This window comes from Anabrus simplex, chromosome 1 (assembly GCF_040414725.1).
Source record: "Anabrus simplex isolate iqAnaSimp1 chromosome 1, ASM4041472v1, whole genome shotgun sequence".
Lineage (NCBI taxonomy): Eukaryota > Metazoa > Arthropoda > Insecta > Orthoptera > Tettigoniidae > Anabrus > Anabrus simplex.
The window spans coordinates 1,306,114,840-1,306,403,197 of record NC_090265.1 but is presented as its reverse complement, the minus strand read 5'-3'; positions in this window follow the sequence as shown (position 1 = coordinate 1,306,403,197).

Here is a 288,358-nt window from a genome sequence, read left to right as displayed (position 1 = left end):
GCTTGCCTTCGGCACTCTCGTTTGATATTCTGAGTTTGGTCAATTATCCTTTAATTTTTTCACTTTCACTTAGGGGATTTGCTGAAATGATGCAACTAATGCGATTCTAAGATCAAATAATACATACATACTAACTGGAGATCTATCCCTTTCAGTATTAATCTGAAAGCCTCTGTGATTCTTTTACGTCCCCACTGATACTTTTGGTTTATAATACGGAGGATATTGATCTTCTAGGTAATGTAATCCTTATTCATTCGTATCTCGCTAACATGTTGCGAATTTCAAAATGGAGCTCTCGTCTCATTGATTCAATTTTCTCGTTAAAAAGAAGGTCTCATTAACTTTAATCAGTGAATGAACCTTTTTGTTCTGAAACCAGTGTTGTATATGTTGGGTATTCAGCCCGAAGGCTGGTCTGATCCTCACAGCTCCACCATCAGCTGGCCTAGGCGTTACTGAAGTAGTATTCTAGAGAAATGAGAAGTGAGGTAGTTTCCCGTTCATTTTCTCGCCGAGGTAGAAGTTGCTATTACATTTCAGTTTGCCAAGCCAACTGAAATGCACACACCAACCGACCTTATGTGTGACATTTTCACACCATTTTTAACGGGAATGTCATTATTAGCTTCGCTGTTAACTCAGTCACTTTCATATCGTCAAAGCCAAGGATGAGACTGAGACAGATCAATGAAAGTAACAAATTTTATCTAGTCCATACCAGAAGACAGGGTGCACTGTAAACACTAGGGCTCACCAGGAAAGGCACGAAAACAGTAGTATTTGGGTATATATATATATCTTCGTTTTGAAATCCCTCCTCCAACTGTAACTACGAGTACAATGCTGAACCACATTACAGGTGAGATTATAAGCCATATTACGCTCGTTGCTTAGGTAGAATTAAAGTAATTTGTTTTTTCACTCAATCATTTGTAACATTTATTTTATTGGGTGATAATACGTTATGTTTTGGTGTGACAGAAGCTAAATTCGCTTCTTAAAGTATAACTGTGCTTATTAATATAATGAAATACATAATAAGAATTTTTTTGACATTTGCTTCACGTCAAACCGACACAGATAGGTCTTATGGCGACGATGGGACATGAAAGGCCTGGGAATGAGAAGAAAGCGGCCGTGGCCTTAATTAAGGTACAGCCCCAGCATTTTCCTGTTGTAAAAATGGGAAACCATCTTCAGGGCTGCTGACAGTGGGGTTCTTTTTTATTTTTTGCGACGCACCGACACAGATTGGTCTTATGGCGACGATGGGACAGGAAAGGCCTAGGAATGGGAAGGAAGTGGCCGTGGCCTTAATTAAGGTACAGCCCCAGCATTTGCCTGGTGTGAAAATGGGAAACCATCGTCAGGGCTGCTGACAGTGGTTTTTTTTTTTTTTTTTTTTTTTTTACTATTTGCTTTACGTCGCACCGACACAGATAGGTCTTATGGCGACGATGGGACAGGAAAGGCCTAGGAATGGGAAGGAAGCGGCCGTGGCCTTAATTAAGGTACAGCCCCAGCATTTGCCTGGTGTGAAAATGGGAAACCACGGAAAACCATCTTCAGGGCTGCCGACAGTGGGGCTCGAACCCACTATCTCCCGGATGCGAGCTCACAGCTGCACGCTCCTAACCGCACGGCCAACTTGCCCGGTACAGTGGGGTTGAACCCACTATCTCCCGGATGCGAGTTAACAGCTGCGCGCTCCTAACCGCACGGCCAACTCGCCCGGTGTGAAGAAATTAAAAATAATTGGTGTAAACCTTGTACATCATATTAATCACTTTATTGTATCCTAATGTAAGATTACTAAAATAAGAACTAATTCGAGAATTCAGATAAGAACAAACGTGTGCCTAACCCACATTAGATATACGTTAAGGAACGTAAGTACAGTACAGTCTAGTAAAAGCATGCCTGAGAGGGCTAAAAGTGAAGTATTTGAATGGTTAGTTTACCAAGCTCGGGATCCCAGTTCACACAGTACAGTTTCTGACACTACAAGCTAACGTTGATCTTGCTAACGTATCAACCTATCAACTGAAAGTTAAGGCAGCCGATCGTCGTGAGGCCAGTTCCGAGCACATCTACGGTCGCAATTGTAGAAAATGCTTTGGAATTTCTGAATGTGCATACTGATCACTCTGTTGATGATGAAGAGGTCCCGCTGCGCCCACTGAAGCTCCCACGACTCTGAAGTACAAATATAGATTTAAATTTCGGCTGCAATATATAGCATCCATCTCTTTCCGTACGTAGGTAACATCTCATATCACAGACCCATTATGCTTCCGTAGACTTTGAGCTGAAGATATGTGAATTTGATTAGAAGTAAGAAAGAGAAAGCCAATAATGACATTTCAAACCCATACTAACTAAACAGTTTATTTGAAAAATACCTATCACGTGGTACGTACTCTACGTCACCATGACTTCAACTCAGTCAAGTTAGAATTTTTCTTTTTATTAAGGCCAGTTTTGATAGCAACAAATTTTATCTCTGTCTTATAGAAGTAATAAGAAAGATCACTACAATTCTGGTTCAGTGGATTTCCGTATTTTTTAAAAAGAATTTGACAGAAATGTGAGTATTATCTATTCAATAGTTTTCCAGTTAGAGGCACACGAAAATGAATGAAAATGAAAATCCACAGCCTGTTTCCAGTCATTCGACCGGGTCAGGAATGGAATGAATGAAGCTCCCATCTAGCGGCGAGAATAGGAACTGTGCCGGCTGCCGAAGCCTGTCGCACAGTTAGAGGTACATATTATATTTAAAACGTGAATTCCTAGAAGCTACGAACAAATTAATTCGTTATGAACACATACCAGGGAGCTATGATCTATTAGTTTCCTGGGCCGTATTGATAGCTCAAGTACAAGTATGAAGGATGAGTTCTCCACCTAATCAATACTTTATTTTACATAGTGTCAATAATAATTGTAATCATGTAAATTATTGACACTATGTAAAATAAGGTATTGATTAGGTTGGAGAACTCATCCTTCATACTTATACCAGGGAGCACTTAATTTTTCATCCATGTAGGCTACTGTATTCTTTTTATGATAATACTACCAACGTAAAGAATGAATATTTTTCTACAAATTCTTGAAAACCAATCCATTCTGTACCAGTTTGGCTTAGGAAAATTGTTTAAAGTGAATTTCGTAACGGAAAATACACCAAATATATCGCGAAATTTGAAAAGTTTGTAGGATGCAAACACACAATTTTTATATATTTTAGGGTTCCAACACCCCTTAACGCAACACTGTTTCTGAGCAGACCATCTGTGTATACCCGTCAATGAGGGACTGATGGCTGGGAATGTCACTGATTCTGGCCTTGGTAGAACTTTCTTTGTTTCTGAGACTGATCTCCTAAGTTCACTGAATTGTACTTTGAAATTATTCAAATACTTCCTCACGTATATCATTCTTCGTTTTATTCTGAGAAGCCCACACAGAGCTTTTCCCTACTGCTGCTTAGCGTCGAGAGAGCAACACAGCCGCACGCACTTATTCATTGTCATCGCGGAACAGAAGGTACTCGAAACTGTAGGCATTTGAATTCAAATGGCTAGTTCAATGGTATGGATCCAGAAAGACAATACAGCACGCCCAGTCAATATCAGTGTGAGGAACTTTGATAAGAGATCGTTAAAGGTGAAACTGTAACATAGGACAAACCCACTGAAAAGTGGTTCTATGAAGAAAGTGTTTGTGACATCATGAATATTGCTTGCGTTCAATATTGGATTCATGATGGGTACTTCGTAAATAATCAACAAGAGAACTACATGGACGGTGTTGTATCCAATACTTCTTGTTCGGTCAGAGCAAAATGTAGCTCCTACAAGTCTCAGTTTCACTTGCACCTGTGACAATATGGAAGCTGTTGAGATATGAGTGCTGCTGGTGTTGTGGCAGGTAATTCCAGAACAATAGTCCATCTGTTACTCATAGGGTCAGTGTGCTAAAATAGCTCTTTCTGGCATGTGAGGAAAGCAAAGGTAAACTGCCTCACTCTTCATCTTGCTTAGTAAGCGTCACTTTGGCACTGTCGTAGGTTATTTCAATTTCCTTACAACTGAATAACTTTTGAGGGTACCATTTGAGGATCCAACCAGTCTCCGGCTGATGACCTGACAGACATGCATCGACCGTAAAGACTTCTTCTTTACGTCGCATCGACATGATGGGATAGGAAATGGCTAGGAGTGGGAATGCAGAAGTACAGCCTCAGTATTTGTCTGAAATAAAAATGGGAAACCACGGAAAACCACCTTCAATGCTGCCGAGAGTGGGGTTTGAACCCACTATCTCCAGAATGCAAGCTTACAGCTGCGCGACCGTAACTACACGGCCAACTCAATCGGTCGATCGTAAAGAAGTCGCGGTGATTGTGATGACTATTAAAGTGAAACACAACGAAATAATAATTTACTTTGAAAAACTAAAGGCAGGGTAAAGAGGAATAGGTCTGACACTTCAAACAGGTGAGATATGAACGGAAAGGTACCATGGAAGACGTGAAAATGAACACTTCACTAGGGTTCGCAAACCTAACATAGTCGAAGACGAAAGATGTTAAACAAGTGGGACCAGGTAAGAATGACGAAATTAGGGAGCCTTGCAGAAGTAAGTGGAAGCAATACAGCACTTTGCATGGTGACCCTGGAGATAGATCCAGTTATAGGCAGAATATTAGAGACTTGAGATAATAAAGCAATGGTTGTATGTACAAGCTAGTGAAGAAACCAGGATTCGGTAATGAGTTCAGTGTTGAGTAATGGAGTAATGATATTCAGTACGTCTGTATGATATGAAAGGTGCTAATCATAGGGCCGGTCGTGTTGCAACAATACTTCCTGGTCCAGTGAGGAAAACAAGTGGCAGACTAGCGCACTCCTCATCGTTACTGCCATAGGTTTTTGTGGTTTTCCTATAACCTTATAAACTGTAGTGAGGTGTTTTCAGGTCCATTCAACCTCGGGGTTGAAGACTTGGTAGAAACAGACATGTTCTCTACAAAGATCTTGGAAAACGTAGCCTAATGTTGAGCGATAAAGGAAGCAACTGTTAACTTTACGAGTAGCCGATAGACGGCAGTGCGTCTGGAAGAAGGAATGTCTAGTGATACAAGATCCGATCACAGCGTTACGAGTTAGCGGGGCAGATAACAGTACACCTGAAGAAAGGGATGTCTAGTACTACAAGATACGATTACAATTAACATAATGACCTTTTCGAAAAATGACAGTACATCAGGAGGGCACGGATTTTTAGCGATGCGTGGCTTTACGATTTAGTCAAAAGATGACACTGCAATCGTAGGAGGCAAGAGTATGACGATTTAAATACGCAACTACCGTTAGCTTTACTTGTTAGACATTGACAGTGAATCTGTTGGAGGCAGATACTAGCGATACATAATCTGCCCACTATTACCTCTGTAGATTATTCACTGATTGATAGTGCAATGGAAGGAAGTTAAGGTCCAACGAAACAATGATGTGACCACTATTAAATCACGAGTTGGCCAGTAGATGCCGGTAGGTCTATATCTGATGAAGGCTTAAGTCTAGTGACGCATAAAGCTTATGAGTTTATATTGACACAGTGCAAGTGAGGGAGGCGAATGTCTAGCGATGTTCAATGTGACCATCATTAGCTTTACAAGTTAGCCTGTAGATGACAAAGTAACTGAAGGTAGCGAATGTCTAACTATACGTTGAATGATACATAATTTGTCCACTGTTATCTTTACGAATTAAACATTGATTGGCAGGGCAATCAATTAATCTGTTTCATAAGAAGATAGAGTGCTATGTGTTGTTTATTAATAAGAAATGCTGGTCAATAAGAAAAATGGTTACTGGTAGGTAGCGGAGATCAGTCATTGTTACCACATCAATGGTAAATCTGTCAGGGACATTTAAACTATTTACACTATTCCTATACGTGAAATCCAAATGCAACTTAAAATGGCGTAAAGAGAAATTCTACTGAACAGTGGGCTACTGGAAGCGTGCTGTACCACGTAGGAGACCGATGGGAGAGCTTCGATTTGGTGAGTGCGTGAGGAATGAAACATATCAGAATGTGCAGTGCCGGCAGCGAGATTTGGGTGAGATACCATTACAGTGTGAAGGTGTTTCCCCTAGAATAGACTTGGAAATCTCGTAATAGTACACAACAATCTAAATGTGAAAGGGACAAGGAAATTCTGACGATTTAATCTTGAGGAAAACCATTTCGACATTGACTATCATATCTGTATCAACAAGATAATGCTCTCCGTCAAACTCTGCGCGGAAGTGTACTGTGGACAGCAAGAATCGGGAACTGACTGACAAGTCAGTATAACAATATAAGAACTAGAACGTTGACGTGTGGTCTCTGGAGAGATCTGGTGCACGTCTTTTGAATTGACATCCACGGGCGACTTGCGTGTCTGTGAGAAGGCGTTCTGCGTTGGACGAAATCTAATGTTGAAGCCGACACAAATACCTAGATCGCAAGAAAATAATCAATGAAGACTGAAATCCTCAACTCATCTGGAAATCGAATTCGGGAGCTTCTTGGGAAAAAGGCCATAACGCAAACCAGTTATCCATGGAGCGGGAGAAAACGTAAATTCGTGTCGTCTTTCTGAGGTGATGCGGGTCTTTCCAGACATGCCCACAATGGAGGTGATCTGCATGTACCATTTTAACCACATATCAGTCGTCCTGCCAACCTTACATTTATGGCAGTACGGAAATCGAAACCGGGCGTCCAAGGACGGCACTAAACGTTACACTACGGACGTGGATGACGTTCAGACAGCCTCCTCAGGGAAGTTAGAGCTGCCATAAAGGTAAAGAGTGTGAAAATGACCTTCCATTAACTACTTCGCCACGACAGAAATGCTCTTCGCCCACCACAGCGCAACCTGAAATTATTAAATAAGTATTGTTTGCAACAACACAAGATGTCTAACATATGTATGAATTATTTTCAGTCTCTCGTACACAAGAATTAACAGCAGATGGAAGAATGGCAAGATGAGAATGCGGAATGGAGCTCATATATTTCAATATGTTACCAGTTGAACTACCTTTATCTAATTTATACGAAAATTCTACTGTATAGGAAGCACATACGTACAGTATAATGCAAGACTGGAGGCAAGGGCTAAGTTCGACCCCATGCAAGGCAGTGGCATTTCACAGGCGCGTCTGGTTGACTCAGACGGTTGTCTAAGAGAGGAGTATCGGAGAAGTTTCCTTTGTCAGTAGTTCATCTCTCTCTGCTGGAAACTTCTTATGAAATAAGGACACTTGTTAGCAAGCAGCCAAAGTGGGAGTGAGTGGAGAGTTTGAGAATGCGCTTCGAATTGTTGTTTAAAGCTTGAGCCTTTTGGCTGATGCTCTTTTACTTTTGTGAAAGTGGTAGTATTCGACCCGAATTTGCAGGTCTTTCTTTGTGATCATTGAGGTTTCAAAACTTAAACAATCTAATTAATTATATCGTAACTCCGAAATTAATTCAGCGATGGCACAAAACATGTTTAATTTTAAATTTCTTAGTTACCGGTACTCGGTATATGCTTTTATCAAGAGTGTTATATGGCCCCTGTGAGTAATGGCAGTGTATTGCTCTCATGACTGTTCATGTGTAGACCGTACATCTATACTTAAATTGTTTGAATACCTACCCACATTAACTTCTCCTATAGACAAAACATAAAACGGAGCATTAATGGTAGACAGCAATTCAGTTGCTGTTGTAGCACCACGTTTTGAACAGTGTAGTGAAGGTATGTGATGGCAAGAATGACTATATCGGGATTTGATCATGTCTACATAATCATATTACGTCGAGAAATATTATCAGCAAGGTACGTTGCTAGAAGAGTGGAGTGCGACTGTCTTGTGGTTAGAGCATTGAATTGTTTCAGAACAACAGGCAGTACTGACAGCCTGAACAGGCCATTTACATTCTGTACCTGCAGCCGTTGACCACTGTCCCCGACTGTTGAATCGAAATAACCCAGAGCTGAATACTATAAGACTCAATTCGGTGTTCGTGATGACTAAAGGGTGACATGTGTCCAATAAAACTGTAAGGAACAGCTTGTAAGATGTCATTGCAAATTCAGAACTTACATCTCGGCATCATGCAGCCGTTACAGATGGACAGTAATTCATTCGGAATGGAACCCCAAGAATTGACGCAGGGAGATGTTAACTGATGAATTTCACAAACATCTGAGTCCAGGCAGTCGTAGACAAGCTGCGTGCTTGGAGGGAACCAAATTATATCACACGTCTCAAACAATGTGCACGACACATAATGCACTGTAGTGGCTCACCGATGCTCTTGGGTGGCCTTACACTGTAAACTTTTTGTCATTATTGAGGACACATTAAATCCACCAAAGTTCATGGACGAAATTTTCCAGCCTATAGTGGCACCTTATCGCCACTATTTCGGAAAATAGTTCATCTTAATGGAAAAGAACTCACGCGTTCATCGTTCTGTTATTATTAACACCTTTATTCTTACTGTTATTATCCCCTGAATGCGATTTCCTGTCTGTACTCTAGACACAAACTCCGTTTAGCATGTATGGGATAAATTGAAACGAAATTTTTATTAACATTGTTGCCAAACGCGTAATCCGTAGGACTTACGGAGATCAGTGATGGATGGGATAATTTGGACCAATAACAACTTGATGACCTTGAGGAAGGTCAGCCAAGATGGGTTCAAGCATGTGTCTGAGCAAGGGGATGAACAATTATTAATGCTGTCAGGACTGATGCGAGAAACCAATGATGTGATATTGTAAATCAATATTTGAGTTTTGGGATTGTTGGACATGAATTGGTGCAAATGTATTAAATGTACATGAATCAAACCTATTTTTATGGTAAATGTTATTAATTATAAACTTCATAGGTGATTGTACGTAAACTCAGGCTCAGGCACACCTCTGCGGAGGTTCGGACCTGCCTGCGGGCAGAACGCAGCCTTACCTACCTTACCTGATAGGTGATTGATTACTTACTTCTATGTGTAAAAGCAGTAGATGATTAAAATTCAATATATTTTACCTTAAAGTAGAATAATACAGACCACTTAAATATCATCTAAGCACGTAAATCTTGTGATGAGCCCCGGAACATGCAATTTAATTTTAAATCTGGGCCACAATAACAAGACTCCTCGTCCAAAATCATTCCAAAACCATTCTTGACATGTTGGCTGTTAATTTAGCTGTTGCTCTAAGGGAATCGTTCGGTTTAATTTGAGGAAATTTAGTCTGTAAATTTTCTGGACAGGAGCAATGGAGGCAATAGCAATTCACAGTAATGTACATCGGTATGGGGAGAGCTTTGGCTGTCACTGACCCAATATCTTCATTCAGCTCATATTGCTCTTCTTGTGTTCAGCGGCTAAAATTGTTTACATCATACAGTATATCAGCTGTTACAGGTCTTACATCATCATTTCGGAAGCTAAATATGAAGGAGGCAACCTATATATCGCATCTATTCGTCCATAAACGAAATTAAAAAGAGAAGTCCCAGCCCAATACACTTAATATTGGTACTGAACGAAATACTGGAGATCTTGAAATAAATTATTAGAAGCATAAAAGAAACCACTAGTCCATGAGAGCATTCCATACTCAAGTATTGCTATTTGCAGAGATATAGTGATCATTGCAGTTCTTGGGAAAAACTTCATGGCCAATAGTTGAGTGGTGAGTTAGACGCTTACCTCCTATGCTTAAAGTTCAGGGATTGGATTGTGAAATAATCGGTTCGTATTTATAATGCTCAATTGGAAGAGATAATAGTGATTCTGAATACAGAAGTTTTAGCTCATGTTCATAACGTGATTCCAACCCCACTTTAACCACTGTGTGACGAGACTCCTCTATAATACTCAGACCTGTCTAACGTGAGATTCCATTTCTGAGGTTACGACCAACGTTAAACTCGCGAATTTTGTTTGACCAAGCTCTCTTTCAGGAAACACCTAAACATTTTCAAAAATCACCTTTGTAATAACTTGTACGAATTTGCTAATTTTCATATTTTCAATCCAGCCTCTTTAAATCAATTTCTCGTCCTACCCCGATGATTTTACGTTATTTTGACCTAGGGGCTGTTCCATTTTCACACTTTTAACTGGTTTTCTCTTTATGGTCTGTTCCATCTTCTCCTTCAATTAGAGTTAAGAGAGGGATGCCGATATAGTTGTATTTCCTCATAAAATAATGATTACCACCACCATAACCTTTATTTGGTGTATCATCAAAGATGATGAACAACATGTTAGCTACCAAGCGAGTTGGCCATGTGGTTAGGGGCGCGCGGCTGTGAGCTTGCATTCGGGAGATAATGGGTTCGAACCCCACTCTTGGAAGACCTGAAGGTAGTTTTCCGTGGTTTCCCATTTTCACACCAGGCAAATGCTGGAGCTGTACGTTAATTAAGTCCACGGCCGCTTCCTTTCCAGTCCTAGCCCTTTCCTGTCCCATCGTCGCCATAAGACCTATCTGTGTCGGTGCGACGTAAAGCCAATAGCATAAGAACTATCTCTGTCGGTGGGACGTAATCTCTCTATATATAATTGCAATTTAATGTACGTGGTTACATATGTATTACATCTCCTCCTAAACCACTGAAGCGATATCAACCAAACTCGGTACACTTACGACTTAGTATAAGGAGACAAACCGCTTTGGGGTGAGACACTCCAAACACTTTTAGGAGCGAGGGGCGAGGGGGATGACTTAAACATAATCGAAACTAGGGTTGTCGAATCCATATTTATCGGGGTCGCTGAGATGAATAGTGACACTCCAGACTTTTATAAATCCAAGTTCAGCCCCTTTGTTGTGGGGGGGGAGTGAAAGGGGGAGTGAAATATAGGTTAAAAATAATAGAAAGTAGTGTCGAATCGGTAGTCTTCTGGGACGGTGAGATAATTAGTTTCATTCCGGAATTTGTGTAAGTTTCATGTTCAACCCAGTTTGGGGTGGGGGCAATTGGGGAACGATATATAAAAATAATGGAAAATAGTGTCAAATCCATAATTTTAGGGGTCATTAATGACAGTCCGAAATGTTTATAAGTGCAAGTTTAGCTCCCTTTGGTATAGGTGTGAAAGGGTGAAGAAAAATAAAATGATCAAAATGACCGAGATTATGTATGTACTTCTGTATTTTCCAGCATAGCTGACAAATAGATTTGGTGCAAATATTACTTGCTATCTGTAAAAATTGGTGTGGGGGGCAAGGAACCCCTAGAAACCCTATGGGAAAGCGAGAATAATACAAATATATGTAAATAAAAATCACCAATAATAGCGTCGAATCCATAGATTTTAGGACTACTGGAGCGATTTGTCCCAAATTTTATGACTTACTATCATGAGACTAACCGCGTGTTGGCATTACACACCTAGCATATTTAGGGGTAGGGGTCAAGGGGTCGGAATTAAAAATAATCAAAAATAGTGGCGAATACATAGTTTTTCGCTGAAATGAATAGTAACACTTCCGATTTTTAAAGGCCAAATTCAGCAACCTTTGGGGTGGAACCGAGGGGAGAGTGATATATATATATATGATAACTCTAACTCTCTCTATATAAATTGAAAACAGTGTCGAATCGGTAGTTTTCGGGGACGCTGAGATAATTAGTTTCACTGTGGATTTTGTATACGTTCAAGTTCACCCGCCCCCCTTTGGTGTAGGGGGCGAGGGGGGATTTATATATAAAATAATCGGAAATGGTGTCAAATCCACAATTTTCGGAGTCGCTGAGATGAATAATGACACTCCGGATTTTTGTAAGTACAAGTTCATCCCCCTTTATGGTGGGGGCGAAGGTGGGAGTGAGCTATACACATATACGAAAATACTATCGAATCCACACTTTTCGGGGTCGCTGAATTGAATAGTGTCATTCGTATTTGTTAAAGTCCATGTTTAGCCAGCTATGGCGTAGGGGATGATAAAGGATGAAAAATAAATTGTCCAAAATGACCGAGATAATGGACGTACCGGTAGCCTCTGAATGTTCCAGCATAGCTATCAATCAAAATTGGTATAAGTATGGTTTACTATCTGGAGAAAGTATTGTTTAGGATAGGACAACCCTAGAACCACTAGGGAAGAGGGTGAAGTAAATATATTTGTATTATATAAATAACTAAAAACGCACAATAATAGTGCCGAATCAATAGTTTTCGGAACTACTGGAACGATTTCAGCCAAACCTGGTACACTTACGACTTACTGGAATGATGCAATCTGCGTGGAAGTATGATAACTCTAACACCACTAGAGGTGAGGTAAAATAATAATCGGAAATAGTGTCAAATCAATAGTTTTCGGTGTCGCTCGGATGAACACTGACACTCCGGATGCTGTTTAATTCGAAATTATTTATCTCCCATCGGCGAGCGGTGTGGGAGCGAGAAGTTGTGGATAAGAAAAACATCCCAAATAACTGAGGTTACCAATGTATGTTACAGAACAGCTATCAACCAAACTCGGCACACACATATGTCTTAGTATTGGATAAAAATAATAGGGCGTTAAAAATACTCCTACCACACCTTGGGGCGTGGTGGATAGAGGGTGAAATATAAAAACAATAAAACGTCCAATATTAATGTAGAATCCATAGTTTTCGGGGTAGGTTAGATGAATAGTGACACTTCGGATGTATTTTAGGTCTAATTGAAGCTCCCAGCAGCATGGAGCATGAGATGGGGTGAGAAAGACAATGTCCAACATGATAGAAATCATGGATATACTGTAAGTGTGTATGTTCCAGGATTACCGTTTGGAAGGAGGTGACAGATAAAAATAATAGAAAATGACCAATATTATTGCAGAATCCATAGTTTTGGGGGTCTCTGAGATGAATAGTTACAATCCGGTCGTCCCTTTAAGTCCAAGTTCAGTCCCCATCGGCATGGGGGTTACGAAAGGGTAAAAAGTAATGTCTAGAGTGACCGAAATCATAGATATATGTTTCAGCGTAGCTCTCAGCCAAATGTGGTACGCATATGACTTACTATTTGTAAATAAGACACCCGTACGGGTAGGGTGGAAAGGGATAGAATATAAAAATAATAGAAAAGGGCCAATATGAATATAGGATACATAGTTGTCGGGGTCACTGAGAGGAGTAGTGGCAATCCAGTTGTCGTTTAAGTCCATGTTCAGTCCCCATCGGCATGGGGATTGAGAAGGGCGATGGAAAAAGTGTTCAATTTGACCGAGATTACGGATGCGCAGTATGTGTGCATGTTCCATAATAGCTCTCAGCTAAACTTAGTACACATATGACTTACTATCTGAAAAAATACTTTTGGGGTAAAACATCCATAGCACTCTTACGGGAGGGGGTGACATTTAAAAATTTACGTAAACGATTGATATTAATGTCGAATCCATGGTTTACAAAGTCGCTGATTTGAACTGTGTCACTCTGGATGCTGGTAAAGTCATACTTCAGCTGCAAACAGAATTAAGGTTGTGAAGGGGTGAAAATTAATGTGAAAATAACCAAGATTATTGATGTATGTGGGTATGTTCCAGAATAGATCTAAGAGAAACTTGGTACACACATGACTCATCATCTGAAAAAAAGAAATACTATAGAGATTAAACATCCAAACCGCCGCTAGGGGTGGGTAATGGGAGGGAATTTCATATAAAAATAATAGGAAATAATGTATTTTAATGTCGAATCCATTGTTTATGTGTCGATGAGATGAATTGTGACGCTCAGGATACCGTTTAAGTCCACGTTCAGCCTCAATTGAGACGGAGGATTAGATGGGCTAAAATAAATAGTCTAAAATGGCTGAGTTTAGTGTTGAATCCACTGCCTTTGTGGTCGCAAGGCTGATTGGTGGCAGCCTCGGTGGCAGTTGAGATCGCGTACATCGTATCTATAGCGCGATTGTTAAACATATCACTTATAATTTTTTTAAGGATAAAATAATTCCCAGTCAGTTCTATCTTCCACAAGGACAAGGTTTTACCTGAAAATTAAATCATCTAAAACTTGAAATCAAATACATCCGAACAACCCTAATACTGCATAGTAGATCGTTAAATATCAATCAACGTTTCAATAAGGATTTCTATGAAAAATTACCTCACATATAATTAGCAGGTAATCATCTGTTTACCCTCCAGGGTCGGCTTTTCCCTCGGACACAGCGAGGGATCCCATCTCTACCGCCTCAAGGGCAGTGTCCTGGAGCTTCAGACTCTTGGTCGGGGATACAACTGGGGAGAATGACCAGTACCTCGCCCAGGCGGCCTCACCTGCTATGCTGAACAGGGGCCTTGTGGAGGGATGGGAAGATTGGAAGGGATAGGCAAGGAAGAGGGAAGGAAGCGGCCGTGGCCTTAAGTTAGGTACCATCCCGGCATTCGCCTAGAGGAGAATTGGGAAACCACGGAAAATCACTTCCAGGATGGCTGAGGTGGGAATCAAACCCACCTCTACTCAGTTGACCTCCCGAGGCTGAGTGGACCCCGTTCCAGCCCTCGTACCACTTTTCAAATTTCGTGGCAGAGCCGGGAATCGAACCCGGGCCTCCGGGGGTGGCAGCTAATCACGCTAACCACTACACCACAGAGGCGGACTAGCAGGTAATACAAATCTTAAAGCTAAACATTCAAAAACGATCCGGGCAACGCCGGGTACTACAGCTAGTTGTAAATATAATGGTATCAGCAAAGATGATGAACATCGTGTTAACTATATGACTGACAGTGCCGGGCCATGGATACCATGTCCATTATTCACACTTAATTTCGACGCTAATTCTCTTCGTTACAGACGCTGACGTTTTTGTGAGATTAAAGCTACCTTCTTGGAATTATTGTCCAAATTCTCACTTCATAGGGATACATAGTGACAAGACACACCGAGATGCATGAACAATGAGTTTTCGCTGTCAATGTGGCACTTCCCAGTTATTCATGGTCAACACAACATGTAGATTAAGAAGTTCTATGGCCAGATGCCTTCTTTGACGTCAACCCCGTATTTATGAGGTGGTTGGTAGCGTGATGAGATGTATGTAAATGAAGATGTGAATTATTAAGATGAAAACAAACGCCCATCCCTAAACTGAAGGAATTGGCCAGACGCGGCCCACGTGGAAATCGAACCGGAGTCCCTCCGAACCGAAGACCACTACGATAACCATTCAGCCAAGGATTCGGACCGTCAAAACAATGAACAAAAGTGAATTATGGTAGTTTACTTCGGATAAAATACTTCCCAGTCAATTCGATTTTTGACAAGGCAAAGATTTACATTAAAATTAAATAATCTAAAACTGGAAATAAAATACATGTAAAAAGCCCTAATACTAGATGATAGATCGCAGAATATCAATCAATGTATTAATAAGTATTTAAACATTTATCTTCAACGGTTCCACGAAATGTAGGTGAGTGGTTGATACTTTTTAAAATTCTCCCCTCATACGCTTCTATTTAGGGTTATCTACGCTGCATTTTTTACACCGTCGTAAGCCAACTTTTTGTCATCGTTGATTAGAATGATACTTCAGTGATCTCTATAGTAGGGTTAAGGACATTATCATTAATCCAGGGACGAACAGACGGAAATACGGACATCTAATTGTCACTATAAGGGTCCTTGTCCCGGTTTTTTGTGTCTCGGGTAGCGTGTTCTTTCTCAGTTCTGCATTTTAATCGATAGCTACCATGTGCGTGAGAGAGAACGTGAGAGAGAAGGAAGACGTAGCTAATGCAGTTACTCTAAATTTCTCACCATTAGTTTAAATCCAGAGCCAGCAAAACCAACGGCTCTCCTGCACGTCTAACAGTTCCCTCTCGTCCATAACTTCTAAATCAGAGTCCAACACTGTAGGTATTGCTGCTAGCTTAGATCGAAGGGAAATATTACGTTGTTGACCGAGCGGATCAGTACGTAGAAGAGAGTAACGGAATTCAAGAGAAAACTGGCAAGTACAGTATATCTATTTTTGCTATTGACTTTACGTCGCATCGATTGAGACAGGTCTTATGGTGACGACGAGAGAGGACAGGCTAGGACTCGGAAGGAAGCGACCGGGGCCTTAATTAAGGTGTGAAAAAGGGGAAACAACTGGAAAACATCATCAGGGCTGCTGACGATGTGGTTTTAACTCGCCATCTCCCACAACGAAAAATTAAATAATCCAAAACTTGAAAACAAATACATCTAAATAACTCTAATACTACATAAGATAGTAAAATATCAATCAACGTCCCAATAAGGATTTCCATAAAAATTTACCTCGCACGTAATTAGCAGGTAATACAAATCTTAAAGGTGAACATTCAAAAACTATCCGGGCAACGCCGGGTAGTACAGTTAGTTGCAAATAAAAAGGTATCTTTAAAGATAATGAACATCGTGTTAACTATATGACTAACAGTGCCGTGCCATGGATGCCAAATGTTTGATACATTTAACTTCAACGGTTCCCCGTAATATAGGCGAGTGGAATTTTTTTTAAAATTCTCCTCTCATGTGCTTTTATTTTGGGTTCTCAACACTGCTTTTTTATCCCTCACACCGTGGATAAGCTAACTTTGCTCGGTTACAGTGTATTAGTTGATATAATCACTTTGTCAGTTAACCCACCTCCACCACCACCATGATCGTCATAATCAAAGTCTGAAGTTGTTATTACCCCTTTAAATTCCCACTAACCCATGCAGATCTTCGACAAAGCTGAGAAATGAAAGGGATAAGACCGGGAAAATAGCGGTGAAGGCCTCAATTAAGCTGTGCCTAGGGTGAAAATAGAAAACCACTAACTCACGATTTCCAAAATGTAAGCTTACGCCTACACAAACTGTGCCGCATGACAACTCGTTAACATTTTAGAGCAGAGTGTTAAATCAGTTGTTATCAACATAATAATAAATATCAACTCATCATCGACATGATTTTTTATTATTATTATTATTATTATTATTATTATTATTATTATTGCTATTGGCTTTACGTCGCACCGACACAGATAGGTCTTACGGCAACGATGGGACAGGAAAGGGCTAGGACTGCGAAGGAAGCGGCCGTGGCCTTAATTAAGGTACAGCCCCAGCATTTGCCTGGTAAGAAAATGGGAACCCACGGAAAACCACCTTCAGGGTTGCCGACAGTGGGGTTCGAACCTACTATCCCTCGATTATTGCTATTATTATTATTATTATTATTATTATTATTATTATTATTATTATTAATATGTCCATGAGAATAATATTAATATCGTAATTAACACTCATAAGCATATCTCTGAGCAGCGGAATTTTTATGCATTGAATCCTATCTTCATCTAGCCAATCTCTTTTGTCATTTACGAGTATTCCATCACACGCTCACTCACTGTAGAAAAATAGTTGCTTGGTATAAAATAACACATGCGTGTTATACTTCTGAACTATTGTCCTCCTAACCATTAACAATAAAGTTTCATAATTTAATTAATTCAATGTAACTGTAAAAGTCCATGTTACCATACTGTGCGGATCAGATTGTATTATGTCCGAAGTGGGTATTTTTTTCGAATTTCGTGAAATCTAATGCTAAAGTGATTTAACTTCCCGTGGTTTTTAGGTGTGTGCATGGCGTAGAGAAACTATACTTTTACTGCTTCGTGATTACTTGCCTGGTTTGGATATTATTACAGTTCTGTTTCTCTTGTAAACTTTCGTTCAGTGGACGTAATACCTTTCGGAACGATACTCTTCAATTGTACGATGATGATGATCGGTAATGTGATGGTGAACGGCTCCTATACCAAAGATGGAAGCGTCCATGTGAAGTTGTAATTCGACTTGGAACAAACATGGCTTAGTGCAATGCATTGCTTAAAACTAATTTTTATTCACTGGAAATTCTCTCACGTTATTCTGCCGATTATAGAGACATGTTGCCGCTAACTGTTTGTAAAGAAGACTGAGAATGTCTGCAAGAAGCTGCCATAGGTATTTACCGTCTGAGCTAGGTTTAAAATCTGGGATATCAGAGGAGAGTTGCACATTGTTACTAAATTGTTGTGTCCGAATACTCGAAACTGAGTATCTGAGGAAAGACACCTTTAACTGGGAGGGATTTGGTTTGATGGAAAGTACGTAGTATGTAAAAAACTGATTCAATCATAGCTTACGGGGACAACAGTGTCGTCTATATTTAATTGTTCATCATGTGTGGGTTCACTTTAAAAGTGTTTATGAGATACAATGATGCACAGAGTCCAAAAGGTGAACTAATGACTTGTTCTGCAACAGGACGTGGTGCTAGTCACATGAGTGACTTATGTAGGAGGTTAGGAGAGTCCTCTCTATTTAAGAGGAGGTAATGACCTAAGATTATATCGGAATTTTTCTTATAGTTCTGCAAACGAAAGTATTCCTTCGGCTCCCAAACCTAATACTGCCAGGTTCGGAGCAGGACAAGAGTTGACTAAGAAAGTTAACAGTTGATTGTTTTAACGATTGCCATGAACTAATATTTATTCAGAAATTAGACAGTTTAGATTTTGTTTGATTATGAACGTAACCGGTCACTCCATGTGAGATTTGTGCTGGACAAAGCGGAGCGCGGGACAGGTTTTTCTCCGGGTACTCCGGTTTTCCCTGTCATATTTCATTCCAGCAATACTCTCCAATATCATTTCATTTCATCTGAAAGTCATTAATCATTGCCTTAGAGGAGTGTCATAGGTTTCGGCAGCCGGCACAATTCCTATCCTCGCCGCTAGATGGGGCTTCATTCATTCCATTCCTGACCCGGTCGAATGACTGGAAACAGGCTGTGAATTTTCATTTATGAACGTAACCGAGAATCCCAATGAAGCCTCTTCCATTTCTAACGCAGACAGAGTTTTTTTCGGAGGACATACTTGGTCAAAAACGGAATATGGACAACTTTATTAACAACTGTATAGCACATGCGTGTACTATTCCGTGGACATAGTTATTGTAAACCATTGTTAAGTATCTTAACGTGTAAAAATCAAGCCTAAATACACTGACTGACAGAGCAAATGCAACACCAAGACGGAGTGGTTCGAAAGGGATGAAAGTTGGGGAAAAACAGAGACGGCACGGACGAATAATTGATGTTTATTTCAAACCGATATGCAGGTTACACAATGCGCACGGCATCGACTCAGTAGGATGTAGGACCACCGCGAGCGGCGATGCACGCAGAAACACGTCGAGGTACAGAGTCAATAAGAGTGCGGATGGTGTCCTGAGGGATGGTTCTCCATTCTCTGTCAACCATTTGCCACAGTTGGTCGTCCGTACGAGGCTGGGGCAGAGTTCGCAAACGGCGTCCAATGAGATCCCACACGTGTTCGATTGGTGAGAGATCCGGAGAGTACGCTGGCCACGGAAGCATCTGTACACCTCGTAGAGCCTGTTGGGAGATGCGAGCAGTGTGTGGGCGGGCATTATCCTGCTAAAACAGAGCATTGGGCAGCCCCTGAAGGTACGGGAGTGCCACCGGCCGCAGCACATGCTGCACGTAGCGGTGGGCATTTAACGTGCCTTGAATACGCACTAGAGGTGACGTGGAATCATACGCAATAGCGCCCCAAACCATGATGCCGCGTTGTCTAGCGGTAGGGCGCTCCACAGTTACTGCCGGATTTGACCTTTCTCCACGCCGACGCCACACTCGTCTGCGGTGACTATCACTGACAGAACAGAAGCGTGACTCATCGGAGAACACGACGTTCCGCCATTCCCTCATCCAAGTCGCTTTAGCCCGGCACCATGCCAGGCGTGCACGTCTATGCTGTGGAGTCAATGGTAGTCTTCTGAGCGGACGCCGGGAGTGCAGGCCTCCTTCAACCAATCGACGGGAAATTGTTCTGGTCGATATTGGAACAGCCAGGGTGTCTTGCACATGCTGAAGAATGGAGGTTGACGTGGCGTGCGGGGCTGCCACCGCTTGGCGGCGGATGCGCCGATCCTCGCGTGCTGACGTCACTCGGGCTGCGCCTGGACCCCTCGCACGTGCCACATGTCCCTGCGCCAACCATCTTCGCCACAGGCGCTGCACCGTGGACACATCCCTATGGGTATCGGCTGCGATTTGACGAAGCGACCAACCTGCCCTTCTCAGCCCGATCACCATACCCCTTGTAAAGTCGTCTGTCTGCTGGAAATGCCTCCGTTGACGGCGGCCTGGCATTCTTAGCTATACACGTGTCCTGTGGCACACGACAACACGTTCTACAATGACTGTCGGCTGAGAAATCACGGTACGAAGTGGGCCATTCGCCAACGCCGTGTCCCATTTATCGTTCGCTACGTGCGCAGCACAGCGGCGCATTTCACATCATGAGCATACCTCAGTGACGTCAGTCTACCCTGCAATTGGCATAAAGTTCTGACCACTCCTTCTTGGTGTTGCATTTGCTCTGTCAGTCAGTGTATATATTCCATGTTTTTTATCTTTTTGAGGGGACGTGGAGTTGTGTAGGCTGAGTGAACTTCAGGGTTATGTGCCTCTCTGGAAGTGAAAATCTCTTTTCTGAATGTTTCGGCTTCCTGGCGAGGAATCGAACCTACGTCCTTTCGGATGAACCGAGCACGCTTTACTACCCCGGCTAGGCAGCCCTTCCCCTGAACGAACATCGCCGTTTATTTGTGTGTAGAGACTGTAAGTGATCCCGTGTTAATGTAAAATATATAATCGTACATTACAGTATTTTCCGATAACTGGGGATAGATCACTGAGGACTAAAATTAGCATACTGTAACAGCAACGTCCTGGAGTGAATGCAGTGAAATTCATAGGATAATCGAGTGTGTTGGCTGCGCGGTATAGGTCACGTAGCAATGAGCTTACAATCGGCAGATAGTAGGTTCGAACATCACTGTTGGCAACCCTAAAGATAGTTTCGTTGTTTCTCATTTTTATATCGCGAGAATACTGAAGCTGCACCTTAATTTATCCCAAGGTAGATTCCTTTCTAGTCTGTCCTTACACTCGGGATATGCTGGTATCGAAACCCCATTCTCACACAATAAAAATGCTTGAGCTATTGCTTAATTAATGCCAAGGTCGCTTCTTCCCCAGTCCGAACCATGTCCTAACTTATCGTCGATATAAAACATTTCCGGGTCGGTGCGACGTGAAATCTATAGCAAAAAGTAAAAACGAAAAAGTATTCAGGACTGCCGTTTCCAGTGCGGATATTTGAAGCTCCAATTTCTGAAAAGAGCAGTTTTTTTATTTCCGTTGAGGAGTAGACTAAAGCGCTCGGCTACGAATGTGGGTCAGTGCCATAGTGGCATATGTAACGTAGAAATCAACTTGGATATTAGTGAAGTAGGAATGACGGGCCTTCATTACCAGGTAGAGTGCAATGAAAACAATGGCTCTCCCTTTTGAATGGCGGAGCCTCACAGAGGATTGCTTTGAACTGTGTACGGCACCCCACACTACGTACGTCGCGCAATTACGAGTTGCAGTACTGTTCATTTGACATTATCAATTACATTCCATTTCCTCTTAACAACGAACCTTGTAAATTGTTGCTGGAGAGAAGCAGCTTGGCTCCTTGGCTGACTGACCGCGTACTGACCTTCGGTTCATAGGGCTCTGGGTTCGATTCCCCGCCAGGTCGAGGATATTGTTAATTGCTCTAGCAGCTTGGGGGTTGGGTGTTATGATTGTTTTCATTTCCATACAGCACATCACACTACCAACCACCAGAGAAACACACGATCGCGAATATATCCATCCAAATAAAGTTGGCATCCGCCGTAAAACCTGAGTTTCGCGACATTAGTACCGAACACTGATAATTGATAAATAGGCCAGAAATAAGAAGAAGAAAAGGAAGTTAGTGGGAAGAAGTGGGAGATAATATTTACTGTGTTGGTGGTGTGAAAGACTGAGGACATCGAGGTTGACAACCCTGTTAACTTAAATGCCTGTTAAATCCATCTGTTGTGCTTTGTATGTGTGTCAAGCTCCTCACTTTCATATCTTCTATCCGACCTCCCTTGTTCAGCTTTTGATCTCTTCCGAAACCTTAGTTATTGGGTTTTCCAGGCCTAGGGAGCTCCTACTTTTTTACCTTTCGTGCCTCTAACCTTTCTCTTGGCGATACCTTCGTTGTAGAAAGATCTTCCGGTTTTTCTTCTGATTTAAGTTAACGGAGGATAGTTACCTAGTTATGCAGTATGTGGCAAAATAAACAGTACAGAGCTCGATAGCTGCAGTCCCTTAAATGCGGGCTATGTCCAGTATTCGGAAGATAGTGGGTTTGAACCCCACTGTCGGCAGCCATGAAGATGGCTTTCCATGGTTTCTCATTTGTACACCAACCAAATGCTGGGGCTGCACCTTAATTACGGCCATGGACGCTTCCTTCCCACTCCTAGCGTGTCCCTGCCCCATCGTCACCATAAGACCTATTTGTGACGGTGCGATGTAAAGCAACTCAACTCGTAACAAACAAAAAAGGTACTGAAATAACTAGCATGCTCTAAACATCGAGATACTTCATTATGATACGCAAAGAGACGACGGCAACACGTATCTAACTGCGCCGCTCCAGCATGTGTTCAAGATTTTCGAACATCTTGAGAACACAGGTTGCTGTAAGGACACACACAAAAACTGTATCTTCTCTCGCAAGTCAGGGCATCCTGAAAAACTCCCCTTTCCGGTCAGACGGCCCATCTAGGAATGTTAATAATTACGAGAGAAGAAAAGCCATTTTCATGTGCTTGCGGCAACCTATGTTCATCCACATGTTCAACAATTTCCAGGAGCTTTATGGACAATGTGTAAGACGTGAGGTTGCACATCTTGGACACACTGTAGCTACGCAGTTTGATACATGTTGCTATTGTCACCTTGCATGTGATAATGACGTATTGTCGTTGCACCTGCGAAAATCGCTCTGACGATGTTGTTGGAGAAATACTGACCCGCAGCACATATATCATTAAAAGAACATAATTCGTTGAGGATAATCGTACTGTGACGAGTCGGCGGGGTAGTAAGGTAAATTGACACTAGACTGGTAGCTTCTATACTAAGATTTGTTAACTAATTCTAATTATCACTTACACCTCTGTACACAGTCAGGATTCCCGACTACACACTTCTCTACATCTCTTTCTTTCTTCTTTTTTTACCATACACGCTACGACACTTTCTACTGTCCTTTTTTCCTTCCCTCTGTTTTTTTCTGATCGCAGAGTCTAAGAGTAAACGGGCGGACCAAATGGTGATGTCGCCAGACTCCCTCAAATTCCAACATGGCGGACATGATAACCAGCAGCTCCCTCCGTAAGGCTGCTCGTCCCGAGCTCCTCCACGATACGGTGCCAGGCGATCCAGGTGAACAACCATCATCGTTCCTCGGGGAGGTCACCGGATCCGGTAAACAACATCGTTGATCCTGGTGACTATTGTATATGGGCCTTCCCATTGTGGCTGCAGTTTCGGTGACTTCCCTTTTGTGCGCACCCTGCGGTACAGCCACGCTCTGTCTCCTTCCTGGAAACCTGCAGAGTTCGCCAGCATATCGTAGCGGGCTTTCATCAGGTCGCTGGCTACCCTTAGATGATGTCGGGCATAGTCGTGGATGTCGTTGAGCCGATCCACTGACTCTCACACATAGTCCGTCGCTGGCTGCTGCTGTTCTGGTGCCGACCCGAACATTAGATCGCATGGCAGGCGGAGCTCCCTTCCGAAGACCATGTTGGCCCTTCGTCTCATGGGTGGATGCTCGATAGGCCATCAAGAAGAATGGAACCCTCTCGTCCCAGTCCCTCTGGTGCACCGAAACCACCTTCCTGAGCTTCTCCTCGACGGTTTTCACAAAACGCTCCACCACGCCATCTGACTGAGGGTGGAGAGGCATCGTACGGGTCTTCTGCACTCCTAAATGGTGCATAACCTCTTGCATCAGCCTGGACTCAAGGTTTCTGCCTTGGTCGCTATGAAGTTACCTCGGGACACCGAATCTGCAGAAGAAGTTCAAGATCGAAACGTCGGCCATTGTCGTCACTTGGTTCGGGATGGCGTAGACCTCCGGCCACTTTTTGAAGTAGTCCATGGCCAGGAGTAAGTGACGGTTCCCGGCGTTAGTTTCGGGAAACGGTCCCGCAACGTCAATGGCGATCCTTTCTAAAGGCCCTCCAACGTTGTACTACATCATCTGGCCCCTACTCCTGGTACGTAGACCCCGGATCGCCCCGCACGTGTCACACATCTGGCACATCCTCCCAACATCGTTCCGCAGGTGCACCTAGTAGTAACGCTGCCGGGCACGATCTAGGATCTTATTCACTCCCAAGTGACCGGCAGTAATGCCCGTATGCAACTCAGTCAGCACTTTTTTCTCATGTTCACGGGAATCATCAGCTCGACAATGTGCTTCTTTCCGTCGGTCGATTCCCACACGCGGGTAAGAACCCCGTCACTAAGCGTGAGAGACGACCACTAGGCCCAGTACGTCTTAAAGGTTGGACTGCGTTCGGCGATGTCTTTCCATTCCGGTCTCTGTCCCAAATCTACTTCCCGTAAGATCAGCCTGATGTCGTCATCCTTCAGCTGCTCCCTTCTGAAGGCGTCTCGATCCCATCCTTCAGCGGTGGTGGCCCTCACGGCCCCTACGTCCACGATGCCCGTCTGTCTCTCCACTTTCTGATAGAGCGTCGGCGTTGCAGTGCTTCCTTCCTTGTCGGTGCTCGATGGTGAAGTCGTACTCTTGAAAGCGTTGTACCCAGCGAGCTGGCTGTCCTTCTAGGTTTCTAAAGCTTAGAAGCCAGGTAAACGCGGAGTGATCAGTGCGCGCTTGGAAATGCTGCCCATACAGGTACTTGGGGAAATGCTCCAAGGTCTTCACGATGGCCAGCAACTTCCGACGCAGCACGCAGTAATTTCTCTTAGCTCTTGACAACGTCTTGTTGAAATAGGCGGTCACCTTCTCCTGGCCGTATTTCACCTGGGACAGCACCCCACAAATTCCCACATCGCTGGCGTCGGTGTCTACGATGAACTTATCCCCAGGCTTGGGGTATCCTAGGATGGGTGCCGTACGCAAAGACTTCTTCAGCGTCAGGAAGGCATCCTCCGCCTCACTTGACCATCGGAAAGGCCTCCTCTTTTAGGTGAGCTGCGCAAGGGGCATTGAGATTTCTGCGTAGCCAGCTATAAATCTGTGGTAGTACATGAAAAGGCCAAGGAAACTCCTCAGTTCTCGCTTGTCCTTCGTCACCGGCCAGTCCCTGACAGATCCTAACTTCTCCTGGTCCGTGACTACTCCCTCCGATGACACGATATGGCCCAGGTAGCACACCTCCTTCTGGAACAGGTGGCATTTTCCGGGATTTAACATTAGGTGAGCCCCACGTAGCCTCCGGAACACTCTCCGCAGGTTCTCAACGTGCTTTAGGAATGTGCGTCCCACAATAATTATATCGTACAGATACACAAGGCAGGCGTCGTGAGTTAGGCCCTTAAATACATACTCCATCAGTCGCTCGAAGGTCGCAGGTGCGTTGCAGAGGCCGAAGGGCATCACGCTGAACTGGTAGAGCCCTTGGCCAGATGAGAACGCCGTCTTCTCTTTGTCTTCCGGATGGAGTGCCACTTGCCAGTACCCAGACTCAGATCCAAAGTCGAAAACCACTGGACTCAAGATAACGTGTCACGGGTGTCATCTATCCGAGGTAACGAGAAACAGTCCTTCTTCGAGACGTCATTCAACTTGCGTTAATGGAAGCAGAAGCGGAACTCACCGTTCTTTTTCTTCACCTGGACCACTGGTGATGGCCATGGGCTGTTCGACTCTTCGATGACTCCCCGCTGCCTCATGTTACCCAGCATCTGGTCGATTTCCGCCCTTTTTGCTAGGGGTACTCTACGAGGTGGCTGTCGGATTGGAGCGGCGTCGCCGGTGTTAATGCGATGGTACACTCTATCCGTATTTCCATAGACGCCTCCAGGGAAAGTGAAGATGTCCCTTATTTATTTAATCGTATGGTGATTATAACTACAAATTTATAACTACAGGTCCAAGTGTTTCAGCCACTCTACAGCACTTTCTGAAAGATGAAACAGGTCGCTGGGGCTTCCGGAGTAGGCACGAAGAGAGCAGCGCAGGATGACAGGGTCCATGGTCTGCTTCTCTTCATTGAATTCACACATTGGAGAAACCATCCAACCCCACTTATAGCGTAAGAAATTGCAGCGTCCATGCCCAGTTCTCAGTCTGTTGAGGCGACACCATAGTTTTCTTGGGAGGTCGAATCCCTTCATTTCTTTTGTTTTGCTAGGGGCTTTACATCGCACCGACACAGATAGATTTTATGGCGACGATGGGATAGGAAAGGCCTAGGAGTTGGAAGGAAGCACCCGTGGCCTTAATTAAGGTACAGCCCCAGCATTTGCCTGGTGTGAAAATGGGAAACCACGGGAAACCATTTTCAGGGCTGCCGATAGTGGGATTCGAACCTACTATCTCCCGGATGCAAGCTCACAGCCGCGCGCCTCTACGCGCTCGGCCAACTCGCCCGGTCCCCTTCATTTTCAGCGTTGGATTTGGGTCATGAGCATTTGTTCCAGATGTTGAAATTGACCACTCATCCCGCCATCTCTCGTTTAGATTAAAATTATCCCTCAAGGGTCGGCCAGCGAGTATACTTGCTGGTCTCCTAGATCGAAGTCGTCGTGGCGAGAGGTAACAAAATTCCTGGTGAACTGGTAATGAGGGAGATGACCAGATCTACTTTGCTTCTCTCAGCAGAGCTTCCTTTCTCCTCAGGTGGGGTGGTGGGATATGACGAAGTACGGGTAACCAGTGGCGAGGTGTTGACTTTACAGTACCAGTTATGCAGCGCATGGTATCATTCAACTTAGTATCCACTTTATGCACCTGTATACTTTCCAGCCATACTGGAGCACAGTATTCCGCTGCAGAGTAGACAAGACTGATACCCGTTAATCGTAAGCAGTCAGCCGACGCTCCCCAGGAACTGCCACAAAGCTTGTGTAGGATGTTATTCCTTGTAGCGATTTTGTGAGAGAGCTTGGTGAGATTTCTTTGTAGCTGAGAGTTCTGTCCAGTGTGACTCCTAGATATTTCGGGAACGGGTTGTTCTTTAGTTTTTCACCAAGGAATAAGACAGATGGCTCATAGTTTGCGAATCGGTTGCTGAGATGAAAACATGAAACCTCGGTCTTAGAAGCAAGAACGCCAAGACTTGAAGAAAGTTGCCATTTGGACCAAGTCTGCTGAAAGAATGCCTTCTCCATCCTCAAAATTCCTTTGAGCTACCAATGCAATGTCGTCTGCATAGATGAACTTAGTAGCTGTGGTTGGTGGTAAGTCACGGATGTATAGGTTGAAGAGAACTGGGGCCAATACCTGTCCATGTGGCAGACCGTTATTTAATTTTCTTTTAAGACTTTTAGAATCAACTAGGAATACTACAAACTCTCTCTCACAGAGCATGTTGAAAATTAGGTTTGCAATTTCCAAGCAGGGAATTACTCCCAGAGCTTTAAGAATTAGTCATGTCGCCAGACAGTATCATATGCACTTATCAGATCAATAAACACAGCTGATGATTTTAACTTCTTTTGGAAGCCTGCCTCGATGTGAATGGTAAGAGACAAAACTTGATCAGTGCAGCTACGATTTCTTCTGAAACCAGCTTGCTCTGGGGGAAATACAGCGTCAATGAGTGGTGCTATCCTAGTGAGGAGGACTCGCTCCAAGAGTTTATAAGTGCAACTGAGAAGTGCTATTGGGCGGTAGTTTTCAGGTCTCTGCTCCGACTTTCCAGGTTTAAGAAGGGCGATCACCTTTGACCGTTTGAACTGCTTCGGCAGGTTATTAGTCTGAAGGATGTAAGTAAAAAGAGAAGTGATCCATTTTATGCTATGTGGACCCATATTTCGAAGGAATTCATTGAAGATATTATCAGGGCCAGCAGCCTTACCACTTTTAAGCATTTTGATAGCAGCTTCAACTTCCTGAATAGAGAATGGTCTAGACAGTTCCTCATTCTTCTTTGTTCCATGTTTGAGCTCGGTGAGCTTACGTTTCACAGTTTTCGTATGGCATTTATCTCTCTTGGCTCAGGTGACTTCAGCCATTCTATTTGCAATGGCATCTGGGCTCAAGTTAGTGCACTGCTTTTTAGAATAATGTTTTCCAGTAAGTCGATTTAAGACTCTCCAAGCTTTTCTGCTCAATTTTGCAAAGTCCATATCTTTCACTGTTGCTTCTCACTTTTCTCTCCTATTCTTGTCTAATGACCCTAGAAGCTGTGAACCTATTTCATGGCTGCCTGTTGTTTCATATTCTTTATACAGGGCCTCACTTTCTGGATTCCAACCGGGCACATAATATTTTCTGAAACCTCTCGGAATGTTCGATTTGGCAGCTGAAACGACTAAGCTGACGAAGTCATCATAGTTACTAGCAGTTGGTTCTAGATTTGTATCACACAGCTTCTGATCAAGATCTTTAGAGAATTTATCCCAGTTTGCATGATCAATATTCCACCTGGGTACAGGTACTGAGGTCACCAGGGGTATCCTCATACCTGCTTCCAACAGGACTGGTCGATGCTGGCTGTTTGGGAAACTCGACGTGTAATACTGTGAGGTTGATCAAAGCAATCCTTGGACACAAATGTTAGGTCGGGGTTGTAGTCTCTTCTCCAGCGAGCAGAATAGAAAGTGCCCTTGTCTTTCGCATCAAAACTAGGTGAAAATCGGATACTTAAGCCCACTGAGTTAATGCCTCACCATCTTCATCAACTGTGCCATATAGCCAGTTAGTATGATGGCTGTTAAAATCACCAGTGTAAATGCAGGGATGGCTGAAGGTTGTCAAAATGCTAGGAGGCCATCTAATGCTAGGAGGCTTATACACGTTAACAACTGTTACGTTATTAACCTCTATTACTATAGAGAAAATAAAATCCTTTACACTTGACTGAACAACCCGAACTCCTGTATGACTGGATTTGGCATAGGTGGCAATTCCATACTGCTGATGGTGGATAGCGTCGATAAGGCTATAGCCCAATATTCGTCCTCTTCTATCACTGTTCATGTGTTGTGTGCGTCTCCTGAATGTTAACGATATCAATGTCGAGGTTATTCAGCTGTTTTATAAGATATTCACACTTGGCACAACTTGAGCCTTCAATATTTAGTTGGAAAATACGGACTGAAGGTCCAATGTCTATTATTGAGTGGTTCTGAAAAGAACCGTTATTTCCAAAAGTTTGATACATTATGTAGTTCAATTGTATCACCTTATGTAGCTGTTGCTCGCTTAGCACCACCCGGCGGACACGTGCAGGGCAATCAATAGGTACAATCCTGCGGAAGTGAGCAACGGTCATCCTCCAAAGATGTCCCTAAACTCATGGATAAGTTCCTTAAGCTCCCTGAGCTGCCTCGCCTTCAAATGTTTCCGGGCGTCGGATATAATAATTCGGAGCTTATCCGATCCTTCACCTGCTTCCAGAGCCTGTGCGTCATCGTCGTCCATTGGCACGACCCACATAACTGGTTCACAAGTCGCAATCTGGGTCCCACTGGGTAACCTCTGCTCGCGCGATGTCGAATTCGATATGCGTACCAGCACGCAGCTTCGTGCCGGAACGAGCGTCCTGGCCAAGTAGAGTCCTTGATCGGCGTTCGGCGAACCGGGTTCCACGAGCACGCTGTCCCCTTGTATGGGTTCCTCTAACCGTGCCATAACCATCATCTCGCTGTTGGCTGGTATCACTTCGTCGCTGGCCAGCGTTAATCGCGCTACTCGAGTTTGCGTCCCTGGGCGTCGGAGCATTATCTCTGGTTTGCAAAGCCACAACACACGTCGTCCCACGTCGACAGTCGTCTCGTATGCGCGTAGCGCGTCTAGTCCCAGGATGACCTCATCCGTGACGGCGGCGACGAAGACCCAGACTCGTAGGCGTCGTTGTCCCAGCGTCAGTTGAAGTAGCGCCTTCTTCAGTACAGGATGGTGTCTCCTGAGGCCGTTCGCAGCACGTAGGGGCGGTTGAGTTCCCTCTCTGGCTATCCCTCAAAGATGTCAGGCCTGGCGATGGATAATGCCGCCCCCGTGTCTATCTTAACTCGGCACGGCCTGTCTCCGAGCCACACGTTGGCGATCAAGCTATCGTCGCTCCACTCGGTGACCACATTCATTGTGAAACGAGGGAACGGTAATATCGGTGCCGACGAGCCCCTCTCCTTGTCGGTCCTTACTCATTTCCCTGATCAGGGGCCGTCTCCATATGGCAGTTCCTCCGCAGGTGGACACCTCGCCGCAGTTTCAACAGGTGATCTCGTTGGTGCCTCGGCGTCTCGGCGGTAGCGTGCGTCGTTCTCCTGTAACGGGGCGTGTCTCCTGCGCGTATTCGCTTCTCGCGGCTCGTATTCTTGGTGACGGTGCCGCTGTTGCCTTCACCGCCTCCACCATCAGGGCTAACGTCAGGCCCTCTCTGAGGTTATGCTCCCCGCTGAGCATTAGCTTTTGACTGATCTCAGCGTCGCGGAGCCCGTCAATTAATGTATAGGCTGCCTTCCGCTGAATGCGGTCCTGAGGTAGCCCATTCAGAGTCTTGTGGGCTAGCTGCTCCACATCTTGCGCGAGTTCCTGCAGCGTCTCATTAGCGCACTGGGTCCTCTTCCTCAGCTGGACTCGGTAGGTGACTGCCAGCTGGTGGTCACCGTACCGGCTGTCCAGCGCTTTAACAATCTCCTCGTATGAGGCATCCGGCAGGAGGCTGTGTAGCACTTCCGCTGCTGTTCCTTGCAGTCCGGCCATTAGGTACACGGCCCTTTCTTCTGACATCCAACATTTGTGCCCGCACACGGTCTCGAATTGGGTCGGGAAGGTCTTCCACGATGTGGTCCCGTCGAAGTGCGGGGGTTTTACCTTCCCGGCGCTGGAGCAGCTGTCATGGCTGGTGGTCCTAGCACGAGTCTCCAAGGCTGTCACTCTCGTACGAAGTGCGCTTACTTCCTCTTTCAGGTCTCGAACCACTGACAGCACAACCTGCGGTATTTCTTTGATTTGTGTTTTATCCAGTCCTGCGTAATGTCACTCTTTAATTTTCTTTCGACAGAGCGCACTTCCTGTTCCAATTTACCTGGTCCAGCCTTAAGTTCATTCAATTCCAGTTTTAATTCGCTTTTGATTTCGTTCTGTTTGGATGAGGGTACGGTAAACTTACTGAGGAGAGCCGTAAACTCTTTGCTATCCATTTTACTATTCGAAAGATATTGCTAGTTATGAAATTAATGCTACCAGTCGACCCCGATTCTGACACCAGTTGTGACGAGTTGGCGGGGTAGTAAGGTAAATTAACGCTAGACTGGTAGCTTGTATACTAAGATTTATTAAATAATTCTAATTATCACTTACACCTTATTACACAGTCAGGATTTCCGACTTCACACTTCTCTAGATCTCTTCCTTGACGCAATTTTTACCATCCACCACCGGCCACTGCCCTGCTGAAAGTTACAGACGACATGAGACGCGCTATGGACGAAAGGCAGGTGACGTTACTTACACTTCTTGATTTTAGCAGCGCTTTTGACACAGTAAATATAGACGTACTGGTTGCTAAATTGAAATCGCTTCACCTTGGACAGACAGCCCTAGAATTCTTTCTCTCATATCTTACGGAACGAAAACAACGCGTAATTATTCAGAATAGGTCATCCGAATGGGTAATGAAATTTTCAGGAGTACCACAAGGCTCTGTACTTGGACCACTTCTCTTTGTTATCTATATTAACGATATATCGACACGGCTAAGACACTGTAAATACCACTTGTATGCTGACGATCTGCATATCTATTACCATTCCAAAATTTCAGACATCAATCAAGCAATAGGTTATATGAACTCTGACTTAAATAATATCTGTGCATACGCTCATGAAAACTGTATTTTAATTAATCCATCAAAATCTAAAGCTATTATTGTTGGGCAAACGAAACAAATCAGTGCGGCAAAAAACAAAAACATTCCTCCACTAACTTTATCTGGTAAAATTATTCCGTACGAAAACTCGGTAAGAAATCTTGGGGTAATTATAAACGAGAATCTTAACTGGGGAGAGCACATTACAAATATCTGTAGAAAAGTGTACGCGTCCCTTCACCCACTAAAATATCATCAAAATATGCTGCCACTAAACATGAGAATTAGGCTTATAAATACTCTTATCCTCCCTATATTTTCCTACTGTGACGTAGTACTAATTGATGCCACGAGAGAACAACTAAACCGATTACAACGTGCTATGAATTCGTGTATTAGATTTATCTTTTCCTTACGCTATGATGTTCATGTTACCCCTTATTATCGACAACTTTCCCTTCTAAAATTTGAACAATATAGAAACCTCCACGTGGCAGTATTAATCTTTCGAGTATTAAAAGAGAATATCCCATACTACTTATCTTCACAACTCAATTTCCTATCCTCTTTCCACCAGCATAATACACGCTCTGGCAGTACACTTGCTATCCCTCTCAGCAGGTCAGCAGCATTCAGCCGTTCCTTTGTTGCAAATGGAGCTAGAATATGGAATTCTCTCCCCCACAACATTAGAGCCATACAATCCTTAAATTCCTTCAAGTTGTCTTGCCGTGAGCATCTCCTCGATATGTGCCGCCAGGCTGAATGAATCTGGCAGAGTGAATGTGTGTATGAATGTACGTTTACTGTGCTTAGGGTATTTAGTGTCAATCAACTTTTAATTTGTAACGATAGTTTAAGACATGACTAAGAATATTTATAGAGTTTATGTTATTATGTTTCATATTTTGTTTCTAGTTTGTAATGGTAGTTTTAAGATAAGATTATGAATATTGCTCTCAGATGTACTATGTTAATGAAGTGTGGTTAAGTGTAAGAGAGGACCATGAGTCCTAACTTCGCCACTACAAATAAAGGCAAATATAATAATATATAATATAAGACACTTTCTGCTGTTCCTTTTTTCTTCTCTCTGGTTTTCCGATCACAGAGTCTAAGAGTAAACGGGTGGACCAAACGGTGACGTCACCAGACTCTCTCAAATTCCAACATGGCGGACACGATAACAATTACAGTACAAACAATATTGAACTTTACATGACAGCTCATTACAAGCCAAAGTTCTAAGCTGAAATATTTCACGCAGCTGTTTTTGCAGGCGCAATGACGGTGTCTTGATGTTCAGAGCAAGTTTGCTGGTTGTTTTGCCTATCCTCACCCGGTAGAAGTAGTCAGCCAGAGAAAATCCATACGGCATTCTGCGGCGTACAATGTCGGCATGTGACACATTCGGTGTTTACTCAGAAATAATTATGGAAAACTATGTTTAAGCGATCTACTTGGCTTCCAGTTAATTACGGATAGTACTTGCTTGCAGATCACTGCGGTTCGATTTCTTTATGAGCAACTAATTTTCTACCATTGGTAGCCCTGAAGATATTTCTCCGTGGTTTCCAGTTTCACACCAAACAAATACTGGGGCTTTAACTTAAATAATGTCACGATCCCTTCCTTCCCAGTCCTAGCTCTTTCCTATCCTCACGTCACCAAAAACAGATCTGACTTAGAGCGATGTTAGGTCACTAGAAAACAAAGGGAAAAAGAGCAGATCAGGCTTTCTTCGAGAGTAAAATACACTGGTGGAAAAAACATATCCAAACACCATGAAATAAGGAATGTACCCATAGAATACGGAAATATTGGCGATATATGTATCGAGGTAATTGATTAATTGATTAAAGGTACAAGGCTACAGGTTAATATCCGTGCAAAAAAAGCCATGGCAAATATGCTGGTCCATTAACGTTTTGATTTGGTCATCAGTCCATAGACTGGTTTGATGCAGCTTCCATGCCACCATTTCGTTTCTATGTAACTGCTGCATCCTACATCTGCTTGTCATAAGCATACCTTGGTCTACCCGTACCGTTCTTACCACCTAAACTTCCCTCAGAAACCAACTTCACAAGTCCTGGCTGTCTTAAGATGTGTCCAATCATTCTATCTGCTCTTCTGGTCAAATTTAGCCAAATTGATCTTCTCCCACCAATTCGATTTAGTATCTCTTCATTCGTGATTCGATCTGTCCATCTCACTTTCAACATTCTTCTCTAACAGCACATTTCAAAAGCTTCTATTATCTTTCTGAGGTAGTAATCGTCCACGTTTCACTTCCATACAATGCGAGGCTCCAGATGAAAGTCTTCAGAAACATCCTTCTAATTCCTATATGAAGGTCCTTCAATAACTGGTGTAATCGGCTGACTGTTGAATGCAGGCATGGAAACGTGCATGTATTGTGTCGTACAGGTGCCGGATGTCAGCTTGTGGGATGGAGTTACATGCCTATTGCACGTGGTCGGTAAATACAGGGACGGATAATCCTGGTTGTGGATGACGCTGGAGTTGTCGTCCAATGATGTACCATACGTGCTCGATTGAGGACATATCGGGGGATCGAGCAGGCCAAGGCAACATATTGATACTCTGTAGAGCACGTTTGGCTTACAACAGCGGCATGGGGGCGTGCATTATCCTGTTGGAAAACACCCCCGGGGATGCTATTTATGAATGGCAGCACAACAGATGGAATCACCAGACGGACGTACATATCTGCAGTCAGGGAGCGTGCGATAGCTATGAGAGTGGTCCTAATGTAATAGGAAATTGCTCCCCAGACCAGAACTCCTAGTGTTAGTCCAGTGTGTCGACACCACAGACAGGTGGAATGCAAGCGCTCACCTGGCCTCATTCTAACCAACACACGGCCGTCACTGGCGCCAAGAAGGAAACGGCTTTCATCGAAAAACACAACGAACCTCTACTCCATCTTCCAATGAGCTTTCGCTTCACAGCACTGAAGTCGCAGACGGCGTTGGTTTGGGGTAACTGGAATGTACGCTGCAGGGCGTCTGGCTCGGATCTGTCCTTCAAGTAACCGATTTCGAACATTTCATTGCGTCACTGTGATGCCTACTTCCGCTCGAATTGCTGCTGCAGACGCAGACCGCTGCGCCACAGTCACACTCCGAATACGGCGGTTCTCCCTCTCGGTGGTGCCACGGGGACGTCCGGAGCCAGGCCTTCTTGCGAGCGTCCCTTCTCGTGACCACTGCTGTCAGCACGCATGCACAGTGAAGACATTCCTGCCAAGTCGTTCTGCAATAGCGCGGAAAGTTAATCCACCTTCACGTAGTCCTATTATACGGCCTTGTTCAACCGCAGTGAGCTGTTGATACTGGCCCCTTCGTCGTCGTAAAGGCATTCTTGACTCACTTACAGTGACTCCATCCAATCTTACTGGTAAATAACGCTCTCGCACAGTACATCTCGTATTTAAAGCAAACCTGAAGTGCAACGTCATGGGGCCGCTACTAGAGCCACGCTAAATCGACTTGCGGTAAATTTGAATCAACGTCACCCTTCAGATGTATAAACACACCCACCAACGTTCGTTAATCTAGCACAACCCCTTCTTGGTGTTTGGATATTTTTTTCCGCCAGTGTAGAATGTCAGAATTGATACGTTAGTTAGCCTAACGGCGTCAATTAAAAGTATTGCAAACATTATTATTTTTATTATTATTACTATTGTTATTATTATTATTATTATTATTATTATTATTATTATTATTATTATTATTATTATTATTATTATTATCATCATCATCGTACAACTAACTTCGTAAAATGTTTTTCAGAAACCAAGGTAGGAATTCATTTGCGTGTTCGTAATTCTACCGACAGTACGGCTCCCCGTCTGAATGGTCAGCGTCTCTGGTTCAGAGAGCACCGGGCTCGATTGCAGCCGGATCTAGGATTTTTGAATACTATGTATCTGGGACTGCGTTTTTGTGTTCGTCTTAATACACATACCTTCATTTACACACAATACAACACACTACTGTACCAACTACTACAGAATACATCGCTACACATGGGATTGGCAGTATAGAAAGGCATCCAGCTATAAATCTGGGCCAAATCTACAACAAATGCCGATTTCAATAAATTGTGAAAAGGGCCGTGAAGAATCCACCGACACAAGGTTGACATATTCGAGCACATTCCAAATACCACCACACTGAGCCGCGGTTAAATCCGTCACTTTGGATACGGAAAGCCAGGAGAAACATTCCGATCCACTCATCCTGGTGATTATTATTTTTACTATTAATATCATTATTATTATTACACATATATTATCATTATAGACCGTTATGCCTTTCAGCATTCAGTCTGCAAGCCTATGTGAATTTACTAAACGTCGCCACAGTTCTCTGTTGATGACTAGTGCTGTGGCCTCATTTAGTTCTATACCACTTATCTTTAAATCTTATCTTATCTGAGTCTAACCATCGTCGTCTTGGTCTCCCTTTAATCCTCTTACCCTCCATAACAGAGTCCATTATTCTCCTAAGTAACCTATTCTGCTCCATTCGTCTCACATGACCCCACCACCGAAACCGGTTTATGCGTACAGCTTCATCCATCGAGTTAATTCCTAACTTAGCCTTTACCTCCCCGTTCCGAGTACCCTCCTGCCATTGTTCCCACCTGTTTGTACCAGCAATCATTCTTGCTACTTTCATGTCTGTTACTTCTGAATAAGATATCCTGAGTCCACCCAGCTTTCGTTCCCGTAAAGCAATGTTGGTCTGAAAACAGACCGATGTAAAGATATTTTCGTCCGGGAGTTGACTTCCTTCTTACAGAATACTGTTGACCGCAGCTGCGTGCTCACTGCATTAGCTTTACTACACCTTGAATCAATCTCACTTACTATATTACTATGCTGGGAGAACACACAACCTAAATAATTAAAATGTTCTACCTGTTCCAGCTTTCTGTCACCAATCTGACAATCAATTCTGTTGAATTTCTTACCTACTGACATCAATTTAGTGCTCGAAAGGCTAATTTTCATAGCACACTCATTGCACCTATTTTCAAGTTCCAAGATATTAGACTGCAGTCATTCGGCACAATCCGCCATTAAAACCAAGTCGTCAGCATAAGCCAGACGGCTTACTACATTTCCACCTAACTGAATCCCTCCCTGCCACGTTATACCTTTCAGCAGATGATCCATGTAAACTACGAACAGCAAAGGTGTAAGATCACAGCCTTGTCTAACCCTGAACCAAGAACTCGTTCTACCGTCAACTATCACTGCAGCCCAATTGTCAACATAAATGCCTTTGATTGATTTTAATAATTTACTCTTAATTCCATAGTCCCCCAGTATGGGGAACATCTTTTCCATCGGTACCCTGTCATATGCTTTCTCTAGATCTACGAAACATAAACACAAATGCCTAATCCTCTCGCAACATTCTTCAATTACCTGGCGTATACTGAAAATCTAATCCTGACAGCCCCTCTGTTGTCTGAAACTACACTGGTTTTCATTCAACTTCCCCTCAACCCCTAAACGCACCCAACCTTTCAAGATGCCAGTGAATACTTCACATCGTGTACTGATGATGATGATGCTTGCTGTTTGAAGGGGGCTAACATCTACATGGTATACTAATCAATGAGATACCTTGATAATTGTTGCAATCCTTCCTGTTCCCTTGATTTTAGATAGGTGCAGTTACTGCTTTTGTCCAATATGAAGGTAACTTACAAACACCCCATGCTAATCTTATAAATTTATGAAGCCATTTCACCCCTGCCTTCCCACTATACTTCACCATTTCCAGTCTAATTTAATCTATTCTTCTTGCTTTATAACAATGGAATTTATCTACCATCCTTTCCACTTCCTCGAGCGTAATTTCACCAACACCATTTTCTTCCTCCCCATGTGTTTACGTTGAGAAGATGTTCAAAATATTCCCTCCAGCTGTCCAGTGATTTTCTGGTATCTGTATTATGAGTTCATCTGAATTACTCAAAATACTGTTCATTTCTTTTTCCCGCGCTTCTTAAATTCTTTATTAGTGTTCTAGGCTTTCCAATTTATTGCCAAAATCTTCCCATGACTTCTATTTTTTATTCAAAACTATTTGTTTCGCTCTGTTTCTTTCATCTGCGCACAATTCCCTGACTGCATCGGCCCTTGTTTGGAGCTATTTTTGATAAGCCTTCTTATTAAGTTGTCTTTACACATGGTCGTTTCGGGGCATTTCCTTGCTGTTTCTACTGCAACATCCTTGCATGCCACCCTTTCTCTTTCTATATCCTGAACCTGCTTACTGTCTACTGTTTGAAACTTCTCTCTAATCATATCCATGTACATCTGTCTAATTTCCTCGTCTTGTAGATTTTCTACCTTCGTTTGCAGACTGATTTCACTTTCTCTAACCTAGGCCTAGAGATAGTTCACTACAGATGAGATAGTGGTCTGTATCATCGAAAAATCCCCAAGAAACCGTACATTCCTAAAAGACTTCCTGAATTCGAAGTCGGTTAAGAAATATTCTATTTTGGATCTGGTATCCCTAGCCTCCCATATGTAGCAGTGAATAGCCTTATGCCTGAAGAATGTATTCGTAACTGCTAAGTCCATGCTAGCACAGAATTCCAGCAAACCCTCCCCATTCCCATTACCTTCCATATCTTCCCCACCTTTACCAATCACCCTTTCGTATCCTTCAGGTCTATTTCCAAATCTCCCACTGAAATCGCCCATTAGCGCTATCTTATCCTTGCTATTCACCCTGACTACGATGTCACTCAGTGCTTCATAAAAACTTGTCAACTTCATCCTCATCTGCACCCTCACATGGTGAATACACTGAGACAATTCTCATCCTAATTCTTCCATCTGCCAAATCTACCCACATCATTCGCCCATTTACGAGCCTAATAGAAACTATGTTGTGTGCAATAGTATTCCTGATAAACAGCCCTATCCCATACTCTGCCCTTCCCTTTTTAAAACCCGTCAAGTACACTATAGAATCTCCTCTCTCTTCCTCGTTATCTCCCCTTACCCGAATATCACTTACTCCTAGCACATCCAGATGCATCCTCTTTGCTGACTCAGGCAGTTCTGCTCTCTTCCTTCCCTAATTCCCATTGATATTGATAGCTCCCCACCAAATTCCATTTCTTTTGCCAAGTTGTTTCCAAGGAGTCTCTCGTCTGTCAAATGAGAGTGGGACTCCATTACTCCCATAGGTCCGAGGCTTGCTTAAAATGTTCTGAGCTCGGTAAATTCATGAAGCAGGATGCTACCCTACTTGCACATGGTCCAAGTGAGGATCTCTCCTCTATCGGGTTATGGACCACCGGTGGATTGTACAGTCGTAGCCGCCTGAGCACAAGGAGGGCCATGACTCAGAATATGTCCGAGATGCCCACTCCCATTCCATAGCAACTGGTATCCCGACTCTCAGAACCACTTACTAGGCCACTCAGCCGTTGCCCATGGTTCACGAACTAGGACGTGACTACAGTAACCCACACCATGAGCCACTTATGATTATTATTATTACTATTATTATTATTATTATTATTATTATTATTATTATTATTATTATTATTATTATTATTACTGTTACGGAATTTCCTTGGAGCAGAAAGAGGTGAAAGAAAGTGCTGGGTGGAATGGATCAATCTACTGTGTCAAAGATTAACTTAAAAATCTAAAAACAAAGGTTATATTTCATTTCAAAACACAAACTTAACAAAATTTTCATTGGGTGAAATAACAAGGAGACAGGTACAAATAGCAATCTTGAAACAAGAATCGGAAAAACCAAGATTAGAGAATTTAACAGATTTGCGCTTCAAACCCCTTCTTTCCAACTTTACAATATCGACAATTATTTACATAGACAAGGAGAAAGCTCCCAAAACAAGAGCACCTTGCTCCAAAGGTCACAAATACGGCCTTCCAAAGACAACCCCCAATATTACAGCAATCTCAGAAAAGAGCTTACATGCTCTTCCACTTGAACGAAGAAGACTGCGCTCTTAATTTCTTACAGCCTACTCAAGGCAATATTTCATAAACAAAAATTACAAATTTCTGGCCTCTCTAAGCCCAACTTACAATTTTACAATTTGTACACAGGGGTAACTAGTACGCAAACTACTGGGCCTTCGCGGAAAAGAAAAACAGGTTAAATTACTAACCTGCATACAAAATGTATGGAGGCGTATATTTGCGCTCCTAGAAAATTAAATATAAAATCCTAAATGGGGCTCTCGGCCCGATAAAGCAGAGGCTAAAGTCGAGCTACTGAGGTGACTAGAATGAAGGTTAATTACGCTTTACAGAAAAGAGAAACAGTTACAAAATCGTAGTCACCTGAAACTAAGTTGAAGGGGAACTCGAGAGGGTAACGCATTCTCTATCCCCGATTTACAATTAAAGATTTTTATGAATTTTTACATTAGCCGAAAGAAAGTTTACATTTTAAAAAACATGAGGTTACTGAGTTAGAAATTAGAACCTTCCCCGCGTGTAAGTCTGCGAAGGTAGCTACAGAGAGATATGATTGTTGGCCATTACCTGGGCTGATGAACTGCCTGGCGAAGAATGAGGCGCCCCGCCTCCTGTCTTAACACACACACTTTCATAAATTCGGTGATCCAAAGCCAAGGTAGCCTGAAAGGCCACCGCTTATATACGCGAGCTGACGGTTTGAGAGGTTTCTGGACTAAATCCGGTCAAACCCTCTCATTTTTATTAGCAAATTCAAAAGGTACAAGAAATGTGTGATTGGTTGAAACATAATTACAGATTCAAAAACTGGCGGAATGAGGAAGAAGTGTTGCAAAACTTGAAATAACAAAATAAATGAAAGTTAATTTAGTTGAGAAAACATAATAACACAAAACTTCCTTAATTAATTAATTCTTTACCTTGCACCAGAGTGCATTACCTCATTTTGTAATAACACCTATGGATAAACGTCTGAACTTCTTGACGTAAACCAAACCAAAACAAATAAGTCCAGTCAGTTTAGGCAACTTCAAAATAACACATTACTCAATAATTCACTGGTGACATCTTCAGGTTTCACGTTTAGTTAGAGAGATAGCGTTCTTAAGGCGCTTCTTTTAAATGAGCGGAGTTGAGGTGTACCTCCCAGTACATACCTCCCCCTCCCCTAAAGGTGACACAGAAGAAATTTGAAAGAAGAAAATTTGCACATACGAATTTTTATAGGTGAGAAAAATCCTGCTGAAAGTCAATTTTTAGAAAATTAGTTTAGATTTGACGTCTTTTGACCATCGTAGAAATCTTAGATATGCCGATTGATTTTGACGGCAAGATCGGCCGCCGCTGCCGATAGCCAGGTGAGGTCGCCCGGACCCCTAAGTACCCTCAGATACACCTCTCCCTCTACCATGAGAGGGGTACTCGTGGTGATGGTCGCCACAGATTAGATGTATATGTGCAGTCCCCAGATGGGTTGGCGGTAGAGTTACCGCACCGCAGCCCTTGCCGGAAGGATGGAGCTCCTGCGCGCCGTTCAGAAGGAGGCCTTACTAGAGTAGAGTGGGCCCATTCCCCACTCCGGTATCGTCAGATGTTGAAACACGGCCGCCGACGGTTGAGGGTGTACTGAAACAATAATATCTGGGCGACAGAGATTGCTTTGCTGGAGTTTTGAGAGTAAAATGTTTTATTTATAAGAGGCTGAGGGACGGGCGGCGTTGATTGCGAGTGTGTTAGTAACGCGAGGATTAAGGAGACGGGGCTTGGTAATGGTCACCAGGTAGTGGCTAACAGGAAATTTCTCGGAGGGGAAGGTTTTACAAGAGTACACATAATGCCTACTAATAATCATAGGAGCAGAAGGCCTCGCTATTAACATTACATAATTTTTAAGCAGTACGACGCTTCTTAAAAAGAAAGATAACCTTCGACTCCTGCCAATGTTTAGTGGCGAATATAAAACAACCCTGAATTTACACAGGTTTCACCTGAGAGAGGTGAACCCTAAATATCCTCTCCTTGGCTGGGTTACTGACCAATAATGTAACGGGTGTTAGAAAATATAGAATGAAGCACGGCCCATGGAATCTGGGGGCAAGTTGCCCGCAGGAACAAAATTTGTAACCATGACTTGATCTCCAACTTTTAAATTGGTGGGCACGATCATACCTTTGTCTAACTTTTTCGTGGGACACTTTCAGGTTACTTTTAGCCTTCTTCCATAGATATCTAATATTATCGCGATCTATCGTCTCTGGAAATATGGCATTAAGTGACCAAAGATTAGAGAGCGGCGTGTCGAATTTAGAGCAAATCCTAACCAATGCAGGGAAGTATCCCACCTGGAATGATCTTTATGATGAAACGCAATTAAAGCAGCTCGAAGTTTACGATTGACCCGCTCAGCCAGAGACGGTTGAGGGTAATAAGCTGAAGTGGTTACGTGTGATATAGACAGGTCAAAACAGAATTCACGGAATAAGTTAGATGTGAATGCCTTAGCATTATCAGAAATTATGTATTGGCATGGGCCAAAAGAAGCAAATATAGTATTCAAACAAGAGATAGTAGACTGAGCGGCAGCCAGCTTAGTTGGAAACAACAAAGAAAAACTCGTGAAGCGATCTACACACACCAGAATACATTTATTTGCTTTCCCCTTGGATTTTGGGAAAGGTCCGACGTAGTCTATATATAGACGTTCCATGGGAAGAGACGCTTGATGCGATGACAAGATCCCATGCTTAGTGAACAAAGTGAGCTTACTAAGCAAGCAAGATTTGCAAGTTTTAGCCATTTCTCTAATTTCACCGTCCATACCTTTCCAAATAAACATCTTTCGGATCTTTTCCCGAGTTCTGAAGATGCCTAAATGTATCCCCCCTAATGGGTTCCCATTATAGTACTTGAAGATTATAGGCACAAGCACCGCTGGAACCACTGCTTTCATCTTTTGATCGTGCCTCGAAGGGCAACACAAAACCCAGTTTCTCAACACATAAGGGACCACATGTTCCCCAGAAGAAAGGATTTCCATTATAGGAGCCAGCACAGGATCTTCACGTTGGTATTTTTCAATATCCTGAAATAGTATAGGGGCATCAGTTAGAATAGCATTAATACCCGAAGGTATGGGCGTGGGAAGAGAAGAACTATCTTCCTGTTCGGTCGTCTTCACTTCATGAGAAACATGCGGCTTAGACCATCTGCAACTGCATTTTCAGATCCTCTAATATGCCTCACATCAAATTCGAAAGCAGAAATCCTGTTGGCCCAGCGGGGTATACGACCAGTACGACGGGGCCTAGCTAATACCCAACTTAAGGCTTGGTTATCCGTTTCTAGGTCGAATTTGACATGTTTCAGATAGAGGCGGAACTTCTCTAGTGTGAACAAAACTGCCAAACCCTTAAGTTCATAGATGGAATATTTGGCCTCTTGATCCGATAAGGTCCCAAAAGCATCGGCGATGGGTCGCCTTCCGAGTTCCCTTTCCTGAAGAAGGACAGCAGCAACCGCCGATGACGAGGCATCGGTTTGGACAATGAATTTCTTCGAAAAATCTGGCATTGCTAATACAGGGGCGTTACAGAGAGCTAATTTCAGATATTCAAAAGCGGCTTGTTGAGACGGCCCCCAATCAACTTTGACAACTTTCCTACGTAGTAAGTTGAAGGGCGCCGCTCGATTGGCGAAGTTAGGATTAAATTTCCTGAAGAAATTCACCATACCTATAAACCTGAGAATGCCTTTGATGTCCTTAGGAGGTTTGAAATTACAGATGGCCTGTATTCTGGAATGATCGATGGAAACACTATCGGGCGACACAATATGGCCTTAGAACGACATAGAAGGTTTAGCAAAATCTACTTTCGATAACTTTACAGTCAACCCAGCCTTACGAAGGCGATTGAGTACTTCCTTCAGAAGATCTAGATGTTCTTCAAAGGTCTCAGAGAATACAACGACATCATCAAGGTAGTGATACAAGTATTCAAATTTGATGTCCGAGAAGACCCTATCTAGGAATCTAGTAAGAACAGCTGCACCCGTGGGGAGCCTGAAAGGCACGCGGTTGTATTCATACAAGTTCCAATCCGTGGCAAAAGCAGTTAGATATTTCGATTCTTCAGCTAGAGGGATCTGATTGTACGCCTGATTAAGGTCAAGAATGGTAAAGAAGTTGACTTTCCGAAACCACGAAAAACAAGAGTGAAGATCAGGAAGGGGCACATATTGTAACACCACCTTACGGTTTAAAGCCCTATAATCAATCACAGGCCTGAAGCCATCTTGCGGTTTCGGTACAAAAAAAAATGGGCGATGAATACGCCGACTTAGAAGGTCGAATTATACCATCCTTCAACATTTGATCGATTATTTCCTTCATTTTAGGTGGAGACAGTTTATAAGGCGGAAACCTAACTGGAATCGAATCCGTAACCTCAATTTTGTATTCGATAAGGTCAGAGTATCAGAAATACATCAAGAAAGGACAGACACAATTTACGAATACTTTCAGCCTGCTCCTAAGTTAGATGTCTAAGATTTAACAACATCTCATCCTGGGTAGGCGAAACAGCAGAACATGATGCAGATTTACATTTTAAAAGACGAATCTTACAATTATTATCAAGTTTGAAGTGCATGACTTGCTCTGAATGTCGACCACGAGGTCAGTAGAAGACATGAAATCGGCCCCCAATATTACAGAGCAAGACAAGTGTTTAGCCACAAGTAACTTCATTTTCCAGGTAAACTTCACAATACGAATGTTAACAAAAATGAAACCTAAAATTTATAATGGAGATGAGTTAGCCGAAATGCATTTAACAAAAGAGGAACAATAGTCTGTAAACTTACAAACAGTTTTTAATTTAGAGTACCATTCTTCCTGAATCAAAGAACACACACACCCTGAATCTAATAGAGCGGTGATGGGTTCATTGTTTACTTCAATTTTAAGGAATGGCACACATGCGGGGGCCTCTGCCGCAATTCGGAGGCATTCTTCGGTGCCTTAAAACGGTAAATTAGAAGAAACTTTACCCTTACCAGATCTTTTATTGAGTTCAACAGGGGCTTAGCCTCGGGAAGTTGAACATGCTGACTAGCCGATGACACTAGTCACTTCTTACTATCGAAGTTCGCGGAGGTTGCACCAGAAGTTGAGCAGGAGGGGGTGCTATTGACATTAGTGCAATTCTTGGCGAGGTGAGTAAACGAGGCACATTTAAAGCAACCTTGAGATGACCCTGGTCCATTCTTGTCCCACTCAATTTTATCAATGGGCATTTACTGCGCAGAAGTTCCATTGAACCACAAGCATAACATTTGAGGGTGGTGAAAGTTCGGCGAGGTGGAGGCCGAGAACTATTAAAAGACGGCGGGGTCTCCTTCGCGACTCGGCATACCTTACTCCTTCGGCTGATACAGCCATAGCCTCTAACCCTGAAAAGGTTTGAGGACGAGACGCTAAACATAGGTAAGACCCATAGGGAGGAGAGATGCCTTCGACAATAGTTTGCACTATTTGGTCTTCAGGAAAAAGGAGCGGAAACACCGTGGTGTAAAATTTAATATCTTGGATGAAGTCTGCAAGATTCTCATCCAATTGCTTTACTCTGAAATAAAACTTTTGTATCAAAGATGACATTGGTCTAGCCGGAATGAAATTCACCAGGAGGTGGGCGTGGAAATCTTCTTCGGATGATCGATCGGCTATGGCTTTAATTATTTTGTCCGATAGGACGCCTATGGAATATGGATACATAATTTGAAGTATTTGAGAATGAGAGAGGGAAAACACTAGTGCGTGATCTTGAAATTCAACTAAGAACCTGAGAAATGAAATGACGTCATTAGTTGTTTTGACTGAAAATTGTGAAATGCCCTTCAACAACATAGTAAATGGACGAGGCAGACTGCTGAAACCAGGTGACATAACTGGTGACGGCTTAGAAGGTTGAGAGGTCTCTAACACAGCATTATTCAAAAAGAAAGCTGGAATTTGTCTAGGATTATTAGACTCAGTTTCCATTGCGGCGGAAGTTTGTTGAGTTGCCACAGATTTCCTGCTTTCTACAGCTTTACAAGAATCCTCCTCAGTAGCCAAATTCATTAAAGGGACTTGGCTCATTTTGAGAGCAGCTGCCCCAGTCAATAACTGACTAACTCTATTAGATATATCTGAGGGATATTCAACCAGATTACTGGCCTCCTTAGTATGATCTTTTAATTTGAGAGATAATAAGTCCCTAGCCCTGTTATAGAAATGAAATAGTCTAGCCTGTACTCTCTTACTTCAAAAAACACACTATGGACGGTAGCTCGGTGGTATTGTCTGTGATAGTGGATAGATCCTCATCAGTTCCTTTTTCCCCAAACGTTGGGATGCAAAGAGGCAGTTCTAATGATTCTTTAAGTTTGGCAATATCTGCCGCAACCGTGCCTCCATATTGGACCTTCCTTATGAGTAACTCATAAATTAATTCCCCTTGCTCAAGTACCCGGGAGCGAAGACTTCGCGAGGAACTGACATGTTGACAGAAAGTTAATAATTTGGAAAAATTCCGAGCAACCGAGAGAATTCTTAGAGTTTCGAACAGATCCTACTTTAGTCGTCAAAATGGCTTACTATAGACCCTTTCAACCACGCTCTGCTACCACTTGTTACGGAGTTTCCGTGGAGCAGAAAGAGGTGAAAGAAGGTGCTGGGTGGAAGCGGTCTATCTACTATATCAAAGATTAATTTAAAACTTTAAAAATGAAGGTTATATTTCTTTTTAAATCACAAACATAACACATTTTTCACTGGGTGAAATAACAAGGAGACAGGTACAAATAGCAATCTTGAAACAAGAATTGGAAAACCCAAGATCAGAGAATTTAACAGATTTGCGCTTCAAGCCCCTAATTTCCTTCTTTACAATATCGCCAATTAGTGTTTACATAGACAAGGAGTAATCTCCCAAAACAAGAGCACCTTGCTCCAAAGGTTGCAAATGCGGCCTTCCAAAGGCACCCCCCAATATTACAGCAATCTCAGAAAAGAGCTTACATGCTCTCCAACTTGAACGAAGGAGACTGCGCTCTTAATTTCTTACAGCCTACTCAAGGCAATATTACATTTAAAAAATCTCACAAATTTCTGGACTCTCTAGGCCCAACTTACAATTGTACAATTTGTACAGAGGGGTAACTAGTACCCAAACTACTGGGGCTTCGTGGAAAAGAAAAACAGGTAAAATACTGACCCGCATAGAAAATGTATGGAGACGTACATTTGCGCTCCCAGAAAATTAAATATAAAACCCTAAATGGGGCTCTCGCCCGACGAAACAGAGGCTAACCCCAAGCTACTGAGGTGACTAGAATGAAGGTTAATTACGCTTTACAGAATAGAGAAACAGTTACAAAATAGTAGTCACCTCAAACTAAGTTGAAGGGGAACTCGAGAGGGTAACGCACTCTCTATTCCCGAAATACAGTTTCAGATTTTTATGAAATTTTACATAAGCCGAAAGAAAGTTTACAGTTTAGAAAACAGGAGGTTACATAGTTAGAAATTAGAACCTTCCCCGCATGTAGGTCTGCGGAGGTAGCTACAGAGAGATATGACTGGTGGCCATTACCTGGGCTGATGAACTGCCTGACGAAGAATGAGGCGCCCCGCCTCCTGTCTTAACACACATACTCTCAGAAATTCGGCGATCCAAAGATAAGGTAGCCTGAAAGGCCGCAGCTTATATACGCGACGGGACGGTTCGAGAGGTTTCTGGACTAAATCCGGACACACCCTCTCATTTTTATTGGCAAATTCAAAAGGTACAAAAAATGTGTGATTGGTTGAAAAATAATTACAGAAAATTCCTGATTGGCCAGATTCAAAAGCTGGCGGAATGAGGAAGAAGTGTTGCAAACCTTGAAATAAGGAAATAAATTAAAGTTAATTTAGTTGAGAAAACATAATAACACAAAACTTCTTTAATTCATTGATTCTTTACCTTGCACCGGAGTGCATTACCTCAGTTTTTTGTAACAGCACCTATGCAGAAATGTCTAAACTTCTTGATGTAAACCGAAACAAAACAAATAAGTGCAGTCAGATTAGGCAACTTCAAAATAACACATTACTTAATAATTCACTGGTGACATCTTCAGGTTTCACGTTTAGAGAGATAGCGTTCCTTAAGGCGCTTCTTTTAAATGAGCGGAGTTGATTTGTACATCCTGGTACAATTATTATTATTATTATTATTATTATTATTATTATTATTATTATTATTATTATTATTATTATTATTATTATTATTATTATTATTATTATTATTATTATTATTATTAAATCGTCATCAACATAAGAGACAGTGAGGGTAGGGGACCACTAAACGTTTCTATCTTGCGTCCCCCTTTGTAAGCCCTTCGATCCCCGTGGTCCCCTTTCCATCGCATACCATTATTATACATTTTTATCAGAAAGACTTATATTCGAGAATAATTTAGAGTAAAAGGATTTAAAATTTGGCAGTAGTATAGCAGTTAATGTTAACAAAACTAGGATGTGTGGCCGAAAGAAGGTTGTAAATTGAAATATATAAAAATAGGCATACGTTAACACGGTGTCAGTATAAATCTGTTGTTTATAATCCAAAGTGTTGGCCTGAAGAGAGTTTTAATAAACATGTGACTAATGAATGAATAAATGAACTATTTATACTAACATTAATTTTCCTGACGTTTAGAAAAAGTCTTGACCTTTAAAAACAGAGCCTATCCTTCCGTATATAGACACTCAAGACAAAACTGGAAGATACATATTGGGAAAATACGGGAAGCAGGATACCAAGGAGAAAAGCCCTGTAACGTGTGCCCCCTGAAAAATATATATTGGAAGTCCTATGGAAAGATGGACTGAGGCCGAAACAGACTACTTGATACCTGGCTAGATGATGAAGAATTCGCCCTTGGCAGCCACTTTCTGTTCTTGATATTAAAAGAATACAGAACTTCTATGGGATGGATCACCAGTTTTATTGCCTAATGTATATTAAAATCGCTGTTTATGAGACCACACGTTTTTTCTTCCTTTTCACTGAGTTATATTACCTCCGTTGTAAATACGGCACTCCCCCTCTCCCCTATTTTGGGAACCACTGGGATAAATTGTGCTCTCATGGAATGTTACAGCTCCATTTTAAATGGGTTCAGGTATTTTATTTCGGCAACAACTATCAACTGTTGATATCAGACAGCTATACGATTAAATGTGGCCCTTATCAAGGCTGAGGTGCACTTATGTGTGTAACGGACAAGACCAACCACATTTTCGACAATAACATGCTTGCCAGTACCATCAAAGTTGATTAGAAATACTAGTTCCAAGCCTGGAATAGTAGCTCAAGCAGCCTTGAGATATTTGGGATCTCGTTTACGTCAGTGATGAGTATTTTTGAACGGCGCACTACCACATCCAGGTTCCCGAGGACTATCAAGGTAACTGGCATAGTTTTAATTAACGTACAACCCCGAAATTTGTCTGATGTGAAAAATGCAAACCTTGTTGAACCATCTCTAGAACTGCCGACCTTGAAATTTGAAACCTCCATCTCGCAAATGCAAACTTACTTGATTTTTACCGTGTAACCAACCCGCATGATTCGGTAATGTCAGTGAAGAAGTGGAAGCAGGGGTGAACGTTAGATAGGTTCAATGGAAGAAAGTTTCAGGAGTGCTTTGTCAAACGTGAGTGCTACAGTACCGGAAGTCCCACATAAAAGTTCATCCCCTATGAAAATGAGAGCTGGCCAATTACCAAGGGAAAAGAGCTACAACCACAGTTCATGAAGATGTGTAACTAGGATAGTCGTACGACATATCTTACCTTGATCACATTCCTAATGATTATATTAGATGGGCAGTCTTCTGTCATATGACCCTATCAGACATACAGCTTCTAACACTGTAGCCATCCTTTTGATGATTAAACACATCGACTAAGAGCTAGAACACATCAACGACAGCCCAAGAATACAAATGTAGACATCTGAAAACGTATACCGCATCCGATTATCCAAGAAACATTCCTTAATTCTACACAAACGTGTCGTTAATGATGATACTAATGATAAGATATCTCAATAAACTTGTTCTTTACGAAATGTATGCCTGTATACTACACACTCTTGATGAGTCAGTGGGTAACTATTCTATATGCACCCATCGTTAATATGGTTAGTGTCTGCTGTTGTAATCTGGGAGTTGCACAATACGCTCGTAGCTTCTGCCAGCTTCCCAACTCGGCCATGAACGAGGTACACTCAAACTAATGTAGCAGCTAAGAAGGGAGGTGGGAGAAAATCCGTGTATTAGACATCTTCCAAGTTATCTTTCAAGAGAGTGTTATTTCGACTCTATGGGAGTACGGTGATGACAGCTAACGCATAGGCTATGGCTCCTTCCTTTCCAATCATAGCACCAGTTTCTATAAGTACCCTTGTACAGCATTTGACCGATGCAGGTAATTAGATAAAGATCCAGTACATTGGAACGATGATCAAGATGCCCTATCCCCTTACGTAAAGCAACAACAAAAGAATTTGTTAATTATAATACGCGACTGGCATAAGGGAAATTATAGATTAATCCTTGCGTGCATAGAAACCATAGGCCTGTAGTTGAATTTCATTTGAAATTGTATGTACAGGGAGGAGCTATTGAAACTCGTTATTATTCTTACTGGTAGTGATGTAGATCCAATAATATAGGCTATAAGACTAACTGATTAGTACATTGGTTCTCGATCATCCAACGTTTATTTCACGAGCCCAGTGCAACTAGACAGCTTGATGTCGGCCTTCGAGGTTCGGTGTTAATTCAATTGGAATCATGTCATCTTTAGTGTAATACATTAACTGCTCATGTAGACGTCATTGCTCATCAACAAGTGTATTATCAACAAATGTTATTGAATTGGCATTTCTTTATGTGTCACTGTCAAGTAGCATTATTGCTCAAGAAAATAGTATGAAATAATAGAAATACATATTTTTAGAATCCAGTGGTGGTTATTATTTTATTTATATGCTTATATAAAGCGTTAGGTTATTGACCCTCTAAATCGATAAACTGTTATGCCAGTGATGAAATACATTTTGGTAGGAATCGAGACCTTTGCGAAAGGTAAAAATAGGCACTATTGGTCGGAGTAGGAGGATTGGTCGACTTCCCGATAGGAATATACTCGCAGGAGATAGGACAACTTTTGTAAGATAGTGTAGGCCTACTCTTTGAGGAATGTATTATCTTGTTAAGTAGCGGCAGCAGAGCAATAATTGTTTTACTCATGAGTGACGAAATTCATCGTCAGTCTATATGTTATTGAAAACTTTAAGAGTTTTCATGATGCCAAACTTCAGTCTCGATGACCATGGTACTTACACCTTGAAATCATTGGGTACGTTACGGTTGACATAATTCAGAATGAACCGCTCATCACTGGCGTTATGTGTTGTTCATCGACGAGTGTCACGTATGCCTTATTTCTGTTAATCGTCAGCTTCATGTCTGGAGAGGATTCGGAAATGCCACGCGTCTGTCATGAAGTATCAATAAGTCCATAGTAAAAGGAGCTTCAGCGATGTGTTGGAGTGGCATTGTATCGAGTCACTGTACGCCTCTCTTGTTCAACACTGCAGCTTCTAAAAACAAAATAAACATACTTCAACCCATAGCGGAAAATTATTTTTAGAAAGGAATTCATCCTCACGGGTGGCAACTTGTGTCTTCATCTTTCAGGCATCATCAGTGTCCTTCTTTGCAATGCCGATTATCTCGTACTAGCTACTACAGTGGTGTCGACGAGATTTCAACCGCATTCTACATTATACCAATTTTCGAAAATTTTAAACCTCCAAGACTTACTTAGGATAGCCACTGAACAATAGGACAGATTGGATCAACAATGGCTTGACGGCATGGTAGAAGGTAATATGTCAAGAAAAATATGAGTGTAAATAACTGCAAACGAACGAGTTATAAGGAAAACTGGCGTGTAATGCAAACTAATAAACAAACGTTCTTTTGTTCAATAGGAATTTGTTTGCTTGTGAGCAATGCGTATTTTAGATTTGTTATTATTACGTGTTTCAAGTCCAGATAGGTGTTGAATGTATATATTAATCGATGCACAAGTAATACGAAACGTGTATTGATTACGTGTGTTTTATAATGAAACTTTTCACCGACTGTATCACTTCAGAAAAGAAGATATTCTACGTCGGTACATCTAAAAATGTTTCTATTGTCCCCTTGATCAAAGTGACGTCATGCTTTGCATACTAGTATAAGCTAAATCACAGGGGAAATGACATAGAAAAACAGGACATTTATTTAAAAGCCTACATCAATGACAATAAACATATGCACATGTATATACCTGCAATAGGCCCCCTAGTACTGCGAGTATCTGGAGAGGACATTTCTGGAGCCCAAAGTTCATAACCTCGCAAGAACTTCATCGGACTCATCGGCCAAGACAAATCTTTTCTAAGAAAGAACGAGTATATGATAAGATTTACCTAAAATAGAAGGACTATTAACGTTTGATAAAAATCTGGACACACTCATGAATTTCATAATAGTTTTAAGATTTCCTGAATTCAAAGTCGGTTAAGATATAGTCTATCATGGATCTGGTACCCCTACTCTCCCATGTGTAGTGGCGAATAGCCTTATGCTTGAAGAATGTATTAGTAACTCCTAAACCCATACTAGCACAGGAGTCCAGCAAAACGCTTCCCATTCCTATTAGCTTCCATATAATCTCCGCATTTACTAATCACTCTTTCTTATCCTTCAGTTCTGCTTCCAACTCACTCATTGACATCGCCCAATAGCACTATCCTATCCTTGCTGTTGACCCTCACTACGATGTCACTCAATGTTTCATAAAACTTGTCAATTTCATCCTCATCCGCACCCTCACATGGCGAATACACTGAGAAAATTCTCGTCCTAAATCCTCGAACTGCGAAATCTATCCACATGATTCACTCATTTAGATGCTTAACAGAAACTATGTTGCGTGCGATAGAATTCCTGATGATCAGTCCTACCCTACACTCTGCCCATCCCTTTTTAACACCCGTCAAATGTACTTTATAATCACCTATCTATTCCTCCTTATCTCACCTTACCCGAATATCACTTACTTCTAGCACATCCAGATGCATCCTCTTTACTGACTGAGCCAGTCCTACTTTCTTTTTTCCGTGAGACCCATTAGTAATGACAGCTTCCCGTCGAATTCCATTTTGTTCGCCAAGTTGTTTCCAAGGAGTCTCTCGCCTGTCAAATGGGAGTGGGATTCTGTTAACCCCATAGGCCCAAGGCTTGCGTAAAATGTTCTGAGCTCGGTAAATTCGCAAAGCAGGATGCTACCCTACTTAGCCTACACATAGTCCAAGTGAGGCTCTCTCGTCTAACGGTTTAGGGACCACGGTGGATTGTATAGTCCTAGCCGCCTGAGCACAAGGAGGGACACGACTCAGAATATGTCCGAGATGCCCACTCCCATTCCGTAGTAACTGTAGCAACTGGTATCCCGACTCTCAGGACCACTTACCAGGCCACTTAGCCGTTGCCCATGGTTCATGAACTAAGACGTAACTACAGTAACTCACACCATGAACCATACCCTAACTAATAATAATAATAATAATAATAATAATAATAATAATAATAATAATAATAATAATAAAGCCCTCGCTAGCGGTCTGTGAGCTGCCGACACGGCCTGGCCCGAGATCGATGCGAGACCGGAGCTGCACTGACGTCATCATTCTGCTTTACATATGATAGCAAGTGCAGCATTGTGCTCTCTCTGGCAGTCAGGACAATTGGAGACAGCCAACAAGAGGAATCTCTAAATATTTTCTATCAAAATTACTGACGAGCAATTTACAACTAGCCGCCGTCGTCTAGAGGTTAACATACTAGCCCCCTTCCTGGCGTGAGTGTCTGGAATATGACTGTGTCGAGGTATGGGTTAACATCAGACTTCCAACCATCCTTTACATGTCTTTCAGTGGTTTCTCACTTCAATTTAAGAAGAATTCCGGGATGGTATTTGACAAGTAGACCGTGACCACTTCTTCCCCGCCTGGCTGAGTGGTTCAGACGGTAGAATCCTGGCAGTCCGAGTACAGGTTGACCGTAAAAGTGGTTAGTGAGATATAAGACCAATACAATTATTATTATTATTATTATTATTATTATTATTATTATTATTATTATTATTATTATTATTATCATCTCCTTTTTTCAATCCTTGATACCATTAAACACAATTACACACATCATCACGGAGCCAGACACGGACACTACAGCCACACGGTTTACCGCCTGCACTAAATACACAGGACTGATGACAGTGCTAAATCCAGCCACTTTCTCTGAGGGGGGAAGCGGAAATCAAGTTAACGAGGGAGGGATTACAAATTCCGTACAAAAAATGTAATACTAATGAAATAATAATGATAATAATTTCGTGTGGCTATTTCTAGCCGGGTGCAGCCCTTGTAAGGCAGACCCTCCGATGAGGGTGGGCGGCATCTGCCATATGTAGGTAACTGCGTGTTATTGTGGTGGAGGATAGTGTTATGTGTGGTGTGTGAGTTGCAGGGATGTTGGGGACAGCACAAAGACCCAACCCCCGGGCCATTGAAATTAACCAATGAAGATTAAAATCCTCGACCCGGCCGGGAATCGAACCCGGGACCCTCTGAACCGAAGGCCAGTATGTCGACCGTTCAGCCAACGAATCGGACCATTTTGGAAGTAACACAACACTTTGACCTGTGAATGAAAATTATAGTGATCACCGGATGGATGGGTGCGGGGGGTGATCAAGCTTAACGGCGAAAGGGATTGTCATAGGCACAAATTGCAATACTAATAAAATGCTCGTAATACCAATATTCTATATATATATAAGATCATAACGACCGTGTGTCATTACATTGACTATTTTGGCAAAATTTTCGTGCAGTTGTCCGTTTCAGGTGTAATAATGACCACCTGCATACTTTTTCGCTTTGGTCTGTTTGTTTGTCTGTTTGTCTGTTTGTTTGTCTGTTTGTCTGAGTTCTTATAACTTGAAAACTACTGGATATATTTCTACGAAACTTTATATTTAGAATTCACCCATCCTTGCGTAGGTTTTAGGGACAATATTATTTCTGAATATCTAAATTTACTGGGGGTTATCCGAAACCGAAACCATGATTTTTGCACTCCAACAAAATATGGAGTTCAAAATTTATGGAAACCTACCATCCTGAATGGAAATCAATCCCTAAAACTTTTTCTCATGTGCATCATTTCGATAGGAGAATTAATAAGGGATATATCATTAACGTACGACTTTTCAACACAAGTCCCAACGGACTCAACTCAAAAGTGGGTCCGTGTAAATCGTATTTCTTATAACTTGAAAACTACTGAAGATATTTCAGCCAAACTTTATATTTAGCAATCACCTCTCCAAAGGTACGTTTTAAGGCCCATCCTATTTCAAATCCCCGCAATGGACTCGGATTTCATATGGAATCGAAACAGGGATATTACTCTCCCACTGTATATATACGAGTCCAACCTGACTGGAAATCGACTAACCTTGATGGAAATCCATTTCTAAACCTTTTTATGTGCATTTTTTCGACAGGAGGATTAATAAGGGAGATATCATGGACGGTCGGTTTTGCAAGCCAAGTCCAGCGGACATAGCGCGGAAAGTGTTGTACGTAGAGTAGAGTCCTTATCTATCTTTATAAATAAAATCATAATGCCCGTGTGTCTGTACATTGACTATTTTTGCGGCATTTTCGTACAGCTATCCGTTTAAGGGGTAATAATGAAGATGTGCATATTTTGGGGCTTTCGTTTCTGAAAATCCTAATTTTAACCCCCTCTCCCAAAATCAAGATTGGGGCACAATCTTCCAGACGAGATAGAAAATTGAAATTAGGCCAAATTATACGTTTTGGCCTGTAACTGACGGAAAACTTCCAAGATCTTTAAATTTTTCACTTTTTATCCCCAAAGAATATCGAAATATGGAGGCAATTTTAATGACGGTGTAACGTTCGTTTCAGGGTATTTTATGGCTAAACGATAAGTCCTATCACAAAACGGACGGTACAATCTTAGTTCAATTTGTAGTGATCCACAACTTTGGTTCTATGACTTTTTGTCGTATATCTCTCTGCCCTTTATGCATTAGATTTTTCTTTATTTTTCAATTGTAGGTAAGTATAGCAAATTTTACACACATCATTCATACTTTGAATCACTTATAGAAAAGATAGATTCATCAAATTCTACACGGACATTGGCCCACTAAGTAGTCATATGTGAGCCAAATGCTATGTGGCTAGCTGTAATATAATTATCCGAAAGGTAATGCACTGTGAGACAATCTTACCCAAATTTCACCCTATTCAACATTTCTAACTCAATTTGACCCATGAATAGATGAGATACGAGAGAATATCATAGGACCAGCCATTTAGACGGCTAAATACGGCGTCTTCTGGTACTATCCGTTTGTCGATATGATGTACCCTTTAGCAGCAGTTAATCTGTAAATGATGGTCTGCAATATTGTAAACATGCGTATGTCGACCTCTATATATTCATTGATATCTATTTGTGGTAATCGAGAAAGGGCGTGTATGCTATTGTAATCAGTACTCCCCACATCGACATTGAATGGTAGTAGGAATGGGGTCCTTCTCCAACTAACTAAACCAAAAAATGCAGATTGTCATTATTACCCCTTAAACGGGTACCTGTACGAAAATTTCTCCAAAATAGTCAATGTACAGGCACACAGTCGTTACGATTTTATTTATATAGATAGATAAGGAATCTGCTCCACGTACAACACATTTTGGGCTTTGTCCGCTGCATTTACCCTGCAAAACCGACCATTCAAGATATCTCCCTTATTAATCCTCCTGTCGAGAAAATGCACATGAAAATAAAAAGATTTAGACATGGATTTCCATCAAGTTGGGTCGATTTCCGATCAGGTTGGTCTTATACTGTATAAAATGTGGAAGCGTTAAATCACCATTTCGGTTCCCTATAAATCGTCAGTCCATTCCGGGAACATGAAATGGTATTGACCTTTACAACCTATATTAGGACAGGTGGCTGTTAAATATAAAGTTTCATTCAAACATCTTCATTGGTTTTCAAGTTGTAAGAAATACGCTTAACACACACCCGCTCTTGAGTTAAGTCCGGTGATACTTGTACCGTATCCTCGTATCAAACTAATGCAAATGAGAGAAAAGTTTAGAAATTAATTTCCATTAAGACTGGTAGATTTTCATTAAGTTTAGTTCTGTATATTTTGTGGGAGTGCAAAATCACGGTTTCTTTTCATATAAACCCCCCAGTCAGTTCAGGGATTTTGAAACAGTATTTGCCCTGAAATGAAATGAAATGACGTATGGCTTTTAGTGCCGAGAGTGTCTGAGGACATGTTCGGCTCGCCAGGTGCAGGTCTTTCGATTTGACACCCTTAGGCGACCTACGCATCATGATGAGGATGAAATGATGAAGAAGACGACACATATACCCAGCCCCCGTGCTAGAGAAATTAACCAATGATGGTTAAAATTCCCGACCCTGCCGAGAATCGAACCCGGGACCGCTGCGACCAAAGACCAGCATGCTAACCATTTAGCCACGGAGATGGATAATATTTGCCCTAAAACCTACCCAGGGACTGGTGGATTCTAAATATGAAGTATGGTGGATAGACAAACAAACAGAAAAACGGACAGACACACAGACACCAAAGCTAAAAGTATGAAGATGATCATTATTACACCTGAAACGGATAACTGTACTGAAGTATCGCCAAAATAGTCAGTGTACAGACACACTCTAGAAGTGCAGACCTTTATTTCGAGAGTTACTGCTTTGAAACTGTACGACATATCTACAAACGGACTTCACCATCAGACGCCTCTTTCAGTGTTCTACATGGCTGGTCCCATGACACCTTCTCGTATCTCTTATATTTATGGCTTAGATTGAGTTAGAGTCATTGAATGGGGTGAAATTTTGTACAGTTTTCACATACTACTTTATATTTTTGATACTCATATGACAGCTAGAATCATAAACTGTGTCATATGGCCACTGGTCATGTCAATATGCGTGCTAAATGTCATGATTTTATCTTTCCTACAAGTGTGTCATATACGTGCAAAAGGACATGATTAACTTGAAATAGAGAAATACAGTTCTATTTAACGTATAAGGGATAGAAATACGACAAAATGTCATAGGACAAAAGTTGTAGATCTTTACAAAATGAAACGCGATTGTGCTTTCTGATTTGTGATACGACTTACCGATTAGCCACCAATTACCACGAAACGAACGTCTGCACCGTCGTTAAAACTGCATCCGTATTTCGATAAATTCCGGGGCCAAAAGTTATACATTTGAATAGCTTAGAATATTTCCTCAAAGAAAAGAGTATCCAGCTTTCGGGATTAGCACTCGCATACATACGGAGTAATTAACGAAGCAAAATAATACATCTAAGAAAGCTGACATTAATAGAAAATGGATTATAACTGAGGATAGCCGGATGACGACAAATATGTAAATACCAAGTGAATGTATTGGAATAATCTAATGCCCCTCAATAAAATATGCTGGTGTGATTCATGGATATAAGAAAGCGGTAACAGAGAAGAAATTTAGACGCAGGGATTCATAGGTAAACAGATAAGATGAGTAACGGTGTTATTACTTGAGCTATTCGAGGACGGTTATATACTCCAACGATATTCCGCCAATATCCCCCAGAATGACCGATTGACGCCTCTCTTGCCTTCTACCCAAGGAACAACCACGAATTTAAAGGCGTGATGAAGAAAATGGCAATACGTTACTTCGCTGCTGGCATGCAGTCAGAGACGTTGCCATGGTAACCAGTAGGTTCGTTGTCGGTCTGTCGGTCACTCAATGCCGAGCATGATACCCGCAGAAAATAGTAAATTTCTCCATCATTTGAAGAGTAAGGTAAATTATGAACATAACGAAAGTTGTTTATAATGAAGATGCGTTTCACATACGGTCCACGGAGTTTACAGGAAATCAATAGTGTGAGAGAAAATGGAGGAAAACCGTTCTTGTTTTCCTATAAACCCCTGTCTATTGAAAGATTTTAATACGATGTTCATATCGAAACCTTCCTCGGGATGAGTATAATCTAAATATGAAGTTTAGTTTAGATCTATCCAGCCGTTTCGCCGTGATGGTGGAACAAACAGACAAACAGACACGAAAAATAAAAATCACCGATTCGGTCTTGAGTTGACCTAAAACGGATAAATATCTGAAAAATTGGCGAAACAAACTAAATTACAGACAGCGGACCCCCTACAACTTTATTTATATAGATGGTTTCCGGAAACTAGCGCCATGTAGTTTGGTTTGGTTTTGTAGTAAATAATAGTTTCCGAAAACTAGACGAAGCGTTTCTAACTGATCCGAACTTAATACGTTGAATGATCTTGGAACTCGACTTCAAACCTCTTGGGTACGATAAAATGTACACTGAAACGACCAATACTAAAACCCCGTGGACAAATACCTAGACACCACAGACTATCAAACAATATTGACAAATACTCTGCAAGTGCTTAAAAGCTCCGCCATGACCTTAGTCAATAAAACCATCAACAATCACTCTTGTGTCGATTAACAATCCTTTTACTGAGAGCCTAATGTATTCCCCGGTGGTCCTTGACAAAGAGGATGAAGTATGCACACCAGTTTCATTATGTTAAAAAATCAGCGCCTAATCAGCGTGTCATCTCTTAAACTCTGCGTCGGTATTGTTTAGTCATATTTGAAATGACTATAAAGGATTTTCTTCTCCTCAAACGGTGTATAAAAAGCAGAGGTGAACTAAAAATAAATGTTGTCGGCGTAGGGAACAGACCCTAATTCCAAAAAATCCAACTTTCGTGTTCGTTAGTTCAGCGTATAATCCGAACTACACGGATTTGACATTTTATGTAAAAGTATGATGACTCTCGGCTGTCACTTAAAATGGTGTGATTAGTATTTTAGAACAAACATTATTCTGTACAATAGATATGTATAATGTTAACCCTCCACTGCAAGAATTATTTTTCGTTTCCGCATCTGTAATTGCCAACTGAAAGATTGAGAACACAAGAAAATTTAAGCTCAGGCAGACAGATTACCTCTAAGTTTACCCGCTCTCAGCATAAGGAGCACCTGTTAGACGTCACGCTGTTTTCAAATGCACGTGTACTGTGTTTCCTGGATGAAACTACTGCCGCTGCCGAACGGTCAACTCTGTCTCTGGATATGGATTTAATTGATTATTTATTATTTATTTTGAATTTTATGATAATTAAAATTTTATTCAACAAAAAACCTTCCATTTATATATTTTCTCTCTTGAATATTTCTAATTTAATTTATTAGATCAGTTTTAATTTTTGTCCATAGCGAACTACGCTGCACACCCATTTTCCAACATCTTACACTTTCCGTGGGGGTCGCTCCCCGTACTTTGAGGAACTATACTATGGAGAAGAGCTGGGACATATAATGGCAAATTTGGTGGACAACTATATGTTTCTAATTGATGAAAGGGAAGTAATTGACATACCGTATGCCTTAGCTATTGTCCCTCCACCCTGATTGGATTTCTTGAGAACCTTCTCTTCACTATCTCCAATATTGTTATTTTTTTTTGCTATTTTGCTTTACGTCGCACCGACACAGATAGGTCTTATGGCGACGATGGGATAGGAAAGGCCTAGGAATGGGAAGGAAGCGGCCGTGGCCTTAATTAAGGTACAGCCCCAGCATTTGCCTGGTGTGAAAATGGGAGACCACGGAAATGTTTGTTATTTAAAACCTTCAACTACCATTGTCGGATCAACCATGACCCGATCGACTTTCATGGTGATTTTTGTGCAGTTTACTTCTAGATTGTTGTGGCCGCAGGCATTCCTCTTTGATTGTTTCCTTTATCAGTTACTAACAGAATTGTGATTTGAGCTGGAGAAATACAATGGTTCATTCGTGACCCGAGGATGGTGTTAACACTTGTTAATTCATTTTCTAATTGGATGTTAAACCCAATGTATGTGCAATGAGTGATAAGTAGATTCGTGAGTGGCTTAATGTTGAAGACGTAGACGATCTTAGTGATAGTGAAAGTGTGTTCAGGGAACATAATTCTGAAAATGAACAAGAAATGCAGAATGAAGGTGTTGAGATATCACAGTTACTTCCAGGACCCAGTAAAAATCGCCAGAGTGAAGATCTTCCAGAACAACGAACTCCTCCTCTATGCCCCGAATGGGACGATGAACAGGATTCCGGATTCCGGATCAGAGTTACGTCCTATTACAAAAGTTATTAGATCATCAAAAAGAAAAAAAAACACACAAGTAAAACTAGTTTCAAATGGAGCGCCCAGCCTCTCTGCAGCTCAAAAAATAGACAGCATAATACACTAGCGGGAAATATAAAGTCTTACGCCATGAATACCTTGACCGAATGGCACCAAATTGATACCCCAGTATTTCCATGCCTGTGAGATATGTTGATTAAAATTTCATCTTCATATGACCTAATTCTCAGTACAGGAAAACACCATTTCTAAATATGTTGGCTGGTGTGTGTGTTCGTGATGGTTGTTGAGCGTGTTTGACGTTACTGTACATTTTCAGGTACAGATAACAGAGGACATGTAGGGGCGGCTTATCGCCATCTTTCAGACTTTGTGAAGGATCGAATCATAGGCATGAGGGATATGGGAGGATCATACCGACAGATTGCGCAGACAGTTGGCTGTATTGCAATGCCTGCAGAATGAGTAGTGACGAGATGGACTCAGGACAACAGTGTGGCACGAAGAGCAGGCACGGGTCTTTCCAGAAGGACTACATCACGAGAAGATCGTAGCATTCGTCAGCTGGCTCTGACGAACAGACGGATGACAACAGCTAAAATCCGGGCAGAGGTTACAGAATGAGTGGCACAACGAACCGTCGGGGACTAATTACTGGAAGCTGGGTTGAGATCTCGAGTTGCTGTCCGTTGTTTACAACTGACACCAAACCACAGACAATGGAGACTTGCATGGTATAGAACCGGTGTCATCTGGGACATTGAGTGGCATTCTGTGGTGTTCAGCGATGAGTCTTATTTCTGTTTATGGAGGTCAGATCGACGTGAACATATCCGTAGACGACCTGGTGAAAGGTAACAGGAAGCAGCGATTATCGAAGAGCATACCTCTCCATCTCCTGGAATCCTGGTGTGGGGAGCAATTGGATATGACAACAGGATGGATTTAGTACTTGTTAAGGGGAGACTAAATGCTCGCCAGTATGTGGCAAGAATGGTAAACCCTGTTGTCATACCCTTCATGACGAGAGTACCAAATGGCACACTCCAGCATGATAATGCAAGAACCACACTGCTGTTCACAGCAGAAACGCCTTGAGGAATGTACGGATCCTTGACTGGCTTGCCCAGTCCTTGGTTTGTCACCCGTAGAATAGGTCTGGGATGTGATGGGAAGACGTACATGGCCATACCAGCCTCCAGCCAGCAAACTTCATGAACAGACACAGTATGGCAAGAAATTCCTCAAGATGACATTCGGAGGCTGTTTGCTTCCATGCTTTGCCGAATACAAAAGTGTATTCGTGCCCTTGGGTGTCATACCTCAAACTGATAATGATGATGATGGACAGTTCCCAATGGATTGAAAGTATGATCATTTAATACCTGTTATGTGATGAACAGCTCCATACAGTTTGATAAATATAGGAGTGGTACTTGATGGTGTAACACTTTTCATTTCCGCTAGTGTATAATCAAGGTAAAGTTTCCTCAGCTCAGAGGGGAAGCAAAGACAGTTCAACCTAATGAACCTGTATATTTTTGGAAATTGCTTTTTTGATGAGGACATGACGAATATGATTGTAATCCACACCGTACAGGATGACCGCAGTTTTACTGAAAGTACTTTTGCATCGTTGATGTGTCATGTAAGTAATATTTTTGCACGTTTGAATTATAGAGTAAGTAGATTATTTTACAAAGTGGTCTCACGGCTTCGTGTGAGTGCAGCTTTAAAAAAGTGCTCTAACTTAACAATTAAAAAATCCGAAGGTACTTTCTAACCTATTTACTTCAAGGAAAGGTGGCCAGACTTCTATATCATTAAAGAAATGTTAGGACCCATATTCCAGCAGTCAAAGAGTAATAATTTGCAATACTTCTGCTATTCGTTTTTTGGAATATACGCAGTGAAAAATTTCGGGTCATATTATATCCGAGGATAGTATTAATGTCAAGAAATACATGATAGTAGCTAAGGGTTAAAGAGATATCTGAGTGGAATAGGAAGGACTAATATTTGGATCATCGACCCTGAGAACATAGAATGCAGCTTCAACGTTGTTCAAGATGAAAAGTGATCAGTTTCGAAGGCTCAGTATAAAATATAATACAATGCACGAAAACATATATTTCCCTACTCATAATATTTGGCCAATTGTTAAACGTGCAGGCATGATTTGGTAGGAAAGTTGAGTTACCCTTGCGTAGGCAATGTCTTGCAATATTTATATTGATCCTGTCGAATAGCCATTCTTGCAGTGCTAAGAATGGGAATTCATAGTCAGCGTACTGGCCTTCGGTTCAGAGGGTCCCGTGTTCGATTCCCGGCCGTGTCGGGGATTTTAATCGCTTCTGATTAATTCTTCTGGCTCGGGGACTGGGTGTATGTGTCAGTCCCAACACTCTCCTCATCACATTCAGACAAAATACCACACTAACAACCACCACAGATAGTGCTCACATCCCGCCATATACGGTTGGCGTCAGGAAGGACATCCAGCCGTAAAACAGGGCCAAATCCACATGTGCGACGCAGTTTGCACCCGAGATCCCACAGGTGTGGGAAAAGGTGGTAGGAAAAGAAATAGAAGAAGAATAGCCATTCTTAGCACTGCAACCTGAGACCGAGATTTGAATTTGAGTCCCGGTGACTACTGAGAAAATGTATTCGATTTAAATCCCCGAGTCAGAACCCGAAATCAGCCAGGGTGACTTCAGTGACCCAGAAGATTACTTATAAATGACGGATGTTAATAATGTCAACTCTCTACTGCCTCTACTGTATTTTAAAAAACTTTCACTTACCACAGTCGTGAACAATTAATATCTCCGCAGGAGAGCATTGACCAATCATGAGGAATAAAGGATATCGTTCCTAGCTCCTTAACATGCTTCCGGACTTTGGATATGGGATTTTTAAATGACTATTCAGACCATGAATCAGTGACAATCCGATGCAAGAATATCAGGAATTTCAACTAATCATAGCTACCTATCACCAAAATGTTATCCTTTCCGCTTTATCATTTTCTTTTATTGCAACTGCGGGCACTTTGTTTTTGTGTAAAACAGCGCACTGAAATCTTTTTATAGCCTCTTTGGCCTGAACTTCAGTTGTCTTCAATAACACACTTAACCACAGAGAGCACAATCAACTTTGTCATCTGATGAACCTGACAGCTGACATGTTGGGAGTTTGTGGCCCATAGAGTTTAAATGGAAAAATAATACGTTATATTTCAGTGCTGAAAGTTTTGTTCTCTGATCAGGTTACAGTCATACCAAGATATAATCAAATTAAAGCAAATCAAATGCATTCGATTTGTTTTATGTTTATCCACGCTTATTATCACTACTTATTCAATTTTGTAGTTATTCACTAGGTAGTCAAAATGAGTACTTCTTTTTTCAAGTTATCTTTACGTCTCACCGACATAGATAGGTCTTGCTGCGCCGATGAGACAGGAGTGGGGTAGGGGTGGAAAGGAAGCGGCCATGGCCTTTTCCTGGTGTGAAATTGGGAAAACACGGAAAACCATGTTCAGGGCTGCCGACAGTGGAGTTCAAACACACTGTCTCCCGAGTACTGGATACTGGCCGCAGCTACAGCTATCGAGTTCGGCATGGGTAAATACAACTCGAGCTTCGAGTTCTCTCAAGATAAATTCTGGAATTCTCGTTATATTACTGCAGATAAATTACACCCTTGTTACACATATACCGCATTTATCTCGCTGTTTATGATCACCATATCAACATTAATGCAAAACTCTCGCACTCAGTTACACTCTGTGATGGAATAACATGAAATAATTAGCTATGAGAATAATAACCCACAATTAACTAGTCTCTCCAACGATTTAACATTTACTTAAAGTAAGTATAATCTAAGTTTCCCGTCAAAAAGGGTAATTTTCAGTCATGAAATGTTATAACTGACAGAAAAAAATCCGTTTCCCATTTATTTATATGTAAAACCTCCCAATTCTGGAATAATTTTAGACAGGACTCACTTTATTCTGATATTTAACTGCAAGGCAAAATATTAATTTGTTACCATCTAAAATAAAATCACTGGATAAAATAAAATAATTCTTATACACTGCCATTTGGAGTATTTCAGGATAATTTTAAGCTAATCAATGTGGTGAGGAGTCATGTGCTAAAGAGACAGCTGTGTTGGACTCCCACTGTCAGCCTTTACTGAAATGGCATTATCTCAGATTTGCATATCGTCTACTGGAAATTGTGGTAATAGTAACTTTCTTAAGGTAAAGCTACTCTCCCGCAAATACAAGTCCGAATTAATACAATTTCACACCATAAAATTACCATTTATAATGAAATATAATTTACACATGTATTATGTACTCGGGCATGATGACTTGTAACAGCTTAGGCCTCTCAGACGAAACAACAAAGATTTTTGTGCTACGAGATATTAAACCCTAGGTTAGTTTTATGATCAGACTTTCATCAGACTTGCAGCGATTCTCCACTCTTTGAGTGGTTAGCCAGTTCAGTTTCCTTTCCTGAGTATATACCCATTAATGTTTCAACTGATCCACATGTGTTCTGTCACCAGCAGTCAGTACACGGTAAGTACAGATGGAAAACTGGTTCCTTATGGCGATTCTTACAGGTAAGTAAATGTTATATGTTAATATTGTAACAGATGAATGGCAGGTGAGAACATTAAGATCGTGTAGCCGTTTGTAGGAAGTATTGTAAACGATGCATGCTTTAGAAGGTACTCTATATAACTTCATAATTTATAAGAAATGCTGTTAAAAAAGTTATGATTTCATTTTCTAATGTGAAACTAAAAATATCAATGCGCAAGTTTTAAAGAAGTCGTAAGTAGTGAAAGCAGAGCGTAAGCTCTTTTGCACTTGTAACAGCTTCCTCACTAATTCACTGCTTTTCCTACTCCAGTTATCCCTCTACGGACTCGGGCCTCCTTATTCATATCCTCCAGAATATTACATCCTGCGTAATGCCAGGGGTTAACATATTCGACTTTAGATCATTTATAATCGTTGTCCTACACGTTGTTCGTTTGGGGGCGCCCACAACTCCTCACGATTTGTTGTGTGGTTAGGGATTAGGTTATGTCTCGAGGCTTCCTTCTTATAATATATTCGTACCACTGTATTTTGTTTTCTTGAAATTTTAATGGTGGGTCGATGAACTCGATATCTGACTCCTTAAAAAATATCTAAAGTTTCCTTGGACAGATATTACTTTAAAACTCCCAAGAACTTATTGATTCATCGTAGACATTGCTAGTGAGACATCCAGCCCAGCGCAACATCTTCATTCCTAAAATACCTGTATGTATGGTAACTTTCTTTCAGTGGTCAACATTCCGAGCCACATATCACTGCGTGTGTAACTACCATCCTGTATATTTTTCTTTGATCCTGATGGAAATATTGCTACCACTCCACTTCAGCCATCTACCCACTGTTTATACAATTTATTACCTTTGAATTGATTTCTGTATTGTCTGAGAGTACCGACCCAGGTAATGTTCAAATCACCCACCTAGATTAGGTTTTTGTCTTGAACGTGTATACTTTAAAGAGCTCTTTGTAATATGAATTCACATACCAGTATTTCCGTTTAACTTCAGCTAAGACGAAGCCCATGTGTTTCCAAACCTTTCCGCTTTGCATACAATATATTTTGCAAATCATCGAGATCCGTGGTGATGGGAGCTATATCGTCTGTTGACAGTACGTTACAAGGATCTGGACATTGAATGTGTTCTGACAGGTGATTTATGAAGAGATTGAAAAGTTTCGGACTATGAACTGATCCCTAGTGCACTCCAACATTAATGCTGAATTATCCACTGAGAATCGCGCATCATTTCACTTGGATAGAATGGGGGAGGGGGTTCTTCTCCATGTTGAAGTACGATTGAGGATGTCGTCACATTGACCGCGTGGAAGTTCAGTCAATATTTGGGCACAGTCACCTTGGCAGCCCAAATTCTTTTATGAGCTGTATGTGCCAAGGGTTCGTTTTCATGTTTAAATAAAATAATGAAACAAAAGGAGGTCCTCAAAAATGACTTAAAACAGTAACAAAAAAGACCCAGAAATATAAAGTGAAATGTTTACTCTCGTAAATACATTCGTTTTCCATATCAAATTTAGGCCTACTAAGCGAATTGGCCGTGCGGTTAGGAGCGCACACCTGTGAGCTTGCATTTGGGACATAGTGGGTTCGATCCCTACTGTCAGCAGCCTTGAAGATGGTTTTCCGTGGTTTTTCCATTTTCTCACCAGGCAAATGCTGGGGCTATACCTTAAATAAGGCCACGGCCGCTTCCTTCCCACTCCCAGCCCTTTCCCGTTCCATCGTCACCATAAGACCTATCTGTGTCGGTGCGACGTAAAGCCAATTGTAAAACGTATTAAATTACATTTAATTCTTTTTCTTTTTTTGCTAGGGGCTTTACGTCGCACCGACACAGATAGGTCTTATGGCGACGATGGGAGAGGAAAGCCCTAGGAGTTGGAAGGAAGCGGCCGTGGCCTTAATTAAGGTACAGCCCCAGCATTTGCCTGGTGTGAAAATGGGAAACCACGGAAAACCATCTTCAGGGCTGCCGATAGTGGGATTCGAACCTACTATCTCCCGGATGCAAGCTCACAGCCGCGCGCCTCTACGCGCACGGCCAACTCGCCCGGTCATTTAATTCTTAATAGGGCGAATAATTCACAAATATTATCGAATATTAATAATGATAAAAACAAGAACATTTAAGACAATAATTTCTAATTCCTTTTTTATGCATAGTTCTTCTTACAAACAAAATAATATCTTAGCATCTGTGTGCCGTGTTTATTAGGACATAACGTAATTCTAAAGGGAAACATTTCTGAAAGGAAAATAAGGGCTTCGCTATTCGATAACAATGCCGGGCGAATATGTAACTGTATATATTTAAAACTGCCTAATTCTGCATTGCAATAGCCGAACATAACTATATATAAGTTCTCAAATGCAATAAAATATCCATTGTCTGCCGAAACGTTCTTGTTCACTGAAAAGCACCGAGATGAGCAGCGGAACTCGTGATGTTTGAGTATTCGCGTTTATTTGAAGTTCAATGCCAAAGCATGAAATCGCTTACATAATAATGCAGAACAAAGGAAAATGAATTAAAGTAAGAAATCAATGAACTGAATCGCTAAAAAGACAAATTAACGATGGAAAATTGAAAAAGACGAAAATCTAAAACAATAATGCCAAGGCTCTGGGATTATGTCCCGCAGAATCCATTTTTACGTACTGACAAGAAGCTGGCATATTTAAGTCCTTCCAACGCCACCAGACTGACGTGGAATCGAACCCGTCAAACTGAACACAGAAGGCCAGTGCTCTACTACCTCAGCTATTCTGTCCGGCGACATTTCAACAAAATCATGCCCCTAGTCAGTAGTAATGTATGATAAACGCTTCTAATATCGAATACGCTGAGAATCTTGCCGTATGACATTAATAAATCAGAATTCTTTTACTTCGCGACATGAATTCTGTTTTCCTGTTTTCAAAATACCCACAGACATCGATTCTAGATTAAAGAAGCGAGTACGTCAATCGATCACTGACGCCGACAGTCGTATACTGTCACACCACACCGTGTTATGTAACTCTGTAATGTAATGGAAGGTTACATTGGATAACTTAATATAATGTAATGCAGTGAAATATTCTAAAAATTAATTCGATGTGGTGCACTGTAATAGCACGTAATGCTATGTAATGTAATATAATGGCCGGTCATTTGATGACTGGTTTTGCTCAAATTTAATTTAATTTCGTGTGGCTATTTCTAGCCGAATGCAACCCTTGAAAGGCAGATCCTCCAATGAGGGTGGGCGGCATCTGCCATGTGTAGGTAACTGTGTGTTATTGTAGTGGAGGATAGTGTTATGTGTGGTGTGTGAGTTGCAGGGATGTTGGGGACAGCACAAACAACCAGGCCCCGAGCCATTGGTATTAACCAATTAAGATTAAAATCTCCGCCCGGCCTGGAATCAAACCCGTGACCCTCTGAACCGAAGGTCAGTACGCTGACCATTCAGCCAACGAGTCAGACACTGGTTTTGTTGATTGGTGGTCACGTAGTGAATTCACGGGCATCCGGGAGGGAATTACCTAATAAGGTGATAGTAAGTAAATTCATGTCCGCATCCCGAGGTATTGCAGCACTTTACAGGCACACCCTCAATGGAGGTGAGTTATATATCCCGATTCAACCACATACCAGCCCTCCTGACAACCTTAAATTTCTAGCAGTACCGGGAATTGAATCCAACTCCTCGAGGAAGACAGTTAATAGTGCTAACCGGTACGTTATGGTGATTATTCATTAAATTAGTATATTTTCAGATTAGCATTTTTGACGTTGACAGTCCCTTGGTGTTGGATAGCGTGCCTACTTCTTGCCCAGATGCCCTGAGTTCGATTCTCGGCCAGTCCAAGGATTTCAGTTCTGGAGTAAAGACTGGAACTGGGTCTACTCAGCCCCGTGAGACCACTGTGGAGCTCTCTGAATCGGAGGCAGTGGACGCCGTCACGAAATCCAAGCTATACGGCTGAGGACGGTCGCCACGCGGCACTCTAGCATCAGCAGGCTATCAAACCACACAGAAATTACTTCTCATCTTCTGTCCGCTTTTCCCTAGCAACGAAGTATTTATTTAATATATAATTATAATAGTTTCACAGTGTTGTGTTGATTTCTGCAATTATGTTTCTCGCGACATAGGTTTATCGTAGAACATTATTTCCGGTCATGCGTAGTTACCAAATAGCAGAACAATGTTAGATGTCGTTGAGAAGTTCCATCATACAGGATCAGTCGTATGTCAACGAAACAGAACACCAGAACGTCCAAGAACGCGTGACACAAACGAGAATCATGAACGAACCTCTCTAACAGGTTTTTAATGTCCGGTTATGGAATATTGAGCCCTTATTTCATCGAGGATGTTACACAGAATCAAAAAAACAATGGCCCAGATAGTCTACAGAGACCTCATTATTATCCCATTCGTGTGAGATTTGCGCCGCTTTGTTGCGCCAGAAACTTACTCCTCTTACGACAATGGGTCCAGCGAGATGGAGCTATAGCGCACACTGCGGGGGAGTCATTTACCCTTCTGAAACGACACTTCGGAGATCACCTAGTCTCTCATGGAAATTTATTCCCGTACCCTTCCTGTTCCTCTGATCTCACAGCTCCAGATGAAGCATGTCGAACGAATCAGTTTCGTTGCTTTACGTCCATCCTAAATGCTGGTTCTTAACAGGAAATAGGTTTTCAAGACAGATGAGCCACCCAAAAATAATCCTTTGTTCCTCAATATGTTCTGTAACCTTCACAAACGTACTGAACAGTGTGTGGCAGGTGATGGTACACTTATTTTAACTAACGCGATTAAATAACATTTCAATGTCGTTTTTTTTTTTTGCATCATATGGTACTGTATTAGGGTATCTGTATCGTAGATCTCGACAACTGTCAAAATTTCACGCTTAGGGTAATTTCTCCGTCCACGTTTCCTTCTGCTTTACCTTCCGTGATCATTTATATCATCCTGTATTTGTCATTTAGGAAAATGTGGTTTAAATAGACTAGAGTACTTTTCTACGTTTTGCGAGAGTTAATACTTGGCATGATTTCCCTTCTCCTTGGCATCTCTAACATTTTGCGATATATGCTCATTTCAAAAGCCGTAATCAGTTCACCCCTTATTACCTAGAATTCAGCAGTGAAAATAAATATAACTCTTCATGACATGGCATCGAGTTAAGCAACACCCTACTTACTTGAAATGTGGCATCCTTTCACTGATGTTTGTGATTTAATTTAGATTTGTGACGGTAGCACTAATATCAGTGGATCAATTTCGGAATGACCTGGAGAAACAAGTTAAATAATAATTAAGTAACACAATAACACGGTGAAACCAAAGAACATTTTAAGCTAAACAAAGAAACTCGTCTACAGTTCTGTGGTGCTGAGTATTTTACTGTACAGAGCAGAAACATGGATAGTGGTGAACAACGTGCACACAATTAGCCACGGAGATGGATTTTTGGAGAAGAGCAGCTTGAAAATCAAAACTGGATAAAGCAAGATACACTAAAATCACGGAAATCATGGGGGACAGAGAAGAATGTATTGAATTTGATTGAAGGGAGAATATTAAAATGGTTTGTACATGTGAAAAGGATGACAAATGACAGAATTCCAAAGGGTATGTTCAATTGGGAAACGGAGTTCAACAGGAAATAGGGAAAATATACGAAAAAGTGGATAAATGGTGTACGGAGGAGCATGGGCAGAAGAGGTTTAAATGAGGAAGATGCACGAGGTTGGGAATTATGGAGAAAGAAACTAAATGGTCATATGGATTGAAGGAAAAGTACTGTATTCTGTAAAATACCTAAATAATAAATAATAAACTATTTTGGAACAGAACTTCGTTACTCATGTGTGAATTACCTCCGACAATATTTGGGCCCGGTTTCATCAACAAGGTTATATATACTCTAACCCTGGGTATATTAACTTCGGGTTAATATTTAAATATTTTAACTCGTTCTTGCGGTCATGGGTTTCACCGAGCTCTTTCAGCAGAGGGTTAACTAACACCGTATTAACCCTGACCAGAAACAGCTACCTTACCAATCAAGGAGGCTGTGACTGAGAATTAGAGTTTATGAACACATTTCTTGTGGTATTCGTTTGTTTACTTTTCCACGGCTCTGTGTAACGTTTTCTTCCTCAGCTTCGCCGTAGCTTGAATTATTATTTCATAATAAGCCTGAGAGCAATGATCAAAAAATGGAAGAGGTTCAGATGAGAAACTGAAGCACAAATAAATCATTACTCACGGAGTTAGTCACTAAGTATCAAATCATTATAGAATGCAAGAAGACTGATAGTGTGAGATTAAAAGGAAGAGAGAAGCACACGGAAAGAAATTCCAAGGTAATTTAATAGCATTGCCTACGTAACAGTGCAAAGTAGGAAACAACTTAAGCATTTCCTACAAAAATGTTAATATATAGCTGCAGACACTTTAGAGACCATTATGCTGACGGTAGCTTTTGATACCCCAAATTGTCTCCCACCATTACCGTGTATGAAAAGATCCTGTGGCGTAAAATCTTAATGCAATCATTGCCTGCAGTATAGAAAAGGGAGGCTGTATCTGTCTGTTATGTATTCTAACCTATCGCGGATTTCATCGACGACCTTACTAATGCCGGTTTTCGACAGTCATGCCTGTTCAGTAGTTGTTCCTCGGATAGATTTTGAAAATAGTTCTCCCTAATGGGTCCATTTCTGTCAGGAACACCATTTAACTTATCTAAATAGAGCAACTCTGCGTAAAATTTACAGCAGACTTTTTGCTTTAAGCCTCAAGTTAACAGTTTAACCCAGGTGAAAGGAGGGGTTAACTCCAACCTTAACCTAGAGTTAAAACTAACCTTCCTTAATGAAACAGAATGAATAGTAAAATTCAGAGTTAAACTTGTGTAACACGGGGTTAACGATTAATCCACACAGATGAAACCGGGCCGTAGTGCTTTAGACATGATGTTTCGGAAGGTAGACAGACGGACGTCATTTCATTTTTATAGAGAGATAACGAATGTTTTAAAAATACTTTTAATTTGTAATTTATAGGGACCTAAGTTTTTCGTTTTATTTTTTGGTGAAAATTGGGGTTTTTTGAAGAATTTTGCGTTATATTTTTAGAATTTCGCGTTATTTTTAATAATGATATTATCATATTTTGGGATTTTAAGGCATTTTTTAAAGTAAATAAATTATTGAAGAACAATGTGGAATTTTATTTAACACACATTTTTTAAATCAGTTATCACTGAAGAAGAGATAATATGAAAAAAATACATAATATTCTTGAATATTGGATTTTCACGACCGCGACGTAACACGACCTAATAGGTGGAGATTCGATTTCGATTATATTCTTTTTTTCTAGCAGTCAAAGGAGAACATTGCCACTTTCCTGTTGAAATTCAAGTCGCTCAAAACTTCCCAGTAACAAGAAAAGAAACTTTCACAGTCAACATTACCGCAATGCCACTAAACACAGGATGACTGTCAAGCAAACTAATCAGAACTTTCACAATATTTATTTTCGTCTCGCAATATAATTTGATTGGTTTACTCTTGAAATTCACAGTACCCTTTTGTGATCACTGAATCATTCTAATTTTTAAAGAATGGAATATAGTTTACTTCCTTCACTAGTGCTGAATTGACATTTCTCTTAATGATGAATACTGGACTAAACACTTCAAGTGCTGGATACAAATGATTAGCAGGATCTTCAGACATCAGTAATTGCAGTTTTTAAATGCCAACGCTGCAGCCTTTTTCACAACTGATCTAACAACTCCTTGAACATCTGCGCTTCTGATGCGATTTAGCTTCTTTTCTGTTTCACTTTTAAAAAATCCCTTCTTTTGCTACTTTGAAGTTTTGCAGTATTTTCCTGAGTTCTCCATAAAATTTTGGATATGAATGTCCTTCTAGTTCAGTGATGTAATCCCCTAAATCACTGACACGTTCCTTGACGAATGTTGCTTCTGCTGAAATTATACTAACTTCATCATTCGTCAGTGATTTCATGAAGTCGATACCAGCATTGCTGATAGAGTCCAGATCTTCTAACTGCACGAACTCAATTATATCAGAAAGGTGCTTCCCAACATAGAAAACGGCCTCGAACCAAGTATTCCATCTTGTTAGTTCAGGATTCTCAGACGGATATTTTTCTTTGAGAAATCGGACATACAGGTGTTCTTTCTTTCTCGCACCGAGAAACACAGCTTTAACTTTAGCTTCCGCTGCATTTTCGTCAGTGCTTTAGTGAATATGCATCCCATCAAATTTAGCCGGTATGCCCAACACTGAATATGAGCTTCATCCTCTACGAGGAAGGCACTTAGGGGGACTGAAGCACTTTGAAATGTATCTTGCACTGTCGCTTACCAGTCTCAAGATATTGTTGTAGTTAACAGAGTACGTCTCTACAGAATTAAGTATTGCCCTGCTGCACTATTTTTCATCAGCTGCTTCCAGAATATGTACATCAGCAACATACACTCCCGTTCTAGTTTTTGTTCAAGAGGGCGAATTAACACCACAAATTTATGCCAACCCAACTGATCTGTCGTTTCTTCAATTAGTGACCACTTTCATCTCTCAGCAATGAAAAATACGGTACTTCTCTTTTAAAAATCTAACTTGTGGTGAAATTCTAACACCTGTTAAAGCAATATATAAGGAATTAATGTTATAAAGTTTCATCTCTGAAGTGACAAATGAAAATCCACAGCCTTTTTCCAGTCATTCGACCGGATCAGGAATGGAATGGAATGAATAAAGCCCCTATCTAGCGGCGAGGATAGGAATTGTGCCGGCTGCCGAAGCCTGTCATACTCCTCTGGGGCAATGATTAATGAATGGAAGATGAAATGAAATGATATTGAAGAGTGTTTCTGGATTCAAATACGACAGGGAAAACAGGAGTACCCGGAGAAAATCTATCCCCCCTCCGCTTTGTCCAGCACAAATATCACATGGAGTGACTGGCATTTGAACCACGGAACTCAGCGGTTAGAGGTCGGCGCGCTGCCGTCTGATCCACGAAGGTCCCTAAGTGACAAATAATAATAATAATAATAATAATAATAATAATAATAATAATAATAATAATAATAATAATAATAATAATAATAATAATAATAATAATAATAATAATAATAATAATAATAATAATAATAATAATAGTAATAATAATAATAATAATGGGAATGATATAATTTCGGCGGTAACGTATTCAACATACCTTAAATGAATGAATGAATTCATTCATCGGTCTTTAATTAATAGCAGGGTGCTCCAATTTCTCTAGTAGTATATTCGCTCTAAGAAAAGACTCCGCAGTCCATTTGGCAAAATTATCTCTTGCAACGACTCTTTCCTTTGCAGACAAATTACACTATACAATACTCTAGTTTACTCTTATGACAAGAGGGTGTACTAGCTGTAGACGATCTCTTCACTCGTTGGTGTTTCTCACTTCACACATCCTTGGTGTACGTATCTTTTCAATCCCATGATATCGTACAGTTACAGTAATGACACATTTTGGTTTTTGAATCGGATGCATATAATCCGCCATTTTAAAATTCAAGAGCCCTTTCCTTTGCCCTAACGTTCACCTTGGACTTAATGCTAGCCGTAACAGAACTCAGCGAGAAAACAATAAGCTCGATTTGTTCTGGGTGATTTCGGACAAAAGAGTAGCGTTTAAAAATGTTCCAAAATTTGGGCTGGGAAGACTTGGGAAAAAGGAGACGAGCTGTTCGACTAAGTAGTATGTACCGAGCTGTCAGTGGAGACATGGCGTGGAATGACATCAGTAGACGAATAAGTTTGATTGGTTTCTTTAAAAGTAGGAAATATCACAAAATGAAGATAAGAAGAGGACAAACTGGGGCAAATATTCGTTTATAGGAAGGGGAGTTAAAGATTGGAATAACTTACCAAGGGAGATTTCAATAAATTTCCAGTTTCTTCGCTATCACTTAAGAAAAGGCAAGGAAGAAAACGGATAGGAAATCTGCCAGCTGGGCGACTGCCCTAAATGCAGATCAGTAGTGATTGATTGATTGATTGATTGATTGATTGATTGATTGATTGATTGATTGATTGATTGATTGATTGATTGATTGATTGATTGATTGATTGATTGATTGATTGATTGATACTGACCTGCTTCTTAGGCAAAATGACACACGAACATGACTGGAGTTGGTGGAGTGGGAGGACAAGTTGATCTTATAAGATTGTGTTGGATACGATGGTCTATTCTGGCGGCGGAAAAACCTTTATAAGAAGGCAAACACAGTGAATTCGCATTATTATGCATATAAAGTATATGACGTTGACAAATTCGCATTGTCTCATTTCGTTTTATTTCGCGAAATAAATCTGTCTAATTTTCGAATTGTTAACAGCGTTATGAATAGGTAAATGTTTCACTTAATTTAAAAGTCGATGGTATCGCAAACGCGACAAACGCAGGTCGATAGTAATTTATCATTCTGAAATCTGGATGAGTGATGAGTTGTATGATTTTATGTTAATTAACATTCATACAGTGTATCATGTTGATTTTCTGTAAACAATGTTCAAGATTAAGTCCGGGAAGCACGATAAGGTAAGCCAAAGAAACTTCCGCACCAATGTGGAGGGGCTTAATAGGAGTAGATTCACTACCGGATATGCCATAATTGCGCTTTGCAACTATCAGTGTGGTAGGTAAGGTAATTAGGTACTTTGTATCTCAAAGAGGATCATGTCATTGCCGTCAGAGGCATACGATATTTGGCCTGTTCTAAGCCGTCCCTTTGTCTGACCGTACAGTAGTAGAAATCGCATAAAACTAATCCCTGTTAATACAAGTGAGGCTTGGGGAGGGACTGTTTCACTGGGTTTCCGCTCGACGCAATTTTGATTTGCGTGAAATGAAAGACACGTTACATAGACAACTCAGTATAATTTTATCTTCAAGTGACCGATAATAACTATAACGAAAGACGTATGGTATCGTAGTGGCCAACTCCCGCGTCAATAACTAAATAAATAAATAATAAATAAATAAATAAATAAATAAATAAATAAATAAATAAATAAATAAATAAATAAATAAATAAATAAATAAATAAATAAATAGATAAATAAATAAATAAATAAAAAATAAATAAATAAATAAATAAATAATAAATAAATAAATACCAATGAATGTGGTTAATTTTGTGGCTTTTATGCTATTGATATAATTTATTGCAAACTAACTTATCTGGTTGGTCACCAGTGACACGAATGGCTAATTAGATAGCACGAGTAGTGAGGTGGAAAACGAAAAAGGACCTCTTGTTGCAGAAGTAAAATTTTCACTGCAAGCGAAATGAGTAGTTACGGTCGAAAATATCGAAATTTCGTTCTTTGTCGATTATTACAGCATAATTTGTCCTGTGCAAGCTCTTATAAATTTAACAGAAGTTTGAAACCGAAAAAAATAAACGATGTGGCACTAAAATTCTAAATCTTCCTTACTCAAACTACCTGATTTCCGATTATATTACTTAAACTGCCATAACTCACTCAATGTTTGTGATAAAAATCTAAATTAGGCTCCAAAGTTTTCAGAATTTAATGCTAGTTTGAAAATAACGTAAATTCTAAATCTTAAATTTTCGAAGAAAGGTCCCTTTTAGCTTTCCGCCTCACATTTGAAACAATTCGGTAATTTTCACAATTTTGTACGTCATGTAACTTCTTCACTAAGTTCATCGCAATGGTACTTCAGATAAAATCCGAACTGGTCATTTTTGCTGTAGAAGAAATGTTTTACCAACATATTTGGGGTTTTTAAGATAAGATGAAGTAGGATACAGGACTTCACTTCAGTAAAGTAAATAAAGACGAAGTTCTTCAGTATGCCATAACGCGACGAGCATATCGGCCTGATTGGGGTGATTCTCTTGGTGATTGCCTGGGCGTCTTCACGAGAGTTTCTTATAAAGCGTAAAACTGCTGCTTCCCACTCCTCTATCTTCTTCCCAAACACAAACCATTCTCCAACACAGCTCCAGGAAATTCCAATCCAAGACACCCTCAAGACATAGATGCAGGATATTCCTGCTACAGTACTTTCAACTCGTACTTCCCACTTGCAAGCCATTAACATTTCAAAATATTATCACTTCTTGTCCTTCACAACACGCAAGCTAGTGAACGTCGCTATCTATTCAATACACACAGTATTACAATAAGGTATACAAGTGCTCATATACAAATTATATTAATTAGTGATTGCTATAAACACTTATGATACTTATATGTAGGGCTCGGAAGTTGAGGAAAAATCCTTTTCTCCTCGAGTGTCCGAAGACGAAACCCAACAAAATAGGCCTATATCTTCATTCTGGGTCATTGTAAGCCAGAAAACGGTGGCTTTTGTTTGTCCATTTTTTTTAGGCAATTCTTGACTTATTGGTCCTTTTTGGCCTTTTCTAAGATCTTAACGGCTTTTTACTCTTTTCTAAGGTCTTAACGGCTTTTTATCCTTTTCTAAGGTCTTAACGGTTTTTAGCCTTTTCTAAGCTCTTAATGGCTTTTTACCCTTTTCTAAGGTCTAAACGGCTTTTTAGCCTTATCTAAGCTCTTAACGGCTTTTTACCCTGTTCTAAGGTCTTAACGGTTTTTAACCTCTTCTAAGGTCTTAACGGTTTTTAGCTTATTCTAAGATCTTAACGGCTTTTTACCCTTTTCTAAGATCTTAACGGCTATTTCTGCAACTTCATCTTCTTTTCACTACATTTTTACTGCCCATTCTCAATTCGAATCGTCATTAGTTCATCCACCTTTTCCATAGTAAATACATAATATTTGAACCATATCTGAAGAGAGAAAATGAAATGAAAAAGTGAAACTAGTGTTTAAAGAAAACCAGGGGTATCAAGTAAATATTTAAACGAGACAATCTTGATGCGAGTGCTTTTAAGAGGAATATCTCGAACCTTTGACATCCGTTGACGTCGAGAGAAGTTTCTCGATGTTTCGCAATGTGCTGTCAGAAAACCGACGGTCCTTTATACCTAGAAACCTTGAGATGATATATTGCACAGCCAACTGAGGTAAGTTTTCCGAATTGCAATATCTGTAACCCTAGTGTGATTCCAATTGTACTAATTTCAATATCTTTCTCCAGGATGTCCATTGCGGGTTCGATTAATTCATTTTAGGTGGAAGAATATATTTCATTTTTGTTGCCATTGATGCTTTCACGGCCCGTACTTATAGACATGATACTGTATAGGCTTTTGGGCTTATGCCATGTCAAGAACATAAGGTCAAATTCTTAACGTTTCGCAGGGAAATGTGCTCTGCATCATCAGAAGGAATCTCGACTGTCTACGAGAAAGGCTTCTTAAACAATGACTCTTTAAATTTAGACGTTCTAACAGAGGTGCGATTCTGCAAGTACTTTTTTAAACAAACACGGAATTCCTTCTTCAAATTATGTTAATCTAAAAAATATATACTCTCTGAAAGAAGAAGTTTTTCACTCATATATCGCACTTTTGCACTGCATGTTGCATACAACATAATTTTGTACTTTTAAACTAGGGCCTCTCAGGGTGCATGCACCAGTGCATTGCACTGTGCACGGTGCAAAAGACGACTTCGGTTGGTTGACCAGAGTACATACCCCCACTCCTCGATTTTGAGCAATTGCGCCGTCTCACTCTCTTTCCCCACGCCTGTCTCCCTCTTCCTCACTTGCCCCGTAGCGCTCCAAATTCGAGCCGAGTGGAGCCGAGCTTAGCCGAGTCACCCCGAGACGATGCGCTGGTCCGAGCCGAGCCGAGTGGGACCGATGGACTATGCACAGGACCTCTGCGCCTCAGTTTGGACGCATGAGATTTTCGGCGTTTCAGAGGCCCTGGTTTAAACATCATATTATTTCATTGAATGTGTAATTAAAACTAACTAAAACTATTAATGAATTTGGATCATATTTTAACGTCTTTTTTGCCAGTTTTTAGGTATTTTTACAGATCTCTTTTAGGTAATCCATAGGTCTTCAACTTCCGAGCTCTACTTATAGCAAATATATCGTGTCATTACAACTTACAGCAAACTGATGTGCACGAATCGTGGCCAAACAACATCAGTTAGGGTCGTAAGGATTATAAACTCCATAACTCTTGCGAAACCCATTATGATATAACGGAGTCTGTGTATGGATGCCATATTCTTCGTTATTGAGAATGTTACACCTGTTTTTTAAACATTTTTCACTGTTAAATTATGGCGCGCATTATGATGAAGTGATGTATTCTTATAATTCATTCATTAAGGAAGGATTATGTTGATCTGTCATCAAAATAATAATTACCATTGAATAAAAGTTTGTACCTTGAGACCGTCTTCTGCTTTTGATCTGTAGAGAACACATAGTCTACCTCTTGATTCCTGTTTTCTCGCAGGGACGAGTTTTGAGTCTCAGATAACCTGATGTTACCCATACATCTGCCAAAAAAGTCAAACCAAAATATTTATACAGCGTGTTACGAATGCAGTGAATATTTGAGAGCAAGTTTAAAGTTCAGAAGCACGCACGGGTAGCATATGCGTAACTCCACTGTTCTATTACTCGATCGATAGGCTAGCAGGCGTGTGTAATCGCGCTGAAAGTTCGGGCTGCATATAACACAGTTCACGCGTGAATATAGAGACGGGGCCATGCACCACATCTACACACTATAGTCGCTACTTGGCAAAGGTACCTCATTATTGCCAAGATTCATCTTAGGAAAAAAACTAAATTGTTATTCCAGTTATTCCTGGTAGACTCCAACCGGGGTAAGAGTTGAAAAATTGAGAGAACTCCCATGATTTCAGATTTTACATTTTTGGTGACAATCATGCGTAGAGCAATTTCTGCGCGTAGAATACTAGTTGGGTAATAAGCGAGATATCTTGTCTTTAGAGAAAAATTCCTGGCTTTTAAATAGGACATTAAAAAGCAGTTTTTCTATTGAAAGGAATTTATAACTTCTGTTAAAACGCATCATAGTTGGCGCACAGTAGTCAGATCGACATTATTATGCTGCTGAACTACTGTCCTGTGAATGTTATCGGTACTGTTCAAAACTGGCTGAAAATGTATAGAAATGTACTGTAAGTAAGTTCGTTTTATTAATGAGATGACACCCTGAACTTGAAACGTTCGCTTATTATTTTCTTGTTCTCCTTTTATATACTGATACTCATCGCTCCTTTACTATTACGTGAAAGTAAATCACTTAGTCCAATGGGCCAATTCATATTGACTATGAATTATTGACTGTGCATTTGATGCACGGGTGACCGATTTGCAAGCTTCCTTTTGTGACATCAGTTTGATTGTGTACATATTTAAAAAAAAGACCCCACTGTAGTGGACTGCAATTGATCACGTGATCGAGAAGAAAACTGAGAAGAGCACCTGATGCTTTAATTACAAATTACCCATCAATCCTGGGGTATAACCCCAGAAATTACCTTTGCGTCCTCAAAAAATTAACCCTTTATAGGTCAGTGGCTATATATTTATCCACCTGAATTTTCCCTGAGTGATCAATTTTTTTTTTGAAGAACATTATTTGTAGCAGGGGTAACTGTTAGTTGGATGTCATTTAATTTGATATTGTTTTTACATAAAACCCTTTCAAACGAACTTCAGAACCTGGTGGCCAAATATGTGCACTGTTAGCTATTAGCTTCACATGGATTATTGACAATAGTTAAAAATCATTATACTTACACGAAATTATGAATATCGGGATATAATATAGCAATCACTCCAGAAACACTCAATATATAGTAGCAACAAACTGAGAATATACACAACATGTGATACTGCTAGGTATGCAAGAACTCAGTGTCTAAATATTTAGCCACTTTCATCCCAAATGGCAGCACAGTTCAGGAAATGACACACAGAACAGAAAGTGGCCAAATATTAAGCCACTGAACGTCTGCAGACACCACCAGATTCAATAAGGCTCAATATCAATGGCTTCTGTCAAGCATATTCAACTTTACTGAAGTGTCTAAATTTTTTTCCACTGTTCATGTACGCAAACTAAACATAAAATAATGTGAGCGTTAAACGGTTTTAAGGAACCAAGGATTCCATAAACGTTTTGTTAAATGAGAGAAATTTATAGCGTTTAGCCGCCTACACCTGTCTGTCGACCCAGCCACTGTGCGGTGTATCCATGCTGAAACACCGGGTCCCCTGAGAACTCAGAAGTTAAATAAAATTCGGCGTGGACACAAGTCAGATGCTAGCCTATCGATAGCCTACGTGCTATTGGCTAGAGGAGGAGCGAAAAGGATCAGGCCACTCTACCGCAAGTAAACTCCAGCTCAGGATGCCTGATCAAACTACTGGCTTAGCTGGGAGCAACACCTAGGTCACCAACGGTATTACTCGGGGCTTAGTTATTATTTAGAACAGTAGTTTCACTGCGAAAGCAATCTAATGGCTCAAGACAAATAGCATCCCTTACATTCAGCAAGACAATTGTAGAAATTGTAGACAAAAGAATGTCACTGAGGAGAAAAGAAAATTGCGCGTGTGTCAACCTCAAGGTGAGTTGCATTATTTTTAAGGATATTACGAATAAAGGATCCCTATACTCAGAAGTCAATAAGCTACTCAGCTTTCACTTTGCAACACATACCAGAGAGAACGTTTCAGCCAGGAATGAGCCCACTACCACGAGACACTGATTCATGAAAAGCGCCTCTCAGGTCGGCCAACCTTAAGTTCAGTTTCTCTGGAATAGATAAATTAAAAGGTTTATTTTGTAGTAGTTACAAAGCACCTGCACGTCACTTGGAATAATTCTTGCAGTAGTAATAGAAATAATAATTAGGTTATTATCAAGTAGCAGTACGTATTCTAAACACTATCTAATATATTCTAAAAATAAACCTAATCTGTTAGGAGTAGTAATGATATGAAATGGCGTATGACTTTTACTGCCGGGAGTGCCCGAAGATATGTTAGACATGTTTGTTTTGACGCCCGTAGGTGACCTGTGCGTCGTGATGGGGATAAAGTGATGATGAAGACGACATATACACCTAGCCCCCGTGCCAGAGAAATTAACCAATGATGGTTAAAATTCCCGACCCTACCGGGAATCGAACCCGGTACCCATGTGACCAAAGGCCAGCACGTTAACCATTTAGCCATGGAGCCGGAGTAGGAGTAGTAATATCTTGTAATTCGCTGGGTTATCACCTCAGAGAGTTCAGTAAACTCTCTGCCGTGTCGCATTATACTTGGAGTTAGACCACTACGTCCGTAAGTCCTATCTGAATTATAATGTTGGTTATACCCGTAATCGTTGTTTGCGACGTAAGAACGTTGTGTAGAACTTAACATGCTAGCACGGAAGTTAGTGACCTTAGTTACACATGTGAGCTTGGTGTGTTATGTTAATAGTCGAGCGTTGTAAAACGTTTCTTCTACGGTGTTTTGAATCGTAAATAATAGGGAAAAAATGTACGTGTCCTTAAAAGATTAATTGAGAAATACCAGATAAGAAATGCTTAAAAACTGGGAGGAGGTGCCCTTCTTTCTGTTGGGGTCTCACAGTGCAGGATGCCTACATATACGGCATGCTGAAAGAATCCGTTTTTAAGACATGTCATCCATCTACAAATATTCCCGAACTACGCGAGGAGATAACGTTATTTTTTGTCCGTACAGCAACCTTCATTCATCAACAAGTTCAATAATCTTCAAATACGTTATGAGCAGTGATACGAGTTGGCACACATTTCGAATACACAATGTGCCAATGCAATGAAGTAACATTTCCGTGTCGTTCGTTTTGCAGCATACGGAACAAACGAACTAAATGATCAGCGGGAGTGCTTCAGTCTCTGTCAAAAAGACTTCCATCCAGAACGTGGTGTTAACAGGATTATACACTGTCGCTTTAGAGTATATCATGGTAAAAACTCTGAAATATGGGAAGAAGGTGATCCAGTTATTAGCCAAAGTAATGCCCTTTTCCCTTTGCAGATGATATAACTTTATTAGCAAATAGTCGAGAAGAATTATTTGAACTCATTCAATTTGTAGAAAAGGGGAACCTACAACACTTCGAAACGGAAACTGTTATAATTGACATGCAGATTAACAACCGTCCAGATATAAAGCGGATGGATCGATTTGAATTTTTCAATTAATGGGTTTATCTTGGAACTCCGATAAAAAATTCTGGGTCATCGGGAGAAGAGATTAAACGAAGATGCAACCTGCAAAGGTGGCAATGAATACAAACCCAGAAAGACTGTGAAAGAACCAATAGATTTCCAGACATATGAAAATAAGACTGGTAAACTACCTAGTATATCTCACACTCTTACTAGTGTATGGATGTGAATCATGGACATTAATAAAGAAGAAGACGAATAAGATCGATGCAGTCGAAATGTATTGCTGGAAGAAGGTATTGATTTCACTGATCGATGAGCGCACAAATAACTCCATCCTAAAAGAACTTAGAATTGAAAGGAAGCACTCAGGCCAGGTTCGGCTCCGTTAACTGAAATTCTTTGGCCATATATTGAGGAGAAGACCCGAAAATATGGAAAAGGTGATCATCCAGCCCAGAGGCCACGAGGAAGGATCCCAACAACGTGGATTAGTCAGAATACCGGTACGCTTTGAAGAATAATGCATGGTCTAGCCATGCAAGTCAATGACAACAATTATATACAACAATTATCTGTGATATCAAAGAGACCAACACACCTCCTATAGAAAAATCAGATTGAAGAGAGAGGTTAATTCCTGCAGATCGATGGCTGGGTGCTGGATGCGTGTGTTGCCCTCAACATTAGAATTCATCCTAGGGATAGCCCTATCCTACGCGCTGCTCACCAACGAACGTCAGTTGAAAATACCTGCACCAGGCCTCTTCAGACGCGAAGCGCCTTTATTATTATTATTATTATTATTATTATTATTATTATTATTATTATTATTATTATTATTATTATTATTATTATTATTCAGATATAAATCCCCATAATTAATTTTCATGAATGAGGGGACGTGATAGCCTCTGGCGTTGTCACTGAATTTTCATCCAGGCAGCCTTGGTTCAAATCCTGTCCAATGCATGTCAATTTTTGAAATGGAAATTCACGCCCCCAGGTAAAATGCGGGCGGGGGGTGCCATGAGCACGATACAAATATTCGCGTAATCCTACAAGCTTGCATGGCTTATAATTGACACGACAGGTGCCATGATGTTAAAAAAATATGTTTGAGTGTTCTCTTGTGGAGATTTACTTTCGTACCTTGCACTCAGAAAAAGAAAAAAATATGTTGTACAAGAGCATGGAATTAGCATCTAGAAAATGTCAAGGGCGTATTTGTAAACCTGGGTGGAACATTATTTCAACAGGTCACATTTGAATGAGCTATATGAGACCAGCGAGCCTAGCACAAACTGGGCCTTAAGGGTTCCATATTAGTCCCATTGCTCGTTGGTCGAACATTGAATCAAGATACCAATGTATTATTGGCTATAGTTTCATAACAAGACTTTCACTCGAAAAATAGTTTCCGCCTCGGGTTTGCAGTAAGGCTTCCCAAAATTTCGTTTTTGTCACCTTCAATTGCCAGCTGAAGTCTTAGAATTCAGTCAACACTTGAATTTACTCACTGTTTTTCAAATTAAATTCCATTCCTTAATCCATTATTGCGCAACACTCTAGATCTGAACGCATTCGTATTATCTGCTGTATATCTCGAGGAGTTAATTAAGCTGATAAAGTACTTTATTTCAAATGTACGTTTAATTATATTCATATGACATATTGGTGTAGTATCACTTCATTGATAAAATGAATTTACATAGGATTTTTTTTACAAACCCTCGTTTTGTCCGGTGGTAGTTAATCAGACAAGCTCGTAATCCAGATGCTCACTGTTCCGCAGCAATGACATTAAAACAATAGAGTAAGGAGTATCAGGAATTTAGGTATACCCACTTGATTTACTCATAGTGATTTATTAGACAGCTGTTAAGAATAAAAGGAATCCATATTTACCTTTGCGAAAATCAAATGATCGTAAATATGTCCCTCAGTCATGGTCATCCAGAAACGGCTGGTAATGTCAGATGGCAACCAGCCATCAGACATATCCGGCACAGTTGCAAGGTAGCACTGTCTGACCATCCATCCATACCTTACATCACTGCCTGCACGGTTGCTATGGTTACAATTCCATTACATATTTTGTAGCGTCATGATACACACATTGTCGGATGACCCTCCCCCCCATCTTTAAGATATGTTTATGTCAAAATTCTCAAGGGGAAATTTGAAGGTTCTACAGTGAGTTTCTTTCATCCGTTGGCCGGCAGGCGCGCTCAGCTTACCTGCCTCCCGTTGACTCATCACTTCCCACTTCACGCCATCGCAACAAGGACAGCACTTTATCCGTGCATGACAAGAGATAACAATGAAAATTAAGAAAATAAGAATTAAAAATAGTAATTATGAATTAAGAAAATAAGGTCGTACGCAAATGACGGGAGATGTTGGAAATGTTCTCCTCCTGCATCCACACATTTCTGGCATCGTCCTAGGAAACTCCGATTGGAACGCATAAGTTCGTCTTCCGTAATTTAGGCCAACCGATGGGAGTAACTCACTGTATTAGAGGAATTGTGAAACTTAGCTTAATTTGTTTCTGAACGCCTTGTAGTTATGTATCCACCTTAAATTTCAGTATCATATGGGTATGCTAAGACAGGAAGAACACCTTTATAAGGTGTTTCTGTTGTAAACATCTCAGTCCATTTTATTCTTTCATGACATTATCTTGGAGAGAAACAGACCATGGAACAATGAGGAGGCAAAGACTTTCTTGGAGTCACACAGAGATATTACAGTTGTCTTTAATGTGTTATATAGATGCAACGAATACCCTGGGCGAAACTTCAGGATTTAATTCCTGACATAGTCAGAAGAACAAGAGATTATAAAAACATGGATTCAGAAATGCATAATTACCGAGTTATAATACTTCATTCGTAGTGCACTCCAACACATATTACTGTTATAATTACATTAAGAGGGAGAAGTATCGGAAATTTAGATCGGAAGGGTGATGAGATCATATAAATGGTCCACATCTACCTATCAAGCACTCACAACGTGCATTAAGGTGCTTCTCGGCACAAAGACTGAAATATGTGGGAGCACGAAAATGCACGAAACTTAAAACAAAACTATCAGATTTTGATTTGGACTACATGAATCACTTGTGGACATTTCAGAATTATTAATTAATTCATTCATTCACTGATTCGGCCATCTGTAGGCCACGTTTACACAATCGACGTGCCCTTGTATCAAGCAGACTAATGCCCTTCTCTTTGTACTCTCGCCAAAGATCCTTAGATCCAGCAACTAACATTTGGTAGAGTGTGCCATCTATAAGAATCGGATAACTCAGCATTTATGTATTTAAGGACCCATATCGTTTTAACATTTTTACTTCTCTGTTCATAATGTGTACTTATGAACCTTCTATCATATCGATATTTCCTCTATCCAGTCATGAAGTTTTGTCTTTGGGTTCCATTACACCATTTATATATATTATACAAAAATACTACATGTGCTGTGTATACTGTATGAGATTTTAGATTTCTTGACAAGATAGTTCGTTTAAGAGACTGATCATTAGCACAATCAATCGTTTTCTTACTTTTAGTTGAACTTGCTGCTCTTCATGAAATATTTACATCTACTTCAGTACTGACTTTCATTTCATTATCTTCAATGTACATTAATCTCTAACTGAACGAGAAAACAAGAAACAATAAATGTGCATAGTTGCCTACAATATAGGCATATCAAGAAACACAATAAATGTGCATAGTTGCCTACAATATAGGCATATCAAGAAACACAATAAATGTGCATAGTTGCCTACAATATAGGCATATCAAGAAACACAATAAATGTGCATAGTTGCCTACAATATAGGCATATCAAGAAACACAATAAATGTGCATAGTTGCCAACAATATAGGCATATCAAGAAACACAATAAATGTGCATAGTTGCCTACAATATAGGCATATCAAGAAACACAATAAATGTGCATAGTTGCCTACAATATAGGCATATCAAGAAACACAATAAATGTGCATAGTTGCCTACAATATAGGCATATCAAGAAACACAATAAATGTGCATAGTTGCCTACAATATAGGCATATCAAGAAACATTTCGCAGCACTACACGAGCGTTCGCTTTAACACATAAGCAACGCACTGTGAAATTTTCCTGGTGGTGCAGCTTTCACGCGAGAGACAGTTAGCTTGCTGGTTCAGGAACATCGGTCTTAAATTACCTGAAGTTTTATATAAGATTCAAATTATCAGCAAATTAAATAATTGTGAACTTTCTTCCATATAGGCGTTCCCTATATCCAGTCATACTGTCAGATTTAGAATAGTGAAGATGACGTCAATGGTGTAGTCGGTTAGTAGTTGTTCCCAAAACTGTGGGCTCCTTTTCGGCTGAAGTCGGTGTCATCTGGGGGTATTAAATGTGACAACTCCATATTGCGACTTCCGACACGTTATAGAACTCCTGTGAGACACAGTTCTAACAACCTGGTGACTCGTAAAATCAAAAGCAATCGAAGGGACGTTATACAAATAACATTACTAATGTCTTTATTTGGAACTTGTTGCTGTACGCCTAGACGGACGACAATTTACTGAATATTCTACACAGAAAAAATCCTATACGCAAAGCTTATAATTTCGGAAATCATCTGGACAAGGGATTTCTGTGACGTCCTGCATAGCTGAAGAAAAGTGTGTAGCATTAGAGTGAAATGTAATGCGCTTTAATTTCAAAGATTGTAATGTCATTGTCACTTTCGAAGTGTTGAAATATTGCTTCAGCAGATATCACTCTATCGCAAAGACATCGTGATATCACTTCTAAAAGTGCACAAACAGTTGTGTTTTTCAACCAGAAGCACATCAAAACAATTATAAAAATAGTAAACGCACCACGGAATTGAAAAGTGCACTGAGTTTTTTTCTTACCGAGGTCGGTAGCTGCAGTCGCTCAAGTGCGGCCAGTATCCAGTATTCTCCAGTATTCGAGATATAATGGGTTCGAACCATATCGTCGGCACCTCTGAAGATAGTTTTCTGCGGTTTCCCATTTCTACACCAGGCAATGCTGGGGATGTGCCTTAATTAAGACCACGGATACTTCCTTCCCACTCCTAGTCCTTTCCTGTCCCATCGTCGCCATAAGACCTATCTGTACCGGTGCGACGTAAAAAGAAGAACAATAAGTTTTCTTTCCGACTTTTACAAACTAGGGACTGTCTACTGATATGTAACTGGACATGACGAATACAGATATAAGGCCACCATTCCTTATGCAAGCATTGGCAGATGTACGTAGTCTTCGAAATAATTCCCTCTTCATCCATTCATTCATTGAAACGGCCATCTTTGGGCCACGTTTGCATAATCTGCCTGTCCTTCTACCACGCAGACTTCTCTTTGACCTCTCGCCAAAGATACGTACTCGCTCTTCCGCCGTCATGTTCCGTGGCTTTCCAGTGGATTTCGAGTGCATTGATGATTCTCGCAATCTTTTCCCAATTTTTTCTGTCTTGTACCTTTTTCACCTGGTCACCTACTTCTGTTAAGTCTTGTGCACCTGTGTAAGCCACCCGAGCTGTTTTTCGCACTTTTCTTGTGGAAGGAGTATTCCGTTAGCCAACTTCTCTTGATTCATCCGTTTAATGTGTCCATAAAAGGCCAGTCTCCTTTTCCTCATCGTCACCGTAATTCGTACACAGAGCACCTGGTTCGATCTCAACTGGAAAGTACCTTCATTATCATAACAAGTAATTAAATCAGATTCCAACAAAAATAGTCTACTCTTACTATACTTATTTAGTATTGATGATGGCTGCAGAAGTTACTTCGTGATGTCTTCCAAATGCTTAGGTGACCTCCAAACGTTTATCGGCATTAATCCCACCGGAAACGTCCTTCAGAATTGTGTATTTGTCTAATTTCTCGGAGATCCTGCACCGAATGTAATGTAGTGATATTGTAAACGGAGATATTAACGCATTTATTTCTCTTTGTGTTCAGGTCTTCCTCTCTGACGACCTTCCCTATCACACAGATCGCAAAATTCCAGTATAAAAACAAAGTAAGAGGTTTTATAAAGTCATTAAAACGTTTGTAGGATTATCATAAAAGCAAATAGTTATCGGCTCTTGGACAAAATTTGTATACGATAACCAGTGATCTTTCCTTTATTTTCCCCTTAATCGAAAAAAGATATAGAACAGAAAGTTTGTAAATAATAATCTAAATTAATTTTGTCATGAACAATTTTCTTGTAAAACCAACCCTAAGGGGGATACATCGAGTTTGATGTTCTAGGCTACCCCTGAATCCCTACTTCTGCTGATTTTTCAACAAAATATATATAGTTAGGTAGACAGACAGACAGACAGACAGACAGACAGACAGACAGATAGATGCTGTAGATAGATAGATAGATAGATAGATAGATAGATAGATAGATAGATAGTGGATAATATCTTCAAAATCTCCTTGTTGTAGGTGCCGAGTGTCTATGGAGCGTGCGTCTTAATTTAATGAGCCTAAAATTAGCAATGAACTGTTTTGGGTGGCAGAACACCTCAATACTGGTGGAGGATGTAATTTTAATCAACTTTTATTTTTTATGATATAAGCAAGCTGACAATTTAAAATGACTATTCATGCCGTATACATAGCCTCGTTTCGTGGAATCTGAATGAAAAGACTAGACAGTATTTAAAACACGATACCACTCAGCTACACCACTTCATGACTATTTATATTAACCCCCTCAAATCAGATGTAAACTCTGGTATAATCGGTAACGGAACCCGGGTTAGACAGCGCGATGCTGCTATGCTAACAGCTAGACCTGTGGCGGAAATATCGCAGGTTGCTAACAGCTCATTAATGAGGACCTTGATAGCTGAAAGTCAATGCAAATGTGTGGTTATGCCAACGGAAGGATGCTTTTAAATACTGTACTGAGGAGTTCCTGCGTTCCGTGAGTCTGCCTCGTGCAGTGTTCGAGGCTGTTGGCGCCATTCAATCGATAGTGGTGACGCCTGCCTTAGACTATAACTATTCTTCGTGGTATCGACCAGCCTGTTATTTGTCCTCGGGCGTTTTGCCTCTAGAGGACCGACGTCATCTTTACAGACCCGCTTTCCTGATTAGAAGCAAATGTTGTGGAAATGCGTGGCTTTATGAGTTCTGGAGTGCTCGATGATGCCATCGGTCTTCCATGATACTGAATATGATTCTTCATTTGCTCGCAGACGTTGTAAGTGACCTTTCAATTTGAAGTTTATTCTCCAAACTAACGTCAGTCTGGGAGTCACTTTGGTAATAATCTTTGAAATAAGGTTAATACCAGCAGATATTTTCTATCAAAGACCAAGGGTTCGCGCGTGACACGAGATCTTCTCGAACAATGCTATATTTCAAATGTTATTTTCTTTATTGGATAAGTAAACAGTAAGTGAGAATACCAGAAGTTATTATAGAAGTTGTTGCTGCCTAGCTTAATGATGAAACACATCTCGGGTCTCAGAAACATGAAATTAATGCGTGTGTGAAAGCAAGCAAGCAAGCAAGCAAGCAAGCCATCTCCGTACAGACGAGAAAGGGGGTATGTTAAAGAATCGTATCCATGAAATGCCATTACAAGTTTTGTCCTAAATGGAAGATAATAATTGCTTTTACGCAAATTAAGAGTAAAATTAGCGGTAAATTGATAAATACCACTATTATTAGAGAAATATTTGTATACCGGTACATACTTTGCTAAATTACGACTATGAATTCTACTACGTCACAGCGGTTCAGTATGTCTTTTGTTCATTAAACACTTGTGTGTGTGAAGTCTTTGTTCACTTCTTTGAACTTCTTTGCTTGGTGTTACTAGGTGGGGCGAGTTGTTGACTTGTGTCGATAACCCATTAATAAATATAATTATTGCTCAAGGGATCATATATTTCCTCTTTCAGCAAAAATAATTTTTGTGTTATTTACAATATACTTTCCACCTCCATTTTCCCATTTTAACCGCCCGCGCTAGTCATAATGGACAAGGATATTGATATTTCCATTCGTCGGTGCTAGCACTGGTCCTCAGGAAGGAAACAAAACACGGCACGATGAAGCAGAACGCCACAAAAGAGAAAATAGTCGCCGTATATAATATAATAATTTCGTGTGGCTATTTCTAGCCGAGTACAGCCCTTGTAAGGCAGACCCTTCGATGAGGGTGGGCGGCATCTGACTTGTGTAGGTAACTGCGTGTTATTGTGGTGGAGGATAGTGTTGTGTGTGGTGTGTGAGTTGCAGGGATGTTTGGGACAGCACAAACCCCCAGCCCCCGGGCCATTGGAATTAACCAATGAAGGTTACAATTCCCGACCCATCCGGGAATCGAACCCTGGACCCTCTGAACCGAAGGCCAGTACGCTGACCATTCAGCCAACGAGTCGGACATAGTCGTCGTGGATACTCACCTGTATTTCTCTAGTAATTCGGTCTATTGATATTTATTCATTTACAGCTAATTTTATTGCTGATTTGTGTGAAAACAATTACTGTCCTCCATTTAGGACAAAAATTACAATGAAATTTCATAGATACGATTTGTACACATAACCCGAAAAATATCCTACGAGAAGTGGCGGGTAAAGGCATTCCCTATTCGTAACATCCGAACTAAATGGGGTAGAGTGGTTAGCTTGATGCCCGGCCGCCTTTGCCACCATGAATCAACCTGATACTCATTTCTGGCGTATAAAATAAGTATAGTAAACCACAGGGCTATGGACCTCTTCAGAAGTGGAAGTTCCCTTTCTAAATTTGTCGGCTTCCTGACGGGATATCAAACCCATGTCCTTCTGGGTTCTGGAAAGTAATTCCTTGAAGAACTTGTACTACAATTAGTGTATCTATAAGAGATTATCCTGGCTTATCCTTGAGAAAGATTCTCTCGGAATTTGAAGCAGGTACTAACTGGCCGATCGGCTCAGATGTTAGAGCGGCCTTCTTAGCTCAAATTGGCGGGTTTGACCCCGGCTCAGTCCTGCGGTATTTAAAGGTGTTAAAGTAATTCATAGCCTCGTGTCAGTAGCTTTACCGGCACGTAAAGGAAAACCTATGGGGCAATATTCTGGCACCTCGGCGTCTTCGAAAACCGTATAAAATAGCTAATAGAACATTAAACACAGTAACATTAATCCAAGCAATTCTCAAAGTGAATCAAGTGATGAAAATTTCGGAAAGACATATTGAAGATATAAACATCGAAATTAGTCGTAATTTGGGATCAAACCCCTCAAGTTATAGTTTTGAATCCTTCTTTAAAGGTATTTTGATCCGGGATCGATTATTAGCTCTGATGTGAATTCAAAAACCGGCTTGTAGGACTGAAACAGGATGCACTCAGCCTCAAGAAATGCACTTTAGAAGGGAATTGAGTACAAACAGTTCTCTTTGAAGTAACCTTCCGTGCATTTCACTTCAAGTCCCGGGGTGTGCTGAGATGGTATCTGTTATGTAGGCTAAGGGTGTTTCTTTCTCAAATTGAGTTTCAGTTAATTACTAACATGCACATTCAGTATATTCTTCTCTAAAGCTGAAGTTATGAGATATACACTAAATACACGAGGCTGCTAATCGAGATATCTGAAGTACTTCACATAAATCAACAATAACAACTCTGTCCATGAGACAATAATCTCTCAAAATAAATGCATTTGAAGTAGCCCAATTATTATGTTGTCCTAGGAGGCAGAAGGACTGTACTATCCGCCTCCGAATTGGAAGCGGACTATACTGTTAAAAAATTATTTTCATAATTTAAAAGAATGCTTTGCAAGTTGATGTTTTGTCAGTCAGTGCGTGTATTACTCGCGAAACTTTTAGTGATACCTGGACTCCCTAGTGCTGAATCGGGAGACCTCGGCAATCTTCGAGATTCGTAATCTTCGAGATTCGTATTGGCATCCTTTGAACACAAACTGTGAATCGCCGTGAGACATCTGGTGTACAGTTTACGTACTAGTACTGTGGTTGTTTACACAGCAATGCCAAAATATAGAATTCATGCTAGGAGCAAGATGCGCATCGAGAAATGTTACATAATGTTATATAAAGTGTCTGTGACACAGTTCTTGTCTTAAGATAATAAATGTTTAGAAAATTCCCATGGATCGATCATACTATCGATTCAATTCAGATTTCATTTTCATTCAGTTGGCAGTATTACCGGAACCGGACTAGCTCCCTCCTTACTCCTCACCCCCGTACAAAGAAGTATTACTAAAAGTGTCGCGAATAATATGTGCATGTGTTCTAAGTGGCAATACAACGAGATCTATCTATCGGTTTCTCTAATATCATCTGAATGATAGAGAATACTTTTATCCAGTATGGTTTAATTGAAGTCCTCGCCGAGGGCTCATGATATTTTAAATGTTCGCTTTACTGTCAACATTTATTTTTTATCCGAAATTCAATCTCTCACTAATAGTCATAGATACAATACAACATTCTGTACACATGTAGTTCAAATTGGTTTTGAACAAACTTGTTGACGTCATAGCCACCTAGTAATATCACTATCCTTTACAAAATTCTATACTTACTTGAATATATTGTTGCTTTAGCATATGAGTGTCCGACTCGTTGGCTGAATGGTCAGCGTACTGGCCTTCGGTTCAGAGGGTCCCGGGTCCGATTCCCGGCCGGGTCGGGGATTTTAACCTTCATTGGTTAATTCCAGTCGCCCGGGGGCTGGGTGTTCGTGCTGTCCCCAACATCCCTACAACTCACACACCACACATAACACTATCCTCCACCACAATAACACGCAGTGTCCTACAAATGGCAGATGCCGCTCACCCTCATCGGAGGGTCTGCCTTACAAGGGCTGCACTCGGCTAGAAATAGCCACACGAAATTATAGCATATGAGTGATACCATTTAGGAATAAACCTTCTTGAATGTTAAGTAATTAGCTTAAGTATCGAAATCTTGAGAGCAGTATATTTTATCCTGTGACATTTGGAGTTAATGTCGAATGAACATGGTATTATAAGTGATATTGGCATTGAAAATTACCCACCTTGAATAATATTTTGTCATTTGGGATGAAATATTGCAAAATTCACCAGATCGAGTTAAGACGTGGGCACAGCGCTACAGTTAATATGACTTGAGCTTAATGACATCTTCTTCTACCTGGACTTTTTACAATTACGTAGGATCGGCAGTAATGTGGATTAAGCTGCGTTTTACGGCCGGATGCCTTTCCTGACGCCAACCCTATGTGGAGGGATGAATTTGTTATTAAGTGTTTCTTGGAGGTTATGTAGTGCGATTTGATGTATGCAAATGAAGATGATTATTAAGACGAACACAAACACCCAGCCCCCAGGCTGATGAAATTGACCAAACATGGTTAAAATCCATTCGCAAGTCGTGAATCGAAACCTGGGCCCTCTGAAATGAAGGCCAGTATGCTGGCCTTTCAACCAAAGATCCGGACTTAAAATTGATGTTATCAATTAACCAAATTTTTGCACTATTCTTAATCAATATATCTTTATTTCTGTTATATTCTTCTTTAATACGCCAGAATAAATCTTAAAGGAGCATTTAATGGAGATAGCGCTAATGTCAAAACGTGCGGCTCTTTGGCTGAATAGTCAATATTGTAGCCTTCTCTTCAGACAGCAGTGGGTTCGATTTGTAGCCAGACAGGAAATGATATTTCCGTATGGTTAATTGCTCAGGCCCGGGGTCTGGGTGTATGTGCTCGTTTTAATACACTGCTTCATCTACACACAATACACCACACTACCAACCACCAGAGATATACACAGTAGTGAGTATATCCCTCCACGTAGGGCTGGCATCGGGAAGGGCATCCTGTCTTTTTTAAAGTCTTAAAATCCACACAAAGTGCTGACCCCGAAAAGGTGATAAAATGGCAGAGAAAAAGACGAAGAAGAATACTGGTGTCAGGCAGGAGAAGACAATGATATCAGCTTTACTAACATTCATCACATCACCGAGCGAGTTGTTTACACGTTGCAGATTGTGGAGCTGTAAACTTAGAATGGCATGAACTTAAACTGTTGGCAGTCCTGAAGATAGTTTCCTATTGTCATACCAGACAAGTGCCGGGGGGTACTTTCATTAAGGCTACAGTCACTACCTCTCCATTCCTAGCTCTGTGCCAGTGTTCAGGAATACCTACAACATAAACCTGTTTTCCAGTCAATAACCGGGTCAGGGGTGGGATGAATGAAGCCCCCAACTTGCGGCGAGGATGGGAATTGTGCCACCGGGCGAGTTGGCCGTGCGCGTAGAGGCGCGCGGCTGTGAGCTTGCATCCGGGAGATAGTAGGTTCGAATCCCAATATCGGCAGCCCTGAAAATGGTTTTCCGTGGTTTCCCATTTTCACACTTGGCAAATGCTGGGGCTGTACCTTAATTAAGGCCACGGCCGATTCCTTCCAACGCCTAAGCCTTTCCTATCCCATCGTCGCCATAAGACCTAAAGACGTAAAGCCCCTAGCAAATGAAAAAAAAAAAAGGAATTGTGCCGGCTGCCGAGGCCTGTCGCACTCCTTTGGGGCAATGATTAATGACTGACAGATGAAATGAAATGATATTGTCGTCGCCATAAGACCTATCTGTGTCGGAGCGACGTAAAGCAAATAGCAAAATAATAATAATAATAATAATAATAATGATGATATTGGAGAGTGTTGCTGCAATGAAAGAAGGCAGGGAAAACCGGAGTACCCGGAGAAAAAAATGCTTCACCTCCGCTTTGTCCAGCACAAATCTCACGCACTAGCCGGGCTGAGTGGCTCAGACGGTTGAGGCGCTGGCCTTCTGACCCCAACTTGGCAGGTTCGATCCTGGCTCAGTCCGGTGGTATTTGAAGGTGCTCAAATATGTCAGCCTCGTGTCGGTAGATTTACTGGCACGTAAAAGAACTCCTGCAGGACTAAATTCTGGCACCTCAGCGTCTCCGAACACCGTAAAAGAGTTGTTAGTGGGACGTAAAGCAAGTAATATTATTATTATTATTATTATTACAAATCTCTCATGGAGTGTCCGGGACTTGAACCACGGTAACCAGCTGTTAGAGACCGGCGTGTGCCGTGCGGAATACCTACCACAGTTAAATTAACTCTAAAGAGACAGTAAGAAATACATTCGAGAGTGACAAATACTCTCCCAGCGTTGTCAGTCGGAAGGAGAGATAGTGGGTTCGAACCCCACTGTCGGCAGCCCTGAAGAAAGTTTTCCGTGGTTTTCCATTTTCACACCAGGCAAATGCTGGGGCTGTACTTTAATTAATGCCACTGCTTCCTTCCCACTCCTAGCCCTTTCCTGTCCCGTCGTCGCTATAAGACCTATCTGTGTCTTTGCGACGCAAAGCAACTTATAAAAAAAATCTGTAAAGCTACTTGTACTTTCCTCTCCCAGCCTATTTAGTCTTATCTTTCTACCTGTCTGTCTTTCTCCACCATTCCAGTAGGGTTGTCCTTAGATAACACGTGAATGTGCTTAATATTGCCCGACTCCCCTACCTTTTACGTATGTTCTTTGCTAGTGTAGTAAAAGTGAATAATCTAGAGAAATTCCATTTGATTTATTTATCTACAAACATTCACTAGAATGGGAATGTCTATCCCTCTGGTGTACATCGTATACTGCTATTCACGCGTCCAAACACTTTTCAACTACGCAGAAATAGTCTAGTAGGATCTTTAAGAATGAGTCAGTAATTAACAAAGAAAATAGAAGAAAATTTGGAAATGGAAGAATCTCTGCCTATAAAATATTTACTTTAAATAGCACTAAGCTCTTTTTTATAATCAGTATAAAAAGTAAATGACTAGCATCTTACATTGACGTTCAAAATATATACGGTAATGTTACCGAGCATACAGTAGCCTCCCATATACAGTGAAAGGCCATAACATCAAAGGCTAACTATTCTAAAATGAAATGAAATCTAAAAATGTTTAGATTGGTAACTTATATAAAATACTATTATCACATATTTTCCAATATTTTGCACTGACTGAACATGAAGATTCATTGTCACTGACATTTGACCTATAAACAAGAATCACACGAACACTGCTCTATTTTCTCCTGTTAAAATATATTTTCCCTTCTTTCCTTAGGAAACACTGTATGTACGTGCTTGTATTTTTGTGAGAATCATGTTTTCTTTGTACTAATAGAATTAAAGACCTCCCCGGAGTAAGGATGTTACCAATAAACCAGTAATTTTCCAGAAGAGAGAAAATTCGTTTGGGGGGGTGTTTATTCATGGTATATACTACTTTCAATTGCATATGCAAGTATACAAATTAGTTCGTCTATTAAAAACAATATTGTATTGTTATAATTTAAGTTTTCAAAAATTATGTAGAATTTGAAGTGATACAATGGAAAATAATCTGCAAATATATATTTCATTTGTATATATCAGAAGATAAATCATGTACATGCACTTGGACAAAAATGATAGCACATAATATTAGTGTAATAATAAAAATAACAACAATAACAATAAAAACGTCAAGAAAATATTTCAAAATATAGATGTGATGTTGTATACGGCCTTTATTTAAATGACCTACAACATCTTGTAATGAAACAACACAAGCCCTGTCCATCATCTCGACAAAGTTCTGTTGGCTGTAAACCGGGCTGAAGTTCAAATGTAAGACATAAGATGACGCCTCAGCATAGAGGCGTGATGATACAGCCTATTTCCATTGAAATATCATTTTCCAAAAAATTGTTGGTTACATTCTTATTCCGGTGAGGTCTTCAACTACTGTCTAAATTCACTGTTTAGACATTGTATCTTTCTACACCTAATATAAATACGTATTGGTAAAGTTTAAATTCAGTCGTAGTTCATAGACGCACTGCATGGTCGGCAGGGGATTCATCTGTTGTTTTGAAGACATTTGTCTCCCTCTGGACAGTTTAGGAATAAACATTTAAATAACTTTAGAATGAAAAGTGAAGGAGCCATGTTTGTTCTTGTTGTTTTTCATTCGGCGACTTTCGAAGTCTAAGTTTCTTAGAGACTGGAGGTTTCTTTATCTTGAAAGTGGGAGCAAGGAGAAATAAAAGTTACTGCATTTTACTGACCTGCACTTGCCTCTAGAATGCTAAAATTTGGCCATACTTTCCTCATACAGACACTAATATTAGCCTACAAACTCAACGTTCCCCTTGGGTATTTAAGCACCTACTTTACATGAACAAACTGTTTATATCTTTACCATTGCTAGGCGTGGTAAATACATTCTTTCCGATAATCCTGATGTATTTACTTGCCAAAATCTAGGCCTAACTGTTACGATGTAACACAGATTATATAAGATCAGTTCATCATTGAGTCCGCCTCTGTGGTGTAGTGGTTAGTGTGATTAGCTGCCACCCCCGGAGGCCCGGGTTCGATTCCCGGCTCTGTCACGAAATTTGAAAAGTGGTACGAGGGCTGGAACGGGGTCCACTCAGCCTCGGGAGGTCAACTGAGTAGAGATGGGTTCGATTCCCACCTCAGCCATCCTGGAAGTGGTTTTCCGTGGTTTCCCACTTCTCCTCCAGGCAAATGCCGGGATGGTACCTAACTTAAGGCCACGGCCGCTTCCTTCCCTCTTCCTTCTCTATCCCTTCCAATCATCCCATCCCCCACCAAGGGCCCTGTTCATCATAGCAGATGAGGCCACCTGGGCGAGGTACTGGTCATCCTCCCCAGCTGTATCCCCCGACCCAGAGTCTGAAGCTCCAGGACACTCCCCTTGAGGCGGTAGAGGTGGGATCCCTCGCTGAGTCCGAGGGAAAAGCCAACCCTGGAGGGTAAGCAGATTAAGAAAGAAAGAAAGTTCACCATTGATCATATCGTATGTGTAACTCAACTCAATCCTGAAGGGAAATCCAATTTAATGTAATTCGCCTATGTATCGGTACAGCAACTATTAGGTGTATGGAATTACATAGACAATTGATTAAGTAGAATAGATTTATGGCAACGATAACAATCAAGCAGTCACGATTGTTATTGTCATGTCGTCTATAAAATACTAAAGAATTAATTCATGTTATAAATCAATTCTTTAAGTTCGCGATAGAAGAAAAAGTTGCATTTCAAAATTAAATTTAGTTGCAACGCAATATCACACAGTGCTATTTTCGTAGATGGTGCCAGAATCCCATTTATGAATCTGACAAGTCGAGGAGGTAAAAATGTGTTCGGTTCGATTCCCCATGACAAAGTCGAGAAATTTAGAATCTTTTCGTGGCATGCTCTATCCAGTTTAAGTACCAAAAATGAGGCCAAGGTCCTGGAGAGTTTCGTTTATTTTTATTGGTTTTGCGTGCAATACTTCAGAAGAAGTATGTTTATTTATTGACTTATTTTACACGACGTGGCTTAGATTATGAAATCATGTCAAATAATCTTATAAATGCTACATTACACAAACTACAGAGTATTAAGGTTACTAGTTATATACTGTATGGTACAATTAATTGTACAATTACACTTAAATAATAGTTATAAACGAAATATATATTTCTGACAGTTGCTATAAAGAAACGTTAGATTATATAATCATTTCTTAAGTCTGTGTACCATTTACAACATCTTTACGTATGTCTCTAATCACAGTTGGAACTCGTTGGCTGGCGTTCGGTTCAGAGGGTCCCGGGTTCGATTCCCGCCGGGTTGGGAATTTTAACCTTAATTTGTTAATTCCATTGGCTTGGGGGCTGAGTGTGTGTGTGGCGTATTCAACATTAGAAACTATCCTAGGTAGGCCCTCATCTCCACAGACATGCAGGTCGTCTAATAGGCCGTCTACTAGAAAAAGACCTGCACCAGGCCTCTCCGGAGGCCATACGCCATTATTATTATTATTATTACAGTTGGAAAGAGTGCAAGGTTGCAGGTAAGATTGAATGATCGTAGCTTGTGCCGTAAATGAGGAAATTCAGCAGGGAAGAGGTTTCTGACCTTGTAGGAATACTGTTTGGGGATGGCAAGTATTTAACATCTGTTCGTAGATAACTTGGTGTAGCTGTACGGAGGATGTTTGGGGCAAGAGAAACCGAGTGAATAATTCTTCTCTCTGCTAAAACAACAACTACGAGAGCTGTTCAAGACAGAGTGATATATATCGTCACTGCCGGGGAAAAAACTCCTATGTGAAATATTTTAGCTTAGAACTTTGGCCGGTAAGGTTCTGTCATCTAAGGTGCAATATTGTGTGAATATTGTCAAAGCATTCTCGCTCTTCATAATGTATGTGCTGCGGGTCAGTATATCTCCAAATATATTATCACATAGGAGGTTTTGTCCCGGCAACGACGATATGACAATACCTAGGCATATTTAGTATAAAACGGATGAATACATTATAAGCCCGCTGAAGTTCAGCGCTAAGTAAGCTGTTCAGGATGTTGTATATTACGTCATGAGAACAGAACAGAACAAAACTGAGCTCTGAACACGTAACGTCCTCGTAATATTAATGGAAGGATACCCCGTAACCTTTTTAAGGTAACGCAAAGAAAAGAAAAAATAAGGCCAAGGTTCTTTACAGTTTTGATTATTTTTATTGGTGTTGCGTCGAGTAGGATTGGAGGAATTTTAATAATAATCCTATTATGCTTGCTTTAGATTTGAATGGATTAACTTTAAGGTAATTATGTTTAGTCCAGTCGTTTATTCTTTCCAGGTCATCGTTTATTTTAATTACTACTTGGATGACTTTCGGGTTTGTATGTATATATAGTGGTATGTCGTCTGCGTAAAAATGGTATTTACACGTTTTTATATATTCTGGTAAGTCATTTAGATACGGTAAAAAGAGTAGCAGCGCTAGAACACTGCCTTGAAATACGCTAACTTTGGTTTATTGTCGGAGTGATATTTTTCTACCTACTGTCACACATTGCTGCCGCCCTATTAGACCGCCAATGTAGTTAGTGGGACGTTTATTCGCTGTTCTTCTTCTTCTTCTTCTTCTTATGATTATTATTATTATTATTATTTGAAGAGCTTCAGACGTAACGTAATCTACAACAGTGGACTCAAGCTGCTGAGCGGTGACAGTTGTTCAAACGGATCTTGTATTTATGGGTAGCATTTTACGATAACTTCATCGTCATTCCATTCTTGCCGTTTCCTCCTGAAAATCATATCTCAGAATTCAGAGTGCGCAAGTCTCGAGTGAGTTTCAGGGATCATTCCGCATCAGGCAGTTGGCGACAATCATCAGTGAACGTGAGCTCATCATTATTACAGAGAGGATGATATTATTTTGGGTTTGGCTATGTAACGGTAGGAACGTTGACCTTCCGAACTCAAGTCGACGAAAATACTAACGAGGACTACTTCACTTCACTACTGAATGAGATGTTTTAGAAGCCCGTCTGCTATTAAAAATGCATGTAAATGCGTCAGTCGGGCTTCATCTCACACTATTAATCTTGTACAGTATTCGTTTGGCTTTAAGTTGCACCCAGAATTAGCGTTCAGAATAAATTAAATTTTGAAAGCAGAACAAGTAGTTTATCCTTTAGGTAAAAGTATAGCCACTACTCCAGTGGACTCTACTGGGTTAGTTTTATTCCCCTTTTCCCTAATTGTATGATGCAGTTGCAAGAAAATAAACGTTTTCCATTACCTACTGGTACATCTAAAAAGAAACGTTGCTATTTTAATCTAAGTGTTTGCTTTTCTTATATGGTATCAACGACTGTATCAACTGCAATTCTGTGTTTAAGCTACTACCACGTTAACCAAAATAATTTCTATTTAACTAAATAAGTATTAATTTTCAGACACCACAGGTCATCTTGAATTTGTTACGCGATAAAATATACACAGCTGTAAACGTGCAATCGGGAGAGGGTGAGTTCGAACCCCACCGTCGGCAACTCTAAAAATATTTTACGTAGTTCCCCATTATCACCTCAAAGAAATGCCGGGGATGTACCTTAAATTAGTACACGGACGCTTCCTCCTCCGTATCTATTGTTAGCGTCTTGCGACTTTTTGCAATTTGAATTTTAGATCATTTTTCTGTCTTGATGGTCTTCAGTTTTATGTCGTAATTGTAGATTACTTCGCCGAAGTTTGAACAAAATGTAGGTGCGACCATAAACCGCTAACATAACAACCACAGGTCATCTTGGAGAATTATGACACCTTATCATTAAATGGTTAGCGTGCTGGCCTTTGGTCACAGGGGTCCCGGGTTCGATTCCCGGCAGGGCCAGGAAATTTTAACCATCATTGGTTAATTTCGATGGCACGGGGGCTGGGTGTAGGCTATGTGTTGTCTTCATAATCATTTCATCCTTATCACGACGCGCAGGTCGCCTACGGGAGTCAAATCAAAAGACCTGCACCTGGCGAGCAGAACATGTCCTCGGACACTCCCGGCATTAAAAGCCATACGCCATTACATTATCCGTTAAATTTTGCATACAACAGTGTTAATAATAATATGTCTGACTCTTTGGCTGAATTATCAGCGTTGAGACTTTCAGTTCAGAGGTTCCCAGGTTCGATGAAAAATAAAGGGATCACTCTGCCGAAGCAGTAAAGGCGTGCTCGGTTTACCCGGAAAGACGTGGGTCCGATTCTCCGTCAGGAAGTCGAAACATTAAAGAAACGAGATTTCAACTTCCAGAGGTGCACGTGGCCCTGAGATTCACTCAGCCTACAGAAAAAATGAGTATCAATTTATTTCCCGGGGGCACCTTACCAAGTGTCGAGGTTACGGATAGAGGAAGCCTTTTAACTTCTATCCCTCCCTGTACGGAGATGATATAAATTCCGAAAATCCTTATTCAGAATGGCCGCTGGAATTTCCTGGTGGAAGTAGTTACGTATGAGTCTCAGATCGCACGGCTATGGTGGTGCTACATAGAACAATAGCGCATTTTCTTGCAGTAATGATGAATAAGGTAGACGAAGCTGAGGACATCGATCGTGTCGTGGACTGCAGTGGTACAGCCTTGACACGGCGCGCTCCCTCACCTGTCCAATTAGCCATTGCTAATGACACCTAGTGCTTCACATGCTCACCGCCGGTCTAATTTACAGTGGCTTGGGCTGTTTTATCTGCTCTGTGTAGTGGCCAGTCCAGGAAGAAGTTCTGAGAGCGAGAGGAAGGGGGTTCTTACTTGTGACCGTATAAACATCGAATATCAGACTTACATAGTGAACTACCGATTATACGGGTGCTAGTTATCTAGCTTACAGATTATTCGCAAGACTTAAGTCAATTAATGTACTTAGTATACATTATGTTTTTTCCCGTCCGGCTATTTGGCTGAATGGTCAACGACGTGGCCTTCTGTTCAGAGGATGCCGGGCCCGGCAATTCAGCTGGGTACAGTTAATTCCTCTGGGTTCGTACTGAATGTTTGTACTTGCTTTGATACACAACACACATTAAACAATCTACCTCCACAAATACATGCAGAAGTGAATTCATCCCTCCGCATAGGGCGTAAAACATGACCAAATCCACATTTTCGACACACTTCGAAACCGAGATCCAACCAAGGCGTGAGAAAAGCGGCAAAAGAAGAAGAGTTGTATATTACGTTTCCTGTCTTTGGTCTGTTATAGCCATTTTCTAAGTTGAGCTGTTAAGAAATGTAGCGTTTAATGACAACAATAAATCCCACACCACGTTACAACATACTACCGTATCCATTGTTAGCGTCTTGCAACCTTTTGCAATTTAAATTTTAGATCATTTTTCGGTCTTTATAATCTTCAGTTTTATGTCGTCATTGTAGAAAACATAAGAAAATTAACTAACAAAATTTTTGAAATTTATATCGAAAAACTTAAGAAGGGGGAAGATGACAAAAGTGACGGCGTTGTGTCTGTCAGCAGTAGCATCGCGTTGCAGTATTGTGACACGTCGCTTCCATATGTGAGTCAACAAGACCTTGATTACGACGCTATTCTGACGAGGAAGAAAATACATAGTGCCCTGCAGAAGGAAACAAACATTGAAGTGTATTTTTTCAAAATACGCTCTTCCTGGTTACGTTCTAAAATACCCCACTATGTTCTTTCTTTCTTCCTTTCTTAATCTGCTTACCCTCCAGGGTTGGTTTACCCCTAGGACTCAGGGAGGGATCGCATCTCTACCGCTTCAAGGGCAGTGTCCTGGAGCACGAGACATTTGTCGAGGGATACAACTAGGGGGAGGACCAGTACCTCGCACAGGCTGCCTCACCCGCTATGCTGAACGGAGGCCTTGTGGGAGATGGGATGATTGGAAGGGACGGGAAAGGAAGCGGCCGTAGCTTTAAGTTAGGTACCATCCCGGCATTCGCCTGGAGGAGAAATGGGAAATCACGGAAAACTTCGAGGATGGCTGAGGTGGGAATCAAACCCTCCTCTACTCAGTTGACCTCACGAGGCTGAGTGGACCCCGTTCCAGCCATCGTACCACTTTTCAAATTTTGTAGCAGAGCCGGGAATCGAACCCGGGCCTCCGGGGGTGGCAGCTAATCACACTAACCACTACACCACAGAGGCCCTACTTTGTTGCCAATAATTTTTTTCACTGAATTCGATTATCCATGTTTTCCAACTTTTCAAGCATGTTCTTCCCTTCATTAGGGAGTTTAATGAATTAAATAGAAATTGGAAATAAAATCAGAGATGCTGACGTCACAAAAACAGACATGTCAAACCACGTCTGATGATTACGAAATCAAATTGCGACGGTAGTCCTTACCTCACTCCAATCTGAAAACTTTCGTTTTAGACTAAGGTAAATTGCCTACTTATCCAATAAAAATATTTATAATTCAAGCATACAACTTTTCAGTACATTACATGTCACAAAGTCCGCCTCTGTGGTGTAGTAGTTAGTGTGATTAGCTGTCACCTTCGGATGCCCGGGTTCGATTCCCGGCTCTGCCACGAAATTTGAAGTGGTACGAGGGCTGGAACGAGGTCCACTCAGCCTCGGGAGGTCAACTGAGTAGAGGTGGGTTCGATTCCCACCTCAGCCATCCTGGAAGTGGCTTTCTGTGTTTTCCCACTTCTCCTCCACGCAAATGCCGGGATGGTACCTAACTTAAGGCCACGGTTGCTTCCTTCCCTCTTCCTTGGCTATCCCTTCCAATCCTCCCACCCCTACAAGGCCCCTCTTCAGCATAGCAGACGAGGCCGCATGGACGAGGTACTGGTCATTCTCCCCAGTTTTATTCCCCGACCCAATGTCTCACGCTGTCTTACGCTCCAGGACACTGCCCTTGACGCGGCAGAGGTGGGATCCCTCGCTGAGTCCCTGGGAAAACCAAGTCTGGATTGTAAACAAATTAAGAATTAATTAATTAATTAACCCACGCCGTGAGGGCATTCGGATACATTGGCTCTGTGATTGATTCTCGAAGTACAAAATGCGATTAAAATTCACATCCTAAAGTGAGACTCAAACCCACCTACCAAACGCAGCTGGACTAACAGCACCGCACTTAACCTATGACACCACGGTGACTTTAGCGAGCAGATTTCCAGAAAGCCTACTAGATGGACTACTACTTCCGCTTCACAAATGCACATACGTTCTCTATCAGTATGCCATCGCTTTTACCGTTAATTTCATACCGTACTGAAAGCTCATAATTGGCACGTACTTTTTACATAACCGTATGGCAGTTTGATGCATTGTGGACATTTCTGTCGCATACGGTACACGTACTTTTTACATAACCATATGGCAGTTTGATGCATTGTGCACATTTCTGTCGCATACGGTACATGTTTTTGCAAAGGTAATGGGCAGTGAGTGATTAAAGACGATTGTTGCTTGGTATACGGCAAAGGAGAATAGATCATAACGACACCAGTAACTTTCGGTGACGTTCGGTGGGATGCCTAACAGCATAAACGTCAGGCGCTGCTGACTCACCCGGTATAGTCTATTATATGCAGAGTGATATGGCAAAAAGCAAGCAGTTGATCCTGGAGATGACAATAAAGATAACAAATTCAAGATGTATGGTCCAATTCACTATCGTTTTTGATACTACAACTGCTACGGCAGCAATGTGTGCATCCAGGCGTGCATCTAATGACGTTGGAACAACTTCCAGTCCTTAGTAACACCCACAACATATGCAATTTAAGCGTAAGTGCGAATAGTGGGTGTGTGCGATATCTTTTTTTAATGCAATATCCGAACAGACTGTTGATGAGTGTGCCTCGTGTAAGAGTATCTACGCTGAACCGGGCAAGAAACGTCACAGCAGTTGCTTGAAGTGACTGCAGTAGACACTCTAGAGACAACGCAACAGATGCATATTTTCTTCCAAGTTTCATAAATTGGAATTTACAAACATCACTAGTGTATTGGATGACATTTCTTGGATTACTATCCTCCTTCTCATCGCCCGAGTGACCTCTCTGGTTTTATCCATACAGGAGAGGCTCGTCCTGTAGAATTATAATTAACTGAATTAAATTTGAGGAGGCTCAATATCTATTGACCTACAGTACAGTCTTCAAACCAATGGCAGATACTCTCTCAAGGATAAGTGCTTGCAGATATAGAATACGATTGTATGTAATCATATAACAACAGCGAGAGTCGGATAGAGAAGTTCGTAGAAAAGAACGGAGAAATCAGTGAAAAATTGACCCTTAGTTTCTATACCAGCAAGGAGCTTTGGTAGTTTTTATAAGCCAGCATTGCAGCACTTGCCAGGTCTACAAATAGTCCCTTTATCCATCTAAGAACCCATGAGTGACAAAACCGATGCACTCCAAAGACTATTGTTATAGGCTACTCGCCAGTGAGTGAATGCCAGTGATAATGAACATACTGCGTGATACCTAATTACATTAAAACTCCTGTGGAGTTATTACTTCAAAGGATGCCAGCAAACAGCATTTTCAGCAACTTCTTCATGATATATTTCCTTTTTAAATACAATAATTTCACTTAAATAATTTACTAAAGTATTACACACCCAATAAATTTATTCTCACCAATACTTGAACCGTTTTGCACTTGACCCTGGCTTATTGAGTGAATCCTCCTTCGAAGTAACTTCCCAGTGATGGAAAGTGCTTGTAACATAGCTTGGAAAAGAAAATCAATATATTTAAACTCAATTGACCATGTAAATAATAATAATAATAATAATAATAATAATAATAATAATAATAATCGTGATGCTATTCGGACAGTTTATGTACTACTTTCCATGTTCCACTTACACAGCGAAGCTGAAGTCCTCTCGGTTTCTAAGGTTGAATAATTATTTTTCCGCTTTAGTCGCAGTGCGTATGCCATCAAGTTCTTAAAATTCTAAAAATTATGAAAGGAGTCGATGAAATGTTCCTGTTTTTAAATATTTATCGTCGTCATCATCATCACCATCATCATCATCATCATCATCATAATCATCAACCACTACCGATTCTCTACTGGATGAAGATGTATCTTCCATTTTTAGATCCTAACTATTGATCCATAAAAATTCCCTGATCTCATTGACTAATCTTGTGTGAGGTCTGGCTCTAGGTCACCTTCAACCGAAGAAACTGCAATGAAGGACGAGCCTACGTCTTTCCGGGTGGGATGAGCACGTCTTCATTACCTTGATTAGTTAACACTTGAGCAATTAAAATAGTATGTCAGAAGATGCTTTTCAGAGAAAACTAGGCATGTATTTCTTTCTTCACTCAATTATACTGATATACATGACGGGACATTCAATTGGGCTAATACTGAAAAATGAATGGTACTTTGGAAGTCAGAAACAAGACCACGATACATTATTCCAGCTTTATCTTCAAATAGATAGTTTTCACAGGAGATAACCATAATTTTCAATATATAACATACTCACCAGGACAAGTTGTAACCATGACACCTTCGCATATTACTGATACCGACTGTTAGTGCTAGACTTCTCTCCCTGTCATGCATTGACTCACATTTGTACTCCAATTATACTGCGCAGGAAAGTACTTTCTCAGAGCCACAGCAGTCTTACCCTTCCCAATATTCTCACCAAGGCTACCGTGGTTCGAATCCTGGCTATTATATGTGGGAATTTTGAAATCGATATTACCGTCCTTGGGATTAAAACTCCACGTAAAATTGAAAGTCCCATGGCTATTATCCCGATATCAACAGTCACGTGAAATTTCGAGCTTGCTTGCTCGCATTCTTTTCCAATATGAATGCCTCCTAGACTACAATAAAATGGATAGCACCGGAAGATTGATCTCCAGAGATGATACGCTATTTATCCTAATACACAATTATTAATAACAAATGCATTTAAATAATGAATGATCTCTTTCTTTCTTTCTTTCTTTCTTTCATTCTTTCTTTCTTTCTTTCTTTCTTTCTATCTTTCTTTCTTTCTTAATCTGTTTATCCTCCAGGGCTGGTTTCCTCCCGCGGATTCAGCGAGGGATCCCACCTCTACCGCCTCAAGGCCAGTGTACTGGAGCGTGAGACATTGGGTCGGGGATAGAACTGGGGAGGATGACCAGTTCCTCGCCCAGGCGGCCTCACCTGCTATGCTGAACAGGGGCCTTGATGGGTGATGAAGATTGGAAGGCATAGACAAGGAAGAGGGAAGGAAACGGCCGTGGCCTTAAGTTAGGTACCATGCCGGCATTTCCCTGGAGAAGAAATGGGAAACTACGGAAAACCACTTCCAGGATGGCTGAGGTGGGATTCGAACCCGCCTCTACACAGTTGATCTCCCGAGGCTGAGTGGACCCCGTTCCAGCCCTTGTACCACTTTTCAAATTTCGTAGCAGAGCCGTGAATCGAACCGGTGCCTCCGGGGTGACAGCTAATCACAGTAACCACTACACCACAGAGGCGGACATAATAATGATTATAAAACGAATATTTAGAAGAATGAAAAGAAATATTATAATGAAATTTTGCATGTAAGACTATCACTTAGTCCTGTTTCTTGATACGGGTTTCGGGGATGAAGGGAGATGAATTTATACGGTAACCTCACTTTAGTAGCTAATGAAGATGGATGATGGTGGATGATATTACGTAAGAAGGTGGAAGAAATTGGCTGTGGCCTGTAAATGGGATTTGCTTTGGCTATTGCCTGGAAGTGAACATGAGAAACTACAGTAAAACATTCTCAGGACAGCCGGCGGTGAGTTTCGAACCCACTTGTCTTCCGAATGAAGAGCTTCGCTCCATAGCCGCACCACTCCACTTGGTGATAAAATTAATACAGACAATGAAAATAAAAACCTACAACCTGTTTTTCAGTCATTGACCAGGTCAGGGATGTAATGAATGAGTCATATATAGGCTATTATTTAGATGGGGTCCCCACCCCCAAAGTGATATATATTAATGACTGTGCTATGAAATGAGAATGTAGAGTGTTGCTTGAATGAACGGTGACAGGGGAAACCGTAGTAACCGGAGAAAAATCTGTTCCGCCTCCGCTTTGTTCAGCACAAATCTCATATGGAGAGACCAGGATTTCAACCACGGTATCCAGTGGTGAGAGGCCGACGCGGTGCCGTCTGAACCGCGGAGGCTCAACACAAATAATATTATTAGAAAATAATCTAACCTATTTCCATTAAAACGGAATCATATGATAAATAAAATTATGGTGTCTTTTGGTTCATCAGTCCATAGACTAGTTTGATGAAGCTCTCCACCCTGCCCCTCTCTCCCCTATCCTGTGTTAAGCTTTTAATGTCTATGTAACTACTACACCCAACATGATTTATTATTATTATTATTATTATTATTATTATTATTCCCAACATCTACTCTAATCTTGTCGTCATATTCATGCCTTGGTCTACCCCCACTATTCTTACCGCCTACCCTTCCCTCAAGTGAACAATTCCCGGGTATTTTAAGATGTGTCATAGCATTCTACCAGGTGTATGCATAAGTCTTTTCCGGTTTCACGAGATGGCCTCAGCGAATAGTACGCTGCGAATAAATTTTACGCATACGTCAGTTTGCTCGTCTGACATTAACCTACCAGCACACACCAAACACTAGCGGCTGTGTTGTTTCGTTCAGTGATCATATCGACGTTCGTGCCTGAAAAAGAACATTTGCGGCACGCATTGCTTTTCTTATTTAATCAAAAGAAAAATGATGTGGAAAGTTATCGTTTGCTCGTAGAAACATGTGGTGAACACGCTCTATCGATTAAAACATATGAGACATGGTTTCGACAATTTAAAGGTGGTGATTTTAAAGTGAAATGTGTCTGGTGGGCCCAGAGTGGTATTGTGTATTATGAACTCTTGAAGTCCAGCGAAACCGTTAATGCACAACGCTATGGCCAACAAATGATTAATTTAAATCACGCATTGATCGAAAGACGATCGGAATGAGCCAGAAGACATGGCAAAGTAATTCTGTTACATGACAATGCGCCGTCTCATACACCATAGCCAATGAAATACACCTTGAAATCGCTTGGATGGGACATCCTTCCGCACACGCCGTACTGCCCCGACGTGGCGCCATCTATCACCTCTTCGCATCAATGGGGCACGCACTCGCAGAGCAGCACTTCAGCAATTTTGAGGAAGTTGGAAAATGGCTCGACGAATTGTTTGTCGCAAAAGACAAGCAGTTTTTCTGGTACTGTATTCATAACTTACCTGAAAGATGGACGGAGTGTGTAGAAGCCGATGGCCAATATTTTGAATAAACACAAACTGAATTTCCCTTGAAAATTATGTGTTTCCTTTACCATAAACCCGGCAAAACATTAATCATACACCTGGTATCTCTTCGATCAAATATTGCCAAATAGTTCTCCTCTCACCAATTCGATTCAGTATCTCTTCATTCATGATTCGATTTACCCATCTCACCTTCATCACTATTTTGTAATACCACAGTTCAAAAGCTGCTATTCTATTTGTTTCTGAGCTAGTTATTACCTATGTTTCACTTCCTTACAATGCTAAGCTATCCTACATCAATGTTCGAAGTGAACAAACTTCTTTTCTTAAGTAATGCCTTTCTTGCCTATGATAGTCTGCATTTTATGCTATCTTTACTTTTGTCATCGTTAGTTATTCTACCAGCCAAGTAAAAATATTCATCTATTTCCGCTAAAACTTCATTTCCTAATCAAGTATTTCCTGCATCACCTGGATTCATTTATTTTCATCTTGTGCTCCATCTCCAGACCGTATCCATACCATTCAGTAATTTCTCCAAAACTGATGCAGAATCAGATAAAATAACAATACCATCGGCAAATCTCAGAACTTTGCTTTCCTCTTCTTCGATTGTGATTTCCTTTCCAAATTCATCTTTGGTTTCGTTTACTGTCAGTTCTATACAACCGAGCGAGTTGACCGTGCGGTTAGGAGCGCGCAGCTGTGAGCTTGTATTCGGGAGATAGTGGGTTTGAACCCCATTGTCGGCAGCCCTGAAGATGGTTTTCCGTGGTTTCCCATTTTCACACCAGGCAATTGCTGAGGCTGTACCTTAATTAATGCCACGGCCGCTTCCTTCCCATTCCTAGGACTTTCCTATCTCATCGTCGCCATAAGACCTATCTGTGTCGGTGCGACGTAAAGCAAATAGAAAAAGAAAGTTCTATACAAACGCTGAAAAGGAGAGTCAACGTATACATTTGCTAAGTAGTCATGCTTAAATAACTCAATTTAAGCAAACAAACAAACGAAATATAACCCATAGCACCATAGGCCTTATGGACACTGACCTGCGTAGCGACTGATGCTCAGCCCGAAGGCCTGTAGGTTGCGAGCTGACACGTGGTCACCGTAACTAATCCTCTGGGTCGTTATTATGAGCTTTCTAGACCGGGGCCGCCATCTTACCGCCAGGAGGTCCCTCAGTCATTTTTCTGACTTAGGTTGAATTAGCCTTGAACCATCTATTCTGTTTAGTGTAAAATTGGTTTAGTGTAAGAGAAGGCCCAATGGCCTTAACTACGCCAATAAAGACATTTATCTCTCTACCTATCTATCTATTCTGATTCAGGTAAAAATCCACGATCTATTCGGGAATAGCATGCAGGATTTCCGGGTAAGACGCAGGTTTGCTACCCCTAGAGAGAAGAGCTGGTTAACTTAATGTAAGAGAAATGAATTCACTAATTAAAAGAGAGTAAGAAAATAATTTCAGAAATATACTGAAATAATTAAGATTCGGTGAGAATTCGTACACAACCGAGCAAGGTGGCCGTGAGGTTAGAGTCAACTGGTTGTGAGCTTGCATTCGGGAGATGGCGGTTTCGAACCCCATTGTTGGCAGCCCTGAAGATGGCTATTCGTGGTTTCCCATTTTCATATCAGGCAAAGGCTGGAGCTGTACATTAATTAAGGACCACGGCCGCTTCCTTCCCACTCCTAGCCCTTTTCTATCCCATCGTTGACATAAAACCTATCTGCGTCGGTGCGATGCAAAGTAAATTGAAAAAAGAGAGAATTCACACGTCGATACGCATAGTACATGATACTGTGTCGGAATTCGTTCCTAAAATGAAACAGCAACATCAAAATAAGCAACAGCAACAATAACAATAAGAACAAGCCACTAGTGTTCTGCATTACTCTAGGGTTGAAGAATAAAACCTTCGGTGTTTAAATTTTGTACAAGATGACACAGAATCTCTTTTTTTTAACAGCTAGCCGTGGTGCGTATGAGGGCAGCCAATGCTTTCAGTGATTTGTGATCTCATTCACTCGTTTATAAAGAGTTTTTCAGAGATAGCTCCAAGTGAGTTCCTACGAAGGCTATGCCGAAAGTGTAACGTAATGTTACACCACTCTCTTCTTGCTTAAATATTTCCAAGAAATAAGTAAAAACGTGGCAGCCTATCGATTCTAGAGTGGCCATCATCAAACCATGCTAGGGTATTTACAGCGAGGAATTATTGGACTTTTCTACTAGGAGCGAGGATCCTCAGCTACAGCACAGTTAAGATTCGAGAAGGTGATAAACATTTCATTAATGCTAACTGAGAGGTGAAATTCTTAACTGCCAGTCCTCTGTACATATTTCCATTGTATTAAAGACATTAGTAGAAGAACGGGGTTGGTTAGAAAATATATTAACATTAAAAATATTAATACATTAAAATGTAATGTTTGAGTTACGGCAAAGTACAAATAAAGGATGGATTCCTAGCATAATAATGAGTTATTGATATATACCTCTATGTATCAGCAGTAGAGTGTGGGCTTCCGGATCCCGAGACCGTGGTTGCAAAAATGGCTGAGATATTCGGATTTATAAAGTACAGAAGTAAAGTCCATTCGCCCCTGCAGGTCGTACGATGCCACCATGTAAAAACCTATGGTGTCATATTTGGAGGTTTACTCTACAAATATAATTAAATCTTAGTCATATATCGCCCAACAGACTCCTAGTTTCTCTATCATAGGCTATGGTAGAGTAAAAGAGAAGGCTTCAAAATTGACATGCAAACAGTCTAAATGAAGTTAAATGAACATCCTGCAACACGGTAGCTGAGACCATACCTTATTATTATTATTATTATTATTATTATTATTATTATTATTAATTACTTAATCCCTTACCTCGTATCCGGAAACGGGACAAAGAGGCAGAGATGCATAAAATTTATTTATTTATTTATTTATTTATTTATTTATTTATTTATTTATTTATTTATTTATTTATTTATTTATTTATTTATTTATTTATTTATTTATTTATTTTTGACTAGCTGATGTACCCGTGCTTCGCTACGGAATTCCGCATTGTATACAGAATTTTAGGTGTAGTAGTGTACACATTGTTAGTAAAAATTTATTAAATAGCAAAGTTCTTAGCGTTACACCAGAAACACGACGGATAGGTGTTGCGAGCTATTAGTGCTTACCTTACGTTAAAATAATAATAATAATAATAATAATAATAATCTCCCCGTCGAATTGGTGCTCTTTTCTCCGTCTGCTGTTTCGAACTGTCGGCTTCCCCGCTGCTTGTACTACTGCTGTCACTGCTCGCCTCTATGGCGCATCCACTCTGACGTCACACCTATAGCATGTTCTCGATATACCCCGCTGGCATATATATATGGCCTTGTGTCGTTTATTTGGCAGGTCAGTTGTGGTATAACCTTGTTGAAGACAGTGGGAGCTGGAACTCTCCACACGGCTGGTCCGTGTCCATTTTACTTGTAAACTTCGTGCTGGACTTCTGTCAAGGGTGAGCAGACACACTTTCTTTCTATCATTTAACGTGCCCTACCTTGCTATACTTGGGCTTCGCCGTAGTAACGAAAATTGAACTTTGGTCCCTTCAGGACACATCTGAGTATTCTAGCAGCGCAAATGTTCTGCCTTTTGGACATTTATATTCCTAAAATGTGGTGTAAAATGGTGTACTGGACAGCTGATCTACTATTCTAGTTCATAAACATTCCTGCTTTCTGAGATGAACTCTTGCATCGCGTCTGTTAGCGCTGGGGACTTGGCGGCTTGATCCTTATCCTATCCCATTCCTCCGTTTCTTATTTCCTTATTCTATCCTTTATCTTGTACCTATCTTTATTTCTTTTCTTACCCCATCTATCTGCTTAATTTGCGTAAAAATGGTGCTTGCTCAAAAGATGTGGTCTGCTAATTTAATTTGTATGTTCATTGGTTAGCTTCTATTTTATTATCACTTCTGCGCATGCGTGTGTGTTTTAATCCCTGCTGGGATCACTTGTTAGAATTCCTATTTATTTTTATTTTTAATCTACCAATAGGATCACTCCCTGAAATTCGAGATTGGTTTATTTCAATTCTGAATCTCTTGAATTGTTTGCCATGAGGTTGCATTACAATGTCTTATTGTAAACACTGTATCAATTTGTGAGCTCATCTTGCAGGTGTATCACACTACCAACTTTCTATTCTACTGGCACGAGCCTGAAACCTTATTGATGTACCTCCCTTCTAGCATATTGTGAAATATAATGCAAAGAAACTGATTTCTGAATTTATGGGCCCCCCCCCCCATTCCCTTTCTTTTTCCCCTAATTGAAGTGTCGGAACATATGTCCAAAGATTGTAGTGATTGGTGCTTAGGGATTCGATTACGACGATGTAATTAAAATTTGTATCACCTACGTATCTTAAAATCAAACTTAACGCTTTTATTATGACATATGCTGGTTCATTCTATTTGTTCTGATGTAAAATATAATTTGTTATCCCTTTGAGATTGGTATAATATATATTGTTATTTTCAAACTTGTTTTCCAAAATTCTCTTCCTCGAGTTCCTTTCCCTTAATGCTTTTGTTTTCACTGGTACCTACCACGGCAATTCTCTTGGGTAGCGGCCTTTTAACTTATTTATGCACATGTATGGAGCTCTAAGCTGCACTGTTTACGGTAATGTTGACACAATGTATTGAACTGTTATATTCTCATGTTGCACGCTTCTCGGCACTCTGCGCGGTTGTGTACTGCCGTTTCTGAGTACTTTGATATTTTGTTATCTAGTGTCCCGATCAAGGGCACCCTTTTGAAAGCAAGTCTCAATTACAACGCTATTTCTAGCAAGTTGATAGTAAGCAAAGACGCTATCAAGTACAAAGAACGTTACATATGGTAGCAGAGTTACCCTTTACTTTAGTCCTTTTCTTTGATTATTCTGTATATCATGGCTTGTTTTTCAGATAATTTCCCTTTAGGGGATGACCTTTCTCTACTGTCTTCACCAATTCCTCAAAATTTGTCACTCCCAAATCCTTCTGTTCCCAATTTAATTTCGTTTTCTTCTCCTTCCTCAGTCTCTCCGTCTTCTACTGATCATGCGCCTGATGTAACATCTGACGAGAGTAAACCACCTCCCTTCCGATACCCTATGGCCCCTCCCCCTCCTCCATACCCTCCCTCCCCTGTTCTTCCTACCACTTCGGTGGATAGTTCTCTCAATGTTCAGATTATTAAACAATCTTTACTTCAAGTCCCCCAGTTATCGGCAACAGATCCTCGTAGTCTTACAATTTGGTTATTTTCAGCCCGTAAATTTTTAAATATTAAAGTAGCTTCCTTTCCTCAACTGATTGGTCTTCTCTCCACGAAAACCACGGGTTTTTTCTCCACATTTTGGCTTGATAATATGTCCAACTTCTCTAACTGGTACGAATTGAGGCACGCTGTTCATAATTATTTTCTACCCCTGGAAGTACGTTATAAATTGAGTAATGAATTTATTAGACGACATCAGTTACCTAATGAACCTGCTCATGATTATCTTGACTCTATCATAACTTATACCGATGTTTTGAATATATCACATAATACCCAGGAATTAATTTCCATTATACAGTTTTACGCGGCTCCCTCATTTCGCATGCTATTTAACGTTTTAGCTCCTCCTGTTTCTCTTCTGCAACTTTATAATTTAGCCCATCAGCACACTATAAATTCTTTAGGAGATCGTTCGTTCTATTCATCTGTTCCTCTTCCGATTATTCCTTCTACTTCTTCATATTCTGCTTTACCCGCACCTTCCCTTCACGCTGTCCGCCCTCCTATCATTTGTTATCGGTGCAAACTGCCCGGGCACCTTGCGCGTCAGTGTACTACTCCATTTTCGGGAAACGCATTCCACCCGCGTCGCTAGGCAGTAGACGCTTTGATGGGGAAAATCTGCCTCCTGTATTAACGGCATCTTCCAAATCCACTTCAAATTTGGCTTCATTTTTACCTCCTACTTGTCATATCTTAGTTACTGCCAATAACTCTCCTTCTGTCGCCCTTCTCGATTCAGGTGCCGCTGTTTCTCTTATCAGCTATCAATTCTATAAATTGTTAACCGAACTAGATCCCCATTTACATTATCTTCCTACCTCTACACGTTGTCTTTCTGTCTCTAATCAGCCTTTGAATATTATTGGTACGGTTTCTTTGCATATTAAAATGCAGTATTTTTCCTGGCCGTTTACCTTCCTTATCGCTGAATCTTTATCTCTCCCTATCATTTTGGGGTATGACTTTTTTGCTTATACTGGTCTTCTTCTTGATTCCGCGCATTCTAAAGTTTCTTTTCCCTTTTCTGATAAATCTGTTCCCTTAATTCATACTCTCGACTACCCTTCTCGTTTCTATTCTCCCCTTCCTAGAATTAATTCTATTCATTCCGATCAAGTTCAAGCTTTGCTCACTGAATTTTCGGACGTCATCACCCCTAAGCTCGGTACTGTCAGGGATTTTTTTGCCCATATTGATCTTAATGATACCACCCCTGTTCGCTCCTCTCCATATTTCCTTAGTCCTCCTCGGATGAAGGTTTTAAATCAGCTAATACAAAAAATGTTGAATGATAGTACTATTATTCCATCATCTTCCGATTACGCCTCTCCCGCCTTTGTGGTTGATAAGCCTGATGGCTCCGCGAGATTTATTGTGGATTTTCGTAAGTTGAATGAGAAAATTGTTTATGATGCGTATCCTATGCCCAAATTAAACTCTGCATTTCAACATTTTTCCGGTTCAAATTTTTTTTCGATTTTCGATCTTAATTCGGCCTACAACCAGCTCCCGTTGGATGACATTAGCTCCCGGTATACGGCTTTTATTACCCCTAATGGCCTTTACCAATTTAAAAAAGTCCCTTTCGGTTTGAATTTAGGTTCCCAAATTATGCAACGCTTCGTCGACTCCCTATTCTCTGATATTAAGTACAAATATCTTTTCCCTTTTATTGATGATATTTTGATTTTTTCTCCCGATTTTGAATCTCATCTGTCCCACGTTCGCGAAGTCCTTACACGTCTCCGCAACGTCGGCTTAACCGTAAATCCGTCTAAGGTTTTGATCGCTCAAACCTCTATTAAATTTCTGGGTCATATTTTAAGTTCTGATGGTATTGCTGTTGACCCTGAACGGGTTTCTGCTATTACTAGAATTCCGCCTCCCTCTAATTTAAAACATTTACGATCTTTTTTGGGAATGGTCGGTTTCTATGCCAAATACATTCCGAATTTTTCTGCTATTTCTGAACCTTTGAATGCTCTTAAACGTAAAGGTGTTAAATTCCTTTGGTCTTCTCAACAACAAATTGCCTTTGATCTTTTAAAAACTAAATTATCTCATGCACCTCTTCTCCAGATTCCTGATATTAACGTCACCTTTGAATTGTCCACTGATGCTTCTGATATTGCTATAGGCGCCGTTCTCCAACAAACTATTAATGATTGCACACTCCCTATTGCATATTTTAGCCGTCTATTATCCCCTGCCGAACGTAAATATTCTACCTACGAAAAAGAGGCTCTTGCCCTCATCCTCTCTATTGAACACTTCGCTGATTATCTTGACCACCGCCCATTCATTGTTAGTACCGACAATCAGGCTCTTTCTTGGCTCCTCCATAATGCCCCGAAAATTGGTCGTACGGGTCGTTGGTTACTCCGCCTCTCACGATTCAAGTTCTCTCTTAAATTCGTCTCTGGATATAACAACTCCGTTGCCGATGCTTTATCTCGTTTATTTGAAGAACCTCATTTCCAACCCTCTGAGCTCGATTCACTTCCTGTTAATTCTGTTTTTTCTGTTTCCTCGTTAACTAATTTTCCGCTTTCTTTTCAATCGTGTTTACAACATCAACAGCTTGATCCTTACTGCCAACAAATTTCTCGTGACCTGGTTTCCCCTAATTATTCTGGCCCGTTTCGTCATCAGCAGCAACTTCTCATTTTTAAGCCTACTCCCAAGGCCACTCCTCGCCTTGTTCTTCCTTCCAGTTTACGGTCCATGGTTTATCAATACTTTCATAACTCTCCTGTAGGGGGACATTTTGGGAGAGCTAAGACTTATGCACGCCTTGCCTCCCAATTCTATTGGCCCCAAATGCGCAAGGATATTTTTTCATGGGTGCGTTCTTGTGCCTCTTGTCAACGCCATAAGCCATTGAATCACCTTCCTTATGGCACCTTTGCCGCCTCTCCCGCTACCTACACCTGTGAGAAATATTATGTTGACATTGTCGGACCTATTGTCAAATCGTCTAAATCAAATTCTTATATTTTTACTTTATTAGATGGTTTCTCCAAATTTCTCATTGTTCGCCCTTTGCGAAATATTTCCTCTCAAATTGTTATAAATCTTTTGTATAACCATATTTTTCCAATTACTGGCCTCCCTAAATTTCTTATTTCTGACAATGCATCCATTTTCACGTCGAAATTATTTTATAATTTTTGTTTTTCATTAGGTATCAAAAAAATCTGTACTTCTCCATATCATCCTCAAGCCAACACTGTTGAACGGTACCATAGGAATTTGAAAACCTTCCTATCCATTTTTCACTCCAATAATCAGAAGCTATGGGATACTGAACTTCCATCTTTTGTGCTTGCTTTAAATTCGACCATCAATTCCTCTACGGGTTTTTCCCCTGCTAAACTTTTTCTTGGCCGTGAATTGAACACCCCTTTGTCTCTTACGTGGGATTTGCCCTCCCTCTTGGACACCCCTCCTCATCGCCTCAGCCATTCCCAATTGCAAAAGGCATATGACAAGCTCCTTCAGGCGAGGGAAGTACATAGGAAAGCTTGTAGAACTCGGGTCTCTCAACCTAAATTTAAGATGTTTGACCAAGTTCTTCTGAAAAACCATCCTCTTAGTTCCGCTTCACAAAATGTTTCCGCTAAACTTTCCCCACGTTGGTTAGGCCCTTTTCGTATTCTTTCCTTTCCATCCCCTAATACTGCTCAGCTTCAATCTCTTCATACCCCCACGGACATTAAAAAAGCTCATTTTTCTATGTTAAAACCGTTCCATTCTTAAGGCCCCCTCCCCTCCCTTTTTTTTTCTTTCTAGGGTGGGAGTTGGGTAGCGATCGGGCCTGCTATACCTTTTTTTTCTTGTTTCTTTGGTATCGTTTGCTGTCCAGTCCTCCTTTTTCTCCCTTTTTTTCTGGTTTCTGCTCTCCCTCCCTCCAGCTCCCACTGTCTAATCTTTTCACGCCTGACCTCCTCTCATTATATTCGTTATCTGTGTTACCTTCTTTATATATATATATTTATTGATCAAGTTTGTTCTTTTATTGTAAACATTTTGATTGCAGACCACTTATCATTGTATTATTGTTATGATACGATCCGGATTTTCCTTTGTCCTCCTCCTTCCCCCCCCCCCCCACTTGTTCCTCTTTTTCTTGTTTCTTCTTTCTTGTTACTCATTCTTTCGTTCTTTTTTTTCCCCTTTGCTCCTGCATCCTGCCCGGCCCCGGAGATGCGCCACGTCTGGACTTCGTCGGATCTGCGTGTCTACGTTTCTTCTGCATTCTTCTGTTGCTGCTTTCGTCTGTTCATCATGGGATCCGCGCTGCATCTTCACCGTCCTCATCTGTGCTGGCTCCACCAACCATCGCTTGCTCGACGTGCTTCTTCATCGTTCATCGCACCAATCCTTCGGATTTTTCCCGTGTGGTGGGAATATATGTTGCGAGCTATTAGTGCTTACCTTACGTTAAAAAAAAAATAATAATAATAATAATCTCCCCGTCGAATTGGTGCTCTTTTCTCCGTCTGCTGTTACGAACTGTCGGCTTCCCCGCTGCTTGTACTACTGCTGTCACTGCTCGCCTCTATGGCGCATCCACTCTGACGTCACACCTATAGTATGTTCTCGATATACCCCGCTGGCATATATATATGGCCTTGTGTCGTTTATTTGGCAGGTCAGTTGTGGTATAACCTTGTTGAAGACAGTGGGAGCTGGAACTCTCCACACGGCTGGTCCGTGTCCATTTTACTTGTAAACTTTGTGCTGGACTTCTGTCAAGGGTGAGCAGACACACTTTCTTTCTATCATTTAACGTGCCCTACCTTGCTATACTTGGGCTTCGCCGTAGTAACGAAAATTGAACTTTGGTCCCTTCAGGACACATCTGAGTATTCTAGCAGCGCAAATGTTCTGCCTTTTGGACATTTATATTCCTAAAATGTGGTGTAAAATGGTGTACTGGACAGCTGATCTACTATTCTAGTTCATAAACATTCCTGCTTTCTGAGATGAACTCTTGCATCGCGTCTGTTAGCGCTGGGGACTTGGCGGCTTGATCCTTATCCTATCCCATTCCTCCGTTTCTTATTTCCTTATTCTATCCTTTATCTTGTACCTATCTTTATTTCTTTTCTTACCCCATCTATCTGCTTAATTTGCGTAAAAATGGTGCTTGCTCAAAAGATGTGGTCTGCTAATTTAATTTGTATGTTCATTGGTTAGCTTCTATTTTATTATCACTTCTGCGCATGCGTGTGTGTTTTAATCCCTGCTGGGATCACTTGTTAGAATTCCTATTTATTTTTATTTTTAATCTACCAATAGGATCACTCCCTGAAATTCGAGATTGGTTTATTTCAATTCTGAATCTCTTGAATTGTTTGCCATGAGGTTGCATTACAATGTCTTATTGTAAACACTGTATCAATTTGTGAGCTCATCTTGCAGGTGTATCACACTACCAACTTTCTATTCTACTGGCACGAGCCTGAAACCTTATTGATGTACCTCCCTTCTAGCATATTGTGTAATATAATGCAAAGAAACTGATTTCTGAATTTATGGGTCCCCCCCCCATTCCCTTTCTTTTTCCCCTAATTGAAGTGTCGGAACATATGTCCAAAGATTGTAGTGATTGGTGCTTAGGGATTCGATTACGACGATGTAATTAAAATTTGTATCACCTACGTATCTTAAAATCAAACTTAACGCTTTTATTATGACATATGCTGGTTCATTCTATTTGTTCTGATGTAAAATATAATTTGTTATCCCTTTGAGATTGGTATAATATATATTGTTATTTTCAAACTTGTTTTCCAAAATTCTCTTCCTCGAGTTCCTTTCCCTTAATGCTTTTGTTTTCACTGGTACCTACCACGGCAATTCTCTTGGGTAGCGGCCTTTTAACTTATTTATGCACATGTATGGAGCTCTAAGCTGCACTGTTTACGGTAATGTTGACACAATGTATTGAACTGTTATATTCTCATGTTGCACGCTTCTCGGCACTCTGCGCGGTTGTGTACTGCCGTTTCTGAGTACTTTGATATTTTGTTATCTAGTGTCCCGATCAAGGGCACCCTTTTGTAAGCAAGTCTCAATTACAACGCTATTTCTAGCAAGTTGATAGTAAGCAAAGACGCTATCAAGTACAAAGAACGTTACATAGGTCGTCATACGTAGTTTCTCATGTGAAGATTGGGTTAGGGTATTTTCAATGCAATTTTCCTAGGACACTCCCGGCACTAAATGCCATACGCCATTTCATTTCATTGCAATGGCAGATCCTCTTGCCTACTACCAGTCACAATCGATGTGGGGAGTTTTCTTTATGATGGCAGGCCCACTTGCCTGCTGCCAGTCAAATAGAGTTGGGCAGTTTTCATTATAATGGCGGACACTCACTTTCCACTTGCCTTTTCCTCAGAAAAACTGTCTCTGTTGTTTTTAGAAAGTCTTAAAGGATCTCCAATGGGCAAAAAAACCAACGTGACAGCAATATTAACGCAAAAAAGCAGTTTTCTAATACGTATTATTCATGATTAATATCAATCTTTTGTTATTGGAATGAATATATAGGATAATTGGCCTTCGTATAGTTATCGTGTAAAAATGTTATCTAAAGAACAGTATGTTTCCAAAACATATCACTAAAATTAGTCGTAATAAATTGGATAAGGTTAAGAATCAGGAAGGCTGCGACTATGCGGGAGATAAAACTATTTCCTTTATATTAAATTAGTGCAGTATCTTGCAGTGAATCTCCATGTCATGATTGTTGGCCGAGTGTGTTTCCGCTTGTGTTTCGTCATATGGTTAATCCATTCAGGTTCCTTGCCAATCGCAGACATCCAGATTAAGAGAGTCTAATGTACTGTCTTCAAATCGAAGCGGAGTCGGTTGTACTGTATATGGTTTGTACGTAGTTACTGCGACAGGTTAAAAAAAAAAAAAAGGCGAGAAGTTGAGTGGGCGTCGTGAATGACACATGATTTTGTGTAACACTTATCGAATTAAATGGTACAGCTTGCTCCATTTTGTGGGTCATTTTGTTTATTCAAAGTAATGACATCACACTCCAATCCTCAAAAGTAAGCGTGAAAACACAGAAACTGCTATTTTGCTTTACGTCGCACCGACACAGATAGGTCTTATGGCGACGACGGGACAGGAAAGGGCTGGGAATGGAAAGGAAGCGGCCGTGGCCTTAATTAAGGCACAGCCCCAGCATTTTCCTGGTGTGAAAATGGAAAACCACGGAAAACCATCTTCAGGGCTGACGACAGTGGAGTTCGAACCCACTACCTCCCAGATGCGAAAACACAGAAACCTTCTTGTCTCGGAAATGATTAGAATTAGCAAGAAAATTCATATAATTTCTTTCTGACAAATCGAATTTTAAGTATACCTGCTAAGTTCCAGTGTTAACATAACTTACCGTTCAGGCAGCTTCTTCACAATTATGGGTTTTCCTCTGACTTGCTTCAAATTGATTTTCGCTACATGGCACGCTTAAGGGGAGTGTGATAGTAAAACATGATTTTCTGGAATACTGTCAGAATTACGAAGAAAATGCTCACAAACATTTCTAGGAAATAAAATTTTAAGTACACTCGCTGGCTCCTTTATTTAATAGAACTAACCGTTTAGGCAGTGTATTCACTTTTAAGGGTCGCAGGCGTACATTTTATTTCCATGCAACCCGCCTTAAGATTCACTGTAATAGTAAGTAGCCTATATGTTAACCAAACGTTCAAGTCGTATACTGGCCAAATTTGAGCACGGTCCGTCAAGTTTTGTTTTCGTAAAAGAAACAAAGACAAAGAGACCAAGGTTAAAGCATGTGCCAAAAAACAGCAATATATTTTTGCTCGATAATTATTAGACACGAAGAAAATTCATAAACAACTTTTTCTGGGAAATCGAGTTTCAAGTACACTTGGTGAGCTCTGTTGTTCAATAGGACTAAAAGTGTAGGCAGCGTATTAAATTATAACGGTCCCAAGCGTACGTTTCCCTCTGATTTGCTTCACAATTTCTTAATAATGATAATAATGTTATTTGCTTTACATCCCACTAACTACTTTTTAAGGTCTTCGGAGACGCCGAGGTGCCGGAATTTAGTCCCGCAGGAGTTCTTTTTGCGTGCCAGTAAATCTACCGACACGGGGCTGTCTTATTTGAGCACCTTCAAATACCACCGGACTGAGCCAGGATCGAACCTGCCAAGTTGGGGTTAGAAGGCCAGCGCCTTAACCGTCTGAGCCACTCAGACCGGTTCACATTTTCTTACGCTACATAGACCACTTAAAAGTAGCTTGTATGTTAACCAACGGTATCAGCCATAGAGTTGCCAAATTTGAGCTCAATCAGTCAAGAAGTGTTTATATGAAAATTAAAAAAAGGAGAGCCAAATATATTTTTTAAATTGTGAAAGAAATTTCAAAATCGGCCCAGTAGTTTCTGAGACAACCCGTTATATATAAACAAACTCACAGTAACTCTTTTTATATTAGTACAGACAGTCCGTCATCATAGATAGGGAAATAGCTTCTCATGTTCAAAGGTAATATCTGGTAGTGGCTTAAAATATTCTTAGCACCGAGCGATTGTCTGCGCTGTTTGCGTCACGTAGCTGTCAGCTTGCATTCGGGAAATAGTGGATTCGAACCCCACTGCCGGCAGCTGTGAGAATGGTTTTCCGTGCTTTCCCATTTTCACACCAGGCAAATGCTGGGGCTCTACCTTAATCAAGACCACGACCATTTCCTTCCCACAACAAGGCCTTTCCTGTTTCATCGTCGCCATAAGACATATCTGTGTCAGTGCGACGTAAAGCAAATTGTGAAAAAAGGTTCTTAGGTTTGATGTTTACTGTGTTGTTGCCGCAACTCGAACGTCATTAAGTATAGCGAAATGTTGTAAGGAAAAAAAATCGTGTGGCTATTTCTAGCCGAATGCAGCCCTTGTAAGGCAGACCCTCCGATGAGGGTGGGCGGCATCTGCCATTTGTAGGTAACTGCGTGTTATTGTGATGGAGGATAGTGTTATGTGTAAGTTGCAGGGATGTTGGGGACAGCACAAACACCCAGCCCCCAAGCCATTGGAATTAACCAATTAAGGTTAAAATCCCCGACCCGGCCGGGAATCGAACCCTGGACCCTCTGAACTGAAGGGAAGTACGCTGACCGTTCAGCCAACGAGTCTGACATGTTGTAAGGAAACAGCGTATTCACGACCAGAACAATTTAATTAGAATTTTAGATGGGAATCGCTTGTAGGAATATAAAAAAGACCTTTCCAATCCATATCTCGGGCTAGTGACTAGTAAGTAGTATATGCAGTAATTGTTCATATTTACATGTTGTATACCCTCCCCACTGAGATACGATTAGCCACCCCTGGATGCGCCACTACTTCAGATTGCACTGTCGTGAGAAGTATGGGCTTCTGAGATCCCCTCTCGATATGCACTCCTCACATTTCTAAAGTCGTGCAGTATAAAAAGTGATAAAATGGTTGATCCTGCAACTAGATTGGCAGCACGCAGTACTGTATAAAGATTGTACTCCTTCGGCCTCGAGGGCATGGGTCGATCGTTGCATACTGTAGAAAACTTTCCTTACAATAGCAGATGGACTAGCCTCAAAAAGTTCGTTGAAGTTTAGGGAATCTTTACTGGTAATCCCAAGAAAATGCTGTAAACAGACTTCTTTTCAACAATAAACATTTCACCGAGCGAGTTCGCCGTACGCTTAGGGATGCGCAGCAGTCAGTTTGCATTCGGGTGATAGTGGGTTCGAACCCAACTGTCGGCAGCCCTGAATACGATTTTCTGCGGTTTCCCATTTTTAAACCAGTTAAATGCTGGGACTGTACCTTAATTAAGGCCTCGACCGCTTCCTTCCCACTCCTAGCACTTTCGTATCCTATCGTAACCATAAAACCTACCTGTGTTTCGGTGCGACGTGAAGCGAAATTGCAAAATTGGAAAAAATCTTACGCACTAGAGCCAGAAAAGAAGAGTGATAGCTTAGTGATATCGTAATGGCCTTCTTACCGAGGTAGCCACAGTTTGGATTCTAGCCAAAACATGTGGAATTTTGGAAATGAGAACCCCGTGGTTTGGATTGCACGTTATACTGGAGGTATCCTGGCTATGACCACGATCGATCAATCAATCAATCAATCAATCAATCAATCAATCAATCAATCAATCAATCAATACTGATCTGCATTTAGGGCAGTCGCCCAGGTGGCAGATTCCCTATCTGTTGTTTTCGTAGCCTTTTCTTAAATGATATCAGCAGTCACACAAAACTACAATATTATTCGAGTTGACAGAAAAATTTTTCTCACAATAATAATAATAATAATAATAATAATAATACATTATACGCCTCACTTACTACATTTACGGTTATCGGTGACGCCGAAGTGCCAGAATTTTGTCACACAGGAGATCCTTAACGAGCCAGTAAATATACCGACAAGAGGCTAACGTATTTAAGTTTCTTCAAATACCACCAGACTGAGTCATGATCGAACCCGCCAAGTTGGGCTCAGAAGACAAACGCTCTACTCAGCTACTCAGCCCGGATCTTATAAGATTGAGATCTCCAAAGTATTATTATTCTTCTTCCTTCGTTATGCCCATTCATAGAGCGCGTTTGAACTTGATAGTTGGTTTGATGGTTTGTGCCTTCTTATCCTCCCAAAATCTCTTCATGAATGCACTGTGTTGCATCTTGCGTTCTGTCGACCACTTCCTACCAGTTGTCTTTTTTGGTTTCTCCCTAAATTATTATTATTATTATTATTATTATTATTATTATTATTATTATTATTATTATTATTATTATTATTATTTGTTTGAAGGACTAATATTCGTAATATATTGTTATCTTCACTTTGTCATGTACAGTAATTCGATTATTTTATTTCGATTCTTGTTATGTAAACATAAGATAATTTTTTTTTCGTGTGGCTATTTCTACCCGAGTGCAGCCCTTGTAAGGCAGACCCTCCGATGAGGGTGGGCGGCATCTGCCATGTGTAGGTAACTGCGTGTTATTGTGGTGGAGGATAGTGTTATGTGTGGTGTGTGAGTTGCAGGGATGTTGGGGACAGCACAAACACCCAGCCCCCGGGCCATTGGAATTAACCAATTAAGGTTAAAATCCCCGACCCGGCCGGGAATCGAACCCGGGACCCTCTGAACCGAAGGCCAGAACGCTGACCATTCAGCCAACGAGTCGGACATAAGATAATTAACTTCAAACTATTATTTTTGATTATGAGGTAATAACTGATTGTCACTTTTGAATAAATCTTGAACTCTTACGGAGCTCACGTCATCATACAGCCGGCTCATCATCGCCAATGAAGTGAAGGAGGTGTATGAAGAAGAAGATGGTATCTTCATCGATAGCAGCAGTAGAAGCGCTGACAACCATCTTCTTTCAGCCACATTCTCCCCATGGATATATTATACCCCCACAGTCAGATCACAGACCGACGGAAGTCAACGTGAGGAAAACTGAGACGTATCTACGAACCTATTATTAAATACTTCCGATAAAAATATAATCTCGAATCGTAGCTATAATTTATTTAAGGATAAGAGCTAGACGGACCATCCTTAAATTCTTCGCTTATTCCTGAAAAAGGTTCGGTTTCACCAAAGCCTTCATTGCATCATTTGCTTTAAGTGCACCCAGAATTTCTATCTGCATGTTTTGGAACCATGCTTATGGACCTGACAACTATTCCTTAATAGTTAGTCACGTAGTTAGTCATCTATTTCTAATTTTTTAAACTATTTGCTTACACACGCAGCAACCTGTAAACGTTACAGAAGATTTCGAAGTAAATAGACCTATTTATATTTGTTTATAATTATACTTATATTTTTGTATGTATGTCCGGCTCCTCGATTAAATAATGAGCGTAGTGACTTTTGGTTCAAAAGGTTCCAGGTACGATTCTCGGCTAGGTTTGAGATTGAACTGCGTATAATTGATTCCTCTAGCTCGGGCTCTGGGTGTTGGTGTTCGTCTTCATTTGCATTCAGCATATCACACTTCAAACCACGACACAATCACGCAATGTTGAATATATTCCTCCATCCAAACACCTGTCACTGAGTTAACTGCTTTACCTTACAATGATACCTGTCTTCACCTCGAAGGAAAAACAATGAGTAGAGTAGATCATTGTAAGATCATAGTGTTTCTGAAATCTGCTTCACGAGCCAACTCGTCGTTGGATTACAATATCGCGTTGATAAAATTATTTGCTTGATATAACTACCATAACATCGTCTACTTGAGTAGGTTGAAGCGTCGTTCGTGCTCGCGTGCTGGTCTTTGGACCGCTCTAATGACTACTTTAAATCATTCGTTGGCGTATGTTCCAATCCTGTATTGTACTTTTTTATAAAATAATTGTGCTCTTTTAACACAATCTGACGCCATGTTCCTGAGATACAATCGCATCGTTGGTCGGCTTCCCGTTGTTCGCCAGCAATAAAGTATGGAAGTAGGAATTTCTGGGTTTGATTGGGCAAGGAAAGCAATGATGCCGCCTTGTGGTAAATCTGATCTTGCACAGTGAAAGTCGATTGAAAGATGAACTGTTCAACTTTTTGATGTGGCGTCGGAAGATATCGTTTGGAAATGGTACTGAGAACATTCTTTGACTCCTATGTATCTCCTGAAGTATAAGGCAATAATTTAGTTCATATGGTGATTATTCAAATTAGAATAGTTCCACTCCCTAATTTTTGCAGAAAATTCAGGAGACTCTGATTTAATTAGTTTGGCTTGACAGTAAGGGCAAACTATCTCAGTTTTCCCTGTTGTAACCTTTGTATGTTTCGAGCAGTCCTTATTCTGGTCTTAGTAGAATCCTTCCAACAGCAAGAAAAAAGGTTTTCTCCCTCATTTCCATGTTGCGTTTTACGCTCCTGTTCTGTTTTTAAAATCCTAGATGTAGTAACTCTCTCCCTTTTTGATCTTTAATCGGGCCTCACGCTGTTGTACTGTCTCTGAAACTCTAGATGTAGTAGCTGTCTCCCTTATATCCTGAAGTCGAAATAATGTCACGCTGCTGTTCGTTTTCTGTAGCTTTAGGTCCAGTAGCTCTCTTTCTCTTCTCCTGAAGTTGGACCTCACGCTGTTGTAAAGTCTCTGAAGCCCTGAAAGCTCCATCTCTCTCTCTCTCTCTCTCTCTCTCTGTCGCAACGTCCCAAGTCTTCTATTCCGCATCTGGGGAGTTTCTCGTTCATGCAGTTCTTTAAGTTTTGCATTTTGCATTTTGTCCAAGGAGTCACTTTTTATTGCGGAAACAAATGAGGCAATTAAATAAAATAGCGAAGTATAAAAATTAGTGAAAGCAAAGTAATAAAGAACTATCAGGCGCGTGCCTTATAAAAATAGAAAAAATACAAAGGAAAATGTTACTAAACTTGCAAACTAAATGCACATTATTACATTGACTGATAAATGAGGTCGGCGAAGTAGCCCTCCTTATATACTATCAATTCGAGAAGTGAGTTGCATGTTTCCGCCACTCATTTTCAGGGTGCGGGAAAGTTTCGACAACCTGGAAAAGGTTTAGAAAACTAAAGACTCCCTGAAGCACTTCCTGAATGGTATTGAGAAAATGCTTTGATTCCTACGTATCTCCTGATGTACAAGACAACAATTCACCTGCTGCTGATTCCAATTAGGATAGTTCCAATTTTTGCAGAAAATTCAGGTGACATAATTTTATTCAAACGGTTGCAGATATGTGTACTTAATTTCGTGCAAACAGACCCAGGCATTTTTGCATGCACCACTCCATAGAAACGCACATCCCAACACTTCCCGGGGGTAGTTATCGTCGTGAGGGGTTTGGTTAAAGCGGATTTAGGTTGGACAAGATTAAATTTATACACCGAATTTAATGCTAATTGGTACATCTATATAAATAAAATTGTTTCTGTTTGTCTGTTTGTCTGTCTGTTTGTCTGTTCCACCATCACGTCGAAACGGCTGGATAGATCTCAACCAAACTTCATATTTAGAGTATACTGACCCCGGGGAAGGTTTCGATATGCATATCATTTTAAAATCTTTGAAAAGACGGGGGTTTTATAGGAAAAACGGTTTTCCTCCATTTTCTCTTATACTATTATAGGCAAAATATCGAATTTGTCGTATAAGGACGAGACAAAGCTCAATTTAATCCTCTTGATGCAAAGAACAAAACTCGGTAAGCCCTACGGGCCCGAAAACCATGTTTTAAGGCCCTAAAACTAACCGTTACGGAGATATTGGCACCATACTACCCTTGCTCTAGGAATCGGATAAAGAAATGAACTGCCGTAACCATGGCAACGTCAGCTCCAGGATTCTAGAGCAGTGAGATTATGCATGTACGTTTGGGCATAGCTGTCAACCAAAATAGGTACAAATAAGACTTAATATCTGGGAAAAAAATATACTGTTGTGTAAGGCACTCATAGGACTCCTTTGGGCGGGGATGGAAAGGGGGTGAAGAACGAGTGTAAAAATCTTACTATATATAGAAATGGAAGTGTGTGTGTAAATGACACATCTCCAACTAAACCACTGGAGCAATTTCAACCAAACTTGGTACACGAATCACTTACTATCGGGAGACGATCACTGTGGGGGGTAAGCCATCCCTAGCGCCCTTAAGGGAGAGGGTCAGGGGGGTGGTAGTTACAATAATAATCGAGAATAGTGTCGAATTCATAGTTTTCGGGGTCGCTGAGTTGAAAAGTGATACTCTAGAATTTTTTTTAAATCCAGCCCCCTTTTAGGTTGGGAGCAAAGGGTGGGGGGGTGGGGTGAGATATAGAAATAATTAAAAACAGTTTCGAATCCATAGATTTCAGGGTCTCTGAGATGAATAGTATTACTCCGGATTTTTTGCAAATCCAAGTGGGGAGCGAAGGGGGTGAGATATAAAATTAATCGAAAAACTACATATAAAAATATTATCTTCTTCTTCTTACTATATATAAAATTGATGTATGTGTGTGCGTGGGTGTGTGGGTGTGGGTGTGTATATGACACATCTCCTCCTAAACCACTGGAGCAATTTCACCAAACGTGGTGCACTTATCAATTAGTATCAGGAGACAAACCGCGTGAGGGTAAGACACCCCTAGCACCCTTTTGGCAGGGGGCGAGGGGAGTGGTATAAAAATAATCTTATAAATAAAGTTGTTCGTTTCTGTTTGTCTGTTTGTCTGTTTGTCTGTTTGTCTGTTTGTTCCACCATCACGTCGAAACGGCTGGATAGATCTCAACCAAACTTCATATTTAGAGTATACTCATCCCGGGGAAGGTTTAGATACGCATATCATTTTAAAATCTTTGAATACACGGGGGGTTTATAAGAAAACCAGAATGGTTATTCCACCATCACGTCGAAACGGCTGGATAGATCTCAAGCAAACTTCATATTTAGAGTATACTCCTCCCGGGGAAGGTTTCGATATGCATATCATTTTAAAATATTTGAATACACGGGGGGTTTATAGGAAAACCAGAATGGTTTTTCCACCATCACGTCGAAACGGCTGGATAGATCTCAACCAAACTTCATACTTAGAGTATACTCCTCCCGGGGAAGGATTAGATATGCATATCATTTTAAAATCTTTGAATACACGGGGGGGGGGGGTTATAGGAAAACCAGAATGGTTTTTCCACCATCACGTCGAAACGGCTGGATAGATCTCAACCAAATTTCATATTTAGAGTATACTCATCCCGGGGAAGGTTTCGATATGCATATCATTTTAAAATCATTGAATACACGGGGGTTTATAGGAAAATCAGAACGGTTTTTCCACCATCACGTCGAAACGACTGGATAGATCTCAACCAAACTCCATATTTAGAGTATACTCATTCCGGGGAAGGTTTCGATATGCATATTATTTTTAAAAAAATTGAATACACGGGGTGTTTATAGGAAAACCAGAATGGTTTTTCCACCATCACGTCGAAACGGCTGGATAGATCTCAACCAAACTTCATATGTAGAGTATACTCCTCCCGGGGAAGGTTTTGATATGCATATCATTTTAAAATATTTGAATACACGGGGGGTTTATAGGAAAACCAGAATGGTTTTTCCACCATCACGTCGAAACGGCTGGATGGATCTCAACAAAATTTTATTTAGAGTATACTCATCCCGGGGAAGGTTTCGATATGCATATCATTTTAAAATCTTTGATTACACGGAGGTTTATAAGAAAACCAGTATGGTTTTTCTACCATCACGTCGAAACAGCTGGATAGATCTCAACCAAACTTAATATTTAGAGCATACTCCTCCCGGGGAAGATTTCGATATGCATATCATATTAAAATCCTTGAATACACGGGGGTTTATAGGAAAACCAGAATGGTTTTTCCACCATCACGTCGAAACGGCTGGATGGATCTCAACCAAATTTCATATTTAGAGTATACTCATCCCGGGGAAGGTTTCGATATGCATATTATTTAAAAAAATTTGAATACACGGGGTGTTTATAGGAAAACCAGAATGGTTTTTCCACCATCACGTCGAAACGGCTGGATATATCTCAACCAATCTTCATATTTAGAGTATACTCCTCCCGGGGAAGGTTTCGATATGCATATCATTTTAAAATCTTTGAATACACGGGGGTTTATAGGAAAACCAGAATGGTTTTTCCACCATCACGTCGAAACGGCTGGATAGATCTCAACCAAATTTCATATTTAGAGTATACTCATCCCGTGGAAGGTTTCGATATGCATATCATTTTAAAACCTTTGAGTACACGGGGGGTTTATAAGAAAACCAGAATGGTTTTTCCACCAACACGTCGAAACGGCTGGATAGATCTCAACCAAATTTCATATTTAGAGTATACTCATCCCGGGGAAGGCTTCGATATGCATATCATTTTATAATCTTTGAATACACGGGGGTTTATAGGAAAACCAGAATAGTTTATCCACCATCACGTCGAAACGGCTGGATAGATCTCAACCAAATTTCATATTTAGAGTATACTCCTCCCGGGGAAGGTTTCGATATGCATATTATTTTAAAATCTTTTATACACGGGGCGTTTATAGGAAAACCAGAATGGTTTTTCCACCATCACGTCGAAACGGCTGGATATATCTCAACCAAACTTCATATTTAGAGTATACTCATCCCGGGGAAGGTTTCGATATGCATATCATTTTAAAATCCTTGAATACACGGGGGGTTTATAGGAAAACCAGAATGGTTTTTCCACCATCACGTCGAAACGGCTGGATGGATCTCAACCAAATTTCATATTTAGAGTATACTCATCCCGGGGAAGGTTTCGATATGCATATCATTTTAAAATCTTTAATACACGGGGGGGTTTATAGGAAAACCAGAATGGTTTTTCCACTATCACGTCGAAACGGCTGGATAGATCTCAACCAAACTTCACATTTAGAGCGTACTCCTCCCGGGGAAGGTTTCGATATGCATATCATTTTAAAATCTTTGAATAGACGGGGTGTTTATTGGAAAACCAGAATGGTTTTCCTCCATTTTCTCTTATACTATTGATTTTCTGTAAACTTCGTTTACCGTACGTGAAACGTCTCTTCATTATAAACAACTTTCGTTATGTTTATAATTTACCTTACTCTTTACATGACGGAGAAATTTACAATTTTCTGCTGGTACCATGCTCTGCATTGAGTGACCGACAGACCGACAACGAACCTTCAGGTTACCATGGCAACGTCTCTGACTGCATGCCAGCAGGGAAGTAACGTATTGCCATTTTCCTCATTATGCTTTTAAATTCTTGGTTGTTCCTTGGGTAGAATGCAAGAAAGGCGTCAATCGGCCTATCTGCGGGATATTGGCGGAATATCGTTGGATGTTATAACCGCCTTCGAATAGATTAAATAATAACACCATTAGTCATCTTCTTATTATTTGTTTACCTAGGAATCAATGGACCTAAATTGCTCCTCTGTTACCGTTTTATTATATCCATAACTCACACTAGCATAATTTATGGAGGGGCATTTGTTTTTCCAATACATTAACTTGGCATTTACATATTTGTCGTTTTCCGGCTGTCCTCAGTTATAATCCATTTTCTATTACTTTCAACTATCTTAACTGTATTATTTTCTTCCTTAATTACGCCGTATGTACGCGAGTGCTACAAACTACTGGATGTATTTCCACCAATACTCATATTTAGAATACACCTGTCCTTGATAGATTTTAGGGCAAATATTGTTTCTAAATCCCTGAACTGACTGGGGGTTTATACGAAACCGAAACAGTGATTTTGCACTTCCACAAAATATACACAACCAACGTTAATTTAAATCTACCTGCCTTGGTAGAAATTAATTTCTAAACCTTTTTTCTCATGTGCATCATTTCGATACGAGGATTAATAAGGGAGATATCATTAACGGACCGTTTTTTTGTACAAGTCCCATCGGACTTAACTCACGAGCGGGTGCGTGTAAAGCGTATTCCTTACAACTTGAAAACTACTGAAGACATTCGAACCAAAATTCATATTTAGCATCCACCTGTCCAAAGGTAGGTTTTAAACGTAAATAACATTTCATATTCCGGAATGGACTGGCGGTTTATAGGGAACCGAAATGGTGATTTTACTCTTGCACAATATATAGAGAACAAGACCAACCTGACTGGAAATCGACCAAACGTGATGGAATTCCACCTCTAAACCTTTTTTTCATGTGCATTTTTTCGTCAGGAGGATTAATAAGGGAGATATCATGAATGGTCAGTTTTGCAGGTTAAGTCCAGCGGCCATAACCAAAAAGGTGTTTTACATGGAGCAGATTCCTTATCTATATAAATCAAATCGTAACGACTGTGTGCCTCTACACTGACTATTTTGGCGAAATTTTCGTACAGCTTTCCGTTTAAGGGGTAATAATGACCATCTGCATAATTTTTGGTTTAGTTTCTGAAAGTCCTAATTTTTACCCGCCTCGCCGAAAATCCAGATTGCGGCATAATCTGCCAGAAGAAAAAGAAGATAATTGAAATTTGACAAAATTATACGTTTTAGCCTGTAACGAACGGAAAACATCCAAGATCATTAAATTCTTCACTTTTTATCCCCGAAGAATATCGAAATATGCAGGCAATTTTAATAATGGTGCAGACCTTCTGAAATTCCTATCGCATAACAGATTGCACAATCTCCGTTCAATTTGGAATGATCTACAACCTTGGTCTTATTACTCTTTGCCGTATCTGTATCAATTTTACGTTTGATTTTTCTCTATTAATGGATGTTAAGTCAATTTGGAATTTTCACATGCATAATTTACACCTTCGATTACTTATATGAAATACAGAATCATCAAACTCTTCACGAAAATTGGCCCACCCAGTAGCCATATATGAGCCAAATGCTATGTATATAGCTGTCACATAATTATCCGAAAAGTAATGTAATGTGAGATAATCTTACAAGAACGTTACCCTGTTCCACGTTTCTAACTCAATCTGACCCAAGAATAGATTACATATCATAGGACCAGCCATTTAGGCCACTAAATCCGGCGTGTCTTATGGTATAATCCTTTGTCGATATGACGTACGTTTAGTAGCAGTTAATCTGTAAATGAAGGTCTTCAGTATTGTAAACACGCATATAGTTTCGTATGTCGATCTATATATATTCACTGATGTCGATTTGTAGCGATCGAGAAAGGGTGGGTCTGCTATTGTAATCAGTACTCCCCACACCGACTTTGACTGGCAGTAGGAAAGGGTTCCTTCTCCAACTCCTGTGTAACTGTCATTAGTAAGGAAGGTCTACAATTGTAATGAATAGTTCACTTCTCGATTTGACTTGCAGAAGGCAAGTGAGCATGCAGTTTTGTTTAAAACTCCCCTACCCGATTGTGTTTGGCAGTAGGCAAGGGTGCCCGCCATTATAAAGAAATGTCCTCATCTAAAATGTGACTGGCATTAGGCATAGTGGCCTGCTATTTTGATGGAAACTCACCAACTTGGTGTGACTGGCAGTAAGCTGGCTGAAAGTAGGAAAATGGGCCTGACATTATAATGATAACTGCACAACTAAATTTCGAGTGGTAGTAGGGTAATTGCATGCCATTATAATAAAAACTCTAATCTGTCTGGAAGTAGGAAAGGGGGGCTGCCATTTTAACGAAAACTCCCCAAATCGATTCTGTCCGCATAGTAGGCAATGGGGCCTGCAATTATAACGTAAACTTCCCAACTCGATTGTGAATGGCAGTAGGCAGTGAGCCTGCCGTTATATCACAAATCCATAACAAACACTTTACATTGGAAACAACGTACGGGGACCTCCCCATGCTCTTTCTCGGATAACGCTAAGAGACATGCAATTTTAAAACAATCTTATTTACTGCATGCACACTATTTACTTCGATATTCGAATACAATGTAGAATACCGTAGCGAAGCACGGGTACATTCGCTAGTTGTTAAATATGTGTCAATGACCACTCTCTCATTACCCAGATGAGGGTTAGATTATGATTGATTTAACCATACAGTACTTTTAGTCGGCTGGTGAGAATGATGAGTACCAAGTTTCATCAAAGTCGTTTCATTTGTTAAGTTTAATTCAACAAACCAACCCCACTCTACACATGTAAGTGGGTGAGTTAGGGTTGATTTAACCCTACAGTATTTTTAGTCTACCAATGAGGATCACGTGTACCAAGTTTCAACCAAATTGCTCCATTCGTCAAAATTGTCTTTCAACGATCTAACCCCCCTCACCTCCCATGCCCAGAAATGGATAAGTTAGGGTTGATTTAGTCCTGAAGTATACATACAGTGAATTTAATGCTAATTGGTCCATTTCTGAAGCTTTATAATTTTCTCCTACCCTAATTTTAATCAATCAGTGTGAGATTTATGTACTTAATTTCGTACAAACCGACCCAGGCATTTTTACATGTACTGCCCCATCAAAACGCACATCCCGAGACGCTAATCACTAATGAGAATAATGTATACCAAGTTTCATCAAAATCGCTCGAGCCGTTAAGAAATTATACTGGAGCATAGATAAATTGCATTTTACATATTTAAATAAATATTTGTATGACATTCGTATTTAAGTATGTTGCATCTAAAATGAAAAGGTCGGAATATTTGGAAGCGTAAATTGAACTTATGAAAATAATCTGATGTTATAGGAGGCAGTTTTAATGAGCAACGCATTCCTATAACTCGAGATAATTAATCTGGACATTCCAGGGTTAAGGTTCAGACCCAGCAAATGCCTAGGCGCTTATTGACACTGACTAATTCTTCTATTCTGTTCCAAGGAGTACTACATTCTCTTTACCACTTCATATTTCAGCGTTGCACACATTTTGAAAGTGTAACATGTCTTGTACCGGGCGAGTTGGCCGTGCGCGTAGAGGCGCGCGGCTGTGTGCTTGCATCCGGGAGATAGTAGGTTCGAATCCCACTATCGGCAGCCCTGAAGATGGTTTTCCGTGGTTTCCCATTTTCACACCAGGCAAATGCTGGGGCTGAACCTTAATTAAGGCCACGGCCGCTTCCTTCCAACTCTTAGGCCTTTCCTATCCCATCGTCGCCATAAGACCTATCTGTGTCGGTGCGACGTAAAGCCCCTAGCAAAAAAAATTACATGTCTTGCTTCTTATCATTGATTGATTGATTGCGTGTGACCTCGAGAAGGGGTGTCGTTTCTTTTCACAATTTGAAAGATGAAATAACTTTGTGTGTGTATTTAACGTTGCACTAAGTACGTTTTCGACGGCAATGGGATAGTAAAGGGATGCCATAATCTTAATTAATGTACAGCCTCAGAATTTGCCAGGCACGAAAATGGGAAACCACGGAAAACAATCTTCTAGGTGGCTGACCTTGGGTTTCGAACCCATAATCTCTTGAATGCTAGCTTACAAATAAATGACTCATACCACGGATCAGCTCGCTCGATAAGAGAAATATCATGGGGGTGTGCACTTTTTCTTCAGTCTTGAGGTTGACCTCCTTAGACGTATTCTGTCGCGCAGTTGTGTGTGTGTGTCTTAAAGAGTAACCCCTAAAATCTTCGACCGGATGTGAGCAAATGACAGGTAAACCTTCCAAATGTGTTCCTGTACATTCACTAGGTCAGGTGCTCAACAAAATGAACTGTGTTTATTGTTGAATTAGTGGGGAATCCTATTAAGACACAAGCTACCGAGGGTCTCCACAGAGAGCGTGGTAGTTGCTATTCGTCACGGCATTTCCTCGTTTGCTCATTGATCCGGCATGCTGTAGTTGGAGAGGGGGAGGGAGAGCAGCTTGGCATCCTATTGGCCCCCAGCGTCTTGCAGGGGTGAGACGACGCATCACGTGACCGCTCCGTCCCTCACGCCGCATTAACAACACCACTGTACTGGGAGGTCGCAAAATACATTTATTTATATTTCATTTTACTCGTGTAATTATTCTATCATTTAATATACTACAAGAGAAGATCAACAACTGTTCAGCAAGATATTTACAGCTAAGTAGGTTCTAAGTGACAGAGGGATAGGCACAGTATTCATATTCAATGAGCTGGAATTCCACTATTAGTAGCCCTTCTCCAAGCACAGTCATTTTGGTTGTGTTGATTTTTGTCTTAGACAGGAATTGAATTTGCTATTGATAGTAGTTTACAAGTAGGCTTCTGCAAGAAGGAGGACGTATCCACACAAATTGCCAGTTTAGACAGGTGTTTCCAAACTTGTGAATCATTTCTTAAACAAAATGTTACGGACCTAGTTAAGGAAAAACATTGCTAAAATTAAAATACCTGCATTGCTTTCAAATTTCATAGCATTTCATATATTTCTAAAATAACATTTGAAATGTTATGCTTGTTTTGAATTGTTTTGTTGGATATTTAAACAAACGCTTGGAATTAAAATCACAAATAAATTCTTAATCGCAGCAAAATTTTAAACATAAACCTTCTGAGAATGATCGATTATTAGGCATACTTATAACCTGGAGTACGTTATACCAAAGCAGTCATACGATAAATTATCTCGGAACTAATACTTATTGTTGTAAGCTTTATTCAGACCCCTCTAAACACAGATACTTAGGGAAAGCCTGTGCACTTGGACTAAGTTATCAAACTAAATATTTGTAACATTAGAAAGATGAACATTAGCAATATTTAGTTCGAATTACTAAACACAAACCCTAGAAGTTTTACGTGACTGCTGCTTGTGTAATTATTGCCAGGGGAGTTTCTCTTTTAAGTAAAATCGCAAGAATATTATTTGTTTTACGTACCACTGATGATAGTTTTCGGCGATGCCCCGAGGTTCTGGAGTTGTGTCCTGCAGCTCTTTTATGTGCCGGTAAATCTAGTAAATGTACCAACGCAAGTCTGGTGTATTTGATCACCTTCAAATATAACCGGGTTGAGCCGAATCGAACCCATGAATTTGTGCTCTTAAGACCAGAATTTCTACCGCTTAACTCACTGAGCCCGGCAAACCATAATAATGTGACTTTTCATTTCAGAAATCAAAGGTTTGACCTGGATTTGAACCGTGATCGCTTTTGTAATAAGCCAATGAAAATATCACTCCGGTGTTAAGCTTCACCGAATTACTAAAAGGAGCACATAGACCTACAGTATGTGTGCTATTTCTTTAAAAAATCCTTAAAAACTCCTCAATTACTTTGAACCTTTAAGGTATAAATCACTCTGAACCACGTCTCTGAGATTTTGAAGATGGTTGGGTGGCTAGAGGTATTTAATTCGAATTGAAAAGGGATGCGCTGGGAAGATATGGGCATTCGTATTGATTTCTCCTCAAGAATATAGACTCAGATTTGAAATTTTGGAATGTTCAGTCAGTTAAATTGTGCAGTATCTCGTGACAGGGTATAGTATACATGAATAGATATTAATGGCGTGTGGCCTCCAAGGAGGCCTGGTGCATTTCTTTCGAGCTGACGACGTATAGGCGACCTGCTGATTTCTAATGATAAAAACGGCACACACACACACACCCACCCAGCCCTCGAGCCATCGGAATTAACTAATGAAGATTAAAATATCTGGCCCGGCCTGGAATCGAACCCGGGACGCTCTGGACCAAAGGCCAGCACGGTAACCATTTAGCCATGCAGCCGGACAAAGTAAACTCGTGTCCTCATCCTGAGGTGTTGCAGCTCTTTTCAGGCACACCCTCAATTGGAGATGAGCTGCATGTACCATTTCAACCACATACCAGCCTCCTGCCATTGTTAAATTTCTGGCAGCACCGGGAATCGAACCCGAGCCTCCGAGGACGGCAGATAATAGTGCTAACCGTTATGCTACGAAGGAGGGCAATTAATAGATGTCATGAGAGCATTGGCCCTAATAACCTTTATATCACACCTATCTTCGCAACCGAGCACGTATATTCACGCCATCTGTTGAAATGGGAAGGGAAATTGTATTGTTAACAAATCGGAGCTTTGAAGCAACATCGGTCTTCACTCCCTAAAAAATCGAAAAACATAAATTCTTCGGATATTCTCGTTGCGTTTTCATTCTAAATGCCATGAGATGAATAAACAGTTACACAACAGGGTCATAAGATCTAGAAAATGCGTAGGGCCTACATTAGAACACCAAAGGATAACATGTAGTCTAATTCGAGGATGCCTATGGGTACTAAGGTCTTATTTTTCAGGCTGGAGTGAGACTTTTGGTGGAATAAATATCATGGTGTCAATGCAGTTGCAGTACATGGTTAGGCAAGACTGTAATAATTCAGTAGTGTTATAACATTGCTTATGCTTATGATTTAGGGCAACGACGTAGCCATGCTGAAGCAACGAACACAGTGAGATCAACAAAGTTAAGTAAAAATTGCATTAGGTAGCTCATGTGTTGTTGGTTGGGAGAGAATTGGAAACAAACTGGCCACTCTACCGCAAGTAAACTTATCATCTGAACAGTGCCCCTTGGTGTAGTTGGAGGCACGGACTAGGCCATCAATGTCTAGGTTTGGATAAGGCAGGGGCCATAATTTAGTTTAGATTAACGACAAATAGCGTCGTAAACAGTAGCGCAATACGTAATATTGGAACTTGGAGGGAAAAGTCTCAATAATATAATTAAAAACATTATTTACAAAACTTACTTCTCATCGATTGGGAAGAAATCTGAATAAACAGAATAATATATTTCCTATCCAGCTTAACTTGGTCAGCACTTGTTCAACTCCCACATCCCTGGTGGATCGTTACTAGCTATTCTAGCTATTTCGCTCTTTAGATGATACCTTCATTATTCCATGGGCCAAACCCCTTTCACTTTCTCTATTAATAAGTGCTAAAAGGAGAATATTACCCCGTGGTTTTCCTCCTTAAAACAACTATCGTCACCACCGAAGTGAAATCGCAGACAAAATTATTCTGACATCGTTTTGTTTTGCTGGCGGTAATAGATATGAAGGTAGAAGTGTATGGTGTCGCCTAAGAACGTTAACAGGACAGGAGAGAAGGGGATATTCTTAACAGAAAATAATCAGATCAAATTATACTAATCAACAAAAAATGAATTTCTGCGGATATCTTGGTATCCGAAATGCGTTCTAAGACAACTGAAACAATCAACATGTTATGTTGATTCAAAATAATATGTAAACGATTTGTCTCTATCACCAACCGTCATTGAGATATACGATATCAACCATTTACATATTTTTAACGTTATACCAAGGAAAACAACTCACAGACAGAGGTTTCACTAGAGCATTGATTGTTACATGGGGAACTAATGAACATGGTTTTAGCTAAGATCAGTGCAAATGCACCACATGGCACATATTTATTGGATTTGTTTGTTACATAGCCTCACATGTAGCAAAACAGATTTAGTGAATTTATTCAACCTCTGGACGCTATAATGCCCACTTTCACTGACAATAAAAAAGAAGCAAATAACGAAGCTGTTTACGAAAAACAAAACTTTGTCAACATCTTCAAAACCTGACGTGATGGAGCTAAACGGATTTGATATCAGCATGAAAAACTGCACTAGAAACAGTAAACATCATGTCAGATACTTGTCCCTTGTAAATCAGTGTAATAGACATTGTAAATCAAACTAGCCTACCAAGGATAATAATAATAATAATAATAATAATAATAATAATAATAATAATAATAATAATAATAATACGGTGCCAGTTACCCAGTTACAGACCTTCTGAAGTGGGGTAATTTAGGCCGTTCACCGTTCATATCGTGCTGCTCTCTAACAACGAAAGTGTAATTCTACTGAACGGGCACTATGGCCGTGTTAATTAAATTTTATCTTGTTGCACTGCTTTCACCACTAGAGGTCTTTAACATTCCATCAAGAATAACATAGAATGTCACAATTTTTCACCACCCCAAGAAATTCACTACCTCAGCCGGGATCGAACCCACGAACTTGTCATCGTGAGTGGCAAACACTACTATTGTTCCACCGAGAACCATGAAATGCAACACCCCCCCAACCCCATGGCACTACAACACTTGAAGGGCCTTGGCCTACAAAGCGACCGCTGCTCATCCCGAAGGACTGCACATTACGAGGTGTCGTGTGGTCAGCACAACGAATCCTCTCGGCCGTTATTCTTGGCTTTCTAGACCGGGGCCGCTATTTCACTGTCAGATAGCTCCTCAATTCTAATCACGTAGGCTGAGTGGACCTCGAACCAGCCCTCAGGTCCAGGTAAAAGTCCCTGACCTGGCCGGGAATCGAACTCAGGGCCTCCGGGTAAGAAGCATGCACGCTACCCCTACACCACGGGGCCGGCACCATGAAATGTAGTACTATGAAATAATCTCTACTAGAAGACCTGTGCTGCTTCGTTGTAAATAGGTCAGATAACACGTTTTGACACGCCTGCCGTAGTCATATTATTTTGCCTGCCCTTTTCAATGGTTTTATGAACATTTCAGAAGAAGCGCGTTATGGTATGTGCAGTTCGTAGTCAGAATTAGTCCATTCTAACGTCATCATGCTATCTGTTAGGTAAAAATCTATCCACATAATTATATAATCGGTTTTTGTATATCCTGCAGTTCTTAATGTAAAGCTTGGTATTGTGTCGTAGAGGGCAATGCTATTTTTAATCGCAGTTCTTCTATATAGACCGGTTGTCTTGTGAACTTCTAGGTTAGTCTCGAGGGAACGATTCATTGCCAAGCCTTCACACTTTCTGGTCTAGCTGGGTTATCTTTCGATAGGTGTTCCCAGATAATGACTAGGGCGTATATGATAGACTTTTGCTCTTAGCAACATCTAAGTTGTCATCTGTTGAATATATCTGGAATCTGGGACAGGTTCGAGAATCAAAGAGTATCTAGCAAGGAATAGTATTCTTCCGTGTTCAGGGGCAGTGTTTACTCTCTGGCTTGACAGGTAGTAATCAAACATGTCTGCATTCAATGACATTACTAAGGGTGAAAATCATATATCAGAATATTAATGAGTGTTAGTCGCTTAGCAACCTGGTAAGTACAGAATGTATTGCGGGTTAGGGTAATCCTTCTCCTGCAATCATTGGAGTGATCATTTAATGATTTGATTTTATGATTGCTCAAAGTTGGCTGAACTTGGAGACCTATCAATGTCTCATGATTCACCGGCAGGTAATGCCGGAGAGAATAAAATAAAAATTAAGCAAATCGTTCCACTAGAACCTTTTTAGTGAACTGTTTTAGATTTCGTACAAACTTGACATCTTCGGCTTGGGAAAAGCAGAGTTCTGATAGGAAAGATAAAATGTAGACCCTGAAACAACGAAGTGGTAGGTAATGCCTGACTCAACTGGGTTCCTTTGGTATCCTACATTTTCATATATTGTGAATCCTTGGCGGGAGAAACAAAAGAAGACGCTTAGTTCATTCACAGATGTTTATGAGCGAACATTGAAAGACATATAAGGCCCTAGTCACAATGAAAATTACGCGTTGACGTAATAACATTGAACTTAAACGCATCACATTATTGAGGTGTAGGCATCCACAACAAACGACGCCAACGTATTAGTTAATGAAGAAAAGGAACAGTGAACGTCTATATTGTATAGCTGACAGCTGATCTAAAATGACTGTAGCCAGATAACGAAATAGGTCCTGTAAGTAAGTTAAAATGAACTATTTAAAAAAATATATATTCATTCAAAATCGAATTACGTGATATTAATGCCGATACGTTAGTTTTCGACACTGCATCTTAGTATGACCTTCCTTTCTTGTCATACAAGCAGGGATGAGTGTGATAAACACGTCTTTCATCCAACAGCGCCATTGTACAACTACAAACCTCTGAACAGCAATTGCGTTCTAATTGGCTGATTACATATGTTCCGCGTAAACATGAGCATAGAAGCTAGGACCTTGCAATCTCCTATGTCGATGTTTAATTTAACGTTCAGTTTTATGTCGATCTTTATATGCGAACGAGTCCATTTTATTACATACAATCTAGTTTCTATTTGTCCTATGCTGACGACTTGGTATTAATGGCAGATTGTCCCGAAATTCTGCAGTCTAATACCTTGGAACTTGCAAATAGGTGCAACGGGTATGGTATTAAAATTAGCCTTTCGAAGACTAAATTGATGTCAGTAATCCAAGAGAATCGAATGTCAGATTGGTGATATAAAGCTGGAATAGGTAGATAATTTCAAGTATTTAGGATGTGTGTTCTCCCAGGATGGTAATATAGTGAGATTGAATCTAGGTGCAGTAAAGCTAATTGAGTGAACTCGCAGTTGCGATCAACAGTATTCTGTAAGAAGGAAGTCAGCTCCCGGACGAAACTATCTTTACATCGGTCTGTTTTCAGACCAACTTTGCATTATGCAAGGGAAAGCTGGGTGGACTCATGATATCTTAGAAGTTAGAAGTTAGAAGTAACAGACATGAAAGTAGCGAGAATGATTGCTGGTACAAACAGATGAGAACAATTGCAGGAGGGTACGCGGAGTGGGGGGGGGGGGGAGAGAAAGGCTAAGTTAGGAATGAACTCTATGGACAAAGCTGTGCACATAAACAGGCTTAGGTGGTGGGGTTATGTGAGGCGAACGGAGAAGGATAGGTTATCTATCTAGGAAAATAATGGACTCTGTTATGGAGGGTAAGAGAAGTAGAGGGAGACCAAGACGATGATGGTTAGACTCGTTTTCTAACTATTTAGAGATATAGAACTAAAAGGGGCTATAGCACTAGTTGCAAATAGAGGATTGTGGCGACGTTTAGTAAATTCACAGAGGCTTGCGTACTGGACGCTGAAAGGCAAAGCGGTCTATAATAATAATAATAATAATAATAATAATAATAATAATAATAATGCATGTATGTTTAATTTCTATTGTGAGTGGGCCTAAGTCTAACCTTGGTACTAGGCATGTGCATGTATGCCTACAAAAAGCTTGCAACTGAAGATAAAATGCTAATTGTATTTCGGGTTGTCGGATAATGTGAGAGCACGATCAGTTGCGAGTTTACTGGATGATAAGCAAGGATTACTGACCGGTTTGGAGCGCGATGCAGCTGAATATCCGCTCGCTGCAGTCTAACGATTTTGCAAGCGCCTGGAGCTCGACGCTTCCAGGAAAGCCGGGCAAAGTTTCAAGAAGCAATGACTTGTTCTCAGAAAAGCAACTCATTCCGGATACACATTCGTTAAGTGTGAAACTTCACGTTTATATATACGTGACTATCTTTTGCAATAAATGTGTAGGATTTCTGGGTCGTCATAAGCATGGGAGGTTCGTGGAAACAATGACGTTTTAGGTTTGGTGTAGCGACGTATCTAATCATCAGCTGCGTGTACTCACTCCATGTGCATGTATTTGCGAGAATACTTTGCTTGTTCACCTGTATCACTCTATAGAATTACAAATCTGTTGATAATTAATTGTCCGTCTCCTCGGCCAAATGGTCAGAGTCCTGGCCTTCGATTCCCGTTCAGATCGAGAATTTTAATTGCACGTGCTTAATTCCACTGACTTGGGGACTAGGTATTCGTGTTCATCTTAATGCAGATCTCATCTACATATGACAAACCACACTACCAACGACCAAAGTAACACGCAATAATAAATCCCTCCTCCTAGGGCTGGCGTCAGAAAGGACATCCAGCCGGAAACAACGAGAAATACATACGATGTGCGAACCCCAAAAGATTGGGAAAAAAAGGCGACGAAGAATTAGTGTTTGTAATTAATTGGCTCAACGATTGCGAATATAGTACCTTGAGAATTGCACTATCCCAGCATTTTGATTTTAGTTTATTTTAATGTAACATTAATGTACACTGCATTTGACTATTATTTCTAATAAATTTACTTCCTTTGCTATAGTAAGCATGGGTACATCGTAGAACCAATGACACTGAGCTCTTGACCTGCGAGTGATGTCATAGGCTTTATCCACCAATGTTGGAAAGTACTTCGACAACACAAAGTTTCGAGTTCTGGGTCCACTTTCCTCGCTCCAGATCAAACTATCTGAAGTGTTCTACACCTTAAGTGGCCACTCACTCAGCATTGATGTACAAATAGACCATTATAATTCACTTTGCACATTCCCATTAGCTGGATTCTGCTGTATGACAATGACGGTCCATCTCTGACGATCTTGTCCAAGTTAGTGGCCCATACCAAGCTCAGTCACTGTAATTGTATTTAGGATTGTTCATTGCAAGGTTGTCTTTGGTATTCTTTCCGCGCTCGTAATTTACCTGTTTCTACTTATTCTCTTTAGCAAGTGAATTTTTATTTGGTCCTGGAAAAGACCGATCTTTCGTGTGTTATATACTTAGGTTGGACTGCGACATGAGGGTATGTACGTAGGAAGCGCAGCAGTGCTCAGAATGTTGACCACCTTGGTTTATAAAGATTTCAGCACGACCTGTAAAGCCATTCCTGCTCGTTATAACATGCGAGCTTTAACAGCTTGGCATGACTTAGTGATCAGTTGCCGAAGGTGACCAGGATTTTCAGGTTCCTGTGCACAAACTACCTGCTTTAAGTGACTCCACAAGAAGAAGTCAAATGGGGTCAGATCAGGCGATCTGGCGGATCAGGGAACGGATTTATTAGGATATAAAGCATGAGGATGGTTCTGGACGACTATTGATCCGTGAGGTATTGTCCCATCCAGTTGTAACTACACTTTTGATCGGTTGAGCAGTTGCACGTTCTGCAGCAACTGAGGAAGTTCATTAAGAAGGAAATGTAACATGTTCCGATCAAAGGCACGTCGATAAAATATGGCCCGATTAAGTATTGCTAAGGATGCATAACCAGACATTTAATTCCCACTACAATTGAAATGCGTCCTGTCTTACATAATGGGGATTCTCCGCGCTCGAATAGTGCATATTGTGCCCATCTCTTCATATGGTTATGAGTGTATTTAGGATTTGTAGTAAGGTTGTAAAGGAAAGGGCGTGTAAGTCGGTCGTAAGATCCCAATTAGAGCATTGTTCCAGTAATAATACTATCGTAAGGCCTCAGTTACCGTGTTCAAGCATTTTAATTTGACCCCATCTGGCTGCTTGCTCGCCAATTTCGACGTTCCGTTTTATTCTTGACTACTGAATGGCACAGTAAATCGAATCTCTCTTAGGCGTCTATGGTTGAGTTTTAATGTATTTTGCCGGGTAAGCACCAAATGTGTTACCAAATATCTTTCACATGCCGACATCATACGAGATAGAGTGTCGAATGGACTTTCTCCGCCCTTCAAAAACCCGACTGTCTCTGCCGTAGGCCGACACTCTATCAGTCCACAGAGGGAGCTATATCCAGTATATGGGACGCACACCACGTCTACTTGATATAAGGCTGGAAATGATCAAACGCAAAGAAGCACGATTTGTTCTGGGTAATTTCCGACAAAGGAGCAGTGTTACGAAAATGATGCAAATTTTGGGCTGGGAAGACTTGGGAGTAAGGAGACGTGCTGCTAGACTACGTGGTATGTTCCGAGCTGTCAGTGGAAACATGGCGTAGGATGACATTAGTAGACGAATAAGCTTGAGTGGGAGCTTTTAAAGGTAGGAAAGATCAGAATGTCAAGATAAAGTTTTAACTCAAGAGGAGAAATTCGGGCAAATATTCATTTAAAGGAAGAAGAGGAAGGGTCAGGAAGAATTTATCATGGAAAATGTTCGATACCTTCTTTCGAATCATTTAAGAGAAGGATAGATAAACAATCTGTCACTTTTTCGACAGGCCTCAAGTGCAAATCGATGAAGAGTGATTGATTTACAGTGCTATTGTTGTGAAATCTTGATTCATCTGAAAACAGGTCTCTTGACAAGAAGGCTCCATCATTTGTCACGTAGCGAAATGCCCACTGGAAAAATTTTACACCAGCATCGGAATCATGTCGGTGGAGCTGCTGATGTAACTGCAGATGGCACGGGAAATGTATTGCTATGCAAATTCGTATAACAGACGACCGGCTGATGTTGGTATTTCGTGCAAGTACTCGTGTACTAATATGTTGATTATTCTGGACAGCGTCTAAAACTTCCTTCATCTGGACCAGACGTTATAGGAGCACCTCTAACTGGAGGTACCCTTCCAAGTGTTTCAGTTGATCGCAATCGTCATTCAAGGTATCGGGACATATTGGTAGTCTGTAGTCTTCTGTCAGGATAACACCCGCTATACAGGCGTTGCGAATGGAATGCGTTCTGTCTTTTCTCCATAAATTAGCAACATATCAACGTACTCGTCTCTGGTATACATCGTGAGAGTGAATAATTGGTGTGATGTAACCTGGTAGGTCTCGATAAACATTGCATCCCCGTAATAATAGAGCGCGATGTACTGTTGAAAAAAATTCATAACGTTGGATTCGAACCATTTCACTGCCGATAGCACATTCAAATATCACAATAGACCGACACATTACCGACTCATCCACAGAGAAAATGTACGCGATGCTGGCTAGAACTGCAGCACCAAACTACGTCCCTTCTACCTCGAAAAGATCACGCGATATAATGTTAATTTGATCTGTTACGGGTACATGCGTTATTTCTTCATCTGTTTTTCCCTCCAGCGCCAGTTTCTCCCTCAGACTCTAGCGAGAGATCCCACCTCTACCGCCTCAAGAGCAGTGTCCTGTAGCTTCAGAATCTGGGTCGGAGGATACAACTGGGGAGAATGACCAGTACCTCACCCAGGCGGCCTCACCTGCTATGCTGAACAGGGGCCTTGTGGAGGAATGGGAAGATTGGAAGGGACAGGCAAGGAAGAGAGAAGGAAGCGGCCGTGGCCTTAAGTTAGGTACCATCCCGGCATTTGCTTGGAGGAGAAGTGGGAAACCACGGAAAACCACTTCGAAGACTGCTGAGGTGGGAATCGAACCCATCTCTACTCAGTTGACCGCCCTAGGCTGAGTGAACCCCGTTCCAGCCCTCGTACCACTGTTCAAATTTCGTGGCAGAGCCGGGAATCGAACCCGGGCCGCCGGGGGTGGCAGCTAATCACGCCAACCACTACACCACAGAGGCGGACACATGCGTTATTTAAGGGAGAAATATATTGCACATACTGTATGTACAACGAGTAGCTGACACGGTAGAGCACTGGCCGTCCTAGCCCAACTTGGTAGGTTTAACCCTGGCTCAGTCCGGCGGTATTTTAAGGTGATCAAATACGTCAGCCTCGTATCGGTAGTTATACTGGCACTTTAATTAACTCCTGCGGGACAAAATTCCGGCACGTCGGAGTCTCCGAAAGCCGTAAAAAATAGTCAGTCCGTTGGATTGGTCGGGGAAATTGTGCATAGTCGTTTTTCCTTTGCTGGTTTCATGGCTCATTTACATTGCTGACACATAGGCAGGATGCAGAGCAATATCGATCTTACGGAGAAATTTAATGTTAGTTGGGTATCATAAAACTTAATAATAAGGGGCGTGCGGGCCACTCGGTGTAATTTTATTCTTGCTGGGAGTGCATCGCGCATCATTGTATTATAACATGAAATAACACAGGTCTGAAAAAACAAACTGAAGAGCCGGGCTAAATAGCTCAGACCGTTGAGCGCTAGCCGTCTGAGCCCAACCTGGTAGGTTTAATCTTGGCTCAGTCCGGCGGTATTTTAATGGTGCACAAATACGCTAGCCTCGTGTCGGTAGATCCACTGGCACGTTAAAGAACTCCTGCGGGACAAAATTCCAGCACCTACGTGTCAACGAAAACCGTAAAAGTAGTTATTAGGACATAAAATCAATAACGTTAATAACGTTTACAAACTGAGGCCAATTATTCAAAGGTTTTTATAACCTATTTTCTATAACATTTTTGGTGCTGATTTCAAATATGGCCTCCATTTATTCTATCACGTAAGGATTTTCTATAAAAATTGTCAATAAAAATCCAACAAAATGTTTGAGTGGATATCTGATGTTCAGTACCAGGACTTAATCAGATCAGTTCCAGGAATATGAAGCGCATTTAACTAGTATTGCTATGCATTCTTTATTTTCGTCTGCTTCCTTTTAAACTCTTGCATTGAACTCGTGCACTATAAGTCTCTTCCTTTCTTAATCTGTTTACCCTCTAGGGTTTGTCTTTCCCTCGGATTTAGCGAGGGATCCCACCTCTACCACCCCAAGGACAGTGTTCTGGAGCGTGAGACTTGGGGTCGGGAAATACAACTGGAAAGTAGGACCATTACCTCGCCCAGGCGGCCTCACCTGCTATGCTGAATAGGGGCCTTGCCGAGGGATGGGAAGATTGGAAGGGAGAGGCAAGAAAGAGGGAAGGAAGTGACCGTGGCCCCTCAAAATAGGAAACATCCCGGCATTTGCCTGGAGGAGAAGTGGAAAACCACAGAAAACCACTTCGAGGGTGGCTGAGGTGGGAATCGAATTCCCCTCTACTCAGTTGACCTCCAGAAGCTGAGTGGACCATGTTTCAGACCTCGTACCACTTTTTCAAATTTCGTGGCAGAGCTTGAAATTGAACCCGGGCTTCCGTGGGTGTCAGATAATCACGCTAATCACCACACCACAGAGGTGGACACTATAAGTCGTACGAATATAAAACGGTGAATATTGTTTTTATTTGTAAAGGGGCATCGTTGCAAGAATTGATATATTAATTAATTCTGAGACATCACGAGACTTACTAAAGCAGGTGAATATTTTATTTTGTTTCTCAGATTTTAATGCTGATTTAGTGAATAAAATTATAATATTTAATTCAGTTGTATCCGTCTTAATTGTCAAAAATGTCTTATGGTATCCGTTTGCCCCCATGTTACCGTATGCCTAAATCCCTGTATTTGTTCACTGTGGTACACTAATAAGCACCAAAAGTACTATAAAAATTACGTATTAGGTCTCGGACAATTTTACCATCGCAGACCTGTGTAAATGACGTCAATAAACGTTATAAGTTCCTCAAATGGGGCTGATAAAATCCACATCTCAGCTTCGAGCTTCTGAAGATCTTTAACGATACTTGCAGAATGTTTCAGAGTTCTCTTTTAAACATCCAGTTTCGTGCCCATATTATTCCCTTTCTTCCTCAAATTGGGCTGATGGAAGCCTCATCATAATTTCTCTCTTCCGAGGATCTTAAACGATACTAGGATAAATTTTCAGGGTTTTTTTAGACATCCATTCTCGTACCCATATTTTTATCCCTTTTCTCCTTCTGTCGTCGATCACACAACACAAACGCAGAAGATCTTACTGCCTTATGGATTAAAACTCTTCTCTCTTCGGACATTTTGGCAAAGTTCAGCTGGACTTCAGTTCGTCCACCTTTGACTGTCTTACATCCTTGGCACAAGTAAATGGTGATAGACAGTCTGACTGTTTTTTCAGTCGCTGGACGCCAGGTGCATGTCCAGCTACGGTCCAACTATCATAATATTCACTGACATCATATACGGTATGCTTTAACATTAGCAGTCAGATATATTTGAATGTCTTGGTTGGTATGCTTTATGGTTTTTTGTCCATTTTACCTCCAGCAAAATGCTAGAATAATGGCTATAACTGCATCTTTCTTAATCTTACTTTCGCATCGAGATAAGACACACATACGTGCTAAACCCATAACTACACACAGGCAGACGTACAAGCTACGACCTAATTGAAAAAGGAACAACAATGACGACAAGGTGATAAAAGGGCATGAACCTTGTTGCCGAAGTGGACGATATCCCATACTTCATATGAATACAAGTATTACCCGCGAAACTTTTAGTGATGCTTCGGCTCCCTAGTGCTGAATCGGTAGACCTCGGTTATCTTCGAGATTCGTATTAGCAACCTTTAACACAAAAACTATAAATCGATTATGCATCGCCGTGAGACATCTGGCGGTATAATTGCTATGCTTTACGTACTGTTGTTGTTAACAAAGCAAAGCCAAAATATAGGTTATGATTGAACGTGAGTGAGGAAAATAATACGCGAGACATGTCAGCAGCTAACTTACGACGACAGACCATCGAGGCATTCCATTCAGTATCTGCCGCAGATTGGGAGGAGTATTGCAGAAAGGTGGAAAAACTGGAAGAGGATTGTGGGGGAGCGCAGTTAATTCACAGAGACTTGTAAACTGAATACTGAAAGGCATAACAGTCTATAGTAAAGCTGTACATGCATGCACGTAGACCGCGGTCCAGTTGGGTTCCTAGGTTTCAACGCTTCGCCGGAAACTGTACTCGGCATTTTTAAGGTTCCGTTCTCTCCGAAGGTCAGTAGTAGGCATTTATTTATGCTAGTGCTTAACGTCGCACTAACACAACGAAGGTTTTCAACGATGCAAGTATGGAAAAGGGCTACGATTGGCAAGGTAGCGGTCATGGCCTCAGCATTTGCCTTGTGTGAAAATGGGAAACCACGAGAATTATATTCAGGGCTGTCAACGGTGGTATTCGAACCTACCATCTCCCGAATGCAATCCCAACCGCATGGCCAACTCGCTCGGACATTAATGTACTAGGGGGAACCCAAATGGACCTCGGTTTACAAGCCTGGGAAGAAAAATCTTCGGAAAATTGACTGTGCAAGCCTAAGCAGTTGAATGCAATGTTCCAATAATAATAATAATAATAATAATAATAATAATAATAATAATAATAATAATAATAATAATAATCCAGTATTCGGGAGAGAGTAGGTTCGAACCCCAATGTCAGCAGCCCTGAAAATGGTGTTCCGTGGCTTCCCATTTTCACACCAGGCAAATGCTGGCTGGAGCTGTACCTTCATTAAGGCCACGGCCGCTTCCTTCCCACTCCTAGCCCTTCCCTGTCCCATCGTCGCCATAAGATCTATCTGTGTCCGTGCGACGCAAAGCAACTAGCAATAATAATAATAATAATAATAATAATAATAATAATAATTGTCCCGTGTGGGGATTTACCGGTTACCTCCATCGGGCGCGTCCCATTGGAATTGGGGAAGCTCGCTGGCTCTGCCGCCAGCAGAGTCAGAGGGTAGTAGGGAAATAAAATACCAGCGTGAAAAAAAACTGGTCCCTTGCCAGGGTTACGGCGAAGACTGGTAAATGACCAGAAGCCAGAAAACATCTTGAGGCAACCTCTAGGGCTAACAACCCTAGTTGTAAAAGGATGGGTACCCGTCCAAAGCAAAGTCAAGTCAAAAAGCATGATGGCACAACATTTCAAGAAACATACCCCAGGGGGTAAATCTTCGGATAAATCCCTCGTCGTGAACGCCACGGCGCACGAGTCTCGTTCGGATTCTGGGGGAGACTCGACATCATGCAAGAGACGAGTCGGAGCGTCTCGGTGTACCCCGAAGAGTCAAAAACTCAGGCCAAAATCTAAAACCTTCCTAGCAACTTTCAACATAAATTCACTTACACAAACTGGCAAGCTGAAAACCCTCACCAAAGCTCTTCACGAAAATCAGATATCCATAGTGGCCCTACAGGAAACAAGATACCCAGATGAAGAGATTTTTGAATCTGAAGGCTACCGATTTTTCAAGAGCAAAGCGCAAGGAGGAATCCTCAATGGAGCTGTGATGCTTGGAACCGCGTTTGCTGTTAGAACCAAGATCCTTAAATCAGTTTCAAATTTCGAACCTGTGAATGACAGATTGTCTATACTCACAATTAAATGCGCAAACAACACCTACGCCCTAGTTAACGCACATGCTCCTACAAACGATAACAACAAGTCTGATCCAGACGAAGTTGATAATTTCTGGGACCTACTGGATGAAAAATTGAACAAAATCCCCAAACACCATGTCAAGCTTCTTTTGGGTGACTTCAATGCCCAACTAGGTTGTGAACAGAAGTACAAGAAAGTTATAGGAAATTACCCTGCTCACAAAAGAACCAATTCCAACGGCAAAGGACTGGTGACCATTTGCGAAAATCACAACCTGCAGGTCATGTCGACCCACTTTCGCCATCTACCCAGAAAGCAAATGACTTGGCGTTCTCCTGTCCAAGCTCTCGGAGAGTTCCAAATTGATCATGTTGCGATCTCCAGGAGAAACAGCCCTGAGATTATGAATGTCAAGGTAAAGAAAGGCATCAATGTGGCCTCAGATCATTATATGTCTCTTATCAAATTCAAACCAATTCCCGCAAACACAAGGAAAACAACCAAACAGATCACACGCTTCGACAATGATAAACTTCGGCAAAGTGTCGAGGAGTTCCAGGAGAAGGCTAGACCAAACGACTGTGACTTTAACAACGCCAAAAGTCCCCTTGTTGAGGCCGCCAAAGACGTTGCAGAAATCAAGAGAAGCAAAAAGCATGCCTGGTGGAATAGTACCTGCGAATCAGTCCTCCAAGAAAGACTCAATGCGTGGAAACAGTACAACTCTACGAAATCAGAAAATGATTGGGAAATCTACAAAACCCAACGTGCCCAAGCAGCTAGGGTGTTCAGAACTGAGAAACGTAAATACGAAAAATCTCTCATTGAAAAGATAGAACAAAACCTTAGGAAGAATGAAAGCAGAGAGTACTACAGAGCCTTCAAACGCAAACTCACTGGCTATAAACCACCATCTCTATGCTTTGAGCGAACGGACGGCACACTGGCGACGTCAGATGAAGAAAATTGCAGCATTCTGGCAGATTATTTCAAGAATTTACTTAATTGCTCTAAACAACAAAGCGCCATTGAGACCAAGGAACCCTTACTCAGGTACCCAGATTCCAGACCACCCGACAGAGATGAAATCAAGCGCCACATTGCCCGTCTCAAAAATAACAAAGCACCGGGGGAAGACTCAGTAGTAGCAGAACTATGGAAATATGCCCCAGAAGAATCACTTGATATCTTGCAAAAGCAAATAGAAGAAATTTGGAACAAGGAGACCCTACCCGAAGATTGGAAAATAGCTTTGATCCATCCATTACACAAAAAAGGCAGCATGAAGAACATCAACAACTACAGAGGAATATCTTTGCTACCCGTGTCTTACAAAATTCTATCACTTGCCATCCTGGAGCGTTTGGAAGCACAAGTCGAACATCAAATAGGTGAATACCAAGGAGGGTTCAGAAAAGGTCGCTCAACAGCTGAACAGATCCAAAATCTCAAAACGATCATCAGATATTGTACACTAGGGTCCAAGCAGTATGTGTCTGTCTTTGTGGACTTTAAGAAAGCGTACGACTCCATTGACCGGGAAGTCCTGCTAAACATCTTAAATGAATTTGGAGTCGATTTGAAACTGCTGGCATTAATTAGAGCCACCCTGACCGATACAAAATCCAAGGTAAAGTTCCACGGATGTCTCTCGCATTCCTTTGACATCAAAACAGGAGTCCGACAAGGTGATGGGCTATCCCCGATACTCTTCAACTGTGTTCTTGAAAAGATCATCTGAACCTGGCGGGTGAGATTACAGGAAACCAACTACAGTCCATTGAGAATAGGAAACAAATCCAAGGGGATCGCAACAGACTGCTTAGCATTTGCCGATGATATTGCTGTTCTCTCAACCGACATAGAAACCGCTAGAGCTGAAGTTGAAATTTTAAAGGAAATTGCCGAACAAACTGGTTTGCAGATATCGTTTGAGAAAACAGAAGTAATGACTAACATCAAAGAGGCTCCACCAAAACTCCATACAAAATACGGAGACATCACCCGAGTAGACAAATTCAAATACCTGGGTGAGATCATCATGAAAAATGGACTGGACAAAGAAGCACTTCAGGAGCGAGTACGCAAACTGGAAATAGCCTACCAAACATCCCGCACAATCTACAACAAAAAATGCCTTTCCCAAAACACCAAGATACGTCACTATGAAACAGTTCTGAAGCCAGTAGTTCTATATGCAGCCGAAACCCGGTCTCTAAATGCCAACAAGGGACTCCTTGAAGAACTGGAGAAAAGAGAACGCAAAATTGTGAGAGGAATCTTGGGATCAAAGTACAGAAATGGAATCCATCAAAAGAGATCCAACAAGGAAGTCTACAGCAAAATAGAGAAAATTACCGACACAATCAGAAAAAGACGGGCACGATTTTACGGTCATCTGGAAAGAATGGACGGAAGAAAGTTAACTAAAGAAATCTTTCACTTTTTTGATTCAAACCCCAAAACCACAATTCCCTGGTTTAGAAATACCAAAGAAGACCTGCAAATGCTACATATCTCAGCTGAAGACGCCTCTAACAGAGATCTCTTCCGCAAGAAAATATTGACGAACGGGCTAAACCGAGACGAGCAACCGAAGAGAAGACACGGTGCCCATTGGACAAAGGAGCGTAAGCAGGCCCACTCACAAAGAATGAGGGAAATTTGGGCTCTAAAGAAGGCCAAGTTCAGTGTCAAATGCAACAAGACTTAACGTGGTCCTTGATGGCCCCAGCGAATTATATATATATATATATATAATAATTGTTCAGGGGTATTTGTAGATCGCAGAGGTAAAAGAAGCTGCCGGGGTGAATGGGTCTAACTACAATGTCAAAATTAATTAAAAATTATACTGAAGGTTATATTTTCAAAATTCAAAATTTCACAATTTACAGGTACAAGTAGCTAACATCAAACAAGTCTCTGAACGATAAAATTGGTGGTAGGCTTCAAGCCCTCACTTTACTCTTCCTGAGCTCCTAGCTGAAATTTACAAAAGAGCACAAGTTTACAAGGGCGGAAATCCCCTAATATATGGTGCTCTTAATCCGTAATTTACAATATCGAGCCTCCCACTTGAAAAAGAGCTAATGTGCTCTCAATTTTCCAAGCATACTCAAAGCAACATAGCATGAAAAATCTAATAATCACTGGCCTCACAAGGCACTATTTACAAATAGAAATCTAATTACACAGAGGTATCTAGTCCTCAACCTACAGGGCCTTAGTGAAAAGAATAGGTTAAATAAACGGCCCGAGTACAATTTGAATGGAGTCGAAGACTGAACTCCACAAATTTGAAAACCTATAAGGCGCTTGGCCGACGAAACAGGGGCTATTCCCAAACTACTGAGGTTGCTCTCATGGAAATAACTTTAATACATTGCAGAAATGAAAGCGTTGCACCTCAAACCAAGATGAAGGGGAGCTTGGGAGGATACATTACTCTCTATCCCCGATTTACAGTTGAAGATTTAATGAAGTTATTACATTAGCCGGCAGAAAGTAACATTTTTAGAAAAGAAAGTTACATAATGGATGATTCGGTACTTTCCCTCGGGTTAAACTGCGGAGCTAGCAAGCAGGAAAGAAAAATGTTATATGGCCACTACCTTGTAGAAGTTCTAGCAGCTGACGAACAGGCCTCCCGATTCCTGCTTGACACACATACTCAGTGAGATGACGATCAATTGGCCAAGATGCGTTCAAATTCGCAGTATATAAACCCTCGGGGAATGTTCGAGACCATTTAAGATTAAACTAGCCACACCCTCGCATGTTTATTGGGTACTTTCAAAGTTACACTCAAAATCAAAGAAGAAGAAGAATAAGAAGACTGTGATTGGTAGAAAATTAATTACAGAAATTAGGGATTGGCTGGATTCAAAACTGGCGGAAGGAAGAGATAAATATTGCCAACCCAAAAATAAATGAACATCAATTAGAAAAAAACTTATGAATACCTAACTTCGTTAAATCAAAAGTTCTTTCACTTCGCACCAGGGTGCATGAGCATAGATTTTAGTGACATCTTTGGAATAATGTCCAAACTTCTTGATGAATGGCAAACAAAACAAGTAGGAAAACAGTCGTTTCAGGAAAATTCACAATAACAGAATTACATCATATTTTAGTGGTGACAACTTCTGAGTAAATTTATAAGTTGGCCTAGTTTAAATGTCATTGTTTCACCAGTAGAGTAGTTCTTTAGGCGCTAGATTTAAATGCGCGGCGTTGGGGTGTACCTCCCGGTACAGACCTCCCCCCAAAATGTCCTTCCTTGGGGAGAAAGAGAAGAATTTTGAAAAAATTATTTCCAGTTGATGAAAATTTCTGTTTTTGTTTTGTTGATAAGTAAAAACTTGTTAAACTCCAGTTTAGAGTGTCTTGTAGTCATAGAATAGTAAATACATGTAAAAAATTTTGACGGCAAGTCCTGCCACCACTGCCGATATCCAGCTGAGGTCACCCGGACACCTCAAGTACCCTCAGATACACCTCTCCCGCTACTATGAGAGGGGTAGTCGTGGTGATGGATGCCGTAGATTAGAAGTATATATACAGTCCCCAGATGAGTTGGCGGTAGGGACACCGCACTTCAGCCTTTGCCGGGAGAGGGACTCCGGCACGCCGTTCACAAGTAGTCTTCACGGGAGTAGAGTGAGCCCGTACCCCACTTCAGTTGCTTTACGGCGGCGAACGGCTGAGGGGGCACTGAAACAGTAAGATCTCGGCGACAGAAAAGGGTTGTTGCAGACTTGAGAGTTCGATCTTTATTGGTGATGCTGAGGGGCGGGTGGCGTGGGAGGTGATTGTTTGCCAATGGTGTGGATATACAGGAGACGGGGACTTGGTAATGGCCACAAATGAAATGACAGCAGGAAAACAAGAGGGTAATATCGTACATACAGATCATACACAAACTATAATACGATAATCGGGCAGAAGGCCTCGGGAGATTTTTTTAATATAACCTTCAAACTCCTGCTAAATTTTAGCGGCTATGAATATCAAAAAACTAATCATGCAGGTTTAATCTGAGAGAGGTGGACTCTAAAGATCCTCTCTGTGGCTGGATTGCTCACTAATAATGTAACGGGAGTCAGGAAATCCAATATGATGGACGGCCCATAAAATCTGGGGACAAGCTTGCCCACGAGAGAAAAGTTTCTAACCATGACTTGATCTCCTACTTTTAAATTGGTGGGCCTCCGTCCACGATCATATCTTTCCCTAAGCTTTTCATGTGACACCTTAAGATTGGCCTTAGCCTTCTCCCATAGGTCTCTAATATTATCGGGATCTATTGTCCCTGGTCGAATATCATTAGATGACCAAAGGTTAGAGAGCGGCGTGTTAGGCACAAATTTAAACATCAGAGAAGCAGGAGTGAACTTATGGGACTCATGAATCGCCGAATTCAAAGCAGAGGCCAACCAATGCAGGGATGTATCCCACCTGGAATGATCATCATGATGATATGCGATGAGAGCCGATGTCAGATTGACCCGCTCAGCCAGAGATGGTTGAAGATAATACGCCGATGTAATTACGTGTGATATAGGCAGATCAAAACAGAATTTGCGGAAGAGGTTAGATGTAAATGCCTTAGCATTATCAGAAACTATATATTGACACGGACCAAAAGAAGCAAAGATAGTATTTAAACAAGAAATGGTGGACTGAGCGGTAGCAAGCTTAGTCGGAAATAACCAGGAAAACATAGTGAAACCATCTACCCATACTAGAATGAATTTATTGGCATTCCCCTTTGATTGGGGGAAGGGTCCGACGTAGTCTATATAGAGGCGTTCTATGGGGGGCGACGCTTGATGAGAAGATAGAAGACCTAGCTTAATGGACAAGGTGGGCTTACTAAGCAAGCAAGGTTTACAAGCTTTTAGCAATTCTCTAATTTCACCGTCCATACATTTCCAAATAAACATCCCTCGGATCTTTTTTCTAGTTTTGAAGATGCCTAAATCCCCCCCCCCCACAATGGGGTCTCGTTATAATACTTGAATAGCATAGGCACAAGAACAGTTGGAACCACTACTTTCATCTTTTGGTCATGCCTCGATGGGCAACACAAAACTCCGTTCCTCAACACATAAGGGACCACATGTTCCCCAACAGAAAGGGTTTTCATAATAGGGGCCAGCACAGGATCTTTACGTTGATATTTTTCAATATCCCTAAACAACATGGGGGCATCAGTTAGAAAGGCATTTACCCCCGAAGGTATGGCTGTGGGAAGAGAAGAACTATCTTCCTGTTCAGAGGTCTCCACATCATGAGCGAACATGCGGCTTAGTCCATCCGCAACGGATCCTCTGATATGTCTAACATCAAACTGGAAGGCAGAAATCCTGCTGGCCCAACGGGCTATACGACCAGTACGACGCGGCCTAGCTAAGACCCAACTTAAGGCTTGGTTTTCTGTTTCCAGATCGAACTTGACATGTTCCAGATAAAGGCGGAACTTCTCTAATGCTAATAAGACTGCCAAACCCTCAAGTTCATAGATAGAATATTTGGATTCTTGTGCCGATAATGTCCTATATGCATAGGCGATGGGTCGCCTTCCGAGTTCATTTTCTTGAAGAAGCACAGTAGCCACCGCCGACGACGAATCGTCGGTTTGAACGATGCATTTCTTCGAGAAATCAGGCATAGCAAGGACAGGAGCATTACAAAGGGATAATTTCAGATCTTCGAAAGCGGCTTGTTGAGACGGCCCCCACTCAAATTTGACGCTTTTCCTGCGAAGTAAGTTCAAGAGCGCCTCTCTGTTAGCGAAGTTAGGAATAAATTTCCTGAATAAATTTACAATGCCTATGAACCTGGCAATACCTTTGACGTCCTTAGGAGGTTTGAAATCACGGATGGCCTGTGTCCTAGAATGATCGATCGAAACGCCATCGGGTGACATAATATGTCCAAGGAATGACATGGAAGACTTAGCAAAAGCTACCTTAGATAACTTCACAGTCAACCCTCTCTTGCGAAGGCGATTAAGGACCTCTTTCAGATGATCAGGGTGTTCTTCAAAGGTCTCAGAAAATACGACGACATCATCAAGATAATGGTACAGGTATTCGAATTTGATGTCAGAGAAGACCCTATCTAGCAGTCTCGTGAGCACGGTTGCCCTCGTGGGGAGCCCTAAAAGCACGAGCTTGTACTCATACAAGTTCCAATCCGTGGCAAAAGATGGTGAAGAACTTAGCTTTCCGAAACCATGAAAAACAAAAGTGAAGGTCGGGAAGAGGCACAGATTGTAACAACACCTTCCGATTTAAGGCTCTATAGTCAATCACAGGCTTGAAGCCACCTTGGGGTTTCGGATCCAGGAAAATGGGCGATAAATACGCCTACTTGGATGGTCGAATAGTACCATCTTTTAACATCTGGTCGATGATCACTTTAAGAGCCTTCATTTTAGGAAGAGATAGCCTGTAAGGCGGAAACCTAACTGGGCTCGAATCCGTAACCACAATCTTGTATTCAATAAGGTCAGTAACGCCAAGAGTATCGGAAAATACGTCCGGAAATGACTGACACAACTTACGAATACAATCAGCCTGCTCCTCAAGTAGATGTCTAAGGTCTAACAACATCTCATCTTGGGTAGGCGAAACAGATGAACATGATGCAGAATTCCACTTAAACAAAGGAATATTACAGTTACTAGAAAATTTGAACGTGAGCGACTTGCTCTGAATGTCGAGCACTAGACCAGTAAAAGACATGAAGTCTGCTCCTAATATCATGGGGCAAGACAAGTGCTTAGCCACAAACAGTTTTACTTTCCAGGTGAATTTAGAAATACGAATTTTGGCAAATAGGAAACCTAAAATTTCTAATAGAGAGGAATTAGCCGAAATGCATTGGACTGAAGTCAACCTATAATCAGAAAATTTACAGACAGACTTTAATTTTGAATACCACTCAGCCGAAATAATGGAACAAACACTCCCTGAGTCTAACAGGGCAGTGACCGGTTCATGGCTCAACTAAATTTTGAGGAAAGGTACCAGTGCGGGGGACTCCGCTGCAATCCTAAGGCATTCTTTAGGACCTTCAAGTGATGAATTAGAAGAACGCTGATCCGGAGCTGAGCTTTCGCTGGGTTTAACAGGGACTGAGCCTGGAAAAGCTGAACACGCCGACTCAGCCGATGACACTAGTCATTTCCTATTATTAGAGTTCTCGGAGGTTGCACCAGAAGTTGAACAGGAGGGGGTGCTGTTGGTCTTAGGGCAATTCTTGGCGATGTGAGTAAATGAGCCACATTTAAAACATCCTTGTGATGACCCTGTTCCATTTTTTGTCCCGCTCGATTTTATTACTGGGCACTTGTTACGGAGATGTTTCGTAGACCCGCATGCATAGCATTTGCGGGTGGTGAAAGTTCGGCGAAGAAAGGCCGAAAACTCTTAGGTGATGGAGGGGGCTCCTTAGCGACTCTTAAGGTATCGGCATACTGCACTCCTTCGGCTGAGACCGCCATAGCTTCTAATTCAGCAAAGGTTTGATGACGCGACGCGAAACACAGATATTACCTATAGGGTGGGGAGATGCCTTCCACAATTGTCTGCACGATTTTATCTTCCGGGAAATGAAGAGCGAATACCCTTAAGTAGAACTTAATATCCTGGATGAAATCTGCAAGATTTTCATCCAGTCGCTGTACTCTGTAATAGTACTTTTGAATTATGGACGACATGGCTCGAGCCGGGATGAAGTTGGCTAACAGATGTGCGTGAAAGTCTTCTATAGAAGATTGTTCAGCTATCGCTCAGACTATTTTATCCGAGAGGACACCTATGGAGTAAGGGTAAATAATTTGAAGAATTTGAGAAGAAGAGAGAGAACACTAGAGCGTGATTTTGAAATTGAACTTAGAACCTTAAAAATGAAATGACATCATTCGTAGAATTAATGGAAAACTTAGAAATTCCCCTACACAACATACCCAAACGATGAGGGAAACTACTTAACCCGGGTGACATAGAAGGTAACGGCCTAGGGGGTGAAGAAGCTTCAGACACAGCATTATTTAAAAAAATAGTGGAATGGATGTACGACGATCAGACTCATTTCCTAATGGGGCAGAAGTTTGTTGCGCTGCTACAGATTTTCTGCTTTCTTCGCCCTTGGAAGAATCCTCCTCACTTACGATATTTACCACAGTGGGTTGGTCGGTTTCGGGAGCAGCTGCCCCAGTCAACAATTGAAGAACTTTATTTGATATTTCAGACAGGTGTTCAACAAGATTACTAGCCTCCTTAGCATGGTCTCCTTTTAACTTGAGAGACAATAGGTCCCTAATTCTATTCTAAAAGTGAAACAATCTTGCCTGTACTCTTTTATGTTGGTTAGGAAACAGATCACTCACTTCAAAAAAACTAACTACATATGCTAGCTCGGTGGTGTTTTCGGTGATAGTGGATAGAGCCTCATCAATATCCTTCTCTCCCAAAGTTGGGACACTAATAAGCAATTCTAGGGACTCCTTCATTTTGGTGTATCTGCCGCAACCGTGCATCCAGATGGAACATTTCTAATAAGCAATTCGTAAATCATTTCCTCCTTAAGCAAGTAGCCGGGATGGAGGACTTCGCGGGGGCCGGACATGATGAAAGCAAATTTACAAATTTAGAAACAAAGAAAATTCCAGCGACTGAGAAAATTCTTAGAGTTCGGTGTGTATTCAATGTTTAGCCGTCAAAATGAGCTTTAATAGAGTCCCATTCAACCACGCTCTGCTACCACATGTTCTTGGGTATTTGTGGATCGGAGAGGTAAAAGAAGGTGCCAGGGTGAATGGCTCTAACTACAATGTCAAAATTAATTAAAACTTAAACTGAAGGTTATATTTTCAAAATTCACAATTTACAGGTACAAGTAGCCAACATAAAACAAGTCTCTGAACAACAAAATTGGTGGTGGGCTTCCAACCCTCACTTTACTCTTCCTGAGCTCCTAGCTCGAATTTACAAAAGAGCACAAGTTTACAAGGGCAGAAATCCCCTAATACATGGTGCACTTGCTCCGTAATTTACAATATCAAGCCTCCCAGAGGCACTTTTACAACACTTGAAAAAGAGCTAATGTGCTCTCAGTTTTCCAAGTATACTCAAGGCAACATAGCATGAAAATCTAATAATCACTGGCCTCACAAGGCACTATTCACAAATAGAAATCTAATTACACAGAGGTATCTAGTACTTAACCTACAGGGCCTTAGTGAAAAAGAACAGGTTAAATAAACGGCCCGAGTACAATTTGAACGGGATCGAAGACTGAGCTCCACAAATTTTAAAACCTATAAGGCGCTTGGCCGACGAAACAGGAGCTATTCCCAAACTACTGAGGTTGCTCGCATGGAAATAACTTTAATACATTGCAGAAATGAAAGCGTTGTACCCCAAACCAAGATGAAGGGGAGCTCGAGAGTGTACATCACTCTCTATCCCCGATTTGCAGTTGAAGATTAATGAAGTTATTAAATTAGCCGGCAGAAAGTAACATTTTTAGAAAAGAAGGTTACATAATGGATGATTCGGAGCTTTCCCTCGGGTTAAACTGCGGAGCTAGCAAGAAAGAAAGAAAGATGTTATATGGCCATTACCTTGTAGAAGTTCTAGCAGCTGACGAAGAGGCCTCCCGATTCCTGCTTGACACACACACACTCAGTGAGATGACGATCAATTAGTCAAAAGACGTTAAAATCCGCAGTATATAAACCCTCGGGGAAAGTTCGAAACCATTCAAGATTAAACTAGATACACCCTCGCATGTTTATTGGGTACTTTCAAAGTTACACTCAAAATCGAAGAAGGAGAAGAAGAAGAAGACTGTGATTTGTAGAAAATTAATTACAGAAATTACGGATTGGCTGGACTTAAAACTGGCGGAAGGAAAAGATAAATATTGGCAACCCAAAAATAAATGAACATCAATTAGAAAAAACTTATGAATGCCAAACTTCTTTAAATCAAAAGTTCTTTCACTTCGCACCAGGGTGCATGAGCATGGTTTTTAGTAATGACATCTATGGAATAATGTCCAAACTTCTCGATGAATGGCAGACAAAACAAGTAGAAATACAGTCAGTTCAGGAAACTTCACTATAACAAAATTACATCATATTTTAGTGGTGACATCTTCTGAGTAAATTTATAAGTTGGCCTAGTTTAAATTTTACTGTTTCACCAGTAGAGGAGTTCTTTTAGGCGCTAGATTTAAATGCGTGGCGTTGGGGTGTACCTCGCGGTACAATAATAATAATTATTATAATTGTTCCGGGGTATATCTGTTGAACGCAGATGTGAAAGAAGGTGCCGTGGTGAACGGGTCTAACTACAATGTCAAGAATTGAATTAAAACTTTAACAAGGGTTATATTTCTTTCATTATAAAAAACAAACTTAACAAATTTCCACAACGGAAGATAACAATCAGGCATAATGCCAATCTAGAAACCAGATTAGGAAAAATCCAAGATTCAGAACCTTAACACTTTCGGCTTTAATACTCTAGATTTACAATTTTACAAATGGAGGAATAATTATTTAGTTAAGGGCAGAAGTCCCCTAATTCATGGAGCACTTGCTCCCCAAAATACAATTTATAGCCTTCTAGAGGCACTCTTTACAATTACAAAACTTGAAAAAGAGCTAACCGGCTCTCCGTTTCTTTCAGCTTCCTCGAGGCATCCTCAAAAATCTTACATTCTCTGGCCTTACATGGCCCAACTTACAATTTGAAACAGGGGTATCTCGTACCCAACCTATAGGGCCTATGCGGAAACGAAGAGGTTAATAAAGGGCCCGAAACACAAACTGAATGGAGGCGTACTGCGCTCCAAGATTACGAACACTTAAAAAACCTAACGGGCTCTAGGCCGATGAAACAGGGGCCATTCCCTAACTACTGAGGTGACACGTATTGAAATTACATTAACACATTACAGTAGGAAAAACAGTTAGAGAAAAACGTAGTCACCCCAAACCAAGATGAAGGGGAGCTCGAGAGGGTACATCACTCTCTATCCCCGGTTTACAGTTAAATATTTTATAAGTTTTTACATTAGCCGGAAGAAAGTTACATTCTAGAAAGGTTGTTACATACTAAAGTGTCGGACCTTTCCCTCGGGTTAAACTGCGGAGTTAGCAAGAAGGAATAAAGTTATGAGGCCATTGCCTTGTAGATGTTCTAGCTGCCGACGAATGAGGCCGCCCGCCTCCTGCTTAACACACACACACTCAGATAGACGTCGATCAATTGGCCAAGAAACGTGAAAAGCCGCAGTTTATAAACCCTCAGGGAAGGATCGAAATCATTCAAGACTAAACCAGACTAAACCAAAGTTACACTCAGAATCGAACAAGAAGCTTGTGAGAGGTTGAAAATTAATTACAGAAATTTGGAATTGGCTAGATTCAAAACAGTGGAAAGAAAAGGCAAATATTGCCAACCCAAAAATAAATGAACATCAATCAGTTACAAAAACCCAGAAATACAAAATGTCTTTAAATTATAGGTTCTTTCACTTTGCACCAGAGGGCATGATCATAAATTTCTTGTAGTGTCATCTTTGGGAGAATGTCCAAACTTCTTGATGAATGGCAAACAAAACAAGGAGAAATTCACTCAGTTTAGGGAACTGTACAATAACAAAATTGCATAATATATCGGTGGTGACATCTTCTGATTAAAGTTCCAATTTCCAGTTGTAGTAGTTTCCACATTAGTTCGATAGAGGAGTTCATTAAGGTGCTAATTTTGAATGCGCGGCGTTGAGGTGTACCTTCCGGTACAATAAGAGAAGAAGAAGAAGAAGAAGAAGAAGAAGAAGAAGAAGAAGAAGAACGGCTTTATGGCTCACTAACTACGTTTATAATTTTAGAGACGCTGAGGTGCCGGAATTTTGCGCCGCAGGAATTCATCTACTTGCCACTTAATCTACCGACACGAAACTGACGTATCTGAGCACCTTCAAATAGGCCTACCATCGAACTGAGCCGGGATCCAACCGGCCAACTCTACCGTCTGAGCTACTCTGTACGGCACAATAATGTTTCAAATACCACAAAATCTTACTTAGATACATACAGCTTTTCCTCGTCTGAAGTAGTATCGAGCTAAATACATGTAAGGGAAGAAAGAAGCGATATAAACGAAGTTTGTATTTTTCTTATCAAGAAGGATGACATACGAAGCATCATCTCTACTCTACTACTGTACGTGTCAGTAATGCTTGCTATTCCGTGGAGCAAGCGCCACCAATATTACTTTTCTCGCGGCATTCCCGAACGACTCGTGAAAGGCAGATTGAGTTTATTTTATGAGAAACTTGAGCTTCTTTGTTTTCTGTCTGATAAATCGTCCTTGTGTGCCGTTCATCCACTACTACTTACATTTTGATTTCACCACAAGAGGAATGAACTAAGGAACTATTTGTTACTTGGATTGAAACTGACAGAGGAAATATATCACGACAGTTAACGTAGCGGTCTTCAATTCGGAACGTTCTGAGTTCGATTCCCGACTGGGCTGAGAAAATTAGTCAGGTTTGGTTAGTTCCTGTGACTCGGGAACTCGGTCTTCGTGCTTGTCTTAATACACATTTCTCAATTTACACTAATGCACTACACTGCAGACAAGCATAAAAATACATAATAGTTTAATTCAACTCTCCATATACGGATGACGTCACGAAGGGCAACCGACCGTAAAACTGTACCAAGTTCATATATGCGATACAGGTGTCTCTGTTTATCCTACCTAGAGGAGAAACGTGGCCATAGGAGAAGAAGAAGAAGAAGCCTGTACCGCATATTGCGACCGTGGTACTCTAACAACACAACATTCGAACTAATCGGTTACACGGTACAAGTCTGTAGTTCCATGATTTCACACGGGAGATCGTCGCTTCAAATCCCATCGCAATCAGATCGAAATATGTGCTTTTATGGTCTATCCATTTTCACACCAAGCAAATTGTGGGACTGTACCCCGATTAACAATACGGCCTGGCTTTCAACTTAGCAGTCCACCTCCTTGTTCTTCTGCTGCCGCTTTCTCTCACACCCTGGTAGGATCAAGGGTGCGATCTGTGTCGCTCATGTGGATGGAGCAGTCTTACAGCCGGATGCCCTTCTTGACGTCCAACCTCTGTAAATGAATGCATTCACTGTTGCGGGTTTCTGTGATATTTGTTAGCGTAGTATGTATGGATAAATAGATCTATCTTGAGTTAAATACAAACACTGTCCCACAACGAGAGGAATTAACCATGCCTGGTCAAATCCCCCGACGATTTTTTTTTTTTTTTTTTTTGCTATTCGCTTTACGTCGCACCGACACAGATAGGTCTTATGGTGACGATGGGATATGAAAGGCCTGGGAGTGGGAAGGAAGCGTCCGTGGCCTTAATTAAGGTACAGCCCCAGCATTTGCCTGGTGTGAAAATGGGAAACCACGGAAAAACATCTTCAGGGCTGCCGACAGTAGGATTCGAACCCACTAACTCCCGGGTGCAAGCTCACAGCCGCGCGCCCCTAACCGCATAGCCAACTCGCCCGGTAATCCCCCGAGCTGGCTGGGAACCGAACCCGGAACCCTATGAACCGAAGGCCACTGTGCTAACCATTAGCCCCACTATGTTCAGTCAAATGAAGCGTAATGACGTTCAACATTATCTGTACAGTCCTCTTCTTGGAGGCTGATGGAGACACGGCTAGGTGTTACGCGGTTATACTGGAAAGCAAAAGCCAATGACGACGCCATAACGAGACGTACAAGGCGTAATGAGGAGTGCGGTAGTTTGTCGTACTCCGAATGTCATTACTCAGCAGCACCCATACCTCAGCAGCTTATATACCGTCATAAATGAGGCTGAGACTTCATTTTTCTTGACCTGCGCTGACAGGAACTCCGGTGACTCATTCTACCAGCAAAGTAGTTTTTAATTATTCAGATTTGTCAAATCTTATTTGAGAAGCAAGAAAAGGAAAGAAGAAAGAAGATTATTTAAAACTCTATTATTTCTTAGACGTAACCCCAAGCAGTAACAGATGAAGAGGTAATGCCCCTCAGTTTGGGGATTTATAAGTAGCTTCCTATTCGATTTGCTCTGTTCGACATGTTGCGAATTTAGGACTGACTTCAGAGATTTCTTTTGCTGGAGGTTTTACGTTTCACTAACTCAGCCTTTCCAGAACATTTAGTTATGAACAAGGTGACACTAATAGGGCTACTTAACATTTCTATGTAAAATCATCTTTCTGTCTATACTTTCGGAATATTAACCTGTTATTTGATTTTTATATCGGACAGGGCAAGTATTGATCAATGTCTGTTTTCTTCCTATTAGTCTGTTGGTTTGTTTGCCTGTCTGTTCCAGCATCGCGAAAATGCAGCTAATTAGAATTTCACCAGTTCTTAGTTACTAACTTCGTGATGTGTATTCAAGGAGTGGGGGAATACGAATAGAACAAACACATCTGTAGTATCTTCCTTAACATTAATCTAATTCACCATTTATTCAAATATTTTCCAAGATTGTTACTGAGCAAGCGTGCTGAGTTTAGAAGTACCATCAACGGTATGATGGAAAATATCATCATCATCATCATCATCATCTGTTTACCCTCCAGGTTCGGTTTTTCCCTCTACCGCCTCAAGGGCAGTGTCCTGGAGCTTCAGACTCTTGGTCGGGGAATACAACTGGGGAGTATGGCCAGTATCTCGCCTAGGCGGCCTCACCTGCTATGCTGAACAGGGGCCTCATGGAGGGATGGGAAGATTGGAAGGGATAGGCAAGGAAGAGGGAAGGAAGCGGCCGTGGCCTTAAGTTCGGTACCATCCCGGCATTCGCCTGGAGGATAAGTGGGAAACCACGGAAAACCACTTCCAGGATGGCTGAGGTGGGAATCGAACCCACCTCTACTCAATTGACCTCCCGAGGCTGAGTGGACCCCGTTCCAGCCCTCGTACCACTTTTCAAATTTCGTGGCAGAGCCGGGAATCGAACCCGGGCCTCCGGGGGTGGCAGCTAATCACGCTAACCACTACACCACAGAGGCGAACATGGAAAATATTACAAAATAAAAATGAATGCAAGTAAATTATTTCAATTTTCTTACTTTTAGGCCTATTTCTAGTTTAAACATTTACTGATTTATGACGATTATTTAAAAACTCGACAGTGAGGTTCGAACCTACTATCTCATGAATGGAAACTCACAGATCCGTGATCTAAACCGCGTAGCCACATCGCACGGTTAAACCAATAACCGAGTATCACAAAGTGTAAAATATTCAGTAAATGGTGGATAGAAGTGTAATCACTATATGCCACGTGTATTTACCATCAACGTCAGGTACATAGGGAACACTGCAAATAAAGTTAGCAAGACAAAATTTCTAAGAAAACAATAAAGCAAAGCGATCTCTGTACAGGCTTTTAGGGTCGTATTCATGAACGTGACTTTGACTTCGACTTACGTAAGTTCGCTTAGTTGAGTTTCGTGGAAGTCTGTTTCATAAACGCAACTTTTACAAAGTAGACTCTGCCGTAAGTAGACTTTGGTAAGTTACGATGTGAAGAATTAGATATGAAGTTGGCAATGAAAACAATGGAAGAGCAGTGTAGCATCTCCCATCACTCAATGTTTTTTCTTAATAAAGAGGTAGAAGAAGAAGAAATTCAGCTGTTTCCTGCGTTATAGATCCAGTTAATACAGTTAATTTTTATTTCTCGGCGATGGATGGAAAGAAAAAACTGCCTTCAACAACTATGAAAGGGAGGTGTTACTAGAACTATGAAAGAGAAGAAAGATATGGCTGAAAAGGAAATCAATAAACTTCATCTCGTGGTTGGCTATGCCCTGATAATTGAAACTAAAAATCCCTTTCCTATCGCGGAAAACCTCAGCATGGTTGCCACCTGGACTTATTATTGGTACATGGGTGCAATCAATAGCTCCAACCACTCCAGGGAATCGGGATCTTTCATACAAACGTCGCGCATCATTTCGACATTCAGCTTCATTTGGGAACGAAACAAACTCGGGTCTCTTTCGGGCAGTCAGGATCGATATTCGATATTCTACATACTGAGGGCTGGCTTACTCCTCGTAAATGAGGGGAATCAATTTGGAATTTACCTGAAAACAATGGAAGTGTGAAAGACTATTGTATTTACCATAAGAATGCATTATCTGTGCTGATCATCCCTTAACCTAAATAGATAACACGATGAGTAGAAAGTGCAAAAACTTTGCGCTGTAGTAACAGTAATTTTACCTGTAGCATAATATCTTAACGACCGGGCGATTTGTCAGTGTGTTTAGGGACGCGCGGCTGTGAGCTTGCATCCGGGAGATAGTGGGTTCGAACCCCACTGTCGGCAGCCCTGAAGATGGTTTCCCGTGGTATCCCATTTTCACACTAGGCAAATGCTGGTGGGGGCTGTACCTTAATTAAGGCCGCGGCCGCTTTCTTCCCATTCCTTGGTCTTTCCTATCCCATCGTTACCATAAGACCTATCTGTGTCGATGTGACGTAAAGTTAAAAAATAACGAAATTAGCAACTGTATTATTGGAGGTATGGGTGATCCTCGATTATTATATTTCTGTAATTCGTTTTCAAACATGGTTAGTACATCTAATACTGTAAGTTTGTCGAATCTATATCGTTTTCTTAACTCATTATCTGTATTAAATTCAACTGGGTTCCGTGCATCTCTTTATAACACGCCGAGGATTAGGCACAACGAAATGAATAATTTCCTGGATCTCTTCAATTTCGTCTATAAAATTAACTATACCAGCAATATCTGCCATTTTATTATTTTTCTGATCTCAGAGTCTACTTAAGTACGGAACATCGGGGACTTGGAAGTGAAGTCGCCGTCTAAGTTTACTTACCTCCCAGTAGCGATTATGAAATGGAAATGGCGACTTACCGCCTTCTAAGCCTAAGTCTAAGTCAAAGTCTCGTTCATGAATACGACCCTTAGTGGAGTGGAAAGTGAAGGCTCTACTATCTGTAACCTCGGCACTAAGTGAGGTAGAGTGATTATCTCTACAACCAGCCACCTTTGTCCCCAGAAATTTACTTAGTTCTCATTTTTGGTGTGGGCTGAGTAAACCTCAGGGCCCTGTGCCTCTCCAAAATTAGAGATAACCTATGTACTTTTTCCGACTTCCCGATGGGGAATTTGAACTCACGCCTTTCCAAGTGAACCGAGCACGCATTTACTGCTTCAGCTAAGCACCCTCTCACGTTAATAGTCTATAAATTAAAATTCATATCGTAGTATTCACTAAACTGAGAGTTCGCTCTGGAGCAAATGATTCAAGCAAGCATGTATCATTCTCATCCTTCTAGTAGAGTGTATGTTATAGCACCGATCTTCTGGCACTAACCTCACGATGCTCCAGGTTCACTTCGCACGCTCATTGTGGAGTCATCCATGGCACAATGTAACTCGACCACAGTGTACATAGGGAGGGCGAGCACTTAACTTCTCCCGCCTCACTTGCTCTCTCAATTGCTGTTTGCTTCCACTTCGCTGTAAACTTATTCATTAACCTTCTAGTCTCCACTACTCTGTCGCTGGTCTCTTCACGGAACTGGTCAGCATTCAGTATTCATGGAAAGGACCCAAAGAACTGAAATTATGTACAAACAGACAGGCCAAAGCAACAGGAAGGACTGGAACAGAGGATGGGAGAACCATACTTACATAAACTGTGTTCCTCTTTCCGGTCTAGAAAGCCAGGAATAAAGGCGGAGAGGATTCGTCGTGCTGAACACAAAACACCTCTTTTCTTAGGCCACGGTCCTTTGGGGCTGTTGTGGCATGGGTTCTGGTTCGGTGTTCCTCTGATCGAATTTTAACGACTGATAACCTTTTCGAAAAAAATAAAACATTGAGAACACGGTGAATATGTTCTTCGTCCACAGTTTTTCCCACGCGGTGATTCCTGATGGGTTACGAGTTCGATCTATGTTACATATTTGGCTTTGGTCTCGTTTTACGGCCGGATGCCCTTCCTACGTCAAACTGATAGAGAGGTACATACTCAAAATTTCATGTAGCTGTCCTGGTTGGTAGTATGATATGTGTATGCGAGAGGAGTGTATTGGAACAGACAAAACTACTTAGTCCCTTACTCCAAGGCATTAACCAGATGCGGCTAAAATATTCGAGAAACGAACCCGGGACTCCCTCAACGGAGAGGCTCGAATCTGACTATTCGGCAAATGAACCAGACCACTATGTTCTTTCCCTAATGCCAATAATACAACAGTGGTCTAATGATAATATTCAGTTCAACGTTCTCGCTTTTGTTAGATAACTTTTCAACTGCACCCACAAGTGTCACGTACTGTTAAGCCTGTAGACAATCGGTTCTCAGTCTTTTAAGTACGGTACAACAATTTATTTTCTTGCTGATTCTGAAATAATGGCCCCCATTAACTTATTATGCTGGCAACACTGTGAGTCATATTTGTGCCCTTTACGTGCAAAACATACATACATCGCACAGTGCAGAGTTTTATCATTCTTAACTACATGAGGCTAATAAAAAAATGTATCCCAAGCCTCTTAAATCTACGAAGCCATTGTTCCTTCCCATTATATTTCAGCATTTCAGGTCTAATTTCATCTATTTCTGCTGCGTTATTAAAATGGAGTTCATTTACAAATTTTCCACTTCATCAAGGGTAATTTCACCAACATCATGGCCCTCCTTCCAATCAGCTCGGTTTTAGGCGGCCTCACCAGAAAGATTTCCATTTTGAGAAGATTTTCAAAATATTCCTTCCACCTGTCCCTTGATTCCTTGGGATCTATTATGAGTTCATCTGATTTACACAAAACACCACTCATTTCCTTTTTCTCTCCCTTCCTAAGATTCTTTACTGCTGTCCAGAAAGGTTTCCCTGTTGCTTGACCTAGCCTTACCAGGTTATTACCAAAATCTTCCCACGACTTCGTTTTGGATTCAACAACTATTTGTTTCGCTCTGTTTCTTTTATCTACGAAAAAATCCTTCTCTGCCTCGGCCCTTGTTTGGAGCCATTTCTTATAAGCCTTCCTTTTACGTTTACAAGCTTCTCTCACTTCATAATTCCACCAAGATGTTCGCCTTTTCCTATCTTTACACACAGTTGTTCCTAGGCATTCCCTTGCTGTTTCTACTACAGCATCCCTGTATGCCACCTATTCTCTTTCTATATCCTGAACCTATTTGCTGTCCATAGTTGGGAACTTCTCGCTAATCGTATCCATATTCTTCTGTCCGGATTCCTCGTCCTGGAGATTTTTCTACCCTTATTCGTCTGCGGATAGATTTGACTTTCTCTATCCTAAGCCTACAGATACTTATTTCACTACATATCAAATAGTGGTTCGTATTATCAAGAAATCTCCGGAATACCCGCACATTCAAAGTCGGTTAAGATATGAAGTAGTCTACTACGGATATGGTGCACCTACCCTCGCATGTGTAGCGGTGAATAGCCTTATGCTTATACGAGAGATATTGGGTTCAATCCACGCTGTCGATAGCCCTGAAGATGGTTTTCCATAGTTTTCCATTTTTACACCATGCAAATGATAGGGCTGTATCCTAATTAAGTCCACGGCCGCTTCCTTCCCACTCCTGTCCCATCATCCCCGTTAGACCTACATGTATCGGTGCGACGTAAATCAAATTCTAAAAACAATGAATGAAGCCTTATGCTTCAAGAATGTATTTGTAGCTGCTAATCCCATACTAGCACAGAAGTACAGCAAACGCTTCCCATTTCTGTTAGATTCCACATCTTCCCCACATTTACTAATCACCGTTTCGAATCCTTCAGTTCTATGTCCAACTCTTTCATTGAAATAGCCCATTAACGCTATCCTATTCTTGCTGTTGACCCTGACTACGATGTCACTCAATGCTTCATAAAACATTACAATTCTCGACCTAATTCCTCCAAATTCCAAATCTACCCACATCGTTTGCTCATTTACGTGCCTAACGGAAACTATGTGGCATAAAATAGTATAGTATCGTCCCGTTACCCGAATATCATTAATTATAACACATCCAGACGCATCGTCTTTACTGACTCAACCAGTTCTACCTTCTTTCATCCATGAGCCCCATTAATATTGATAGCTCCCCATCGTTCGCCAAGTTATTTTCAAGGAGTCCCTCGTCTATCATATGGGAGTGGTACTAAGTTACTCCCAAGGGTCCGAGGCTTGCTTAAAATGTTTGGAGCGTTCTCGGTGAAAATTCTGTGAAGCAGGCTGGTACCCTTACTTACACATAGTCCCAGTGAAGATCTCTCCTCTAACTGGCGGACTGTATAGTCCTAGCCGCCTGAGCACGACGAGGGCCATGACTCAGAATGTCTGAAATACCCACTCCAAATCCCATAGCAACTGGTATCCCGACTCTCAGGACCACTTAATAACCCACTCAGCCGTTGCCCATGGTTCAAGAACTAGGGCGTGAATACACTAACTCTCGTCACGAACCATTATTATTATTATTATTATTATTATTATTATTATTATTATTATTATTATTATTATTATTATTATTATTATTATTATTATTATTATTATTACTATTAATTAACTTTATCTTCAGTTAAGTCTTACAATAAGGTGATTCGTCAGTCATGAATTAATAATAATAATAATGTTATTTGTTTTACGTCCCACTAACTACTCTTTTACGGTTTTCGGTGACGCCGAGGTGCCGGAATTTAGTCCCGCAGGAATTCTTTTACGTGCCAGTAAATCTACCGACAAGAGGCTGACGTATTTGAGCACCTTCAAATACCACCGGACTGAGCCAGGATCGAACCTGCCAAGTTGGGGTCAGAAGGCCAGCGCCTTAACCGTCTGAGCCACTCAGCCCGGCAGTCATGAATATAAGAGAGATCATTTTGCTGCTCGATTGCTGATATAGCGCCTTTTGGTATTGCCACTTCAGTTTACCGCTGAAGAAGTGACCTCTTTGCTGGAGTGCACGGTGTCTTATGTTTCATCTGAATGACAGGCGGTCTGCTGTAATTGTGGTGTTGAAAATGTGAGACGAGAAGACTTTTCTGCCTCCCACTCTGTCGTGAGTCTTGGAGCCGAGCAGTTATTTCCTAATTGGTGCTTGTTTACTTACTAGAAATAAATGAACATCTGAAGATGTATTCATGGCATCGGCAGAGCTTACCACTTCCATCTGGATTCCAACTTCACTGCCAGAAAATGAGTATGTCATCAAATAATAATAATAATAATAATAATAATAATAATAATAATAATAATAATAAATGAAACAACCTTCGGAAAATAAATTCTTCAAACTAAAGAATAACACACAATACGGTACCACCGATCAGTCACTAATTGTCTTAAACTGTTCTCCGTTCATTATCAAGCATAACTGGTACATACTTTCCCAGAAAATTCCTATTCCCGTCCAGCCGTTACCCACATTTGTTGATCCGTATTTTTAATGAGTCTATTTAATTATGGAGTATCTCTACCATAACAATGACAGTTTGTCGATCAATACATACTTCCATTTCCACGAAACACAGATTATTTACAAAAGTGCCATTTGTGAAACCAGAATTCATCATTTTTACTTCCCTTGATGCAAGTTCACTTAGTTCTAATCAATTGTTGGGTCATCCTCGTTCAGTTCGCGGGAAAAAAATCGGTTCGAAGGGACGGTACACCTCAAAGAACGATACAGAGTGGTATGACTGATACCAAGCTCACGTGCACCTTGGAAGGTCAGTTTCAGCATTTTGTATGTTCAGTGCAATCTTAGCTAATAACAAGCTAAGACATCTCTTATCTGAAATGAGCAAATGAAGTTTCAAGTTTTATAAGCTATTCATCATTTCATTCTGTAATAAATAGTAATGTGCTTCATTGATTTAAATTTCTACCTATATATATTTCTGATTCACCCTATATATCATCTTTGTGGCTGCGAAAACCGCTTTGTGAAATATAGTATTTCAACTTATAACTTTGTCTGGTAAGGTTCAATATTGTGCAAGTAAAGTCAAAGAATTTTTGCTCGTGATGACACATGTGCTGCGGGTTAGTATTTCTCCCACAATGTTATCACCCTGCGGTATTTTCAGGCGTAACGACAATATATACAGAGTGGCTCACCAGTCCCTTATAATGTATTGTCATTTAATCTGATGTTTATAGACAACCTAAAAATATCATTCCCTGTTCCTATACGGGACTATTACAACGATATGTTTCCGGTTGAACTCGACAATACAGACGGAATCGTTAGTGCCAATGGCAATTCAATTGTAGATACTAGAATGAATGCATGAAACGAATGCAGCTGCCAAAAGACACTTTTTGGATAGGAAGCTTACATTAAACTTATGAAAATATACTATATAGACTGAGAACTTACAGTACTATTGACTGTCAGGCTTCACACTAGCTAAGGCGGCAAAAGTCGTTAAAATTACGCATCTAGGCCGTGCAGAAACAGGTTCAAATTCCAGGTTGTAAATTTTTGTTTTATCTATTACAGTGACAATGAAACAGACACATTTTTACTCATCTCCTACGAATGACCTTGGAAAGGTCCGTTTTTATCGGGTGTGAAATGGTGATTCATCCGAATATAAGACTGTTGAGTATCAAATCAATGGCCACTTTGTGTAGTCTCCATTAACAAAATAGTCCCGGGGTGTCAAAGTCAGACCGTGGAGCAGTTGGTGTAATTGCCGGTGGTGTGGGATGTCCAATCCTTGTCCCGTTTGTCTACGGGGTCGGATCTGATATGAGATGAATCTTACGACCGGATGCTATCCCTGACGTCTACCTCAATAGAGGAGGTAATGAGATGAAATGAATGACTTGTTATACAACCTGTGACAATAAAGTTCGGTGAATAGTTCTGTACTCTCAACATACTTGAACAATGCACGACAGTCATCGTACTGTCCTTCGAAATAGTCCCCTCCCATAACTATGCACTGCTGAGATCGGCGTTATATGTCCTGGAAACTTTGCAGGAAGGCTTACTTTGGAATGGTGTTCAAAAGCCTCGTCACGTTTCGTTGAATGTCAAGAATGTCGCTAAATCTCTTTCCTTTCAAAGCGAGCTTGATGCGTGACTTTTCGGCTCTGACCTTTTTCCGACGAGGGGATCCCGGAGAACGCCATTCCATGCTTTGCCATTTCGTATCTGAGACACCAGGTTTCATCCTCAGTGACAATACAGTTCAAGAAATTTGGTGTCGCATCCGCCGTTTCGACAAAATCATGTGAAGCCTCTAAACGTGCCTGCTTCTGATCGTCAGTAAAATGATGTGGCACAAGACGAGAACATGTTTTCCTCTTCCCTAACTTCTAGGTAACGATTTGTCGCACGGATTCACGGTTAATCTGTAGTTCATCCGCTATCATGCGCACAGTTAATCGCCGTTCGTGATTAATGTCCTCATCTTCTCAATGTTTTCGTCACTGACGGCGGTCGGCAGTTTTCCACTACGGGGGTTGTCAGAAGCACTTTCCCGGCCTCCTAGGAAACGGGCGAACCACTTGTACACACACTCCAAGGACAGCGCATGATCTTCATAAACATCTACCAGCATCGCATGCGTTTCTTTCGTTGTCTTGCCAAGCTTAAAACAAAATTGTACATTGATCTTTTGGTCGTTCATGTTCCTGTTCGCAGTTCAGAACCAACGCACTAAACACGCACTGTGTCAAACAGGTCTTACACGGCATACACACGATGCTCAACTGAACAACGTTGGGACCAGGTGGTCAAAACCTGCTGCTACGCAGCGTTGTGTGTCGCCATTGTTGCCGAATCAACCGTTCTGACTTCATTCACCGAACTTTATTGTCACAGGTTGTATGAGAGTAGGAAGAGATTGAAACCGGATGTTAACATATAGTCTACTCCTGTCGAATGACCCCAACGGTTCTGCTCAAATCTTAACGCCTCCATTCGACGGGCGAATCAAATCACCATCAAGAGCGTAATATGCCCTCACTCCACATGAACATCGCATAGCGGTTTTGTTTTTCGGCACGCAATCTCCTACTCTGCCGACCGATGAATATTTTCGACCAAATGATTTGAACGGACTAACTGCTACGTAAAACCATATAGACTCGACACCTTAAGGACCATTGCCGATAGTATGGGTAATATTTTTTGTTAGGTTATGAATTATTCGTATAGCAGATGACTGGCTGATGTTGGTTTGCTGTACAAGTGCCTGTGTATCAACGCGAAGCACATTCCGAATAACGACTAAAAGAACCTCTTCAACTTGGCTAGATTATTAGAGCATCTCTGATAGCTAAATCTGCAAGTTGCACACAGCCGTCGTTCAAGACTGCGGAGCATATTGACTGCCGGATTTCTTCTCTCACGAAATCGCTTTCCATACAGGTGTGATGTCTGTCTTCCGTTGTGTTCCTCCACATATCAGTAACATATCAACATACTCGTCACTGGAATACGTCGTGAGTGTAGATTATTAATAACAATGGTGTTCGCTCCTACTAGAGGAGTAAATGAACAATCTTTGTGCTGTGAGCGTTCCTTCGCGGACCGTTATTCATGCAGCGTAGGCTGCATGCTTAATAAAACATCGTGTTTCACGGCGTTCATTTAACGTTCTATCACAACAGATCACTTCACACAACCTACTGACTTTCATATTAACGATACATATTTTGTGTAAAAGTACGAATTAATAGCATGTTATTGGATATTCCTTTCATCATGGCGCGAAGATTGTATACAGTCTTCTTTTCTGTAGAGACGTTCCCCTTTTTACGTTGCTGACATGTAAGTAGCAGACAGAGTAATACCGACCATAAGTATTATCAGTACCGGGCGAGTTGGCCGTGCGGTTAGGAGCGCGCAGCTGTGAGCTCGCATCCGGGAGATAGTGGGTTCGAACCCCACTGTCGGCAGCCCTGAAAATGGTTTTCCGTGGTTTCCCATTTTCACATCAGGCAAATGCTTGGGCTGTACTTTAATTAAAGCCACGACCGCTTCCTTCCCATTCCTAGGCCATTCGTGTCCCATCGTCGCCATAAGACCTATCTGTGTCGGTGCGACGTAAAAAAAAGCAAAAAAAAAGAGGATTATCAGTGTTAGATGGGTTGCATATACTCATGAATTACAAGGGGCGGTGGGACCACACTGTACAAAATCGTCTTTAAGTCTGTACTTATTGAATATTAAAATAATACTTAGTTTTTACCAAAGGGATAAAATCATATAAAGAGCAGTAATAATGCAAAAATGTTAAATTTTAAAAGGCCATAGAGAGAGAGAGAGAGAGAGAGCCAGGAAGAGAGTACATCACAAGCCGCTGGCAGAGTGGCACGCTCACCCATGTGCCCCAGATGTCAGGAACAACATGAGGGGTCAACAAAAATGGAATCATCATGCTAAGTGATTGTCTTGTCAATTACGGGTTACACAGCTGTTATCATTATTATCATTATTATTATTATTATTATTATTATTATTATTATTATTATTATTATTATTATTATTATTATTATTATTATATATTATTATCATTATATTATTATATATTATATATTATATAATAATAATAATAATAATAATAATAATAATAATAATAATAATAATAATAATAATAACTTCACCTTTCACTTACTGTTTTTGCGGTTTTTGGAGACGCTGAGAAGCCAAAATTTTATACCGCAGGAGTTCTTTTACGTGCCAGTAAATCCACCGACACGAGGTTGACATATCTGAACAATTTCAAATACCACCGAGATGAGCCGGGATCGAACCTCCCAGCTTGAGCTCTGTCGTCTGAGCTGCTCAGTCCGTCGTAGACACAGGAAGACGATCTAAATACCTACTTATCACTTGTTTCATTCATTTAACGCTAACCTTGTGGTGTAGCGGTAGCGTGCCTGTCTCTCATTCGAAGGTCTCGGGTTCGATTTCTGGTCAGCACAAGGATTTTAATATTCTGGACTGGGGACATGAACAAGGTTCATTCGGTCTGGTAAGACAAACTGAGGAGCTGTTTGATACGTGAAGCAGTGAACCTGGTCTGGGAAGTTTCATGTTTCCATGGGACACACCCATATCTGCAAGACACCTGGCTAGGCATCACTCGTGTTGGTATACCAGGGTCTTTAATGATTTGTACATGCCTCCGGTTTGTTGCTTATTCATTTATGAAATAAAACAGCCGATACGCAGCGGCATTTCATTGTTAGATTTCATTAATAAATATCATCCTTCTCCGCATCAGAGTGGTAATGCGCTGGCTTTCCATCCGAATGGTATCGCGTTCAATTTCCGACGGAGCTATCGGATTGTAACCGCAGTTGGTTAATTACCACCGTTCAGGTTGGGGACTAGGTCTTTGTCCTGTCCCTTCGCTCATATATAGCAGGTTCCTCCACAATATCTATACTATACCAAGTACCTCAAACTCCAGACACCACACCATCAACCCTTCATGGAGGGTCTGCCTAAGAAAGATTGAACCAAGGATGCAAAAGCCATAAAAATTGTTATTATTAGTAGTAGTAGTAGTAAGTAATAATGTGCTTTCGGATTGAACTGCTACCCCGGGAACGTGTCGCTGGGTTTTCATCGTGGCTACCGTGTTTGAAATTGTGGTCAATGACATATACAATTTTTTTAAATTTAAATTCACACCACTGTGATTCGAATACCAGTTAAAATGGAGGTCATGTAACTATTAGCAAAATGTTAACAGTCACGCAGTGTGTACAACCTCCCTTCCTTCCAATTTCTATGGATTATGGGAGTTTTAGAATTGCAGGACTGAATGAAGTGGGTTTCCTCCATGTGCTAGTAATTCTTCTGGACACGATTCTTCCGTTTCTGAACACTCCTGAATGCAACCGACTGCGCAATAATTTAACCCGGTAGTCTCGAGCTACCGATCAGTTTGCTTCTCAATTACACGTACCTTTCGAAGAATGACTTTGGTGAAGGGGCATGAAAGGTAGGAAATTTAATACCCTCTACGCCTCGTGAACATAATGCCTTAGAGATTTTGAAACAACAAGAGTTAAAGAAGAGCTATCAGACAAGAAGGATGACAGGTAGCGTCTGACACAAGTAAGTGGTTGCAATACCAGAGTCATTCGGGCCTCGTAGTTTTCTTTCACGTCATTCTAGTTGTTAATACCAAGACGGCTGTTTTTCGTTAATGACCAGTCCTGTATGAAGCCAATGGTAAATCAATCCAGAGAAATATACAATTCATTTTAACTTTTTCACTGCAATTAAATTTCGCTGTGATATTCAACAATTTAAACATGCCGGAAATATGCAGTATTTATTAATTCGAAGTAGTATGTTCAAGTTTATATTTTAATAAAAAGTAATTTTCTCGTAAAACAAAATATTTATGAGATTAGCATAGTATCTTTAGGGGCTATCTAACTAAGGCAGTAAAGAAAGGACGTGGGTTTGATTCTTCGTCAGAAAGTAAAAACCTGAGATTCATGTTTTCCATTTCTGGAGGAGCGTTCATACATACATAAATACATACTCGTACATACATACAAACATATATACATGCATCTTCATTATAAACTGTTATGCCTTTCAGCACTCAATCTGAAAGCCACTGTGAATTTCCTAAACTGTTCCATAATTCTCTATATTGAAATAGCTCATCGGTCTTGTTTGGTTCTATACCTCTTATTTTTAAATCATTAGAAACGGAATCTAACCATCGTTACCTTGGTCTCCCTCTACTTCCCTTACCCTCCATGACTGCGTCCATTATTCTTCTAGGTAACCTATGCTCTTCGATTCGCCTCACATGTTCCACCACCGAAGCCGGTTTACGCATACAGCTTCATCAGTCGAGTTTATTCTTAACTTAGTCTTACCTGTTTATTCCGAATACTCTCCTGCCATTTTTCCAGCTGCTTGTACCATAGATCATTCTCGCTACTTCCTTGTCGGTTACTTCTAACTTATGAATAAAATATTCCCATTCCACCCAGATTTCACTCCCGTACTGCAAAGTTGGTTTAAAAAGAGACTAGTGTAATACTAGGTTAATTCCTGGGGATAAAATTGACTGCGAATAAAGCTAACTACTCCATGCCGCAAAGTACCGAGACTAGGAATAGTGGAAGCTGTTGCCTTCCACTCCTCCATGGGGCGTTCATGGCCCATTAGAAGAGTATTTTGCTTAATATCTCACACCTCTGTTGGCTACTTGTTCAGAAAAATCCTACCTTGTTTCAAATTCACTGTACCCGTATTAAACCTGGTATGCACACTTCTATAGTAATTAAATAGTAATAAACTGTAAATTTTTTAAAGGGTTATGATCGATATATGAGACGTATATTTTCATATTTAAAAAATGAACAAAATCCATGACTCAGCAGTCCCGAAAGGCCACGGCCTACCAAGCGACCGCTGCTCAGCCCGAAGACCTGCAGATTATTAGGTGTCATGTGCTCAGCATGACGAATCATCTCGGCCGTTATTCTTGGCTTTTCTAGACCGGGGCCGCTATATCATCGTCATATAGCTCCTCAAATGGAATAACGTAGGATGAGTGGACCTCCAACCAGCCCTTAGATCCAGATAAAATTTCCCGACCTGGCCAGAAATCGAACCCGAGTCCTCCGGGTAAGAGGCAGGCACGCTACCCCTACACCGTGGGGCCGGCTCATACCATAAAACAACCATAATATTTTCTCGGACAGAACTCTGTTTTTCTGCCGGAATGTAAGAATATAATTAAGAGAAGAGAAACGAAAATAACTGCTAACAAATTGCTATGGCATTAATTCCTCTTGGTCTTTTCCTATTCAGAGATCTGTGGTACGAGGCAAGAACCATGGTTATCTGGGATCAAGATGACAAGCGTGATCTTTCTTCTATCTATTCCACACTATCACCAGGCAAAATTTAAGATCAAGATTGTAATTTGTCCAAACTTCAAAACTTATGATTATTAGTTACGAGCTCTACAGTTCCATGTGGAATCTAAACCATGGGGTGATGAATTTTAGTTTTGATGTCTTACATGACAAGTGATGCAGGAAATAGTGGATCAGTCTTAAAGGAAGTAGATGCATATTTTTACTTACTAGAATAACCAATGATGACGGAATTAATGGGGCATGAAATCTGGACTAGCGCAAGCAACAAGGACTTTATTAAGAAGATAAATTTAGTTTTGAGCAGCGTGTAGCACTGTATGGAAGTAAACCATGGATAATGACTGGTGCAGAAAGAAAATATGAAGGCATTGAAAGGTGATTCTACAGAAGAATATTGAAGATGAGGTAGGTATATTTGATCAGAAATAAAGAGATACTGAGCCAAACAGGCGAAATGTGATCCGAAGAATAGATAGAATGTTAGGTCATTTCTTCAGAAACCTAGGATTTGTATAGATGATTTTGGAAGGAAGGGTAGAGGCTGAATAAATGAAAAAGCACGGGATATGGATGATGGAATGAAGAGCTGCGTCACACATGCATTGTAATTGTTATGTTATGCAACTTGTAAGTGTTATTTTTATTCTATAAATTTAGCATCAATTCTAATTGTTATGTTAGGTTACTTGTAATGGAAAACTTCTCACCGAAATTGTCGCGTTTGAAATTCCTACCAATGCATGTGGGAAATTTTGAAAGAAAACTGAACGTCCCCATGGTTCATATTTGACAGAAAATTAAAGGTCCGTAGTCTATGGTTACGATTTCAGCAGTAACGTAAGAGCTAAAGCTTGGTTATTTTGTCCATGACCACTATGCCCTTGAAGTTGAGTTAAATGCATAATACTGCCATCTCATTCTACAGGAAACCTCTAATTTCACTTTCCTCTGACGTAAGATAAACGTTTCTTTTAATTAATTGCGGAGCACGCCTGCAAGCTCACCTAATGAGATAACTGGTCCTACTGTTTACTCGAGAGACGTTTGACGCATAAGGCTAATTAACGAAACTGTTGTTAACTCTGCTCTGTATTAGGTTTCACTTCTAATGGACTGACGTTCGTCCCAACGTGTTCACACTCAAATTCACGTAGGTATCTTAAGTCACGTCATTTGCTGTTCACTTATCTTTCATGAGAAGAGCCCTTAATTTCGCTTACCTGATTATAGAACTCTTCATTCGAGTACCGGGTAAGTTCTGCATGCAAGACATTATGAAAGCCCAAACGAGTGGTTCAGACGATAGAAGTGCACGTCTTCTCAGCTCAAGTTGGTGGATTTGATCCCAGCTCAGTTCGGTATTTGGAGGTTTTTAAATAATCCAGCCTTGTATGGATAGACTTATAGGCACTTAAACGAACTCCTGTGGTACACATTTCCTGCATCTCCACGTTTCAGAAACCTGTGTTAGTAGTGGAATATAACACAATTATTATTATTATTATTATTATTATTATTATTATTATTATTATTATTATTATTATTATTATTATTATTATTATTATTATTATTATTATTATTATAGGCCTTAAGCTGAAAATCAAAATTATTTATCCACAGAGATGTCGTGCATTATTCGTACTCTTATTCGTGAATAATGCAGTAATTTAGTACAGATCTTCCATCCGGATGGCCAAGACTGAATTCTAGTTATCCTAGGATGAAAAATAATCACATGATATCAGAAAGGAAATTCGCCTTCAGTCTGCGGACAAAACCTAAAATGAGCCTGAATGGCTTCAGATACCCCATAAATAAACAAGAAAATCTGAAGATAGCTATGTGTTTTTATTATTATTATTATTATTATTATTATTATTATTATTATTATTATTATTATTATTATTGTCTCAATATTTCGGTTGTGTTATATCTCTGAGGGAGTTGGTATCGATAATTAAAAGTTTGTAGAGTGCAGGCACGCTAGTAGTCTACAATAAGCTTCAGAAATACAAATGCATTCAATGTACATATTTCGAAAACAATCTTTGTGGAGAAAATAATTCCCAAAAAGGAAAATTAAAATTAAAATGAGTGAATTATATTTTTAAAGCTCCTCTCATGTACAATTTCCTCATAAACAATTACACCTATAGGTGTAATATTTGTTTAGGGTATCAGTGAGGTTTTTAGCTAGTAGCAGTGAATATGTTGATAGTTAATATTAATTCTGATAAAATATTAAATGCGATCGACGTACAATACCATGCGTTCATTCATTTTTGAGTGACTATAGACCAGTATAAAATACATGGGATGCCATCAGAGGGTATCAAGATATATCTCCCTCCACCCACTATTAAACTATTTTTTTCAATTTTTGGTTTAAAAAAGTATCGTACTGCAGTGCATGTAATTGGTCAATGGTAGCTACTCGCGTATATAGTCTATTCGACTGTTCAGATGCTTATCAACTTCGTTAAATTACGTATAGCCCCTGTTATAGACGATACAGAATGAATTAAGGTGTTATAAATGAAGATCTCTTTTATCCGGCATCAGCGTAGTGGCTTTCGATTCAGAGGATCCAGAGTGTTCTATTCCCGGTCAGCTCCGGTTCGGGGACTGGGTGCTTGTGTTAATTTAAATACACATTTCTTCGTTTAGAATTCACCACACTACCAACTATCATAGGGATATATAATAGTAGAATGTATTACTCTTTCCCATAGTATTGACAGCAGGAAGGGCATCCGACTATGGAACTTACAAATCCACATGACAGTCACGATTCTACTATGATGTGGGGAAATCAGAATAATAATAAGAATAATTTCTCCCTCATATTTTTAAGCCTGATCTCCCTTGAGTTAATCTTTTCCTCTTTTGACACTTTGGAGTATACGAGGTTTCAGAGAGTCTTTCTTTTATAACTTAATATAACTTTCTTTTCTTTACCCGATACCTCGTTTCTTCAGATTTAGGCCTATATCTGCTTTTCAGGAGGACGTTTTCTTTGATGATAATCCTTATTAAATACATAATTTGTGGTGTAGTGGTTAGTGTGATTAGCTGCCACGCTCGGATGCCTGGAATCGAATCCCGGCTCTGCCACGAAATTTGAAAAAAAGGTACGAGGATTGGAAAGGGGTCCACTCAGTCTCGGGAGGTTATCTGAGTAAAGGGGGTTCGATTCCCACCTCAGGTATCCTCGAAGTGGTTTTCCGTCGTTTCTCACTTCTTCTTCTCCAGGCAAATGCCGGGATGGTACCTTCCTATTTCCAACAAGGCTCCTGTTCAGTATAGCAGGTGAGGCTGGCTGGGAGCGGTACTGGCCCTCCTCCTCCGTTTCAACCCCGACCAAATGTCTCACGTTCCAGGGCACTGACCTTGAGGTGGTAAAGGTGGGATCCCTCTCTGAGTCCGAGGGAAAAACCAATCCTGGACGTTAAACGGACTAGGAAAATAAATAAATAAATAAATAAATAAATAAATAAATAAATAAATAAATAAATAAATAAATAAATAAATAAATAAATAAATAAATACATAAATAAATAAATAAAATAAAATTAAAATAAATAAATAAATAATAATCAGAAGTAAGACGTCATCTAACGTAATTGACTTTTATATTATATAGTACTGACCTCAGTGGCATAGTTGGCTAGGTGTTTTTCTCCAGTTGCCCCAAGATAAGCTGGTTCAGTCCTAGTTACATATTCACCTTCTGTTGTTGAATTCAAGCACGTTATAGAACTACACGACGAAATTCCGATACTGAATTTCTTAAAATCCACAGCAAGAAATTGCATCAATATCCTTCTTCATCCTTCCTGGGCTCTTCCCAATTATTTGTAGTTGGCAATGTCTATGGATTAAGTCTTGTTTCACGGTCGAATGTCCCTCCAGATCTCAACCCAGTGCGGAGGAATATAGCTATTATTCCATGTTTCTGTTGTGGTTGGTAGTGTGCTGTATTGTGTATTAATATGACACCAACAGTCAGCCCAGTTGAGGAACATAACTATGTCACCAGCATTCAGATTTACATTTTAAGCTCTTTCCTTGATGGAGTAAGTAGAAGAAGTAAGGGGCTGTGGTTTTAAAAAGGCCACAAATACAGAATTTTGCTGACCAGGACACAAAACCTAATTATTCTGGCTAGCGCTACGGCTGACAAATCACAAGTTTATACAACCTCTTCTCCTTCCTTACACACTAGCATGGACACTCCCGCTCGTTAAGACACTTACTGAATTCTTGACTAATCATTCGCTCCTCAACCCCTTCACTACGACTTCAGAGCACTGTGACAGCATTACTACGAGTGATAGATGACATCAGCTATATAGTGGACCAACGAGATGTGACTGTACTGACTCTGTTAGATCTCACTAGTGCCTTAGACACTATCAACCATCAGTTACTACTACAGAAACTTCGAGAACTGAATTTTAATGCAGTGTCACTTTGATTGTCCGCCTCTGTGGTGTAGTGGTTAGTGTGATTAGCTGCCACCCCCGGAGGCCCGGGTTCGATTCCCGACTCAGCCATGAAATTTGAAAAGTGGTACGAGGGCTGGAACGGGGTCCACTCAGCCTCTGGAGGTCAACTGAGTAGAGGTGGGTTCGATTCCCACCTCAGCCATCCAGAAAGTGGTCTTCTGTGGTTTCCCACTTCTCCTCCAGGCAAATGCCGGGATGGTACCTAACTTAAGGCCACGGCCGCTTCCTTCCCTCTTCCTTGTCTATCCCTTCCAATCTTCCCATTCCCCCGCGAGGCCCCTGTTGAGCATAGCAGGTGAGGCCGCCTGGGCGTGGCACTGGTTATCCTCCCCAGTTGTATCCCCCGACCCAGAGTCTGAAGCTCCAGGACACTGCCCTCGAGGCGGTAGAGGTGGGATCCCTCGCTGAGTCCGAGGGAAAAGCCAACCCTGGACGGTAAACAGATTAAGAAAGAAAGAAAGAAAGAAAGAAAGAAAGAAAGTAAGAAAGAAAGAAAGAAAGTCACTTTGATTATTCTTTTTGCTCTTATCTTGAAAATGGCCGGCAATCTGTGACAGCATGAAATGTGAGTTCAGGATGGTAAAATAATAGTATAGACCTATCTGTGTCGGTGCGACGTACAGTAAATAGCAAAAAAAAAAAAAATAATAAAAAAAATCTTTGCGTTCAAATCATGAAATTCCCTACTTACAAACATCAGGGACGTTCCTCTCATTGCAGGCTCAAGGTAAGTAACAGTGATTACTTGTTGAGTACATCCCACTGACTTGTCAAATAATTGTTGAAGGAATGAATGAACGAAATCAAGAGACGTATGCATGGCTTTAGTGTTGGTATATCATTCAAGAGTACTTCGCCAATCTAGCGTAACGGTTGGCATTACTAGCTGTCGTCCTCGGTAACCCAGGTTCGATTCTCGGTACTATTAGAGATTTAAGAATGGCAAGAGGACTGGTATGTGGTTAAAATGGTACATGCAGTTCATCTTAATCCAAAAAACCGGAAAATGAACATGTTTTACACTAGGTCTGGTAGTAAACCTCTTCCAGGTGACCCTCCTCCGATGGGTGGAAAAGGAAGAACACGTGATAAGATCTGAAGTGACTAAACACGTACAATTTTTCAGATTGGCTAACTCTGGTATTCGAACCCACTTCGACTTGTGGTTCTATCCTTACTCGCCACACTGGCCAATGAATTAATACGCTTAGCTACTAAATCTACTATAGATATCATGGCTATTAAGTCACATTTGTGTCTACCCAAGTCGGTCGATTGGTTTGCGAGGTAGCACCATGCCAATGTGGTGGTTGATTGAAGACGGGAAAATCCAATAGCATTCCATGTTCTATTTTCATGCGGCACATAAAGCATGTACACACGTCAAAGTTCTCTCTCAACATTTTAATTCGTCTGTATAGATTTCTCAGTTTCGTTCTAGGAACATTCACTGTAGCGCTGGCGACGATGGTACAACGTATTGGATAGAATGTGATGTTGAAACTGACGTGCAGGTCGCTCTGGGGGAGCAGATAAAAAGAGAGCAGCCGAATCCATATCTTTATTTTACATTTGAGTTGAGCCTCTGCGTGTTGCATGTTAACAACCAATCTCATTTTCAGTGCTAGATCTTGTTCGTCTGCCGGCTTGAACTTTCTACCAGTAACTCTTCTGGCAGACAGTCCCACCGTGATCTGGGCTCTGATTCCACTTTCAACTCCTAAAAGGTTGACTTCTGCACTTCACTCTCCCAGCCTTTTTCCAATTTTTTGGGGTGGACACATAGTGTGGAATTGGCCCAGTTTCACGATCGGATACCCTTACTGTCTCCAAATATTTGTGAAGGAATGTATGCATTATTGCGTGTTTATGTGGTGTGTGGTGTGTGGTGTGTAGATAAACAGATGTATACCTAGACGAACACTAACACCCATTACCTAAGCTAGAAGTATTAACCATACGCAGTTAAAATTTCCGGCCTGGTTGTGACTAAAACCCGAGACCCTCTGAATCGAACGCTATTACTCTGACCATTCAGCCAAGAGGCCGTACCTTTTAATTTATTATTATTATTATTATTATTATTATTATTATTATTATTATTATTATTATTATTATTATTAGCCGGCCCCGTGGTGTACGGGTAGCGTGCCTGCCTCTTACCCCGAGGCCCCGGGTTCGATTCCCGGCCAGGTCAGGGATTTTTACCTGGACCTGAGGGCTGGTTCGAGGTCCACTCAGTCTACATGATTAGAATTGAGGAGCTATCTGACGGTGAGATAGCGGCCCCGGTCTAGAAAGCCAAGAATAACGGCCGAGGGGATTCGTCATGCTGACCACACGATACCTCGTAATCTGCAGGCCTTCGGGATGAGCAGCGGCCGCTTGGTAGGCCAAGGCCCTTCAAGGGTTGTAGTGCCATGGGGTTTGGTTTGGTTTTATTATTATTATTATTATTATTATTGTGCCGTACCCCCGGCAGGATGACCCAAAGGAGAGCGGGCCAGGGATCTGGATATAAATGTAAGGTCCAACCCAGAGGATAATGTCAAGTCCCAATTCAAACAGCTTGACAACAACTTTATTCATAGACAATGTAAAACAAACCAATTCGGAAGCGCACGAAAACCAACATAACATAACTAAAGAAGGGTTTTAACCCGTTTCCATTTCTCATCCTTGTAAAATATAAGAGGAATTCCACTCCTCTAATAAAAGGTTTAACATAACGTAAGCTGCGCACCTTGGTACCAAATAAATGTCTTACTAATCACTACAGCGCTACAACGTATATACAGCTCGCCAGTTACAAGGTAAGGAAAACTCTTCTTTCAGTGAACTCACCATGACACGCATACTTCCCGACTACACGTCCAGAACATTCTGGAACCTTTCTTTCATGTTACAAGAAACGTACAACACTTTAAGTTACTTTACGTTACTTTCACAAAATATCTCGGCACCAAGCCGTTCCTTATCAATTACAACCAGACACATGGCGTTACATATCTGTTCAAGTTCCTAGTTCCTCCCATCATCCTACCAACACATAGCAAGCCAGTAGATCTTACCTCCCATGCCCCTCTCACGGTGCTTGGTTCGACCCAAGAGTAGTGCTCTCCACAAAGAGCAGCAGGTAAGTGAGACGGACCACCGCCCGGCGAGGCACACTGGCTCGCCGGGAGGGGTAGGTCCCGATACCAACGTCATCACGCCCCTCTCTCGGAGAAGCCGGGAGGGGGTAAGTACACGCGAGGGAGCATGGCAGACGATCGACATACGAAAGAAATGCAAATACGGAGGGACGCCCCAGGACGGAAAGAATTCCTTGTCCATGGAGCCATAAGTGAGGAACAGGGAGAGACACATTTATTACACAATCAATGCCTAGGACATTCAGAAATACGCACAATGATGGTAGTAAATTTTCAATGAGCTCGCTAGGAGCACAGCACAGGTACCAAGTCCTTTAAGGCGGGAGGAGACCAAACACACGGTTCAGACCTCCCCCCCAAAACACCAACCCAGGGTTGACCAAAGTGTTTTCCTTCCATAAAGATCAGCCGCATAAAGTTCATTATCTTGAATACTTGCTGGATATACAATAGTGTTCTTGCTTTACAATAAATAACTATATACCAAAGTAACATCTTGCTGCACATAAAAATGAAGAAACAAGTCTTTGCCCAGATAATATATAAAATTAATACTCTTGCTGTTCACCAAAATGACGTAGTGAGTCCAAGATTATCTCTGAATTTACATTCTTGCTGTACATTAAATGAAATAGCGAGTCTTTGCCAAGCCTAGCACTGAAATTACTTTCTTACTATACACCATAATGAAGTAGCGAGTCTTTGCCAAGTATATCCCTGACCTTACATTCTTGCTGTATCAAAAAATTAGTTTCTTACTGTATACCACAATGAAGTAGCGAGTCTTTAACAAGTATATCCCGGGATATGGCAACATTCAGTTCAATGAAGATGTCCCCAGCAATCGCCAAGGGAAAGGTGGGCCATCAGGGCCGGCAACCATCATAGCTGGGATACAACCCAACCAAACCTTGAGCGGCATGCATGCAGGACAACGGCCACAGTAGCGGACCGTCTCGGAGCCTCCTTAGGCAACTCAGACGCTGGAAATCCCAATCCTTCTGAACTCGGTAGCCGTAAGACACGGCGGCTGGAGTCAATGATCGCCAGGAATCGCAGCCACGAGGGGCCCTTCTCATGGAGCAGTGAGCGTAGGTGGATACTCCAGTCCACTGTAAAATAAAGCAGAAGGCCAGCAAAGATGTCGAAAGATATCCATCCACCGGTACAGGGTACAGGGGGCCAATGCAGTGTAGGGGACCGGACCGGGGGGCATGGGAGCAGTACGGGTGCGATAGGACTCCGGGAGGACTCACATTAAATCATTCATAATAAATAAATAATACATCCAGATTTGTTTTTCTTAAAAAGGAAAGAACAAACTTAAACTAACTAAGGGAAGAGCATATCTCCGACAAGAATGGAAATGAGTCAAAACTCTCCAGATAACCAGGTTAAAGCTTCATACCACATGAAACCAAGGTACCCGTAGCTGAAACGCTAAGCAGGCTTTACTTGCGAAAGATGAACTCGGAAGACTCTCTCCGTCTCCGGATCCTTTACCAACAAGGTGACCGGCGTTAAGAAATCAATAATTTCATACGGTCCTCGGAATCTAGGAGCGAGCTTCCCGGAAGGCACGAAATTCTTAACAAAAACATTATCTCCTACAGCGAGATCGGTCGGTCGGCGCCCCTCATTGTAACGGTCTCGCCTCTTCTCATAGGACACCTTGAGGTTTTCCTTAGCCTTTTTCCAAATTGCCCTGATGTTAAGGGGGTCAATCCTCTCTGGTAACAGTTCATCAATGTTCCAGAGATTACTGAGTGGAGAGTTGGGAACGAAGGAGAACATAAGAGACACAGGAGAAAACTGATGCGCTTCATGTACAGCAGAATTAAATGCGAAAGCCAGCCATGGCAACGAAGTGTCCCATCTCAAAACATCGTCATGATGGAAGGCGATGAGAGCGGCCCGCAAATTGCGGTTGACTCTCTCTGCATAAGAGGGTTGGGGGTGGTACGGGGACGTTGTCACATGCGTAATGGACAGGCTAAAGCAAAACTTTCTGAACAAATTCGACGTGAACGCCCTCGCATTATCGGACACCAAGTACTGGCTCGGACCAAAAGAAGAAAATATGGTTTTTAAACACCTTATGGTGGACTCTGCCGTGGCTAACCTCGTCGGAAAAAACCAAGAAAAACGAGTGAAGCCGTCGACACAAACAAATATAAATCTATTGCCATCCGTCCTTGACTTGGGGAGGGGTCCCACATAATCTATAAATAGACGTTGCATGGGTCGCGTAGCCTGGGTAGAAGACAACAGGCCGACCCGAGTATTAAGGGCAGGCTTGCTCATCCTACAAATCTTACACGCTTTGACCATCTCACGGACTTCAGCATCCAGCCCCTTCCAAATAAAGTTTTCGCGAATTTTCTCCCTGGTCTTAAACACTCCCAGATGACCAGCCAAGGGAGTTTCATGGAAATATTTAAATATCATAGGTACTAATACCGATGGAACAACAACTTTCATCTTGTGATCAGAGCGGGAGGGACAGCAAAGGACACCATTTCTTAACACATATGGGTTAACAATCTTGCCTTCTTTCAACTGCTGGACAATAGGCCCTAAGATAGGATCTTCCACTTGGAATTTTGCAAGATCATGGTATAACAACGGGGCATCAGTCAAGATCGCTCCAGCCAGGGGTAAAGAAATTAGGACCTCAGGGTCAGAAGAGTCATCATCCTGAATAGGCTGACCAGTGAACATGCGGCTAAGCGAATCGGCCACAACATTGTCCGAGCCTCGAATGTGCCGTACATCGAACTGAAACGCCGATATTCTTATGGCCCACCGAGCTAGACGGCCCGTTTTCCTAGGTTTACCCAGGACCCAGCTCAACGCTTGGTTATCGGTTTCAAGCTCGAATTTTACATGTTCTAAATACATTCGAAACCTCTCTAGGGCAAACAACACAGCCAAACCCTCTAACTCATAGACTGAATATTTACTTTCAAGAGGAGTCAAGGTCCTGGAAGCGTAAGCAACAGGTCGTCGGCCCAGGTCGGATTCCTGCATTAAGACAGCTGCAACCGCCGAGGCTGAAGCATCGGTCTGAACAATGAAGGTTTTGGAAAAATCGGGCATCGCAAGTATGGGAGCATTAGTTATAGCCAACTTCAGATCCTCGAAGGCTGCTTGTTGTGAAGTACCCCATTCAAACTTCACCCCTTTACGCCGGAGGGCGTTAAGAGGCCCAGCACGCTTAGCAAGGTTAGGGATAAACTTACGGAAGAAGTTTACCATCCCGATGAAGCGGGCGACGCCTTTAACGTCCTGTGGGGGTCTGAACTCATCAATGGCCCGGGTGCGAGACTGGTCGACTGAAACTCCATTAGATGACACTATATGGCCTAAAAAGGACATCTGCGGCTTTGCAAAGGAAACCTTCGACAATTTAACCGTCAGGCCAGCGTTACGCAGTCTAGACAACACTTCGCGCAGGTGGTCAAGGTGCTCCTCAAAGGTTTCCGAATAGATGACGACATCGTCGAGGTAATGATAAAGGTAACTGAATTTAATATCCGAAAACAACTGATCTAGAAGCCTACTAAGCACCGCAGCGCCAGTGGAAATGCCAAAGGGCAATCGACAAAATTCGTAGAGGTTCCAGTCGGTTGCGAAGGCTGTCAAATGACGGGACTCCTCTGCCAAAGGGATTTGATAATATGCCTGGTTTAAATCCAGGACGGTAAAATACCTAGCCTTTCTGAACCACGAAAAACAGGAATGCAAGTCTGGGAGCGGAACAGATTGCAATATCACCTTCTTATTCAATGACCTATAATCCAAAACTGGGCGGTAACCTCCCTGAGGCTTAGGCACGAGAAATATGGGTGAGGAGTAAGCTGACGTGGAAGGCCGAATTATTCCCTCCTGCAACATGTTATCGATGATCTCCTTCAATGCTCGCATTTTTGGGGGAGAAAGACGATAGGGCGGACTCCTAACAGGAATAGAATCTGAGACCTCTATCTTGTACTCCAACAAGTTAGTCATCCCCAATTTTTCCGTCAGAACCTCGGGAAAGGCATCACACAACTCCCTAATGCTCTTGGCCTGATCCTCGGGCAAATGGCTAAGATCGGAGCCCTTTTCGTCCTCAGAGGGCACCACAGCAAAAGAAGAACTCGAGTTAGACCGCAATACAGGAATCCGAACATCACGACAAAATTTGAACCAGCAGGACCCTTCCTGTATATCCAAAACCAAGCCTGAGTAAGCGAAAAAATCAGATCCAAAGATTACAGGACACGGTAAATCTTTGGCCACATACAACGGAAATTTCCACGAAAAATTAGCAACACGAATCTTACACTTCACAACTCCCAAGACTTCAACTCTAGAAGAATTAGCAGCCACACAGGAAAAGGAAACCGGGTGGACGACGGGAAATTTACACACAGATTTATGCAGACCAAACCACTTCTCGCTTACAAAGGAAACAACACTTCCAGTATCTAAGAGTGCCGTCACTGGCTCATTATTAATCTCGGCCTTGACAAATGGAGCTACCCCCTTATTCTCGGTCATTATCTGCAAACATTCGGCAGGACAGGATGACAAACGTTCACCTGGAGTCGTACGATGAATTTGACTAGGCGACGGCGAATTAATGAGCCTGTCCCTGGCCTTTTGCCGGTCTAGTCAGATACCTTTCGCCCCTTTCGTGCAATCCCTCGCTACATGACCCGGGGTCCCACAGCGAAAACATACAACCTTCGAAACCCTAGGCGGCCCCTCGGTACTCGAACCACGGCTAGGCCCTTGTGCCTGAAGAGATCGAGAAGGGCACTTATTACGGAGATGATCAGACGCGCCGCAGCCAAAACATATTTTTAACGGGGCGGGTTTACGAGTAACAGCACGCTCAGATACACCCCGGCCAGAAGAAAGACCAGGATCGCGAAGCGAGTCGGCATGTCGAATGCCCTCCGCCGAGACGACCATAGCTTCCAACTCGGCAAAGTTACGAGGCTGAGACACAAAACACAAGCAAGAACGATACGACGGAGTAATCCCTTCCACGATAGTCGAAACCACCTGCTCCTCCGTATAATCAAGTGCGAATACCCTGGCATAAAATTTAATGTCAGAAATAAATTCTGATAAGGTCTCATTTAAACGTTGCACACGAAAGTAGAATTGTTGCACCAAAGAATTAAGAGCCCTAGCGGGGATAAAGTGAGTTAGTATATGGGCATGAAACTGATGCAACGATAATTGTTCCGATATAGCATTAACAATCTTATCAGAAAGAACTCCGACAGTATGCGGATAGATCACCTGTAAAATTTGTGCATGCGTCAACCCAAATACTTGAGCGTGATCCAAGAATTCGACAAGAAAACGAAGAAATGCAACCACATCACTCGCCGAATTCACTGAGTAGCGCGGGCTGTCCTTCAGCATGTTATTCAATGGGTGAGGAATACTCGAAAATGGTGAAACCTGCGGCGACAAAGGTGGCTGTTGCCTCGTAGTCTGTTTTGAAGAACGCTCTAAAGATGAGAAATGCGGCTCGAGGGAAGTTCGCTGCCCGTCGGCCCCAAGGTCAGGAGTGGGTTGGTTTAACTCGCCTACCACCGCCGCAGTGGAAGGTAACACTGGCTTAGTCTTGATGGACGGGTCAGCTAGCCAAGTCTCAACTTTCTCTAACAGCGTAGACGATTTGACCTGTAAATCCTGAACCTGATTTAACACCTCCTCCTTTAATTCTAATGACAGCAAATCACCTACACGATGAACATAATGCATCAAACGACCCTGTACTCTCTTAAGTTGATGGGGCGAAGCGACGTCGCTCTCCAGAAAATCCATCACTGAGGCGATATCAGAGAGGTTAGTCTCAATAAGGGATACCGAACTCGTGACCTCGCTTTCGGTATAACAGGGCGCTGAGACATTCCGATGTAAATTGTTCCTCAACAAGAGTTCATCGGCCTTAACTGTCCCTTTCGATTCCAAATTACGTATTGCTAACTCATACAGCAATTCCTCCTTCCGCAAAGCTCCCGGATAAATAATGTCGCGAGCAGACATCGTGTAAATGATACAACACACAAGGCAAAATTACAAGCACCGAGACGAGAGAGCTCTGGGAGCTCAAGTTTCGCAAGTAAATGAAAAAAAAAAAGGAAATCCAGATCGAACCACGCTCCTGGCTGCCACCACTGTGCCGTACCCCCGGCAGGATGACCCAAAGGAGAGCGGGCCAGGGATCTGGATATAAATGTAAGGTCCAACCCAGAGGATAATGTCAAGTCCCAATTCAAACAGCTTGACAACAACTTTATTCATAGACAATGTAAAACAAACCAATTCGGAAGCGCACGAAAACCAACATAACATAACTAAAGAAGGGTTTTAACCCGTTTCCATTTCTCATCCTTGTAAAATATAAGAGGAATTCCACTCCTCTAATAAAAGGTTTAACATAACGTAAGCTGCGCACCTTGGTACCAAATAAATGTCTTACTAATCACTACAGCGCTACAACGTATATACAGCTCGCCAGTTACAAGGTAAGGAAAACTCTTCTTTCAGTGAACTCACCATGACACGCATACTTCCCGACTACACGTCCAGAACATTCTGGAACCTTTCTTTCATGTTACAAGAAACGTACAACACTTTAAGTTACTTTACGTTACTTTCACAAAATATCTCGGCACCAAGCCGTTCCTTATCAATTACAACCAGACACATGGCGTTACATATCTGTTCAAGTTCCTAGTTCCTCCCATCATCCTACCAACACATAGCAAGCCAGTAGATCTTACCTCCCATGCCCCTCTCACGGTGCTTGGTTCGACCCAAGAGTAGTGCTCTCCACAAAGAGCAGCAGGTAAGTGAGACGGACCACCGCCCGGCGAGGCACACTGGCTCGCCGGGAGGGGTAGGTCCCGATACCAACGTCATCACGCCCCTCTCTCGGAGAAGCCGGGAGGGGGTAAGTACACGCGAGGGAGCATGGCAGACGATCGACATACGAAAGAAATGCAAATACGGAGGGACGCCCCAGGACGGAAAGAATTCCTTGTCCATGGAGCCATAAGTGAGGAACAGGGAGAGACACATTTATTACACAATCAATGCCTAGGACATTCAGAAATACGCACAATGATGGTAGTAAATTTTCAATGAGCTCGCTAGGAGCACAGCACAGGTACCAAGTCCTTTAAGGCGGGAGGAGACCAAACACACGGTTCAATTATTATTATTATTATTATTATTATTATTATTATTATTATTATTATATAGGATTGTGGAGACGTTTAATTACTTAACAGAGGCTTACAGATTGAATGCAGGAAGGTATATATATATATAAAATGTATATTGGTGTATTTGGGATTGATGAACACAAAATCTATTGGACCGATTTCGCTAAAAAATTCACAGTTTGTACTTTTTACTTCTGAGAGGGTTTTTGAAGTGCATTGAACGAAATCCGATGGGTATTTATTTTATGATGAGAAATTTCAGGTAATTTTACTTAATTGCAAAGCCGCACGAAGAAAGGATCGACTTTAAGGGCAGATTGTCGTTAAGCGACAGTAGCTTACGCTATATCATTTACTTATTTCGTGTGGCTATTTCTAGCCGAGTGCAGCCCTTGTAATGCAGACCCTCCGATGAGGGTGGGCGACATCTGCCATGTGTAGGTAACTGCGTGTTATTGTGGTGGAGGATAGGAGGATAGTGTTATGTGTGGTATGTGAGTTGCAGGGATGTTGGGAACAGCTCAAAAACCCAGCCCCCGGCCACTGGAATTAACCAATGAAGGTTAAAATCCCCGACCCGGTCGGGAACCGAACCCGGGACCCTCTGAACCGAAGGCCAGTACGCTGACCATTCAGACAACGAGTCGGACACGCTATATCATGATAGTCCGGTAATAAATGCTGTGTAAAGGAGGACAGGAACAGATCGCAATGTTTTATAAAGTACCTTTCTTGATTGGAAGTTCATTCTCATGCTTCTTATTTGGAACTATCAATCCAACATGCCGTGATCGAGATGTACTCTCATGTCATAGGACCAACTTTGAAAGGTCTGCCCAGTTTGAAGAATGTAGCTGTGCATTACATGTGTAGAAACTGTGAAAAATATAGAATATCAATGGTGGAATGACACGAGTTATCCAAATCTAACGAAGGTAAACTGGGGGTTCCCAACGAGCAAAGGAGAGTCTATATAATCTATCCGTAGGTCTATAGTATATACATTTCAGATGGGTATGTATGTATTACTCCTCCTCCTAAACCATTGGAGCGATTTCAACCAAACTTGGTACTCTTATTACATAGTATCAGGAGACAAACCGCGTCGGGGTAAGACACCACAAGCACTCTTAAGGGAGGGGTGCGAGGTACAAAAATAGTCTAAAATAGTGTCGAATCTGTACTTTTCGGGGTCGCTGAGATGAATAGTGACAGTCCAGATTTTTTAAAGTCCAAGTTCAGCCCCCTTTGGGGTGAAGGACGAGTGGGGAGTGAGATGTAAAAATAATTTAAAATAGTGTCAAATCCATAGTTTTCGGCGTCACTGAGATGAATAGTGACACTCCGGATTTGTTATCCCTTACGAGTGGAGGGCGAGGGGTGTCAGGTATAAAAAAAATAGAAAATAGTGTTGAATCCACAGTTTTCGGTTTCGCCGAGATGAATAAGGACACTCCGGGTTTTTTAAAGTCCAAGTGCATCGTCCTTTGGGGTGGGGGCCGAAGTGGGGGGTGAGGTATAGACATAATCGGATATAATCTTGAATCCATAGTTTTCGGGTTCGATGAGATGAATAGTGACACCGCGGATATTTTAAAGTCCATGTTCAGCACCCTTTTTGGTGGGGGCTAGGGGGGAGTGTGGTATAAAAATAATCGAAAAAAGTAATAACATTTATATATGATAACAATGACATTTACAGTAAGATACAAAAGTTGAAAACTAGAAAAGCGGCTGGAATTGATCAGATTTCTGAGGATATACTAAAGACAATGGGTTGGGATATAGTACCATATCTGAAGTACTTATTTGATTATTGTTTGGTCGGAGGAGCTATACCAGATGAATGGAGTGTTGATATAGTAGCCCCTGTGTACAAAGGAAAGGGTGATAGACATAAAGCTGAAAATTACAGGCCAGTAAATTTGACATGCATTGTATGTAAACTTTGGGAAGGCATTCTTTCTGATTATATTAGACATGATTGTGAAATTAATAACTGGTTCGATAGAAGGCAGTTCGGTTTTAGGAAAGGTTATTCCACTGAAGCTCAACTTGTAGGATTCCAGCAAGATATAGCAGATATCTTGGATTCTGGAGGTCAAATGGACTGTATCGCGATTGACCTGTCTAAAGCATTTGATAGGGTGGATCATGGGAGACTACTGGCAAAAATGAGTGCAATTGGACTAGACAAAAGAGTGACTGAATGGGTTACTATATTTCTAGAAAATAGATCTCAGAGAATTAGAGTAGGTGAAGCTTTATCTGACCCTGTAATAATTAAGAGGGGAATTCCTCAAGGCAGTATTATGGGACCTTTATGTTTTCTTATATATATATAAATGATATGAGTAAAGGAGTGGAATCGGAGGTAAGGCTTTTTGCGGATGATGTTATTCTCTATACAGTGATAAATAAGTTACAAGATTGTGAGCAACTGCAACGTGACCTCGAAAATGTTGTGAGATGGACAGCAGGCAATGGTATGTTGATAAACGGGGTTAAAAGTCAGGTTGTGAGTTTCACAAACAGGAAAAGTCCTCTCAGTTTTAATTACTGCGTTGATGGGGTGAAGGTTCCTTTTGGGGATCATTGTAAGTAACAGGAAAAGTCCTCTCAGTTTTAATTACTGCGTTGATGGGGTGAAGGTTCCTTTTGGGGATCATTGTAAGTGTCTAGGTGTTAATATAAGGAAAGATCTTCATTGGGGTAATCACATAAATATGATTGTAAATAAAGTGTACAGATCTCTGCACATGGTTATGAGGGTGTTTAGGGGTTGTAGTAAGGATGTAAAGGAGAGGGCATATACTTCTCTGGTAAGACTCCAACTAGAGTATGGTTCCAGTGTATGGGACCCTCACCAGGATTACCTGATTCAATAACTGGAAAAAATCCAAAGAAAAGCAGCTCGATTTGTTCTGCGTGATTTCCGACAAAAGAGTAGCGTTACAAAAATGTCGCAATGTTTGGGTTGGGAAGAACTGAGAGAAAGAATAAGAGCTGCTCGACTAAGTGGTATGTTCCGAGCTGTCAGCGGAGAGTTGGCGTGGAATGACATTAGTAGACGAATAAGTTTGAATGGCGTTTATAAAAGTAGGAAAGATCACAATATGAAGATAAAGTTGGAATTCAAGAGGACAAACTGGGGCAAATATTAATTTATAGGAAGGGGAGTTAGGGATTGGAATAACTTACCAAGTGAGATGTTCAATAAATTTCCAATTTCTTTGAAATCATTTAGGAAAAGGCTAGGAAAGCAACAGATAGGGAATCTGCCACCTGGGCGACTGCCCTAAATGCAGATCAGTATTGATTGATTGATAGTGTCGAATCCATAGTTTTCGAGATCGCTGAGATGAATAGTGACATTCCGAATTCTTTATAAATCCAAGTTCATCACCCTTTCGTGTAGGGATGTGAGATATAAAAATAACAAGAAACAGTGTCGAATTCATAGTTTTCGGGGTCGATGGGATGCATAGTGACATCCCGGATATTTTTAAAGTCCATGTACAGCGCCATTATTGAAGGGGGGATAGATGTAAACATAATCGAAAATAGTGTCGAATCGATAGTTTTCGGGGTCACTGAGATGAATAGTGACACTCCGAATTCTTTATAACTCCAAGCTCGTCACCCTTTGGGGTAGAGGGCGAGGGGGTGAGATATAAAAATAATCGAAAATAGTGTCGAATCTATAGTTTACGGGGTCGCTGAGATGAAAAGTGGCACTCAGTATTATTATTATTAGGGTAAGTATTTGTATCTTCATGGAATAAGGCAAGCTACTGTACAACCTGGCTGAATCTGCGCACCTGAGACATTTTTTTTTGCTAGTTGCTTTACGTCGCACCGACACAGATAGGTCTTATGGCGACAATGGGACAGGAAAGGGCTAGGAGTGAGAAGGAAGCGGCCGTGGCCTTAATGAAGGTACAGCCCCAGCATTTGCCTGGTGTGAAAATGGGAAACCACGGAAAACCATTTTCCGGGCTGCCGACAGTAGGGTTCGAACCTACTATCTCCCGAATACTGGATACTGACCGCACTCACCTGAGACTTTCGTATGCACGTAATAAATCCTAACAATTCATATCTTTATCGAGACAAACTTTTCGACAGCAATGTCAATGTTCTCCGACACAGGAAAATGAAGCGTAATGCAATTTGTCAGCGCTGGCGGCGGCGGTGCTGTATGCCGTGTACATTGACCGACACTGTGTACTGTATACTTCCAAAGCTAATGAGAGTCAGGGGTGAGGTAGGCATCCCGCATCCCATGGCATGGTCGCCGCGCCTGTGTTAGAGTTCAAGACGAGAGTTATGATATTGACTGGGCAGACAGCGATAGATGAACTCATTTTAAAATAAATATAATAGGACCGAATCGATAGATTGTTGTCGGACTCACAACATCTGAATTCAATCAATATACCGTAATGTGTTGGCCGTGAAGGCTTAGTTTCCATTGAAAAGTCAAGCGAGTTCATGTTCTCAGTACTATAAAAATGTAATCGCTAGATGAGTTGCTTCAGACTCCAGATATTATTTGTAGATAATTTTAGTTATTTTGTCTTCAGATGTATAGATCACACCTTATGGAAGACATGTTCGGCCATCACTGGGTCCTAGCTTATTCCTATATCACTATTCTCCCTCATCCTCTTGAGAGTAATTACCTCGCACTCCTCCAAGAACCTTCATATATTGTACGGACACGGTCTTGCATTGTTCCGCTTACTTCCCTTTACCTGATAATCTCATTATTTGAGGATTTTGATATTACTATTATTATTATTAGTAGTAGTAGTAGTATCATTTCAGAAAGTTATTGACCAAGTTATTCTAACGGTTTTCTTTCCCGTCGCATTCTTTCTCGATGTTGCTGCTTCTTCACTTCAGCCTATTTTAAGCTTAGGCTTTTTTTGAAAACTCCAGTGTGTCTTAAGCTTCATCCTGAGGTGTCCACACTATCTGACATCGTCTCGTGTAATGTCCACATCTTGTAAGTCTCTCACCTCCTCAGTGAACCAGGATTGTAAGGTTTCCTTTTCTAGAAAGTAGGTAAAGATCCTGTTAGTCAATCTCGCTGGGCTCCTTCGTGCCATGTGACCTTAAATTGCAATACTCCTCCTTCTCCTTCAAATCGCATCTCTTATTTCATCGACGTGCGTATAGAGATCGTGTTTGTACTGTTTGTTGTATTCACCGTTTTCTTTTACCGGGCCCAAGATTTCTCTCAGAATCTTTCTTTCTTTCTTTCTTTCTGTATTTCTTTTTCTTTCTTTATATTTCTTTTCTCTCCTTCTTTCTCTCATTCTTTGAATTTCAGTTTCTCTAGCATACGTTCATTATACACCGCAAGGCACTCCGCTGTGTATTGGTTCCAAGGTCGGATGACCATGAAGTTAGCGGCTGATCGGAATCACGAAATTGGCTAAGAAACATTTTGTTTAACCAACCCCAGTGACGTCTTCAATCAACATTGAAAGACCGTATGAAAGAAATTGGATTTTATTAGCGAATATATCTAAACTGTGGTATTTTGCTTTACAAGAGACTTATAGAAGACCAACTTATCAAATAAGAAAGACTGAAATGAATCTGTTGGTATCAATATAGAAATGATGTCTTTACGAAACTTAGACTAGCCGTCCTGTCAACTGACGTAACTTGTACCAGTAATACAGAAATATTTACTATCGAGGTGAAGTACTGTTTTGTAACATCTGTATATGTATCTCCCAATACCAACTTATGTTTACCAAACATGTAAATTTTAATAGTTATACGAGAAAAGTTGTGACTGGATACTTAAAATGACATAGTACCACATGGGGATACCACCAAACAGATTCTAATGGTCAAAAACTTGTAAAATGACCTGAAGAATTCCAACTGAAGTTCACTCATGGCCTTTACGTCCACCTTTATTAATAGTGCAAGGGAGAAGCGCGGTTGCAATTGGGATAATATATTTGTCAATGATGTGATCTCTCAACAAGCCATCAAGCATGTTGAGGATACTGTTCTCAATACACAACATAGACCTATTACCTGTGTAGTATTATAGCAATAGTACATCTAGATACTTCCCTTTCAAACGGCACTTTAACTTCAAACGAGCTAACAGGGATAAATTCTCTCAAGATAAAATTATAGAAATTAGCAAATTACTTTCAGATGCGAATTTCCTATGGAATATTTGTAGAGCTAGTAAAGAGAACATATTCCAAGAGGATGCCGAATCAATTACCGTATTTACGCGAATAATCCCTCGCATATTTTAAAAAATTTGAGGCACGAAACTGGTGTGCGGGTTTTATTTGCGTCAATGTTGTCAACACGCTCCTAATTCACCTAGTTTTCGATATTGAGTGTACAGTTATGCTTCGTGTGACCGCAGATGGAAGAAAACTTCCCCCATGTCTCATATTTAAACTGAAAACAATTCAGAATTTTAATATAAAACTGCCTTTACATTTAAAAAAATTGTATTATACACAGTAATTTAAATTAAAAATTTCTCCGTGTCACGATACAATGCGTCTTTCGGAACATGCAGGGGTAGTTTTCTGCACCTTCACTCACTTCGCTATGTTGAAAGTTTGTTTCATAGCTGCTAAGTTCGAGAGAAATCGTAATTATTTTGTATTCAGAGTTTTAAGGAACGCCACAGTATCATGTAATAATCAATGAGCGAAGAAGCAGAATCCGCGAACACTGGCGATTCTCTTTGGCGATGCCGACAGTTGGCGAAAAGGCGTGGCTCATAACCATAATCAATTCGTACGCAACGAACAATATTGTCAATGCCAATGAAACTGCATTGTTTTTATGCCTAGCCCTAACGGACTTTTGAAAAGGAGATGGGGTCACTAAACTGCGTTGAAATTCAGACGGAACCGAAAGATATCCTTCCCTCGTCATAGGAAAGTTCGATAAGCCACAATGTTTTAAGGGCATCGGGTACTTTCCATGCAAATACAAGGCATCTAAAATTCCATACAGTACAGTAAACCAATGAATAAAGTACTTGCACAGGAGAGCCAGTATAGACTTCTCGTCTTTGATCATTTTTTCTATCGTTGCGTGAGGTTATGTTTGTCACTGAGTTATCCAAGTGCAGTATTTGAATACTGTCAATGTACCTTGTGGGATACGTTTTGGAACTAGTTATTTTCCATTTCATTTGAAAGGTTTAAACTGTGAATCAATGTTAATTTCATGCAGTAACGGATCTTAGAATCTTTTTTGAAGCGGCAAGGGTTGGCATTTCTGAGTTACGAGTTGGCGGTTAATTCGAATTCACGTAATTCGAAGTCCGATTTCTGCGTCCCAACGATTTCGAATTCACGAGGGTTTACCATATTGCAAAACTAACATCCAAGTTTGCCGGTGTGTCTGTTTCAACTGTTTACATTGCACGGATAATAATTATCTACCACCGGTCGTGTTAACATGTGCGTAAAGAAAAGACCGCGTATGAAAAGTGGTTTAGACGTGGTGTGTAACGAATGTGTAATTTAGGAGAGGACACTAGTGATGCAAGAGACAACGAATCTTTCGATCTACAGGAAATCGAGCCTACTGCAAGTTCAGATTAATGAAACACCTAGGCCTACTTGATCAAATATATTTTATAGCAGTGATAATGTATTTCTCAAACATGTTCAGGCAAAGCGGCTATATCCGTAAATGTACACGTTCATATTTGCGTAAAGACCACGTGGATCTAGCTGAGTGCTATGAAGTGTTCGTTTATGCCTACGTTACTCTTTCAATGGAAGGAATTTTACTTCATTTAATTTTTTCTAAATGAGCCTTCCTAAAATTAGGGTGCTGGGATTATTCGGCGGCGGGGATTGTTCGCGTAAATACGGTATTTATTTCTACTGAGTAACAACTCTCGAGATATTTTGACTATTCGAAAACGAACCTTTTTCCGAAGAAACAATTCAATAAGGTGAGGAGCTGTTGAATGCTTCATCAACATTAAGATGAGAGAGATGGTGTAACCAACTGGAAGAACTGGAGATGAACCAGAACAGTAAGCGTGCTTGTATCCGACCAAGAACTTCACAGGTGACTCGTCAAGACCACATTTTTACCAGAATACTGTTACAGATGATCATATCGCATGCCAGTTGCTGATGAATGGCAAAACATAACCAAAGAACAGTGCGAATGACCATGGATCGAGATCTAGAAAATGAATATCACTCCTTAAAAATTCCATTTACCAAGAAGGAACTAAAAGACGCAATCCAACACCTAAAGAAAAATAAGGCGGCAATACTGGACGATCTGAGGAGTGTATATGTAAAAATTTCAGTCCCGCAACTATTAAGTGATTTTTTTGAACTCATGAACAACTGCATCACCAGCGTGAAAATTCCTAAAATATGGAGGGAAGCTCATGTTGTTGGCCTTCTAAAACTTGGTAAAGAAACAAATTAAGCAAAGAATTTTAGTCCTGTATATCTTTCTTGCCATCTGCACAAAGTCCTGGAGCGAATTGTTCTCAGTCGAGAGGCTCACATTATCGACTAATTTTTTTATCCCTTAATAATCAAGCTTTACACTTAGTAGATCATGTTGTGGTAAGATCTTGATTCTAACACAGTACGAACAAAGACAGATGAAAGAAATGATCTTAGTTCAGCGTATGATACGGAGATTCATTGAAGCTTGATTCATAAGGCATACCACACTACAATGTATTATGCTTTCGCAACGTAGTTAAAATGTATCCTTCAAAACAGGAAATTATATGTTACGTTCCAGAATGAAAGCAGCCATTTGAGGTACCAGAAAAATGTCCTTGCTTAAGAAAGTGTCCTTGCCCCCGTGCTATATAATATTTACACCAACGACTGTTCTGTTCAGCTAGACGTCAAGCACTTCATGTATGCAGATGACATGGACGTGGCTGCGCAGGGATACGCATTCGAAGAGGTCGAAGGAAAACTGACCAGTTCCCTTGAGGAACAATGAAATTAATCACTTCAAACCAAATCCAAGTAAAACAGGCGTGTGATTTCCATTTAAGAAATAGAGAATATCGGAGGAAACTGAAGGTTAGGTGGAAACAGCAGGAGTTTGAACACTGTAACACACCAAGGAAAATGGGGCGAGTTTTATCTTTCAGAAAACACTGCAGTAATCCCAAGCCGAAGGTTTTCATAAGGAATAATATAATGTGGAAGCCAACAGGCATATCATGGGATGCCTAACCTCATGTTCTGCGCTTCTCAGTTACGGGTGCTTAGTTTCTCAGCATCAGGAAAATCAGCACCTATTTAGAGTAACCCTGCTCATGTAGAACAACTGAATAACTCTATTAACGAGGTGGTCTGCATCATTACATGATGTTTAAAACCAAGTGCCACTGAACATCTATACCCTTTGATAGGAATAGCACCACCTGCAGTAAGAATATATGTCACAGCCGAAGCGAAACGCCTGAAACAGACATCCGATTCTCGCCGTCCCCTGTTCGGACACTAGATGCAACCGACCAGACTAAGTTCAAGGAAAGGCATTATCCTGTTAACAAAACTACTGGCTGTTTCGCCTGGAAATAGTCAATTGGAATTATGGAGACAAGCTCCACATCCACTGATGAAACAGAGAGGAACCTGCTGCTGGTTAATTACCCCTTTTTTACCTGGAATTCTCTCAAACGAATGCGCACCGGGATATCGAGGTGTAAAGTAAGCCTTTTTAAGTGGCACTACCTAGAAAAAGACTCATACTGCCAATGTGGACCAGTCCACGATGATGAGCGTCTTCTAGTCTGTGGAAATCTGAGTAGAGAACGCTGTCAAGACGATCACCTATCAGCCCATGCTCTATATGCAGTCTAATCGTGATTCCCGATATGTAAATGTAATTTAGTACCTAATCTTGAAGATTAGTAATCAATTATATTATTATTATTATTATTATTATTATTATTATTATTATTATTATTATTATTATTATTGGGATATAAAACCAATAACGTTATCTTAATTGTCTTCTTCTCCTTCTGCTTCTCATTTAGCCAAAACGGTAGAAACGGTATTAATATCCTCTTGTTCGATCCCGGCTCAGAATTTAATGGTGTTCGTATCAGCAGTTTTTACGTCACGTTTAGGAACTTATAAGAGACAAAATTCTGGCACCTCGGTGTCACTGAAAACCATAAAAGTATTTAAAGAGGACGTAACATCGAATTCGCGTTGTGTTGGCAACATCTTTGCGTTATCAGTGTAGCGGGATGGTTTACTCTCACTAAGATCGAATGCTTCAGGTTCAGATTAGAAGTGAACTTAAATCTTTGTGTACCAGGGGAGGGGTATTTCTTGCCGTTATTGCTTCGCTCAGAATCGAGCTAAAACCATTTTTTCGTTGCGTGTTGTTCGTTACTGAATGGAACAGGTGCGTTATAGTAACGATGAGTTGGCGGAGAAGCTTTTGGTGTACGGGAAAAGTCGAAGAAATGAATTTCTCTTTGTGCGGCTGCATACGTGCCATAATTTATATAACAATAACTGATAACAGGGATTATCTTGTGGGAAGGATTAGGGCAGCGAATTAAAGTGTCACACCCTTCATGCTGTCAAGGATGCATACAGATATACGAGACATGAAGGTGAGTCTTATGAACATATTTAGCAAATAAAATAATACTGCATCCGCCTCTGTGGTTTAGTGCTTAGTGTGATTAGCTGCCAACCCCGGAGGCTCGGGTTCGATTCCAAGCTCTGCCACGAAATTAGAAGCGGGGTACGAGGACTGGAACGGGATCCACTCAGCCTCGGGAGCTCAAATGAATAGAGGAGGATTCGACTTCCACTTTAGCCATCCACGAAGTGGTTTTCCTTGGTTTACCCCTTCTTCTCCAGAAAAATGCCGGGATGGTACCTAACTTAAGGCCACGGCCGTTTCCTTCCCTCTTCCTTGTCTATCCCTTCCAATCTTCCCTTCCCCCAACAAGGCCTCTGTTCAGTATAGCAGGTGAGGCCGCCTGGACGAGGTATCGGTCCTCCACACCGGTTGTACCCTACCGACCTAAAGTATCACACTCCAGGGCACTGCCTTTGAGGCAGTAGAGGTGGGTACCTCACTGAGACGGAGGGAATAACCAACCCTGGAGGGGAAACAGATTAAGAAAGAAACAAAGAAAAATAATAATAATTCGAACAGTTCGTTGCGTCACTGTGGTGCCACGTGGCTCTCAAATTGCTGCTGCAGACGCAGTCCGCTGCGCCACAGCCATACGCAGAATACGGCAGTCCTCCCTCTCGGTGGTGCCACAGGGACGTCCGGAGCTAGGTCTTCTTGCGAGCGTCCCTTCTCGTAACCACTGCTACCAGCACGTATGCACAGTGGAGATATTCCTGCCAAGTCGTTCTGCAATAGTGGGAAGGAAAATTCACCTTCACGTTGCCCTATTATACGGCCTCGTTCAACCGCAGGCCTCTTCGTCATCGCCCACTCACAATCACTCCGCCAAATCTCACAGGTAACTAACGCTCTCGCACAGTACAGTCCGTATTTAAAGCAAACCTGATATGCAAAGTCATGGGGCCGCTACTAGCGCCACGCTAAGACGATTTGCGGGAAATTTGGATCAACGTCATCTATGAAATGTATAAACACGCCTACCAACTTTCGTTGATCTAGCACAACCCCTTCTTCGTGTTTGGATATTTCTTCCGTTAGTGTATTTCAATTTCCTTTAATTTCCATTTTTACTTCCTTAGCTACCGAATTCCAGGTAAAAATGGACAAACAAAGAATGAATTATTATTATTATTATTATTATTATTATTATTATTATTATTATTATTATTATCATGTGTCCCTTGAAAAGAACTGATATCCCTCCCTAAATTTGTTACATTTAAAGCAGTCTCTACCTAACGAAGTATCACAAAGTATCATTCTTTCAATACCTCTTGTTGTGTGTTTTTATAGTTCTGAAAAACCCTATATCACCTATCAGAATATGCAAATAAACAGTAACAGATATCTTACTCAAGGGCTTCTCTTTTAGAGTAAACTGTCCCACTGCACCGAAAAAAGTGAGGTTACTGGCACATCGGAAGTTTGGTCTGAATATCTTCTTCTCCGAAGATACTGTTAGTTTAGGTCACACTATTTACTAACGTTTAACGTTATTTACCTTACGTCCCACTAACTACACTTACGGTTTTCGGAGACGCCGAGGTACCGGAATTTAGTCCCGCAGGAGTTCTTTTACGTGCCAGTTAATCTACCGACACTAGGCTGGCGTATTTTAGCACCTTCAAATACCACCGGACTGAGCCAGAATCGAACCTGCCAAGTTGGGGTCAGAAGGCCAGCTCCTCAACCGTCTCAGCCACTCAGCCCGGCACACACAATTTACTGAGCGTGTGCACAGGTATAGAGAATGTATCTGAAATACTTTTAATGAATATCACTACGGTCACCTTTGGAGGAATAGAAGACAGACTGTGCAAATACATGTCTGGGAAATACTTCGTTTCGAAGAAATACAAGGCTGTAAATTTGAAAACTTGTTAAATAGGAAGTGCGTACGACCGCAATCGTCACGACAGCGAGCGCAGGACTAATAGTGAGAGCCGAGTAAGCAGTGAGATGTTCGTTTGCTTCGCAGGAAGAATATCTCAGGGCAAAGAACAATACATATGCCTTACCGCAGTCCACAGCCACAGCGATTTGTTTACCACAGTTCATAACTTTTGATTCATTCCTCCCAGACAGTCGACATGCAGAGAACCAGTCATATCACGTGCTGCCACAGTATGGTCCTCTGAATAATTTCACGACTTACATGTCCTTGAGAGAGTCATAAATTAAGCATTTTTATTCTTCTTCCACTTCTTATTCTACCACGTTTCCTACTACACCTGTGAGGTAGCGGGTGTGAAATGTGCCGCACATGTGGTTTTGGCCTTGTTTCATGGCCGGACGCCCTTCCTCATACCGACACTATATGAAGGGATATAATCACTATTGAATGTTTGTTTCTGTGGTGGTTGGCAGTATGGTTTGTTGTCTGAATATGAAGAGGAAAGTGTTAGAACAAACACAAAAACCCTGCCTAAGCCAGGAGAGTTAATGAGACGTGATTAAATCCCCGACCCGACCAGGAATCGAACTCGTTACCCTCTGAACTGAAGGTCTCAACGCTGACCATTCAGCCAAGGAATAGGACAGCTGGGATGCTTACAGTACACGTGTAATAGGCTAGAGTATTTTATGTTCATATCCATTCGTAGAACGTATCTCTCTCGTTTTGAAGCATGTCCTAAGGCGGTGGTCCGCAGTGGGGTGGGGGTGGAGCAAAAATAATGTAAGGGGATTCGGCTATGATCGGAATTTCATATAACATTACAAACTTCATCTCTTTTGTAACGAGTTAGTACTGTTCTCAGTACAATGAACAACTAAATCCTGCCAAAACGAAGTCAGGGATTAGGTGCTGCAGCATCCCACTCAACAACTACCATGTCCGTAGCCCTAACCACCAAACAAAGGCAGAGTAATGACAATTGGCCACTTGGCAATTTATCTTCCACTATCTCGCCACTATTAAATCTTCGGAAACTTTTAGTAATACAAATTCAGGTTCATTCTTCGTAAAGCTGTTGAATTTTGATGCGATTTAAGGATATTATTTAGTTTTACTGTAAGTGAAGTTCTGAATTTGCTCTTTTCTTTGTCAAGTGCATAATTTGTTTATAATCATGCATGCATATTCATTCGTTGCATTACTACAATATTATTAATTAGATCAATAGGCCCAAAGAGAAGATCCTCTGAACAAGGCTTATGTTCAAAATATGAAAGGAAGAATAAAGAGGCCGCAAAGAATTTTATCTTGTAAAAGTGCGACGTGACATATAAAGTTTTCGGACCACTGCTCAAAGGGAATAGATCGGATGACCGGTGGTCTCATTGTTTTGGCAACCAGACATCATTCAGGAACAAACAAAATCTGACTCTATTTCTGGAATACCCATTCTAGCATTCGTTAACAGTAGGCTATTTATATGAGAAATATGCGTCAAATTTAAGTGAAATATTACCGGGCCGAGCTCGCATTCGGGAGATAGTGGATTCGAATCTCACTGTCGGCAGCCCTGAAGATGATTTTACGCCCATTTTCACACCTTAATTGAGGCCACGGCGGCTTCCTTCCTACTCCTAGCTCTGTCCTATGCCATCGTCGCCATAAGACCTACGTGTGTCGGTGCAAAGTGAAGCAAATAGCAAAATGAGAAATTTCCTAACTTTGTTCTCATAACAATGGAGTGTTTCCCTTTATTTGTGTTGAGAATGTCAAACGGAGTCTGAGAAGCTTTCAACAGATTGTCCATTTCATGAAACCCAGATATCTTCCTCGCAGATTTTTTTTATTTAAGACACCACTCAACATTCTGTAGACAATGTTTTTCCGTTCTTTCCTTTTCCCTTTCAAGCACTTCCATCTCATCGGCTGTAACTGGAGACTTCTGAACACAAACCCAGATTACTGCCACCTGCTACACTCTCCATATAGTCTCACACCGATGCTGCATAGCGAATACGTTTATGATTAATCCTCCGTAGATCAAGCCTTACATTGTAATGCTGCAGGTCGGGATTGAGCGCAGGGTTTGCTTTAACGACACAGTTCGCAGAAACAAGTTCCACTCCTGAAATCCTATCAATTAGATATGCCTAAACTCAAAAATGTAGCTCATTTAACGTAATTTTGCACAGAGAACACATTAGCACCGCACTCCCCTTTCATCCAAAGGAAAGTTAATGCAACAATCCGCTAATATGTACAAATGCAGGCTAAACGCATTGGAAAAGTTAAGCATTCCTCGACGCACTGAACACTAAAAAAATGTATTAAATATAATACCATTCATGAACATTTATGGACATTGACTTACGACTCTTTTGATATTGAGAACACTTCTTGGCATATTACCGAGGCAAAAGATCCTCTATGGCTCAGGTGGCAGCGCGTTCGCATCCAATCACTGGGTTCCGTGGCTCAAATCCCGGTCACTCCTGGTGTCATCGGAGGCGGGACATGTTTTTTCTCCTGGTACTCCGGTTTTTCCTGGCATTTTTCATTCCAGAAACACTCTCCAGTATCATTTCATCTGTCAGTTATTAATCACTGGCCCAGAGGAGTTCGACAGGCTTCGTCAGTCGGTAAAATTATTATCCTCACCGCTAGATGAGGGCTTCATTCATTCCATTCCTAACCCGGTCGAATGACTAGAAACAGGCTATGAGTTTTTATTAAGAAATAATTCTTCAGGCTGACTCTCGATTTCCAAAAATAATTATGTAGACAAAGGCCATAATACACTGAATGCAAAACAGATTCCCTGCGTTACCTTAATATAATTTAATACATTATATTTTCCGTTCGAATTTAACTCCTTTAATTGTGGTTCTTATGTAAAGAAAATATACTTTGCGTTTATAAAACTCGAACTTCCTGACACATTTGGGATTTTTAAACATTCCAGACCTTCTTCATAATTTGTACCAAGTTTTTCCAATATCTCGATGAATTCGGTTACAAGAGATTTTAATGAGGGCATGGTATCTGAGTAACATCTTCACTGACTTCTCTACGAGGTGGCCGCGAGTTAAATCGCGATGGAATGCGGAAAGTGCTGCAAAGAAAACTGCACGCAGACTCCACGCTGTGTCTTCGTACACGAACTGTCTTATAATTTTCAAAAAATGGAGTTTGAGTTAGAGACTGAACTACTAAATTTAGTTTAAAACTGAAGGTCTCATATAGACTAAAGTGAACTACTACTACTACTACTACTACTACTACTACTACTACTACTAATAATAATAATAATAATAATAATAATAATAATAATAATAATAATAATCCACTTTTCTTACACCCTAGTCTGGTTGCGGATGAGAACTGTATCGCATATGTGGACGACCCTGTTTTATGGCCAGGTTCCCTCCCGTACGCAAGCCCTTCGTCTTCTTCTTCTTTATTGTCTCGGCTACTGTGTCTAGGAATTTTGACACATCCAGCTAGCCTTCGTGTCAATGTTAACGTTTCGTTTTACCTTACCACGTGACAAAGGGAAAACTATGACTGAGTTTTAATTTATTTTGTCTGGTAAAAACCAAACGCGTCCGCCTCTGTGGTGAAGTGGTTAGTGTGATTAGCTGCCACCCCCGGAGGCCCGGGTTCGATTCCCGGCTCTGCCACGAAATTTGAAAAGTGGTACGAGGGCTGGTACGGGGTCCACTCAGCCTCGAGATGGTCAACTGAGTAGACGTGGGTTCGATTCTCACCTCAGCCATTCTGGAAGTGGTTTTCCGTGGTTTCCCACTTCTCCAGACAAATGCCGGGACGGTACCTAGCTTAAGGCCACGGCCGCTTCCCTCCCTCTTCCTTGTGTATCCCTTCCAATCTTCCCATCCCCCGCAAGGCCCCTCTTCAGCATAGCAGGTGAGGCCGCCTGGACGAGGTACTGGTCATACTCCCCAGTTTCATCCCCCGACCAGAGTCTGAAGCTCCAGGACACTGCCCCTGAGGCGGTAGAGGTGGGATCCCTCGCTGTGTCCGAGGGAAAAACCGACCCTGGATGGTAAATGGATTAAGAGAGAGAAAGGAAGAAAAATCCATCGCGCCACTGGAGAACCTTTACATGCCAATAACATACGACGTGGCGTGCTGAATGGAATATATTTTCCAGCACTCAAAATTCCGTTTACTAATTTTGCAGGTTTGAACCCGCGATCTTGTGATTCGGAAATCGATACTCTACCACTGATCCATTATGTAAAATTTTGACTTAAATTCCATGGGTTCTAATGGGCCGAACCCGTAATGTTTATGCAAACCTCATAGCATTACCCTAGTGCGGGTAGACTACTTATTACTCGCTTCAGTAAGTTTGCATTCTGACCTATTACTGCATTAACATTCGGGCCCCACTCATGACCAATAAATTTGCCATAAGTATGAGTCGGTAGAAATTGTTCTTGGTTGAACAGCGATAAGACTTTCGAAATTCATATTAGTTGCATGAGGTATAAATCATTATAGTGTCTGTTCATTCTATTGCTCAAGCTGTAAAGGAAACAATCTGACTAGGAATTATTTTAAAGGGGACGTTGATTTCATTTAACCTCTTTTATCCGGTGCCCTGTTTCATTACAAGGTACGTTGCCATAGTAACCTTTTTCCGCAACGTTCGAAACCCTGTGCAATGACGTCATGCGCTGTACAACGCTATATTCTCCCATAATCCTCTGGTAGCTGTAGGTTGGCCTAGAGCGGGGACTGCGCGTTCTTCGTTCCAAAATGGCGTCTCTGCTCGTAGTTCGAGCGAAGCGAATCTCCCTGAGACAATGAGGTCGTAGTGGGGGTTGCAGTGAAGCACCAGTCGACAAGTGTGCGCTACAATGTATTAGCGGTGCCGTGTGGGGTTGTTATGTGATTCTAAGAGGAGAGGACGTATTTTTTTCATTTTTTTCTGAGTGTGGTACTTGGCGGAGAAAGGCGCGGTCGATATCAAGGTGCTTACAGGGTAAGTTCGCCATCGCCTTTCGTTTTCCTATAAATCTCTGTGATTGTTATTTCATATAATATTCACTTCGCTTCTGAAGTACTTGTTTCTCAGTTTGTGTTCTGCAGTGCACTTTAACCGCATTACACTCTACTCTTGCGTTTGACCTGGTTTGCATCTGTACTTGCCAAATGTAGCCTGTATTGATATTCAATAATCTACGCTGGGCATAGTCAAGGAATGCCCTTTCGATTTCATTTCAGATTTTGTAATTTGTATACTGCACTTAGTAAATTTGATTCCATTTCTCCGAAATATTAAATCTAATCGATGCTTAAAATGCGGGTTTCTCTAGGGGAAATTTTAAAATTGATGACAAGAAAGCAACACTAGAGAGTTTCCTGAAACTAAGGAATGTTATATGTTTTGCAGATCACAGACGTAAATATTTGTTAACTTTTAACTGATAAATAGACTTTTTTAAAGAAATCGATTTAAATTTATGAACTTGATTTTTCATAATGTACATTACTCATTACAACCTACTTTGGCAGAGTTCTATTTTGATACTCTTTTGATGCCATTTGCATAATATCAAGTCCTTTTTCTTTACTTCATGATAAATCTGTCATGAAGTAACCTATATGACGAATATACGTTTTGAAGATAAGTATCGTCATCTACTGTAAGATTCCTTAACAAAGGAAATTGAAGCGCACCAAACTTCTGTGCGATGGAGAAATAAGCATTTTATATATCCTAATTAAGCTTCGTTTTATTTTTAATGCATGTACAAACACAGCGTATACAAGCTGTACATCAGACTCAAACAATGACGTCGTTGTCAAGGAATGATAAGAAAATGTAAGCAAAAATTTCTCTGAGCATAGGGAACCTAGCTTTACGTGAGATTTTGGACTTTAACGTTCAAAAACACGAAACGATTAATGTTACAAATACACTTTACTACACTTCACTCAAACGAATGTGCGTGTAAACGAAAGTAGGCCGGTGGCAGATCAAATGTATGTCAAGGAACTGTGTCTGTGTGCGCTGGAGTAGCACAAATACATCCTAAATGTTTCTATTTCATATTCCTTAAAATAAATGTATACTAGGACACATTCGTTATCTGTACTGAAAGTCATCATCATCTGGACGATTGCCTCTTAAGATATTAACAGAAGAAATATGAAATGTCTAATTAATAACTCGTAGTTCCAACTTTCTATGAACTCAAGGCGTAAGGATACAGTTTTCATTCCATCTGTAAACTTCAATCCGGAATTTAAATTAAAAGTTAATTGAGAATTTGAGGGCCACGCCTCGAAAGTAGCTCAACTCCTGAATACCCAAAAATGTTTTGAGTATTTGGGAACATTTTAGTAGTAAAAAATTTATCATTCTGGTAGAGAGATGTGAAGAGGAATCCCTTATACTGTATTCAAATTATTTACAACGTATTCAAGTAACAGGGGCTGCTGCTTCGTTGAGGAGGTAAATGTGTTCGCGGTTCACCCGTAAGGAAGTGGTTCGATTCCCCACCAGAAAATAGAAAAATTTAGAAACGAGCTTTGAACTACTGGAGAGGCAGATGGCTCTGCGGTTAGCTCAGTCTACACCAAATGATGAGCCCGAGTTAAATTATTGAGAGTAAAGGCTAAGTGTCGACGTATGAACAGTCAAAGCCTTTACCTCCATGGCCTGTATGGAAATGGTTTGTTTCATATTGTGTTCTGGTAACACTTATAATATATTATAGGAAAAGTCTTCAAGTATGGCGAAAAGGGACTGAAGAGAAATACTTAAGAAATTGATTTCAAATATATTTTTTAACCACGGTAATATAAATAATAGCTTACGAGCAAACTTGACTTTGAGTATGATGTAATGATGTTGTATGTGCAATATATCTAGGTATAATTACATGAAAAATCATTGAATGAGAAATTTCATGTTCAAAGTTATAACGGTCAAGGGTTATGACTCACTGAACGAGTGGTTACGCGGTTTGAGTCATGTAGCTGTCAGCTTGCATTCAGGAGATAGTGCCTTTGATCCCCAGCCTTAAAGATTGTTTTCCGCGGTTTCGCATTTTCTCACTAGGCAAATAACGGGGCTGTACATTACTCAAGCCCATGGTCGGTTCCTTCCCACTCCTAGCCCTTTCCTGTTCCATCGTCGCCCAAGACCTAGCTCTGTCGGTGCCACGTAAAGGAAATGGTAAAATAAATAAAGCAGTTATGACTCATTTACATTGATGATTCTCACGTCGTCTCTAGGAACTTTCACTGATCATGTAAAAAAGGGCAATAATATACCTTCATGTTTAGAGAAGCCATAAAAATGCCTACAAAAACGAACGTATTGTCATTAACTGGACAAATTGTTTATCCTTTCCTTTGCTGACAGAGCTTGAACCCTTACATCAGAAGTCGCTTGATAGAAACAGTAATGTCACATCTGTCTCTTTCCACATTCTAGAGTAAAATGTAGCATCGACTGAAATCTCAGTCTCATTTATGGCTGTGACTGTGCCGAAGCTGCTCAGATGTGATGGTGCTGACTAACAAATATTCAGAACTGGACTAGTACTCAATGAGGAAAGCAACGGTGAACTACTTCATTCCTTATTTATTGCATAGTGCACCTTGTTCTTGCGCCACCACCATTGTTTACTGTTTCCACTTAATTTCATAATTTTCGGTGGTACTATTTGAGGACCTGACCATCCTTCGAGCAGATGACTCGACAGAGACAGCAGGTAGCAGAGAAGTAGAAGCAGAAACACACGATTCTCCCTATTTCAACGGTCAACAATAGAACTTGGAATTCGCTTAAATAGCAAATTATGGCAATATTATCTATCCAATTTACTCATAGGATCCTGATAAAATACTCCTCCCCCTTTCCCTGTTTTTTTAATTATCTGTGGTTGGCACTTTGAATGGCTTTAGCCCATTCTTACGGCCGAATGCCTTTCCTGACGCCAACCCTATGTGGAGGGATGTAGGATTGCATGTTTCTGTGGTAGTTTGTAGTGCAATGTGTTGTATGTAAGTGAATGCGTGTATTAAAACAACCACCCAGTCCCCGAACTAGAGGAATTAACCAGATAAAGTTAAAATTCCTAGCCCAGCCGGGAATCGAACCCACGATCCTAGGAACAGAAGGCTACTATGCTGACCATTCAGCCGAGGAGCCACAACCGTTGTTTATAATAATAATAATAATAATAATTGTATAATCTCTTCAGTTATAGATTACAAGAGACGCCGGAATGCCGGATTTATGTCCGTCTGGAGTTGGTCTTTACGTGCCAGAAGCCAACAGTATGGAAATGTCGCATATAAATACTCTCTAATATTATCGATCTCAGTCGTGATCCAATACACCATGTTGGAAATAGGCAGATTTAACAATGCATTCTGTCTTGATTCCGTAGTGGTAACTGAAGCACTCAGGACATTACTTTACAAGTGAGTAGAAAAATCAGACCCTGTGCCAAAATGACTGCTGCCCAGCACGACAGTCTGTGGATACTGGAGTGCCAAGTGGTCAGCATGAAAACATTTTCAGCCGTATTGTTCGGTTTTACTGATCGGCACCGCTGTCCATTAATGTCAGACAGCTACTCAATTGATTCCATAAGAGTAGGTGAATCGCTTTTCGTCCTCAGTCCGGGATTGTTAACCTTGGTCGAGCTGGGAATCGAATCAAGTGTCTCTGGATGAGAAGCGTACACGCTACCCATGTATCACGGGGTTAGCCATTCCGTTTGAATTTTTATCACTGAATAATAATAATAATAATAATAATAATAATAATAATAATAATAATAATAATAATAATAATAATAATAATAATAATAATAATAATAATAATGGAACATGACTCCGAAGAGGGCTGGTGGAGGTCTTTCGATTTGACACCCATGGGTGACCTGCACGTCTGTGAAGATGGAAACCCTACCTAGCATGACATCTGATGTTAAAGAAACGGGCGAGTTGACCGCGAGGTTAGGATATCGCAGCTGTGGGCTTGCATCCAGAAGATAGTGGGTTCGAACCCCACTGTCGGCAACCCTGAAGATGGTTTTCCATGGTTCCCCATTTTCACACCAGTTAAATGCTGAGGCTGTACCTTAATTAAGGCCACGGCCGCATCCTTCGAACTCCTAGGCCTTTCCTATCCCATCGTCGGTGCGAGTAAAGAAAATGGTAAAAATATAATAATAATAATAATAATAATAATAATAATAATAATAATAATAATAATAATAATAATAATAATAATAATAATGTTGAAGACCCAGTCTTCGAGGCGGAAGTATTAACGATCAATTAAAATCCATTACCCGGCCGGGAAATGAACGCAGGTACCCTTGGACCAAATGTCAGCGTGACAGTTGGTTTCATATAGAGCTGGAATTTATCACTGTAACATTTACGAATGAGAGAGGTTGTAAACCTAACGTAGTAACGGTATTCAATATTCTCGTCGAACGGCATTCTCCTGTATTGAGTTAAGTGTGCTTGTGTATGGTACTACAATGGATGAAAATAGGGAATAAAAATGGAGGGTAAATCGCCACCAAATCTGCTAGCATATAGAAACTGATCCCAGGACACAGTGCTCCGACCCTCGGCTGCTGCGCACCGTATCATCACGCTGAATGAACAATGTTGTCGACCTGTTTTCGCCTGAAATCAATACCATCCTTAAAGTTGACGCAGTCTGGATTTAATGAAGTATGTGATGGATATTATTCCTTCCGTGCACGCAAAAAATACAATAATAATAATAATAATAATAATAATAATAATAATAATAATAATAATAATAATAATAATAATAATAATAATAATAATAATCTCCAAACGCAAAACTCAGCACAGGCACTGGGAACTGAGAAGTTCGTGATCTGCATGGAACGTTACCTTCATTCGCGTAGCACAGTTCTGTACTTTCACTAATTCATTATTATCTCCTTACTGCTGGTTTATCAGCAACAAATACATGTATTTTAAGCATTGTACTTGCACAATAACTAAACATCAGACGTCAGGAGGGATAGTTTCACGTTAGGCTATAAACTGCGGGTTTGCGTAAATCCAAAAGAACAGGGACAGCTGATTACCCGGTATATGGAATTCATATGTCGTCCCTATCAGAACAATAGCTGCTAACAATCCTGACGTCCTGATCACAGATGAAGTACATAGCAACACATGATTCATAGACATTGCCCGTCCAATCTCCCATTACGTAAAAAATAATATCCAAAAGAATCCTGCAAATGCATTTATCTGACAGCGGAAATCAAACCCCTCTGGAAACAGCAACAGTTCATGTTATTGTAATTGTAATTGTAATCTCAGCCACTGGAGTCGTAGGAAGACGGCTACAGCCACTGCTCTACATCAAATAAATCTACCATATATTGTCTACAAGAAACTACAAACATCATGAACTGAAGACTTACACTACAAACATTCTCTCCTATTCCTCGCCGCTCTCTTTAGTTTTTCGTAACTCTTGAAGCCCATCCTGGCAGCCATGTCCTCGAGTACTCAGTCTAAACCGTTTCACAGTAATCTATGTAGTTACGGAATAAAGTTATTTAGATATGGCACTCTCAACTGATACCATTGAGAGGTCTAAAACTGCGGCCTTTTGGTTAGAGCCACAATATCGACGAGAGATCCTGGTGGGTACCGATGCACTTTACATCATTCATACAGTTCTTTCATCGTCTTGGACTTTCTATCCCAGGATCATTCCTTCAATTATATCTTCCAAAAACTGGTTGTGATTTAATGTGTGGCTTATGAACCCTCTCTTGTCGTTTCTGGATAACTTAAAGTTGAAATCCAGAAACGACATTAGGTAATTATATTTTACAGCTGTTATATAGTCATAAAAATCATAAAGTCTGAATGAACTAGTTTCTTGTGTGTAAACACAGAAATTTTAATGAAGAAAGAGTACGAAAAAAAAAAGGTAATTCCGTGTGGTTATTGCTAGCCTGATTGCATAACTGCATCTCTTGTAAGGCATTCCCTTCGATATCTCCCACCTAGGAAACCGTGTTTATATAGTGATAACATAATATTCGTTTCGCTTGCGAAAGCCGCTATTTGAAAAATTTCAGCTTAGAACCTCGGCCGGTAAGGTTCTGTCATTTCAGTTTAAATAATGTGCGAATATTGTGTCAAAGATTTCTCGCTTTTGATTATAAACCCTACGTGCTACGGGTCAGTATTTCTCCCACAATATTATCAGATGGCGGCTTTCGCAGGCACCGCGACGAATGCTACTCGTTTCACGTCAACCGACACAGACATGTCTAATGTCTGGAATTGAACCTGGGGTGCCGAGAACAGACGGCCAAGACCCTTACCATAAACCATGAAGCCGGATATATTATTAATAATAATAATAATAATAATAATAATAATAATAATAATAATAATAATAATAATAGTAATAGTAATAATAATCGACGACACATAATTTTGGAATCTGGCTTGCAGAACGACTACTGTAAGTCATCGTAACCGGGTGCGCTGCCTCCCGTATCAGAGAGCTCCCTGGTGCGTTTCACGAGAGTGGGTAAATTACATTCCAGCCCTCAATTTAGATTTAAAATTCTTGGACTTACCGAGAATAAAGCCCGGCACCTCCCGTACACCATGGAGCTGACTTATAATGCACGTCTCATTAATATAATCTGGAATTGTGGGTCCAATTTATGGGACTAATCACCATTTGTCCATCCTATGAGTTCACTTCTGATTATTAGCAAGCTCGGACGGCACAGCACTGACCTTCTGACCCCAACTTAGCAGTTCGTCTCTGGCTCAGTCCAGTGGTACTTGAAGATGTTCAAATACGTTAGCGTCGTGTCGATAGATTTTCTGGCACGTAAAAGAACTCAGGACAAACTCCCGAAACCTCGGTGACTTCAGAAACAATACAAGTAGTTAGTGGGACGTAAAAACCAAAAACACTATTATTATTGATTTTTAATATGACCTTTTACAGTAATTAACGTAATCAGATTACCGCTCTGACATTCATCTCGGTGAGTTAATGAAATGAAAAACAAGTTTTATCGAGTGTGTTTTTAGAATATTGCGTGAGTCTGCTCCACACTCCGGGTATCAACGACCGCCGTTCCGTATCGATCATTCCCGCAAGTCTGACAATAGCTTTCTCATTGGAAGTTTCCTTGCAGTCTTCCGAGAATACAGTTCGTTGCGTAACAAACAGCTCGTAGGTTAATGATTTTCTAAACTTGCACTTTGTGCATTAAACTGGAAATGTTCAGTCGATTTGTGAATGGCCTTGTTTTCTTTATAACATACCTCCCAAGAGATTTAGACAAACACAATTCTCACCATCACACTAGAGGTATGATTAGCAAAACTATATTTTGTCATACTTAGCCGAAAGGGAAGGTGCAGAAATAACATTCAAGGAAAAGATCGATGATGATGATATTTTCCTTACGTCCCACTAACTACTTTTACGGTTTTCGGAGATGCCGAGGTGCCAGAATTTTGTCCCGCAGGAGTTCCTTTACTTGCCAGTAAATCTACCGACACGAGGCTGACGTATTTGAGCACCTTCAAATACCACCCGACTGAGCCAGGATCGAACCTGCCAAGTTGGGATCAGAAGGCCAGCGCCTCAACCGTCTGAGCCACTCAGCCCAGCTAGGAAAAGTACAAACCTGATATCTGTACCTGACAAAACATAGCACAAACGCTCCACATCAGTACTGCATGAGTATCGCAGACAAGAAATAAGACGCTAACAGCACGTAGTCTCTGATAGTACGGTCCCTAAATTCAGTGACTGATGATGATGATGATGATGATGATGATGATGATGATGATGATGATGGGGATGATGAAAAATTTCACCTAATATACTTGACATATTCATCCCCAACTTCAGTACATGTAGCGAGATCTTATCATTTTCAAAGTCTTTCTGTCTTCTCCCTTTCTAGGTCTTGTCTCGTTCCCTCGTAAGACTTTCATGTCTGTGCTATACTCTTAATACTTTCAATGAATCTATTCTTAAACTTCCTCTAGCTTGTTAATTAATTGTTGAAAATAATTTGTTTTTCCTTTGTGAGGTGTTTTACGACGCATCAATACTAATAGATCTTTTGGCGACAATGGAATGAGAAGGAACTGGGATTGTGAAGATAGCATATAGCTCCAGTATACGTCTAATGTGAAACTGGGATACCGTGTACAATCATCTTCAGCTCTGCCGATGATGATGAAACCACCATCTCCCGAATTTTACATTTATAACTTCACAAGTACTCTTTCGATGAAATAAAAGAAGGAAACCGTCCTGTCCTCGGAGTATGTGAAGCCTGTCCAATTTTCTATACCCAAGCTAGACTAGTCACTATGTACAGAAAGGTACAGCATCCTTTCAAGCCTGATAGCTTGTTGAAGAAGTGTACAAAAGCGAGGAGGATATGACTAGCAGTCAGCATAAGTCAAGAACGTATATACCCCTTCGTTACTTAATTTACTACAACCAGGAGCCATCTCATTTGGCAGTAGCCACACTATAAAACTGGTGAGTGGTTTATCTGGAAAATGTTATCGATGTATAAACTCTGGATTATTACCGTTATCAGAAAAGTTATATTTTACGGGGTGGCTTACTTGAAGCACTTATAACTGTCAAGAGCCCATCTGTGCAGCACAGCTGATTATGAGCTGTGTTCAATTGTGAGGGATGGAATGTCTGCTTAGTTGATCGTACACTGAGTATGCTTAATACCAGAGTCCTAAAGCAGTATATTTATCGATATATTATAATCCTATTATTATTATTATTATTATTATTATTATTATTATTATTATTATTATTATTATTATTATTATTATTATTATTATTATTATTATTATTTCGTATAGGCCAGCTAAGGACCACGACATTCAACTAATACATTTTGGAATGGGCTTTGATGTTTGCCCAGTAGTTGCGCATCCTCAGGCTGTGTTCCTCTCCTTTGTCCAAAGGGCGCCAGTCTTCTTCGTTGGTAGTATGTCCTGGAACTCCTTATGTTTACGTATCTTCCTGAGTATTGTCCGATCCTTTAAGTTTCCTTCTGTTATTCCCAGTTCCTGTAGATCTTTATCCACTTCCATCAACCATGATGACTTGGTCTTCCTATTTTGTCAGTAGCTGAGAATCCGGTTGGTCAACCTGGTCGATGCATCCTATAGATGTGCCCATAGAATGCTAGGCGTCTCTATCTTGCTACATTCGTTATTCTTTCACAGTACTTGTCGAGCTCTTGGTTAGGCCGTCTTCTATAACTGTCACCTTCCTTGACTGGCCCCAATACCTTCCTCAATATTATTATTATTATTATTATTATTATTATTATTATTATTATTATTATTATTATTATTATTATTATTAATGTAAAATTAGTCATGCTTGCCAAGGACAGCTGATATGTCCATAGTCCTTGAAAGATATCCGTATGGAGTCGGAGTTGAATGGGAGACCCGAAGTTGCTCCAGTAGAAGAGCGGACTGGCGTGCTTTGGAAGTATTCATAAACACGAATTTCGTTAAGTCTCGTCCATTATTTTTAAACTTTTAATTTTGTTAATTATTTTCCAGTCTTGGGTCGTTCCTACAGGTATCAAAATTCTTCCTTTAAGCGTAAGTTCCACCGCATCATGAAAAAGGTCCTAGCAGCCTCAGTCCTTCTCAAAACCTGGTATCAGAGGGCACCATATACCGAACTTCACAAGTTCTTGTTTGTTTCTTTGTTTGTTGTTTAAAAGGGCCTATCATCTAGGTCACCAGCTCCTTCACAAGTTCAATTTGTGGTTGTTGCTTGCTATGAAGCAATTAAAATAATACAAAACATAACCAAACAAATAAATAACAGAATTATGCCATTATTCTGGAACCACTGCCTGTTACAACTGCTTTAAAATGACTGTTTGGTCATATAATGGATTCAATCTTCATTCGCAGCGTACCATGCTCTAATAACTTGGAATACGTACGGTGATAAGCATTCGTATGATGAGATTATACAAACTGAGAACCCAGGCAAATGTTGGGGCTTTGACTTAATTAAGGCCACGAGTGCTTCTTTCCCATTCGTAGGTCTTTCCTGTCCCATCGTCGCCATAAGACCTATCTGTGTCGGTATGACGTAAAGCAAATAGAAAAAAAAAGTTATTGTTACTATGCCACTTTAACTCAAGAAATTCATGATTTTGAACGCTTGACTTAAGTATACTTGTCAGCATAATATATCATCTATTTTGTCATCCTAAGTGAGGTCTGATTTCTTTTATGAAAAAATTACTGACAGTCAAGTAATATCTGCTGGTTCGCCGTTGAGATCTGTAGTCTACCTTCGATAGTATTCGATAACTACCACCAATTTGTAAAAGTGATGATCACTTAAATGATATATCCAGGATCTACCCAAACAGATAGAATGCATTTTACGTATACGTATGTGAGTGTATATGAATGTGAGAGAATGGGGTAAAAGTAGACGAGGTGGGGGGAATAGCACTTACGGATAATATATATTTATCCTGAAGCTGAAAATAACCCTTCATGTTGGCTCTACATGAGTACGAACAAGTATCTTTTTTAGTTGTTTCACGTCGCACCGACACATAGATCTTATGGCGACAATGGAATAGGAAAGGGCTAGGTGTGGAAAGGAAGTGGCCGTGGCCTTAATTAAGGAACAGCCCCAGCATTTGCCTGGTGTGAAAATGGGAAAACACGGAAAATCATCTTCAGGACTGCCGACAGTGGGGTTCTTTTTTTTTGCTAGCTGCTTTACGTCGCACCGACACATATAAGTCTTATGGGGACGATGGGATATGAAAGGCCTAGGAGTTGGAAGGAAGCGGCCGTGCCCTTAATTAAGATACAGCCCCAGCATTTGCCTGGTGTGAAAATGGGAAAACACCGAAAACCATCTTCAGGGCTGCCGACAATAGGATTCGAACCTACTATCTCCCGTATGCAAGCTCACAGCTGCGCGACCCTAACCGCACCGCCACTTGCTCGGTTGCAACCAAGTCTAAACTTAGACATGATAATAAGCTTTTGGGCTTTTGCCATGTCAGAAAACAGGGTGAAATTCTTAACGTTTCGCAAGAGAACTTTGCTCAATGTCTTCAGAAGAAAATCTTGTCTGTTCACGAGCAAGACTTCTCTAATAATGAAGGTTGAAATTTAAGAATGTTTAACCATTGGTCTATAGTCTAAACTTACACTAATATAATATCGACTTTATTCAAATTTAAACTTACGGTAGTTCATAGTATTATGGTCTACAGTGTTATACTTCGATTAAAGCATATTATATAGACGAATAATGAAAACCTTGTTTTATCTCAAAGAATTACAAATATAATGAATTAAATGATTAAATTTTCTGGTTGAGGAGCACGAGCCTCTATGACGTGTGTTCTACTCCAACAGAAAGGGTGATCATTACTTTATTTTTATAAGAGTATAGTTTACATTACTGTGAATTGATCGATGTAAAAGATGTGATGCCGTACAAGGAAAAGATTAGACAAAATTGGTGGTATGATGGACAGTCAGCTAGGGTTCCCACGATAGGAAAACTCTCAAGAGAAAGAGTGGAGTAATTAAGAGAAAAGAAAGCGAGGAAACAGCTAACTGAGAATGACTGGTCGCAAAGGTGACGGAATGTTTAAAAGGAGTGACTATATGATGCAAACGCAGTGCACATGTTTGAGCTGATCAGTTAGTGCCTGCTGTGAAAAATATTAACAGCAGCTGGCCAGCAATTGCCGAGATGGTTGTTGTCACCGGCTACCTTGATAAGATAGATTAATTGATTGAATCAGTTTGTACCTCACAAAGAAAAAAATAGATAATTAATATTTGAGGTCACACAGTATAAGTTCCCAGAAATCGCAATATTTCCAGCAACCTACATTCTTTTTATATCGGGTGCATTACAATGTGGTTCCATTTTCTCAATGAACGTTTCTAAATGTATGTCTAGGTAAAACAATACATATATTCCATTTCTAATAATTGCTATTTGTTTTACGTTGCACCGACTCAGACAGGTCTTACGACAGCAATAGAAGTGGACAGAACTAGGACAGGAAAGTAAGTTTCTTTCTATTTTCTTTACTCCACACCGACAAAGGTAGGTCTTATGGCGACGATGGGATAGGAGTGGGAAAGAAGCAACCGTGGCCTTCATTAAGGTACAGTCCCGGTATTTGCGTGGCATGAAAATTGGGAAACCACGGAAAACCATCTTCAGGGCTGCCAACATTGGGGTTCGAACCCACTATCTCCTAAATGCAAGTTGATAGGTGATCCAAACCGCGCAGCCACTTGCTTAACGAAGGTACAGTTCCAGAATTTGCCTGGTGTGAAAATGTAAACTATGGAAAACTATTTCTAATGTTGCCGACAGTGGGATTCGAACTCACTATCTCTTGACTGCAAGCCACTATCTATACGTCTCGAAACGCACAGCCATCTCGTTCAGTTTTTTCATAATAACACTTGAAGGTATAGTAGAAGTGGCCAGTACGGTAAAAATGAAATGATATGGGTTTTGGTGCCGGGAGTGTCCGAGGATAAGTTCGGCTCGCCAGATGCAAGTCTTTTTATTTGAAGCTCGTAGGCGACCCGCGCGTCGTGATGAGGATGAAACGATGATGAAGACGACACAAACACCCAGCCCCCGTGCCAGCGGAATTAACCGATTATGGGTAAAATTCCCGACCCTGCCGGGAATCAAACCTGGGACTCCTGTGACCAAAGGGCCACACGCTAACCATTTAGCCATGGAGCCGGACACCAGTACGGTCATCACCCAGAAAATAACATAATTAATATAACAAGAGTCTCTGGTTTTCAGAAATCGTTCCTCAGAAACATCCAACTTATATCTTTTGGAGAACGACAATTATTGCATTCGAAATTGTCTTCAGTGAAGCATTTTCAGCCTTGATGTATAGCTTGATTCGTTAGATGCTTTCTTTGTATGCTGAGGCTCGCAGGGTCGTATGGAGATCGGCATATAAGAGTTCTTAGATATGGGACTCAAGAATGTAGGTTAACTGGTATGTAGAAGAAGCTTTCCTTCCAGTGCAAAATTCTGGCACTTCGGCGACTTTTATTAAAATCTATAGTATCATGAGGGACTTTCAACAAAATAATAATAATAATAATACTAATACTAATAATAATAATAATAATAATAATAATAATAATAATAATAATGCACTTCTAGGAAATTTTAACATTCATTTGTTTGTTTTAATTACCTATATCAGATAGTTTCGCAATTAAGACACTCAATGTGTGAAGAATTCTGCTCTGTGACTTCTATGTAAATTATAACGAACTGAGACAAATAATCTTTGACAATTCTTCCAAATTGCATGTATGTGTGCGAGTACAAGGAAAAGTTGTGAAAGAAAAAAAGGACTGTGCTTTTCTATCATGCGCTGTATTCATATTGCAAGTCTAGATGTTATTTTTGTTCAATGTGTTCTAAGTCAAATGTTATAGCCACATAAATTTGATGCAGTTAAATTCAAGAATGATATAAAACGGCTGTGATCTAATATTATTTTAAATATTAATTGCTCATGAGCATAGTTCTTCGTTGACTCTGATCATTTATTTCTGTTTTTTTCACATCTCTTCAATGTATTTCCTCTTCGAAATACAAAATTTTAACTACATATCCATGTGAAAACAAGTGTACGGATGTTAAAGGATGTTCAGACATAGATTCTAACTCCGGCTGTTTTCAACCTTCCGCCGACAGGATAAATGAGATTCATTATTAAAACCTTACTTTAAAAAATTATTCACTAATATCTTCCCACCAAGAGGGTTATCAATCCATTTCTGGGGAAAGTTAGATATTCAAAATTAAAAGTTACCTCTGTATGATTGAGATTGCTCGTAACCTTTTAGGTTCTATGTTTAATGGCTTAAGATCAATTTTCTCTTGCAACCTTCCTTTCAGTGTTGATGAGCGTGGGTGTTAACGTATTACGGTATATACATTGCTCGGTTAATTTGTGTAAATGGAGACAGTTATGTTGTAACAAGCAAATTTCGAGCCCTAAGGAAGAAATGCAATTATTTCTATTTTACCCAATCGACCGTGCATGTTCTCGTCCGTCGTGCTTGATTCGAGTGGAGGGGCATAATTTCCGTTTATTGTCACGATGACGAGAAATGTAGAAATGCGACGTTATTCTCTGAAGAATCGCGTTTCTCTGGGAAAACTCAGATTATAACAGAAATCATTATAAATTTCATTTTCTAGGGTGTAGTGTGGGGGGTTCGATTCAGCTGGGCATATTTACTGCCGAGTTTACGAATAAATTTTCTTCTTTGCTAGCTTTTAAACGTCACTCTACCACATACACGAATCCGTCCACAACTTTCCAGATTTTACAGAGGCGTATACAAGAAACTCCAGTTCACTAGATTTATTGCCACATTAAAGAACGCTTTAGAGGGTTCACTTGCTGAACTTCGAAACCTACTAAGGGGTGTTAAAGGTATTATTATCATTATTATTATTATTATTATTATTATTATTATTATTATTATTATTATTATTATTATTATTATTATTATTATTATTATTATTATTATTGCCAGCGCTGTGATGTAGTTTTAGGTGTGCCTGCCTCTTGCCGAGATGTTCCGGGTTCGATTCTTAGTCAGTCAAAGTCCAGATATATTCATTCAGGACTGAGGGTTGAAACGAGGTTCACTCAACCTCGTAAGACCAACTGAGGAGCTGTCTGACACGAAAGGTAGTGGTAGAGGTGAGAATATGAAAAATTTCCTATCGGTGTAACAAACTAGAAATTAATACACAAGCGATATGTTCAATAATATTTGTATTCAGCTCATACCTCAGTTGCTCATTTACATTTTAAGTTACGTTCGACAGACTAGAAACATTCTCAAGTAACCAGCTAAGCAATGTGGCTGAAAATATCATCACACTAACCACGTTGTAATTCAGAATCTGCAGGCCATCTAGTTGAGCTACAGTTGTATTATTAGAAGGCCAAGAACTTCAAGGATTGTTGTCCTTCGTTTTTGTTTATTATTATTATTATTATTATTATTATTATTATTATCATTATTATTATTAGTTTCAAAGTTTAAGAACAATGGGTGTTAATCATTAGATAGAGGACGAATAGGGTAGCTTCTGGTAAATATTTGATTTGATAAAAACAATGCTTTTCAGCGTCGACTTGTTAACGGTGAGAATATGAAAAATTTCGAATCGATCGAGCACAATTTGTAATGCAAACAAGAAGTTAATTCACAAGAGATATGCTGAATAATATTTGTATTCAGCTCTTACCTCAATTGCTCATTTATATTATAAGTTACGTTCGACAGACTAGAAACTTCTTACGTTCTCAAATAACTAGCGACCCGTCAAACTCGACTCGCAGATCGATGACCCCCATCAGAGAACCTGTATGTATACGAGAATTAAAATATTATAGGAGATCATATATTTTGCTTTTTATCACCGATGTTATGATAATTTCTTGTGGCTATTCTTAGGCCCTATGCAAATCCAGATCCTCCGACTAGGAAAGGCGGGGTCCTTTGTTTGTACTGTAGGAAACAGGGAGTTAGTGTGGTAGAGGGTAGTGTTGTGTATTGCGAGTTGTAGTAATCCCAGGGACGGCACTGATACCCAGTTCCCAAGCCCTTAAACCATTCACGATTAAAAATCCTTAACTCCACTGCTCATCGAACCCGAGTTCTGAAAGCCGAGACACTGACTATTCTCCTAAAGGTATAGACAATATCATACAAGTAAAGAATAAGAAATCAGTAATTCGTAGAAGAACGTTCTTTTGTACTGGGACTGTGCAGCAATTTGAGAAGATTAGCTGCGGGTGAGTGTTGCTACTCCGTATACGTCAGTGAGAGACATAATCGTTATATCAGTCAATCCCAGCTTCTCTGTTGAGACTTTCAACTAATACTTCTTATGTGATCTTACTCTGTAAATAGAACAGAGCTCGATTATTGACTCAAGATGTCCTCTCGTGAGAAGCCTCCTTAACAGTTGGAGGCCATGAGTAGATTTCATATCGATGTTGACGGGTAAGCCGTATGAATATCACTGAGGTGTACCTCATACTTTCCCAGTAACACCGATATTTTGCTATTATAAATGTGTTTAAGGTCTCCTCAAACATTGTTGGTAGTAGGGGACACCCATTCCTGGAATTTTGCCCTAAATAAGAGTCCTTGAATCTACCAGTAAGTCTAATGCAGCTCTTCCACATTGAAATTATTTTAGTGTAGACCGCCAGTGCAGATTTTTTTTACTTTGCCTTGAATACAGAATGTGCTTTCCTATTAAAATTCTTAGACATTGAATTAGTTTTATTACGGATTTCGAATCGAAATGCACGAGATACATGATTGAATAATATGTAGATAAAAATTCCTAACATGCTGATAGTCAACAGGAGACTGGATTTGTAATAGACTAAATTAAAAGATTTCAAAAACTTGAAAAGCAAGCCACAGTCGTTGATTCTGAACAGAAAATATGTTAGAAATATTCCTACAAATACGTGGAGGGAAACTCTGATACTTGTGCATGGCTGAAAGATGATAGCACTGTGGTGGATTGTATTATTGTTTAATTGAAAGGGAACTGTAGTTAAATTGTGTTAACTTCTTTCCGATGGCTAGAAAAGCAATAAAGCAAACGCTGGAAATAAAGTTGTGGCAGCAATGTAATTACGCTGTGTAGGAACTATTGACGGCACTGCTGTTAGCAGCGCATGTAAAGGGGAGGTGGAACCACGCAACGTGCCTAGTTTCGATATAGTGCAGGTGCTGCAATACGAACGAGTGTGAACCGTCAATTTGTGGTGTAAAACCCAGCCATCTTAAAGTGATGTTTTCGAAGGTGACGTAGGATGTGCAGGGTGTCATACGAGACAGTTAATGCTGCATACTACTGCGTGTTTCTGGAACATCATCCTTGTCCAACAGTGCACAGGAGACGGTCCCATTTCCAAACGCAACCAGCCATTGTCCTGCACGACAATGCACGATGTCACAGTGCTGTTCCTATGAGGGAGTTGTTGGCACAGTGGAGGTGGGATACCCTGTGACTTTGATCTGTTCCACAAACCAAAGGAACCACTCCGAGGGAAGCGTACTTCAAGTAGTAGGGTATTTCGTCGTGTACATAAATAAATGTGGCCAGGTTATTGGTATTTTGCAACTTCCACACTTCTGGCAACGGGTGCAAAATGTTACAGGGGATTCCATTGAAGGCCCTTAGAACTATGGTAGTCCTCCAGCAAATAGTTTCACGTATATGTTACCAAAAATTGTTTCTACCCCTTCTAATCCTTGAAGATCTACTTGTCATCTGTCTGGATAAAAGAACAGTTATCTCATTCTGGAGATAACTGCCATTCCAAGCTTCCAAGTACTGCTATCTATCAGACTTCAAACTACGACAAATATGAATAACTATCCAGGTGGAATGGCTTAGATCATGGGTTCCCAAACCCTGGTACGCGACCCTTCAAAAACTTTTTTTTTAAGTTTTTTTTTACAATTTGCTTTACGTCCCATCGACACAGATAGGTGTTTTGGCGACTACGAGATAGGAAAGGCCTTGGAGTGGGAAGGAATCAACCATGGCCTTAATTAAGGTACAGTACCAGCATTTGCCTGGTGTGAAAATGGGAAACCACGGAAAACCATCTTCAGGACTACCGACAGTGGGGATCGAACCCACTATCTTCCGATTTCAAGCACACAGCATGCGCCGCTAACCGCACGGCCAACTCGCCCGGTCCTTCGAATACCGGTACAAACGACTGGTAGAAAGATATTGTATAATCAGTTGTATTTACAAAATTATTTCTGTATTCTTCTTTGTAACTTAAAAATGCACAGGCACTTTATTAGTATTAGTATTAGTATTAGTATTAGTATTAGTATTAGTATTAGTATTAGTATTAGTATTAGTATTAGTATTAGTATTAGTATTAGTATTAGTATTAGTATTAGTATTAGTATTAGTATTATCCGCTTTTATGAAGACATGAACTAGATCCTCGTACTCCGAGTCTTGAGGAAGTGTCTCACAGCGAAGGAACAGGGATGGCGTTACTGCCTCAACACTATACAATAGAAAGTGATATGTGCGATACCACTCCATTCCTATGAGAGCTTCGTAGCAGTCGAAGACAGCGGATCCCTTGGAAATGTCAAGCGAAGCTTTCGGTGAAACGCTGGGACTGCCACATTCTCTTGGACAACGCCCATCAGCCCAAAAATTATACATATAGGTTGTATTATCACTAAGAAATAAAATAAAGGGTTTTTAAATTTTAGCATTTAAAACCTGGTAATAATACTCGATGGTACGTTGAAAGTACGATGTTGTTTTAGTGATACGCCAGACTAAAAGTTTGGAAACCCCTGGCTTAGATGGTAGAACACAAGTCGTCATATTCTATTTCGTTTCAGTCTAGTAGTTTTTGAACCTGCTCGCGTCGGTAGATTTACCGATACTCAAAATAACTTCCATAAAAGATCCGGACTTCAGGGTCTCCGAAACCCAGAAAAGTAGTTAATGGGACGTGAAACCAATATTATAAACTTCAGTTATAATGAAATATAGCCTATTTGAAAATATGAGGTTATCGCCGTACGGAATCCGTTATACATAGCAGCAACCCGTTTTTCATTTTTGTATTTGTTCTCTAAATTGATTATTTCAACCGGGCGAGTTGGCCGTGCGGTCAGAGGCTTGCGGCTGTGAACTTGCGTCCGGGAGATAGTGGGTTCGAATCCTATTGTCGGCAGCCCTGAATATGGTTTTCCGTGGTTTCTCATTTTCACACCAGGCAAATAATTGGGGCTGTACCTTAATTAAGACCACGGCCGCTTCCTTCCAACTCCCAGGCCTTTCCTATCCCATCGTCAACATAAGACCTATCTGTGTCGGCGCGAAGTAAAGCCATCTGAAAAAAAGAAATTACTTCAACAGTTAACTTACCGTATCTTCATCATGATAACATGTAAAACATTCTCCTTACCGCGTCTGTGAATTATGGTAGAAGATTTGCTTTAGAAGCTCCTGATATTTTCGTCAACTGAGTGTGTGAGTATGTGTGGTGATGGTGGTGATTATTGTTTCAAGAAGATGTACAACTGGGCAACTATCCTCTCTTAACACTAATCGGATATGGAAAAGAAAGATTTCCGAACCTTCGAAGAATGGAAAATCGACAAAAGAAACCAACAATTTTATTTTGATGTTCCATTAATTTTGACGATTTTCGGAGACGCCGATGTTCCGGAATTTTGACAAGCAAGAGTTATTTTACGTGCCAGTAAAACTACGGACACCAGGCTGACGTATTTGAACACCTACAAATACTACCGGACTGAACCAGGATCGAACCTGCGAAGTTGGGTCCAGAAGGCCAGCGCCTCAACAGTCTGTGCCACTCAGCCCGGTGGAAGGGTCGTGAACTGTGTGAAAATAAGACACCACCCTAGGCTTCAAATTCCTAACACCCGAGGCAGAGAGGCTGGCTAAACAGTCAGAGGAATGAAAATTGAGAAGCTTGGGATGGAAGAGTGAGAAATAGAAATGAAGGAAAGAAGAGTGCAGAAGACCTTGTCAGTCTGATGTCAACACAGCATGGATAACCACAGCCCTCGGGGTTAACGCGAAAGCAAGCTCCCACACCTACTTCTACTTCAGATATTTGTGTGGGTGGGTGGGTGTACCATTGCGGGAGAGATGGAGGAGATAAAGTCATGTTAGCCACCAAATTTAAACCTGCACCATCAAATAGTGCATCTTCCTAGATCTGGTCGCTGAGCTGTCCTAATCATGCGAGCAGGAATGATAAAAATAGGCCTTCTTGTGTAAAAGTAACATACTCTCCTAATTAACCCCTTATCATACTGAGCAATACTGTAACCGTTGTAGAAGCATATCGTGCATAGATTACGTTCCACAGATCGATGGCCGAGATTGAATACCTCGTATCTCAAAAAGTTCTTCCTATCCATTATTTCCCTTAAGACTGGTCACGCCTCCCAGCTACATTTGGATATGCAGTCCATCAGAACAATGTTCGTTGGGTTTTATTTTCCTATGCTGACGCGTAAAGGAAAATAAACCTTATAAAAATTATCTCTAGGAGTTAGTAAGCACGTCACGCAGACATACTTTCCTATAGTACGGTACGGTAAGGTTCATTTTCCTTCACACGTCGGCATAGAATAAAGAACACAACGAGCATTGTTCTGATGGACTGAATATTCATGTGTGGCTGGGAGGCTTGACCAGTCTTAAGGGAAATAATGGATAGGAAGAACTTTGTGAGATACGAGGTCTTCATTCTAGGCCATCGAGATGTTGTGCACTATAAAACTCTTTCAACTTAGGTAAACAAATCTTGTAACCAGTACTTTAAAATGTGTGCCCCTGCTGCTAATACGTCTATGTCACCCCTGGGAAAATAGAGTTAGCAACACATTAAGATCTCGTAATGAAACATGAAAATATATCTGAAGGACAACATCACTTACACCGATGATGCCAGTGTCACTTCGTGGAGAACCGTCAGTAAAAGCCAGAAAGCCGAATCTAGATATTATTATCGATCTGTATAAATCAGGTAGTCTGTCCGTCTGTCTGTCTGTCTGTCTGTCTGTCTGTCTGTCTGTCTGTCTGTCTGTCTGTCTGAGTCTGTTCCTTATAAAAATCTATACCGTTTCACCAACCTGAACCAAATTTTGTATACTTAACCTTCAGAACCCTGCGGATTAACACACTCTACAATAAATTTGGAGATACTTTTCCATTCTCTGGATTTAGGCCCTTAGGCACATTAGCAGGGAGGATCGGTATTTTTTACTTTCAACACGTTATAGACATCCTGCTACTCTTGCGTCGTTCCACACTGTTTTTGGTGTGAATGTGTCACAAATTCGGCTTGATGATGGAGGACTGAAATCAAGGAAGCCTGTTCAAAATTACCTCTTAAACCACTTCATAGGGAAGCTCGTGTGATATGTGCAATTACTCATAGAGCATGGCATCAGAAATAGTGCAAGCGCACACTCTCTTCATATGAGGTCACCATGAGCTTGTACCCATATAACACGAACATCCAAGTCTGGAGACGATCCAGTCATAGATGGAATGAGCCTCTCATCCTGGAGCACCATCAGCATCAAGGGCTTCAGTCATATTTTGGGGTGGTAACATGTTTGGTCGTCGTACACCATTAATTCATCTCCAGGGTAATACGACTGTTCTGGTACACAGATAAAACATCCTCCAACCTTTAGTTACAGGATTTGCTGTCACTGTGGGCGATGGCTTTAAGTCCATCGAGCCAGAGTGGTCAATGCCATAGAAAACAATGTGTGGCTAGTATACTCTTCGGACATGAACAATGTGGAACATACATGGCGTGAATTAAAGAGAGCAATCGCCCACCGTCCTCGCCCTCCTACCGACATTCGGCAACTGGCTGAAGCGGTTATACTTTGTCCTTTTGTTGCATTTCTTTTGCTTTTGCCGACTGCGTTGTGAATTGCTTTGCAAATCCCCTTCGTAATACACAATGTGCGTACATACGGTATACGCAGAAAAATAAAAGGCGACATAAACCAGTACTATGCCAGACATATTACAGGGTTATTATTATGGGAATCACTTTGAACTGATTCATTTGTGAATGGAGGGAGACGATATTTAATATTTGATAATGTATCTAGAAAGTCCCCCTGATACGCAATTGTTCAGTATTGCCGTATATCTATTCCAATGTCTGGCTCCATGGTTATTTGTTAGCGTGCTGGCCTTTGATCACAGGGTCCCCGGGTTCGATTCTCGGCAGGGTCGGGAATGTTAACCATCGTTGGTTAATTCCGCTGGCACGGGGGCTGGGTGTATGTGTCGTTTTCATTATCATTTCATCTTCATCACGACGCGCAGGTCGCCTACGGGAGTCAAATCAAAAGGACCTGCACCTGGCGAGCCAAACATGTCCTTGGACACTCCCGGCACTAAAAGCCATACGCCATTTTATTTCTGTTCTAATAATAATTTTAACTGAATTCAGTTTCGCACTGCGCTGTACGAACTGAAAACAGTTTACTTTGCGAACCATAACGTCGGACGTAATAAAATGCCGTAATCTGAGAGTCTAATTTATGGAAATGGAGTGGATTTTCCGCGGGCAACTCTATGGCCAGCTTGCACTTAATATTGATGAGTTTGTGGAATAGCATTATACTAAATGCCACAGTTCTCCTATAACTGTGAAGTGACAAGCCGTTTTAACGTAGGATACATTGTCTACTAGATCAAAAGCGACACACGGGCAGCATTATCAATAGCTGTATCGCGCATGCGTGTGCACTGTCGTCGTCATAGCTACCATAAAACCTCTGTTAGTATAACTTCAGAGTGTGAAAAATGCGCCTGCCTTATATACTGTATGTTTCGTTTGTCTATTTGTGCATTTTAAATACTGTTAAGCCAAATATTATTTCTTCTTTCTTAATCTCTTTACCCTCCAGGGTTGGTTTTTCCCTCGGACTCAGCGAGCGATCCCACCCCTACCGCCGCAAGGGCAGTGTCCTGGAGCGTGAGACATTGGGTCGGGGGATACAACTGGGGAGAATGAACAGTACCTCGCCCAGGCGGCCTCACCTGCTATGCTGAACAGTATCCTTGTGTGGGGATGGGAAGATTGGAAGCGATAGACAAGGAAGAGGGAAGGAATCGGCCGTGGCCTTGAGTTAGGTACCATCCCGGCATTTGCCTGGAGGAGAAGTGGGAAACCACGGAAAACCACTTCCAGGATGACTGAGGTGGAAATCGTACCCACCTCTACCCATTTGACCTCCCGAGGCTGAGTGGACTCCGTTACATCCCTCGTGCCACTTTTCAAATTTCATGGCGGAGCCGGGAATCGAACACGGGCCTCTGGGGGTGACAGCTAATCAAACTAACCACTACACCACAGAGGCGGACTAGGCTAAATATTAACGATGAATTTTATTATAATGTGTAAAAGTAGTAATAATTATAAACATATTGTAATAGTTGTGCAATATTAATAAAGTAAAACAACCGAGCTTAATCCTTTGGTAGATCATACTTGGGATAAATGAAAGTTCCAATGAAAAGAAACGTTTCCGTTTGCGAACAGCTAATGACCATGGATATGGCTTTCAGTAAGTGAAACTAAACTTGATATCAAGGAGAACTGCAAAGGAATTAACTTGAAACCGCAGCAATTGAAGCCTACGGTACGACTAATGTCACGTCACTGACTGTACACTTCCTATTACAATACACTCTATTTATACAAATTCACAGCTGCAGCCTCTTTGGCGACCAAAGCCTACGATAACGATTAATGTGTCGTCACTGACGGTACACTTTTTATCACAATACACTCTATTTATACAAATTCACAGCCGCAGCCTCTTTGGCGACCAAAGCCTACGATAACGATTAATGTGTCGTCACTGACGGTACACTTTCTATTACAATACACTCTATTTATACAAATTCACAGCCGCAGCCTCTTTGGCGACCAAAGCCTACGATAACGATTAATGTGTCGTCACTGACGGTACACTTTCTATTACAATACACTCTATTTATACAAATTCACAGCTGCAGCCTCTTTGGCGACCAAAGCCTACGATAACGATTAATGTGTCGTCACTGACGGTACACTTTCTATTACAATACACTCTATTTATACAAATTCACAGCCGCAGCCTCTTTGGCGACCAAAGCCTACGATAACGATTAATGTGTCGTCACTGACGGTACACTTTCTATTACAATACACTCTATTTATACAAATTCACAGCCGCAGCCTCTTTGGTGACCAAAGCCTACGATAACGATTAATGTGTCGTCGCTGACGGTACACTTTCTATTACAATACACTCTATTTATACAAATTCACAGCCGCAGCAGAACCTTTGGTGACCAAAGCCTACGATAACGATTAATGTGTCGTCACTGACGGTACACTTTCTATTACAATACACTCTATTTATACAAATTCACAGCCGCAGCAGAACCTTTGGTGACCAAAGCCTACGATAACGATTAATGTGTCGTCACTGACGGTACACTTTCTATTACAATACACTCTATTTATACAAATTCACAGCCGCAGCCTCTTTGGCGACCAAAGCCTACGATAACGATTAATGTGTCGTCACTGACGGTACACTTTCTATTACAATACACTCTATTTATACAAATTCACAGCCGCAGCCTCTTTGGCGACCAAAGCCTACGATAACGATTAATGTGTCGTCACTGACGGTACACTTTCTATTACAATACACTCTATTTATACAAATTCACAGCCGCAGCCTCTTTGGCGACCAAAGCCTACGATAACGATTAATGTGTCGTCACTGACGGTACACTTTCTATTACAATACACTCTATTTATACAAATTCACAGCCGCAGCAGAACCTTTGGTGACCAAAGCCTACGATAACGATTAATGTGTCGTCACTGACGGTACACTTTCTATTAAAATACACTCTATTTATACAAATTCACAGCCGCAGCCTCTTTGGCGACCAAAGCCTACGATAACGATTAATGTGTCGTCACTGACGGTACACTTTCTATTACAATACACTCTATTTATACAAATCCACAGCCGCAGCCTCTTTGGCGACCAAAGCCTACGATAACGATTAATGTGTCGTCACTGACGGTACACTTTCTATTACAATACACTCTATTTATACAAATTCACAGCCGCAGCCTCTTTGGCGACCAAAGCCTACGATAACGATTAATGTGTCGTCACTGACGGTACACTTTCTATTACAATACACTCTATTTATACAAATCCACAGCCGCAGCCTCTTTGGCGACCAAAGCCTACGATAACGATTAATGTGTCGTCACTGACGGTACACTTTCTATTACAATACACTCTATTTATACAAATTCACAGCCGCAGCCTCTTTGGCGACCAAAGCCTACGATAACGATTAATGTGTCGTCACTGACGGTACACTTTCTATTACAATACACTCTATTTATACAAATTCACAGCCGCAGCCTCTTTGGCGACCAAAGCCTACGATAACGATTAATGTGTCGTCACTGACGGTACACTTTCTATTACAATACACTCTATTTATACAAATTCACAGCCGCAGCCTCTTTGGTGACCAAAGCCTACGATAACGATTAATGTGTCGTCGCTGACGGTACACTTTCTATTACAATACACTCTATTTATACAAATTCACAGCCGCAGCAGAACCTTTGGTGACCAAAGCCTACGATAACGATTAATGTGTCGTCACTGACGGTACACTTTCTATTACAATACACTCTATTTATACAAATTCACAGCTACAGCAGAACCTTTGGTGACCAAAGCCTACGATAACGATTAATGTGTCGTCACTGACGGTACACTTTCTATTACAATACACTCTATTTATACAAATTCACAGCCGCAGCCTCTTTGGCGACCAAAGCCTACGATAACGATTAATGTGTCGTCACTGACGGTACACTTTCTATTACAATACACTCTATTTATACAAATTCACAGCCGCAGCCTCTTTGGCGACCAAAGCCTACGATAACGATTAATGTGTCGTCACTGACGGTACACTTTCTATTACAATACACTCTATTTATACAAATTCACAGCCGCAGCAGAACCTTTGGTGACCAAAGCCTACGATAACGATTAATGTGTCGTCACTGACGGTACACTTTCTATTAAAATACACTCTATTTATACAAATTCACAGCCGCAGCCTCTTTGGCGACCAAAGCCTACGATAACGATTAATGTGTCGTCACTGACGGTACACTTTCTATTACAATACACTCTATTTATACAAATTCACAGCCGCAGCCTCTTTGGCGACCAAAGCCTACGATAACGATTAATGTGTCGTCACTGACGGTACACTTTCTATTACAATACACTCTATTTATACAAATCCACAGCCGCAGCCTCTTTGGCGACCAAAGCCTACGATAACGATTAATGTGTCGTCACTGACGGTACACTTTCTATTACAATACACTCTATTTATACAAATTCACAGCCGCAGCCTCTTTGGCGACCAAAGCCTACGATAACGATTAATGTGTCGTCACTGACGGTACACTTTCTATTACAATACACTCTATTTATACAAATCCACAGCCGCAGCCTCTTTGGCGACCAAAGCCTACGATAACGATTAATGTGTCGTCACTGACGGTACACTTTCTATTACAATACACTCTATTTATACAAATCCACAGCCGCAGCCTCTTTGGCGACCAAAGCCTATGGTAGTGACCAATCTAACATCACCTCCGTCACACATTTTGTCGCGTTATGCTACACACATTTTCGGAGGACCCCCAAACATAAGATATATTCATGTCAAAATGAGCGGACCAATGATCCCCGAGCGAGGTTTTTATGATTCTTTCCACTTCCAACCGCCAGGCTCGCCTAGTCTTCTGATCCTGAAGTTAGTACGATATCCGTGGAATAATGAGTGTGTTCTTCAGCAGGAGTGTTAGTCTTGCGCCGTTACTAGTTTTACTTCTCGGTTCGAATGCTGCCCAGTGATGTGCGTTTCTCTGAGATTGAAAATCAAGTTCTTTCCTTCGTATTTCACGCAGTCCGGCTCATTGGCTGAATGGTCAGCTTAGTCGCCTTCGTTTCAGAGAGTTCCGGGTTCGATTCCGTTCCGGGTCGGAGATTGGAACCTCAAATGCTTAACTTCCCTCGCTCGGGGATTGGATGTTTGTAGTGTTCCCAATATCCCTGCAGCTCACATATCACATACAACACTATCCTCCAGTCCAGTTTCCTATACACAGCTGATGCCGCCCACCCAAGTTGGAGTTCTGCCTTACTAGGACTGCACCACGCTGGCAAGAGCCACACGAAATTAATAATTTCACGTGCAGTTGAAAGTCACATGAATAACACTCAAGTGTAAGTAGGGCTCGCCCTTTCTTCATTTTCCATCTTTAAATTGCGGTTATTATTGTTTTAAGACGACGTCTCCATGAATTGTATTGCAATCGAACACGAAGACCCCTGGAGTATTGGAAGGTAAAAGCTTCTGCTATCCGTAACCTAGACCCTCATCATCTTAGACGGTTAGAGATACCAATTCTAGGGCCGCAAGTTCTGCTGCAAAGCTGGCCCCTCAAATTTGCCAAAGCTCTTTGTTGCAGCAGAACCTGGCGGTCCATCCTTGCCTTACATTTTCCTTCATTTTTACGATATTTCGTCTTCGTCACAGTTGTTTACAATGTTGTGGGTTCCCATAGACAACACGTTCCCGCGTCGGCTGAATATTTCTTCCTATTAAATTTTAAAGCGCTCTTGTATCGCTTTTGCTGACCTCTCCGACTGTGTTCAGTTAAGGAAACGTCATTTGTTTTGGAAGGTGTGTGATAGTCACGCGGGCGATAAGACGTGCCCTGTTCATCGTAGGACCTTGAAAATCATAGCCTCTGTGGTTAGTAGTACTGACCAACATAGGGTCAGTTGGGGTAATTCCGACCATCAAGTATTTACGTCCACCTCTCTTGGGAGATGTAATTCTACAGCCCTGCACTTTTACTTGAAGTATTCTACAGATATTTCCAAACTCCGGGTAATGTTCCAGATATTTTAATAGATAGGATGGTTAGTTATGTGTTCGGCTGGCCTTGCCTTCAAGTTCATTTCTTTGCTTAAGTAGAGGCCTCGTTCCCAAATTTCGTGACGCCTTGACGAAGAAGTGGATCACGCGGTCTTTGAGGCGAATTGAGCACATCTTACTGCTCGTATCGAATAAAATCAGTCCTTTTACCTTGTGGAAATATAGTTTTAAACAGACCATGTCTAGGTTTCCAGGGGAAAGGAGTAAAAGTCAGAAAATATTCAAAGTAAGGTAAGTCCACGGTGTGAGTCCTGGAATAGGTTTCGATCTTTGGTATAACTACCATAAGTCAGAACTAAACTATATATACAATATTTCATTTGGTACCAACAGTACAAGTAAATATATTAATATCTATCTAAGAGAGAAAAGTAGAAGCCATTTTCTGACTTATACTCATTTTCTCTGGTACTCTAGAATAAGCGATGTATACTCGGCTGGTCGGGAAGCGATTGGCAAGGTCACAAATCCGGCGGAATATTCTATATATGTACAGTATAGAAAGAGTATTGAAATAGACTGTCATAGTTTTATTTCACACCCGAACGTATAATTGTCTTTAACCGACGCGAACGTTCTTTAACCGGTCAAGTATGCTACCTGCATGACACAAACGATGTGCATGCTGCCTTCAGCACAGAGTGTTCCACAGTGGTTGGCGATTACAGTTCTCGCAGTCGGTTAGTGCGGGACTCTAGCTTCTACGTTAATTAATCTTCTTACTCTTTAAATTTATCGTGAACAGCTTGTCGATTAATTACGAAGTAAAAATAGAATCCACGTTGCAGTTAAGCGACGACTGGTGGCTGCATTGCACCTGCGATATTTTCTACCTTCTATAACTTACACCAGCGTAAGGATCTTAGACCACTCTGGTAATAGCTCCATGTTATATGCAAAGTCTACTTGTTATCCTCATTGATGTCATAAGTGTATTTATAACTAATGTATTTACTGCCATGCTTTCCAGCTCGAATTTAAGTGTCTATACTAGTCATTTAACAGCAACAATGAAGTAGGTTTTGGCAAGTGCATAAAATAAATCTCAAATTCTTTATTGCCACACTATCACCGTTACTTTCACCATACCCAGCACTTTCATTTATACATATTACTGGGCAACATTACAAATCATATTCGGCAAATAATTTGTATCATACCGCAAGTATTTCTCTAGGCATTTATTCCTACTGCACGAACTGGTAACTAGTTTCGTCAACACGTTAGTAGTACATCTTTAACAGTGAGTAAAGAGCAATTTCTGTAGATAGATTTCATATTCATACATAAAAGCTGACATCTCTAGTTAGATCATTGTGGTAATAGCTCCACGTAGTGTGCAAAATATATCTGTTATCTCGATCGGTGCCATGAATGTATTTATTACTAATACATTCAATGCCAAGCTTTCCAGCTGGAACTTGAGCACCTATCCTAGTCATTCAACAGCAACAATTAGGCAGGTTTTCACAAGTACATAGAAAAATCTATTATATCCTGCTGCGCTATATGTCTTTCAAGTAGAATTTTCGAGAAATGTATATGGCTACTTTTACTGAAAGCGTACCTTTAAATGGTACGTTCGATCTTAACATTTCTTGGTACTGTCTGGTAATTGAGAGCTGATCCATGCTATTTCTAGTGGGAGTTTCAAATGTGGAAGAAGTTTTGATTTTTTTACAGCCATCGTTTGAAAATATAAGCAAGTACATGAAGAAAAATACAACAAAAGCAATTACCACTGATCTGTCCGGCTCCGTGGCTAAGTGGTTAGCGTGCTGTCCTTAGGTCACAGGTGTCCCGCTTTCTATTACCGGCAGGGTTGGCAATTTTAACCATATTTGGTTAATTCACCTGGCACGGAGACTGGTTGTATGTGCCGTCTTCATCATCATTTCAGCCTCATCACCACGCGCAGGTCGCTTACAGGTGTCAAATCTAAAGACCTGCGCCAGGCCCCTCTCGAGGCCACACGGCAATTCATTTCATTACCGTTGATCTGCATTTAGGGCTGCCACCCAGGTGGCAGATTCCCTAACAGTGTTTTACCTTGTCTGTTCTTGAATAATTTCAAAGAAGCTGGAGATTTATGAAACATATCCCTTGATAAATTATTCCAATCCTTAATTCCTCTCTCTACAAATGAACATTTGCCCTAAATTTTCCTTTTGAATGCTAACATTATTTTCATTTTATGATCGTTCCTACTCGTAAGAGTTACATTCAAGCTTATTTGTATATAAACCTCAATAGACGTATTTATCGTTCAATCGTTACATGAACACAAAAGAACCTCAACATGATCTCTTTCACTTTTCGTACATTTACCCAGAGGATATAGTCAAGGTATTTAAGAGCATGAATACCAAGGCTGTTGGACCAGATGGTATCTCACATCCCCTCCTAATGAACTGTTTGGATATAATCACTCCGGTTATAGCTCACCTGTATAATTTCTGTTTACAATCAGGAGTATTTCCAGCTGTATGGAAAATGGCCAATATAAGACCTGTTCCTAAAGTTCCTTCTCCTCAAAAATTTGATGATTTCAGGCCAATCAGTATTTTGTCAATATTAGGTAAAGGATTAGAAAGGATTGTTTACCAACAACTCACTTCGTATTTAAATACTCATTCTATACTTAACACATTTCAGTCTGGTTTTCGAACAGGCCATAGCACTACGACGGCACTTCTCAAAGTCACCGATGATATCAAGTTTGCAATGGACAGAAAGGAACTAACGCTTCTGGTATTATTCGATTTAAGTAAGGCATTTGATAGAGTTCATCATGACCTCCTTCTGACTAAATTACGCACAATGGGCATATCTCTATCAGCTCTCTCTTGGTTTGAATCGTTCTTGAAAGGGAGATCTCAGCGTGTAGTATTTGACAAACAAAATTTTTCTAAGTGGTCTAGTGTGCATTCTGGCGTCCCTCAGGGTTCCGTGTTGGGTCCCGTTTTGTTTTCGCTGTATATAAACGATCTGCCTGGAGTTTTACGCTACACGAGACATCATATGTATGCCGATGATTTACAGATCTATTACCATTTTCCTGTGAATCGTGTTGTCGAAAGTATTAGTAAAATAAATCTAGATATAGACAGACTACATCAATATACACTAAGTCATAATTTACTATTAAATGAAAACAAAACTTTAGCTATTTTTCTAGGATATCGAAGAAACTTATCAAATCTTTTCAACAGGGACATTCCTCCAGTAATTGTAAACGGTTCTGTAGTCAAGTATCAGGAATGTGTTAAGAATTTAGGTATTCTAATGGATAACACTCTGTCCTGGACCTTTCATGCCAAGCACTTGGTCAAGAAAGTGTCTGGCATATTGCATCAGTTTCGACGAAACTTGCCGTATCTTCCTTTCTCGGTGAGAAAGATGCTGATCCAAACTATGGTATTTCCTATTTTAGATTACGGCGCTGTAATTTACAGCGATATCTCTGAGAAATATAATAGCAAACTCCAACGTATTCAGAATGCCTGTGTTCGATTCGTCTTCAATATTCGTAAAGACTGTCACGTAACATCTTACTACAAAGCCGCAGAGTGGTTGAAACTCAGGGATAGACGATCATACTCAGCTGCTTGTTTACTTCTGAGAATTTTAAAATCTAATGCTCCCTCATATTTGACCAAGTCCTTTGTTCAGATGAGTCAAGTGCACGACCGGGACAATAGGTTTACAGCTAACACCCTTCAGGTTCCACAGCATCGTACGGTAAAGTGCAGTAAGTCGTTCATTGTCACTGCCTCTCAATTATACAACGATCTTAAACTATATGAAATTCAGCAAAGTAGTGTTGGAACTCAGAAAAAATATCTTAAATACCGCTACCTTTCCACTTATTAAGCCATGTAAATGAATTTTCACCAAATTAATTAAATAGTACGAAATATCATAATGCCCTAGATACATTTTAGATGCTCAGTCTTATTCTTAATTCATCCTCGGCTTTAAAAATCTTAGGTTTCTGTTTCGTCTTCTGTTCCTTGTTAGTATAGTGTATGTTTATGAAATGTTAAAGTATTATTGTAACCTCCTAGATGTTTAGTTTTTAATCTTATTCTTATATCCTCAGTAGGAAAATGTATCTTACGCTTTTTATGTATTCTTTCATTAGATTTTGTATGTTAGGTGATACATTTAAGTTAAAGTGGCAGTTAGTTACAGCCAAAGGGACCTCTGGTCCTACTTGTAATTAACTTTAAATAAATATATTTCTATTTCTATTTCTATAAACCTGCTCTATCCCGCCCTTGCTAATTTTCCATTTTAACATGGAGTTTTTTTGGGCCGGGAGTCTGTCTAGAATTAGCGTGGACAGTTTTGCGTCGACAATTTTCCGACACCACGGTAACCATGGTAACCAGTGTATGTTATCCTTGTATACTAGGAGAGGGAAAAAACATATCCATTTCTATGCTTCTTCGTGTACCGGAGGCACTTCGTTACATTTTTTCAGGTACATTTTCTTCAAGACTGAATCAAGATATCAACTCTTGAAACTCCTATCGCCTTCAGTCTGAACATTTCTTTAAAATAATTTTAACAAGCTGCTTTATGAGATTTTTATTCGTGACCAAGATATGTTTCTTTTCTGAATATTTTTTGAATTGAATTAAACGTTCATATTTTTAAAACTATCCCTACTTATTTTTGTATCTAGACTGGTGGAAAATGAAATCTCAACACCAAGAAGGAGTTGTGCTACATACACGAAACGTGGGAGGCGTGTTTGCACATCTGAAAGATGAAGCCTATTCACATTTGCGTGCTACTCGACGAAGAGTGCTGCTAGTAGCGTCAATATGACCTTGCAAGAGCAAGTTTGCTTTAAATACGCGCTGTACACTTCGCGAACGTTAGTCATCGTCCGGCGTCGACACTGTGAGGTAGGTGTGAGTCAGTCATGCATTTAAGGAGATGAAGAAGGCGGGACAAACAGCTTACGGAGTTTGAGCGAGTCCGTGTAATAGGGCTACGAGAAGGTGGATGTTTCTTCCGCGATATTACAGAAAATCTTGGCAGGGATGTATTCACAGTGCATCAATGTTGTCAATAATGGTCACGGGAAGGTACTCTCTCAGGAAGGCCGAACACAGGCCACTACGGAGGGGCTGTGGTGGATCGTACTGCATCTGCAGCAGCCATTAGAGCTTCAGTTGACACCAGAGTGACACAGCAAACTGTAACAAATCGATTACTTGAGGGAGAGCTCCGAGCTAGACGTCCTGTAGCGTTCATGCCACCAACTCTGAATCCCTGGCATCTGCGAATTCTTAAATGTCAAGCTAGAGCTCATTGAAGGGCGAAGTAGAGATCTGTTGTGTTTCCAGCTGTGAACCATTTCTCTCTTGGTGTCAGTGATGGCCGTAGGCTGCTAATAAGGGGGCCAGGTTAGCTCTCGGAACCAAGCTGTCTGCAGCGTCGACACACTGGCCCTACCCAGCTCCATAGCTAAATGGTTAGCATGCTGGCCTATGGTAACAGAGGTTCCGGGTTCGATTCCCGCCAGGGTATGAAATTTTAACCATAATTGGTTAATTCCCCTGGCACGGGGACTGGGTGTATATGTGTCTTCATCATCATTTCATCCTCATCACGACGCAAGGTCGCCTACGGGTGTCAAATCAAAAGACCTGCACCTGGCGAGCCGAAGTCCTCGGACACATCCCGGCACTAAAAGCCTTACGCTTTTCTTCTTTTTTACTGGACTTACACCAGAAGCACTCTTGTCGTTATCCCAGAAACTTTGACAACGGATTTGTACGTCAGACTATTGTTTGTGCTGCCATTCATTCGCAGTATTCAATAGAGTGTTTTCAACAGGATAACGCTCGTCCTCTGTCACTCAGCGTGATCTACAGAGAGTCGACCATTTGCCTTGTTCTGCGAGATCACCAGACCTTTCAACCATTGAGTACGTATGTGACATTATGGGGCGACAAATCCAGCGTTATCCAATACCAGCATTAATCGTTGCTGGTTAGACTGACCAAGTGCTACAGGCATGAAACCCCATCCCACAAAATGGCATAAACCATTAAAAATCGTGGTGACTACAGCGGTTATTAATGTACCAACATGCCACATATCTTCTCACGCATAATTTTCACGTACCACCTCGAAAATTTAATCGAATAAATATGTTACCTAAATAAACCCTACTGTCGGCAGGCCTGAAGATGGTTTTCTGTGGTTTCCCATTTTAACACCAGGCAAATGCTGGGTCTGCACCTTAATTAAGGCCACCGCCACTTCCTTCCCACTCCTTGGCCTTGCCTATCCCGTCCTCGCTATAAGACCTATCTGTGTCGGTCCGACGTAAAGCAAATAACAATAAAAGAGATAATTGCCTAAATTTCATTCCTCTAAACTAATGTATTCTTAGTGTTGGGATTTCATTTTCAGCTAGTGTATATGTTACATAAACATGGTGCAGAAATTTCTGTCTTTTAGCATTAATAGTGTAGGAGAATTATCTACCAAGGACTAGAAAAATCTTGAATGAAAGACAAGTTTAAGTTTTCCAACTGAAATGATACCTCGTTAACACATTTGAAACATCCACTAGAAATAGCATGGATCAGCTCTGAATTGTCAAACAGTACTGCCAAATGTTAAGGTGAAACATGTCTTTTAAAGAAGCGCTTTCAGCAAAAGATGTCATATACATTCCCCGAAAATTCTACTTGAATGACAGATAGCACAGAAAGAGACGAGGTTACCAATTGGCACATTTTACATATAATTGAAATGTAAGCATTAAATAAGTGAATTTACACTTAATTTTTCAGTTAGTGTATAGGCTATGACATATATTAAAGAACTAAAATCAGTAACATTTCGAATCTTGATATTTCGACCCAATTTTATTGGCTTACTTAAGTTGGGAATATGGAGGAGGTGGTCGCAGTAAACATGCTAAGGATCCCCAAAATACCGTACCCCTCACAAGATGGCCGAGAGTATGATTTAATCCCAACTTCCTTCTACATTCTCTCACCTGACATTGATTGAGCATTCTTTCAGTTTAGTCATGTGTTCGTTAATCCCTAGACCATGGTGGCAAGTGATTTAGGCTGCCAGTAGAATTTTTTTTTTATTTGGAACGAACAGTGTTCTTGACTAGCACTTGCGCTTCTCATAGAAGTACAGTATTTACCGAGCTCGATAGCTGCAGTCGCTTAAGTGCGACCAGTATCCAGTATTCGGGAGATAGTGGGTTCGAACCCCACTGTCGGCAGCCCTGAAAATGCTTTTCCGTGGTTTCCCATTTTCACGTCAGGCAAATGCTGGGGCTGTACCTTTATTAAGGCCACGGCCGCTTTCTTCCCACTCCTAGCCATTTCCTGTCCCATCGTGGCCATAAGACCTATCTGTGTCGGTGCGACGTAAAGCAACTAGCAAAAAAGAAAAAAGAAGAAGTACAGTATTTATCTTTTCTGCTTCAGATCTTGCTAGAATGTCTGGAAAGGTTGTAGGTTTGCTTCTCTTGTACAATAAACTGGAATCTGACAGAGGTGAAACACTTAATAATAAGCGCACATTGACTCGAAAATCTGGACATCAAATCATATACTCCGAGTCACCTCTATCTGAATTTCTATTTCTGACCGAAGAAAACGTTTAATTTATCACTTATTGGCACAAGTTTCTGGACACCATACCATACACTACAATTTATTTTCCTTCTTCCTCTATTTCTTCATCTTTTATTATCAGCACAATTCGGACCGGGCGAGTTGATCGTGCGGTTAGGGGCGCGCAGATTTGAGCTTGCACCGGGAGATCGGCAGCCCTGAATATGGTTTCCTGTGATTTCTCATTTTCACACCGGGCAAATGCTTGGGCTGTACCTTAGTTAAGGCCTTGGCCGATTCATTCCCACCCCTATGCCTTCCCTGTCCCATCGTCACCATAAGACCTATCTGTGTCGGTGCGACGTAAAGCAAATTGTAAAAAAAAAAAAGTATAATTCGGCGTTTCTTCTCTGCAACTCAGAAGTGCTGGTTGTATGCCATTCACGCAGGCTCTTTAACCAGAATACTTGTCTTCGCCCGCAGATTCTTCTTATTCTTATTCTTCTTTCTCGTTTACCTTGTATGATCATTTGAAGTACTTGGTACTTGCAATTCTTCATCATGCGACCGTTCGTTTTCGTCTTGATAATCTGTCTGACCTCTAGTTATTTTTATAGTTGTTCAAGCACTTTAGTGTTGCGTACTTTATCAGTTCATGTTATTCTTAACAGGTGTCTGTAGCAATATTAGTAAGCGTCTGTAGCAGTGCATTCTGACTGAACACCATTTGTCTATCGCACATCAGTGACAGACAAAACAGTTAGTGAAGACTGAGAAATGGGTGATGCAGCATTCGAGAAGTTGAAAGTAAATAAATCTTATTCCTCGGTGGCGCTGTACTATGGGAACGGACGTCTGTATGATCAGAAAACATCAAGCATTACAGATATAAACTCCGCAAGCTGACGGTGTCTTTCGGATATATGCTCTGATAATGTTGTCCGGCTCCATGGCTAAATGGTTAGCGTGCTGGCCTTTGGTCACAGAGGTCCCGGGTTCGATTCCCGGCAGCGTCGGGTATTTTAACCATCATTGGTTAATTTCGCTGGCTGGCACGGGGGCTGGGTGTAAGTGTCATGATGATCATCCTAATCATGACGCGCAGGTCACCTACGGGAGTCAAATCGAAAGACCTGCACCTTGCGAACCGAAATTGTCCTTGAACACTCCCAGCACTAAAAGCCATACGCCATTTCATTTCATTTCATTTCACTTCTGATAATGTTGGTCTATTTTATGATCGCCTTGCACTTCTGTAATCTGCTACGTGTAATGCGGCATTTTACAGGGTGCACTGTCACTGTTGCCGACGACTTTGCTAGACGGGATTCGCTCAGTGTGGTCTCTGAAGAGTAATACTGAAATGAGGAGAGAAAATGCAATCTTCGATGTTGGTAGCAAATGGGTTGAACATTGTCTAGTTTGTCACGATATAGGAAGGAATGTGCAGGTAAACCAGCGACTCTTGAGGAGACTAGGTTAACGGCAGCACAGGCGAAGCTGACCCATCTCCGCTTGGAGGTGTCTTATAAGCTTGCCACATGACGTCACTCCGTGCTGGAGGACTTCGTTTTGCTCTTTTCTTGCGCTCCCTCTCTCTCACACATTCCCTCTGACTGTGCCAACAATCGATCTGGGAGGGCTGCATTATCGACCGCCCGCCCACGGAGCTCCGGCTAGGAGCCAGGCTGCTTCCTTCGCATCGCTTGATGCGCGCAGTGTGCTATGCAGGACATATCTCTTTATTCTGCTATAGCTCAAACTCGTTCACTTCTTGTTTTTAACGACTTCTCAGTATGGTATAAATAGTTTGAAATATAACGCCCTTTGGAGGAAGTGATCAAAACTTAGGAAACAAGGGAGCAAACGAAAGTGGGTCACCTAGATATGAGAACCACTTTGTTTGAGTTAAGTGGTAGACAATCTTTATACGTATTTCTTATGTTTAGTTTCAGAATCATCTTAAACACAGCAGTTACTTGCTGTGTTGGCGGGCAGTGATCAGTGTTGGTAGCGCTGGTGGTGGTGATTATTGTTTTAAGAGGAAGTGCAACGAAGCAACCATCCTACATCAACACTAATCAGAGGGAAAAATGGAAGTGGTCCGACACTTCGAAAAATAAAAGTATCGACCAGAGAAAGACAAGGGCCACGAAGGGCATGAAAATGAAAGACTCCCTGGGCCTCGATATCTAATACCGTCAGGGTCAAAAAACAACAGGAGTTGACCAAGGGAGGTCGGATAGTATAGATGAAAGTGGGGAGCCTGGCACAAGTAAGTGGAAGCAATGCCAGGGCTCAGCTAAGGGCCCCGTAGTCACCAACCGTCGCTCCCAATCTGAGAGCAACTGGGGCCTCTTTTAGTCACCTCTTACGACAGGCAGGCGTTCCCGCGGGTTTTATTTTACTGCCCCCACGCACAGGAGATCAGTGTTGGGAGACTTAGTGTATAGCTTTCTAGTTTCTATAGAGTAGAATTACTATGATAAGGTTCACATCTTCTATATCACGTGATGGTGGAGGTCCTACCTCTCTGATAGGGCTGCAAATTAAACTTTAACCTCTGAGGACAGCAGCCAGCAGTGCTAAGCGTTACACTACAGAAGTGGACAGCCGTCATGATAATTCTCACCTTTATAGTAAGCCAACAACAACAACTTTTCTTGTTTCATGTAAGAACTGAAAAGCTCTTAAAGATGTCCAGAAACTTGATATTAACAGGACAAGAGGAATATACGTAGACTTAGTGAGTCCCTCAACACTGGTAGGCAGCTCTCTCACGTGCTAGCTCCTATTCTTTGTTGACAGGATGGTGGTGGTGGTTGTTCTTTAAGAGGGAGTACAACTAGACAACTATCCTCTATTACCAGTAATCAGAGGGTAAAATGGATGTGGTCCGACACTTCGAAAAATGAAAGTATCGGCTAGATACAGACAAGGGCAAGGAAGGGCGTGAATAGGCCTTGAATGCTCTAATATCGTCGGGGCCGGAAAAGAACAAGAGTTGACCAAGGGAGGTCGGATAGGATGGATGAAAGTGAGGATCCAGGCATGGAAGCAATGCCAGGACTCAGCTAATGACCCCGTAGTCGCCAATCCACGCTCTCATGTTACGAGCCACTGGGACTCCTTACGGCAGGGCAGGGAATACCGTGGCTGTTATTCTTCCACCCCCGCCCCCTCACAGGATGTTTTGTTGACAGGAGACAGAATGAGCAATTACGAGTGAGTTGTCGCTCTGCAACTTGCTGGAGGTGCATTCGGGCGATTGTGATACTAGGGCCCGGGCTCTTACGTAATTACATATTCCATTCCTTTACCTGTAGACAATTGGAAATACAAAATGTCGGAGGATTGCGGGTCTGATACCTGTATTGCATGTTTCATATTCTTAGTAGTATTACATATTATGTGAAAAATGTAACATTCTTGTAGGTAGAAATGTACAGTCTACTCTGCAAGGATTATTACATAATATGTTAGCCTCAATGCTGCTATTTTCCGACTCGCTAGCTGAATGGTCATCGTACTGTCCTTCGGTTCAGATAGTCCCTGGTTCGATTCCCGGCCGGGTCGGGGATTTTAACCTTCATTTGTTAATTCAAATGGCCCGAGGGCTGGGTGTTTGTGCTGTCCCCAACATTCCTGCAACTCATGCACCATATATAACACTATCCTGTACCGCAATAACACGCAGTTACCTACATATGGCAGATGCCACACACTCTCATCGGAGGGTCTGCCTTACAAAGGCTGCACTCGGCTAGAAATAGCCACACGAAATTTAAAAAAATTAAAATGCTGCTATTCATACCTAGAAATGATTTTGGAGGAGAGATGTGTTCATTACCCCTGCCAGGGTGCAACCCACCCGCCCCTAGAGGGATGTTTACTTTTATATCCTAAAGCGATGGTCCAGCCGCCATTATCCATTGCTTCTGCCAAGGATCACGGGCATTGACCGACGTTACCAACCACTGTAAAAGAAAAGAAAGACTAAAGAGGCCCACGCAGTTTGAAAGTGTCATGGCGTCGGACGGTAATTTTACACTTTCTCAATTCCTCCTTTAATCTCGAGGCTTTCGGCAAGAAATTAAGGTCATTTATTAGTTTTAACGTATATTTGCATATCCAGGCCAACCTCTGTTATGAGAAGAGTGGCCCCTTCTGGGCCATACTCCCTCGAAAGGCCTTTTTCAATCGCCACGGCGCATTCTGTCCGCACAGCAAGGGAAAAAAAAATTAGCCGTATCAAACCAACAAGCAACAGTTGGCAGCATTGCTATTGTACTCAGCTCTACTTACCTCAGCGCTACTAGTGGAAACTTAAAACAAAGGACAGTCACTTCGCATGCGCCACATAGTGTTGCCTCGTGTTACTAACATTGCGGAGCGGACTCTACAGCTTTGCCATTTTGTACATCATAATTAGGCAATTATTCAGAAAAATTAAAATTGTGTCAGATCGTTTAATTTATAGACTAATGTAAAGTAATTGGCGAATTTCGTCTCATATAGAATATATTTGAATTGCTAAATTTGGCTTAAAAATTCCTTTAGAATAGCGATTTGTAACCCTTTCCCTGTGAAATGCAGTAAGTCCGAGTGTCTCAACTGCATACAACAGCACCAATCGTTTCTCAGAATCTGGGATGGCCTTTCATTGGTCACAGTTTCGAACAAACTCCATGCAGCCTTGAAACGAAATCTAGCTCATTCAATCTCTGTGTCCGTTTGCAAGGTCGGTGGTGAACGAGATTCCCCGGAAGATATTTCACCCGGCTAGTTTTATCTTTTTAAACATACACCGTTGACTTCCTGCGATGTTGAACGTTTCTTCTCAGCCTACAAGAGAATTTTATCCCATCATCACCAAAACATCACAATGAAAAACACGGAGAAGTACTTGTTGACACACTGCCCAACACGATAAAAAATGTTACCATAGTATTTGTGTAACTTAATAGGGGTGTAAAGAGAGATTCTAGGCCTATATTAACTTTGTTTAGTAAAATTTATTTGTTTCGTTTGCAGGGCATGAGGGCAACAAGAAATTAACTACAACAACATATTGTGTAACATACTCCGCGGGTACAGGGCATAAATTTATTTTTAAATATTTGAAATATTTTGCTTATGAATTTAATTTGATTATCTAATACTGTCAAAATCAGAAAGCAGTAGACTATATAAATTATCTGACGCAACAACGATGACTTTGTCACAAAACATGAAGGTATTTGAAACAATTTCACTATCTCACCTTGAACGTGACAATGTTCTTCCTATCCATTGTTTCCCTTGAGGTTGGTCACACCTCACAGCCACATATTGATACACAGTTCATCAGAACAAATTTCTTTGAGTTCATTTTCCTATGCCAACGTGTTAAGGAAAATGAATTTTACCGTATCGTATTGTAGGAATGTATGTTTGCATGACGTATTTAGCCCCTCCTAGAGTATGATGTACACTGACTGACAGAGCAAATGCAACACCAAGGAGGAGTGGTTCGAAAGGGATGAAAGTTGGGGAAAAAACAGAGTCGGCACGGAAGAATAATTGATGTTTATTTCAAACCGATATGCAGGTTACACAATGCGCACGGCATCGACTCAGTAGGATGTAGGACCACCGCGAGCGGCGATGCACGCAGAAACACGTCGAGGTACAGAGTCAATAAGAGTGCGGATGGTGTCCTGAGGGATGGTTCTCCATTCTCTGTCAACCATTTGCCACAGTTGGTCGTCCGTACGAGTCTGGGGCAGAGTTTGCAAACGGCGTCCAATGAGATCCCACACGTGTTCGATTGGTGAGAGATCCGGAGAGTACGCTGGCCACGGAAGCATCTGTACACCTCGTAGAGCCTGTTGGGAGATGCGAGCAGTGTGTGGGCGGGCATTATCCTGCTGAAACAGAGCATTGGGCAGCCCCTGAAGGTACGGGAGTGCCACCGGCCGCAGCACATGCTGCACGTAGCGGTGGGCATTTAACGTGCCTTGAATACGCACTAGAGGTGACGTGGAATCATACGCAATAGCGCCCCAAACCATGATGCCGCGTTGTCTAGCGGTAGGGCGCTCCACAGTTACTGCCGGATTTGACCTTTCTCCACGCCGACGCCACACTCGTCTGCGGTGACTATCACTGACAGAACAGAAGCGTGACTCATCGGAGAATACGACGTTCCGCCATTCCCTCATCCAAGTCGCTCTAACCCGGCACCATGCCAGGCGTGCACGTCTATGCTGTGGAGTCAATGGTAGTCTTCTGAGCGGACGCCGGGAGTGCAGGCCTCCTTCAACCAATCGACGGGAAATTGTTCTGGTCGATATTGGAACAGCCAGGGTGTCTTGCACATGCTGAAGAATGGCGGTTGACGTGGCGTGCGGGGCTGCCACCGCTTGGCGGCGGATGCGCCGATCCTCGCGTGCTGACGTCACTCGGGCTGCGCCTGGACCCCTCGCACGTGCCACATGTCCCTGCGCCAACCATCTTCGCCACAGGCGCTGCACCGTGGACACATCCCTATGGGTATCGGCTGCGATTTGACGAAGCGACCAACCTGCCCTTCTCAGCCCGATCACCATACCCCTCGTAAAGTCGTCTGTCTGCTGGAAATGCCTCCGTTGACGGCGGCCTGGCATTCTTAGCTATACACGTGTCCTGTGGCACACGACAACACGTTCTACAATGACTGTCGGCTGAGCAATCACGGTACGAAGTGGGCCATTCGCCAACACCGTGTCCCATTTATCGTTCTCTACGTGCGCAGCACAGCGGCGCATTTCACATCATGAGCATACCTCAGTGACGTCAGTCTACCCTGCAATTGGCATAAAGTTCTGACCACTCCTTCTTGGTGTTGCATTTGCTCTGTCAGTCAGTGTATTTAAGGTTCACTTTCCTTTACATAAGCTTATAGGAAAATGATCTCAACGAGAAGTGTTCTTATGCACTGTATATCAATATGTGGCTGGGAGGCGTGACCAGCCTTGAGGGAAGTAATGGATAGGAAGAGTGTTGTCAAATTTGTGGTTTTAGCATAGGAACGAAAATATCATAACCGTAAGTCATAATAAAGGAATATACGAACTATTTTGTAAATTTAGTGCATTGATACTATATATATTTGATGAATATTACATACTTAATTACATATTTTGTGAATATTATATGCTTAAAGAATGTTTAGTACATATTTATGTACATATTTCCGCACTTTGATATTACATCAAAATACGGGACTTAGTGATAATATTACAATGGCATTAGGAGAGTAATTAAAAACGAGGATGGAAGTAAATCGACAGTGCGTTCTGCGTCTGTAATGTGGGAGGCGGAGAGACAGAGTTAAATATATCCCTCTCTTGCTTAAACGATGATCCCTTAATACGAGATTGAATGAGCGGAGAAGGTCTGCTTAGTAAGGTATAACAAATAAAATTATGAAAATTGTTCATTCCAATTATGGCAAAGAAAAAAATATAACTGCTGCATATAGAATTTATTAGGAATTTAGTCTGCCAAGACGACTACAATTTATGCAACAACTTTCGTCCAAACAGAAGGTACTCTACCCAGATTCCATGCTAATCAGGTAAGCAAAAAAAAATGTTTTATTATTATTATTATTATTATTATTATTATTATTATTATTATTATTATTATTATTATTATTATTATTCTTTATTTCTTTCTTTCTTTATTTATTTCTTAATCTGTTTACCCTCCACGGCTTGTTTTGCCTCGGACTCATCGAGGGATCCCACCCCTACCGCCTCAAGGGCAGTGTCCTGGAACGTGAAAGATTGGGTCAGAGGATACAACTGTGGAGTATGACCAGTACCTCGCCCAGGCGGCCTCACCTGCTGTGCTGAACAGGAGCCTTGGGAGCCTTGTGGGGGGGGGGAAGGGGAAGATTGGAAGGGATAGACAAGGAATAGGGAAGGAAGCGGCCGTGGCCTTAAGTTAGGTACCATTCCGCCATTTGCCTGGAGAAGTGGAAAACCACGGAAAACCACTTCCAGTATGGCTAAGGTGTGAATCGAACCCACCTCTACTCAGTTGACCTCCCGAGGCTGAGTGGACCCCGTTCCGGCCCTCGTACCACTTCTGAAATTTCGTGGCAGAGCCGGGAATCGTACCCGGGCCTCCGGAGGTGGCAGATAATAACGCTAACCACTACACCACATAGGTGGACAATATTATTATTATTATTATTATTATTATTATTATTATTATTATTATTATTATTATTATTAACGTACGTTATTATTAAAGTGGCGTTTTCAATTGTTCTTCGCACATCACCATATTCATGGTCGTAGAAGGCCTCTAAATGTTCATATGCAGGAATTCTGCCCCTAATATCCGCTAAACGTCTACTGCATGTATCTCTTATATTGGATTACGTCAATCCTCTTTTCTAGGGACATTATTGAGATGGCATTAGCTTCTATATTTATTTCAGTAATTTGCATACTAGTACCAAGAGTTCTACATGGTTGAACCTTGAAGGGTCCATTTTCTTAATTTGTGCTCATAATAATATAATTAAACCAAGATATCACGAGTATTATCTGGCTGCTTTTATCTTCCAATCTTCGGTTGTGCATTTCGAAGAAACTCCTGTAAGCACTACACAAAGGACTTGTGTACTTGAAGTTGATGACGGGTCATCCATGACAAACCACTATAAGTTATCATTGGAAATTCCATCAGTGATTTCAAGGCCCTTAATAGTGGTTTTCCACAAGGTTTAATTATAGTCCCTGTCCTATTTAACTTGCACATAGCTGATAAGGCGGAAACACACTCCGAGAAGTTTGGGTATGCAGATCACTGGGGGATAGCAAGACAGCATAAATTCATGGCGGTCACCGAGAATACCCCAACGAAGTACCTAAATGTTCTGGGTCGGTAGGTTCGAAAACCCTAATAAAAAATCTGCTTGCTTTTATCTCAGTATGTTCGCCAACGGTGAACTGAATAATCAGACTGAAAAAATCACGTATTCCGTAATAATAAACAAGAGCAGCAGCTAAAATGAAGATAAGAAATAATATCATTCAAAATCTATGTAGGCCTACCCGATGGGGTTCTAGGGCTTTCACCTTAAGATCGTCAATCTTTGGCCTTGTCTACTCCATATGCTCTACTCAAGGCATATAAGAAGATAACAACCAATCCTAACGTGATTATCAATTAAGATACTACAGTCGCCGTAATCAGGCTGCGTTCTAGACATTCTCCAATCAGGACAGCTAAGTATATGGTAAACACACTAACTTCCATATCAGTCTGGCCTAATGGAATGATAGATCTCCGCAGCAGGTGCATAGATTTCCCAGAGGCAGTGTAAAACACGACACTCCGAATTTACCTGGCACACATGCTTGACACCGAACAGGATCAGAGAAAATCATGGTACATATCGTACGAGAGGGGGAAATCCTGAGTCTATGGAATTCATGACCAAACAATTCATGTCCGCTGTATTCCAGCTCTGAGCATTTTTCTGGATTTCTTGGATGCCTTCCGGGGCTTCTAAAATGCATAAATCATTTAGAGATGAATTTGTAGCTTTCTTCGGTTTTTTTATATAATTCTTTACGTTGCATGTTGGTAATGTTTGTAACGCCATTTATTAAATAATTTATTATTTTTAAGAAGAAGGTTATTAATCCTTTATTTGAAAACACACGGAACTGGTCCTATCTCGATTTTTTAAATCTTTTCTGGTTGAAATCAGCCCTCGATTTACGCATGATCCCCCTGCGCTTCGTTCAAATGTCACTAGAACTATCGCTCTCGTGAACTTCACAATCACTTCCTTCATTGTCGGAAACTTCACTACTGTTTGCTAACAAAGAGTCGTTCTCCAGTACGTTGTTGTCTGTTTTCATTGATATCTGACTCGACACTTGTAATCACCCTTAGTATTTCTTCTTCATTCAGCGAACGACTTGACCCCGCCATTATTGTTTATAAAAGACAGTATTTGAGGCTAACCACAGACACAGCCACAGAGATACAAAAAGTATTTTAATCACTAACATCAACTCGGGGCATAATTCAAAAGTAGAAAGATAGATATTATCACCACATATCGATCGTACGTATACCTCAGTGGTTTCCAAACTGGTTATAATAGGGTGTCATGAAGTATAGGGACTGGGAAAGTGAAAAAACAACAGCTATGAAATACAGCAAATCCCACTCTGATTTTAAGAAATTAATATAATAATTTACAACTCTCTGATATTACTCAGAGATGAACTTACTTATCAGATCTGTACAAAAACGCTTATGATTAGATAATGTAGACTTTCTTTGATAGAATAAAAAAGGAGAATACTTTCCTCATCTGGATAAACGAGCTCTTGTGGTTTTGATGCAGATTTTGACCATATATTATTGCAAAGTAGAATTTTCTTTGGTGACCAATAAAACAGTCAAACATACTAGTTTAAGAAAGCTGGTTTAAGGAATGCGAGTGAATTTATCCTTTATTCATTTACGTATTAAAAATAGCAAGGTTCACTAAACACAGTGCGCCACTAAACGAATAAACCTAAGGGTGAAAATACGTGTTTGACTTCCTCCACTTAAAATTGTATATAAATATGTTTCTTTTACCTGATATAAACTGTAAATAATACTGGAAATGTGCCTTTGTTCATCATATTAAAGGTACACAATTAGCCTACTAATGTGTGGGGTACTTTAATAGGAGGGGGTAGGGTGTCACACAAAATTTTCGAGTTCTGTAAGGTGTCATCATGGAAAAAGTTTGGAAAGCTGTGGTAGACGTGCATAACAGCTGAAGCAAAAATCCCTTAAACATACCGGTACGTTCATAGATATCTGACGCGCGTGGTGGCAAATGTACTGCTACGTGCGCAGTAATTAAAAATTTAAAACTGGGCCTTTGTTGCACGTCATTCAGAAAATCCTGCAAGGCTTCGAGGTCGAAGAGAAAGGATGTTAAGTAAAGGTAGTTCCAGGTAATGAAAGGTAGACTATTTATGTTTGTAATCAGGATGTGATGATAGTCAATTAAAGCAAACTCTTATTTCACTGCTTTTGATCCTTGTGTACATTGCTCCCTTACGCATAAAAATGAATTGGAATGATGGAATTGAGTTAAGTAATAATCGAATAAGTAATTTGTCATATACTTCTTATCGAATTTTAGTGTCGTACTCTGTTGAAGATTTCCAGTGGGGGGCCTGATTACCACAGTGGCTTAACTTTAATCCTTCCACACATGGCCACTGAGGATAAAGAAAACAGGTGTAAACCTATCGATATTTATAGCTAATTTTCATAATGTACTTTTTTCAACGCTTTTACAAATGCTATAGAATTCTAAGAACACCATGTTTAATCGTGCTCTGAATGCCATTAATCAGCATCACTCATATCTTCAGAGCTTCTGCACTGTCAAGGCCTTAAATTAGATTGACACTTCAGTAGAACCTGAATTTCGCTCTATTTTGTGCCAAGAGACACACACAAAATTACTGAATCCATCAAAGAGTAGCTACAGGCATTAAATCACGAATTTCCTATCAACTTGTACAATTTCCTTGTCCCGCAGGAGTTATATGATGTGCCGGTAGCTAATCCAGCTTGGAAACAGACCCGACTGTGAAACTGTCTTCTGCTTCTTTCTTATCTAGGTTGTTAAAGCTCACTTTTGAATATAGGCCTCTAAAATGTGGAGCTGATTCTGTTAGCCACAGGGACTCGCAGAGAGAACGCTGCACGGTAAAATTGGTTTACATATGTTCATATGAATATTCTTGATATGTGGTTATGATGCAAGTGTCTCTGTTCGACGTTTTAAGGATACTCATTTCTACTACAGTTTCTCATGTGCTACCTATAGCACAGAAGTATGAATTCATCATCTGTGATACTAGTTTAATATTTTAAGAACTTTAGCTTATCATAAGCGTGAGGTCGTGCCGTGGGAGGTGTACGGTAAATGTAATGCAGCTAGAATCATCAAGTTGTTTACTTGTCCATGACGTGTCATAAATCACTGTCATCTGCGTAAAGCTGTATACATTCTCTGTTTGAGTTACAACTTACTACAATACCCAAGGGCTTGTAGTATACAAGGGAAGGGTTAGTTTACGAACTACACATATAACTTGAGATGAGATGTGGTTTGTAGTAAGAAACTCGCCATACCTGCAGTGTAAGTTAACTGTAATGTGTCTAAGGAACATTTTTCCGCTACATAGACGAATGTGTCTGGTGTTTATTTCAAGTGGGAGTTCAGACTTAAATTTACAGTACCATAACATTCAGTTCACTGCATGAAGCACGGTGTGAATTGTACCATCCATTGAGCAAAACCAACCAAGAAAACTTCCCCAATGTGCAGAGAGTAAGAATATGTGACTTTCTCCTTTAGTGATTGTGTCTGCACGCTATCCCTGTATCGCACCTTGATAAGTAAGATAATGTTAATTCAAATGTTCTTATTGGTGCAGAAATATGAGTTTTCTTAAATTTGTATAGTGTACTGCGTCCTATGTGGCCGGTAAAAGTTACTTGTCTGAAATGTTCTCTTGAAATTGATCGCGTGGTTACTTTATAGTAAAACAGATTGTAGTCACTGTGGGGGTTTAATTCTGTTTAGTATTACATAATAGCATAGCACCACACTAGGTCATGTGGTTATTGGGAAACCAAGAAAACCGATGGTGAGGCCAAACTGAGGCATTTTAGACAATAACTGGAGTGAGGTAGTTAGACATCGCCTTCGTCATGAGAAGTCAAGAAAGTTCTATTGTGAGCAACAGATTCCATAACACTCAGGTATATTAATTGTGATCTGAATACCATTAATCAGCAGCACTCATATCTCAACAGTTTCTGAACTGTCACGGCCATAAATTACATTGAGACTTTAGTAGAAGCTACATTTCGCTCTATTCTACGCCAAGAGACACACACAAAATAACTGCACCCATCAATGAATAGCTACAAGCATTCGATAACTATAATCATAAATTGTATATCAACTTGTACAATTTTCTTGAAGAGCAAGTGTGTTATAAACGGAAGAGTTCATATTTATCCTGATGCTGATGCGTAATGTGTAATGAAACCGTATGCCAAACTTTTGTAGAGAAAGCGAACACCACCTGTGGTATACCTACACGTCCAGTGCGTTGTCGATTGTTTGTAGACGTAGAAAGGTTCAAACAGTAAAATACTATCACTAATCGTTTTCACGGACAGATATTCAATTGACAAATGCGAAGCGATGGTCCTATTCTACGAACTTGGGGGTTCTGAAAAGGACCACATATCTCCTTCTTGTTCGCTCTTTGACCGAGAGGTCGTTTCCGACAGTTATCACTATTGTTTCCTTACCACCACCCAAGGGACACGTGTAGGGAAGATTGTTGGTTGTACCTACGGACATGAAGCAACGTAGATGTGGTTATCTATTGTGCAAATAGGGTTGGACTAGCTCTGCAAATTGTGACTGTGGTGCCCCTCCTCAGTCAATCCACCATATTGTTGCTGACTGCCCAATTCGAGCATTCAAAGGAAAGCTAACAGACATTCACCGCACATCGGATGAAGCAGTTGATCGGGTCAAAAAATAGATTTAGAGTTGTAGTATTGTACGGACCTGTGACTACGCACATTTATCCTGAAATTATATATAGTCGTTGCTGGAACAAAACCTCTATGTGATAATATATTTGGAGATATACTGACCCGCAGCACATACATTATAATGAGCGAGAATGCCTTGATAATATTCACACAATATTGCACCTTAGATGACAGAACATTACCGTCCAAAGTTCTAAGCTAAAATATTTCACATAGGAGGTTTTGTCCCGGCAGCGATGATATATATACATTCATTATTCGATAAAATTAAAAAAAACGAACAGATATCAGCACGACAACACATGAACTTCTTATTTTACACCAAGGCAGTTGATACTAATGCAGAGAGTCCAGGAATATGTATTGGAAACAACAGCATATTCTGACGAGCAACGGGAGTCCTAGGGTAGGTGCTCCATGTCATATTAGTTTACCAAGACCACCAAGGGAATTTTCAACGGATTCCGCTGTGAACTGCCAAGGACTAAATCAAGTCTGAAATAATATAGGACAAAATCTTCAACTACCATGAAATTCAAGACTGTATGTAACTTTATTCATACCTCCATTCGAATTTCAGCAACGTGGATGTGGGAATTGCCAAGGCTGCTAACTTGGAGCCAGCTCAATTCCTGACGTCTATTATAATTATTTTGCATGTTTATTATTCTGTGTTCGAGTGGTTCACTTCAATATTTAAATACACTTGTTTATATACGCGCATACTAGTTTTACCACGATAAATATACACCCGTTACTTTTCTTACGCGAATGCTTCTCCCATAATGTAAAATGAGTTTACAACGCTGTGTCGATTTTGTCCGACGATTGATTTCGCTAAAACAATATTGCAATCAATTCACCACCATTCCCACAAAACATGTACTCGAAATCTACTAGAAACCTACTATTAATTACTCAATAACAACAACAAATACAATTTTTAAATGATAATACTCATGAGAAACTTTTCTTAAATTTTATATTCGTTTTTTAACTGTTATCTTCACAACAATTGGATGGTGTTATGCATAAACTGACCAAGCGCCAAAATCGATTTTTTTAGATTATTGCACCATCTGGTAGCGAAAGGTGTAAACTTTACATAGGTTATGGTTCGGACTTTTATTCTCAATATGATTTCGCAGGAAATGCATTTTGACCAAACGCCAACCTCACAATCATTAAATTGAAGTTTTGCATCAAGTGACCAACCACCATTTCTGAGTCTGAATTACGCATCAAATGACCACACGACACGCGTGCAGTCACTTGGTCGTATGATGCTAAATGTGGATTCCCGTGTCGCAGATTCACGAGCAGGTTTTCTTCCTTGTTACACAGCTTTCGAATTTGCATTGTTTCTCCGCAATGTGTCATCATTGTAGTTAACCTACTCTTTCTCTATTCACTGAAATCCGTCATTGTGGTAATAAGTACTTAAGTCTAAGAACATACCAATGGATCGTTATCCTCATATATCACGGTCTGAGCGAATTCTCTTGTTAGAATCAGATGCTTCAATAATCTTCTGTTAATTCACAAATCAGAGCTTATATGTATTGTTTTATGTATTTAAAATACGTTCCTATCTTAGGAGTCCAAATATATTTTAGAGGGTTCCATCACACCTGCAAACGCTACGCCCATTTCAATAAACGCAGATCACTGGCAGTCGACGAACAGCTTCATAACGCTGAGTTCATTGACAGATGACCGAAATTCTTTGGTTACATTATGCGAATTTGTGGTAAGTTGATGTGGCCCGTTACCATTACACCTATTAGATATCATATGTCACGATACAATATCCTGTTAAACACACTTGTAAATTTTTTTAAATGTAGTACTTAATCGTTCAGCATAAATACATGCTATCAGATTACTGTTGACAAGAGATAAAATAAAAACAGCCAAACAAACTACAAACAAAAATCTTAGTACATAACAAAACACGGCAAAAATAATCACTTACTAAGGACGAGATTTGAAGTCGACCTCCTGTAGGCCCTTCTGTAACTAGAATAAGTGAGGAGAGTTTGTAATAAAGTGCTGGAAAGGATACACACACGGATAATAAAATTTAAAAAAATAAAAATCAATTGGTCACTAACACAAAGAGATGTTCCAGTTTTTCTAGGCAAGGTAACTCTTATTTTCTTGGTAATGCTTGTTATACTAATATTTCATTGAGAAGTAAATGGGCAGTTGAATAAAAGAAGCACTGAGCATCAATAGCACTCGAGTGGAAATTCGTTCACGTTGATGTATTTTATTTTTGATAAACACAAACATTCACTGTTCATGTTCAGATTCTTCTCTTGGCGAAAGTAAAAGATCTTGAGGAAGTCTACTTTTAATCCGTCGTGGAAGTGTGGATCGTTTTCCAAGGGCGAAGAACACAGCACCAGGCACATATTGGAGTTTCTTGAAGAACGTCTTGGCGTGCATTGAAATCACGTGTTCCAAAGTGTCTAACTGAAGTTCACGATGAAACTGTTTGTTTCGGACGTACCAAGGAGCGTTGGTGATGATACGGAGAACTTTGTTTTGGAATGATTGCAGGCGTCTGATAGTGGTACGAGCCGCCCCTCCCCAGACTGGACGACCTGCGCTCCCTCATGAAGCGAATTCCCAACGATGCTAAGCCTTTCTATAAGGACCTGTTTAGTGAACCTGGAATAGACGATGATATAGATGGGTCTGATTGTGGAAATATGGATTTTGAACTCGAAAATTCTTAAAATCCTGCATTATGTTACACCAGTGTAATTTCTATACTATATTCTAAAATTCATGTTTTTCTATGTCATGTTGTATTCTGTTATGTATAACTTAATCCTGAACTTAAATAAGGAATAACATTAGTTAACAAGTATCATATTTTACACTGCACTGAATTTTTGAAAGTCCATTCGATCACTAAATGACAATTTTATTTGTTGGTCAAGTGATGCTAAACAAAAAACTAAGGTAACCGCAATAAAGCATCAAGTGACCAAGCGCCATTATCTCAGATTACGACAATATACTTCAAATATCCCTAAATTTTATACATTAAGAAGAAAATTTATGTTTCTGTCTTCATTTTGGTATAGAATACCTCACATTTAACAGAAAATGTGAATTAATACAAAGGATTTTGCGTTTGTGTCAATATCTCAAAATCTACTTTTGGCGCTTGGTCAAGTGATGCATAACACCATCCAATTTAAATTACTAAAATTGTCACATAAGGTATCAATACACTATTTCATCGAGAGGGAAATAAAATAAAAACTGTTGGTTTTTCCGCGATAGAACAATTAGTGGATGTAGAGGAGGGTATCTCTATATCCGTGGTATGACATGATTGCTCCAGTTTCCTTTACTATCATAGTTGCAGACTCTCACAGCCTGCTGAAATGTAATTTATATTTTTTCTCCACTACTCCGTTAGCTTTTCGTAATGTTTGAGCGGAAATTGCTTTCACTTTTGCATGCCCTAGAAATATGAGTTTTGTAACGCATATTTTGCTAATCAGTCAAAATGTTTACTCCCAATAACAATGCAATAGTCCAAGATTTAAGACAAAAATCCATAATTCATCCTGTGCTTCCATCAGTTATTAATGGTATAAATGTTACCTACATCAAAACGAGACACTGGCTACAAAGATTTTATTATTATTATTATTATTATTATTATTATTATTATTATTATTATTATTATTATTATTATTATTATTAATTATTATTATTTGTTGTTGTTTCTTTTGTCGTAAATCTTTGTAGATCGAAATAAGTGAAATATTTTTCAGGTTGTCAATGATACAAGAAAATTCTTGTTGCAATTGTTCTACTAAATACTGGAAAGAATATGAGTAATAGTTTATTTATTTATTTATTTATTTATTTATTTATTTATTTATTTATTTATTATGGTTCATGTTTGTGGGTTACTGTAGTCACGTCCTAGTTCGTGAACCATGGGCAACGGCTGAGTGGCCTAGTAAGTGGTCCTGAGAGTCGGGATACCAGTTGCTATGGAATGGGAGTGGGCATCTCGGACATATTCTGAGTCGTGGCCCTCCTTGTGCTCAGGCGGCTAGGACTACACAATTCACCGGTGGTCCATAACCCGTTAGAGGAGAGATCCTCACTTGGACTATGTGCAAGTAGGGCAGCATCCTGCTTCATGAATTTACCGAGCTCAGAACACTTTAAGCAAGCCTCGGACCTATGGGAGTAATGGAGTCCCACTCCCATTTGACAGGCGAGGGACTCCTTGGAAACAACTTGGCGAACGAAATGGAATTCGATGGGGAGCTATCAATATTAATGGGGCTTATGGAAGAAAGAAGGTAGAACTTGCTGAGTCAGCAAAGAGGATGCATCTGGATGTGCTAGGAGTAAGTGATATTCGGGTAAGGGGAGATAAGGAGGAAGAGATAGGAGATTATAAAGTGTACTTGACGGGTGTTAGAAAGGGAAGGGCAGAGTCTGGGGTAGGGCTCTTTATCAGGAATACCATTGCACGCAACATAGTTTCTGTTAGGCACGTAAATGAGCGAATGATGTGGGTAGATTTGTCAGTGGGAGGAATTAGGACAAGAATTGTGTCCGTGTATTCACCATGTGAGGGTGCAGATGAGGATGAAGTTGACAAGTTTTATGAAGCATTGAGTGACATCGTGGTCAGGGTCAACAGCAAGGATAGAATAGTGCTAATGGGCGATTTCAATGCGAGAGTTGGGAATAGAACTGAAGGATACGAAAGGGTGATTGGTAAATGTGGGGAAGATATGGAAGCTAATGGGAATGGGAAGCGTTTGCTGGACTTCTGTGCTAGTATGGGTTTAGCTGTTACGAATACATTCTTCAAGCATAAGGCTATTCACCGCTACACATGGGAGGCTAGGGGTACCAGATCCATAATAGACTATATCTTAACAGACTTTGAATTCAGGAAATCTTTTAGGAATGTACGAGTTTTTCGGGGATTTTTCGATGATACAGACCATTATCTGATCTGTAGTGAACTAAGTATCTCTAGGCCTAGGGTAGAGAAAGTGAAATCTGTCTGCAAACGAATAAGGGTAGAAAATCTCCAGGACGAGGAAATTAGACAGAAGTACATGGATATGATTAGTGAGAAGTTTCGAACAGTAGACAGTAAGCAGGTTCAGGATATAGAAAGTGAATGGGTGGCATACAGGGATGCTGTAGTAGAAACAGCAAGGGAATGCCTAGGAACAACTGTGTGTAAAGATGGGAAAAGGCGAACATCTTGGTGGAATGATGAAGTGAGAGCAGCCTGTAAACGTAAAAAGAAGGCTTATCAGAAATGGCTCCAAACAAGGGCCGAGGCAGACAGGGATTTGTACGTAGATGAAAGAAACAGAGCGAAACAAATAGTTGTTGAATCCAAAAAGAAGTCGTGGGAAGATTTTGGTAATAACCTGGAAAGGCTAGGTCAAGCAGCAGGGAAACCTTTCTGGACAGTAATAAAGAATCTTAGGAAGGGAGGGAAAAAGGAAATGAACAGTGTTTTGAGTAATTCAGGTGAACTCATAACAGATCCCAGGGAATCACTGGAAAGGTGGAGGGAATATTTTGAACATCTTCTCAATGTAAAAGGAAATCATCATGGTGGTGTTGCAAACAGTCAAGCTCTTGGGGAGGAGGAAAATGATGTTGGTGAAATTATGCTTGAGGAAGTGGAAAGGATAGTAAATAAACTCCATTGTCATAAGGCAGCAGGAATAGATGAAATTAGACCTGAAATGGTGAAGTATAGTGGGAAGGCAGGGATGAAATGGCTTCATAGAGTAGTCAAATTAGCGTGGAGTGTTGGTAAGGTACCTTCAGATTGGACAAAAGCAGTAATTGCACCTATCTATAAGCAAGGGAACAGGAAGGATTGCAACAACTATCGAGGTATCTCATTGATTAGTATACCAGGCAAAGTATTCACAGGCATCTTGGAAGGGAGGGTGCGATCAGTCGTTGAGAGGAAGTTGGATGAAAACCAGTGTGGTTTCAGACCACAGAGAGGCTGTCAGGATCAGATTTTCAGTATGCGCCAGGTAATTGAAAAATGCTACGAGAGGAATAGGCAGTTGTGTTTATGTTTCGTAGATCTAGAGAAAGCATATGACAGGGTACCGAGGGAAAATATGTTCGCTATACTGGGGGACTATGGAATTAATGGTAGATTATTAAAATCAATCAAAGGCATTTATGTTGACAATTGGGCTTCAGTGAGAATTGATGGCAGAATGAGTTCTTGGTTCAGGGTACTTACAGGAGTTAGACAAGGCTGTAATCTTTCACCTTTGCTGTTTGTAGTTTACATGGATCATATGCTGAAAGGTATAAAATGGCAGGGAGGGATTCAGTTAGGTGGAAATGTAGTAAGCAGCCTGGCCTATGCTGACGACTTGGTCTTAATGGCAGACTGTGCCGAAAGCCTGCAGTCTAACATCTTGGAACTTGAAAATAGGTGCAATGAGTATGGTATGAAAATGAGCCTCTCGAAGACTAAATTGATGTCAGTAGGTAAGAAATTCAACAGAATTGAATGTCAGATTGGTGATACAAAGCTAGAACAGGTCGATAATTTCAAGTATTTAGGTTGTGTGTTTTCCCAGGATGGTAATATAGTAAGTGAGGTTGAATCAAGGTGTAGTAAAGCTAATGCAGTGAGCTCGCAGTTGCGATCAGCAGTATTCTGTAAGAAGGAAGTCAGCTCCCAGACGAAACTATCTTTACATCGGTCTGTTTTCAGACCAACTTTGCTTTATGGGAGCGAAAGCTGGGTGGACTCAGGATATCTTATTCATAAGTTAGAAGTAACAGACATGAAAGTAGCAAGAATGATTGCTGGTACAAACAGGTGGGAACAATGGCAGGAGGGAACTCGGAATGAGGAGATAAAGGCTAATTTAGGAATGAACTCGATGGATGAAGCTGTACGCATAAACCGGCTTCGGTGGTGGGGTCATGTGAGGCGAATGGAGGAGGTTAGGTTACCTAGGAGAATAATGGACTCTGTTATGGAGGGTAAGAGAAGTAGAGGGAGACCAAGACGACGATGGTTAGACTCTGTTTCTAACGATTTAAAGATAAGAGGTATAGAACTAAATGAGGCCACAACACTAGTTGCAAATCGAGGATTGTGGCGACGTTTAGTAAATTCTCAGAGGCTTGCAGACTGAACGCTGAAAGGCATAACAGTCTATAATGATAATGTATGTATGTATGTATGTATGTATGTATTTATTTATTTATTTATTTATTTATTTATTTATTTATTTATTTATTTATTTATTTATTTATTTATTTATATAACATTAATCTGTATAAGAAACATGAAATGAAACACTTAGAACATTATAACAAACCTGTGAAAAATGAACACTTCTACAGGTATGTTACTGTGATAGATTTCGTGTTTCGACACACAGAAATGCTTGTAAGTTATATTAACTGTGTCGACACTTAACAAATGATGTATATTCATTCACAAAGTACAAGAAACAGATTCACTGAACACTACTCACTTGCACTATCAACAGACGAATTAATTAAAGAAAATATTGGTAATGGAACACATGCATAATAAATGAGTAACAAGATCTAATACATATAAACAGCGACTGTTCAAATCGAAAACCATTATCCATGTTCATTGTCAAGATAGTGGTGAACCACTTCACATGATGTTATTAAGATACTATTTACTCTGCTTTCACGATGATACCCTTACTTGATGGTATGTTAAATACATGTCTCCAGTTAATGATTTTTGGGGAGTTAGATTTGAACGTATCGTTGAAATATTGTGTGCTGATTGTGAGGAAGGTGGAGAAGATATCCAAATCTGATGGAGCTGGGAGAGTCACGGAGAGAGAACAGTGAAACGAATATTCTAAGCCGAAATATTCTTTTAAAGTCACGTGGAGGAAACGCAGGTCAGCTACCATTTTTCTAATGTACAATGGTAACAATTATATCTGCGGTTCGTGTCCTTAAGTAATGTCAAGTACTCGACGAAACATATGCATGTATTGAAGAATGATTTGTAATTCGAAATCTTCACCTCAGTGATGTCATGACTAATAAGGGGTAGAATTAAAAATCATATAGTTTCACTAGCTGTTTATTATTCATATACTCGCGTCAAAAGAAATAACGTACGATGCTTTAAAGAAATGATACAATTATAAATTGAAAAATTCCTCTCTTAATGCCATTGTAATATTATCACTAGGTCCCGGATTTTGATGTAATATCAAAGTGCGGAAATATGTACATTAACATGTACTAAATACGACTACAATTTAGGCTACAACTTTCCTCCAAACAGAAAGTATTCTACCCAGATTCCATGCTAATCAGGTAAGCAAAGAAATGAGTTCCAGGTTAATTCCTAGGGGCAAAGGCGGCCGGGCGTAGAGCTAACCACTCTGCCACATCAAATGCCGAGGTTAACAATGGTGGAAGCCTTCACCTTCCACCCATCCAAGGGCATATACGGAGATGATTTTGATTATTATTTATTTATTTATTTATTTATTTATTTATTTATTTATTTATTTATTTATTTATTTATTTATTTATTTATTTATTTATTTATTTGCGTAGCCAACATCAGTTACGCAGTCTATTAGTTATTCTTCTGTTCTAAAGTAAGTAGGTTCAATGCTGGTTGTGGTGGTACCATATGAGTATTTTAGAAAGCGGTAACATTGTGTGATTTTCCACCGATGCGCTAAAGAACTTCTGTTGATCAAAATTTTGACATCCTGGTGTCTCATAAAATGTATAGTAGTTGAACGGATGTACACAAAAGGCTTTACCATTGACAGCTGTGAACACGGGTTAATCATACTACCAGACACCCTCATGATTAGCTCGAGTTCGATTTCTGATTCTCAGGCGCTTCAGATATTCCCCATACTTTTTAAATTACATCCTTAATGTAACTTTGTTTCAAGAACCCTGAGATAATACATTATGTTTGAAAGAATTTTCTTCGTCAATAGTCAGACAACGTGTTTTTATCCAGATCAGGTCGGTTACCAAAGCAGCAGATGGAGACTTACTAATTACACTTGTGACAAGCGTGTAATGAAGAGGAATTTTTTTTATGATAACTAGCACTGACGTGAGCAGAATCAATTTTTGCTAGTGGCTTTACGTTGTACTGACACAGACAGGTCTTACGGCGACGATGGGATAGGAAAGGCCTAGCAATTGGAAGGAAACGACCGTGCCCTTAATTAAGGTACAGCCCCAGCATTTTCCTGGTGTGAAAATGGGAAACCACGGAAAACCATCTTCAGGGCTGCCGACAGTGGGATTCGAACCCACTATCCCCGGATGCAAGCTACAGACGCGCACCCCTAACCACACGGACAACTCGCACGGTAGCAGAATCAATGTAAGTAAACTCAATACATATCGGAGAAGTGCAACAAATGAAATAGTTACATTCTAGCAAAATATTAAAGAACTAGCTGCGGTGGAGGTAAGCCTTACTTCGCATGTGATCGTGTGGCTGACCGTGGTGAGAACAGACTCTTCGGCTCCACACAATATATCACGCTAATCTCATCGACCACATGTAGTTTCCATTTTCCCCGGAAATATTATACAAGTGAATTCCGTCACAAAACCTATAAATTAAGATTGTACAAGTGGCTTTTGCTATAGGTAACTGTTCTGTTTTAAGTACTTCATATGAGACACATTTTCGAGCAGCGTCTGTGGTCAAATGTTTAGCGTGTTCGCTGCTTGTTTTAACACCGCGGATTCGTTACTGGGAGAAATTTATGGAATTTTGGTGATGGATAAATTCATGTCATTGATTTGGGCATAAAACGAAACGGTGAACACTTCAGGTATTCATTCTCTTTATATTCTTTCCCGCTTCTGTAGAGTATCAGATTCGCTGAAAGGAGTAATGACTGTAGCAAAATACACCGACGCGAACTGTTAATATAAAAGAAACGCTGAAAATGATAAATGAATCGGACAGGTGATGTATGGTTGTTTGAGGGGAAAGTACGACTGGGCTATTACCCCACCTCAACACTAATTAGAAGATACAAGGGAAGAGATTCTACCCTTAGAGGAATGAAATTATCGTCAAAGAAAAGAGAAAGCTACGAAGGGCGTGAAAATGAAGACTTGCCAGAATTCGCAAATCTAGATACCGCCGGGATCATAAGAGAACAAGAGTTGACCAAGGAAGGTCGGATGCGAAAGCTTAAAGCAAGATCCGGCACAAATAAGTAGAAGCGATGTCAGGCTCAGGAATGACAACGCACTCTCAGAAGCTGAACAATTCAGATGATGTCAACTAAGAAGACTTGTGTTTCGGCGTCTAATAATTCTTCCTCAGCCGTGTTAGTCTTGCTATGTTGCGGGGATTCTTCTCCTCCATTTTATGCGGTCGTATACGTCATCATCTTTTAAATCCAGCTCTTTCAATTCTGCAGTGATGTTGTCTTGCATTCTCATTCCTGGCCTACCTCTTTTTCTTCTTTCGCGGTGACATCATAGCTATTACTTTTGCACGTAATCATCATTTATTCTCATTACGTGACCAAACTGTTTTAATTGAGACTCTTCCTTATAACGGTGACAATAAACACTTCACTTCATCACACTTCATAGCACAAATTCACGCCAAGGAGGAATCATGTGCATCTGGCTCTGCGTTTCTGGTCAGGAAGAAATCACTAAAGTCCCATTCCTCGTTTCGTCTGCAGGCGGCGCAGTGTCAAAGCACTACTCAATGAATAGCTATGACTTAGGGCTCACGCATTGTGCCGAATGTGCTTGGCATTATTTGATCTGTACAGCAGCTCACTTGTTAGTTCCCCATTGATGCAAACTATTACATCCCATGTACTGTCCTTTACATGCCTGGATTGTCCTCTGTGAAAGAGATCTAACGACTATTCATATGTACCACTAACAAGCAATGATGTTTTCTTCATTCACTCCAAACAAACACATTCCATTTGGAATTGCTAGGCGGGCATTAATTCCATTGTGGAGTCTTATCTCCCGTATGCAGTTATCAGACTGTGCCTAATAAAAGGCTTCTGATAAGTTCACCTGCATACACCCCAACATCAGTGGGTAGGGTCTGACACATCCCACTCTGAAGAGTCTAGTGTCAGACCTAAGACTAAATGCTGGCTAATAGAGCAAACGCCTGAAAAGCTATACATCTAATTTTTGTTTCTCCCAATGTTCACCAATTAGTAATTACTTTAGTTCCATTTCTAGATTTACAAATTTCAGTAGACAAAACATACTCGTTGGTTAACCTATCGCGATAATCCTGTCCTGCCATGTTAGCTCTGTCCTAAACATGTGTGAATGTATCATAAATCTAGAGTACTATAGTTATGGGTGTTCAACGTTGCACCAAATGAAGCCTCTGGTGGTCGTATCAGAAATCAAAGGGTGTGTTGACAATAACGTTAGCTCCACAGAAAGTACCTTAGGTAACAAAGCTGGTTGACATGTCTCCAAGATTAAACGTACGACAGAACTTCATTCGTATGTTCGTTCCAAGTGACGCATTCCACGCCATCTCTCCACTGACCGCTCGGAACATATCACTTAGTCGAGCAGTTCGTCTCCTTCTCCCAAGTCTTCCCAGCCTAAGCTTTGCAAAATTTGTCGGAAATCACCCAGAACAAAGTCGAGCTGCTTTTCTTTGGAGGTTTTCTAGATCTTGAATCAAGTAATCCTGGTGAGGGTCCCATACACTGGGACCATATTCTATTTGGGGTCTTACCAGATATGCCCTCTCCTTTACATCCTTACTACAACAACTTAATATCCTCATAACCATGTTCAGAGATCTGTACTCTTTGTTTACAATCTCGTTTACGTGATTACTCCAATGACGATCTTTCCTTATTTAACACCTAGGTACTTACAGTGATCCCCATGAGGATCTTTCACCCCCACCTACTCAGTAATTAAAACTGAGAGGAATTTTCCTATTAGTGAAACTCACAACCTGGCTTTTTATCCTGTTTATCATCACACCACTGGCTGCTGTTCATTTCACAACATTGTTGAGGTCTTTTTTGAGTTGCACATAAACTTATAAATTATTTGTTTCTCCATACAGTTTAACATCGTCCGCAAAACGCCTTATGTCTGATTCCTATTCTTTACTCTTATCATTTATATCTAAATAAAAATGTAAAGGTTCAATAGCACTGCCTTGATGAATTCCTCTCCTAATGGTTACTCTAATTCCCTGAGTTCTATGTTCCAGAAATAAAGCCACCTACGAAGTCACTCCTTTGTGTAGACTAATTCCACTCATTTTTGTCACTAGTCTCCCATGATCTACCCTGTCAAATGCCTTAGACAGTTCAATCATGATATAGTCCATTTGACATTCGGAATCTAAGATATCCTTGCTGGAATCTTACAAGTTGAGCTTCAATGGAATAAGTTTCCCTAAACCCGAACTATCTCCTATCGCAGTTATTCATTTCGCAAGCATTTCTAACATCATCAGAAAGAATGTTTTCCCAAATCTTACCTGCAACAAATGTCAAACTGACTGGCCTGTAATTTTCGGCTCAATGTGAATTACCCTTAAATTCCTCGACCCGGGTGGGAAACGAACCCGCGACTCCGAGGACTGAAGGCCAATACGATGACCAGTCAGCCGCAGAGCCGAATATTAGATAATAATTAAGCACTGTTTCAACTTATAAATTACATTTTGCAGCCCTGAAAATGGTTTTCCGTGGTTTCCCATTTTCACACCAGGCAAATGCTGGTGCTGTACCTTAATTAAGGCGACGGTCGCTTCGTTCTCACTCCTCGGCCCTGCCTGTCACATCGTCGCCATAAGACCTATCTGTGTCGGTGCGACGTAAAGCAACTAGCAAAAAAAATTACATTTTATCCCTATTTTCACTGCTGTCTACGATTATTTTCACGCCACTATTCACGTAACATGTGAAGTCATCCTCAATAGATGACTTCAAGATATTACATTTTATTTCCGTTACTCTTCATCTTTCTGCTCAATAAAGCATGTGCTCAGTTATGTTATTCATGCCTGTAAGGGTGATCATCTGTAAACAACAGTATTTCTAAGGTACACCACCCGCAAAAGTCAATTTACAGCTTGGATAAATTTTTCTTGATACCTGTCAGTTCACACAGTTCCATAAACAATTTCCCTGAGGTCAGTGATATTATTAACAAAGGATTGCTTTATTATCAAGTTGCTTATTTTGTTAATTATGACGTTTAATTGCCTTAGGTGGATAAAATTGCAGCATTGATACTAAAATAACCACGTCCGGGTGACTGGAGTGGGACATTGATGATGATTATGATGTTGATGATGATACTAAAAAATTGGGAAAGTTAATTATAAACATGACATAACATAACTTCATACATATTGGACTTAAAAACAAATACTGATGAAAATGTACAAGGAAATTTGAAAAATTACATGTAGAATAGAGTAAATTTCAGTTATAAGATGTGACAAGTCTAGCACAAGTGAACAACTTCAAACCCATCTTTTAATTCCGATGATTTGTATTTTTACATGTCTTCGATCTCATATATATTTACTTGCCATGTATTATTTCACGCTATCGCATGGTTATTTCTCGACTGGCACCCTGTTATTAAGTATAGTCTAAGTTCTCTAGGTCTAGAATACACAGACGTCATATTAGCTATTCTAACAATTGACTCTTCAAATTGGACTTGTCAGTCGTCTTTAATGCTGATTTGTTTTACCTGATAGGCCCGGTGGATACAAATGGCGAGAAACGTTGTCCAATTACTCTTTCTGCTGCGTAATATTGCACACCCTATATCAGTTCACAGTTATATTCATTGGTGGCTGTGCTGCACTGACGAATTTACAGGCTTGGAGCAAAGAAAAAATTTAAAATCCCCTTCTGTACAGACTTTGTGGCTATGCTTTACAACCTAGTCTCTAAAAGACTTGGAGTAAACCACTCTATCCCAGGCTGCCTATATACTGAAGAATGAAATCTATACCCATTTGTGGGTCGATTGAATTTCAGGACCATGATGCTCTCGAGGAGTGGTTGTCTCCATCCCGGCGGGAAATCTAATTCAGGTCTTTATGAGTGAACAAGATTTGTATTCTCTGCTTCCACTAGACAACCTCTGACTCGCCTGATATCGATGTTGGAATCTTCTTTCTCCTGTTCGTAGCGAAAGTAGTACTTAAACCATATTTTACTATATCACAATTTAGTGCTTACAGCCTAAGTGAATACTGATTGCCTTCATAACACGAGGTCACATGAATCTCAGTTAGTCAATTAGATCCCTAAAATCAAGAAGAGGGGACAGAGTTATCACGTAAAAGAAAAAAATTTCGATGAGTTATTGTATGAGATCACGGGTTTGAATAGGCCTAAATAGAATTTGTCCTTGTATACCTTTTCCAGGGCTTCTATTTGCTTGATATCGTTGGTGTCTGAATGTGAACGAACCAAAACTGTTCCGATGGACTTCAAGAGGATAAACTACCAACTTAGTTACCTGCTTGGTAAGGGTCAGGTAGCTCTAAGTTTGGTACGTTTGAATCCCGTCGTCGGCAGCTCAGAGGGTGATTTTCAGTTATTTCCCATTTTCACGCCAGCAAATGCTGAAGATGTAATAAAATCACGAGCTCTACCTGCACAGTCCTATCCCTTTGTCGCTGTAAATCTATATATGTTAGTTAAATAAACAGTAAAACAGATGGGCTAAAGCAATCTCTGAGTTTAACGTGATTACTAATCTCAAGATTTTGAAAAAGTCTCAGTTGAGTAGAACAAGACTGGAACTGTGATCTCACCCATCTGTTTTACAGTTTATTTAACTAACATATATTTTTATTAATTTTTATTTTGTGTTAGGAATCATAATGGTCATCATTATTATAACAGTATAGACCGAACGAGTTGTCCGTGTGGTTAGGGACACACAGCTGTGAGCATTCATTCGGGAGATAGTGGGTTCGAACCCCACTGTCGGCATCCCTGAAGATTGGTTTCCGTGGTTTCCCATTTTCATACCAGGCAAATGCTGGGACTGTACCTTAATTAAGGCCACGGTCACATCCTTCCCACTCGTAGCCCTTTCATATACCATCGTCACCATAAGACCTGTCTGTGTCGGTGCGACGTAAAGTTAATTGCTGTAAAAAATGTTTAGAACTCCAGTAAATAGCTATCTTTGTTTTAAGGTAATTGTGAACCTAAAAACACTGATCATTTCTGTGAGAATAATATTTTTGTTCAATTCAAGCCCAAAATATGTTTGGATCATATTATTGTTATGTTAATACATATTTCCAATGACAGAAAACTAAATTATTGTATTAAAATTCATACAAAATTACAAAACTAATTAAAATTAATAAACTTCCATCAGTCAAAACTCATAATTGTCGTCCCTCATGTCATCGAATTATGGTAATCTTTAATATAGTTTTCTATCGTCTCTCTCTTAAATTGCAGGTAAACGTTGAGATGTTGTCAACTTTAAGCCCAAATCAGCGGAATTTATTCGGTTAATGACTGCGGTGAAATTACAACAAAAACAACAATAACAACGTTCACCTGACGATAACAGTCTATAAGGTCTCACGCACATTTTGCTATGGTTCTGTGTTTGGTCTACATGATTTTGGGAAAAGAAGGACCATGTCATAGAATGGGCTTTTTCATTTATCATCCTTAACCACACGCAGTACGTGGAAGTTAGAAATTGTCTAAGTCAGCAGCCATCAACTTTGTCCACTATCCTTGTCTGTCCTTGTTCAGCAGGGAAATATAAGGGGAGAGGGGGTTGGGGGTGAGAATAGTGGCGTCCTACCAGTCAGTTAACCACTGAATCGCAACTTCTAATTTTTGTAGATTCAATTAAAGCAAATGTAATTGTTTGAACGAAAATATGTAAGAAATTAATTTTTATTTTGTGTTAGGAATCATAATGGTCATCATTATTATAACAGTATAGACCGAACGAGTTGTCCGTGTGGTTAGGGACACACAGCTGTGAGCTTTCATTCGGGAGATAGTGGGTTCGAACCCCACTTTCGGCAGCCCTGAACATTGGTTTCCGTGGTTTCCCATTTTCATACCAGGCAAATGCTGGGACTGTACCTTAATTAGGCCACGGTCACATCCTTCCCACTCGTAGCCCTTTCATATATCATCGTCACCATAAGACCTGTCTGTGTCGGTGCGACGTAAAGTTAATTGCTGTAAAAAAATGTTTAGAACTCCAGTAAATAGCTTTGTTTTAAGGTAATTGTGAACCTAAAAACACTGATCATTTCTGTGAGAATAATATTTTTGTTTAATTCAAGCCCAAAATATGTTTGGATCATATTATTGTTATGTTAATACATATTTCCAATGACAGAAAACTAAATTATTGTATTAAAATACATACAAAATTACAAAACTAATTAAAATTAATAAACTTCCATCAGTCAAAACTCATAATTGTCGTCCTAGTAATATGGCCAAAATTCTTTGATTTACTTATTGCTCTGTCAACCAGCCCACCATTGTGCACTGCAGTGAATGAACTATCTCCACCCGCATGAACAAACAACTGTCGACGTGATGCACAAAACAGGAGTACAGCCTATTTAACGTTAGTGCCCTACTCGATGCTTCACTTAAAAATTAATTTTACTGGGATAACTATTTTGAATACGGTAGGTAAGGACTAGTACACAACCAGATTGTGGCATTTCAGTGATGTGATTGTATAAAGAATGATGAGATACGAATTTAGTTCGTTTGAATAGCGATCAAAAGAACCAGTAAAGCGTCCTTACAAGTCATTTTGCAGCAATATTGTGCTCCTGCAGTAATTTAAAGATTTTCATTTTAATATACGGATCGAAATTTTGTTTTGTAAAACACCCTCAACTCCACACTAGCTAGTACCTTACATACCGAATAGGTTAGCTCAATTGGACAATTATTGCTGCTAGCTCTGTACTCGGGAGATACGTGGGTTCGAATTCCCCGTAGGCCATTTTCGGTGGTTTCTCCTATTCAACTCCAAGCAAATGCTGGGATGGTACCTTTCTCAAGGCTACGGCTGCTCCCTTCCCATTCCTCACCCGCGCAGTTACACCTACATCTAAAGACAACACCCTCACACAGCGGTGCATGTAGCTCACGCTTATGAGGTGTACAGGACTGGCGAGCCGAATATGTACTCGAACACTCCTGGCACTAAAAGCCGTACGCTAAGAAACATGAAACGGAAGAATACCTCACCTGACTCTTTCTGGAGAGTATCACAAATCATTGTTCTGTATTCCTGGCCCGTATTTCAAAACGTCCAATTCACTCCACATCATTTGCTTATTTAGAAGGTTTACTTACGCGTTTAAGTGCATATGGGCTACGCATTCCTGTTTTCTGGCAGGTAAACCTACGCCACTTTCCATTTCACAATACAGCTGACAGTAACAGCTTTTATTTCCTAACACTTTTTCGGTTCCTTCACTATTATTTACCATACGCAATACACCAAAATGCATTCATTCATACATTCATTATTCATCCAGTGGAAGCTAATTTAGAACAAGTGTTGGTCATATCCCGAAATTCAGCGAACTTCCTCTTATCTCTGAGTCTTCCTACCCGCAGTCAGTAACCCGGATATCCGAGAATAATAATAAATATGGTATATTAATTTGGAGTATCAATGTTAAAATAATGGCTGGCACACAAAAAACAAAAGATGGAAGTCGTTCTTTCGAAGACGAACTCTGCGCCTGAGTTCACTGAACAGCCTTTCTGTCCTCAATGTTTAGTTCTGAACCCGTTTCATATTCCTGCATTCTTGAATAAATTTAACGTTTTCTAAGAAATTACAAAGTGCATAGAACGTTGATGGTTACATTGTTGCAGGATACTATTGATCTGTCCCCGCCTTGGGGCGGCTGACCTTGGCTGTCTGGCCCCGGTCGGTCACGTGTTCTATGCGGCATAACTCGGGGACTCCCCTCTCTGCTCGCTCAGTTACTCGCACGCACAGCATTTCCTAGAAGTGACACGACGTTTATTGTAGGTTACTTTGGAAGAAAGCAAACCGCTCTCCACTGCCATGCACATTAGATTAAATCTTTCCTATTGATTCCTTTCTTTGAGGTAACAACTTACCCATTCTTATGTAAAATACAATGAAGCAGAAAAATATTGCTAAGACATAACCTATTTCGACAACCGATAGACACTGAGATACATGTGTGCACCAATGAGAGCAAATTTTCTTGCTGCCACGCCCAAATGTGAGATCTATGTACAGTGTCACGTACTCACCATTATTAAATAGGTGCGTTATTTCGCTTTCCTTTAATACTGTGGGAGGAGCACCATTTATTTCTTCGGAAATCTTATTTTCCTCAATTCGAGTTATATTTTAAGTAGACTTTCGTTGGAGTGTTAGAACATCACACGTCTCCTTGTCAACTAAAGAACGACTTGATATTATTTTCACTTCTAAGCATCACTATCAATAATTACGCTGAGAAATCCACCAAAGACCTCATTCTAAAGTATAGCCTAATTGCAACGGCTTGGACACGTACTTCGTCAGGAACACATCAGAAGTCTATACGCGACCATATCACTGGATGTTCCTGTCAGGCTGTGTGACATAGGGCAAACTAGCGAACCTGCAGTTCTCAAATATTGAAATCTACATATTACTATTTGTACAAGATCTACCCTTTGGCAAATTGTCACATCAACAGATCGTTCTGCATGGCTAACTTATAAAACCAACAACAAAAATATACAAATGTATCGTTATAATAAAGTACTACACTTGGGTTTGGCAGTAATAAAATAACGACTTGTGTCAGTTTTCCTCATTTATTAACGACTAGCTGATGTACCCGTGCTTCGCTACGGGATTCTTAGAAAGACTGACTTGGTGGTTTTCCTAACTGAATTCAACATAGGTCATTACAAAAACGTCAGTAGAAATGTAGCGATTGAAAGCAATGTTATCATATAAAATACTCGATCAAATAAAAAACCGCACACTTTCTCACTTTCAACAACAGTACTACGGTGCCGATCTAACAGTCCAAAGTTCCAGAGCTGGAACAACCAGGTCGCAGACTACCATGAACACTCCTCTGTCATTATTCCATTAAATATGCACATTACTCATTCCAATCAGTGCCTCAGAGTAGGGATTGAACAGCTCGAATGCTATGATGCTATTTTTTTTTTTTTTTTTTTTTTTTGCTATTTGCTTTACGTCGCACCGACAGAGATATGTCTTATGGCAACGATGGGTTAGGAAAGGCCTAGGCAGTGGAAGGAAGCGGCCGTGAAATAATTAAGGTACAGTCCCGGCATTTGCCTGGTGTGAAAATAGCAAACCACGGAAAACCATTTTCAGGGCTGCCGACAGTGGGGCTCGAACCCACTATCTCCCGATTACTGAATACTGGTGAATGCTATGATGAACCAGTGTGTTACGTACCTGCAGTATCAGAAAATGTATGAACCAGAGGAATGGCATGCTAAAGAAGAAAGTTTCCCAACTCCCCAGCTATTTCCCGCCAATGTTCAGTCAGGTTGTTATACTCGGTACGCAGTAGTAATCCCATCTATCGGTGTTGAGCGGCACCATAAGAAACGAAGAACATCACAACAAACAACGGTCAATGTAAAGTAATTGTTGACCAGTGTTAAGCGCTTTGGATATTGTAGGCCTTCTGAAATACCACTCTTATCATAGTCGGTACAGTAAAACTGAATGAAACATAAATGATCGGAAATTGTATTGTCTATAACTTTTGTTATGTAGTACCGTACTTTTCTATAGCACCAATAACATAGGTACCGGTATTTAAAATTAAATTTTAGGCGCCTTCCCCTAAACTACCATTTCATCTCGGGAAAAATAAAACTATTTACAGCCTAGACTGTAGTTTCTTATCCCCGACTCTATATAGCGGTTTTCATTAAATTCTGTTAACCCATTTTCTAGTGGCTCGGCGTTGATATGGACTTAGCAACAAAAATACAAATTCATTAATGTCTATGTTATCAGAGCCGGTACGGTAAAAATGTATAAGACAAATGACTGGAAATTGAATTCTATATAACTTTAGTTATATAGTATTTATTGATAGGACCGCTAATATAAATATTGGATAATTAAATTTAAGGCCTTCCCCTAAACTACCATTTCACTCAGCGTGAATAACATTATTGATAGCCTAGATATAGCGACCTATTCCCCGACTTTGCATACCAATTTTCGTGAAGATACGACCACTAATAAAATAAATATTTGACAATTAAATTTTAGGCCTTCCCCTAAACTACCATTTTTCTCAGCGTGTATAGCGTGTATATTGTAGCGACTTATTTCCCATCTTTGTCTAGCGATTTGCATTAAGACACGACCACTAATAACATAAATATTTGAGAATTAAATTTCAGGCCTTCCCCTAAACTACCATTTCACTCAGCGTGATTAAAATAATTGATAGCCTAGATTGTAGCGGTTCATCACCCGACTTTACATTCCGATTTTCATTAAATTATCTTCAGCCGTTTTCTCGTGATGCGTGTACATACATACATACAGACAGATAGACAGACAGACAGACAGAAATTACGGAAAAGTAAAAAATGCATTTTCTTCTTACTCTGGACATGACCGATACAGAAATACCATCCTTTTCAAATTCTGAGCAATGTACAGACAAAACTCTTATTTTATATATATAGATATATAGATTTACAGGTTTGTTAGTTTGTCGGAGGGGTGGCGACATTCTATGAGTATCTTAAAGTCCATGCTTCCCCGCAATAACAGGTGTTGTGTTCTGTACACCCTTACACCACAATATATAGTTCTTGTGGCATGTGCATCTTTAATATGTATTCTTCTTCCGTACCGAACGCACAGCATTGAGATGAGAGGTAACATCATTCTAGGTGCATCTTAAACGTAAATACTTCCCCGCAACACATAGCTGTTGTGGTCTGTGCATCCTTACACTGTGTGCTTCCACGCAATACATAACTTAGTTGTTGTCATTTATGTATGTTT